We start from the raw sequence: 288,358 nt of genomic DNA on the forward strand, positions 1-288,358 counted from the left end.
GCATCAAATTCTTTATTGCCTTGTAGTAACTTCTTTATCTCTAGTAATGATTTTTTGCTTTCAAATCTATTCTATCTGATACTTACAGAGCAACCCCAGCTTTCATTTGAATACTATTTGCTTGGAATACATAATTTTACCCTTTAACTTTTAACCTTTCTATTTCTAAATGGCTTAGATATATTTGTATAAATAGGACAGAGCTGTATTTTTAAAATCTTCTAATTGAAATGTATAGTCCTTTACAGGTATTGAAATTACTGATATTTTTGGATTTGTCATCTTATTTTGTGCTATTTCTACTTTTTCTATTTTCTTTTTTTCCCTTTCTTTTTTTTTTTATATCCCTTTTCTCCCTATGCATTTTGAAGTTATTTAAATAGTTTTTTCTTTTAGCGCTTATATTTGAAAATTTATCAGTGTTTTAAGTTGATATTTTGCCTTCCTATTCAGCAGTGGTAAAATCTGTAACACTTTAACTTCAATTATTCCCTCCCAACTATTATGCTACCGTTTTAGTTGTGTCTTATGGTTTTGGAACCCCACCAGAGATCAACTGTATGAACAATAGTCTTTGCTTAGGATTACTCACATGCTGACCACCGTCTTGCCTCCCACAGCTTTCATCTCAGATCACGTTCCTTCTGCCTGGAGTTTATCCTTTAGGACGGGGTGGACGAACTAAAGCCCACGGGCCCAATCTGGCCGTGCTTGTTCTTGTGAATGGAGTTTTATTAGAACATAGTGACGCCCGTTTGTTTATGTTTTATCTCTGATTGCTTTTATGCTCCTTAGTGGAGGTGAGTAATCATGACAGAGACTGCATGGCTGGCAAAACCAAAAATATTTGCTATCTGGCTTTCAACAGAAACAGTTTGCTGATCCTGCTTCAGAATTTCCTTTGGTGTGACTCTGATGGTGGCAATTTCTGTTTTGTTTTTTCTCTGAAATGTGTTTATTTCTTTCTTATTCTTGATAGTTTTGCAGGGTATACAATTCTAGGAGGACAGCTGTTCTCTCAGCATATTGAAAATACTATTCCACTATTTTCTGGCTTCCAGTATGGCTCCTGAGAAGTTGGTTCTAAGTCCAGTTGCTTTTCTTTCTAAGATAAACTGTCTTTTTCTATATGGTTGCCTTTAAGATTTTCTCTTTGTCTTTGGTGTTCTGCAGTTTCATCAAGATCTACCTAGTTCTGAATTTCTTTTTATTTTGACCATTGCTGTTTTGCTTAGAAGTTTTTGGATTTTCTGAATCAATGTATTCCTATCTTTTGTCAGTTCTGGATAAATTTCAGCTTTTATCTCTCTCGAGAGAATAATTCTAATACTCAAAGTCTTTGAACGCCTGATCCTGATAGGTTGTTCCTCTTGGTTCTCTCAGTGCCTTGTTTTCCTGTGTTTTGTGATTTATTGTTTTAACTACTTGTGGGAATTTCCTGAGGCCTGGACTTGGAGATTGGTCCTCCAGAGAGGAATTTCATTTCGGCTGCCCTGGAGGAACTGCCAGCTGGACCTCTTTACATCTGAGCTTCGACCCCCAGGTAGTCTGAATCTCAGGGTTTCAGACACTTCTTCAGTTCACTGACGCTTGGGACCCTGGGAGTCCCAGGAGTCTGTGGGCAGGGAGCACCTCTTAAACTCTAATCCTTGGCTGCCTGGTTTTTTCCCCTTCTGTCTTGGAGGTTTCTCTAATGCTCAAGTTGTCTAGTTTTGGCAAATGGTAGGCAAATGCTGACTTCAGAGCTCCACGTCCTGACCTCCTTGGCTGCTTGCTTTGGTTTAGTATTTACCAGCCAAACAAGCCCTTGAGAAGCCTCTTTTATAGAGTTAATACAGGAGTTTTAGCTTTTTTATAGTTAAAGGGTACCTTGTCTATCAGACCGCAGGAAATGCATCTCTTGTTTTTGTTTAAAAGACCTCTCCCCCGATTCTAAAGATATATTCATCACTGAAAATCATAAGGGAAAACACACTAAAAATGAAAAATAAGCCATAATCTCATTCCTCAGAGATAAAAAGTTAGCATTTTATCATATTACCTGCTAATTTTCCTATGCTTCTAACTTTTAACAACTAAGATGACTAGAAAGCAACAGGCTTAGACTGTTTTTTTTTTTTTTTTTAGGTACCGGGGCCAGGGATGGAACCCAGGACCTCATATGTGGGAGGCCAGTGCTCAACCATTCAGGTGATTTTTCCATTTGTTTGTTTGTTGTTTGTCTCTTCGTTTCTAGGAGGCATTGGGAACTGAACCATGTAGGAAGCAGGTACTCAACTGCTTGAGCCACATCTACTCCCCTACATTGTATTTTTATTACAATTGTTCCCTACAAAATTTTAGATAGTTCTGATTTAGTATTATTTATACTTTTATTGTGCATTTGTATGAGCAAAAATCTCTTGAAAAATACTCCATCTACTATAAAGCTGGAGAAGACATTGTAATATTACTTAGAACCTCATTTCCAAAAGTCCTTTCAATGAATTTCTCTCAGAATTCAGGGTCATTTCATGTGCATTTGCATATTTCCCCTTCTGGGCCTAAGAGAACTCGAACCCTCCTCCCTTCCTTCCCTGCCTGCCTTCCTCCCCTCTTCCCTCCTCTTTCTTCCCCCACGATAGTTCCCACAAAGATCAAAGCTTATTCTCAATTGTACTATTTTTCTCATCTTTGATTTTTGGATGCAATTGTTTTTTCTCACTGTGAATTTCCGCCTTATAAAAGTTTATTTTATTATTCTCAATTTAAAAAGTGTGTTGCTATTATATACCAAACAGTAAACATTTTTGGAAATAGTTATGGTTTAGATTATAAATAAGTTACCTTTATAAATACATGAAGCTAAGTTAAGTGATTAACATTAGGGGTGAACTCCCTTTTTACAGTTCTAATATAAAATATTTTAGGTGTATTAAATATATTAAGATTGAGTAGCTAGTTTGAGTGAACACTATTTACACTGATATGTTTACATTGAAAAAAAAAACAACCAAGTGGAGCAAATGTAGCTCAGTGATCGAGTACCTGCTTCCCATGTATGAGGTCCCAGGTTCAATCTTGAGTACCTCCTAAAACAAAAAAACAAACAAACAAAAGACAGGAAAAAACAAAAAACAGTCAAGGTATAATTATGTGACAATCTAAATAGGTGTAATGAGGAAGTGGCACTCACAAAGGCAGAATATTAGATGCCCATTTTATCTGAATAAGAAGACTCAAAAATGATTTTCATGAAACCAAACTTGGTAATCACTGTGCATATTTTTAAATAAAGTCTTCTGATCATATTGCTGCCTTTTAAAGCTGCTTCCATGTTTTTAAGTTAAAAAACACAACTCTTGCTAATAAAATTCTTACATGTATGAGATATGTATATCTTGGGTTGTCTAGCTTATACTTACTAGTAATGGAGACACATAAAATAGTAAAGTCATTTAATAAAGCAGTTTTCCAAAAGATAATAGGCAAGGGTTGCACTTATTAAAAAAAGATGTCATTTTGTATTTAAAATCTTATCTTTGGCTAATGTAAATGGGTTTTTATTAGATTGGTAATAAAACAAAACCGTAATTTTCCAAAATTAAGTTAAGCACTGAGAACACACACATATTAAAATTATAAGATAAAAGGCACACAGGAACCTGTATATCAAACCAGAATGTATTAGGATACTGCTTATACTTAAATAATTATTTTTCTTTTCCCTTCTGTAGGTGAAGGTGACTTAAGAGAGTTGGCCACAGTTAATTTAGAATCTCCAAAGGCGTTGCTGGCGGAGGCCTGACTGGCAGGTAGAGGGAGCATCTTCTCACTCTTCAAAGCCTCTTCAGATCCTTGAATAACAACAGGATGTGTTGGGGCGTTTTTTAACACATAGTCTGATCCAAAAAGTTCTTGCATTAGACAGCTTTTCTTCTCTCTGAAGTCTGTTTCTTGGGTTTTTGTGTTGGTAGCCTTACCAAAGGACGGCTCGTACCCGCCATCGAGCTCCGCCGTCTGCGCCTCCACGCGGGCGCGCTGCTTGCTTGGGCCGTGGTGGCCCCTGGTGGGGCCCGCGTGGGCTGGGCCACCCGAGGTAGGTAGCCCGTGATGCAAGTTCTCAGTCGCTTCTGTGAATGAATAATGCTTCCTCTGTCGAAGGGGCACTTTGATATTGGGAACAGCAGATTTGTCCTGTATCTCATCCATGTCCTTTATTTGTATACTTCTTTTAAACTTTTCTTGTGCTGTATCGCCTTCTGGATTGCTCTCCTTTTCAGGATGAATGACTTGAATTATTTTTGGTGGCAGTTCTTGTTCTTTCATTAAAGTGATTTTCTTTTCTTGACCTTCTTTTTTCTCTCGTTGTCTTCCAGTATTCTCCAGCAGTGCTTGGACTTCAAGATGTTCTACTTCTTTGGGTGAATCTATAATAGAAAAATAGACAACTTAATGCTCTTTGAAATTAATGGATTTCATTTTCAAGATGGCATGTGTCGCACACTTATCTTTTCCTCCTGACAAGCATATTAAAACGACAGAGAAGATAAAATAAATGCATAACAACTCTAGAATATAGAGAAGGCTTCCATTCACAAGATTGAAATTTTATATTTCTCATAGGAATTATGAAACAGCCCAAAAGAAAAATGATATTCATAGAAGAAATAACATTTTTTAATAAAGCTAATGATAGATGTTCACATCAATAGCTGAACTTCAAGTTAAAGCAATGAGAACATCTTTCACCGATCCAATTGGCAAATAATTTCTGGAGTTGGTGAGAATATGGGAAATCAGAACTTTTGTTTCTTGGTAAGAATGTAAAATTGGTAAAGCTTTTCTGAAGGGCAAGTGGGCTGTCAAAATTTTAAATGAGTAGACTATTAGGCCTAACCACTTCTAGGAACAAACCCTACAAAAAGTACACAAAGATAAGTCTAAAGATGTTTCCTGCAGCATGGTTTGGTAGAAGTGGAACATCCTAAATGTCTGTCAAAGGAGTAGTGGTCAAATAAGTTATGGCACGTGCAGGCTATGGATTTTCAGGCAGTTATTATTATTACTTTTTTTTAGGTTAACTTGTTCTTTTTTAAAATTTTTAACACATTTTTTAAAATTAAAGTTAATAGATGACAGAGAAAGTCACATTAGAAAAACTTAAGAGGTTCCCATATAACCATTCCCCATCCCCCACCCCCATCATTTTTGTAAATTGTATTTTTTTGAAGATACATACATCACAAAAAAGGTTACATTAAAAAAACATAAGAGGTTCCTATATACCCCCCACCCCCCCACCCCACTCCTCCCACACCAACAACCTCCCCCATCATTGTGGCACACTCATTGCATTCGGCGAACACATTTTGGAGCACTGCTGTACCACATGGATAATAGTTTACCCTGTAGTTCACACTCTCCCCCCAGTACAGTCAGTGGGTTATAGCAGGATATATAATGTCCAGCATCTGACCCTGCAATATCATGTAGGACAAATCCAAGTCCCAAAAATGCCCCCACATCACATCTCTTCTTCCCTCTCCCTGCCCTCAGCAACTACTGTGGCCACTTTTTCCACATCAATGCTATAATTTCTTATATTACTAGTCAAAACAATTTTATAGTAGATTATCAGTAAGTCCACTCTAATCCGTATTTTATTTCTCCATTCTGTGGACCCTGGGATGGTGATGTCCTCTCTACCTCTATATCAAAAGGGGGCTTAGGTTCCACATGGATAATGAGTGCAATTCTTCTGCTTGCAGTTGTAGGCACTGTTGGTTCCCTGGGGTGGTGGTTGACCATCTTTACCTCCCTGTTAGCTGATCTGGGTAAGTCCAACGAACCTGAGAGTAGGAGTTGCAACTCTGCTGAGGCTCAGGGCCCAGCTGGCACACGGCCAGTCCAGAGATTCAAGTCCCCTGAGTACACACCATCATCCCTAGCGCCAATCACAGGTTCAGTAAAAGTGACAGAAGAGGCATGTGTAGAAAGGTCACATCTGAGTCCAGCTCCATCACATTCAGAAGCACAAATTCCAAAGTAGGGCCCATTGACATGGCACAGAACTCCAAATCCATCTGCCATGATCATATACCCTGTAGGTCTCCATAGCCTTCAGGAGAACCAGTACCTAGGGTTGTATCTACTTTGGCTATTTCTGGGGACCTCCTGAGGCATATGTAAGTGTGAGATGACCTCCCAACTCTTTTTTGAAGACTCTTAGCCATATAAACTCATTTGTCTTGGCCATTTCCCCCTTTTATTCAAGCTCAGAAAGCAGTTTTTAACATATGATCATACATGTAGGCTGAGACAGTCTGCTGATCTGAATTGACCCTTTTATTCAAAGCCTCTTTCTAGTTGCATCACCAGTTAGGGATTGGTAGTAATCCCTCAGTGCCAGAGAGGCTCATCCCCAGGAGTCATGTCCCACACTGGGGGAAAGGTAATGCATTTACATTCTGAGTTTGGCTTAGAGAGTGGCCACATTTGAGCAACATGGAGGCTCTCAGGAGGTAACTCTAAGGCACCCTGCAGATCTAGGCCTAGTTCGTATTTCAGGCACACAGGCTCTTAAGCATAGTCATCAGTAAGAAGGGCTCATCATTGGACCATCCTTCCTTGTAGGTCTTTGTCAGGCAGCTATTATAAAGAATGAGGCATGGGAAGCAGACATGGCCTACCATATGGAGGTTCCAGGGTTTGATGCCCTGGGCCTCCTGACCCATGTGGTAAGCTGACCCACGTGCAGTGCTGCTGCGTGCAAGGAGTGCCGTGCCATACAGGGGTGCCCCTACATATGGGTGCCCCATGTGCAAGAGGTGTGCCCCGCAAGGAAGGCCGTCCTGTGTGAAAAAAAGAGCAGCCTGTCCAGGAGTGGCTCCGCATACATGGGGAGCTGATGCAGCAAGATGACGCAACAAAAAAGAGATGCAGTTTCCCGGTGCCGCTTGACAAAAATGCAAGCGGACACAGAAGAGCACACAGCGAATGAGCACAGAGAGCAGACAATGGGGGGGAAGGGGAGAGAAATAAATAAAATAAGTCTTAAAAAACCCAACCCAACCCAACCCAACCCAAACCAAACAAAAAGAATGAGGCAGATAATCGTGAACTGACAGGTAAAGTTGTTCATAGTATATTGTTAAATGAAAAAGTCTTTTGAAGATAAGCGTGTCTTCCCTGCCTAGGCACTCAGACAGCACCACCTGCAGCCCTCCCCTTCCAACGAAAGACTTGTTGCAGGAACAGACACGCAAAGTTCTCAGGAAACCGACAGGGACTGATTATCCTGGGCCATCATTTCTAGATCTAAACGTCCTGCCATTTGTAAGGAAGAATGAGGATGATTTTGGATGTGCAAAGAGCAGGAAATTTTAAACACATGAACACTTTGTGAAATAAAATTATTCATTTGTACTCAGAAAAATACAAAAGGATTCCCAGCAAGAGAAAATGCTTCAAGAAACAATGGTGAGCAAAGAAACCAATAAAATGTTTATTTAATTCTAAATAATTATTACTATTATGCCCTGTGATACAAATATTAGAAAAGGATTATTAAAATAGTTGTGGCAGAAAAAAAAAAAAGCCAAAGGACTAAAGTTCCAGTTGATTTAAACTCAAAGCAACAGCAGAAAGGAGAGAAAGAAGGAAATGTGTAAGCTGCTGGTTTGAGGAGTGAGGGAAATTATAGGCATGCTTAATTTTAGATGGCAATAAACTACATTTGAATAAGTTTGTTAAAATTTTAAGGACTTTTAAGAGAGAAATAGGATGAGAACTTCTAAAATATTAGATTGAAGGAGAAAACATCTGAGTATGCTAAAGTTTCTTATTTTGAAGCCAGGTCATTTTTGGATTGGGAAAAAAAATCACCAAGTTCTGTGGCAATATTAAAATGGAGAGAACTTAATGGTTAAAGAAAAGAGCACTGAGCAAGGCTTTCGGCTCACAGGAGGCCATGGCGCAACCTCCTTGGGTCATCCCGCATCCGGGCTCACTCGCCAACAGCTGCCTCTGTGCACCCCCAAGTTCGACTCCAGCGACATCAAAGGCATGGACCTGAGGTGTATCAGTGAGGAAATCGGTGCGACATCTGCCCTGGTTCCCAAGACTGTTTCCAAAAAAGATTGGGGATGGTATCACCGAGGCAACTGTCAAGTGGGAGGGTCTAAAGATTAGGGTGAAACTGACCATTCGGAACAGACAGGTGCCGCGGGGGGGTGGGTGCTTCTGCCTCTAGGCCAGTCGTCAGCACCCGCAGGGAACCACTGGAGACAGAAAAGAGCAGCAAAACATGAAACACAGGAAACAGCAACTTCTTTCAAAATAAAATTTTATTGAAATATATCATTCTTACATAAACATATATAAACAATAAGTGTGTAGTAAAAGTTGTGAACTTACAAAACAAACATGTACAGGGGATCCCATATATAACCCCAGGGAATCCCATATATCACCTCACCGCCACCACCTTCCATTGTGGCGAAACATTTGTTACAAACTATGAAAGAGCATCATCAAAATATTACTACTAACTGTAGCCCGTGTCTTGCATTTAGTGCATTCTCCCCACCCACACGATTATTAACACCCTGTATTAGCACTATATACTTGTTAAAGCTCCTGTCAGAAAGTTCTCGTATTTGTGCTAACCACAGTCCATCTTCCACCACTGTATTCCTGCGTTATACAGTCTTATGCTTTGTACAGTCCATTCAGAGTGTACACTAAGTGGCTCTCATTTTCATCAGAGTTGTGCTGTCATCACCTCAGTCAATTTTAGAATGTTTTCATTACTCCAAAAGGGAAAATCCTTTATACCCCACCTTGTTGTCCCTTAGAATTGATAGATCTTCTTTGTCATTGCGGCAAAAATATTATATTACTGTTAACTATCATCCATAGGTTAAATTAGTTGTAGTTTTTCCATGTATCACCATAAACACTTTGTAAAAGAAGAATGTTCTTATATTTATACTGTTTGCCACAATCTTTATCTGTCACTGAAATCATTATGTTATACATTCCCTAGATTATTCTCTAGCTTCCTTTCAGTCGACTTTTATGTTCACCATCTACCCCGTTCAGCCACAATCTCATTAAATAAATTAGCAGTGTTAGTTATACTCACTATAATGTGTTACCAACATCTCTGTTCATTTCCACATTTTTACAATAAAACGTATTAAAAATTCTATGTACATTAAGCATCAACTCCCATTCTCAAACCACATTCTATCTCCTAGTTACCTATATGTTAGAATTTACCCTCTGTGAGTTTACTCATCATATTTAGTTCAAATTAGTGAGACCATACAATATTTGTCCTTTTGTGTCTGGCTTATTTCACTCAACATAATGTCCTCAAGGTTCAACCATGTTGTCATATGCTTCTGATTTCTTCTTACAGTCGAATAGTATTCCATTGTATGTATATACCACATTTTATTTATCCATTCATCAGGTGATGAACATTTGGGTTGTTTCCATATTCTAGCATTTGTGAATAACACTGCTTTGAATGTAGGTGTGCAAATGTCAGTTTGCATCCTTGGTTTCAGTTCTTCTGAATATATTCCTAGTAACGGGATTGCTGGGTTATACTGCAGTTCTGCATTTAGCTTCTTGAGGTACTGCCAAACTGCCTTCCACAGAGCTGCACCATTCTATATTCCAGCCAATATTGAAGGAATGTTCCTATTTCTTCACATCCTTTTTAGCAATTGTAGTTTCCTGTATTTTTAATTTATTTAATAATGGCTATTTATATAAGGTGTGAAATGGTATCTCATTTTAGTTTTGATGTGCATTTCCCTAATAGCTAGTGACTTTGAACTTTTTTTTTTCATGTGCTTTTTGGCCATTTGTATTTCCTCTTTGATAAAATGTCTATTCAAGTTTTTGCCCATTTTTAAATTGGGTTGCTTGTCTTTTTATTGTTGAGTTGTATGATCTCTTTAAATAAAATGGGTGTCAAACCCTTATTGGATATGTGCTTTCCAAATATTTTCTCCCATTGAATAGGCTGCCTTTTTATTTTCTTGACAGTCTTTTGAAGAACAAATGTGTTTAATTTTGAGGAGGTGCTATTCATCTATTTTTTTCTTTTGTTGTTTGTGCTTTGGGTGTAAGGCTTAAGAAACCACTGCCTATGACAAGATCTTGAAGATGTTTCCCTACATTTTCTTCTAGGAGTTTTATGGTTGTCATTTTCATATTTAGGTCCTTGATCCATTTTGAGTTAATTTTTTGGATAAGGTGTGAGATAGGGACCCTCATTCTTTCTTTTGGATAGGGATAGCCCGTTCTCCCAGCACCATTTGTTGAATAGCTGGGAGGGCTTGACAGCCTTGTTATAAATCACTTGACTGTAGATGTGAAGATCTATTTCTGAGTTCTTGACTTGGTTCCATTGGTTAGTGTGTCTGTATTTATACAGTACTGTAGCAGTTTTATATGGTTCATGAGTTCCAAAAATAGATATCAGATTATGTTAGCAAACTGGTCTGTACCTGGGTGTGATTAGATTATGATTAGGGCTATGATTGGGCCACATCAGGAGGGTGTTGAGTCCCTGCCCCTGGGGGGTGAGGACTCAGATAAAAGACATGGCAAAGGACAGAGTTGGAGTTTTGATGTTGTAGTTTTGATGCTGGAGTCTTGAGCTGGAGCCCCAGGAAGTAAGCACACAGAGGAGCTTGGTTGTGAGGAAAGAGAAGCAAGCCCCAGGAAGAGAGGAACCCTGAGCTCAGAGGGAAGCAAGCCTGGGAAGAGAGCAACCCAGGAAGCCTGAACCCTGGCAGATGATGGCTGCCATCTTGCTCCAACATGTGGCAAAAGACTTAGCTGAGGGAGTAATTTATGCTTTATGGCCTGGTAAATGTAAGCTCCTACTCCAAATAAATACCCTTTATAAAAGCCAACAGATTTCTGGTATTTTGCACCAGCACCCCTGTGGTTGACTAATACAAGGACCATGATGTTTTTACTAAATTGTATGATTTAAAGTTAGGAAGTGAGAGTCCTCCAACTTCATTCTTTTTGAAGGTATTTTCGGCTATTTGGGGCCTCTTACTCTTCCAAATAAATTTGATAATTGGCTTTTCCATTTCTGCAAAAATCATTGTTGGGATATTTATTGGTATTGCATTGAATCTGTAAATCATAATGGGTAGAAGTGACATCTTAATGATATTTAATATCTTTCAATCAGTGAACACAGAATGTCCTCCCATATTTAAGTCTTCTTTGTTGTTTTCTGAATACAGGTCATTTATGTCTTTGGTAAAATTTATTCCTAAATCTTTGATTATTTTAGTTGCTATTATAATATGGAATTTTTTTTCTGACTTCCTCTTCAGGTTGCTCATCACTAGTGTATAGAAATACTACTGATTTTTACATATGAATCTTGTATTCTGCCACTTTGCTGAACACATCGTCTATTTGTTTTAGTAGCTTTTTTGTGGATTTTTCAGGATTTTTAGTGTCATCAGTAACAAACAAAAATTTTACTTTTTCCTTTCCTATTTGGGTGCATTTATTTATTTTCTTGACTAATTGCTTTAACTAGAATTTTTACCACAAACTTGAATAACAATGGTGACAACAGTGGACATCTTTTTCTTGTTCCTGATCTCAGTGAGAAAGCTTTCAGTCTTTCACCATTGAGTACAAGGCTAGCTGTAGGTTTTTCTTTTTTAAAGATTTATTTATTTATTTATTTCTCTCCCCCCCCGTTGTCTGTTCTCTGTGTCTATTTGCTATGTCTTCTTCTTTGTCCGCTTCTGTTGTTGTCAGTGGCACAGGAATCTCTGTTTCTTTTTGTTGCATCACATAGTTGTGTCAGCTCTTGGTGTGTGCGGCGCCATTCCTGGGCAGGCTGCACTTTCTTTCACACTGGGCGGCTCTCCTTATGGGGCACACTCCTTGCGCATGGGGCTCCCTTATGCGGGGGACACCCCTGTGTGGCAGGGCACTCCTTATGCACATCAGCACTGTGCATGGGCCAGCTGCACACGGGTCAAGGAGGCCCGGGGTTTGAACCACAGACCTCCCATGTGGTAGACGGACGCCCTAACCACTGGGCCAAGTCAGCTGCCACCCTTGTCTTCTTAATATCCCTTATCTCTTTAGTCATATTTTCCTTCAACTCCTTGAATTGATTTAGGAGATTTGTGAAATTGTCATTGATTAATTGTCTTAAATCCTGTGTCTAGCTAGGATTTTTGGTTTGTTTCCTTTGGCTGGGCCATCTCTTCCTGTTTCTTGGTATGGCTTGTAATTTTTGCTGATATTAGGCATCTGAACATGTTTTATTCTGATGGTCAATTTCTGCTCTTGCCTAGTGGTTTTGTTTCATGGCTCTTCTTTGATTTTTTTTTTTTTTAGGTACTGGTACCAGGGATTGAACTGGGACCTCATATGTGAGAAGCTGGTACTCAACCACTGGGCCACAATGGCTCCCCTGAGCTGGGTTTTTTGCTTGTTTGCTTGGTTTATTTTTTTTTTTTTTTTGCTTTTTAGGAGGTTCTAGGACTGAGCCTGGGACCTCCCATGTGGGAAGCAGGCACTCAACTGTTTGAGCTACATCCACTCCCCTCTTCTTTGATTTTTGATTCAACTTATTCTAAGACTTTAAAATTGCCATGGGAGTGGATGTGCCATGGGAGTGGGCAGTGCTGAGCACCTGCCTCCCATATGGGAGGTCCTGGGTTCAGTTCCTGGTGCCACCTAAAGAAAACAAAAAAACAAACAAACAGAAACAAAGAGCAAAACAACAAGCAGAAACAATGAGCCAAACAATGACGAAACAATGAGCAAAAGCAAAGACCAAACAATGATCAAAACAATGAGCAAACAGACAAGTGGGCCAAATCAGGGTTGCTGCTATGGCTCAGTGATTGAGTGCTGGCCCCCTGCATATGAGGTCCTGCGTTTGATCTCTGGTTCCAGTACCTCAAAAAAAATTTGCCCAGCTTAAGTTATCAAAACAGGGCCAGGGACTCACTAATGGGGTACGGATCCATTTCTGGGATGAGAGACTCCTAAAAGCTGTTTTCCTTCTTGCAGTTTCCTAGCTGGTCAGCAGATGGCATACGTCGGTTAGTCTTGCCATGGAGGTGCATCTATCAACCTCCCCTTGCTTGTGATTCTGGTCTTGCCAGAGCTGAGATTCAAAGTGAGCTCAGTTGGCCAAATTCACTGAAGAGAAACCACTCTCTGCCCTCTGCTGTACCCTCTCTCTTTCCAGGGAGGAAGAGGTCTATTCCCCTCTCAGTTGGTTGCAGGGAACAATGGGTTTTATCCAGGTTGTTTGCCTTGAGGGGGGGAAGGGTGCCATACCCAGCTGTGGGGGTTAGCAACTCAGAGTTTTCATCACTCTGTCCCTTGCCCTCCTGGAGGATGCATAGCACTCTCCTGGTCTGCAGAACCTCAAAGCAGGCCCCTCAGACAGCTTTCGACCTTTTTCCATTGCTTTTGTGAGAGTTGAGCCCTGCCTACCTAGTCTGATGCCATTTCCCAGAAGTCTCCAGAAATGTAACTTTTGATGAGATTGTCAGCACTGCCTGACATATATGGCACCAGTCTTTAGACAGAGAACTCTCTAGAACCACTGAAGAGATTCTGAGGACTGCCCAGTCTGTGGGCTGCAGTGTGCATGGATGGCAGCCACTCTTCTGACATTACAGATGTGGCAGTGTAATATTCAGCTAGCTAGGACTACAGAGGAAAATATTTCATTAAAGCATCATTTTATCCCTGCCCCCCCCAAATAAAAAGCAATAAGAAAGATTAGAAAGAGATACTGAAAAATTTGTAGTGATGCATTTTTAAGCACCAAACAGCACAAGGTTTACATATCCACTACCTTGTAAGAACTGCTAGAAATACAAAGAGAAAACAGACAAAATTATAGTTTCAATGGGAGATTTTAATATGTCCTGTTCAAGAATAGCTCAGTAAGTGAAATAGCAACAACAAAAAATTCCCACTCTTAAATTATTTGTGTTTCTGTAGAAGTCAGAACTGAAATGATTATTATGGTTAAGTTCATGTATCAAGTTGGTTAAGCTGTGGTGTCCAGTTGTTTGGTCAAATACTGGCCAAGTTTTTGCTGTGAAGGTATTTCATAGATGGGACTACCTTCTACCATGAGTTGACCTTAAGGAAAGGATATTGCCCTCCATAATGTGGGTGGGCCTCATCTCATCAGGTGGAGTCCTGAAGAACAAAACTGAGGGCTCTAAAAGCCAGAGCTTCTGTCTCAAGACTCCAGCATCAACTCCTACTGGAATTTCCAGCCTGTGGCCTGCCCTGTGGAATATGAATTTGCTAGCTGTCAACATCATGTAAGCCAATTCCTTATAATAAATCTTTTTTAATGGATATATTTAAATGTGTATATATACATATATCCTGTTGGTTCTGTTGCTCTGGAGAACTCTGACTCATGAGCTATTTTTTTTTAAAATTTCATTTTGAAGTAATTTCAGATGCACAGGAAGTCACACAGATAGTAAAAAGAGGTCTGTGTACCCTTCACCCTGTTCCCACAATGGCTGCGTCTTACAAACTTTTAAGAAGTAAATGATACAGAGAATGTATTCTTAAAATTAAAGGATGTGATTAATATTTAGAGAAAGCAGATTAATGGCTAAAATAAATTTACTAGAAAATAAGAAAGATTGAAAAGAAATGAACTGAGCACTCCATTAAAAAACAAGGGGGAAAAGGACAACCAGCAAGATGGCGGTGGAGTAAGGCAGTCCTAGAGTCAGCTCCTGCTACAGGGCAGTTAGCAAACACCCAGAGCTCTCTGGAGCTAGCTGAAGCACCTGTGTGGGGGCTCCAGGAGACCAGAAGAGCATTCTGCCACGTCCTTGAAGGAATGGAAGGAGGAGACTGCCTGTCTGTAGAGAACACTCATAAGTAGAGCACTCCACGTCCTGGAGGCCAGTGCCCATCCTCCACTGGAGGCACAAGCCACCTTGGGAGTTGTTCTGTGACTGGAATTGAAAGCTCCACTTCCCAAAAACTCGGGAGAAAGAGACAACTGGGCACCAACTTCAGCTACTGATGAGTAAATTCAGTGGGTTAAAGTATAATCCTGAGAACAGCTAAAGTTTAAGCTTGTCCAAACCAGAAAGAGGCCAGAGCTGCCATCTTAACTCCATTCCCGGCATGAGGGGAATGCAATCCCAATAAAAAGTCCACCAGCATTTAAAAAAAAAATTGAAAACGCAATTGTCATATTTGTTTGGAGGGGTGGGTGGTCCTGAATAGCCAGAAACATCTTAAAAAGGAAAAGCGAATTCTCCTCTCTAGACTTAAAATCATATTACCCAGCTATAGTGGTAAAAACAGCATGGTGCTGGTGTAAAGATAGACATGTAGACTAATGGAACCGAACTGATGGTTTGGAAACAGACCCTCACATGTATGGTGAAGTGATTTTTGACCAGCCTGTCGAACCCATACAACTTGGGTAGAACAGTCCATTCAACAAATGGTGCTGAAAGAACTGGATGTCCATGGCCGGAAGAGGGAAGGAGGACCCCTATCTCACACCTTATCCAAAGATTGACTAAGGATGGATCAAAAACCTAAAAATAAAAGCAATAACCATGGAGCTTCTAGAAGAAATTGTAGAAAAGTAGCTTCAGGACCTGGTGGTGGGTGGTGGATTCTTAAAGGAGATAAGAGGGGGATTGAAATGGACTACTCATGTTTAATGTACGTAGACGTTTTAATTAGCTTTACTGTAAAGGTGTGGAGATGTGTAGAGTAGATGGTAACACATAGTAACAGTTAGTTTGTGAATGCAGATGTGGCTGAAAATCATAGTCTAGGTATGTAGATGCCAGTTAATAGAATGCTAGAGAATATTCCAGGAAGAGAATAGCACAGTGAACCAAGAGGTGGATGAGAGTTGTGGTTGATGGTACAGATGCAAAAGTGTCCTTTATTAGCTGGAGCAAATGTACATCACTGTTGCTGGGTGGTGGGAATGTGGAGAAGCATGGGAAAGACTGGAGTGACCTTGGACTGTGGTTAGCAGTAATAATGTAATATTCTTGCATCTATGCCAAAGATGTACTACTGTGTTGATAATGGGGCAGTATGGAAAGTATGTGCCAAATATATACTAAGGACGTGGTAACAATCAGATGATATTATATTATTTGTAAAATGTTCCACCACAGTGTGGTGTGCTGATAGAGGGGTGTTGTTTGAGAATTCTGCACACATGCATGATTGTTTTATAAGTTTACAACTTCTGTCATAAAAATATATTTAAAAAGTAATAGGGTGGGTTGGGGGAAAAATACACCAAATATAAGATAAGGACTATAATTAGTAGTAATATTTTGACAATATCCTTTCATAATTTGTAACAAACATCTCAGACAATGCGAGGAGTTGGTGGAGGGTTGATGTATGGGACCCCTGTATGATGTTATGCGTGTTTGCTTTGTAAGTTCACAACTTTTACTATACACTTAATTGTTTATGTATGTTAAAATATAAATGATATAAAGAAAATAATAATAATGGGGGGTTGTGGGAAAATACTTTGGTTAGTAGTAATATTTTGAAATGCTCTTTAATCATTAGTTAAAAAGGTTTAACAGCAATGCAAGATATTGGTGGTGGAGTGAGATGTGGGAGTCATGTGTGATGTTATATATGTTGGTTTTATAAGTTCACAACTATTACTGTACACTTATTGTTTATGTATGAGTGATATACTTTAATAAATTTTTAAAAAAGTAGAAAAACAAAAACAAGGGGAAGCAGATGTGGCTCAAGTGACAGGGCTCCCACCTACCACACAGGAGGTCCATGGTTCAGTTCCTGGTGCCTCCTAAAGAGAACAGAGAGCTGATGTGATGGGCAGGCATGGTGAGCTGACACAAGATGATGCAACAACAAGAGACACAGAGGAAAAACAACAAGAGACACAACAAAGCAGGGAACTGAGGTGGCTTAAGTGATTAGGCTCCTCCCTCCCACATCGGAAGTCTCAGGTTTGGTTTGTGGTGCCTCCTAAAGAAACAAAGATGAACAGACACAGCAAGTGCAAACAACGAGGGGGTGGGGAGAGATAAAGAAGCCTTTTGAAAAACCAAACAAACAAGGAAAGAGGACAAGGGATAAATGAACATAAAACAAGTTATTAATGGCATAGGAAAAAAGGAGACTTGATCAATGAAACAAATACAAAAACATGCTCTGAGACGAACCATAAAATAGGCTAAAGTTTAGCAAGTTTTATCAAGGGAAATAATAAAAAGGAATATCAAGGAGAATATAAATACAGATTTGACATTTTTTAAATCATGAGAACAACTGACAACTAACTGTACACTGCCAAGTTTGCTCATAGAGGTGAGCTAGCTGCTCCCACCTCTGCTGGCCGCTGCTGTGCCCTCAAGGAGGCAGGTCCCGTCCCTCCTCTGCTCCAACCCTTTCTGGCCCTCCTTCCCTCTCAAGAAAAGGCCCCACCCCTTCCCCCAGCTGCAAAGCTCTTCCAGATCTGGAGCCCTGCCCTCACCTCTTGCCGCCCTCCTCCCTTTGCACAGCACCCAACCTGGAACGCCCTTTCCCAGGTGTCCACGTGGGCCCCTCCCTCCCTCCTCTCAAGTCTCGCTTCAGACGCAGCTTCTCAAGCTCACTTCACCCAGCCCTCCTCAGTCCCCATTCCCTGGCTCTCTCTCAGTTTTATTTTTCTTTAATAGCACCCACTGCCCTCCAACATACTGCATATGTTACTAATTTTATTTAGTGCCTGCCTCTCTGCACCAGCATGTGAGCACACGAGGACAGGGATTTTTGTGTTTGTTCACTGCTATATCCCCAATGCCTGGAACAGTGCCTGCCACAAAGAATGTGCTAAAAAAATTGTCAAATGAATGAGTAAATGTCCTAGGAAAATGTGAACGACCAAAACTGGTTGAAAGATTGGTGGACAGCTTAAACAGACCGATGTGCACAGAAGGGACTGAAAATGTAACTCACAGTCAGCATGGCTAAACTGCACCAGACTTAGTGGCTCTACGGGCGAGTTCTATGAACCTTTGTTATGTAAACCTCATTTTGGCTCATTTAGCCCCAATCTAAGGTGTGTTCCTTCTGGGGCCCCTAATCAATGCCCCATATTTTAGACAAAGGCTCTTCACATGGGTCGGAGGGAATGCCAAGGATTCCCAGGCCTGGGTGTACTTGGAATTGCTCATCACTAACAGTTCTCTCCTCGGAAGCTCTTCTTGCCCAGCCTCATGGTTTGGCCCAGATTTCTCTTAGCAATAGTGTAACAGGAAAACAATGGGCCAATGCCTTCAAAAGTCTGAAGGGAAATGATTTCCAACACAGAGTTTCATATCTAGCCAATTATCAACCACATATAAGGATTAATAATGCCATTTACCAGGCAAAAGGTATACAGATTTACCTTGTGTGTACCCATCCTCAGCCAGCTACTGGAGGCTGTGCTCTTCTTTTCTTGGAATTTACCAAGAAGAGGAAGACATGGTTTGGGAAAAGGAAGCCCCAGCAGAAGAGGAGGTGACAGGCCTGCAGGGTGCTGGAGAAGGGGTGACAGCTGTGCACCAGAAGCAGAGGGCGACGAGGCAGGGGCGCAGCTGTTCCCGCCCCGCAGGCCCCTGCTCCACTAACCCTGCCCGCACCAGAGGCCAGGGTGAGCCAGGTCCAGGGCCTGTCCTCGTGAGGGTGACGTACTGTTCCACCGGTTCTAGCCTGCAGCCTGCAGTAAGCTTTGGTGCCCTCCGCAGCTGAACGTTCTGAGCAGCCCGCTACCTCCCGCTCTGTCTCCCCGGGACCTTTGGAGCAGCCGTGCCGGCGGCTGGGATTCTGCGGAGTTCCCTCTGCCGGGACCTGGCCTTGCCCACTGGCTGCCCAAGAAGGGGCTCTTGTTCGTCAGGGAAGCTGACGCTGGCGTCTCTGTTTAGCTTATTTTTTCCTGGAAATCTTTAATTAATAGGGGCAATATTGCCCTTTACACAGCTAGATTTGTGTTTGCGACTTGCCTTTTCAAAACCCAGTTTATTATTTCAGGATTCATACAAGGATGGGGTGCTGTGAGGAAAAGCTAGGGAATGTCTGGCCTGGAAGTCGGGCTTGGGATTTTTTCTGGTGCCAGGAAGCGGGAGGGGGGGGTGCGTGTCCCGGTGTATGATCTCCAAGGACTCAAGGGGCGTTCCAGAGGAAAACTGATCTCATGTCCTATTTCTTAAGAAGGATAGTGGTTCCAGAGTGATCATTTGGTTTTCATTCTTTAAACTCTATATATGTGTTTTATGTATGCTTTTGTGTACAAATATCTTAATTCACAATTTAAAAAATCAAATAAAAATAAAGGAGACTTATGAAAGTTGTTAAAATTACCTTCATGCTTTCTCTTAGAATCTTCTTGGTTTGGTGGTTTACTGATACAGTGAGTAATTTCACTGTTTATGTTGGCTGGTTTTTCTTTATGACCAATATTTCTTGTTGTCTTTTTAACCTATATTTTAGGAAAACAGCAAAAAACACATTTTTCTTTGGGAGAGGGTCCAGATAATTTAAAATTTCATTTTATTTTAATGAATGCAAATTCCTTTTGTATAGAACAAGTGACAGTTTATAGCTTAATTTTTAAAAATTTTTACTTTATTTTTTCTAATTTGTTTTTGAACAGACATTTAATTAGACACTTTAAGAGATCAAATTTGCTGTACCTTAGTTGTCAAAGATGAAACGTCTTGTGATTTTTGGGTTTCCTGGTGAGTCAAACTCATACGTGGAAAACTTTTCCTGTCTGCTTGAACTGATTTTGTTGAAGAAACTACAGATAGAGGTAGTTATATATAAGAAACCTATTATATACTTGGAAACAATATTGACTTTAAACATAAAACGGGAGTGATGTAATTCAGTAACAAAACTAAGTATACTGTTTTCTAAAAATCGTCAATATATGTGTAATATTTGCTAGTTCCCTTTTCCCCTGCCATTTACCTCGTTTTGCGTTGCTTTGGACTACAAAGGTGTGGCTGCGGTAGTGTTACAGAACAGAACAAGGAAGCACTGGCTCCGACAGCCTTGCTGCTGGGAGGCCAATGCCGCCCCTGCCTGCAGAGGGATTTGGAACTACAGACACACACCTGTAAAGAGGCTGAGCTGCAGTGATGTCTGTGTCACCGCTCTCAGTCACCAATGGTTCCATCGTCCCTGCTGACATGCATGACCACTAAAACTAGACTCCACTTTCTGGGAAATACTATCACATTTAAACCCTCTGTGGTTGATTTTATCATCTTCTCTGGTGACTACTATAAAACACAAGCAAGGAAAGGAAGGCAAGGAAATTTGAAGATGCTGCTTCTGAAAGTAAAATATGTAGTGACTGCTCCTCCCAAAACAGGTTCGTGCTCCTATGGTACCTCTTCTGAAGCAGAGTCTTGTCCTGGGTGATTATGGGGGCGGAAAATGGAGTACGCACTGCCTTCAGGGAAAAAATACCACTTGGCTACGAAGGGAACAAACTAACCTTAGTAGCAAGAGCATGGATGAATCTCAAAAACACTGTGCTGAAAAAAGAAGCCAGCCACAAAAGAGCACGAGATGTGTGAGTTCCCTTCCATGATATTCTAGAACAGACAACACTAAGCGGTAATGACAGAAGGGAAATCAGTGGTAGTTTGGGCCAGGGAAGGGGGAAGAACTGAATACAAGGAAGTGTGGGGGGGACGTCTATCTTGATTGAGGTGATAGTTATATATTTGTCAAAACCCCCTCAACTGCACACTCAAAATGAATGTGTGTTATTAGGTAAATTATACTTTGATAAAATTCATTAAAAAAAAAACCCACACTCAGAAAATTCTATTTTTGGCAGGCATTTTGCTTCAAGCTAAAAATGATCTTCTCTTTCTTCTTGGAGTAAGTACACAGAGACTGAGCATAAGGAGAAGTCAAGAAAACATTTCTGTTCTTTTCTAGTAATTTCAACCCTATCATAGTTCCATTATTTTAAATCACAAAAATGTAATTTAATGCCTAATAAAATGATTTTTAAACACATTTATTATTTTGATTATATAAATTAAGAAAATCTGATTAGATATTTAAAAAGAGATTTTGAGCAAAAGTAATTAAAACATACCTTTTGGATAATCATCTTTATCATGTCGATTCCTAAGTATTCGATTAGTATAGATGTTTTTAATTTCGAGTTCCCGGTCTTTCTCCTAAAAAGAACCATAATACAAATTTCCTATAAATATTTCCTTCTATCAACTGTATTTTTTTTTTTCAGGAAACAGTTTGAGCAAGCTCAGTATTCTTTGAATAAAATCTGTAGATTGTAACAGAAGCAAAACCAGAAACAGGCCTGTGATTATATATCATTCCTGACATTGAAAAGTACTAGTTACACAACAAAGTGACAACATATTGTGATTGGGGTAGTATTTGGGAAAAGCCTTGCAAGACAGCTTCTTTCACTGTATTCATTTTTGCTTCCGTGGGCCTGTGCAATGAAACTTATTGCTCCTTTGTGCTGTAAATATGGTAGCCACTAGCCATATGTCACTACAGTATTTAATTAAAACTAAATAAAATAAAAAGTTCAGCCCTCAGTCACACTAGCATATTTCAAGTACTCAGTGGCTACGTGACTGGTGGTCACGGTACTGGCCAGCGCAGGAGGAATATTTCCATGATCTCAGTCTATTAGACAAGGCCACATCTGGATAATGGGCACACAGAGTGGGTCAAACAAGGACAAAAGTGGTCATTGTTCAGCTCTAAATCTTGATGTTGACTTTTTTGAGTCAACAGAAGTTTTGAAGTCCAAATTCGTTGAGATTAAAAAAAGGGTTTTATTAAATACTGAATGCTCCTGCAAATACAAACATCGAGATCAAGGCAAACCTGTTGAACTCAAGGCAATTGAGTCTCAGTAAAAACCACAGTTAAGAGTTGTACAATGGAATATTATTCACCCATTAAAAGGAATGAAGTTTTGAGACATGAGACAACATGAATGAACCTTAAAGATACCATGTGGAGTGAAATAAGACAGACACAGGGGGAGCAGATGTGGCTCAAGCAGTTGAGCCTGCTTCCCGCATGGGAGGTCCCAGGTTCAATTCCCAATGCCTCCTAAAAACAAAAAAAACCAGACAACAAGCAAACAAATGAAAAAATCAACTCAGTGGCACTGATGGGGCTTAGTGGTTGAGCACCTGCTTCCCACATATGAGTCTGGTTTCAATCCCTGGCCCTGATACCTCAAAAAAAAAAAAAAAAAAAAGGGACACAAAAGGACAGATATTATGTGGTTTACAAATATTTTCCCCCAGTATGTTGCTTGTCTTTTCATTTTTTAGTAGGGTCTTTTGCAGAGCAAAAATTTTAAACTTATATGAAGTCCAGTATATCAATTTTTCCTTTTATGGATCAAGCTTTTAAAATATTTTTTATTGTGCTAATGTATATACAATATAAAACTTCCCATTTTAACCACTTTCAAGTTTCTGATTTTTTAATTTGCATCTTCTCTGTCAGTCTAGCTACTAAAGATTTGTCAATTTTATTGATCTTTTCAAGGAACCAACTTTTGGTTTTCTTAATATTCTCTTTTATTTATTTCTCCTCTAGTATTTGTTATTTCTTTCTGTTTGCTTTGAGTTTAGTTTGCTGTTTTTTTTTTTTTTTTTAACTAGTTCCTCTAGGGATGCACTTAAGTCTTTGATTTTAGCTCTTTCTTCTTTTTAAAGTAAGCATTTAGGGCTATAAATTTCCCTCTCAGCACTACCTTTGCTGCAACCCATTAAGGTTTTTATTTTATTTTTTTAAAGACATATAAATCACAAAAAATGTTACATTAAAAAATATAAGAGGTTCCCATATACCCTCCCCCTCCATACACACACTCCTCCCACATCAACAGCCTCTTTCATCAGTGTGGCACATTCACTGCATTTGGTGAATACATTCTGGAGCACTGCTGCACCACATGAATTAGAGTTTACATTGTAGTTTACACTCTCCCCTAGTCCATTCAGTGGGTTATGGTAGGATATATATGTCCATTAAGTATTATTAATTTATTTTCTCTGCCCTTCCCCCCTCCCCCAATTGTCTGCTGTGTCCATTCGATGTGTGTGCTTCTGTGACCGCTTCTATCCTTATCAGTGGCACTGGGAATCTGTGTTTCTTTTTGTTGCTTCATCTTGTTGTGTCAGCTCTCTGTATGTGCAGCGCCACTTTTAGGCAGGCTGCACTTTCTTTCACACTGGGCAGCTCTCCTTATGGAGCACACTCCTTGAGTGTGGGGCTCCCCTACACAGGGGACACCCCTGTGTGGCAGGGCACTCCTTGCACACATTAGCACTGCACATGGGCCAGCTCCACAGTTGTCAAGGAGGCCCGGGGTTTGAACTGCGGACCTCCCATGTGGTAGGTGGATGCCCTATCCATTGGGCCAAGTCCGCTTCCCTCCATTACGTATTGATATGTTGCGTTCTTGTTTTCATTCAAGATATTTACTGATTTTCCTTATAATTTCTTCTTTGATCTACTGATTAAGAATATGTTATTTAACAATTTTTTTGTTATTTAACTTATACATTGTAGCAGTTTGATATTATTGATGAATTCCAAAAAGAAATACTGATAATATTTGTAAACTGTTCTGTTCTCTGGGCTAGTCATACCCTTTGATTGTATTGAATTCAGAGGTTTCACTTTTACTTTATTAAATTATCATTAAGGTTTTGATTGGGCTACATCAGTAGGATGTTGAGTTCCCGCCCCCTTGGTAGGCAGGGACTCACAGAGAAAACACACAGGAGAAGAACACAGAGGAATTGGTTGGAGCCTTGATGTGGGAATTTTGATCCTGGAGGCTGGGAAGTGAGCACACAGAGAAACAGAAGGTCCAGGAAGAGACAAATTGTTCATCTGACAGTTTACAGCTGGCCTGTGGAGAGAGCAGAGCAGCTGAGCCTGGAGAGAAATGAGCCCCAGGAAGAGAGGAACCCAGGAAGCCTGAACCCTTGCAGATGTGGTAGCCATCTTGCTCCAACACACAGCAACAGACTTTGGTGAGGGAAGTAACTTACACTTTATAGCTTCGTAACTGTAAGCTTCTATCCCAAATAAGTACTCCTTATAAAAGCCAGCAAATTTCTGGTATTCTGTATCAGCACCCCTTTTGCCTAACTAATAGATACATATTTATTGATTTTCTAGTTCTCTGCTTGTATTTGATTTCCAGTTTCAATCCATTGTGGTCAGAGATGTTTTGTATTATTTCAATCTCCTAAATTTAATGAGGCTTTTTTTGTGACCCAACATATGGTCTATCCTGGAGAATTATTCATGTGCACTTGAGAAGAATGCATATCCTGCTGTTTTAGGGTGCAATATTCTGTATTTGTTACATTTAGTTCATTCAGCTTTTTATTCAAATTCTGTTTCCTTATTGGCATTCTGTCTAGATGCTCTATTAATGAGAGTGTTATATTGATACCTCCAACAATTATTGTAGAGTTGTCTATTTCTCTCTTTACTTTTGCCAGTGTTTGCCTCAAGTATTTTAGGGCACTGTAGTTAGGTGCATAAATATTTATGATTGTTATTTTGTCTAGATGGATTGACACTTCTATTAATACATAGTGTCCTTCTTTGTCTCTTATAACAGCTTTTGACTTAAAGTTTATTTTGTCTGATATTATTGTAGCTACCCTAGCTCTTTTGGATACTATTTGTATGTAATATTTTTTTCTATCCTTTCATTTTCAACCTATTTGTGTCTTTGGGTCTGAGGTGAGTCTCTTGTAAAGAATATATAGTTGTATTATGCTTTTTTATTATTATTTATTTTATTATTATTTTTTTATTATTCTTCCAATCTGTGTCTTTTGATTGAGGAGTTTAAACCATTAATATTTAATGTTATTACAGTAAAGGCAGTACTTACTTTAGCTATTTTGTTCTTTGGTTTTTATATGTCATATCTTTTTTTGTCTTTCTTTTCCTTTATTGCAGCTTTTTTTTTTTTTCTGTATAGCTGATCTGTTGAGATATCTCTGTCTGATCCCTTTCTCATTTCCAGTATATTTTAAAGATACTTTCTTTGTGGTTACCCTGGGGTTTGAATTATACACTTACATCTTCAACCTACTAGTTTAAAAAGATACCAAATTAGTTTCAGTGGTATATATGTTCTCTGCTCCCATATCCCTCCCTTTACCTTATCTTATTTTTGCCCTATATTACTTCTTTATATTTTGCATGTCAACTATCAAGAAATATGACATTTTACCATTCCATTGTATTCTCTCATAGATATTAAAAAATAGAATTATATATTGAGATAAAGAATTTTTTGACTAGCAGTTTTTCTCCTTCAGTACCTTAAATATATTATACCACTGCTTTCTCTCCTCCATGGTTTCTGATGAGAAATTGGCACTTTTTCTTACTGAGGATGACTTGTATGCGATGAATCACTTCTCTTGCTGCTTTCAGAATTATCTTTGGCACTTGACATACTTTGTTGTGTCTTGGAGTAGGTCTATTTGGATTTATTCTGTTTGGAGTTCATTGTGCTTCTTGGACATGTGTATTTATTTCTTTCATAAGAATTGGAAAATATTTGGCCATTATTTCCTCAAATATTCTTTCTTCCCTGTATTAATCAGTCAAAGGGGTGCTGATGTAAAGTACCAAAAATATGTTGGCTTTTATAATGGATATTGATTTGGGGTAAAATTTACAGTTACAAGGCCCTGAAGAGTCCAACTCAAGGTTGGTTTCTCACCAAAGTCAGTTGCCACGTGTTGAAGCAAGATGGCAGGTGGTCTGGTCTCTTGGGCCTTAGCTGATCAGCTGCTCTGTTCTCTTCAGCTGCAACTATCAGGTGAAAGTCTCATCTCTCCCTGGGGCCACAGGATGGAAGTTCTCTCCTCTTCCATATCATGACAAAGTTCTCTCTTCTGGTATCTATGGAGCTCTTTCTCTTTTCTTGTGTATATCTTCTGTGTGTCTTCTTGAGTGAGTGTCCATTTATATAGCCCACATAGGGGTGGGACCTTAACTGAGTTACACCCTACTGATGTATTTGAATCAAAGTCCTAATCTTAACATAATTTAATCTTAGCAGAATCTAATGAAATCAAAGGGTATCAAACCCAGAGGAACAGACTAGTTTATAAACATAATCTCTCTTTTTGGAATTCATAAATAATCTCTAACTGCCACAAGCCCCTTTTCCCTTTTCTTCTCTTCTGGAATATCCATGATGTATATATTTGTATGCTTCATGCTGTCACTCAAGTCCCTGAGACACTGCTCCATTTTTTTTTGGTATTCTTTTCTGTTTTTTTGTTTTTTCTGACCTGTCTTCTAGTTCCCTGATTCTTTTTTCTGCCTATTCAAATCTGCTGTTTTATGCCTCTAGTGTATTTTTTAAAATCCCCCACCTCCCATGGCTTTTTTTGCATGCTGTCTGCTCTCTGTGTCCATTCGCTGTGCATTCTTGTGTCTGCATTTATTTTTATTTCTTTCCACCCCCCTGTGGCTTGCTTGCTGTCTGCTCTCTGTATCCATTTGCTGCATGCTCTTCTGCATTTTTTGCTTGTCTCCCTTTTTGTTGCATCACCTTGCTGAGATGGCTCTCTGTGGTGCTTGCAGGCTGGCAACTCTCCACAGTGTGTGGGCGAGGCTGCCTTCCCAAAGAAACCCCAGGATGCGAACCCAGGGCCTCCCATATATTAGACAGAAACCCAACTGATTGAGCCACAGCTGCTTCCCCCCTCTAGTGTATTTTTTTTTTTTTTGAGGTACCAGGGATTGAACCCGAGACCTCAAATATGGGAAGCAGGCGCTCAACCCCTGAGCCACAGCTACTTCCTGCCTCTAGTGTATTTTTAATCTCTACTTTTGTGCTTTTCAATCCATAACTTCTGCAATGCTTCTTTTTAAACTTTCAAATTCTTCTTTATGCTCACATATTGTCTTCTTTAAATCCTTTAGCTTTATACCTACCTTTTCTAACATTTCTTATATAACATATTACACATTTTTCTTCACCTTGCTTTTTTCATTTACTAATATATCTTGGAAGTCACTCTGTAATAGTATATAAAGATTCATCATCCTTTTTAATTTTTAAATTTATATAATATTTTTTAGGGTAGATAAGGGAGTAAAGAGTTTATTAAAAATAAGAAAATGAGAAAAGTACATGGTCTGATGTATGGACCGTGGGCATTCTACAGAGTGAGATGTGCTACACCTTCATACTGATGCATAGAAGTCCATTGTGTGGAGGTATATTTATTTTGTTTTCTAAATAAATTTGCATATTACTCTATATAGGATTTTGTATTACTTTCATTAAACATTTCATTAAGCATTTCTCCTTTTTAATGGCTACATGCTGTTCTTATGCATACAGCTATAAATGGAAGCACAAAAAATTTAAAAAATTCCCTAATTATGCCTCAGTGTGTGTGTATGTGTATGTTTCCTAAACCTGTGGATCTTGAAGCCTCTTTAGATTTCTAAGTTGGTTGCTATAGCCATGTTCATTTTCTGCCACATCCTTCTCTCTAAAGTGTCCCAAGATTCCAGAGAAAAAAGTACAGGATTCTATTCTTTGCTTTATGAAGAGAGAATTTACAGTCTAACCTTTCCCTCTAATATTCTTCCCCTGTCTCTGAGTGATCTCAAGGATCCTGGAAGTCTAAATTAGATTTTACTTCTCATACAAAAGCTAAAGATACTTGTCTTAAAGAATAAAGCTTAAGATTTTCTAGGTAAGACTTGAAACAATGATTTTTTAGTGTTTTATCTAGTTTTCATAAGTGGTTGGAAGTTTTAGAAATCTTGAAGGCAGAAAGATTAGAAGTTTGAAAAATATTTATAATTTTTCATTTTAGAGCAGTGGACACACTTTAAAAACATCTGTAAGCATTATTTGTGAGACTTCAAAATAAATTATTGGCCATTAAAATTTACTCTATTTTAATGTTATAATTTTTAAAGTTAAAAACTTATTTTGAGTTCCATAAAATGTTAACAAAATGAAATATTCTTACTTTACATGATGAAATAAAAATAACCAGAAGTCTTGTCAATGAATAGAATAGAGCTTTAATTTTTCTGAATACTAAATCTAACTTTCACCATGCTGTTTAATTCATTCTATAATTTCAGATCCTCTGTTCATGTGGTTGTAGAGGAGAATCTTAATTTGAGGAACATATTCATAAGGTTAAATAATTTAAATTATGAGGCATAAATAGCTGATATTTTGGAAACAGAATTTCCCTATTTTTCTTATTTTGTTTCTAAAGAAATACCTTAAGTTTTTGTTGAAGGTATTTTACTTCCATCTGCAGAGCCTTTGTAGCTGTCTGAGCTGCTAACGTCTTCCGATTCTCAATTGTCAACTGCCGACTAAAGGCTTTACTATTCATTCTCAGTTGTTTTTCCAAGCTCTGAAAAAGTATAGATTTCAACTATTCTGTAATCAATGTGGTATTATTAAAAACTTAAAATATAATGAAACTAACTACATTTATGAAAAGTACAAAATTTCAATACAATTTTAGTGAATGGCTTGTATAGGGGATATATATTAGAACTAAGTCCAACAACAAGAGCATCAAGCCAACAAGTCATGAATCCTAACTCTAGGAATAAATATCATGTGTTGAGCCCAATAATTTTTATGTACTCTGGAATTTGGTAAAAATTTTTGAATGAATCCTACAAATAAAAAAATATAACTCAGTGTCATATATCCCCCACCCCCAAGATGGCTCCCTCATCTGTCTGCTCGTTGTATCTGCTCATTGTCTGCTCATTGTGTCTGTTTGTTGTCTGCTCTTCTTTAGGAGGCAGCGGGAACTGAATCCAGGACCTCCCATGTGGGAGGCAGGTGCCCAAATGCTTGAGCCACATCTGCTTCCTACTTGTTGTGTATGCTCATTGCATCAGCTTGTTGCATCTGCTCATCTTCTTTAGGGGGCACTGAGAATCGAACTTGGACTTCCTATGTGGGAGGTGGGTGCCCAACTGCTTGAGCCACATCCACTCCTCCAGTGTCATATTTTAAAACTAACATAAGCAGCTTGGCCAAAACTAAATATTTCACCGCTTACCTTTGCATGTTGTACTCTTTAAAAATCTTTCACACCTCTCAGTGAAGGAACATTTCTGCATCAATGCAGACCATCTTGGCACAGTTATATACAAATTAGTGATAAGTGAGACTAAAAGTTATAGAGACTGACCCTTCTGCATCCATAGAAATGAATTATGAAACACTGAAATGCCCGGTGTAGCTCAATGACCCCTTAGACACAGGACTCACTGCTGCAGCTTCACCTTCTTGCTAGAATGAGAACTATTTTTTGTTTGATCTGGACTTTGACAAAAGCCGTGGCCAAAATGACCTTTTATATAAAGTGGGTGTCCCCTCATTATAACATTAATACTTTCTCATTAAAGAAAAGTAGAAAAAAATAGCAAACTAAAAGGATGAAATTCTCCGTAAATATCCTACATCCTAAAATAGTAACAGTAAAACAAAACAAAACAAACCCTACATGTTTTGACCCAGAAAACATTTCCCTTCCACCAAATGCCCTACCACCATACAGCAATTTCCCATCAACCAAGTCCTTCTGTTTGCCAAGAAAATAGTTAACTAGATATAAAAACATGAACAACTTCAACAGTTATATGTAAAAATGTATTGGTGAGATAAAAATACATTTACTTTTACATGACATGCTAAGATGGTTTCACTAATACCTAGATAAACCAGATAATACAGTTTTGGTATACTATTTACAAGAGTAAAAAATGAGATTGTTCATTATATTCTGTCACTCATATTACCATTTTATGTAAGAAAATTCTCTTTATGATAGAGATTTTTACTAACAGAATAAATGACTGAAGTAAAGAGATGGCTGAAACAAACTTGATAATTCCTTATTATTTCAAGATCATAGAAGATACTTGCCTCTCACCATCAGGTATTAAGAACTAAACAGTAAATAAATTCCATTTATATTTTGTCCATAGAGACCAAAACTAGTGTAGACTAGGTGGGTGAATTCCATATCAGCCCTTGTAACATAATGCCCACGTTTTAGACAACCATGCACCATTGAAAAAAATCAATGCATTCATCTTTTAGACTATTTTAATAACTTTTACCTCCCTCTTTCCAGGGTCATTATCTAGAAAAAAATTCCTGTTTCTAAAAGACTAAAAACGCCTATGTGGTAATGAAGACCAAACTGGTGAGGGAGAATAGGAGCAGACACCACCGTTTAGGTTTTTAGGGAAGTGACCTTTTAGTAAAGTTTGAAGTAGAGGGCTGATTTCTAAGAAAGCTTTTGCTCAACACAATGCAACTTTTTTTTAGCACATGAAAAAACTCCAACACTTGTCACTGTGCTGTCCTAGAGAACAATCACTTCCAGATAAATTAACCTAGCTTACCAGACCACAAAGCTGAACTTTTTCTGTCTTTTCTTCAACCATTCCGTGCCCCACCCCACCCCAAACCCTTAGATAAAATCCTGATTTCATGGGGTATGCTGAGCGATGCCGTTTGTAGCGCTCATTACACTACAAATATGGTTAATGTGCATCCTTCCTGTCTTAATTTTGGAAACTTAAAATTTCTAGGCCTCAGCAATACAGACCTGTATTCTCTTGTCATTTGCCTCCATTTTGGTCGTAAGAGTGGACAATCTTTGAGTAAGGTCTTCCCTCTCTGCAAGATTTTTGTCTTCAGAAAGTTTCTGCAGTGCCTGCAAGGCGTCTTTAGTCCTCAACAACTCACTGTCGGCCTCTCTAAGTTTCCTAGATACAGCTCTTTCCTTTTCCTGGGATTTCCTAAGTTGCTGCCTTAAATTTTTTACTTCATTCTGATGTTTAACCATTATTTGAGGTAGATTATTTTGTGAATTCTCATATTTTCCTATAGCTTTCAAGTGCCTAAACTGAAGTTGTTTCAAAATTTGGTTTTCTATGACGGTGGTTTCCAATTTACGACGTATATCAGCTAATTCATTTTTGAGTTCTTTAATCTTATGAAGTCTTGCTGACATAATGCGATGAACCATAGCATCTCTTCTTTGAGTAAACATATTGATTTGAGAATTAAAGAATGATGTGTTCCAGTTGTGCTTTTTTTCAGCTGCAATTTCCTTATGGCCTGTGTAAGCAGATAATCCAGTTTATTACTAGTAATATATAGAGATATGCAAATATACACATATTATAACCTCCCCCCAATGTGACACACGTATACATACATACATGCCTAAGTGTGACTAGAAGGGCAAAGAACTACACTTAATGAATGCCTGTGTTTTAGGATGGGTACTGTAAACATAGATACCTCATTTAATGTAATTCTTCAAGGTCAGTAGTAGCATATTTTCATTTTATATCTGGAGATTTTAAGTTATCTGTCCAAGTTAACACAGCCATTAAATAGCATAGAACTGATTGAAAATCTGGACTTCTTTGAATGTAAAACCAGTGCTACTTGCTAAAATTTACTTAGCGCTTACCATATGCTGGACATTGAATTATGCTTTATATAATTATCTGATGTCATCTTTTCAACAATGATTTATGAGGCAACTGGAGTGTAACATTAGGGTTCTAGGTGGAAATATCATATTCAAAGTGATCCTTAAAAAGCCATTAAAATCCTGATATAGTATTTGGATATTTCATCTCTCAAATCCAACACAGCCACCTTTACCTCTACTACTTTGGCTGAACACTAAATGAAAATTGTTGGCATGTGTTCAGGAGTCTATTGAGAAAAAAGAAAGATTCTAAACAATATTGCACTTGCCAACAAGCTTACTTAATTGAATCTGAGTGTGTTAAATGCATGAGTAACATCACTGTACTATTATCTCATTTTAAAGATGAGCAGACTGATGCTCAGAGATGTCTCTTGTGAATGGGTACATAGCTAGTAAGTGGTGGGACAGAACCCAGGTCTGGGTGCCAATGCTACTGCCTCCTCCATATGTGTGTGCATTTGCATAACATATATGCATGCATATATATGTAAATAAATGTGTACATGTGTATGTATCAGCATATGTTTATTCTGAAAAAGATTGAAACTGGATTCTAAAGTCTAAAAATCTGGTCATGATCCTGGAGAGAGAAGGGCACCTAATGGCTCATGTAGACACTCCCCCTGGGACATGGGTTACATGCCTGGTACAGGTGGTGGGAAAGGCAATTCTGCCTGTGATAGAAATGATGAGCCAGCACAAAGAGAGGAAGTTTTCTAGGGATAAAGCATTTGAGCCTTGACCGTGGCTGACCACATAGATTTTATAACAATCACAGTATCAGCATCACATCAATAGCTGATGAACTGTCTTTGTAAATATGTCTTCAAAGGTGTTTATTTTCACACCAGGAGTAACAAGTTAGTAGGGGTATGGTTGAATATCTGAATATTTTAGAACAGGCCTTTGAGAATCACGAAAATTGGAGAGCAGAGCAGGTAAGCCTCTAGAAACCCTACAGGAAGCCTTATGAATAGGTATCTGTGGTTATGCTGTGGCCACGAACTTTAATACCAAGGGCATTGTCTAGGGGAGGCCTAGACTCAGGCTGGTTTAAGATGGGAGAGGACAGGGGCCGACATGCTCAAGGCCATGTCCAGCATGACTGAACTTGACCCCCAACTTCTAATGTTTACAACTCCAGGGGCCTGACCCTGGAGGAGAGAGGGATCTCCTTGAGACTGGATAGATGAAGGGTGGTAGGTTCCACAAGAAGTGGAGGCTTACTTCCCCTCCCAGGCTGTGCTCAAGAAAGTGACTGAAGGGCTGGGTTAACATAAGAGGGTGCCTGGGAACTAAATGCCACAGCCCTTGGCATTGGTCAAGGCCTGAGGACTCAGGCTGTGCACAGTGGGCATGGGTACTTTACAAGGAGGAAATTCGAGCCTTTTAATCATCGCGTGAGCCTGGACCAGGAACACATAAGCAATGAACCTGAAAGAAGACCGGAGGCCCTTTCCCAAATATTCTTGCCTGTGTAAGGTCCCCCATACTTCCTCTAACCCCCAAACATGCCTAAGAGTGAATTTCTTGTCTACTTTAGTGACTGGGTGGTGGGAGGGGCTGAGCTAGCTTTTTTTTTTTAACACGCATACATGGTTTATTTATTTATTTATTTATTTATTTATTTATTTATTTATTTATTATTAGAACAGTTGCAATCTTACAAAACAATCAGGCATAATGTGCAGAATTCCCAAACATCACCCCTCACCAACACCTTACATTGTGGAACATCTGTTACAGATTACAAAAGAACATGGTAAGTGGGGCCAAGCCAGCTTTGGTTCAGAAATGTAAATAACCACTCAAATTCTTACTAAACACATCGCGCATGCTTACAGAATCATAAAGGTTATGGGAAGTTGAAATGGGGTTAATCTTTATGATTTTATAAGTTCATCACCCTATACCATACACATTTACAATTTCTATCCTATTTTTCAGGATAAGGCAGATGTAGCTGACTGATTAAATTACTTAGGGCACTTTAATCACTTTTAAACTGCTGAGCCAAAACACTCACTCAAATTAATGGCTTAATTCATCAAAAATATATATATTGGGAAGCTGACTTGGCCCAGTGGATAGGGCCTGCACTGCACCGAGGGAAGGACAGAATCGCTGCTCAGGGTTCTTCAGGGCTGGTCTCTGATTCTGCTGTCACTGATGCTCAGCTGTCACTCCTCTTTGGGAAGGAAATCAACTCTACTCAAATGTTTTGGGATCTATTAAGTGCATCTTTAACATTTATATTCTGATAAATTGAGAGCCAGACTAGGCTACACTGCACTGAGGTCTTCTCTGAGGACTTAAGCAAAAAATAAATTAAAAATAACTCCAGGGAGGGAAGCGGACTTGGCCCAGTGGTTAGGGCGTCTGTCTACCACATGGGAGGTCCGTGGTTCAAACCCCAGGCCTCCTTGACCCGTGTGGAGCTGGCCCATGCGCAGTGCTGATGCACACAGGGAGTGCCGTGCCACACAGGGGTGTCCCCCGCATAGGGGACCCCCACGCGCAAGGAGTGTGCCCCATAAGGAGAGCCGCCCAGCGTGAAAGAAAGTGCAGCCTGCCCAGGAATGGCGCCACACACATGGAGAGCTGACACACAAGATGACGCAACAAAAAGAACACAGATTCCTGTACTGCTGACAACAACAGAAGCAGACAAAGAAGAACATGCAGCAAATGGACACAGATAACAGACAATGGGGGGTGGGTGGGAGGGGAGAGAAATAAATAAAAAATAAATCTTAAAAAAAAAATATATATATATGTATTTAGAGATGGAGTGGACATCACCATCCCAGGGCCCTCAGGATGGAGGAATAAAATATGGATAGAGTAGACTTGCTGGTATTCTACTATGGAACTATTGTGACACTAGCAATGGAAGAAACTGTATCATTGATGTGGAGACAGTGGCCATGGGGGTTGCTGAGGGCAGGAAGAGGGAGGAAGAGGTGTGACATGGGGGCATTTTCGGGACTTGGAGTTGTCCTGAATGATATTGCAGGGATGGATGCAGGACATTATATATCCTGTCATAACCACTGATTGGACTGGGGAAGAGTGTAAACTACAATGTAAACTATAATCCATGCGGTGTAGCACTGCTCCAAAATGTAGTCACCAATTGTAGTGAATGTGCCACACTGATGAAAGAAGTTGTTGATGTGGGAGGAGTGGGGCTGTGGGGTGTGGGGGTACATGGGGACCTCTTACATTTTTTAATGTAACATTTTATGTGATCTATGTATCTTTTTTCAAAAAAAGATAGTAAAAAAATAAATAAAAAGCCCCTAAACACCTCCCCCCCTGAAAAAAGTGATACAACCTAAACCCATTTGACCTTTAGGTATGAAACCATAAAGTCCATAGTTACCCCAAAAGACATTTTATATTACTTATAATGAAACCGGCCCTTCTGAACAGTCCCAAGAATACCCCCCACTCACCACTTGAGCAGCAAACTCACCCTGCCCAGCCCCTATTTTCATTCCTTCTGGCCCAATTCCCAGGTGGGCCCTGCTCCCCTACGCCCTTCCTCTTACACCCCTGCTCTTCCCTGGCGTCATCCTGGCTCCCTCTCCTGGTCATTTCCCTTCTTGGGCTTGCAGTTGGTCCCCTCCTGATCCCGTGCCCTCCACTCCTTGGGCTGACTCTGCTCCTTGTCTTGAGCTACCTTCCCACTCCCTCCTGCTGGCCTACCCTCAGCCAGGTTCTTCTCTGCCTCTTCAGGGTCTACACCATATTTCACCTTAAAAGAGCTGGACCCCTTCCTCCAAGGACAAGGGTCTTTCAAGGGAAGGGCCTTTCCCCTCTCTTCTCTGGAGTCTCTGTGGTTAGTCTGTTGGAGAGGGTGTTTCTTCAATACTACGTTAGGCTTCTACCTACACCCGACCAAAGATAACAAAGATAACAGGGACATTCAAAGGGCAAAAGGTGTCCCAACGATCAAATGCAGCAAAATAACTGTTTTTGGTATAGTAATGTTTTGAATGACTATTACATGTAGCAATTGATAGTTTTGACCTTATATTGACAAAGAAGACACATCAAGTGAGCAATTTTCTTAATTAACAGGATATGTAATTGAGAGAAATCTGAAAGTACAATTTCTACAAAAGGAAGAAATAACCAATTTATGAAAATCAGTTGAAGAAACTGATTGCCTGCTTTTTAAGTTGATTTAAGCAAACCTCTAATATTTGACCACAGCAAAAATCCTATCAAATTGAAGTCCAAGCATGCTCATTTCATCCTCATACTTTTTCCCTATTAAAGTTTTTTTTTTGGTGTTATAACATTTGCTTTCCTCTATTTGCTAAAATTGGAGTTGAAAATAACCTCTGCTACTATTCCTTAGTGAAATCTGCATCTATATTGGAGTTTCCTAATCCATTGGATTAAGCAAAAAAGCTTAACAGAAACTGAACATTCATGTGAGAAGGAGCTTCACTAGTGAAAACTGTAAGCTTTTTTGCTGTGGGTTAGAAATATATTACTCCAGAGTGCAGCAAATTACTTGCTGCTTAAATTTCTCTGGCCAACCCTTACCAAACATGAGCTTATATGGGAGCAATAGAATAAGAGAATGAAGCAAGGAAATACTTTATCATTCTGTGACAAGGCTTGATGCCACAATGAGTGTTTTAAGTTCATTGTACAATGATCCTCATGGACATATAAAATTTGAGTGAAATACACACCTGAGGTTTATTTCAAATATTTTCAGAGTATTAATATACAAAAGAATATCCAAGTCAGAGCAAACTTTTTACTATTTAAGATACAGTAATTCAGGATCCTAGTCTGTTGTGAAGTGATTGAATTAATTTAGACTGCTCCCAGTTTATGAAGAAGTTTACTGCATAAAGTGCTCAATAAGTATTTGTGGAATATATAAATGAGGAATCAATTGCTAAAGTTAAATTGAGGGAGATGGGGGAATAGAGAGGTAGAGGACGCACTTTTCTCCCAGAAAAATAGCTAGCAGCCAGGCAGAAACTGTCCATAAAACTGCTCTAGGGCTTAGGACACCAGGGGAAGGCCAGGTAACATCCAAAAAAGAGAGGGCTGAAGAAAAGGAGTCTTGGCTGGCTGTAAAAATCCTGAGAGGAAAGCTGCAGCAACTGCAGGCACCCATCCCCCCACCATCAGGGCAAACAGCACTGGGTTCTCCAGCACCTCACTGGAGGACTGAAGGGGTTGGAGGGGTCCTTTTTACCCAGAAAGGGAGAAGGAGGGATGCAACCTATAGCAAGTTTAGATTTTGGCCAGTGAATTTGGTCTGTTGCATCCTAGGGGTTGCACATTTCCTGGCTGGATGGGGCCACAACATTGTTAGCCCTGAGAGTTGGCAGGGAGCTAAAGATAACCCACACCTTTGAACACCTTCCCTACTGCCCTGGACAGGTTGCTGATGCTGCCTGCAGAGGGAAGGAGGTGCAGTTAGTCAAGAGCTTCTGAGAAAGTTTGTTTGCGAGGTTTGGCCTGCTTCTGTGCTTCTGCTTGGGTGGGGTTACAGTGAATGCATTCCCTCCTAGTACCTGGAGTCTGAGCTGAGAGGCCTGCTGAAGAGTACCATCTGCTGGCAGACCAGGAAAGTTCATGCAAAGAAGAGAAAAATATTAAATAAATAAAAGAGGCCATTAGGTACCTTTACTGCCCCCTTCTCCATTGTCCTTGGAAACTGGCTTGAATCCCATTACTGGGCCTTTAGCCCTGGTTTGAGCGGTTAAACAGGGGCAATCCCAAGTATCTAGGATAAGTTGAACCAAAAATCAAAGAACAGGGAACGGACTTGGCCCAGTGGTTAGGGTGTCTGTCTACCACATGGGAGGTCCGCGGTTCAAACCCCGGGCCTCCTTGACCCGTGTGGAGCTGGCCCATGCGCAGTGCTGATGCGCGCAAGGAGTGCCCTGCCACGCAGGGGTGTCCCCCGTGTAGGGGAGCCCCATGCGCAAGGAGTGCGCCCAGAAGGAGAGCCGCCCAGCGCGAAGGAGGGTGCAGCCTGCCCAGGAATGGCGCCGCCCACACCTCCCGTGCTGCTGACGACAACAGAAGCGGACAAAGAAACAAGATGCAGCAAATAGACACAGAAAACAGACAACCGGGGGAGGGGGGGATTAAATAAATAAATAAATCTTTAAAAAAAAAATGAAGGGGTGGAGAGAAATAAATAAATAAAATAAATCTTTAAAAAAAAGGATATTATGAAAAACTATAAGCCAACAAACTAGACAACCTAGAGAAAACTGACAAATTAATAGAAATGCACAAAAAACCTACACTGACACTACAAGAAATATAAGAACTTAACAAACCAATCACATTTAAAGAGATTGAATCAGTCATCAAAAATCTCCTGTCAAAGAAAAGTCCAGGACCAGATGGCTTCACAGGTGAAATCTATCAAGCATTTAGAAAAGAATAAACACCAATTCTGTTTAACTCTTGCAAAAAAATTGAAGAGGAGGGAAAATTACCATATTTTATAAAGCCAATAACACTCTAACACCAAAGCCAGATAAAGGCACTACAAGAAAAAAAAAATCACAATCCAATCTCTCTAATGAACACTGATGCAAAAATTCTCAAAAAAATACTCACAAAACAATTATATGCCATGACCAAGTGGGATTTATTCCTGGTATGCAAGGGTGGTTCAACACAAGAAAATCAATTAATGTGTGGCACCACATTAACAAATTGAAGGAAAAAAGAAACCATGTGATTATCTCAATTGATGCAGAAGACAAAATCGAGCATCCTTTCTTGATAAAAACACTTTATCAAGAAAAATAGGAATAGAAGGAAAATTCCTCAATATGATAAAAGGCATATATGAAAAGTCCACAGCTAACATCATATTCAATAGGGAAAGGTTGAAAGCGTCCCCTGAAGATCAGGAACAAGATAAGGATGAGCAGACACCACTGTTATTCACCATTGTGCTAGAAATTCTAGCTAGAGCAATTAGACAAGAAAAAAGTAATGCAAATAGGAAAAGAGGAAGTAAAACTTTCACTATTTGCAGATGACACGATCTATATTTAGAAAATTCTGAAAAGTCTACTACAAAGCTACTTGAGCTAATGAGTTCGGCAAAGTTGCAGGATAGAAGATCAACATGCAAAAATCAATAAAACTTCTGTACACTAGTACTGAACAATCTGAGGAGGAAATCAGGGAGAAAATTCCATTTACAATAGCAATAAAAAGACTCAAATACCTAGGAATCGATTTAACCAAAGAAGTACAGGACCTGTATTCAGAAAACTATAAAATGATGCTAAAAGAAATCAATGAAGACCTAAACAAATGGAAAGACATTCAGTGTTCATGGACTAGAAGACTAAAAATCAAGAAGATGTCAATTTCACCCAAACTAATTTATAAATTCAATGTAATACCACTCAAAATTCCAAAGTCTACTTTATGTAAATAAAAAAGGCAATTATCAAATTCATTTGGAAGGGAAAGTGCACCTGAAGCCAAAAGCATTCTGAAAAAGAGAGCAATGTGAACTTGAAACATAATACAAAGCTACAGTGGTCAAAACAGCATGGTATTTGCATAAAGATAGATACATTGATCAGTGGAATATAATTGAGAGTCCAGAAATAAACCCTCACCTCTATAGCCAAATGGTTTTTGAAAAACCTACCAAGTCCGTGTTAATAGGACAAAACATTCTCTCAACAACTGATACTGGGAGATATCCATAACCAAAAGAATGAAAAAGGACCTCTATCTCACTCCTTATACAAGAATCAACTCAAAATGGCTTAAAGGTTTAAACATAAAAGCCAGGACCATAAAACTACTAGAAGAAAATTCAGGGAAACATCTTCAGGATCTTGTGGTAGATGGTTTCTTGGACCTCATACCTAAAGCATGCACAACAAAAGAAAAAATGTATAAATGGGACCTCCTCAAAATTAAACATTTTTACATCTCAAAGAACTTTGTCAACAGGGTAAAAAGCAGCTGACACAGCGGGAAAAATAGTTCGAAATCATACATCCAATAAGGCTTTAATATATCCATGATATATAAAGAGATGATACAACTCAATAATAAAAAGCCAAACAGCCTGATTAAAAAATGGGCAAAAGACTTGAATAGACATTTGTCCAAATAAGAAATAAAAATGGCAAAAAAAACAAAAACAAAAAAAAACATGAAAAAATTTTCAACATCACTAGTGATTAGGCAAATGCAAATCAAAGCTACAATGAGATATCATTTCACACCTACTAGATTGGCCACTATTAATAAGACAGGGAACTACAAGTGTTGGAGAGGATGTGGAGAGATAGGAACACTTATTTACTGTTGGTGGGAATGTAGAATAGTACAGGCACTGTGGAGGACTATTTGGCAGTTCCTAAAGAATTTGAATACAGATTTGCCATGTGACCTGGCAATACCATTATTGGGTATAATGCCCAGAAGAAATGAGAGCAGTGTCACAAACAGACATCTGCACACCGAGGTTATTATTCACATAATATAGTGAATGTTATTCACTATAATGTTATCAAATAGTGGTGTTATTCACAATTGCCAAAAGATGGAGACAATCCAGGTGTCCATCTGGATAAACAAAGTGTGGTGTATTCACATGATGGAGTATTATAGAGCTGAAGATAAAATGAAGTCGTGAAGCATATGACAACATGGATGAACCCAGAGGACATTATGTTGAGTGAAGCAAGCCATACTCAAAAGGACAAATACTTTATGATTGTGCTTTTATGAACTAAATATATTGTGTAAACTCATGGAGTTAATAACTTGAATATGGGTCATGAGAAAATACAATGAGGTTAGAGATTGGAAAGCTGAGGTTTAACTTATGCAGAAGTTGTAAATAAGATCTGTGTCAGTCTTTGGAAATGAATAGAAAGGGTGAAAGCACAAAATAATGTTTGCAACTAGTAGTGCTATTATATGCGTATGACAGTCGTTGAAAGGGGAAGTCTAAGGTCATGGATATTACTAGAAGGAAAGGTAAAAAATGTAACATGTATTGTATGGAATAGTAAAACCTCATGTGAAATCTGAATATGGGTGATATTGTATATATATGACTGGTTTTCTTTGAAAGCATTACAAGATGTTAATATCAGACAAAAACCATTATGCTAAATGAAAGAAATCAGACATGAAGTAGTACATCTTGTATGATACCATTTATATAAAATGTAAATATAAATCAATTTATATAGATAAAATTAGATTAGTGGTTATGTAGGGTTAGGGAAGGATAGAGGGATTGAGAGGTGATGCTAAGCAGTATGTAGTTTTTCTTTTTGGAGTAATGAAAGTGTTCTAAGTTTTTTTTTGTGGTGGTGAATGCATAAAATTGTAATTATACTGAAAGCCACTGATTATGCACTTTGGATAGGTTGTATGGTATGTGAATATATCTCAATAGAACTGCTTTATAAAAAATCTTCAAACAAAAGAAAAGTCCAGGACCAGATGACTTCACAGGTGAATTCTACCAAACATTTCAAAGAGAATCGATACAATCCTGTTTAAACTCTTCCAAAAAATTGTAAAGGAGGGAAAATTACCCAAAACATTTTATGAAACCAACACCACCCTAACACCAAAACATGGACTAGAAGACTAAACATCATGAAGATGTCAATTCTACCCAAACTGATTTACAGATTCAATGTGATGCCAATCAAAATTCCAACCACTTACTTTATAGAAATAGAAAAGTCAACTACCAAATTTATTTGTAAAGGAAAGGGGTTCCAAATAGCCAAAAATGTCCAAAAATGAAGAGTGTTGCTGGAGGACTTGTGCTTCCTCACCTTGAAGTGTAATCATAAAGCCACAGTGGTCAAAAGCAGCATGGCATTGGCATAAAAATAGAACACTGATCAATTCAATTTAATTGAGAGTTCAGAAATAGAGCCACACCTCTATGGTCAACTGATTTTTTTTTTTTAAGATTTATTTATGTATTTATTTCTCTCCCCTTCCCCCCACTCCCCCCACCCCGGTTGTCTGTTCTCTGTGTCTATTTGCTGTGTCCTCTTCTTTGTCCGCTTCTGTTGCTGTCAGCGGCATGGAAATCTGTGTTTCTTTTTGTTGCGTCATCTTGTTGTGTCACCTCTCCGTGTGTGCAGAACCATTCCTGGGCAGGCTGCACTTTCTTTCGCGCTGGGTGGCTCTCCTTATGGGGCGCACTCCTTGTGCGTGGGGCTCCCCTACGCGGGGGACACCCCTGTGTGGCAGGGCACTCCTCGTGCCCATCAGCACTGCACATGGGCCAGCTCCACACGGGTCAAGGAGGCCCGGGGTTTGAACCGCAGACCTCCCATGTGGTAGACGGACGCCCTAACCACTGGGCCAAGTCCGCTGCCCTGGCCAACTGATTTTTGATAAGCCTACTGCAGAAGTTTTTAAATTTTTATGAATCCCAAAAAGACAAAGCTTATACTTGTGAACTAATCCATTCCTGTGGATGTGAGACCCTTTCAACTGGATTACGTCAATGAGATAAGACCCAGACTGAGTCTCTGCCCTCTTCCTGGGTCTGATAAAAAAGGAGACAGAGAGAGACACGGGCAGTTGAAAAGGGAGCTGCCATATTGATCCTGCAATGTGAGATAAAGGACTTCAGTTCTCCCTGCAGCTGAGCCCCTCACAGCCTTAAAGAGCTGATGCCCAGGGAGAGCTGAGCCATATGCCTGGTAGCTTGCAGCTGAACTCAGGAGGAAAGCAGGGCAGCTGAGATGGACAGAGGAGGCCGAGACAGAGACAAGCCCTATGTCTGGTTGTTCACAGCTGACCTCAGGAAGCTGGGCTCTGAGGGAAAGGCTGAGATTGGCAGCCATCTTGGTTTGCCACATGGCCGGACAACAGTATTTCGCTTTAGTGAGAAAGAACCTCTGATGGTGCCTTAATCTGGATATTTCACGGCCTCAGAACTGTAAACTTTTTTTTTTTTTTTTAAAGATTTATTTTTATTTATTTGATTCCCCTCCCTTCCCCTGGTTGTCTGTTCTCTGTGTCTTTTTGCTGCGTCTTGTTTCTTTGTCCGCTTCTGTTGTCATCAGCGGCACGGGAAGTGTGGGCGGCGCCATTCCTGGGCAGGCTGCTCTCTCCTTCGCGCTGGGCGGCTCTCCTTACGGGTGCACTCCTTGTGCGTGGGGCTCCCCTACGCGGGGGACACCCCTGTGTGGCATGGCACTCCTTGCGCGCATCAGCACTGCGCATGGGCCAGCTCCACACGGGTCAAGGAGGCCCGGGGCTTGAACCGCGGACCTCCCATGTGGTAGACGGACGCCCTAACCACTGGGCCAAAGTCCGTTTTCCCAGAACTGTAAACTTTTACCTCAAATAAGTCCCCTTTATAAAAGCCAACCCATTGTTTGTACTTTGCATTGGAAGTCTTTTGGTAAACTAAAACATCTACCAAGTCCATTTTATGGGACAGAACAGCCTCTTCAACAAGTAGAGAAATGGTCCCTTTTACATTAAGACACTGTACAAAACTATAAATAAAAAGTGTATAGTGGATTGTCTTTCAGACAACTAGAAAAAATGTTTAGAATTCAAAATGTAGTTAGTTTCTCATAGAAATAGTTTTATAAATAGTAATTGCTTCTCAAAAGCTATAATCAGGGAAGCGGACTTGGCCTAGTGGTTAGGGTGTCCATCTACCACATGGGAGGTCCGTGGTTCAAACCCCGGGCCTCCTTGACCCGTGTGCAGCTGGCCCATGTGCATTGCTGATGCGCACAAGGAGTGCCCTGCCACGAGGGGTGTCCCCCCGCGTAGGGGAGCCCCAGGTGCAAGGTATGTGCCCCGTAAGGAGAGCCGCCCAGCGCGAAGGAAAATGCAGCCTGCCCAGGAATGGTGCCGCACACACGGAGAGCTGACACAACAAGATGACGCAACAAAAAGAAACACAGATTCCTGTGCAGCTGACAGCAACAGAAGAGGACAAATAAGACGACACAGCAAATAGACACAGAGAACAGACAACTGGGGTGGGGGAAGGGGAGAGAAATAAATAAATAAATAAATAAATAAATCTTTTTAAAAAAAGCTTATAATCAATACAAATGTAGTATATAGATCAATGGTTCCTTGTCAAAAACCCCTGGGGGCAGATTGTTTACCAATTTTAAGGGTTTTATTTTTTAGGGTACATATATGGTATTTCACCTAGTAGTGTCTGGGGCAGCACACTTAAATCAAAAACTATTTTTGTAGTGAAATATATGATTACTGACACTAAGTGAAATAAATAAAGGTGAGTCTCATGTCAGTTCAAGGCAGGTTTTTGTTGTCAAATTTGTTTTGGTGGCAAACATGAAAAACGATGGGTTTGTAGAGCTTTATAAATTTCCAGTGCGGGGAAACGGACTTTGGCCCAGTGGTTAGGGCGTCCGTCTACCATATGGGAGGTCCGCGGTTCAAACCCCGGGCCTCCTTGACCCGTGTGGAGCTGGCCCATGCGCAGTGCTGATGCGCGCAAGGAGTGCCGTGCCACGCAAGGGTGTCCCCCGCGTGGGGGAGCCCCACGCGCAAGGAGTGCGCCCGTGAGGAAAGCCGCCCAGCGTGAAAAGAAAGTGCAGCCTGCCCAGGAATGGCGCCGCCCACACTTCCTGTGCCGCTGACGACAACAGAAGCGGACAAAGAAACAAAAGCAGACAAAGAAACAAGACACAGCAAATAGACACCAAGAACAGACAACCAGGGGAGGGGGGGGAATTAAATAAATAAATAAATCTTTAAAAAAAAAAAAATTTCCAGTGCGGATAAGAGATTGTGCAACTGTGGTATGACAGAACTTAACCATATTGTCCCATTGTTATAATCTTGTCCAAATGCTATGAACAGATTTATGATGGAGTCCCACTCTGAAGATAAAGGACTGGACTTTTCATCTCTGTGCTGGGCCTCACAATGTATGCTGGTCTCCTGCCTCTCTACAAAAGGGATTTTTAACCTTTTGAGAAGTTGATGAAAGTTGTGGGTTCTCTCCCAGGAAAGGCCACATATGCACTTAGACATAAAAAATCACATAGAATTTCACAGGTTTCACAGACGTAAGTCTCAGATTAAGAAGCCCTTCTCCATAGCTAGAAAGAAGGAGACTGAAGTTTCTACATGTTCCTAGAAGTGGTGCAGAGGGTCCTGGATACACCTGGTAATTGCAGGCTAGAGGTGAGAAAGATATGGGGTAAATATGACTGGTGGATAGAAGGACCTTGCAAATAGTAGGTTCTTAACCAGTATTTGCTGACTGTTGACTGAAGGCAGTTCTGATGGTCAGAGCTGAAAAGAGTTCCTGGCCAGAGCAGCTGTGCATACATATGAATGTTTATAAGCCCAGGATTGCCTAAAACGAGAAGTAACCACAGTCTTGGCAGAGAAACAGGGCGGGAGCAGATCAAGGATGACTGAGGTTAACTCCCATTTGGATAGTTAGGAGTTAATGGTGTTGGCGCTTTTAAAATCCACAAGGAAATGACATTATTAACAGCCTTTTGAGCCATCTCTCTTTCAAAAGATTGTCTCTGCCAATATGCCTCACCAGTCTTGGAGACCATCTTCTTGGGGTGCTGAGACAAGGATTTACATTTCATTGGCGACTCAAACCTTGGTTCTTCAGTTGAGACGAAAGGCAAGAAGCCAGTGAAATCCAAGTATGGCGGTACTCTGTAACAAGGCCACCTGTTAACTAAAAATGGAACTAGCCTCACTAGTAGGTTCCAGTAGGGTAATCCATGCAAGAGGCCTGAGCTTTATATACTTTAAGCCTAACTCTCTGTTGTTTGGTAATTATTCTTAAATTCCCTATTTCCAAATTCTTTCTATAAAAGCTGACGTATAAAAGCACAATATGGAAAAACAATAAACAAATAAAAAAACACAATACAACTGAATATGGAACACTTCAAATATTAATGCATTAAATAAACATTATAATCAGAAATTCAGGCTTAATTGGGAGATTTTGCCTCTTACCTTTAAGCTGGGTGATTTTTGAAACATATTTTTTCTTCTCTTCCTTCTTTCCTTCTACCACAGGTTGCACCAAGTAATTCCTATTAACAGCTGTTTCTGAACATTCAGAGAGAAAGTCCTCTGAATAATCACAGTGAGAACTTAGACTTCGGTAGGAACACTGAGATCTGCTGTAATCAACGCTCTTATCGGAAGCGCTACTGTGCCTGGGATCGTCACCTGCGCCTGGCCTTCCATAGCAGTCTGCAGACTTCCTATTGTTTTCTAATGGCACAATGGGGAAATGTTCATCTATATTGGGTTTTGTTGTATCAGTCAAAGACATGATAGACAACCTAATTGAAGAAAAGTGTTTAAAAATTTATGGATTATAGTAAAATGAACTTATGCTTTATTATATATTTTTTAAACTATAAATGGGTAATTAGGAATGTGAACCAACATATTTTTAAGTTTTTTTCTGGAGAATTTTCAGTTTGGTTTTCATATTTTTTCTTTTTATTATTTCTATATAAAATATAAGACCCTTGAGACCAAACTTTGGTGAGATAATACCCACAGGTAATATAAAATAAAGTCCATAACCCATAACAGCAATGACAACAATGTTATGAACTGGTGAATTACATTCTTATTTTTTAAGGCTGGTTATTGGTTGGGATATTTTGCCTTGATTATAACTGAAGAAAATGATGGTAAATTTGGACTCCTGGCATGGAATGTAAAACATGAAACACAAACATTTGTGGACACGTATACACTTTCATTTACTAATGATGGAATTGTATATTTTTTAGAGTAGTCAAGAAGAATACAATTAATTAATTTACTAGTTTTTCCAGAGCTAATATTTTTCTAAAATTAAGATTAATCTTTGGGTTTCAGTGATGTAAACTGGATCAACTTGCGAAGTTCTTTACTTTTTAATTCAGGAAATTAGCATTCCTCTCTATGAATTATTTAAGCTAATACAATATGGATATAATTCCTGATTAATACTACATCATGACAGAAGAACAATTCAGAAAAACATATTGTTTGGCATGGGAAAGTCATCTAGAGATTTTAGAACTCTTTTTGAAGAAAATTTACCAAATAGAAAATTTATATTTGTTTAATAAAGAACTGATTATATTATAGGCTACTCAAAACCCAAACTTTTATAAAAATTGGATTTGAAAGAATTAAAACTGAGCTGCGTAATTATCATAGATTTAATTATTCAATGTGAAAAATCAAAATCTTATTTTTTTGGAACTAAATAATAGTTTAGTAAAAAAGACTTCAAAGAACTAAATTTAAAAATTAAAACTGAAATCTGATAGTATGATCCGAATTTCTAATCAGGTGCATGTAATGTCACATAGTTGAAAGTCCTTGTAACAAAGACCATAACTGAAAAATAATTAAGGGTCTACATAGTCATTTGTCCTTCATTTAGATTGCATTTGATTCTAATTAATTAAAACAGTCATGCTTCATTTGTAGATCAGGACTCTGTGTTTCAATTCAGTGTGTTACTCCCCAAAAGCAACTGTCACAGGTTGATTTAGGGTTCCATCTAGCTAAAATAACTTTTGTTTTTTTTCTCCTCCTAAGAACTTGCTTAACATATATTGGAAAAAAAAAAAAAACCCCAAAAGATTGTTACTTCAATTTTTAAAATTTATTTTCTTGGTATTGGGAATAGATAGTAGTACTAAACTGTTGATTGAATTGAATAATATACGTGACAAACAAGGCTACATGCCAAGGACTCTTCATTTCACAGCAGCTCTCCTACTTATGCCCAATAGGCCTGCGAGGCCATCTGAGGTCATCGCCTTTATCTAAGGCTGCCCTCTGGGAACGCTGACCGCCCAAGGGAAAACACACATTCCCTAAGAAGCCTCAAGTTTCAGAAGAATGTTCTCCATGAAGAACGATGGGTCCAGCTCAAGGATCATTCAAGACACTAATCAGACAATGGAGGGAGGGGGAGAAATTTAAAAAAACCAACTAATAGCAATGGCTCTTCCTACAGCCTTTATCCTTGCAATTCAGAAAGAGTAGGTTACAATGTACACAAACTTTGATACTCTTCATAAGCCCTCTTAGAAGTCTAAAGTGAAGATTTAAAATAGAGGGAGTGGGAAGTCAAAAACAAGAAGGATGCCAAATATGTACCGTCAATAAAATTAACTTTAGTTAGAAAATAGCTGGTTCTGCATTTTTCGGTAATGCTCCTGGGTGAAGGACACTTACACCACTAGAATCTCTTTTCAGTCAGCCTACCTTGAAAGCAGATTGAAACAAATGAATCCATCTCCTGGGATGGATTCTTTTTTCATTTAATATTCTTAATTCTCCTGTCTCATCAAGAAAGCAAAAGAGAAATTAGCGGGAACTGGGTCCTTTCCAATGGGAATGTAGTTATCACTCTCTCCACAGAGAGTTGTTTTAAAAAAATCATTTTCTACCTCTGCTTAAGCCTCTTGCCTTTTCTTCTTCTGATGAAATGCATTAGGCAGTTCATAATCTCCCCAAGGAGTCTTAGCCTAAATGACTTTCTTAGAAACATCAGTATCTGAATTAGTACTTAACTGGTTCTTGCATTCTACAAATTACAACCTTTCTTATCACCTAATCCTAGAAACAAAGAGAGAACAGGTTCAGACAGGTTAATTGACTGTCTACCATTTCCATCTTTTAGCTTAGTGCCTTTAAAAAATATTATTAAGCAGCAGAACTGCAAACAACATATTGCTGGCAAAGTTTCACAGACCTAAGACAAATAATTTATCTGTCCAGACACATTCAGTAGCAGTGGGCAGAAGCAGAGAGGTAAAGTTTCTTGTTTTGAATCTTTGTATTGGATTAATAAACCTAGAGTTTGGCATGGAAGACCCTAAAGGACTAAAAGGTTATGCTGCAGCCCTTGCACATCCTTGTCCCCAGCTCAGCTGTTGCTCCTCTTTTTTTTTTTTTTTAAAGATTTATTTATTTATTTATTTCTCTCCCCTTCCACCCCCCACCCTGGTTGTCTGTTCTGTTTCTAGTTGCTGCGTCTTCTTTGTCTGCTTCTGTTGTTGTCAGCGGCACAGGAATCTGTGTTTCTTTTTGTTGCGTCATCTTGTTGTGTCATTCTGTGTGTGTGCGGCACCATTCCTGGGCAGGCTGCACTTTCTTTTGCCTTGGGCGGCTCTCCTTCCGGGGCACATTCCTTGAGTGTGGGGCTCCCCTACGCGGGGGACACCCCTGCGAGGCAGGGCACTCCTTGCATGCATCAGCACTGCGCATGGGCCAGCTCCACATGGGTCAAGGAGGCCTGGGGTTTGAACCGCGGACCTCCCATGTGGTAGCCAGACGCCCTAACCACTGGGCCAAGTCCGCCGCCCATGTTGCTCTTCCATGCCCAATCTGCTCGTGACCTTGACCCCTAACTTCCTCCCTACTCACCTTGATTTATCCAAATTACCCAAACAATGGCAGCAAACCCACAAGAACAGTTTGTTTTTTGACCCATTATTCCCGTACCAGCTGAATCAGCTGACCTTTCCTGTTAAAGCTCTATAAAAATTCCTCTATCCTTCCCCGCCCTCACAACCTTTCCCCATGCTAATGGCTGCTCTGGTTGATTTTCTTCCACACCAGAAAATAGATTTCCCCTTGTTTAGGGTTTTCAGGTCTTTTTATTAATTTTTATTAATTTTTTAAAGAAATATTAATTTATTTACAATGGCTTATTTTGCTGTCCTCTGTGTCCATTCACTGTGAGTTTTTTTGTTTTTTTTTCTTTGCTTGTCTTCCTTCGTTGCGTCCTCTTGCTGCGTCAGCCATCAGCTCTCCACAGCGTGGGTGCAGGCCAGCCTGCCTTCACAAGGAGGCCTTGGGATGCGAACCCAGGGCCTTCCATATGGTAGATGGGAGCCCAGCTGATTGAGCCACAGCCGCTTCCCTTCAGGTCTTTTTATAATGCAGACATACTGCAAGGTGAGTTTGGCATAGGACAGCAGATTGGATTATCAACAGTTAACAATTTCTCCCCACTTTATGTCAGCTTTCTTACCAAGACCAATCTCACGCACCAATCTAAAATAGGTGGATGTAGTTATAGGTTTAACAACTACTGCTTTGTACACCAATTTCAGATATATGGAACCAATTCACGGGTGTTTTCCACAGACATTCACAACCTGCCCAATAGCTCCAACCGAAGGAGGGAGAGTGACAGAGGAGGTGTGCAGACAACTGGAAGGCAGATGTCTACCTTTGGGTAGTTATGTGATCTTGACCATCAGTAAAATGTTCACAATAACACTGATTTCCCAGGGTCATGATGGAGAGAAATGAGAATGTCTGTGAAAATATCTATCATATTACCTCTATATCGTAAGCATTCACCAAATACTAGCTTCTCTCCTTAAAAGGGTAATTCTGGAACAAACACAGGACAGTTGATGGCACTGCCAATATTTTTATCAGTCTATGATCCCACGTGCTGTTTCACCAGGACCAGTGACTGGGGTCCTCCTACTGGACTGAAAACTCCTTGAAGGTAAAGACTACGTCTTGTCGCTTTGGGCCTAGCATACTGCTGCCACCTGACCAATATTTTTAAATGCTTGAAGGATGACCACCAGCAACAGATTCTCCTACATGCCAAGGACCAGGGCAGGATAGGAGCCTTATATATGTGAGCCTTCTAAGTCACAACAATAATCCTGGGTGTTATTAACCTACTTTCCAGAGAAGGACATGGAGACTCAGCAAGGTTTAGTAACTTGTCCAAGGACACACACTATCGAGTGGCAGAACTGAGTTCTGAACCCAGATCTGTCTTCCTTTAAAGTTTTTTTCACTGTACTGTATGGCCTGACCCAACATGGACATCATTAGGCCCAACTCATTTACGACTACAACTTTATGTTAACTGTCAAAACCTGTATAAACTGAGAAGAACTGAAAGCAGAGACATGGACAGACACCCGCACACTGATGTTCACAGTGGTGTTATTTACGAATGCCAAAAGTTGGAAATAACCCAGGTGCCAACTGATGAATGGATAAACAAACTGTGATGTATTCACTTGCAGCGGTAAGAAGAAATGAAGCCGGGAAGCATATGACAACGTGGATGAACCTGGAGGACATTATGCTGAATGAAGCAAGCCAGACACAAAAGGAAAAATACTGTGTGATTGTGCTATTATGATCTAAATATATCGTGTAAACTCATGGAGTTAATAGTTAGAATATAGGTCACCAGAAAATAGGAGGAAGATAAAGAATGGGAAACTGAGAGTTAATTTGTGCAGAATTGGTATAAAAGTTCTTTGGAAATCTTTGGAAATGAATAGAAATGGTGAAAGAATATCATGGTCTATATAACTAACAGAGATATTAAATGGTGTGACAGTGGTTGAAAGGGTAAGTCAAAGGTCATGCATATTACTAGAAGGAAAGCTAAAAACTGTAACTTTCCTGTATGGGAACTATATAAGATAGTAAAACCTCATGTAAAACATGCATATGGGTAATATTGCTTATATAAGACTATTTTTACAAAATATAAATACCAATATACTAGAGAGAAGAAAACAGAATAGCAGCTATATACATCAGGGGAAGCATAGAGAGACTGAGAGGTGATGAATTTTGTTTGTTTTTTATTATACTATTATTGGAATAATGAAAGTGCTTTAAGAATGACTGAAGTAGTGAATGCACAAATAAGTGATTATACTGAAACCATTGATTGTACACTTCGGGTGGATTTTTGCTTTATTAATATGTATCAATAAAATTGATTTGTTAAAGAAAACCTGTGATGAGCCTATGGGAATTCATAACTATCTAGCTTTTCACTGTTTTATCTCCATCTTAGAGTTCAAAATCCTAGACCATATTGAAAACAACTATTTATCTCTAATTAATCCAGATTAATCACTTTAACTCACCCTGAAGAGTGAGATGATGAACATAAGGAAGTTAGGGTGAAGTGACCTTGCCTTCCATTCCTATTTATGACTATTGAGGTGTGAGGATTTGATTGTACTCTACCCACAATGCCTTTTTTTTTTTTTTGAGAAAAGAATCCCTCTGAATCACATGCTCCTAGAGAACTTAAACCAGCTTTGACTGACCAGTGTTCGATGTAGTAGAGAATTAGCCATCTTAGTTTCTTAGTTGAATAAAAGTTGATACAAAGGGAAAAAAGAAAAAATTCTAAAGGAAATCCATTATAGCCACATAAGACAATGCCTATAAACAACTTAACTCATAAAACAATTCCACCAGATTAAAATGGCTTTAGATTCAGCTGTCAGAAAGACGGTGGATTTGGAGGCACTATTGCCCTCCCCGTATGGATTTGCAACAGTCATAAGACTGTGGATGGCTGAATTGTTCCATTACATACTGGGTCATGTTGGTCTCTGTATTTTGCAAGGCCTTTAGAGCTGGGGATTAGTAACTCCAGTTTCTTTAAAATGTTTGAAAAATCATACATAATTAAAACTTCCCAATGAGAAGATCCTTTACTAACAAACTTGTCCAGAATCTTTCTGAAGTAATGGCTCTAAATTATGCTCAATGATTAAACTTATCTAATGCTATAAAGGTATTATTTCCTTAGGCTGGGCTAAAATGTAGTTCTATGTAAAGACTTTTTTGGTGTGTGCAGGGTGGATGGGTAGCAAATTCTTTATTGTCACCAATAATTTAGTGGATATACTGTCACCTTTCTTTCATCAAGTTTTCAAATCCTTCCAAAACACACGGTATCGGGCAGTTATTCCACTACTGATCTCTGTTTTAACATAATCTGCCTCACTGGAGAAAAAAAGCAACTTCAGATTAGTTGCTGTATTCACTGATCTATCACCAGCTTATAATTAAATAGGCACAAATACCTAAGAACCCAAAACTACAATTTCAATACATAACCTAAGACAGTGACTTTTTTGGAACTTAATAATCTTATAAATTGTCTATATCTCCTCTCCGCCCCCCCCTTTTTCCCTTTTCCTTAGGAGGCACAACGGACTGAACATGGGACATCATACATGGAAAACAGGGACTCAACCAACTAAGCTACACCTACTTCCCAGTACTATATTCTTTTGAAACAATATGTTTAGAACTTCTATGACTGGCTAGTGAGTTATCAGAACTTATTAATGTCAGTGTCACTAAAATTGGCTTTTAGATAAACTTGGTAAGTTTCTTTTTGCTATAGCAAACAGAAAGAAAATTGTTCTTCATACTAATGGCAAAGTCTTTGACAAGAAGAGGTAAAAAGTGGGGCCAGCTAATTTCAAATTAAGCATTTCAGTAAGGATCATATAAAAACTCACATGCATTTTGTAGGTAATTAACCAACATTTAAAAAGTTAATTTTTAAAGCACCTGGTAGGTCAATTTATTTGGCTTACTGATGGTATATTTTATAAGAAAATGAATTCCTAATTCTTTTAGCATGCTCTTTTTAAAAACTCTTTATTTTATTTTTAAAGACATAACAAACTGCACATAAAGAGTACAATGTGGTAAGTTTGGACATACGCATACATCAGCACAATTGAGACGTGCACCTATCTATCGCCCCCCACGGTTTCCTCATTCCTCTGTTGAATTCCCCTCTTCTGTTTCCCTCACACCCCCACCATCCCCAGGCAACCACTGCTATTTCCAGTCACTAGAGATCAGTTGGCATTTGCTAGACTTTTACATAAGTGGAATCACACAATATGTACTTTTATTTCGTTTAGTTTCTTTCACTCAGCCTGAGATTCATCCATGTTATGGTGTATATCAGTAATTGTTTTTCTTTTATTGCTGAGTAGTATCCAATTGTACATATGTACCATAATTTGTTTACCCAGTCAGCTGCTATTGGGCATTCTAGGTATTTTTAGGCTGTTTTTGTTTTTGGTTGGTATAAATAAAATCACCATGAATATTCTCATACAGACTGTGTAAGGGCGTATGATTTCTTTAAATAGTTAAGATGGAATGGCTGAATCATAAGAGAGGTATTATGTTTAACTTTTTAAGAAACTGTCATTTTTAAGAAACTGTCAAACTGTTTTCCATTGTGGTTTTAATTTGCATTTCCCGAATGACTGATGAGATTGAACATCTTTTCATGTGCTTATATGTCATCTCTATATCTTCTTCAGTGAAGTATCTGTTCAAATTTTTTGCCCATTCTTTTTATTTGGTTGTTTGTTTTCTTTTTGAGTTTTCAGAGTTCTTTATATATTCTAGATATAAGTCTATTATCAGCTACATGCTTCGCAAATATTTTCTCTCAGTCTGTGGCTTGTCTTTTCATTTTTTTCAAAGTGTCTTTTCAAAAGCAGAAGGCTTTAATTTGGATAAAGTCCAATTATCAATTTGTTCTTCTTGAATGATGGTTTTGGTGTCATATCTAAGATTTTTTTTGCATAATCCAAGGCCACAAAGATTTTCTCCTTGATTTCTTCTAGAAGTTTCATAGTTGTAATTATTACTTTAGGTCTATGATCCATTTTTTGTTTACATTTCTCAATTCAATGTATTGGATACATATAAATTTATTTGAATCATACAATATGTTACACAATATATTTGGTTCATAGTAACACAATCACACAGTAGCTGTCCTCTTGTGTCTGGCTTGTTTCGCTCAACATAATGTCCTTTACATTCAGCCATGTTGTTACATGCTTTATGACTTCATACCTTCTTTTTTTTTTTTTTTTTTTTTTTTAAAGATTTATTTATTTATTTAATTTCCCCCCCTCCCCTGGTTGTCTGTTCTTGGTGTCTATTTGTTGCGTCTTGTTTCTTTGTCTGCTTTTGTTTCTTTGTCTGCTTCTGTTGTCGTCAGCAGCACGGGAAGTGTGGGTGGCGCCATTCCTGGGCAGGCTGCTCTTTCTTTTCACGCTGGGCGGCTTTCCTCACGGGCGCACTCCTTGCGCGTGGGGCTCCCCCACGCGGGGGACACCCTTGCGTGGCACGGCACTCCTTGCGCGCATCAGCGCTGCGCATGGCCAGCTCCACATGGGTCAAGGAGGCCTGGGGTTTGAACCACGGACCTCCCATATGGTAGACGGACGCCCTAACCACTGGGCCAAAGTCCGTTTCCCGACCTTCTTTTTTTTTTTAAGATTTATTTATTATATTTATTTTTCCCCCTTCCCATCCTCCCATCCTGCTGTTTTTGCTGTCTGTTTTGTCTTCTCCCATTTTCTCTCCTCTAGGATTCACTGGGATTCGATCCTGGAGACCCCTGACTTGGAGAGAGGTTTCCTGTCAATTGCACCACCTCAGTTCCTGGTTTCTGCTGCACTTCACCTTGACTCTCCCCTTGCTTCTCTTTTGATGTGTCCTCATCTTGCCGTATGGCTCACTTGCGTAGGCACTGGCTCACCATGCGGGCACTCACGCAGGCACTGGTTCACTGCGCGGGCATGTTTCTCTTCTTTTTCACCAGGAGGCCCCAGGGATTGAACCTGGGTCCTCCCATATGGTAGGCAGAAGCTCTATCACTTGAGCCACATCCACTTCCCTTCATCTTCTTACAGCCGCATAATATTCTATCGTATGAATACAGCAGTTTGTTTATCCACTCATAGGTTGATTGACACCTGGGTTCTTTCCAACTTTTGGCAGTTGTAAATAATGCTGCTATGAACATCAGTGTGCAGATGTCTGTTCATGTAACTGCTCTCAGTTCTACTGGGTATATACCCAGTAGTGGTATTGCAGAGTCACATGGCAAGTCTATATTAAGGTTCTTTAGGAACTGCCAAACAGTCCTCCACAGTGGCTGTACCATTCTGCATTCCTACAGTGAATGAGTGTTCTTATCTTCCCACATCTTCTCCAACACTTGTATTTCTCGTTTTTTTAATAGTGGCCATTCCGATAGGTGTGAAATGGTATCTCATTGTAGTTTTGATTTGCATTTCCCTAATCATTAGTGATACTGAGCATTTTTTTCATGTGTTTTTTTTTTGCCATTTGTATTTCTTCTTTGGACAAATGTCTATTCAAATTTTTCAACCAGGGAAACGGACTTGGCCCAGTGGTTAGGGCATCCGTCTACCACATGGGAGGTCCGTGGTTCAAACCCCGGGCCTCCTTGACCCGTGTGGAGCTGGCCCACGTGCAGTGCTGATGCGCGCAAGGAGTGCCGCGCCATGCAGGGGTGTCCCCCGTGTAGGGGAGCCCCACGCGCAAGGAGTGCACCTGTAAGGAGAGCCACCCAGCGTGAAAGAAAGCGCAGCCTGCCTAAGAATGGCGCCACCCACACGGAGAGCTGACACAACAAGATGACACAACAAAAAGAAACACAGATTCCCATGCCGCTGACAACAACAGAAGCGGACAAAGAAAAAAGACGCAGCAAATAGACACAGAGAACAGACAACCGGGGTGGAGGGGGGAGAGAAATAAATAAAATAAATCTTAAAAAAAAATTTTTTTTTCCACCCAGTTTTTAATTGGGTAGTTTGTCTTTTTATTGTTGAGTTGTAACATCTCTTTATATATCCTGGATATTAAACCGTTACCTGACATGCGATTTCCAAATATTTTCTTCCATTGAGTGTGCTGACTTTTCATCCTTTTTACAAAGTGCTGTGTTAAATACTTTTGCACCTCACATTTAATTTTGAGGGGGTCCCATTTATCTATTTTTCCTTTTCTGCATGTGCTTTGGGTGTAAGGTCCAAGAAACCACTGCCTACCACAAGTCTTTAAGATGTTTCCCTACATTTTCTTCTAGTAGTTTTACAGTCCTGGCTTTTATATTTAGGTCTTTGATCCATTTTGAGATGATTCTTGGATAGGGAGTGAGAAAGGGGTCCTCTTTCATTCTTTTGGCTATGGAGATCCAGTTCTCCCAGCACCAGTTGTTGAAAAGACTGTTTTGTCCCATTAACATGTACTTGGTAGGTTTGTCAAAAACCAACTGACTGTATAGGTGAGGGTTTATTTCTGGACTCAATTCTATTCCACTAATTGATGTGTCTGTTTTTATGCCAGTACTATGCTGTTTTGATCAATGTAGCTTTGTAATATGTTTCAAGGTCAGGTGGTGAAATTCCTCCCACATCACTCTTCTTTTTCAGAATGCTTTTGGCTATTTGGATGCACTTTCCCTTCCAGATGAATTTGATGATTACCTTTTCTAATTCTGTAAAGTAGGCTGTTGGAATTTAGATTGGTATTGCATTGAATCTATCAATCAGTTTGGATAAAATTGACATCATCATGATATTTATTCTTCCAGTCCATGAAAACGTGGAATGTCTTTCCATTTGTTTAGGTCTTTTAAAAATTTCTTTAACATGGTTTTGCAGTTTTCTGCATACGGGTTCTGTACTTCTTTGGTTAAGTTAATTCCTAGGTATCTGAGTCTTTTTGTTGCTATTGTAAATGGAATTTCCCCCCTTATTTCCTCCTTAGATCTCTTCTGGGGCTTTGATATATTCCTTTTCTTGGGCTATGTCTTCCATTTTCTTAGTATGGCTCGTAGTTTTTTGCTGATGTCTAGGCATCCGATTAGGATGTAGTTTACTCAGATGCTCAATTTCTTTCTCTTTTGCAGAGATTTAGTGGTGGAAGGCTGTGTATTACCATTGCTTTTTGATTTTTGGCTTGACTTGGATTGTTAGGATTGTCCCTGCTAGTTGCTCAAAACTGGGCAACTAGTTTCCTAGGGCCTTGTGGGGGAAGCTATAAAGGCTGGAAAAAGCCTCTCTTACTTAATTTTTCTGATGCGCGCTTCCTTGGTCTGCCAGCAAATGGCACTCTTTGGCAGCTTGCCTATGATCCATTATTGAGGTAATCGTTAAAATGGATCACAATAGTATAAGCTGCCCTCAGCTATCTGAATCTGCTAATCAAAAGCCATGATCAGCAATTGTCCATGCACATCCTTGCTCTTGAGGAGGAGGATTTTTATGTCCCTTTCCATCAGCAGCTGCCAGCCCGTGGCTGGGTCCTGTGGCAACCTGCCACGAGAGTGGGGCATGGGTGCCAGTAGCTGCCATGCAGAGAGAGAAATTTACAATTCTTTACTATAATTTAGGAGCTTCTTCCTCCCGCCCATCTCTGGATGCTGTACAGTGTTCTTCTGGCCTCTGGAGCTTCAAAATAGTTGTCTCAGACAGTTCTTGCCTATTTAATAGTTGTTGTGGTGGAAACACTGAGTCCCAGGGCTCCCTACTCTGCCATCTTCCCCAGAAATCTCCTTAGTGATTAGATAATTAATGTTTATTATAGTTAGTACACTATTTGATACATCAAATTTATGGTAGTGTATAATTCAGATTCATTTTCACTGCATTTATATTTTGGACAACCGGTGTTTACAGGATAATGGGGCCCATTTTATTAAATAATTTCACTATGTCCCTATCATTATAGGTTTACAGCAGTTTTATGCTTTTATGACTAAGGAACTGCAATTAAAAACACTATTCCAATGGGACAATGTGGTGTTTTGTGCCATGTTTTCCTGTAATGTACTACAGTGAAAAGGGATGGCTACCTATAAAAAACAGCAATTTTTTATATTGCGATCATCTAATTATAGAATTAAACATAACTGTTCAAGATCAAGGTATACATCTTTTTCACCTGAACACTGCAGTCAGTTGTCTTCAAGCCTGTTTTTGCAACAAGTCAGATTTAAAACATAAATACCCACAGGAATGTTTTAAAATGAATCAGTGCTTACCTATCATTCTTTATCAAACTTCCCTAAGATGTCTGAAAATCAATTGTTGTTCTGGGTGGAAGGTTCTTCACACTGTGTTATTTATGCGAATTTTCAGGGTAGTCTTTCTGACATATTTTGGTCTCTTTTTACAGAAAGAACATATTTCAAAAAACCTAGAATGAAATCACAAAAGGAAGCTGTTAGGATCTCACAAATAAACATATTCATGCAAGAAGAAGTAGTTTAAAAATTTGCCTGGTCTTAATTAGTTTATATTTATTCATTTGCATTGTGGGTTTGCTGTTTACTCCAACACTGAGGCTTTTTATCTGTCACAGTAAAGCAGCCATTGGCAGTTGATCGGGAAATTCTTGGTTGTAGTTATCATGCAGTCATGCTGAAACAGGACTTGAGGAGCCATATGGAGCAGTGTCTTTCGACAGTTTTTAGGCAGAGCAATATATCCTGTGGCTCATCTTCCTAGTTTTCTTTCCAGTGGAGAGTTGAACAACAATAACATGAGTTTCTGGAATTATGTGTTATTTGCCCAGAAATAACACAACTAACAAAATGACTGTGTTATTTTTCAGGAAGGCCTTCCTGGTACTGCCAGGGGGCATTGGACCTTATTTGAGAAGCACTGGTATTGAGCAGACCTAGAATTATATATTTAAATTCATTCTTTTGGTTAAACAACCAGATTCACAGATTATCAGATTCGGGGCTTTTCATGCAACCAGAAAATACTAATTCTTAAAGGTAAATATTTCTGTAACGAAGTTATAATTAACAGGAACTACCGAGTTCAAATGGTTACAACTGTGTTTCTCAACCCAAATTATTTTGTGGGTAGGTAACTATACTCTTAATAAGTCTTGCTTCATGAGAAACAATAGCCTGATACACACATTTTCCTTCTTTTCTTCTCCATTTTCAATACTTTATATTTCCTTTCCCCCTTTATTTTTCTCCTTAGCACATATCACTTTCTAATACAATATATATTTTACTTATTAGTCAGGCTTATTTATTGCCTGACTTACCCAAAGAATGATATGCTTTATGTGGGCATGGAATTTTGATTGTTTTGCCTACTGCAGTATCTCTAGTGCCTAGAAGATTTCCTGAAAAATAATAAGTGCTGTCTCCGTATCCATCACTCCTGACAAAACTTCTCATTACTGCTGACCCAAAGTCATCAATTCCCAAAGGAACATTTTCCAATATAATAAATACACATCTCAAAGTAAAAAGTTCACCTCACGCTTAACAGTGAAACATTAGCTACTTTATGTTACCATTAAGTATTAAGGAAAGCATGCCTCCTATCATTACTACTAATTAACATTTTCTGGAAAGATTAGCCAATGAAATTGGGCATGATAAAGAAATGAGGTACAAATATTAGAAAAGGAGGTAAACTTGTCATTATATACAGATGTCATGATCTTATACCTCAATAACCTTTTATAAAAGACTATGGAATGAAAAGGATTCAGTTCAGCTCTAGGGAAGCGGACTTGGCCCAATGGATAGGGCGTCCACCTACCATATGGAAGGTCTGCGGTTCAAACACCGGGCCTCCTTGACCCGTGTGGAGCTGGCCCATGCACAGTGCTGATTCACGCAAGGAGTGCCCTGCCACGCAGGGGTGTCACCTGTGTAGGGGAGCCCCACACGCAAGGAGTGTGCCCTGTAGGGAGAGATGCCCAGTGCGAAAGAAAGTGCAGCCTGCTCAAGAATGGCACTGCACACACGGAAAGCTGACACAACAAGATGACACAACAAAAAGAAACACAGATTCCCAGTGCTGCTGATAAGGATAGAAGTGGTCACAGAAGAACACACAGCGAATGGACAGAGAGAGAGAAATAAATAAATAAATCTTAAAAAAAAATTCAACTATAGGTTACTAAATGAATTAAAAGAACAATCTTTACTATATGCAAATTAGGATGACTGAGAAAATGCATGAAAATATCCCACTTACTATATAGGCCAAAAAATATAGGAGGAGTGTTTGCTTGTAAAAATAAAAATTAAAAAATAAACAAAAAATTTAAAACACCTGATGTAAGTTTAATGTGAACATATGACAAAAACTTTAAAACTCTTTTGAAAGAAATAAATGAAAATTTATGTAAGTAGAAGGACATATTATGTTCTTAGATAAGAAGGACCAGGATTAGAAGGCTGCAAATTCTCTCTAATTTAATATACACAATCAAAGCATTCCCAGTCAAAACGCCAAGAGAAATCTTTTTGAAATTTGACAAAATGATAGCAAATTATAGGGAAAAATAAATATGTGAGAATACATTAGATTCTGAAAAAGAGAGATGAGGACTATCTCTATCAGGTAATTGAGATATAAAGCTATAGTCATTAAAATAGACTGACACTAGTACTTAAGAGAATAATAAAAGAAATTGAGTTCAGCAATAGAAATACATACAGAAACCTAGTATAAGATAAAGATGTGGAAGTGGACTTGGCTCAATTGATAGAGCACCCACCTACCACATGGGAGGTCCAGGGTTCAAACCCAGGGCCTCCTGACCCGTGTGGAGCTGGCCCACACGCAGTGCTGATATGCGCAAGGAGTGCCATGCCACGCAGGGGTGTCCCCTGCGTAGGGGAGCCCCACGTGCAAGGAGTGCACCTCATAAGGAGAGCCGCCCCACACGAAAAAGTGCAGACTGCCCAGGAGTGGCGCCACACACACACAGAGCTCACACAGCAAGATGACGCAACAAAAAGAGACACAGATTCCCAGTGCTGCTGACAAGAATACAAGTGGACACAGAAGAACGCACAGTGAATGGACAGAGAGAGTAGACAACTGGGGGTGGGGGGTGAGGGGCTGGGAGGGAAGTGGAGAGAAATAAATAAAAATAAATCTTTAAAAAAATGATAAAGATGGAGGAAAGTGGACTATTCAACAAATGATGGTTGGGACAACTGGCTGAAAATCTGGAAATCTAAATAAAAGTGAATATCCTTGCTTCATTCCTTGCACCAAAGTAAATATTAGATGGATTAAAAATGTAAATGTTAAAAAGAAATCTTAAAAGAAAATAAGACTAAAACCACAAATCATAAATGAAACACTGATAAGAATGACTACATAAAAATTTAAAAGTTCTGGGAAAAAATAGTAAAATTAAAAGTCACATCACAAATATGGACAACTATTTTCAAACATGACAAATGGCTACTTTCTTTAATTTACAATGAACTCTTGAAACGATGAAGAAAATGGATAATCCTTTAAATGGGTAAAGGATATGAAAAAGCACATTACAGAAATACAGATGATGAAGAAATATATGAAGAGATACTCAAGCATACTCATAGTTAATGAGATGCAAAAAAAGAAAAATTAGATTCCATTTTTCACCCATCAAAGTAGTAAAAACTAAAGAATTCAGTGAAACAGATTGTTGTTATTGTAAGCATGGCTAATAATATTGACACACACATATTTTTAATGGAAGTTCTCCCCCCCGAGATGTTTCCCTCATCTGTTTACTCACTGTTTTTGCTCATTGTTTAAGCTCATTGTCTGCCTGCTTATTAAAATTTTTTTACTTTTTTTAATCTTTTTTTTTTTTAAAGATACATGGATCACACAAAATGTTACATTAAAAAATATAAGAGGCTCTCATATACCCCACTCCTCACCCGCCTCACTCCTTCCACATTGACAACTTCTTTCATTAGTGTGGTACATTCATTTGCATTTGATGAGTACATTTTGGAGCACTGCTACAGAGCGTGGATTATAGTTTATATTGTAGTTTACACTCTCTCCCAGTCCATTCAGTGGGTTATGGCAGGATATATAATGTTCTGCATCTGTCCCTGCAATATCATTCAGGACAACTCCAAGTCCCAAAAATGCCCCATATCACACCTCCTTTTCCCTCTCCCTGCCTTCAGCAACTTCCACAGCCACTGTCTCCACATCAATGATATAATTTCTTCCATTGCTAGAATCACAATATTTCTGTAGTAGAATGCCAGTAAATCCACTTTAGTCCATATTTTATTCCTCCATCCTGAAGACACTGGGATGGCAATGTCCACTTCACCTCTTAATCGAGAGGGCGCTTAGATCCCACAAGGATGATGGATGAGATTCTCGTTTGCAGCTGTAGACTGTCTCGGTTCCCTGGTGTGGTGGTTGACCATCCTCATCTCCCTGTTAGCTGACCTGAGTAAGTCCAACGAACTGGAGAGTAGGTGTTACAACTCTGCTGAGGCTCAGGGCCCAGCTGGCACAAGGACAGCCTAGAGATTCAAGTCTCCTGAGCATACACCAACCCCCGCACCAACCACAGGTTCAGTAAAAGTGACAGAAGAGGCATGCATATAGAGTCACAACTCAGTTCCACTCTATCACACCCTGCCCGCTTTTTTGATTTAGGAGGCACAGGGAACCAAACCTGGGACCTCCCATGTGGGAGGCAGGTACCCAATTGTTTGAGCCACATCCACTCCCCAGCATATATTAAAAAATAAAATGATGTATATCTCTGAATGTGTGGATATGGAAAGATTTCCAAGACATTCATTTTCTAACCAATGTCTATATGGTGCCCATTACTCTCTATAATGAAAGGCATTAATATCTCATTTTTAAGTTTTAAAAAATTTTTTATTTTTTAAAGATTTATTTTTAATTTTATTTCTCTCCCCTTCCCCGTGCCCGCCCTCCCCCCTCCCCAGTTGTCTGCTTTCTGTGTCCATATGCTGTGTTTTTCTGTGTCCGTTTATATTCTTGTCAGTGGCACTGGGAATCTGTGTCTTTTTTTGTTGTGCCATCTTGCTGTGTCAGCCCTCCATGTGTGCGGTGCCATTCCTGGGCAGGCTGCACTTTTTTCATGCTGGGCGGCTCTCCTTACGGAGTGCATGCCTTGCGCATGGGGCTCCTCTATGTGGGGTACACCCATGTGGCACGGCACTCCTTACATGCATCAGCACTGCACGTGGGCCAGCTCATCACACGGGTCAGGAGGCTCTGGATTTAAACCTTGGACCTCCCATGTGGTAGGTGGACACCCTATCTAGTGGGACAAATCCACTTCCCAAGTTATCTTTTTAAAGATTTACTTATTTCTCCCTGTCCCTCCATTGTCTGCTCTCTGTGTCCATTCGCTGTGTGTTCTCCTGTGTATTCTCAATAGGCAGCTCTGGGAACTGATCCTGGGATCTTCCAGAATGGGAGAGAGGCGATCATTCTCTTGCACCACCTCAGCAACCTGGTCTGTTGTGTCTCTTATTGTCTCTCCTCTGTCTCTCTTTTTGTTGCGTCATCTTGCTGTATCAGCTCTCTGTGTGGGCCAGCACTCCTGTGAAGGGCAGCATTCCTACGTGGGGCAGCACTCCTTGCACAGGGCAGAGCTCTGAGTGGGCCAGCTTGCCTTCATCAGGAGGCCCTGGGTATCGAACTCTGGACCTCCTATATGGTTGATGGGAGCCCAATTGCTTGAGATACATCTGCCTCCCTCATTTTTAAGATTTAAGACTTGCATTTGGTACTGTGGTAGGCTGAACAATGGCCCTACAAAGAAGTTCATATAGCAAAAGGGATTTGCAGATGTGATCAAGGATTTTGAGATCGGGAGATTATCCTGTATTATCCTGGTGGGCCTGATGTAATCACAAGGGCTCCTATAAGTTGAAGGAAAGAGGAGTCTGAGTTAGAATAAGGCCAGTTGACAGAAAGAAGCAGTGTCAGAGAGAGAAGATGCTATGCTCCTGGCTTTGAAGATGGAGGATGGGGCCACAAGCCAAAGAACACCATCTTTTCAAGAAGTTAGAAAAGATAAGGACACAGATTTCCCTGAAGCCTTCAGAAGGAACCAGCCTTGCTGAACACTTGGATTTTGGCCGTGTATCACTCATCTTGGATTTCTGACTTCCAGAACTTTGTATTACTGTAAGCCATTGGGTTTGTGGGTAATTTATTACATCAGCAATAAAAGACTAATATAGATACCTAGAAAAAAGCATCGTGGATTAATATGAGACCAGAAACAGGCTATTAAAATGTAAATGAAATGTACTACTAAACATTCAAGAAGCCAAAGAGGGTGAGTTCAAAAGATTTGGGAAGGTATTTTGATGCTCCTGGAAACTGTTTTGCATTACCCTATCTGGACAATATCTGGGAAAAAGATTACCAACCTGTGAGCTGGTGGGATTTTCTGATCTGGAAAAACCAGTTGGAAAAAACCACAGACTCTCTCATAAGCATTCAGGAGGGAGATAAAAGCAAGAAGCCTGGCACTTGTGCAGAGGGATTGGTGGAGGTGCACCTGGAGACAGAGTGGGGTGGCAGGGGAAGAGGAGGTGAGGCCAAGGGGATGACAGAAGAAGAGGGCAGCTGGCCAGCAAGGTTCGATTAGCTACACAAAGAAATAAGTTAATTGAGAGAATAAGTCAATATAATTAGCACCACGGGAGCCAGGTTTCTTACTGCCTGGAAAGGTTTTATGTACAAAGGAAGGGGAGACATTAGAAAGAACCCTAAGGTGTTGGTTGGGAATTGGAAATATTGAGTTAAACAAAAATATATACACACACAATTCCAATTCCAGGTTTTCTATCAAATTGATGTGTTTTAATCAATGTTTGGAATTGTTCCCATTTAAAATAAATCTGACCAGTACTTTCTTATGTATGTAATATGTAGAGCTAGCTCCTGGAATTTATTCTAAGTCTTGCAGTGTTGAATCTATTTCTAAATATTCATTTATTACATGATGCATGAGTACAAGTGATACTCTATGTATTCCATAGATATTCACCTTGCTGTATTATTATGAAAACAATTCAATTCATTAATCTGACTTTTCAGTAATAAGTTATTTTTTTAAAGAGTTATTTTATTTATTCCCCGCCCCCTTCTTCCCCACCGTTGTTTGCTTTCTGTGTCCATTTGCTGTGTGTTCTTCTGTGTCTGCCTGTGTTCTCATTAGGCAGCTCCAGGAACCGAGCCTGGGACCTTCTTGAGTGGGAGAGAGGCTATTACTCTCTTGTGCCACCTCAACTCACTGTTCTGCTACATCTTCTTATTTTCTCTCCTCTGTGTCTCTTGTTGTGTCATCTTGCTGTGCCAGCTTTCTGTGTCAGCCGGCACTCCTGTAGGGGGCAGCTTTCCTGCGCTGGGCGGCATTCCCATGCATGGTGGCTGTATTAGTCAGCCAAAGGCAGCCAGAAATCAGTTGGTTTTTATGAAGGATATTTAGTTGGGGTAGGAGCTTACAAATGCCAGGCCATAAAGCATGTTACTTCCCTCACCAAGTCTATTTTCATGTGTTGGAGCAAGATGCTGCTGACATCTGTAAGGGTTCAGGCTTCCTGGGTTCCTCCCTTCTATAATCTTACTTCTCTCTGGGTTTAGGGTTCCTCACTTCCCAGGGCTCCAGCTTCAGCATCAAACTCCAACATCAAAATTCCAACATTAAGAACCATTAACTCAGTCATTTGCCATGCCTTTTATCTGTGAGTCCCCACCCACCAATGCCCTACTGGCATAAGAGGTTTATGTAATTACTTAATCAAGTAAACCTATAAAATCCAATATAATCTAATATGCCCAGAGGAAAAGATCAGTTTATAAACATAATCCAATATTTCTTTTTGGAATTCATCAATTATCAAACTGCTACAGTGACACTCCCATGTGGGGTGGCATTCCCACATGGGCCAGTACTCCTTGTGGGCCAGCTTGCCCTCACTAGGAGGCCCTGGGCATCAAACCCTGAACCTCCTATATGGTAGACGGGAGCCCAGTTGGTTGAGTCACATCCGTTTCCCAGTAATTAGTTATTTTAGCTTGAACTGAAGATTATGTAGAAGGAACAAGCTTATCATAGGGACCATCATCAGTATGAGCCAAATCTGGTTCTATCATAAGAAACTTCAGGAAGTGGATGTGGCTCAAGCAGCTGGGCTCCCATCTATCATATAGCAGGTCCAGGGTTTGATGCCTAGGGCCTCCTGGCGAAGGCAAACTGGCCCACATGAGAGTGCTGGCCAATGCAGAGAGCTGGCATAGCAAGATAAGGCACAAGAGACACACAGAGAAAATAAGAGATGTAGCAGAACAGGGAGCTGAGGTAGCGCAAAAGAATGATTGCCTCTCTCCCACTCCAGAAGGCCCCAGGATGGGTTCCTGGAGCCGCCTAGTGAGAATACTAGCAGACACAGAAGAGGACACAGAAAACAGACAACTGGGGGGAGGGGGGGAGTGGAATAAATAAATAAAATATTTTTTTTAAAAAAAAAGAAACTTCAGAGATAATTAAGTCTTTGCTAATGCTTATGGCTCTCTTCTCTTGAAGGAAAAATAAAAAGTATCTTTTAATTAAACAAATATATGTTGTATGTGTGTATATAGAGAAATAGTTATGTAGATATGAAAACGTATGTGTGTATGAATAGGATGTGTGTGTATGTATATATGTGGGCATGGGTATGTATGTATAGATTTCCTAACTCTTTTTGCTGAGAGGGCAGCAATGAGCAAACTAAGCATCCAGATCTTAGTCCTAAATACCATTCACCACTGAAAGGAATCAGGGCTTCTTGAAGAAATGGATGATTTCAGGGCTGGGGCAGGCAAAGTACAAGATAAGCTGGTATGTGTCAAAAGGACACAAAAGTCAACTTCCCACTGGTCCTATCAAGGACAATTTGAGCATCAAAATAAATAATGAGGATACAGGATTACAACTCTGTGGTTTTCTCCAACTAGTTTTTCCAGGTCAGAAAATCCATGAGTCCATACTCATATAAATAAGTGAAAAAAATAATAAATGGGAGACAAGGGAAACCTCTTCCTTTCGGAATAAGGGCAACTATTAAATGTACAAGGAATGGTGGAAACAGAGAACCACTACTTGACAATTATCATTGACGTAGGTGAGGTAGGCAGGCAGGAATTGTCAATGGATGTTAAGGGCCAATGATGATGAGTCTGATAAGGAACAGGATTTAGCTTCAGGCTCTCTATAAAATACTAATGAAATACAAAGGGAGAACTGGTGGCTTTACAGTGGAGAAACCTGGCAGAGGTCAACTGGACCAGGTAAACAAGGTTCATATCACCAGTGGGTGGAGAGGTTGGTGTCAGGTGCCTCCCAGCATGGTCCACTGGGCAAGGGGCGTCCTGCCAAGAATGGGGTTCCTGAGTAGGGTCATGAGGAGACATCAGCCTGACTCAGGCTGAAGGTCTTCCGAAAGAACAAAGACTTGAACTTTTAAAAACTGACAAGGACGAAAGGGAGGGTAAGACTGGAGGAGACTGATGAGCTCTGGCAACGAGATGCACTGGGGGGTTCTGGATAGGCTCCTGGGACAGGAAGGAAGAGGCGCCTTGTTGGGGTAGCTGAGGAATCCGGAAGAAGGGGATGTGGATGTTTTATGTACTGTTCTTACAACTTTTCTCTAGGGTTGAGCTATTTAAAAATAAAGAGGTAATAAAAAATGAAAAAAAAAAAAAAGACTGGCATGAAGTGATAAGTTGCCTGAGCGGAAAGGAGGGGTTATTTTTGATACAACATTAAGCAGAATGTTCGATGACTAGAAAAGCTGTTCCCTTAGCTTATAACCATGATATTCTATAAGGAAGAGGATTTCATCTTCTGGTTTTCAAGACCACTCTTTCTAATATTTTATCCACTTCCAATTTTTTGCTTTAGGAATTTGGTAACTTTAAACACTGAAGATGGTAAGTTTAAGAATTAACAGTAGGTAAGACGGGAGGGAGTATGCTACAGAAAAGGCTTGTGACGTCCCTAGCTTTGCCAATACAGTTTGCTGTTTGGCCCCAATTGCCTTATCTATGAAATTACCTGGTTGTTTTCTATGACTTCAAAGGTCCATTCCAGCACTAAAATCCTTAAATTTTGCAGGTTTAGGCCATTTAACAACTTTATAAATTTTATTTATTTTTGATAAAAAGCTTAAATTTATTCCCAGACTGAGCTTCCCCAAGAAGCTCTTTCAGGATTAGAAACCGTGTCTCTCTACTTCCACCAAGTGGTGGCAAATGCAATGTACTGCAAAATGCTAAGGGAAACTTAACAATAGTTCTAAGAAGGGCTAAAAAACCATTACAGGTGTAAATTTTTCGGTCTCCCTCCTCGCCACTGCCCCATTTTCAGTGTTTATTTTTCATGAGAATTTGTTTTCCTTCTTTCCATTCTAATAATACGGTGCTAAAACGCTTATGTCACCCTTATACATTAGAACGCTAATGTCGTTCATTCTTTTGGTGCATATTCAAGCACTCTGTGCCAGGGACCCTATGTGGTGTGGGGGATAAAACGATGAATATATACAAAAATGTTTCTGTTTTCGTGGCTTTTACGAGTGGGTACTAATTGCCATAGTGAATGTGCTAAGTGTTAAAAAGAGACAGCCCTGTGAGGAGCTGTGACAAAGAAGGCTGATCTAGGGTGGTCTGGAGGCAATCCCTACAGAAGGCCATCTGAGCTGAGAAATGAAACGCCATGAGGAAGCTAACCAGGCAAGGCGGGCGAGTCTCAGGGAGAAAGAACACTGCAGCCAGAAGAGCTGGGCCAAGGCCTGGTGGGGGAAGGAGGCCCAGGAGGCTGCCGCCCAGTGGAAGGGCCAAGTGGTTCAGGATGTGCCTGGAGAGGTGGGTAGGCAGCTGCTGCAGCACCTTGATTTGGGTGTGAATCCAAAAGCTTCGGGAGGCCAGTGGTGAGCGAATGGGGGAGGCTGGGAGAGGGATGGCATCATCAGCTCTGCCTCCTGTAGAAGTTACTCTGGCTGCCACGTGGATCAGAATGGAAAAAAGCCAGGGACCAGAGGGGAAAGCAATCAGTAGAGTATTGCAGAGTCTGATGAAGGACAGTGGGAGCTTGGACCAAGGTGCTAGTGAGGATGAAGGGATGTGAAAAATGTACAGCAGGAACAAAATCACCAGGGCTTGGGGAAGGGAGGTGTCAAGGACATATCCTAGTTTACAGCGGAAGAGGTCCCAGGTGGGGTGGGGTGGCAGCAGGGAGACTGTCTGGCCTTGTGCCTGTGGAGGTGGAGGTGCCTGAGAGCTGCGATGAGGCAGTGTCGTTCAGCTAGGTGGACTTAGGGAATCTAGCTCAGAAAAGAAGGCCAAGTGGAGAGATGAAGTTGGGAGTCAAGGACATATGGATGGCACTTAAAGTTGTGGGATTTGTGCACGTCAGAATATAGGAAACCTGGGGAGAAAACAGTGAGAAGAAAAACTGAGCTTTTAGGAACTGCAGTATTAAAACAGTCCAGGAGAGAAGGATGGTCCAGAGTGGGGACAGGAAAAGCAGAAGTGTGGGGTGCAGAGGCCAAGGCGAGGAGTGTTTTGAGGCTGGGGCAGGGGTCAGCAGTGCCAAATGCTGCTGAGAGACGGTAAGATGGGCCTGGAAAGGTCTGTGTGACTGGTGGTTTTTGTTTTAAAATAGTGATAATGGTAGAGGTCAGACTCGAGTGGGTTGAGGAATGAGATGCATTTAAAACTTTAAATAAGTTTGCCCATGAAAGGGGAGGAGAGATTGGGCTATAACTGGAAACTGAGAGAAAATGTGAGGTCAAGAGAGATTAAAAAAAAAAAATTATTGATGTATATCATTCATACATTCTCTTTCTTTTGTGATGGGAGATTTGAGCATGTTTGAAAGCCAGGTGAGTTGGAACCTGTGAATACACAGGAGAGAGAATGGATAATGGATGGCACAGGGTTTTGACCAGTTGGAGGGGATGGGATCCAAAGTACAGGTAGGGACAGGAGGAGGGAAGCAAGAAAAGACAGAATAGATATAGGTAAGGCTTGCAGTGTTGGTAGGTGGAGATTGAATGTATTCCTGTCTGAGAGCTTTATGTTTTCTATAAAGTGATAGTAGGATGGAGATGTGAGAGATGAGATTTAAATAAGTAGAGGTTCATGATCTGCAACTTCCTATAGACCCTCAGTAAGGTGCAGCAATCCTACTATTTTACTCTGGCCAATTGGGATTTAACCCAATGGAAGAGGAGAAAAGATGGAAGGCCGGGTGTAAGACTGGCAGGTGGGGGGGGGGGGGAGCCGCTAGCTTCCTGAGAGCAGAGGCCTTTTGCACTGACCACCGCATCACTCAGTGACTGACTAGGGTACTATCAGCCAGCCTAGGGTTCATCATTTGTCTCCATTTAAATATGCTGCTTTTGGGGAAGGCAGGAAGGAAGGGAGAAAGGAAGAGTATGGAACAGAGCCTAACTCCCTATGTGACTCCTCACTTGGAAGAAAGCTCTGGACTTTATTCTCCCACATAGTCAGTTTCAAAGCCCTTTCCATAGTTCTGTTCAAGGAAAATGATCATATTTATACCTAAGAAAGCTAAGGGGCATCTTTCAATTATTAGCTTAATAGTAAGGTGCTTAGGTATTAGCTCGCCTTGTCTACCTGGTTTAGAGGCTGCAATTCTCAAAACACCTACTAAAATACTGTATCCTTATATATGGAAACAGTAAAATTAATATAAGCATTTTTTAAGTTATTTATATGAAATACAGAAAGAAAAATGGAAAAAGTGTAAGACTGTTGATGCTCAAGTGAGGAGGAAAAACATTAGCAGGGAGACCAATTAGTAGGCAAGTGAAATGGTCCAGGCACGGGATGAGGGTGGCCTGAAAACAACGCGGGGAGTGAGGAAAAGAAGAGGTCACCAAGGCCTGGGCAACTGAGGGATGGCGTGACTGGAGTGTGTAAGACCGTTAAGAGGATCAGGTTTGGGGGAATATGAGGAGCTCAGTTTGGGACATGCTGAGTTTGGGATGCTAGAGACATCTCAGCAGTGATGTAGGAAGTATGGAATGCAGGTCTGGAGTTGAGGGGAGAAGTCTGGACTGGAGATAAACGTTGGAGCTTGTGAGCATTTAGATGGGTTTTGAGTCCATGAGACTGAGAGAATTCCTAGGGAGTCAGTGTAGATTAAAAAAGAGGCTCTAGGTCATGTTGTGCAGTGACAACTGGTCTGAAAAAAGCTAACTCCAGGCATAAAGTGGCAACGAAAGGTTACAGCACTAAGAAGGAAATTATGGACTAAGGGGTGCAAGGCTGAGCGGGTGAGGGACACATAGAGAGAAGACATGGATTGGCTAAGGCTTCAGACTTCCGAGTGCTGGGGATAGGTAAACAGTCCTAAGGTTAAAATAAAAAAAAAAAAAAAAAAAAAAAAAAAGGAGCAAACGTGAAGGCTTGAGATTCGGATATAAAAGAATTACATTGCCGAAGGCCTGGTTATTGGGGGATAGGGTGAACTTCGTCCGACTCTTGACGCTACCCCAGGGCCTTGCCTCTGCCCTCGCCTGCCCAGGGCACCGGCCAGTTTGCGCAGGGCCCCCTCGAGTGCCCATCCGCCTGCCTGAACGGCCCCAGGCTGCCCAGTCCCCTGCCGCCGGGCTCCGGGGCCTCGAGGCGCAGCGGGCGGGTGTGTCGTGCAGGGCGCACAGCCACACTTTCTGAACAGGGGAGGGGCACGCCCAAGGCTGCTCTTCACCAGGTGGCGCTTTGCGGGAGAAAACGGAGCGGCGGCTGGGCCACGTTCACCTGGAGGTGAGACGAGGGATCGAGGCCGGACGTGGACGCGGGCTGAGGGACAAGCGACACCGAAAGGCCCAGAAATAGGACTTAGCAGGAGGCTCCGGCCGCGCACCCGCCGGGCGCGGGAGTTTATGCCGGCAGGCCAGGCGGCGCCGTTACCTGCTCGGCGCGGCTCCGGAGGCAGCGCCAACCTGGCGGCTGGGGGCGCGCGCGCGCGTCGCCATGGGAACCGGTGCGCAGGGTCTCCTGGGACGGGCCGGCGGCGGGGCGGAGCCCACGCGCATGCGGACTTCGAGCGTGCCGCTCGAGGTGGGGCGCGGCTGCGCGGGAGAGCGCTTTGGCCGGGAGAGTGAGGCAGGCTCAGGCCTTCCAATTCGAGGGGATCAAATGATTTGTGTGTGTGGACGTTTGTGACCGAGCCTCCCGCCCCCCCTCTTCGGTGCCCAGCACCCTGCCTTAGCCGGGGCCGCGCCGGGAACGACGAGGCGGCCTCCCATTCGTTCGGCTGCTGGGCCTCTCTCGTCCTCGCGCCCGGGTGTTTTGAAGCCGGGGCCAACGCTCTCTTCCAGACTTTGCTAGCCTTAGGTGGCCTGAGTTAGCAAGCGGGTGTAGACCCCCAGTTCCTGCCTAGGAACGGAGCGAACCAAGAGCGGAGCACCCCGAGGAGGCTGTGGACGCCTGGTCCCCGCCTGCGAAGGGACTGGATCCAGAGCAGGGCGCTCCTTCCTGTTACCATTTCCCAAAGCCTATTCGGTTTTCTTTGGTGAGATTGAGGGCTTTTTATGTTTCTAAAATGAACGACGAACAGAACACCTACCAAAAGCGCGATTACAAAGTAAGGCGAGTTTGGTATGGAGAATTTAGAATGTACAGAAAAGTACAAAGAAGTAAAAATCACCTAGATGATGGAATTATAGCTGTTTTTTATTGACTGCACACGGATGTGGAATAATTTATGAACATTTCTATTAAAAAATTTTTTTGGGCCATTGTATTAATGCCCTGTTAAATACTCTCAGGTGAATCTTTTGACTTCACCATGACTATTTCCTGAGGATAAGTTCCTACACGTGAAGTTGTCAGGTCAAAGGATATGCCCATTTTTAGGCTTTCTGAAAGTATTCCAAAACTGCCTTCCAGGCAATTGTCAGTTTAAGGCAATGGAAGGGCTCGCCCGTGGCCTACACTGGGGATTATCGGTCAAAATTTGTCATCTTACTTTAATTGCATTCACTTCCTTGATTACTAGGGAGGTTAGTCATTTTTTCCATATCTTTAGTGGCCACTAGTACTTATTTTATGATTCGCTTTTTCCTGCCTTTTGCCACTTTTATAAAGCAGTTTTATTGAGATATAATTCACCTACCATACAGTTCATACATTTAAAATGTACAATTCAGTGGATTTTAGTATATTCACGTATATGTGAAACCATCGTCACAGTCAATTTTAGAACATTTTCATCACCTCAAGAAAGCCTGTACCCTTCAGCAATCACCCAACTGTCTTCCCATTAGCCTCCACTCCCCTAGTCCTAAGCAACTACCACATCTTCTTTGTCTCTATAGATTTCAGTATTCCTTTGATGAAGACTTCGTGTTTTCTTTGGGGGGGAGGGGTTCCACTTTCTCTTCTTTTTTAAAAAATTATTATTAAAGTTAATAGAGCACACAGAATGTTATGTTAAAAAACATGAGAGGTTCCCATATAAAGCACACCCCACCCTCACCCCCCTCGTTTTTGTAAATTGTATTTTTTTGAGGATACATACATTACAAAAAAGGTTACAGTATAAAAAACGTAAGAGATTCCGTATACTCCCCATCCCCCCACCCCACTCCTCCCACACTAACAACCTCCCCCATCATTGTGGCACACTCATCACACTTGGTGAACACATTTTGGGGCACTGCTGCACCACGTGGGTAATAGTTTACTCTGAAGTTCACACTCTCCCCTGGTACATTCAGTGGGTTATGGCAGAATATATAATGTCCAGCATCTGACCCTGCAATATCATTTAGGACAACTCCAAAGTCCCAAAAATGCCCCCTCATCACATCTCTTCTTCCCTCTCCCTGCCCTCTGCAACCACTGTGGTCACTTTGTCCCCGTCAATGATACAATTTCTTCTATTAGTATTCACAAAAGGTTTATAGTAGAATATCAGTAAGTCCACTCTAATCCATACTTTATTCCTCTATTCTGTGGGCCCTGGGATGGTGATGTCCACTCCACGTCTATATTGAGAGGGGGCTTAGGTTCCACATGGAAGATGGATGCAATTCTCCTGTTTGCAGTTGTAGGCACTCTCAGTTCCCTGGTATGGGATTCACTCTTTTCACCTCCCTGTTAGCGGACCTGTGTAAGTCCAACAAACCAGAGTAGGAATTGCAACTCTGCTGAGGCTCAGGGCCCAGCTGGCACATGGACAGGAAGATTTTATTTGAATAGAATCATGTACTATGTGGACTTTTTTTTTTTTTTAGGATTTATGTATTTATTTGTCCCCCGCTTCCCCCACCCTGCTGTTTTTTGCTGTCTGTGTCCATTCCCTGTGTGATCTAATGTATCTCTTTCTCTTCTTTGTTTTCTCTTCTCATTTTTTCTCCTCTAGGATTTGCCAGAATTTGATCATGGAGATCTCTGATATGGAGAGAGTTTCCCTGTCATCTGGGCCACCTCAGTTCCTGGTCTCTGCTGTGCTCCACCTTGCCTGTCCCCTTCTCTCTTTTGTTGTGTCATCGTCTTGCTGCATGACTCACTTGCGCAGGCACTGGCCTGCTACACGGGCACTTGTGTAAGCACTTGGCTCACCATTTGGGCACTGGCTCACCATGCAGTCATGCTTTCTCTTTCTTTTTTCACAAGGAGGCCCCAGGGATCAAACCAGGGTCCTCCCATATGGTAGGCGGAAGCCCTATCACTTAGGCCACATCCGCTTCCTTATGTGGATTTTTATGACTGGCTTCTTTCACTTGGTATGTTTTTTTGATGTTCCTTGGTGTTGTACCATGTATCAGTTCTTTATCCCAGTGGCTGAATAATATTCCATTGTATGGATATACCATATTTTGTTTATCAATCCATTTATCTGTTGATGGGCGTTCAGGTTGTTTTTACCCTTTGGTTGTAAGGAATAATGCTGCTATAACTGTTGTAGAATTTGAGAGAAGTTCAATTACTTGAGTATAGAGAGGCCAGGACTCAGGAATGATTTTGAGAAGGAAAAATGGTTTATTGACGGCCGGCCGGACTCGGGAACTTTCTGTTTGAATCCCGAGCCCCGAACAAGATTTTTTAGTCCCTTTTATACAGAGAGGAAAGGCCAAATGGTCCTTTTGTTTCAGTTCTCAATAGGCTTGAATTAGCATATATTTCCACATCTTAGTAAGCTTTTAGCATGGACCTCAGGCATTCGATAAGCTTTTAGCATATTTGCTTTGCATTTCCCATGAATACTTAAAGTTTATAGACCTTGCATTGTTAAACTGTCTCCTGCTCACCAAGGGCAGGACTGCAACCTTTCATCATCCCACACCCACAAGTCACAGATAGTTTAGATTATCTCTGAAGAGACAAAGAGCCTGCCACCCATAGCCCACATCATAACCATATAAAAGTTTTTGTGTGGGCATATGTTTCTTTTTTGGGGGGTATACAGCTAGGATTAGAATTGCTGGGTCATGTGATAACTCCATGTATAATCATTTGAGGAACTGCCAGGCTGTTTTCTAAAGTAGCTGCACCCTTTTACATTCCTCTAAGCAGTTTATAAGGATTCTGATTTCTTCATATCCTTGTCAACACTTGTTTTCCTTTTTTTTTTTTTTTTTATTACAGTCATCCTAGAGGCTGTGAAATGCTATGTCATTATGGTTTTGATTTGCATTTCCCTGGTGACTAATGATGTTGAGTATGTATTTGAGTGCTTATTGGCATTGAATATCTTCCTTGGACAAATATCTATTCAGATTCTTTGGCTCTTCAAATTAGGTCATTTTTCTTTTTATTATTGGGTTGGAAGAGTTCTTTATATATTCTGATATATGTCCATTGGTATAGGATTTGCAAATATTTTTCCACATTCTGTGAATTACCCTTGCATTTTCTTGATAGTGTCCTTTGAAGCACAAACGCTTTTAATTTTGAGGAAGTCCAGTTTACTTTTTCTTTTGTTCCTTGTGCTCCTGGTGTTCTAGCTAAGAATCCATTGCCAAATGCAAGGTCACAAAGATTTATGCCTGTGTTTTCTTCTAAGAGTTTTATAGTTTTAAATCTTACACTTAGGTCTTTGATCCGTTTTGAGTGAATTTTCCTATGCAATCTTGAGATGAGTCCATCTTCATTTTTTTGCAAGTTGTGATCCAGTTGTCCCAGCACTATTTCTTGAAAAGACTATTCTTTTCTCAGTGAATGATTTTGCACCCTCATTGCTCATGGATGTATAGGTTTGTTTCTGGACTCTCAGTTCTGATCCATTGATCTGTATGTTTATCACTGTGCCAGTACCACAGTGTTCTGATTACCATTGCTATGTAGTAAGTTTTGAAATTGTGACATATAAGTGTGGGAAAGGGTTAAGTTTAATTTTCACTAAGGGGCAGCCAGCTCTGCTGTTCCAGGAGGTAGGGTAGGGGTTCTAGTGGCTTTGGCGCATCAAGAATTTGAAAAGTGGCACCGAAAGGAGGGAGGGCCAATGGTGAGTGCTGGGGGCAGAGACAGAGTGGGGAGAGCCAATGGTGAGTGCTGGAGGTGGGGACAGAGTGGGGAGAGCCAATGGTGTGTGCTGGGGGTGGGGCCAGTAATGGAAGCGGTGCCAATTTGAAAAGCGGTCAGGGGTGAAAGAAGCGCAGAGCCCGCCCAGCCTGCGGGCGTGTAGGGAATGGAGGAGCGGGGAATCAGAGTGGGAACCGGGTAAGTTAGTTAGATCTCTCCGATAGGCTGTAACCCCTGAAGTACCCAATCAATGGGGAACAGGGGAGGGACCCGTGTATTAGGTTTACGTTATAAATATCACTCTTTCTTGTTGTTTGGCCTGGTGCCTGCCATTTTATCCTGGTTGTGTGCCTGTTCTTGCAAGATTGTTAATAAAATTCTTTTCTCCTCTACAATCGGGTTAGCCTTGTTTTGTTATAGGTGCAGCTTTCTTTCTAATAATCTTGGAGACTTGTCCAGGATCCAAAGCTTCAGAGGGGGACCCCTGGGGCAGATGAGGGGAAGGTACGCCCTGCTGATTGAGTGCTCTCAGACGCCGCTGCTGGGGGCCGCCTTTGACATTGTTTTGATTTGCATTTCCCTGGTGACTAATGATGTTGAGTATATATTTGAGTGTTTATTGGCACTGAATATCTTCCTTGGACAAATATCTATTTGACAGCTGGAAGAACCCAAGACCAGATGCTTAGATCTGCTGATTGTGGATAAGAAAAGGGGAAGAGAAAACCTGCTTCTCACTGACCAGGTAACCCTGTGCACAGGCCAAGGTAAGAAAAGGGACTGTTAAGCATTGCCTTGGTGGTGGGAAAATTCCAATGAGTCTGGGCTTGAAAGAAGCCCAGACAAGACTCAAAATGGGAGCAGAGACAGTTAGTCGACTGGGAAGTGGGTATCTGTAAGATCCCTGGGGACATTCCTCCAGATAGTCCATTAGGGAGGATGTTGGAGCATTGGACCGATAATGATTGGACCAAGGGAAAGGAAATGACAGCCCAATGTATTCTGGCCAAAAATACAGGGCAGATGAGGATTGGCTCTGTGCCAACCTTGCTTTCAAAGTTCTTTTTGTGTTTTTCTGTTTTTTCAGTGTATGTTTTAATACCTCTGGGTGGTAATATTTAATTGACAATGAAAATTCTTAAAAGAGCTCTATTCAAATGGCTAAAAATAAAAAAAGAAGGAACTTATATTGATAAATAAAGTATGGAAATCTTGAAATGCCTAAATTGAGAAGAATAATTTATTATTTTTTCACAGAACAGAATGAGGGATAGGAGACTTAAGTAAATATAGAAAGGCATAAAAGGTTTGTGGGAGTGCTGACTAAAATTTGATAAGTTTGTTTAAAAGAATGTGTTATTTCCTAGGATAAGATAGCTGGTTTTCATGAAATCAGGATGGAAGTATGTAGGACAAAACTCGAATGCATATGGCAAGTTGTAGAATGTATTATAGAGGGTAGCATTAAGTAAGGGAATATGTTTTGTGAAGGCGGAATTTGTCTTGAGATGAAGCAACTATTGTCTATGTGGTTATGGATAGTTATAAGAAGTTTGTAGAAGGAATGTTTAAACCAAAATGTTTGAATGACTAATTCCAGTAAGTTATTATTAAACAGAAACTGAATTTATTTTAATAACAAAAAGTCGCTTCTTAACAGGAAAAACTGTCAGAGGCCACCTCAACCTGCATATTAAAGTGATGGTACAGAAAGATAATCTTGATTCCATTGGGCATCTGTATTGCTAAAGTAAAGTACTTGTTAATTAATGTCATCATGGTGAAGGTGTAGAAGTAAAAATCTCCATGATGCTGAAGGACGCTAAATACCAGGCCAGTGGAATACTGGCGCCTACAATCCTAGCTTTTCTCTCTAGGGTCAATGGGGCCGCAGCATGCTGGCTGTGTTAACATACCAAGTGGAGCAATGATCACCAGAATACTGTGAGTAGAACTTAAACACGTTTGGCATTATGGCCTGCTCCCATGTAGAGACAACTTGTATGGTGTTGCAAACCTGGAGCTTAGATCTATTAATTGCAACTCCAAAAGAAACTTATGCATTCATTAGTGCATTGATTGGTATTAAGTATTGTACCTATATCTCTCCTATCTAGATATATGCTTGATGATTATGGTAATATCTTTTCTAGATCATATGCAGAGGTAAACTTCACTTTCTTAGTAGTTAATGAACATGCTTAATCCAAGTCTTCCTCCTAGCCCTTATTCTAAAACCTGTCCCACTTATATCCTGGGGAGGACTGGCAAACCCACATGCCATCCTGCCAGGGCTAAGCATTTCCCACCAGGAAGGAAACAGTAAACGAGGTGGTGGGGATCCACTTCAGCTTAACCCCTTCAAGATAGTCTATGGGTAACCTTTCCTCATCCAGGACCTGGAAAACAGTTTCTGATGAAAACCTGCAAAATAAAAGCCCATCAACTTTGAGAAGTTGCATCCTTTAGGCACCTGGCTTTTTCTATTTTTGTGGCCCAGTATCCTTTCCATGATACCCTCTATCCTCAAAATTCTAATTAAGTTTATTTCTTCTATCTTGTTAGCCATACAGGGATTTCAGCCAGTTTCACCCAGGGTGCCATAATCATCTTCCTCCAACCATGATAGAATAGCAGGAGGGGTTTGCACCTTGTCAGGTAAGGCCTACTGGCCCAAACCAGCAGGAAGCAGTTATAAAAGAGTGACCATCATCCTTCAGCATCCCTTTAAGAATGAAGGTGTATGCTCTCAGGGGAATATAGAGGCTTTAGAGGGACTCAGTCAGGCATTGGTGGAAACTCCTGTTCTGGCCCTCTCCTCCATCGAAAAGCCTTTCCACCTGTTTGTTACAGTAGATATAGGGGGTTCTGAACCAAATCTGGGGAGGTCAAAGGAGACCTGTAGCCTTCCTTTCCAAAATCCTGGATCCTGTCTCCAGGGGATGGCTGGGCTGCATTCAAGGAGTGGCAGCAAGAGCTCTCCTGGTAGAAGAGAGCTGGAAACTGACTTTCAGAGGAGCCTTAGTCATTAGCATCCCTCATCAGGTCAGAACTATTCTGTCTCAGAAAGCAGGAAGGTGGTTGACTGATTCTCGAATTCTGAAGTATGAGGCTATACTAATGGAAAAAAAAAATGACTTGGTATTGACAACAGACCATAGCCTAAACCTGGCCTCCTTCCTTTGGAAGGGATCTGACCAAATGGAGGCTCCTGAGCATGATTGTGTAGACCTGACTGAGTATCAGACTAGAGTCCGATCTGACCTCAGGGACCTTCCCCTGCACTTGGAGAAAAATTATACATAGATGGGTCCTCCAGGGTCCTAGAAGGAAGGAGACACAAGGACTATGCCATTGTGGATAGACTAACTTGTGAGGTGAAAGAAGCTGGCCAATTGCCCAATGACTGGTCAACTTAAACCTGTGAACTGTATGCATTAAGTCAAGCCCTCAGATGATTAGAGGAAAAGGATAGTACAGTCTACACTGACTCCAAGTATGCCTGTGGGATAGTCCACACCTTTGGAAAAATTTGGGAAGAAAGCAGACAGATTAACAGCAAAGGAAAAGGGTTAGTCTGCAGGGAATTAATAAAACAGGTATTGGCCAATCTATTTTTACCTAGGGAAATATCAGTGGTGGATATAAACGGACATCAGGAAGGATATACGTTTGAAGCAAAGGGAAAGAGGTTAGCAGATGAGGAGGCCAGGGAAGCCTCCCTTAATTCCCCTTTGAAGTTGATGATCCCAATACCCTCCATTCCCGAAGAGTTCGGGCTGCCTACATTCTCTGAAAAGGAGGTGAAAGAGCTAGAGCAGTTAGGAGCAACCCTAGATGATCAAGGGAGGTGGCTGCTCCTGAATGGCAGGCAAATGTTGAATAAACAAGTGATGAGGGAGATATTAGCAATCTTACATCAAAGGAGTCACTGGGGGTATGGGCCATCTGTGATCTGGTTCTTAAGTATTTTGCATGTGTGGGTCTTTATACTGTAGCTAAACAATATGTGAATGATGTATAATTTGGCAAAAGGTTAATAAGAAAGTCTTAAGGAAGCAAGAACAAGGTGAATGGGAGCCGGGCCTCAGACCATTCCAGAGTATTCAGGTTGATTATATTGAAATGACCCTGATGGGTCGGCTAAGGTATGTTTCGGTTATTGTAGATCATCTGACGGGATGGGTGGAGGCATATCCTCTGGCCTCAGCTACAGCATCAGGAGCTTCTAAAATTATCCTCAAACAAATCATTCCTCATTATGGTTAGTGGAAAATATAGACTCAGACAATGGTAGCCCTTTACCTCCCGTGTACTACAGAATATTATGTGAAGCCTGGGTGTTACGTGGAACTTCCATACAACTTGGCACCTGCCATCTTGAGGGAGAATGGAGAGAATGAAACAGACTCTAAAGAAGCATCTTTCTAAGATTGTCTTAGAAACAAAGTTACCCTGGATTAAGTACTTACCATAGCTCTATTGAGAATTAGAACTGCCCCTAGGAAAGAACTGGGAATCTCTCCTTATGAAATGCTTTTCGGCTTGCCTTTTCCTAGGGGACTGGAGGCCTTCCTTCCTTAGAGTCAAAGGATCTCTTCCTTAAGAATTATATACTGGCTTTGTCCTCTACTTTGTCATCCCTCAGGCATTGTGGTTTGCTGGCCCAGACCCCGCCTCTCTAATTCACTGTGCATCAACACCAACCGGGCAGTTGGGTCCTAATCAAGTCGTGGAAGGAGTCCAAACTTCAACCAACCTGAGAAGGACTCTATCAAGTTTTGTTAACAACTGAGACTGCAGTCTGGACAGCAGAAAAAGACTGGACCACTACTTTCGAGTAAAAGGACCAGTTCCTGAACTGAATGATAAATATCCAACAACACCATCCAAGTCCTGGGAAATAACCCCAACTTCGGATCCTTTAAGGATCACTCTGAGAAGGCAATAGTTGGAAGGGCATATCAGAAAGGGGCAGGGACTGCTCAGACACTACTTCAGTGAACTTTGTGGGAAGATATCCCTCCACTTAGAGGGAAGGCTGTTACCTGTATCCTCCTTATCTAGAGCCTTAATAGACTAACAGATGAGGAATTTAAAGTTTCTGAAAATGAGAATAGTTATACTGACTATAATGTTTCAGATTCAGGTCATGACAAGCCCTGTTAGATTGATAGCAAATATAACCACAGGTCTGGAGTCCCAGACTGTGCAGTTTGATACCTGCCAAGTAATAGACTGGGAATTTGGAGCACCAGCAGTGGCTGAGTGGGGAAAATAAATACCTATGCCCAGAGCCAGTGGGGAATGGTTACAGTCAAGCCCCTCCCCTTGCCCCTATTGGGATGACATATAGTGGACTACCCAATATAAGGGATGGACCATGAATACAGGATGGGTATCACCAAGTTCAAGGCCATTAAAGAGTAAAAATACCCTTTTATAAAGATAATACCCCTTCAAACTGCAAAAGACTTCAGAAGTAATAACTATTACTAGTAGTAATAGTTATCCAATAGTAATAACTATTAAGAAGGCAGACAGGGAAGTGGATCTGGCTCAATGGATAGAGCGTCCGCCTACCACATGGAGGTCCAGGGTTCAAACACAGGGCCTCCTGACCCATGTGGTTAGCTGACCCAGGTGCAGTGCTGATGCGCGCAAGGAGCGCTGTGCCACGCAGGGGTGTCCCCCCCATAAGGGAGCCCCACGTGCAAGGAGTGTGTCTTGTAAGGAGAGCTGCCCAGTGCAAAAAAGCACAGCCTGCCCAGGAGTGGCACCACACACACGGAGAGCTGATGCAGCAAGATGACGCAACAAAAAGAGATACAGATTTCAGGTGCTGCTGACAAGAATACAAGCGGACACAGAAGAACACACAGCGAATGGACACAGAGAGCAGACAACTGGTGGGAGGGGAGAGGGAAAAAAAGATACTATGGGGAGGTTCTGTCTTCGAGTCCTTCCTCCCCTGTAGATATGACATTGACAACACCCTCTCCAGCTAAGCCCTTCAGAGATACCAAGGGAAAACCCACCAAAGGCCAGTTCCCCAAAGCAGTCAGGATGCTTAAGGCAGAAGGTCTAAAGCAGACCTTAGAAATAGAGACAGGATATGGAGATGCAAATGCCTGGGTAGAATGGGTCAAATATACAGCCCAGAATCTGAACAAGAGCAACTGTTATGCTTGTGCAACAGGCTGACCCACTGCTCATATTGTAGCCCTTTCCACTAGGTATGGAAAAGCATGAAAGGGAGTTTAAGTGCCTGATACTATTTTCCAGAGTGCTATTCCTGGTGAAAATTGTAATACGCTGTCCTCTCTCTTCCCTCCTGTCAAAAAGAGAAACACCAAAGTTGTACTGGCTTCCTGCCTTGGTCCAGGAAGTCCCTCTGCTTGTCTCTCTAGATGGGGAAAAGGGCTCCAGGACCTTGGGACCATGGCCCTGTGTACACGAGTATGGAATGTGAGTGATAGTTCTGGTAAGTTCTCCAGTTTAGCCATACCCTGAGCAGACCTTTGGTGGTACTGAGGAAAGGGCGTCCTCTGACCAGCGTTACCTGAGAAGTGGGGAGCAACCTGTGCTCTGGTTCAATTGGCCATCCCATTTACCCTGGCATTTGAAAAAGAAGAAAAAAGACAAAACCAGGGAAAGAGAACAAAAAGTTTACTTGGTTCCTTTGACAACTGAACTTATCTAGATAGTATCTAGAGTTCCCCGGGGAGACCCTAACAAATTTAAAGCTAGAAATCAGATACCTGCAGGATTTGAGTCATTCTTATTTTGGTGGGTCACCAGTTAACAAAAATGTGGATTGGATTAACAATATATTATAATCAACAAATATTTATTAATTACACTAAGGATGCAGTTAAGGAATAGCAGAACAGTTGAAAGCTACTAGCCGAATGGCGTGGGAAAATATGACACCCCTAGACATGATGCTAGCAGAAAAAGGAGGCGTCTGTGTTATGATTGGAGGTAGTTGCTCTACCTTCATCCCCAATAATACAGCCCCAGATGGGACTATCACCAAGGCCTTTCAAGGTTTAACAGAAAATTCTTATCTGAAGAGTTAGCAGAAAATTGTGGCATTGACAACCCACTCACGGGGTGGTTAGGGAGCTGGTTAGGAAAATGGAAAGGAGTGGCACTGTATGTCCTGACTTCCCTCATCATTGTGGCTGGGGTGCTCATAGCAGTTGGAGGTTGCATCATCCCGTGTGCCTGAGTGTTAGCTCAAAAACGCATTGAAATGGCCCTAACCAAACAGAGGCCCATACAGTACAAGCAAAACCCTTAAAGATGAAGATCTCTATGATGAAATGTGAGGAGGCTCTTAGCAGATTTGAGAAACTAAATTGTGAAAACTAAGAGTCAAAGAAAGAGGGGGGATTTGTGGGAAAGGGTTAAGTTTAATTTTCACAAAGGGGCAGCTGGCTCTGCTGTTCCAGGAGATAGGGTAGGGGTTCTAGTGGCTTTGGGGCGCCAAGAATTTGAAAAGTGGTGCGGAAATGAGGGAGGGCCAATGGTGAGTGCTGGGGGCGGGGCCAGTAGTGAAAGTGATGCCAAATTTCAAAAGCGCGCCAGGGGTGAAAGCGGTGTTTAGCTCACCCAGCCTGCTGGAGTGTAGGAAATGCAGGGAGCGTGGAATCAGAGCAGGAACTGCGTAAGTTAGTTAGATCACTCGGATAGGCTGTAACCCCTGAAGTACCCAATCAATGGGGAACAGGGGAGGGACCCGTGTGTTAGGTTTAGGTTATAAATATCACTGTTTCTTGTTGTTTGGCACGGCCCCAGCCATTTTATCCTGGTTGTGTGCCCGTTCTTGCAAGATCGTTAATAAAATTCTTTTCTCCTCCATAATCGAGTGAACTTTTGTTTTGTTACAGGTGCAGCTTACTTTCTAACATGAGTTCTCTTTGTTCTTCTTTTTCATGGTTGTTCTGGCTATTCTGGCTCCTTTGCAATTCTCATGAATTTTAGAATCGACTTGTCAATTTGTATAAAGAAGTCAGCTGGAATTTTGATAGGGATTGTGGTGAATTTGTAGGTAATTTTGGGGAGCATTGCTTACTTAACAATGTTCAGTCTTCCAGTACATGGGCCTGGGATGTTTTCCTATTTATGTAGATCTTGTCTTTAATTTGTTTAATAAATGTGCTTAGTTTTTCATTGCATAAGTTTAGCACTTCTTTTATTAAATTTATTCTAAATATTTTATTCTTTTTGATGCTATTGTGAATGGAATTGTTTTCTTAATTTCATTTTCAGATTATTGTAAATATATAAAAATAGTTTATTTTTGTTTATTGATATTGTATCTCACAACCTTATTCAACTTGTTTGTTGGTTCTAATAGATTTTTAGTGGGTTCCTTGGGATTTTCTATACAGACGATCATGTCATTTGTGAATAAAGAGTTTTACCACTTCTTTTGTGATCTGAATGCCTTCTGTTTATTTTTCTTGCCCAGTTGCCCTGGCTAGAACCTCCAGCACAATGTTGAATGTAAGTCATGAAAGTGGATATTCCTGTGTTGTTGCTAATATTGGGGGAAAGCATCTAGTATTTCATCAAGTATGATGTTAGCTCAGATTTTAAGTTGAGAAAGTTTCCTTTCTGTTCCTAGTTTGTTAAGTGTTTTTGTCATGACAAGGTATTGGATTTTGTCTATTGAGATGATCATGTACTTTTTTATTTTATTAATATGATGTATTACATTAATTGATTTCCAAATGTTGAACCAACTTTTAATCCCTGGGATAAAGCTCACTTGGTCATGTGTGTAATTCTTTTTAGATTTTGCTGGATTTAGCTTGACAGACTTTTTAGAGGATTTTTGTAGTTTTCTTCTCTTGTGATATCTTTGTCTGGTTTCGGTATGAGGGTAATATTGACCTCATAAAATGAGTTGGGAAGTGTTCCCTCAACCTCTGCTTTTTGGAATAGTTTGTGAATAATTGGTTTTCTTCTTCAAATGTATAGTAAAAATGAGCTATAAAGCCATCTGGGCCTAGGCTTTTCTTTGTGGGTAGTTGTCTCAGTTTTCTACAGGGCTGTTGGTACACAGTATCAGAAATGGGTTGGCTGTTATAGTGGGGATTTTATTTAGGTTAAAAGCTTACAGTTCCAAGGTTGTGAAATATCCAAATCAAAGCACCATCAGATGGGAGTGGATGTGGCTCAAGTGGTTGAGTGCCAGCTTCCCACATGGAAGGTCAGGGGTTTGGTTCCTCGTTCCTCATTAAAAAGCAAAACAAGAAAGTTTTACCATAGCTTACTGATTTTAGAAATAATAGGTACTAAAACTGGCATATCCCACTTTTTAAACTTAAGTCAGCCACTAAACATTTTACTGTCATACAGTTAATGACATTCACAAGATAATTACATAGGTCTTTCAAGTAAACCTAGGAATAAAAGACCAAGACATGTTTTGAGAAAAGCTAACATCAAGAAAAATGTTTTAATTAAACTACAGAAACAATGGTTACAGTACAGAATATTCCTAAGCAGAAAGATACACCATATTATAAGTACTTACAAAGTTACAAACCATTTGCTTCCTTAACATTTTTCATGCTTTAAGTTCATACAAGATGATCAGATTTACCATTTTGGGGGAAAGGGAAAAAATGTATTTATTATCAGCTAGATGTGCTCACCGTTTGCTCTGTTATTTATATGGAAGGCCCGGGTGACTGGAAGGGCAGCTGTCAGGCATTTTAATATTTAGTGGCTGACTTAAGTTTAAAAAGTGGGAAATACCATTTTAGTACCTATTATTTCTAAAATCAGTAAGCTATGGTAGTTCTTTCTTGAGGTTATTAGCCAGCCCACCCCCTATTTTAATGATTTAAGTACAATCCAAGTCCTTTTCTTTGATGGGCCTTTTAATTTCTGTATTCATGGTTGTCTTTTAAAATGTCTAGGGTGACCCTTTGTGATTATTTAAAGGTAACAGGTCTTCAGATCCATTGCTTGTATTCTCTAGGAGATGGAGTGGTCTTCTGAATACCAGTTTACATGCCAGGTTGTTAATGAGTATTGACATTGTCCCAGAACAGCTTCTAGGAGTAATTCAGAAGCTGTCCTTTGCAAAGGAGATGACCTGCATTTCAACAGTATGTCTTCCTGGAAGGGCAGATTCTGCTATCTCTTCTTTGTCTGCATCAAAAACTCCAGAGAAATGTGGACATATTTCATATTCCACTTGTAGAGTAAAGCTTCAAGTAACCAGTCGGCACTAAAGAAATAAATTGTTTAAAAAAAAAAAAAACCAAAACAACAACAACAACAAGCAAAAGAAATGAAAACACCAACTCAGGAGAACTGATGTGACTCAGTGATAGAGTGCCGGCTTCAATCCCTGTTTCCCTGCCCAGTACCTCAAAAAAAAAAAAAAAAAAAAAGGCCTTAAAGCAGGGATTCTTAACCTTTTTTGTTCCACAGACCCCTTACTAAGTCCACCCTATACTGTGTATTATTTAATAAATATATCACACCCACACCAACTTGTCCCTACAAGAATGTTTGTTTGAATTTCATTTCAAGACCCCTTGTTAAGAAACCCTGCCCTAAACTGATCTTATCAAGCAATTTAATCAAAGGCCCCTCAACTGAATTTAGTACAATCAAAGAATACTGCACCCACAGGAATAGATTAGTTTAAGAATATAAACTTTTGGGATTCACCAAACAACTTCAGACTGTCATAGTGATTTTTTGATTACTCATTTCATGTGCTCACTTGTGGTAGGCCTGTTCAGATTGCCTGTTTGTTTTTTTTTTTTTGAGTGAGTTTTGTTTGTGTCTTTCTAGAAACTTGTCCATATCTGGATTATGTAATTTGTTGGTGTTTATCTTTGCTGGGTTTCCAAAGTAATATACCAGAAATGGGCAGGCTTTCACAATGGGGATTTATTATCTTACAAGCTTACAGTTTTGAGGTTGAGAAAAATGCCCAGATCAAAGCTTTCTCCTTGAAGACTGACTGCTGGTGATCCTGGACTTCTCTATCACATAGCAAGGCATGTTGTGGTGTCTGCTAGTCTTTTCCTTTTCTTCTGGGTTTTGTTGCTTCAACTTCTTCTGTGTCTTTCTCCCTCTCTTTCTGAATTTCATTCTCTTATGAAGGACTCCAGTAAGAAGATTAAGACTCAAACTGGGTCATGCCTTAATGAAATAACCTAATAAAAAAGCCTTAACTGAAGCGACCTAAATAAAAAGACCCTGCTTACAATAGGTTCATACCCATGGGAATGGATTTGCTTTAAGAACATGATTTTCTGGGGTCCATATGGCTTCAAACCATCACAGTGGCCTAAAATTGTTCATAGTATTCTTATAGTCCCCTTTATTCTGTAAAATTGGTAGAAATGTGTCCCTTTTGTTTCTGATTCTAGTAATTTGAGCCTTCTATTTTCCTTGGTTAATCTAACTAAAGGTTCATCAATTTGGTTGATTTAAAAACAGAAGTCAGCTTTTGGGAGCCAGTGTAGCTTAGTGGTTGAGTACTGGCTTCCCACATATAAGGTCCTAGGTTCAATCCCTGGGCCCTTTAAAAAAACAAAACAAAAAACCCCACAAAAAAACAAACAAAAAAAGTCAACTTTTGCTTTCATTGATTTTCTTTTGTTTTAAAAAAATTATTTCACTAATTTCCAATGTAATCTTTATTATTTCCTTCTGCTTTCTTTCCTTTAGTTTATTCTTTTTTTTCCAGTGTCTTAATGTGTAAAGTTAGATTGTTGACATTCCTCTTTCTTTTTTTCAATTCATTTTAAAAAAAATATTACATTAAAAAAATATGAAGTCCCATTCAACCCCACCGCCCCCACCCCCACTCCCCCCACAGCAACACTCTCTCCCATCATCATGACACATCGATTGCATTTGGTAAGAACATCTCTGGGCATCGCTGCACCTCATAGTTAATGGTTCACATCATAGCCCACACTCTCCCACGTTCCATCCAGTGGGCCCTGGGGGGATCTACAATGTCCCGTAATTGTCCGTGAAGCACCACCCAGGACAACTCCAAGTCCCGAAAATACCTCCACATCTCATCTCTTCCTCCCATTCCCCACACCCAGCAGCCACCATGGCCACCCTTCCCACACCAATGCCACATTTTCTCTGTGGACATTGGATTGGTTGTGTCCATTGCACATCTATGTCAAGAAGGGGCTTAGATTCCACATGGATACTGGATGCAATCCTCCTGCTTTCAGTTGTAGGCACTCTAGGCTCCATGGTGTGGTTGACATTCTTCAACTCCATGTTAGCTGAGTGGGGTAAGTCCAATAAATCAGAGTGTAGGAGTTGAAGTCTGTTGAGGTTCAGGGCGTGGCTATCATATTGTCAGTCCAGAGATTCAAATCCCCTAAATATATCTGAAACCCCAACACCAACTACAATTCCAGTAAAGTACCATGAAAGTCTTGTGAAAAGAGATCCCATCTGAGTCCAGTTCCATCATGCAGAAACACCGGCTCCAAAGAAGGGCCAACTGACATGGCAGTGAACCCCATCTGCCATGACCATAGAACCCGTGGGTCTCTTTAGCCCTCAAAAGAACCAATACCTGGGGTTGTATCTACTTTATCTGTCTCTGAGACTATGCTCAGGTGTGCATAAGGGCAATCCTTCTGACAACCTCCAGACTCTTTTTTAGAGACTCATAGCCATATAAACTCATTTCTCCTTTCCATTTCCCCCTTACATTAGGTCAAACAGCATTTTAAAGTCATGTTATTATATGTAGACAGGGATATTCTGCTGCTCTTTCTTAATATAGGCATTTACAACTATGTATTTCCCTCTAAGCACTACTTAATCTGCTTCTCATAAGTTTTGTTTTGTTGTGTCTTCATTTTCATTCATTTAAAAGTATATTCTGGTTTTCCTTTTGATTTCTTCTTTGGCCCATTGGTTATTTAGGAGTTGTTTAATTTCCACATATTTATGTGTTTCCCATCCCTGCCCCCCACCACCCCTACTTTTGATTTCTAATTTCATTCCACAGTGGTTGGAGAATATATGTTATATTATTTTCATCCTTGTAAATTTATTTTTTCTTTTATGGCAGCATATGGTCTATTCTGAAGAAAATTCTATATGCGCTTGAGAAGAATGTATATTCTGTTGTTGTTGGGTAGAGTGTTCTATAGTTGTCTGTTTAGGTCTAATTGGTTTATAGTGTTGTTGAAGTCTTCTGTTTCCTTGTTGATCTCCTGTCTAGTTGTTCTATCCATTATTGAAAGTGAAATATTGAAGTCTGTAACTATTGTTGAATTACCAATTTTCCCTAACATTTCTGTCAGTGTTGCTTATATATTTTGGTGCTATGATATTAGACCCTTACATATTTATAATTATTATTGCTTCTTCATCTTTGGGAGGTTTTTTAAAAAAAAAATTTTAAATTAAAGTTAGTAGATCACAAGGAATGTTACATTAAAAAACATAAACAAGAAGCATAAGAGGTTCCCATATAACCTACTCCCCACCCCCACCACATCATTTTTGTAAACTGTATTTTTTTGAAGATATATACATCACAAAAAAAGTTACACTAAAAAATATAAGAGGTTCCTGTATACCCTCACCCCCTCACCCCACTCCTCCCACACCAACAACCTCCCTCATCATTGTGGCAAACTCATTGCACTCAGTGAACACATTTGGGGGCACTGCTGAACTACACAGATAATAGTTTATCCTGTAGTTCACACTCTCCCTCAGTACATTCAGTGGGTTATGGCAGGATATATAAGATCCAGCATCTGACCCTGCAATATCATTAAGGACAACTCAAAATCCCAAAAATACCCCCACATCATATCTCTTCTATCTTCTCCCTGTCCTCAGCAACTACTGTGGCCACTTTCTCCACCTCGTTGCTAATTTTTTTTCTATTACTCATCACAATAGTTTTATAGTAGAATATCAGTAAATCCACTCTAATCCATATTTTATTCCTCCATTCTATGGACTCTGGGATGGCGATGTCCCCTCCACCTCTCGATCAAGAGGGGGCTTAAATTCCACATGGATGATGGATGCAATTCGTCTGCTTATAGTTGTAGGCACTCTTGATTTCCTGGTGTGGTGGTTGATCATCTTCACCTCCCTGTTAGCTGACCTGGGTAAGACCAATGAACCAGAGAGTAGAAGTCACCACTCTGCTGAGGTTCAGGGCCCAGCTGGCACATGGACAGTCCAGAGATTCAAGTTTCCCAAGTATGGACCATCCCTAGCACCAACCACAGGTTCAGTAAAAGTGACAGAAGAGGCATGCGTAGAAAAGTCATATCTCATTCCAGCTCCATCACACTCAGGAGCACAAATTCCAAAGTAGGGCCCTTTGACATGGCACAGAGCTCCAAATCCATCTGCCATGACTATTATACCCTGTGGATCTCTGTAGCCTTCAGGAGAACCAGTACCTAGGGTTGTATCTACTTTGGCTTTTTCTGGGGTCCTGCTGAGGTATGCCTAAGCGCGACCACTCTGATAACCTCCTTTGGGAGGTTTTTGATGGCTGTTTCAATCTCTTTACTTGTGATTGGTTTGTTGAGGTCTTCTATTTCTTCTGAAGTCAGTTTGTGTGTTTCTAGGAATTTGTCCATCTTATCTACATTTTCTAGGTTTTTGGCATACAGTTGTTCATAGTATCCTCTTATGATCGCTCTTATTTCTACAGGGTCAATGGTAATGTCCTCCCTCTCATTTCTGATTTTATTTATTTGTCTTCTCTCTTTTTTCTTTGTCAGTCTAGCTAAGGGTTTGTCGATTTTGTTGATCTTCTCAAAGAACCAACTTTTGGTTTTGTCGATTCTCTGTATTGTTTTTTGGTTCTTGATTTCATTTATTTCTGCCTTGATCTTTACTATTTCTTTCCTTTGGCTTGGTTTGGGATTAGTTAGCTTTTCTTTTCTAGTTCTTCCATGTGTGCAGTTAGATCATCAATTTTAGCTCTTTCTTCTTTTTTAATGTAAGCATTGGGGGCTATAAATTTTCCTCTCAGCACTGCCTTTGTGGTGTCCCATAGATTTTGATACGTTCTTTTCTCATTTTCATTCATCTCAAGATATTTGCTGAATTCTCTTGCAACTTCTTCTTTGACTCACTGAATATTTAAGAGTGTGTTGTTTAATCTCCATATATTTATGAGTTTTCTCTTTTTCCATCCATTATTGATTTTCAGCTTTATTCCATTATGATCAGATAAAGTGTTTTGTATAATTTCAATCTATTTAAATTTATTGGGACTTGTCTTGTGACCCAACATATGTTCTATCTTGGAGAAGGATCCATGAGCACTCGAAAAGAATGTATATCCTGCTATTTTGGGGTGCAATACTCTATAGATGTCTGTTAGGTCTAGTTCATTTATCATATTATTCAAACTTTCTGTTTCTTTATTTATCCTCTGTCCAGATGTTCTAACCAATATTGAGAGTTGTGTACTGAAGTCTCCAACTATTACTGTAGAGATATCTATTTCTCCCTTCAGCTTTGCCAGTGTGTGCCTCATGTATCTTGGAACACTGAGGTTGCATGCATAAATATTTAAAATCAATATTTCTTCTTGTTGAATTGCCCCCTTTTATTAATATAAAATGACCTTCTTCATCCCTTATAACAGTTTTTCATTTAAAATTATTTTTTCTGATATTAGTATCACTGCTCCAGCTCTTTTTGGTTATTGTTTGTGTGGAATATCTTTTTCCAGCTTTTCACTTTTAATCTGGTTGTGTCCTCACATTGAGGTGAGTCTCTTTGAGACAAGATATGGATGGCTCACATATTTTTAATGCATTCTATCAGTCTGTGTCTTTTGATTGGGGAGTTCAAGACATTAATATTCAATATAAAAGCATTACTTAACATCATCCACTTTGACCTTTGATGTTCTATTGTCATATCATACTATAGTCTATCTTTTTATTTTTATTTATTTTTATTTATTTACTTCCCCTCCCCTACCCCGGTTGTCTGTTTTCTGTGTCTTTTTGCTGCGTCTTGTTTCTTTGTCAGCTTCTGTTGTCATCAGCGGCACGGGAAGTGTGGGCGGTGCCATTCCTCGGCAGGCTGCACTTTCTTTCGCGCTGGGCGGCTCTCCTTATGGGGTGCACTCCTTGCGCATGGGGCTCCCCTATGCGGGGGACACCCCTGCGTGGCAGGGCACTCCTTGCGCACATCAGCACTGCGCATGGGCCAGCTCCACACGGGTCAAGGAGGCCCGGGGTTTGAACCGTGGACCTCCCATGTGGTAGACGGATGCCCTAACCACTGGGCCAAAGTCCCTTTCCCAAGTCTATCTTTTTAAACCTTTCTAATAATCTTCATTTCTACACTCTTCTCCAAGTCTCTTGCCCTTGTTTTTTCCTTTCATGCTGAAGCACACCCTTTAGTATCTTTTGTAATTCTGGTCTTTTGGTAACATATTCTATCAGTTTTTGTTTGTGTCTGTGAAGACTTTGAACTCCCCTTCATTATTAAAGGACAGCTTTGCCAGATACAGAATTCTTGGCTGGCAGTTTTTCTCTTTCAGTATCTTAAATACATCATACTGCTTTCTTCTCTCCTCCATTGTTTCTGATGAGAGGTTAGCACTTAAACTTATCAAGTTTCCCTTGTATATGATGCTTTGCTTTTCTCTTGCTTCTTTCAAAATCTTTTTATCTCTGATATTTGTCATTCTGAATAGTAGGTATCTTGGGGTAGATCTGTTCATGCTTATTCTGTTTGTGGTGCATTGTCCTTCTTAGATATTGATATTTATGTCTTTCATAAGGGTAGGCAAGTTTTTAGTCATCATTTCCTCGAATATTCTTTTTGCCCCCTTTCTACTTTCTTCTCTTTTTGGGACACTGATAATGCATTTGTTTTTGTGTTTTGCATTGTCATTCAATTCCCTGAGACCCTGTTCCATTTTTTCCATTCTTTTCTATTTCTGTTCTGTCTTTTCCAGTTCAGATGTTATATCTTCAAAATCACTAATTCTGTCTTCAAGCAATTCAAACCTGCTTTTAGGTGCTTCTAATGTATTTTTAATCTCATCCATTATTTTTTAAAAAATCGTAGTTTTTTTTTTTTTTAAGATTTATTTTATTTATTTCTGTCCACTTCCCCCCCATTGTCTGCTCTCTGTATCCATTCGCTGTGTGTTCTTCTGTGTCCACTTGCATTATCTGGCAGCACTGGGAAACTGCATCTCTTTTTTGTTGCATCATCTTGCTGTGTCAGTTCTGTGTGTGTTCGGCGCCACTACTGGATGGGCTGCGCTTTTTTCATGCAGGGCAGCTCTCCTTGCGGGGCGCACTCCTTGCACATAGGGCACCCCTATGTGGGGGCACCCCGACATGGCACAGCACTCCTAGCATGTGGCAGCACTGTGCGTGGGCGAGCTTACCACACAGTTCAGGAGGTCCTGGGGATCAAGCCCTGGACCTTCCATATGGTAGGCTGATGCTCTATCAGTTGAGCCACATCTGCTTCCCTTATCCATTCTTTCATTCCCATAAGGTCTGTGTAGCAGTTTGATGCTACTGGTGAATTCCAAAAAGAAATATTGGATTATGTTTGTAAACTGATCTTTTCCTCTGGGCATAATAGATTATATTTGATTCATAAGTTTACTTGATTAAGTAATTATATAAACCTCTTGTGCCAGTAGGGCATTGAGTCCCACTAAAGGGTGGGGACTCACAGATAAAAGGCATGGCAAAGGACATGTTTGAGTTTTGATGTTGGAGTTTGATGCCAAAGCCTTAAGCTGGAGCCCCAGGGAGAGACAGAGACACTGGCCCGATAGTCTACAGCTGACCTTGTGGAGAAAACAGAGGAGCTGAGCCCAGAGGAACCCAGGAATCCTGAACCCTCACAGATGTTGGCAGCCATCATGCCCCAACATATGAAAATAGACTTTGATGAGGGAAGTAACTTATGTTTTATGGCCTGGTATCTGTATGCTCCTACCCCTAATAAATACCTTTTATAAAAACCAACCAAATTCTGGTATTTTGCATCAGCACCCCTTTGGCTAATACAGTCTGTTACCTTTCTTTGCAGACTTTCAAATTGTTTTTTATGCTCATCCTTTGTCTTCATAATACCCTTAATTTCTTTAGTCATATTTTCTTTAAATTCTTTGAAGTGATTTAGGAGAATTGTTATCATAGATTAATTGTCTTAAATTCTGAATCTCTTCAGGATATTTGGTTTGCTCCTTTGACTAGGCCATCTCTTCCTGTTTCCTAGTATGGCTTGTAATTTTTTGCTGGTGTCTATGTTGGTGAATTTACTCTGATGGCCAATTTCTCTCCCTTGCCTATTATTATGTTTCACAGCTCTTCTTTGATATTTGGTTCAACTTATCCTAAGTCTTTAAAATTTCCCAGCTGTGCCATGCAGGGGTGTCCCCTGCGTAGGGGAGCCCCATGCGCAGGGAGTGTGCCCTGTAAGGAGAGCTGCACAGCAAAAGAGAAAGTGCAGCCTGCTCAGGCATGGCGCTGCACACATGGAGAGCTGACACACAAGATTACACAACAAAGAGCAACACAGATTCCCATGCTGCTGACAACAACAGAAGCCGACAAAGAAGATGCAGCAAATGGACACAGAGAACAGACAACGGGGGTGGGGGAGGGGTGAGAAATCAATCAATCCAATCAATCAATCAATCAATCAATCTTTTTAAAAAAATTTCCCAGCTTAAGTTATCAAAGTTGTGCCAGGGACTCACTTACTAATTAGGGTACAGACTTTCTCCCACGGGTGGGGTAAGGAGAGCTCTAAAAGCAGTTTTTGTCCATGTAACTTCCAAACCAGCCAGCAGATGGTGCTCGTTGACACATCTTTCCACAGAAGTGTATCTCTCCTGGTTTTCTTTTGTTTTCCTTTGGCCAGAGGAGAGATTCAAAGTAGGTTCCACCAGCCGAATTCACTGAAGAAAAGCCCCCAACTTCCCTTCCCTTTTCCCTTGTAACAACATCTGCTCCCCTTTCAGTTAGTTGAAATTAGCCAGGGGTTTTATCCCACTGAATGTCTCCGGGGTGGGGGAGCAGAGCCCTTCCTGGCAACTGGGAGGTTTAGTAACTCTCAGTTTGTTGTTTTGGCTTCTATGCCTTTCTGTCCCTCACTTTCCTGGGAGTTGTGAAGCACTGTCCTGTTCTGCTGACCCCCAAAGCAGGTCCTTTGGGCAGCTTTTGGCTCCTTCTCTGTTGTTTTTGTGAGTGATCTGAGCATTATCTGCCTAATACAATGCCATTGTCCCACAATCCTGTCATAGCTTCTTGATAGATTATTTTTTTCATTTTAAACTGACCCTATCTCTAGTAATGTATTTTTTTTTAAGTATTTTGCCTGATATTCATGTAGCCATTCCTGTTTTCTTGTGTTGTTTGCATGATATATCTTTTTCTATCCTTTTACTTTCAATCTATTTGTATCTTTTAAAAAATGTTTTATTCTAGTAATACATATATTACATAAATTTCCCCCTTTTAACCACATTCAAATATATTCTGTTACCATATATAAAATCTAACATTTCCCCTTTTAATCATATTCAGATATATATTTCACTGCTGTTAATTATGTTCACAATGTTGTGCTGGCATCACCATCATCTATTACCAAAACTGGTCCATCAACCCAAATAGAAACTTGGTACAATGTAAGCATTAATTCACTATTCTCTACTGCCACCTTAGTCCCTGGTTATCCAAATTCTAGTTTTTACTTCACATGTTTGTTTATCCTAATTATTTCGTATCAGCGAGATCATACAATATTTTTCTTTTTGTGTCTTGCTCATTTCACTGAACATAGTGTGTACAGTGTTCACCCATGTGTTCAATGTATTAGGACTTTTTTTCCTTTTCATGGCCAAATAATATTCCATTGTGAATATATACCACATTTCAATACATTCATTGGTTGATTGACAGTTGGGTTGCATCCATCTTTTGGCAATTGTGAATAATGCTGCAATGAACATCAGTGTGCAAATATCTGAGTCCCTGCTTTCAGTTCTTTTAGATAAATACATAGAAATGAGATGGTTGGGTCATATGGTAATTTTATATTTAACCACCAAACTGCTTTTCACAGCAACTGCACCATTTTACATTCCCACCAACAAAGAATGAATATTCCCAGATTCTCCATCTGGGAGAAACTTGTTATTTTCAATTTTTTGAAATCTATCCATTCTAGTGGGTATGAAATGGTATCTCATTGTGGTTTTGATTTCCATTTCCCAAATGGCTAATGATTTTGAGCATCTTTTCATGTGCTTTTTGGTCATTTGTATATCTTTGGAAAAGTATCTATTCAAGATTTTTGCCCATTTTTTAATTGGGTTGTTTGTATTTTTATTGTTGAGTTGTAGGATTTAAAAAAATATACACAGTAAACTCTTTTCAGATGTGTTTTCCAAATATTATCTCCCATTGTGTAGGCTGTCATTTTACTTCCATGATAAAGTCCTTTGAGGCACAAAAGTTTTTAATTTTGATGAGGTCAGACTTATTTATTTTTTCTTTTATTGTTTGTGCTTTGGGTATATAGTCTAGAAACCATTCCCTAATATAAGGTCCTAAAGATGCTCCCTCTGTTTTCTTCCAGCAGTTTTACTTTTTTTTTTTTAAGATTTATTTATTTTTATTTATTTCTCTCCCCTTCCCCCCTCCCCCAGTTGTCTGCTCTCTGTGTCCATTCACTGTGTGCTCTTCTGTGACCACGTCTATCCTTATCAGCGGCACTGGGAATCTGTGTTTCTTTTTGTTGCATCATCTTGTTGTGTCAGCTCTCTGTGTGCGGTGCCATTCTTGGGCAGGCTGCACTTTTTTGCGCTGGGCGGCTCGCCTTACGGGGTGCACTTCTTGCATGTGGGGCTCCCCTACACGGGGGATACCCCTACGTGGGGGACACCCCTGTGTGGCATGGCACTCCTTGTGCGCATCAGCACTGCGCATGGATGGGCCAGCTCCACACGGGTCAAGGAGGCCTGGGGTTTGAACACGGACCTCCCATGTGGTAGGTGGATGCCCTATCCATTGGGCCAGGTTTGCTTCCCTCCTGCAGTTTTATAGTCCTACTTCTTATATTTAAGTCTTTGATCCATTTTGAGTTACTTTTTCTATATGGTATGAGGTAGGGGTCCTTCATTCTTTTACACGTGGGCATTCAGTTTTCCCATCACTATTTGTTAAAGAAACTATTTCGCGATTGAGTAGACTTGGCACTCTCGTCAAACATCATTTGACTGTATATGTGAGGGTTGATTTCTGAACTTTTGATTTGATTCCATTGGTCTATATGTCTGTCCTTGTACTAGTATCATGCTGTGTTGATTACTGTGGCTTTGTAATAAGTTAAAAAAAAAAAGATTTGTTAATTTATTTCTACCCTCCTCTCCCCTACCCTGAATCTGTTCTGTGTTCTTCTGTGTCTGCTTGTCTTTTCTTTAGGTGGCACTGGGAACTGATCCTGGGACTTTCCAGAGCGGGAGAGAGGTGCTTAATCTCTTGTACCACCTCAGCTCCCTGGTCTGCTTTATCTCTTATTGTATTTCCTCTGTGTCTCTTTTTGATGCATCATCTTGCTCTGCCAGCTCTCTGCTTGGGTCAGCTTGCCACACAGGCCAGCACTCTGCGTGGGCTAGCTCTCCACTTGGGCCAACTTCACCAGGAGGCCCTGGGAATTGAACCCTGGACCTCCCATATGGTAGATGGGAGCCCAATTGCTTGAGTCACATCCACTTCCCTGTAATAAGTTTTAAGATTGGTAAGTGTGAGTCATCCAACTTCATTCTTCTTTTTCAAGATGACTGTTTTAGTTTCCTTGGCTGCTCAAGCAAATATCATGCAGTGGGTTGACTTAAACATCAGGCATTTATTAGTGCATGGATTTGAGTCTAGGAAAAAGCCCAAATCGAGGCATCATCAAGCTGATACTTTCTTCACAAAGGCTGAAGTTGGCTGCCAGTGATCCTTAGTGTGGTGCTCCTCTGTCACATGGCAATGCACATGGTGACCTCTCCTGGCCTCTCTCTTCTCGTCTGGGTTCCATTACCTGCAGTTGGTAGCTTCCTATGGTCTTCTCTTCTCTTCTCTTCTCTTCTCTTCTCTTCTCTTCTCTTCTCTTCTCTTCTCTTCTCTTCTCTTCTCTTCTCTTCTCTTCTCTTCTCTTCTCTTCTCTTCTCTTCTCTTCTCTTCTTTTCTTTTCTTTTCTTATAAAAGACTCAGGTAATAGCATTAAAATCCATCCTGATTGATTGGCCAACATCTTAACTGAAGTAACTTCATCCGAAAGTCCTGCTTACAGCGTGTTCATACCCACAGGAATGGATTAGGTTTAAAAACATGTTTTTCTGGGGTATATAACTCCAAAACACTGCAATGCCTTTGGCTATTAAGGGCCCATTACCCTTCCATATAAATTTGGTGATTAGCTTTTTCATTTCTGCAAAGATAATGGTGGGAATTTTGATGTAATTGCATTGAATCTATAAATCACTTTGCGTAGACTTGACATCTTAACAATATTTAGTCTTTCAATCCATGAACATGGAATATCCTATTTATTTAGGTCTCTTTGATTTGTTTTAGCAATGTCTTGTGGTTTTCTGTATACAAGTCCTCTATATCTTTGGTTAGTTTTATTCCTAGATATTTGGTACTTTCAGTTGCTATTCTAAATAGTAACTAATAGATTTTTTTTTAATTAAAAAAAAGTTTCTAGGGAAACGGACTTTGGCCCAGTGGTTAGGGCGTCCGTCTACCACATGGGAGGTCCGCGGTTCAAGCCCCGGGCCTCCTTGACCCGTGTGGAGCTGGCCCAAGCGCAGTGCTGATGCGTGCAAGGAGTGCTGTGCCACACAGGGGTGTCCCCCGCGTAGGGGAGCCCCACGCGCAAGGAGTGCACCCATAAGGAGAGCCGCCCAGCGCAAAGGAGGGAGCAGCCTGCCGAGGAATGGCGCCGCCCACACTTCCGTGCCGCTGACGACAACAGAAGCGGACAAAGAAACAAGACGCAGCAAAAAGACACAGAAAACAGACAACCGGGGGAGGGGAGGGGAATTAAATAAATAAAAATAAATCTTTAAAAAAAAAAATTTATAAAAAAAAAAGTTTCTTGTTTTCATTTTTTCTTTGTTGTAAACTGATTTTTAAAAATCATTTATTCTTCAGCAATATTTCACTACTAGTGTATAGAAATATTACTGATATTTGGATATTGATCTTGTGCTCTGATAGTTTGCTGAATTCATTTATTAATTCTAGTAGATTTGTTGTGGATTTTTTTCCCAGGATTTTCTATGTATAGGGTTATGTTACATGCAATTTGAATGCCTTTTATTTATTTCTCTTGTCTAATTGCTCTGGCTAAAGATTCCAGTACAATGTTGAATAACAATGGTGACAGTGAACATCCTTGTCATCTTCCTGACCTTAGAAGGAAAGATTTCAATCTTTTACCATTGAGTATGAGGTTGGTTGTGGAGTTATTCATAAATGCCCTTTATCATGTTGAGGAAGTTTCCTTGTATTTATAAGTTCTTACATGTTCTTATCATGAAGGGTGCTGGATTTTATCAAATGCCTTTTCTGCATAAATTGTGATGATATGTGTTTTTTCCCTTCATCCTGTTTATGTGGTTTATTGTATTAATTGATTTTCTTATGTTGAACCATCCTTGCATACATGAGATAAATCCTATTTTGTCATTGTGGTATAATTATTAGATATGCTGTTGGATTTTGTTTCCTAGTATTTGGTTGAGAACTTTTGCATCTGTTCCATAAAGAATATTGCTCTACAATTTAATTTTTTTATGTTATCTTTATCTAGCTTTGGTATGAGGGTGGCGCTGGGCTCACAGAATAAATTAGGGAGTGATCCCTCCTCTTTAATGTTTTGGAAGAGTTTTAGCAGGATTAGTGTTAACTTTTGGAATGTTTAATAATATTCACCTGTGAAGCCTTCATGTCCTGGACTTTTCCCACTAGGGAGGTTTTTGACGACTGATTCAGTTTCTTTACTAGTTATTGGTTTGTTGAGATCTTCTATTTCTTCTCACGTCAGTGTAGGTAGTTTGTGTGTTTCTAGGTGTTTGTCCATTTTATCTAGGTTATCTAATTTGTTGGGAAACAGTTGTTTGTAGTATCCTCTTGTAGTCCTTTTTCTTTCTGTGAGGTTGGTAGGAAGTCCCTCTTCATGTCCTCTCTCTCTTTTTCTTTGTCAATCTAGCTCATGGGTTTGTTGATTTTATTGATTCTTTCAAAGAACCAACTTTTGATTTTGTTGATTCTCTATTTTTTAAATCTCTAATTTGTTTATCTGTTCTAATCTTTGTTATTTCATTCCTTCTGGTTGCTTTGGGTTTAGTTAGTTCATCTTTTTCTAGACCTTCTAGTTTTGCAGTGAGGTCTCTGATTTGAGATCTTTCTTATTCTCTAATCTGTTAAATAAAATGCTTTGCTAATGCTTTTCTATATATATATGTATATAAATTGATATGATGAGTTAATTAACCCAAGCATAAGAAAGCAATACACGGGCATATGTTTATTTTATTAAACTTTTGTTAATAATTGGGAGAATATAAAATAAGCAAAAGATTGTCTACAAATAGGGGTCCAACGCTGCATCATAATCCTTTATGACAGACATACATATAGATATAAGCTCACCAAACTGGGGGGCACACCAGCATACCTGGCCCATCTCTGGACAGAGTCTCAGGTGGATGCAATATTTAAAAAAAACAAACCTTTATACCTAGTTAGTAAACCTTTGTTAATTGAATGAATACAAAATAAGTGAAGGATTGTCTAGAAACAGGGGTCGAACTGTTATATCCCAATCCCTCGTGATATGTACATATACATTCATAAGCTCACCAAACCGAGGGACACACCAACATACCTGGCCCACCTCTGGCCAGAGTCCCAATTGGGTGCAATAAAAATATATGCATATCTAGTTTAATAAGTCTATACTGACAATTAGAATGAGGAACAAGAATAACACAATCAGTCAAAAGATTAAATCAGTATTGATCAGAGTCATAAAATAACAGAGAAATAGAACAGTCTTATATACAAACTTACCAATGTCTAGCTCATGGCTGGGAAGCCCTGAATCAACAGCTGATATTGGAGTCTTGACTGAAAACTACACGTGTATAGAGCACCCTCTCCCAGGGTGAGACTTCAACTGGCCTGACCAGGGACTGTCCCTTTTATTGAGCTCATAATCAGTGAACTTGATACTATAGATGCCAACTTGCGAATACTGCGTCAGTGCCTGAGGAAGTGGCCAGCCTCCTAAGGAAGGAACACAACACTCTCCGTGCAGTACATTCCAAGGTTTATGCATCAATCCTGGAGAAAGTGGCCAGTCTTCGCAGAGAGGAACACAGTACTTCCCGGAATGCATCCTATCTGTTCTTATTTGTTACAAAACATCCCGCAATGTACCCACTATTCTAGTTCTCATCATTCCTCCTGAAATATGAAAAGTGCAGACCAGTAAAACATTGGTTTGCTGATTAACAAAGTTTCCTGCATAATGTTTCACTTTTAGGTTTGAACAATGCTCGCTAAATTTTTTCCCAATACACTAATGTAAGCAGTTAGTGCTAAAAATTTCCCTCTCAGCACTGCCTTTGCTGCATCCCACATGTTTCGAAATGTTGTGTTTTCATTTTCATTCACTTCAAGATATTTCATTCAATTCAAGATATTTCCTAATTCCCTTGTGATTTTAATTGCTAATTAAAGAGTATGTTGTTTAATTTCCACATATTGTGCACCTTCCATTTCTCTTTTTTTTTTGATTCCTACCTTCATTGCACTGTAGTCAGATTAGATACATTATATGACTTCAGTATTTTTGAATTTATTGAGACTTGTTCTGAGATATAACATATGGTCCCTCCTGGAAAATGATCCAGGTGCACTAGTGATGAATGTATATTCTGCTGCTGTTTGGTGATGTGTTCTAAACATGTCTGTTTGGTCTAGTTGGTTTAGAGTATTGTTCAAGCTTTCTATTTCCTAATGGATCTTCTGTCTAGATGTTTTATCCATTGTTGAAAGTGGTGTATTAAATTTCCTACTCTTAATAGAGAACTGTATATTTCTCCCTTCAGGTATGTCAATAGTTTTTTCATATATTTTAGGGCTCTTCTGTTAGATGCATATATACTTATTATGTCTTGTTGTTGAATTGACCATTTTATCAGTATATAATGACTGTCTTTGTCCCTAGTAACAGTTTTTTTTTAAGATTTATTTTTTATTTATTTCTCTCCCCTTCCCTCCCATTGTCTGCTCTCTGTGTCCATTCACTGTGTGTTCTGTGTCTGCTTGCATTCTTGTCAGTGGCACTGGGAATCTGTGTCTCTTTTTGTTGGGTCATCTTGCTGCATCAGCTCTCCACGTGTGCAGTGCCACTCCTGGCTGGGCTGCACTTTTTTTGCATGGGGCAGCTCTCTTTGCGGGGTGCACTCCTTGTGCATGGGGCTCCCCTACATGGGGGACACCCCTGTGTGGCATGGCTCTTCTTGGGCATGGCAGCACTGCTCGTGGGCCAGCTCACCACACGGATCAGGAGGCCCTGGGTTTGAGTCCTGGACCTCCCATCCATTAGCCAATTAGCCATTAGGATAGGCAGACGCTCCATCCATTGAGCCAAATCCGCTTCCTACTAGTAACGGTTTTTGATGTAAAATCTATTTTATCTGACATCAGTACAGCTACCCCAGCTCTACTTTGTTTACTACTTGCCTGGTATATTTCTTTGCATCCTTTCACTTTCAGCCTAATTATGTATTTGAATTTAAGGTGAGTCTCTTGTAAACATCCATATAGTTGGCTCATGCTTTTTTAAAAAATTCCTTCTGCCAATCTCTGCCTTTTGACTGGAGACTTCAATCCATTTACATTAAAAATAATTTCTGATAACACAGGACTTTTTTCTGCCATTTTGCTATTTTGGTTTTATTACTCAGACCTTTTTGACACTCAATTCTCCAATAATGCCCGTTTTCATATTTATTTGATTTTTTTTGTATTGGACCATTTTGTGCCATTGTCAGTCCTTTCTGAATACATTTATCAGATATTTTCTTTGTGGTTACCTTGGGGTTAAAATTTAACATTCTTACTCTATAACAATCGTATTTGATTTGGTACTGTATTATTTAGAGTTCTCTGGACATAGAACTGACAGGAGATATCTGTGAATAGTATGAGATTTTATAAAATTGTGTCATGTGATCAAATTCCATAGGGCAGGCCGCAAGCCAGGAACTCCAATGAAGGTCCTCGATGAGTTCCCCAAGAGAAGCTGTCTGTCTGAAGTAGAGATGGGAATTCTCTCTGACTGATGATATCACCTCTCCTTTTAGGGCCTTCAACCAGTGGATGAGATATCACTCACTGCTGAGGGCAGTCTCCTCAGTTGATTGTGGATGTAACCAGCCATAGATGCAATCAACTCACTGATGATTTTAGTTCATGAAATGGCCTCACAGTAACAATTAGGCCAGTGCTTGCTTGATCAAACAACTAGGCACCATTACCTGACCAAGATGATGCACCATCACAGATACTAACTTAACTTTAGTAGCATACATATTTTATTATAGCCCTCTGTCTCCCTACCTTTTTTATTTGTACTTGTTACTGATAATATCTTTGTACATTGTAGGTTCAAAAACCATAGATTTATTATTACTTTTTATGCATTTGTGTTCTAGAGCCTGTAAGCAGTAGTATGATCATTTATATATATATATATATTTTTAAGATTTATTTATTTCTCTCCCCTTCCCTCCCGCCTTGGTTGTCTGTTCTCTGTGTCTATTTGCTGCATCTTCTTCTTTGTCCACTTCTGTTGTTGTCAGCAGCACGGGAATCTGTGTTTCTTTTTGTTGCGTTATCTTGTGTCAGCTCTCCATGTGTGCAGCCCCATTCTTGGGCAGGCTGCACTTTATTTTGTGCTGGGCGACTCTCCTTATGGGGCGCACTCCTTGTGTGTGGGGCTCCCCTACATGGGGGACACCCCTGTGTGACAGGGCACTCCTTGCACACATTAGCACTGAGCATGGGCCAGCTCCACGTGGGTCAAGGAGGCCCGGGGTTTGAACCACAGACCTCCCATGTGGTAGACGGACCCCCTGACCACTGGGCCAAGTCTGCTTCCCAGTATTACCATTTATAATTACCCATATGGTTACCTTTGCTGGGGATCTTTGTTTCTTTATACCATTTTGATCCACTGTCTAAGTGTCCTTTCAGTCTGAAAAACTCACTTTAGTGTTGCTTGTTGGGCAGGACTAGTGGTAATAAACTCCTTCAGAGTTTGCTTATCTGGGACTGTCTTAATCTCTCCCTTATTTTTGAAAGAAAGTCTTGTCACATTTAAAATTCTTGGTTGACTTTTTTTTTTTAGCTCTTTAAATAATTTGTTCCACTTTCTTCTCACAACCTTGGCTTTTTAATTAAATTGGCATTTAATTTTATTGGGATTCCTTTGTACACCACACATTGCTTTCCTCTAGCAGCTTTCCGAACTGTCTCCTTATCTTTGGCAATTGGACAGTTTGATTACTACATTTTGGTTCTCTTTGTGTTTATCCTGTTTGGGGTTTGTTGGGCTTCTTGATTGTGTATATTCATGTCTTTCCTTAAATTTGGGAAGTTTATTTCTTTGAATATTCCTTCTGTGTCTTTCTCTCTCCTCACTCTGGGTCTCCTGTAATGTGAACATTGGTTTGCTTGATGATGTCCCTCAAGTCTGTTAAGCTCTGTTATTCTTTTTACTTTCTGCTCCTTAACCTGAATTGTTTCAATTGTTTTGTCTTTGAGATCACTGATTTTTTTTCTACTGCCATTTCCAATTTGCTGTTGAAACCACCTAGGGAATTTTTCATTTTGGTTATTGTGTTTTTCAACTCTAGTATTTCTGTTTGGTTCCTATAGACAATCTCAAAGAGAGTCCTCTATTGTCCATTCATTGTCGTCTTCATATTCTTTAGTTCTTTCTCTATATTTTCTTTTATCTTCTTGAGCATATTGAGGATTATTTTTATAAAATCTTCCAATATGTCCAAAGTCTGATCCTCTTTGTTGATGGTTTCTGGATTTTTATCTTGTTCCTTTGGTTGGGCCATTATTTCCTGTTTATTTGTTTGTCTTGTAATCTTTCATTGCACACTGTACATTTTAATATTTTAAAGTGTTAACTCTGGGATTTAGTCCCTGGGTTGTTCATTAAGTTTGTATCCAGCTAGTGATATGACAGAAATTTTCTTGAATGCCAGAAGCTAATAAAAATGAACTAAGGCAAAAAGCAACTCTCACTCTCTTTTGAAAATTGACCCTGCTTTGGCTAATGGGCTCCTTCTGAGTTTAGCCACCCTATCAAGAAATTCACCTTGAGACATAAGCAGAGAACAGGGTCCTTTCTGTCTTATCTTAGTCTGTGTGGAATCTGCTTCTTTTCCTGAACTTGTGCTTGCATGTTGCCTTAGGAATCCTCCTGTTTACAGTTTACAGAAGTTTGATTCAACACCTTCTCTACTTCCTTTGAAATAGGCTTTCATCCCCTCCTGGGGACTCTTTTGTGTGACTCAATGTAGGTAGTTGTTTGCCCCAGGCCACTTGGACTTAGTTAATTGTTTCTCACACTGTCCCAGCAGCTTCTGCAAGACACTTCTCTACCCTCAGGACCGAGTCTGGGTGTTTGAGCCTGAGACAGGTTCACAGGCTCAGTCTCTCAGACCTTTACCCGATAGATTGGCACTGACATATATGTACCCCAGTGTGCTCACTGGGGCCACTCTGCTCCCTCTGGAATGGGGCCAGGGGCCCATAATGGGAGTGCCAGCCAGTTCCACCCTGCATTGTCAAAGGGGTGAGCGAGGGGCCAGCAAGGGTACCAGGAGCTTCTTGGTATGCTTTGAAGCTTGATTTAGCACTTGCTCAGTTAATGTAACTGTTTTCTGTGGTTTTGAGGGAGTGTACCGAGTTGCCTTCTCCTGAGTGTGTTTCGAACAGTAGCTGCCCTCAGAGCTGGTCCCCAGTGATCTGAAGTAGCTAATCAAAAGCAGAAATCAATGGTCAGACCCCCACCCCCCAAGTTTGGAGGACTGGGTCTTTATGTCCCACCCTGGCACCAGCAAGCTACACCAGGAGCTGGATCCTCAGTCCCCACAAGTCTGGGAGGTGGGGGACCATAATCACTGCAGAGAGAGTACCAGCTTCTTCCTCTGCTTTTCCTTGGATGCTGCAAAGTGTTTCTCTAGACTCCAGAGTTTCAAATAGTTGATTCAGACAGTTCCTGCCAGTTCAATAGTTGTTTTGGTGGAGGAACAGATCCCTGGGCTTCCTACCCTGCCATCGTCCCACAGTCCTCTCCCGTTTGCATCTTTGAATCTGAAGTGTGTCTTCTGCAGACAGCATATAATTGGATCATGTTTTTACTTTTTTAAAATCCAGTCTGATAATCTTTGCCTTTTGTTGAACTTTTCATTTTTGAACTTGTTCATCTTTGTGAAAATTGATTTGTAAGAACTTTTGATAAGTATTTCTTTGGTCCGTGGTGTATTTGCAAGTATTTCTTCCAGTTCATCAATTACCTTTAATTGGCAGTATATTTTGATATTTGTGTAAAATCAAATTGATCACATTTTCCCTTTAGGGCTTTCGCACTTTTTTTTTTTTAATGTAATAGGGGCAGTGAGCATTTTCCATCAGATGCTGTTTAATTCCACCTTAGTAGGGGAGGGTTGGGTGAGGCTTCCCCCTCACATCACCATTCCTTCCTGTGTGCCCTTTTAGAGTGCCCATCCTCGATACTGATAGACCCTAATATTGATATTGATAGAAACTTAGCTGGTGAGTTGTCCATATAAGATGTGAGGGGACTGTGTTTAGTGGCAGTGGTGGGCTGGGCAGACAAACATGAGACACGTGCCCCTTAGACTGGATACTCCTGGGAAGATGGGCTGACAATTGGCAGCTGCTTGTGCTCCCAGGACAGTCAGAAGAGAAACAGTTTGTTGTAAGGAAATACTGGCAGCCTTGGTGATCAGAACTGGAGGAAGCCGAGAGCTGGAGGGTCCTCAGAACATCCCTGCCAACCTCAGTCTCTTCCCCTCTTTCCTACCAGCTCATCTCCTGCTCCCAGTCTCTGCAGGCATTTGACTCTTTCTGTCTCAAAATGTGTAGCCTTTGTTTCTGCTTTTGACGGGGATGGTTCTTTTCTGTCTGTGTATGTGGGGAGGGGGAAGAGGCCCTTTGAGTACACAGCAGAAGCAATGGCTTTTTAATTATCATGGTGGTCACTCCCGTCTTTCTATATGGTAAACATAGTGTTACCGGATTTTGACCAGGTTCTTGAAAATGCTGCAGAAATGAATTTCAAGAGCACGTCGGTAAGTTAGGCCAGTAATTTATTTAGGTAGGGAGGGATGAGAAATGGGAGAAAGTAACAGATCGGGGGTCCCAGGCAGAAAGGAAGGGGTTGAAAAATGGTCAAGCGGGCTGATTTACAGGCTACAGTTTCCCGTCATAGATTATAAATCCCCAGGTTTACTTGCGTGGCCACATGGCAGAGGAAAAACAGAGAGAGAGGTGTGCGGAGGGCAGGAACAGGGGTCCACAGGTGAGACAGTGCACGAGAGAGCACTCAGAGAGCACTCAGGCTTCCTGCTTGCTTTTTAAACTGTTAATTATCCCACTCCTTTGCTAATGACAGGGGAGGCTTTCCAGCTGTTTACTGTTTTGATTATCTTTCCCATCAATCCCCCATGAAGGCCCAATGATAAAGTCCTTGGGGAATATCAGGGGCTTCTTCTGGCTTCTGGAGGAAGTCTTCTGAGTGGCAGAATCTTGGGGTTATTTTTTTTTTTTTTTTTTTTTTTTTTTGAAGATACAAGTGGGTCCATAATGATTTATTAATATTTTGAGATTTCACACCTCTATATACACACATATTTTTTCTTTTTATACTACTTTAACATCTGTGGAGTCCTCATTATGTGCTGAATCTTGGGGTTATTGATGTCCACGTGGACTCTGCCAGGTTCCAGATCCATCTATTGATTCCCTATATTACTAGCCTGCTTCAATAGGCCTTTATATCTTATTTTAGGTTACCCATGAAGTTATATAAATCAAAACATAGCACCTGGTATCAGTTACCATAAGATCACCCAAGGAGCTCCGTGAAGTCTGGAGCTAATACCTCGTACTATTTAATCAAAAATTGTTCAGATCAAAAAGTGTTGTTATTTGACTTAAGATACCAATCAGAGATGTTAAATGAGTAGCCTCGAGCATCTCACTAAATGACACAACTTATTTCCCATGTTAATTTCCTAAGTCAGAAATTTATTGAGCTGTATTTTAAGATTCATTTGGAATGTTTGGTGTCCATATTAATTGTCTTGAAGTTCACTGGCATCACTGTAATAAATTACAGGGGTCTTTCATTTTTGTGGCCATTTTTAAAAGATTAAACTTCTGAAAATAATTTGCTGTGCAGAAAGGGAGCGTTAGCGGTTTGAGGGTAGTGTATCAGGAGGCTTTCCAGTTTGATGTGGGGGTCATGGGCTGGGCTAAAGTCTTGGGTCCACCATTTACCTTTCCCATTGCCTCTAGTTCTGCGTCCTCCTCTCTTAGAGGGGATGATAATAGAAATCCCATCTTGGGTTAAGGGAGCTTAAGGGGGTGGTTATGCAGTTTAGAGCAGAGCTGGCACATGGTGAATGCTGGAAAAATGTTAGCTATTGTTTCAAGTGGGAAATATACTTCTGTTTAGGGCAGGCAGGTGGAGGGCTGTCATGTTGAAGGCAGTTTCCCTGCTCTGATCAGGAGACATGTTCTCCAGAGCAAGTGAGAATGCAGCTAGAGTTTACTAATGTCACTAATTCATAAAATCATAAATGTGTATACTTTAGTATTTTCTTAAATAATATTTGGAGGAAAAAACAACAACAAGAACAACAACAAAAAAAAAACCCCAAAATATTTGGAGAAAAATAGCATGCTCTTGCTGCAGGTTTTAAGGCTAAATTGTGAAAACATGTTTCCTTTTTTGTATGACAAAAATAGCACATACTGTAGGCATTTTGAAAATACAGACCAGAATATATGAAAGGAAAAATGAACCTTAATCTTTGGTTGACTTTAAAATGCAATTTTTAATGCTAGTGACTTAATTTTAGGGAACCATAACACACATGCACCCAGGACCTAGATTTTAGAGTAGTTACCTTTGCGTTTTGATGCCATACGTTAAATTTCGGTAGCGTCATCTTGGTCATTTATCGTGACATAAATGAATTGGAGACAGTCCAGAGGCAGCGGTGTCCTTTCTTATAGCAGACACCTGCCTAGGGGAGGGGGCAGTCCTCAAGGCCTCCAGGGACACTGGGAAAAAGGCGCGGGTGCAGAAGCCACCAGAGACCCCTCCTGGCTCTGGGACCCCAGCGCCATCTCCAGGTAGCGTTGATGGTGGCAAGTAGCGGGGGAAGTAAAATAAAAATCAGACTAAAACCCCCCTCACCTGCTCCCCCCTCTTCCCCGGGCTTTCTGACGGAGTAGCCCTTTGACCCCAAAGCCCTTGATCTTGCTTTTGAATCCCACCAGAAGAGCTGGGACCTCTAGCATTTGAGCTTCTTTCTAGATCTTGTATTCCTCCACTTTCTAATACAATTTAAATCTCTCTCTATCAAGAGATCTAAAGAGCAGGGCATAAAGCCGGCTACGAACAGATCATCCATCTTTTTCAAAGTTTTAACAAGTGTGCAGTTTGCTTGTTGAAGTCGTCAGGCCTGACCAAACAGTGAAATCCGACCTGGTCTGCGCCTTGTCGGTTTCAGTTCTTTAGGAGCAACAGGTGGTCCAGGGAGAAAACTGCCCCCATCTGGAACCAGGCCACTAAGAAACGAACTTCTATGGTGAGGCAGTTTGCTGACTTAAATAAAAAAAAAAAATCTGCCAGAAAAGTTTAAAACAAGGAAGCTAAAATAACGACGCTGCTCTTTAGAGAGCGGCGCCCGCAGCCACCCGGCCGCTTCCCGCGGTTCTGCCCTTTCCAGCGCCCGAGCGCCTCCCCGCCTCCCAGGCCTCTGATTGGCGCGCAGCGCAGCCTCGCCTTTTAGGGACTGTTGTTGGGTCGTTTAAGTGATAAGGGAGAGGCCGGTGGCTGCTTTTATCGACCAATCAAGGATTTTCCTTCCAGATCCCCCAATATTCCGGGGCCAATGGAGGGGGAGCCCAAGATGCCCCCGCGGCGCCTTGGGGAGGCCGGGCTGCGCGGAGGGGGGGGGGGGGCGCCGCCAGCCGGGACCTGGCCCTGCGCGCCCGCGCCGCCGCCCGGAGGTGTCTAGCGACGCGTTCCCTACCGGGGGTGTGTTGGGGGGCGCCCTCTCTCCGATTACCAAAATGGTTATCAAAGTCTTTGTGGCCACCTCTTCCGGGTCCATAGCGGTAGGTGGTGGAATTGGGGGGCTTGCTTTCTGTCCTGTTTTGTGAACAACTCAAGGTCGGAAGCGGGAGGCGCGGGCCGGGACCCCCGGCGGCCTGCGGTTTCCTTCCCAAGAGCGTGGCAGGGGCGGTGGCTCCGTCGCCGGCTCGCTGGCCCTTCGCTTTGCGCGTGGGTTCGGAGGGCGCAGAAGCGGCGGGGAATGTGCGGTCTAGGAGCTGGATGTGAAAGGGGACTCGAGGAAGGGGGCGTGCTCGGCACGGGCATTTTTAACGTGCCATTTGTGTCTCGTACAGTATAGAATCACGGCCTTAAAAAAATATATATATTTTTGGATTGTTTCTGCCATTCGTTCTGCAAGAGTTAGAATAAAGTTGCAAATAAAGGACACTTTTACAATAGTATTTGGGGCAGCGCATAATGAACGGGGCTGCTAAAATGATTCCTGGGTTTACTTCTTTAGATATGCAATGTAATCTACCGAACGAGTCAAGTTAGCATGCGCAATACTATTATTTGAGGAAAATGATGTCACAGCGACAATAACAAACATCTTTAAGGCCGCAGTTTAAAACCCTCCAGGAATTCAAACAGACCAAAAATAGTTTCTGGAATCCACCTCCATAACATCACTTTACCTGATTTCCTCGAGACCAGGCTCTGAATTATCCATTCCTCTCTCCACTTCCAGCCTTCACCTGGACAATAGGGACAATAGGGACCTTTCTTAAGAAACAGGGGTAACAGAATGACTCATTTCTCCTTGGAAGTGATCCAGGCTTCGAACTTGGAAAGCCTGTTGGGGACTGACATTTTAGACTGGCCTTTTAGCTGAAGTTAGGACGGCTGTGGCGAGAAAACAGGCGTATTAATCTCCCGACAGGGAGACCAGCAAGGAGGCTGTTTCCTTTTATGTCTAGTTCCTGGACTGCCTCAGGGTGCGGTCAGATTTCAGTGGTCACTCAGCAAGCGATGAACACCACAGCTGCTTGCCAGCCCCGCAGCCCTGAGCTTTCAGGAGGTTTCCAGAGAGGGTGGGAAGAAAGCAGGAGAAAATAGCTTGCTTGGCAGTCCCTTCTGAGCATGACTGATGAGCAGTTGTATTGCTCGCTGGAATGAATTAACAGGGAAAATGGGTAGAAATTCTAAACATAAAATGTTGCAAGTCTTTTATAGCTATTGATGACCTCAGAAATGCTTTGTCCATCTACAATCAGCACATTTTTTGATAGATTAAAAAAATAGATTATTTTAAAAGGAAAGTGGCTTTTCTATGTTGTTGACTGTGGCTAAAAACTTTACTGTTTACCTGCCAGTCCTCTATATATTCTGTGAACCTGGTCTGAGTGGCCCTACATATTCTTCAGAAGATGATGAATGCATGTCTGATGTCTGGATTTCTTTTTGATCATCTGCGTTCTTGAAGTTAGTCCAGTTGCATCGAAACACTCCTAGTTTGGGAACACGATGTTGTTACCCTTGGAAGCTCGAGAGGGGTGCAGTTCATTCCAGGATCTTGGAAAAATCAAGTTCATTCTGGTTCCCCAATGTAATGTTTTGGTGCCATTTATCATTGTGAGACTTTGGGAAAGGTATTTCACCTTGCTAAGCCTCAGTTTCCTTCTCTGCAAAATGAGGTTAGGAATGGAAATGACATGTGTGCATGCCCTCCACAGTGTTGCTTGCTTAACTGATGCTCAGTAAAATTACAATTATAGTTAATATTATAATTATTAGCTAATTAATATTATAACCATTAGCTAGTTAATGTTAATTAGTTAATAGTATAGTTGTTATAATTATAATATTTAAGGTTAGTTACTATTATAGTTATTAATACTTATTATAATGATTAGTTATTAGTATATCTTAGTGTATGATGATTATGTTTCAGAAGAGTTATCCAAAACCACATAAATGGAAGAATTCCTATCTTATCCTAAAGAATGAGAACTGATTACCCGTGAGGAGTCAGGGGTAATGATTTTCACCGTAGAGTAATTTCTCCCCAGAGCGTCTTTGTAGGAGAACCCCAGGGCAACTTCTTCTGCGCCTGCTGGGCGTCTGGTGGGTGGGCCAGCCTGCTTATTCCTTCAGCCTGTAGGCTTTAAAAGTGGATTCTTGCCCCATAGATACCTGGTCAGTGAGGGCCTTATGACTTCTGTTGGGTGATTTGAAATAAATGAAAAAAGGGAAAAGCAAACTGTGGTCTCGTTATGAAGAATTAAAAACATGCAGCTCTGTAGTTTGTCCCTATTTTAGCGACTGACTCTGAAGAGCTGTCGCATGGTTTCCCACTTCCAGAAGGGGCTTGATTCAGAGACCCTGGACGGGAGGCAAGGAAGGAGACCTTGTATGAGCCCCTCTCTCCCTGAGGTGCCCCTGCCGGGTGCGGGGAGCAGGGAGCCAGGGCGTGGGGGTCAGCCCCTCCTGCGCGCCCCCCGCCTTTTAGCATGCTTTCTCCTTCCCTGACTGAAGGGCTCAGGACAGCCGGGAAAGCCTGGCTCTTGGATTGCACTGAGCCGGTGTCCACCTTGGAAAATCAGTTCATCGGACCCTCACTTTTGTTATTTTAAGATGGTGAGGAGAATCCCCGCAGGGCTCTAGGAGGATTAAAGGAGAGGAGGTGTGCTGGATGCCTGCCAGGGTCGCTTCCCAAACGGGGCAGTTCTCCCCAGAACCCTGGGAGGGGGCTGGCAGAGGAGGTGCCCGAAGGCGACAGCCCCTGTTCAGAGAGCAGCCTGCAGAGCTGGGGCAGGGCCCGGGGTCTCCGCCTCAAGTCCTGGGGGCTTTTCCCACAGTACCGGGCCTCGACCCCAAAGGCCCCTACCTGTCCAGGACGATAAGGAGAGGGCCGCGCTGCCGGGCCAGTCCCGCAGGTACAGCGCCGCCCGGCATCCGCGGGATTTCAGGGCGGGGAGCAAACCTTTCTGATGGGCATGAGTAATGGGGTGCTTGTGAAGAGGAGCCTCGGCGGAGGCCCCGAAGGTTCTAGATGCTGGCGCAGACGCCCAGGGTCCGGTACACAGCACCCCTGGGGCGCAGAAGGGGCGGGAGCAGTAGGTGGCTGTGGGGGCAGCCGCAGCCCTCCCTCTGAGGCCACAGAGGGCAGAAAGCCACTGGCAGCTGGCACTTTGTCCCTGTGCGGTCCGCTCAGGTGCCCACGTGGGCGAGTGAGGGCCCAGCAGGGCTCCTCGCAGAGTCCCCCCTGACAGTGGGGAGGAGTGCCATCTGGACGACAGCAGAGAGACCTCACTGGGGGTGGGGAGAAGCAGGAGAGAGAGAGGGACCCCTGGGGGTGGGCAGGGCGAGGGATCCCACATGGGGTGGGGAAGCAGGGGAGAGAGACCGGTGGAGGGGTGTGGGGGGAGGAGCTGCAGGGAATAGGGGCCCACCCTAAATCGAGTGAGGACCTGGGGGTGCGAGCAGCGGGGACAGTGCCAGCCAAGTGAGGGCCATGCCCCTTGATCTCTCTTCTGTCTCTGCAGCCCCCAGCCCCAGAACCCCAGGGCTCTACCACCCTGATGAGCCAGGTGATTGGCCCAGCTTTTTTTTCCTTTTTTTCTGGATTGAAATCGTGTACCTTGTATGTGGGAAGCCGGATCTCAACCACTGAGCCCCCTGTCCCCCTCCCTCCAGCTCCCCTGAGTTGGTTTTTTTCTTTTGTTTTCTTGTTTTGTTTTGTATTTTTTTTAGAAAGCACAGGACCAAACTGGGACCTCCCATGCGGGAAACAGGCGCTCAAGCACTTGAGCCACACCCCACCTGGCCCAGCTTTTAAAAAATATGTATTTATTTATTTAAATTTATTTATTTCTCCCCCTTCCCTCCATTGTCTGCTTTCTGTGTCCATTTGCTATTCTTCTGTGTCTGCCTGTATTCTCATTAGGTGGCTCCGGGAACTGATCCTGGGACCTTCTGGAGTGGGAGAGAGGCGATCATTCTCTTGTGCCACCTCAGCTCCCTGGTCTGCTGCATCTCTTATTGTCTCTCCTCTGTGTCTCTTTTCGTTGTGTCATCTTGCTGCACCAGCTTTCCTTGTGGGCCAGTACTCCTGTGCGGGCAGCACTATTACATGGGCAGTACTATGCGCAGGCCGGCCCTGCATGTGGGCCAGCACTCTGCGTGGACCGGCTCGCCATGTGGGCCAGCTTGGCTTCACCAGGAGGCCCCGGGCATTGACCCCGGACCTCCTATATGGTATGTGGAACCCAACTGCTTGAGCCGCATCTGCTTCCCGCTGACCCAGTTTTAATCACTGAGAGGAGAGAACAGAGGTCAAAAAATAACACCATAAAAGTGAAAAACTAATTTTCCTTCTTTTTGGGGGTAGGGGAGGGAGCATTTAACGCACCCTGGAGCATCTGACAGTCCCAGCTGGCCTTGTGTGGAGCACAGTGAATATGAACTTCCGCTCCAGTTTTCTCCCTCTCTTTGCCCTTTCCAAAAAGACAGGCTTTTTGGAAACGTTTTCCACCTATTCAGAAATAGGAGAATAGAATAAAATCTTTATTTCCATCTCACCTAACTGCTGGGGCATGGCTAAATAGAAACGGAAATGATGTCTGCTGTTGGGTTACTGGGAGCTCGGGAAGTTTGAGGAGGGCTGAGAGGGGATTTGTGAAGTACTTTGGACAGAACAAATAATGGTGTCTGCTGAATATTAAAAGCTGAAGAAACCTCCAGTCTCTGAGACAATAAATTTATCTCTGAAAATACCTACAGGAATGAAGAGTTCATAACATGCCACAGATGGTTATGACAGGCTGGAAAGGATTTATGGAAAACGAATCAATTAAAATAACACTCTTGTCCAACAACCTGTCATCAGGTCTGATGGGATTTTGTGATAGTCAAAATTTAAACCACAAGGCCGTGGAATGTGGAGAGCGGTTTCTGTGGAAGAGCTTCTGCTGGGGCTGGGCGGTTCCTGTGAGCAGAGGAGAAACTGGTGGCCCCCAGGGGGGCTCCTGGCCAGGAGACCCCTAGCAGGTTCAGGGGGAGTCCTTCCGCCAGAAGCTTCGGCAAAATTCTGTTGTTCTACCTTTTTGTTTGACATTCATTCCCGAGCCTTACTGTTTACAAGTATGGGCTTGTAGCAAACAGCAGCCTTTAACTTATTTATATAATGCATTTGATGGTACAAATGCAAACAAAAACATCAAATGCATAACTGCCATAAATAAATAATTTTATTTTTATTGTTGGTGGTGATTTGATTCCAGGGCTTAAGCATTCATATGTGTCTTAATTTCCTTATGTTAAGAAACACCTTATATAGGAGTCATTGATAGGTATTGATCTTGGCAAAAATGAATAAAATAGTTTTGTTTTTTTTAAAAATGTAGATTTCAAAGAAAGGAATTGCGTTTAACCCAAAGCAGTGTTGAATCTAGGCATTAGGTTTGGGAAAGGCATGGACTTTTCCCAGCATTTATCTGGAATCCTCACAGTTTAGACCTGCTCATAAGCAAGTTACTTGAAAATGAGGAGGGGCCCTTGTACCCTTGATAAAACTGTTTTAATGGCTTGTTTGAATTATGAGACAATATTCGATTCAGAAGACTTAAAAATTTAAGGTAGATTTTTTAATATCAAAGACAAGACGTATTTAAAATTTTTAATCTTACTTAAAACTATAACCACGATTTTGTTGCTTCTTTATCCTTTAGCATATTCTCTAGATTGTACATTTTTAGGACTTTACTTTCTTCAGCCACATCAGTCTGTGAGTCTCTTAATGGGAAGGGCTTGGCACAATGTCTTGTGCAGAGGATAGAGTCAATAAACAGCTGTTTATTGTATTCGATTGACTGCTCTTTCTGGACTTCTCTTGCAGGGGTTCTTAAAATGGGGTCTGCAAGAGTGTGCTGTGAACTGGTTTACCCGTGTTTGTAAAATGTGGCATCATGTATTACCTGGAGTAAATTCTTGGACTGAAGAGAAACTTGTGTGAAATTATTATAGGGAAGGAGTTCTAAGCTTTACAGCTGGCCACAAGAAGAAATGGCGACAGGTAGATCCTGCCCTTACGCGGGAAGGAGGTAGAGGCAAGGCGCTCCGCAGCCCTGCGCCTTCCCCTCTTATCTGTGGCTGGTGCCTGCTCAGTTCAGGACAGACGTGGGGTGTCAGCTGGGAGGCGAGAACCCGTGGGAGATAAAGCTCACTGTCCTGCCTTACTTTTTCATGTGCTGGGAGAAATAGCCACTGGCTCTTCTAGCCTGTGTCTGCTCTTCTACTCCCAATAATTTCCAGGTGGGCTTTGTGGTTTCCTGTATTTATTTATTTTTAAATTAAATTAAATTTTTAAATTATCTTTTTAAAAAAAGTTAGTACATCACACAAAACGTTACATTAAAAAACATAACAGGTTCCCATATACCCCACCCCCACCCCATCATTTTTTTAATTGTATTTTTTTGAAGATACAGAGATCACAAAAAATGTTACATCAAAAAATCTAAGCGGTTCCTGTATACCCCCCCCCCACTCCTCCCACATCAATGACCTCTTTCATCATTGTGGCACATTCATTGCATTTGGCGAATACATTTTGGAGCACTGCTGCACTATGTGGATAATAGTTTACATTGTAGTTTACACTCTTCCCGCAGTACATTCAGTGGGTTATGGCAGGATATATCATGTCCAGCATCTGTCCCTGCAATATCATTTAGGACAACTCCAAGTCCCAAAAATACCCCCACATCATACCTCTTCTTCCCTCTCCCTGCCCTCAGCAACTACCGTGGCCACTTTCTCCTATAATTATTTTTAAGGTTACTTTGGGTTCAGTGTGACTCATGCTTCTATTTCCATAACTTTGAAGTATATTTTATTGTAAGAATACTTGGTATCTGAGTTTTGTAGTAAATTGCTTTTTTTTCTTTTCTTCTTCATTTTCTCTCAATCATCTCTTCCTTACAATTCCTTATGTACTTGTTTTTATTATTTTTTTTTAAAGATTTATTTTTATTTCCCCCCCCGCCCTGCCTCCCCAGTTGTCTGTTCTCTGTGTCCATTTGCTGGTGTTCTTCTTTTTGTTCATTTCTGTTGTTGTCAGCAGCATGGGAATCTGTGTTTCTTTTTGTTACATCATCTTGCTGCATCAACTCTTTGCATGTGTGGCGCCATTCCTGGGCAGGCTGCACTTTCTTTCGTACTGGGCGGCTCTCCTTACAGGGTGCACTACTTGTGCGTGGGGCTCCCCTTACGCGGGGACACCCCTGCGTGGCAGGGCACTCCTTGCGCACATCAGCTCTGCGCATGGGCCAGCTCAACATGGGTCAAGGAGGCCCGGGGTTTGAACCGTGGACCTCCCATGTGGTAGGTGGACGCCCTAACCACTGGGCCAAGTCCGCTTCCCCTTATGTACTTGTTGATGATTAAAGTTTAGCAGACAGTTAAAAGGATTTTGAAAACTTCAAATGAAAGGTGATGATGAGAGCATCTCTATTTGTGTTAGGCTGATTATCCCATGATTTAAACACAGATGAGATTAAAACCAGAATTCGAATAATCACTCTGTTGACCTTTAATAAGGAAGAGGTATGCTTTTATTGTTTCATTTGTTTAAATACTTACCAGAATTATTTGTAATGTATGGTATAGCTGAAGAAAGTTTTAATTTATGTAACTGTAAACAAGAGAACTTTCAAAAACAGCATACTAATTATTTTTCTCTATTCTTGACCAGATTAGGAAGAAACAGCAAGAGGTAGTGGGATTTTTGGAAGCGAATAAAATTGACTTTAAGGAATTAGACATTGCTGGAGATGAAGATAATAGGAAGTGGATGAGAGAGAATGTACCTGGGGAGAAAAAACCTCAAAATGGGATTCCTTTGCCTCCCCAGATCTTCAATGAAGAACAGTATTGTGGGGTGAGTATTTGCATTGGAAGATTTTCTGCTCGTGTATTTATCAGAAATTGTTGTTTTTTTTTTTAAAGATTTATTTTATTTATTTAATTGCCCCCCCTCCCCCTGTTGTCTGTTCTCTGTGTCTATTTGCTGCATCTTGTTTCTTTGTCCGCTTCTGTTGTCGTCAGCGGCACGGGAAGTGTGGGCGGCGCCATTCCTGGGCAGGCTGCACTTTCTTTCTCACTGGGCGGCTCTCCTTACGGGGCGCACTCCTTGCGCGTGGGGCTCCCCTACGCGGGGGACACTCCTGCGTGGCACGACACTCCTTGCGTGCATCAGCACTGCGCATGGCCAGCTCCACACAGGTCAAGGAGGCCCGGGGTTTGAACCGTGGGCCTCCCATGTGGTAGACGGACGCCCTAACCACTGGGCCAAATCCGTTTCCCTATCAGAAATTGTTTAAAGCAGATTGATTTTGAGACAGTGCTTTAAATTGTTCACAATTTTCAGTTTATCATCCATTACTACCTTCTAATGCCTGGATGGCAGATCCATTGTAAATAATCCATATTTAAGATTTAGAAAATGGTGGTAACAATAAGGTGATGGGGTCAGAAGTTCTTGGAGTATTTGAAGGTCTTTATTTTGGTTTGGAAGAATTAAGGTCATATGTTCAAAGAAATAAGCGTTTAGTTAGGAGTTCTAATCAACCATGCATGTGCACACACAGGCACTGCAAGTACACATGCTTAGTTTTCACTGTTAAAAAGGACTGTTTTCAGAAGCAAACTCTTATATATATATATAAGATAAATTTATCTAAAAAGTTTTAAAAATTGGACATTTTGTAACAACAGAAATTTTATTTTATACACTTGGTGGCTCATTTCACCATAAATCGCTTTTTCCCCTCTTAGTTTTCAGATAGCTGAAATTGTTGAAACCATTTGGTTTAATGCTCTGCTGACCCTGACTTGAAATTCTTTGTAATTTTAAATAAGAGACTCGCAATTTCGTTTTGTACTGGGCTTCATGAATTATGTAGCCGGTCCTGGCATGAGGCAACCACTGTTGTCAGTTTCTTGTTTGCCCTTACAGGTATTTTCTATGGCCATTTACAGTTGTATACCACATGAAAAATGAGAGTGTACTTTGCTCTTTGCACACGCTCATTCTGTTAATGGCTGTACAATGTTGCACTGTGTCTCCCATTTTAGTTGTCTTCAGTCTTTGGCCATTCCAAACAGTGCTGCAGGAAACATCTTTATATAGGCACATCTTTTATCAAAGCATGAGTGTATATATATATGATAAATTTCTAGAAGATGTGCTGAGTGAAAATTGATGCAGAGATTAGGAAATGGCCCTTTAATGCACCAATTTACATTTCCACCAACCTAGATTGAGATTGACCATTTTCATTTGATTAAAAAAATTATCAGAGAGGTTTTAGGTTTACAGAAAAATCATGCAAAAAACAGAGTTCCCATATATCCCTCTCACACACTCAGTTTTACCTACTATTAACACTTTGCATTAGAGTGGTACTTTGTTACAATTGATGAAGCAATATTATAATTATACTTTTAACTGCAGTCCATAGTTTACATTAGGCTTCACTGTTTGTATTGTACAGTCATGGTGTTTTGTTTTGTTTTTAAGCTACTACAGACTGGGGATTAAACCCTGGACCTCGTATGTGAGAAGCCAGCAACTGAACTTGGGACCTCCCATGTGGGAGATGGGTGCTTACCCACTTGAGCCACATCTGTTCCCCATGGCTTTTTTTTTTTTTAAGATTTAAAAATTTATCACCACCTCCCCCCGCCCCCCATTGTCTGCTCTCTGTGTCCATTCGCTATGTGTTCTTCTGTGTCTGCTTATCTTCTCTTAAGGCAACACCAGGAACTGATCCTGGGACCTTGTGGAGTGGGAGAGAGGTGCTCAATCTCTTGGGCCATCTCAGCTCACTGCTCTGCTGCGTCTCTTATCATCTCCTCTTTGTCTCTTTTTGTTGCATTATCTTGCTGTGCCAACTCTCAGCTCCAGCCAGTTTGCCTCACGGGCCAGCACTCTTGCGTGCGCCAGCACTCCTCATGGGCCAGCTCATTGTGCAGGCCAGCTTGCCTTCATCAGGAGGCCCTGGGAAGCAAACCCTGGACCTCCCATATGGTAGATGGGAGCCAGTCACTTAAGCCACGTCCTCTTCCCCCCATGGCTTTAAAAAAAATTATATATCCTAAAATTTCCCCTTTAAACCACATTCAAATATATTACTCCATGCCAACCACACTCACAATGTGCTACGGTCAACACTATCCACACTGGAAACATTTCCATTACCCCAAACAGAAACTTTGTGCCAATTAATAATTAACTCCCCATCCTTACCTCTTCCCTGGCCCCTGGTAATCTGAATTCTAGTTTCTGGTTCTATGAATTTGCTTATTCCAATTTTGTCATATCAGTGATAACACACAATACTTTTCCTTCTGTGCCTGGCTTCTTTGACTCAGTGACATGTCTTCAAGGTGCATCACCACGTTGTCTCATGCATCAGGATTTCATTCCTTTTTATGGCTGAATAATATTCCATTGTGTGTATATACCACATTTGCTTGATCTATTCATGGGCTGATGGACACTTGGGTTGCTTCTGTCTTTTGGTAATTGTGAATAATGCTGCTGTGAACAGCAGTGTGCAAATATCTGTTCAAGTCCCTGCTTTCAATTCTTCTTGGTATATACCTAGAAGTGGGATTGCTGAGTCATCTGGCAATTCTATACTTAACTTTCTAAAAGACTACCAAACTGTCTTCCACTGTGGCTGCACCATTTTACGTTCCCCTAAACAAAGAATGAGTGTTCTTATTTCTTCACATCCTCTCCAACACTTCTTTTCCATTAAAAAAAATTAGTAGTCATTCTGATAGGTGTGAAATGGTATGTCATTGTGGTTTTGATTTACATTTTCCTATTGGCTAGCATCTTTTCATGTGATTTTTGACCATTTGTATATCTTCTTTGGAGAAAAAGCTATTCAAGTCTTTTGCCCATTTTAAAATTGAGTTGTTTGTCTATCTGTTATTGAGTTGAAGAATTTCTTTATATATTCTGGATAGTAAACCCTTATTGGATATGTGATTTCCAAATATTTTCTTCCATTGTTTAGGTTGCTATTTTGATTTCATGAGGAAGTCTTTTGATGCACAAAAGTTTTTAATTTTGATGAGGTCCCATTTATCTGTAATTTCAGTATTTTGGTGTTCTTTTGTGTTTGTTTGTTATAAATAGTACTTAGCTGTTTTTATTTGTTTTTGTTTAAGTTAGATTGTCAATTGTTGTCTTTTAAAAATTTATATTTTCAGTTTTTATTTACATTTATTTTTTCTAAACATATTGAAATTATTCCACTTTTTCTCTGGCTTCCACTGTTGTTATCAGCTATTAACTGTCAATCGAATTGCAGTTCTTTTGTAGAGGAATTTTCTCTCTCTCTGCTTTAATAATCTTTCTCTAGGATATGTATCAGTTTAGTGTTCTTTTTATTTATGTACCTTAGGATTATTTGTTGGGCTTCCTGAATTTGAGGATCAATATCTTTCAACAATTCTAGAAAATTATTAGCCATTATGTTTCAGTATTGCTTTTCCTTCATCACTGTTAGCTTCTCTTGGAGCTTATAGAACTTCTCACAGACCTCTTATTCTGTTTTCATATAATATTTTTTTCCGCACTTCCCATCTCTTTTCTCCTCTCTGGATAATTTCATTGGTTGCATCTTTCAGTTCACTAATTTTCTCTTGAGATGTGTCTGACTTTTTAATTCCTATATTGAGTTTTACATTTCAGTTATTAGATTTTTAAAAAAAAATTTCTAGAAGTTCTTTTTGATCTTTTCCCAAATTTGCTTGATTGTCCTCTCTTGTTTCTTGTGCTTTCAAGCTTTGCCTTCATTTCTTTAAATATATTAAATATAGCCATTTTGGAGCTGGTATAGCTCAATGGTTGAGCACCTGCTTCTCATGTATGAGGTCCTGAGTTCAATCTCTGATACATCCTAAAAAAACCAAACAAACCCTCCAAAATATAGCCATTTTATAGTCTCTGCCTGATAATTACAATATCTGATTCTGATACCAGATTCTGCTTTCTGCTATTTCTGCTGGTTCTCACTTATTTTACTTGTTTATTTTGTGATTTTTGATTCTGAACTGCTAATTTTTAGAACCATTATTTGTGGTTATTTTTTGAGGCCTGGATTTTGTTTCTGTAGTTTCCTGGGGCCTCCATAAACCCAAAGCCATTTAAAATTAAAGTTTCATCTTAAAATTTTCTGGGCCACACATATTGTAGGAGTTTGGACCACAAAACCTCATGAATTCTGGCTTAGGTGTACAAATTCTCAGAGAAGAATGGTTTCCCCTCTAGTCAGCATCAAAGTTGAATCAAGCCGAAAGCAGACTTGGCCCAACGGATAGGGCATCCACCTACCACATGGGAAGTCCACGGTTCAAACCCAGGGCCTCCTATGACCCATGTGGAGCTGGCCCATGTGCAGTGCTGATGCGCGCAGGGAGTGCTGTGCCACGCAGGGGTATCTCCTGTGTAGGGGAGCCTCACATACAAGGAGTGCGCCCCGTAAGGAGAGCCGCACAGCTTGAAAAAAGCACAGCCCAGGAATGGCGTCGCACACACGGAGAGCTGATGCAGCAAGATGACACAACAAAAAGAAACACAGATTCCTGGTGCCACTGATAAGGATAGAAGCTGTCACAGAAGAACACACAGTGAATGGACACAGAGAGCAGAAAATGGAGGGGTTGGGGGGAGAAAGGGGAGAGAAATAAAAATTAAATCTTAAAAAATAATAGTTGAATCAAGCAAGGTTCCTTTCTACTCCATTTTGCATGTTAGGTTTATCTCTCATTCATCCTTCCATTGAAGGTAGAGCCCTCCAGGGTGCTAGGGTGTGCGTGTGAGTGTTCGCATGTGTTTGCATGTGTGATAAAACTCCCCTCCTCTAGCAGGCCCCTAGGCTTTATCTACTTCCTCCTTTCCTCTCTCTGCAACATCAAAGCAGAAGCTAAACATCTCTTGGTGTTCTAGATTGAATCATATGGCCTGTGATGGTTAACTTGTATCAAACTTGGCTAGGTTATGGTGTCCAGATATTTGGTCAAACAAGCAGTGGTATGATTGTTTCTGTAAAAATGTTTCTTGGATTTAATCATTAGTAAGTTGATTGCATCTACAATCAACAATGGAGATTGCATTCAACAATGTGAGAAATCTCAGCCGTTCAAGTGAAGGCCTTAAAGGGAGAACTGATGATTTCAGCAGTCAGAAGGACAAATTTCCACCTGTACTTTAGCCAGCCAGCTTTTCCTAGGGAATTCATCAGAAACCTTCATTGGATTTCCCAGTTTGTGACCTGCACTATGGAATTTGGACTTGTTCATTCCCATAGTTGCGTGATCCAATTCTCATAATATTAATTATAAATGTCTCCTGTTGGTTCTCTTTCCCTGGAGAACCCTGACTAATACATACCCCAACAAAAGACATGCTCTTAATATTAATCCACATACTTGTGTGTGTGAACCCATTGAAAATAGGACCATTTGGAGATGTTATTTTTATTTATGGTGTAGCCAACTGAACCAGATTTTAATCTGTACTACTGAAGCCTTACAAAGAGGAAATTCAGACACAGTTAGTCAATATGAGCCAGAAACCTGAAGAATCCAGAAGTTGTAGGATCCAGAAGTCAGAGAAAGCCACAGGAGAAGACCAAGACCATGACCCTGAACTGGGGGTTGGCTATCATCAGAACACTACTGACTGGAGAGAGCATGACCTTGCTGGCATCTTGATTTTGAAACTGAGCCAAAAAATTCCTGTTGCTTGAGCCAACCCACTGTGTAGTATTTGTCACAGCAGCCCTGGAAAAGTAAGACACTTGAGTTTGTCAAAAACTCTGACTGTGAATGCTGGCCTTGGATGTGTTTCTTCTTAGGATTCCTGCTCCCACTTGGTGATAGTCTTTCCTTTTGTGCCAGCTCAGCAATAAATTTATACTTTAAAAAAAAAATTGGGCTTTACATGGTATTTCAGGTCATCTAATTTGCTATATTAATAACAGAACTAGTAATTGTGAAACCATTTTATCCTCATTATTTTCTTTATCTACTTTTTAGCATCAAGTCAGAGATAATGTCAGATTGCTCTTCAGCCCTCTGAAATTCTGAAGAAGCTATTTGGACTTAAACTGAAGCAAAAGAGAATCCACTCAACTATAAGAAAACAGTTCTTGACTTGAAAGCTACTAGAGTTGGCCAAGTAGAGAAATTATAAGATCTTTATTTATGGAATTTTTTTTGAAATAGCATAAATTTACTTTATTACATTTTACCTACTTTGTTATATTTCTACTAAGAATGCATTATCAAATATAATCTTTTAACAACACCTAGTAAATGTGTCCTCTGGGAATCAATCAGAATTTCTGTCTCATTGTGGTTTGAAGCTGTGTGCACCCCAGAAAAACATGTTCTTAAACTTAATCTATTCCTGTAGGTGTGAACCCACTGTAAGAAGAAACTTTTTGATGTAGTTACTTCAGTTAAGGTGTGGCCCATCTCAATTAGAATGAGTCTTTTTTTTTTCTTTTTTAAGATTTATTTATTTATTCTCTGACACTCCACCCTGCTGTTGTCTGCTCTCTGTGTCCATTTGCTGTGTATCCTTCTGTGTCCACTTGTATTCTCATCAGGTGGTACTGGGGATCTGTGTCTCTTTTTTCGTCGTGTCATCTTGCTGCGTCAGCTCTCCATGTGTGTGGCGCCACTCCTGGGTGGGCTGCAATTTCACATGGGGTGGCTCTCCTTGTGCAGGGGCCACTCCTTGGGTGGGAGGCACCCTTACACGGGCGCATCCCTGCGTGGGCCGGCACTCCTTGTGCACAGCAGTACTGTGTGGACCAGCCATCACACTAGCCAGGGACCCCTGGGTATCGAACCCTTGGACCTCCCATATGGTAGGTGGATGCTTTATCTGTTGAGGCACGTGTGTTTCCCAAAATGGGTCTTAATCCTATTGCTGAAGTCCTTTATAAGCAGAATGAAGTTCAGACATAGAGAAAGAAAGCCACAGGAAGCAAGGAATTGAAATCAGTGGAACCCGCAAGAGAAGGGAAGAGACCAGGAGCTGCCTCCTTGTGCCTTGCCATGTGACAAGCTAAGGTAGGACCAAGATCACCAGCAACCAGCCCCAGAAGAATACCAGTCTTTGGGAAGAAAGTATTGCCTTGATGACATGTTCATTTGGACTTTTTCCCAGTCTCAAACCATGAGTGAGTAAATTCCCATTGTTTAACCTGACCCATTTCATGATATTTGCTTGAACAGCCTAGGAACTAAAATAGATACCAAAGTTCCTGTACTTACCCAGGATGTTACATTCCCTTCAGCTAAGATTTGAGGAAGATTACAAAACTGCATTCAGTATAAATGAATAAAATTAATCCCTGGCACCAAAGAAGATATATACATGTCAAAAAAGCATATGGGGGGGGCGAAGCAGATGTGGCTAAAGCAATTGAGCTCGCACCTACTATATGGGATGTCCATGGTTTGGTTCCAGGTGCCTCCTAAAGAAGACAGCAAACTGGCATGAGAGGCTGACATGATGAGGTGATGCTACGAGAGACACAAGAAGAAAAAAAAACCATAATGAGAGATACAACAAAGCAGGGAGCAGAGGTTCTCCATTCCTCCTAAAGAAGACGGGCAAGACAGCAAGCTGACACAATGGGTAGGCACAGCAATCTGACACAACAAGATGGTACAACAAGAGACACAAGAAGAAAAACATAATGAGAGACACCACAAAGCAGGGAATGGAGGTGGGTCAAGTGATTAGGTGCCTCCCTCCCACATCGGAGGTCCTGGTTTCAGTTCCCAGGGCCTCCCAAAGAAACAAGGAGGGAAGTGGATGTGGCTCAAGCAATTGGGCTCCTGTCTACCATATAGGAGGTCCAGGGTATGATGCTCAGGGCCTCCTGGTGAAGGCAAGCTGGCCTGTGTGGTGAGCTGGCGCACATGGAGTGCTGGCCTGTATGGAGTGCTGCCCTGCACCAGAGAGCTGGCCCACATGGAGAACTGGTGCAGCAAGATGACTCAACAAAAAGAGACATAGAGAAGAGATAATAAGAGATGCAGCAGATCAGGGAGCTGAAGTGGTGCAAGAGAATGATCTCCTCTATCCTACTTTGGAATGTCCCAGGATCAGTTCCTGGAGCTGCCTGATGAAAATACAAGCAGACACAGAAGAATACACAGCGAATGGACATGGAGAGCAGACAACAATGTGTGTGGGAGAAATAAATAAATCTTTAAAAGAAAAGAAACAAGGAAAGATGAACAGCTACAGCAAGTGCAAACAACAAGGGAGTGGAAAGAAATAAATAAAGTCAATCTTTAAAAAAATGTATAGGTGGGAGTGGATGTTGCTCAAGCAAGCAGTTGAGCATCTGATTCCCACATGGGAGTTCCCAGGTTCAGTTCCCAGTGCAAACAAATGAAAAAACCAACTTGGGAGCCAATGTGGCTCAGTGGTTGAGTGCTGGCTTCCCATGTATAAGATCCCTGGTTCAATCCGCAGCCCCAGTACAAAAAAAAAAAAAAAAAAGCATATGAAAATTAAAACGAGACATCACTACGCACCTTTTACAGTGGCTAAAATCCAAAACTCTGACAACTCCAAATGCTGGTGAGGTTGTGGTACAACAGGAAGTCTCAATTCATAGCTAATGGGAATGCAAAATGGTACAGCTACTTTGGAAGACAGTTTTGGTAGCTTCTTATGAAGTAACACATAGGCTTACCGCAAGATCCAACAATTGTGCTACTAGATATTTACCCAAATAAGCCAAAAACTGAAATCCACACAAAAACCTGCATACAAATATTTATAGCAGCTTTATTGATAATTGCTCAAAATTGGAAGCAACCAATATCTCCTCCTAATAGGTGAATGGATAAATAAACTGTGGTACATCTATGCAATAGAGTATTATTTAGCAATGAAAGAAAATGAGCAGTAGCTATAAAAAGACATGGATAAAACTTAAATGCTTATAATTAATGTGAAAGAAGCCAGTCTGAAAAGGCTGTATACTGTATGATTCCAGCCATATGACATTCTGGAGAAGGTAAATTTATAGAGACAGTGAAAAAGCAGAGGTTGCCAGTGGTTCAGGGAGACGGAGAGATGAATCAGTGGAGCATGTGGCATTTTTAGGGCCAAGAAACTATTCTATATGAATCTGTAACTGAATACATGACATTATGCATTTGTCAAAACCCACAGAACTGAACAACACAGAGTGAGCCCTAAGGGAAACTCTGGACTTTAATGAATAATAATGAATCTATATTGGCTCCTCAATGGTGACAAATGTACCCCACTAAGAGAAGATAATAATAGGGGAATCTGCATGTGTGGAGTTGGGGTGAGGGTATATGGGGACTCTGCTTCCTCTGCAAGCTTTCTGTAAATCTAAATCTGCTCTAAAAAATAAAGTCTATTAAAAAAATTAAGCTTTGAAGAGACTGGGGCAAGAGATAGGAAAATAATAAAGCTTTGGAGATTAACACATGGGAATGGAGACATTATCTTCTTGTAAGCCCAGTAGCAGTGACCTGCATTTGGTTTTAAGCTTCTCAGCACACAATAAGAGTAAGGCAGGCAGCAATACCTCAGCGAAGTAGCTTTGAGTGTTGTCCTGCTCAGAAATGGGGAGGTAGACTAGACAAATTCTTCTTATTATGTTAGCCTTTTTTCCAACAACTGTTGAAACTGCATTATAGTCCAGTTGACAAACATTAGCAATAATAAAATAGTCTGGAAGAATAGACTGAATATTTTAATGATAAAAAATGAAACTCTTTAGAGCTATTCACGACCACCTCCTGCAGAGCTGGTTTAGGGCTGGACCAGCCCCGTGAAGGACTGGCCCCTGGCTGGGGGCTGGGGCTGGGGCCTCCCTGAGCATGAGATTTCAATCCAGTCCTGACCTGGTTTTAGGTCACTTTGCAGCTTTTCCCACTTCACCAATACAGGCCCCCCTGTAAGTCCTTTGTGATGTTGTGGCTCCTGGATCAGAGAAACATCTGGGCATTAGGAACTCTGATAATAACAGTAAAGAACTCTGTGTTGTCTTAGTCCCAGCTCATCAGGTCCCAAATCTACAGGAGCAAATTACAAGCGAAACTGCTAAAAATGTGATGCCTTTGGAAAAGTTTTTTACTGCGTGTATGTGGGTCCTGTTCAACAATTCCTGAGCATATGCAGCCGTGTGTGTGAGCATGATAATTGTGTGTGTGAATTCAAATTACACTGTGGAGGCAAAATAAAGGTGTGTAAAAACACGTAAAGGTCATGGTTAGATTTATTAACTTGTGGGGCTAGTCATCTTTGACAAAGCAAACTCGGATAAACTTTGGGTTAGCTCCTAATTTAGAAACTAATGAAAAAAGATTCATTTAGGTAAATATGCTAGCTCATAAGTATGCAGTGAATTTAAACATTCTTTTTCTGTGTTTCAAGGATTTTGACTCTTTCTTCTCTGCGAAAGAAGAGAATATTATATACTCGTTCCTTGGTTTAGCTCCACCTCCAGGTGCAAAGGTAAGCTTCAGTGTCCCTGGGGGCCCAATATGATAGATCAGGGGTTCTTAACAAGGGATCTGTGAACTTGAACTGAAATTCAAAAGAACATTATTTTTGTGGGGATATGCTTGTGTGAGTGTGATATATTTATTAAATAATACACAGTATAGTGTGGACTTAATAAAGGGTCCATGGTTTTCACCTGACTGGCAAAGGGGTCCATGGAACAAAAGAGGTTAAGAAACCCTGTAATGGAGGAAGATAAAAATCAGTGTCCAAGACTACTTAATATATGATAATCATTAATGTGGTTTTAGTAAGTGCCTTTTTCTGGTAAATCAGGCATAGAAATGATGCAAAGTTTTCATCAAAAGTAATTTTAATCCAAAATTATACTTTTCATATTTTATTATGTTTTTACCCTGTAAATTTTACAATACTTAAGAAATTTAATTGCATTTGATAATCACAAAGGGATTAATTAAATATGTAATAAGAGTTTCTGGGCAATGTTTATGAAATTATTATGAATTAATTTCCCATGAAGCTCATGTTAATTTCATAATAATATGTGCCTATCTGTTAATTATTACTATTTGAAATGAATCAAACTTTGCTTTTTGAGTCTGATAAAGGGGAAGAAAGTAAGATCTAGAATTAAGAACAAGATAAATTTCATCAGGTGTTATCTTTCTAGTGTTGGCTCATTTTTGCTTATGTATAATTATGTCAGGTCAGTACAGAATTATGTTAATAAAGCTAATACCATGAATATAATTTTTATTTTATTTATTTATTTTGTCTTTATTTATTTTTTAAATATTACATTCAAAAAATATTAGGTCCTCATATACCCCCCACCCCTTTCACCCCACTCATCCCCCCATAGCAACAATCTCCTCCATCATCATGAGACATTCATTGCATTTGGTGAATACATCTCTGAGCACCGTTGCATCTCATGGTCAATGGTCCACATCATAGCACACACTCTCCACGTTCCATCCAGTGGGCCATGGGAGGACATACAATGTCTGGTAACTGTCCCTACAGCATCACCCAGGACAACTCCAAGTCCCGAAAATGCCTCCACATCTCATCTCTTCCTCCCATTCCCCACATCCAGCAGCCACCATGGCCACGTTCTTCACACCAATGCCACATTTTCTTTGATTACTAATCACAATAGTTCATGAATAGAATATCAGTAAGTCCACTCTCATCCATATTCTATTCCTCCATCCTGTGGACCTTGGAATGGTTGTGTTCACTTCACATCTATATATCAAGAGGGAGCTTAGATTCCACATGGATGCTGGATGCAATCCTCCTGCTTTCAGTTGTAGGCACTCTTTGGCTCCATGGTGTGGTGGTTGACCTTCTTCAACTCCATGTTAGCTGAGTGGGTAAGTCCAACAAACCAGAGTGTAGGAGCTGAAGTCTGTTGAGGCTCAGGGTGAATATAATTTTTAATGTAGGTCATCAACTTCACTATGTCCAATGCCTGGTTGTGTTCCTTACCTAAATCTCATACAGGACTCTCCATAGACACAAGACAAATGTGAATGTGTTTGATTCATTTATTTCTTAATTTACTTGTTTGTTTATACCCAGATTCATTTAAAAAAAGATGTATCATGACTGACACCAAATTTATTCTCACTGTAGGAGAATTAATTTAAAATCTATACTTTAGAGAATGGGTGTATGGAGGCAGATGAACATGCCACCTTTCATATATTGGCATTCTTCCCATAATAACATTTGTCTGTTAGTTCTTGGATTAAAACATATAGGTCCAGCATGAATTCTATCTCCAAATGGTAACACATAGATCTAGCAGCTGGTTAATGGTTCTGTGGGGGAAAAACCCTCCCTTTGGAAAAAATGGCTTTCTGACTTTGGTCAGCTTAAATATAATATATTTTATGTACTTTATGAATAGTTTAAATGAGTGCTAAAGATTTCTATGTGCAAGTTAACTTTTTTTTTTTTTCCAGTAGAGGAGTTCCTTAACTGAACCATATTAATTTAGGTATTACATTTAAGAGAGAGTGCGTTAGTGTTAAGGTGCATTTCTTGGTGGGGACACTCGGGTCACCTGCATCCTGAAAGAGCAGAAGGGGAAGTGGAGGAAGGAATATTTCAGGAAAAGGGCAGAGTAAGCCCAAAGACCATGAGGCAGAAAAGAGCTTGGAGAATTCTGAAAAATATTAGGAGGCCGACTGTGCTGGGAATGAGGGGAAGAGTGGTGCTATGGGAGGTGGGAGAAGCAGGTGGGCTCTGCATTCTAGCTTAAATGCAGCAAAGTAAAAGAATCTCATTTCCTTCTTTAAAAACTCATTTTGGAAAGAAGACATGCAAATGGCCAGTAAGCATATGAAAAGATGCTCAACATTATTAGCTGTTAGGGAGCTGCAAATCAAAACCACATGGAGACCACTTTACACCCACAAAGACAGCAATTGCTAACAAAAATGGGAAATAAGTGTTGGAGAGGATGTAGAGAAACTGGTACTCTAGTGCATTGTTGATGGGAATGTAAAATGGTGTAGCCGCTGTGGAAAGCAATATGGTAGCTCCTCAAAAGGTTAAATATAGGATTACCATATGATCCCACAATTCCACTTCTAGGTATATACCTAAGAAAGTGAAAACACTCTCAAAGATACATATAGATCAATTTTCATAGCAGCAGTAATTCACAATAGCCAAAAGATAGAAACAACCCAAGAATTCATCAACAAATGAATGGAAAAACAAAATGTGGCACATACACAAAGTAGATTGGCATTTGGCTATAAGAAAGAATGAAGTTTGGAGACATATTGCAACATACAAGAACCTTGAAAACGTACTCATTGTGTTAGTCAGCCAAAGGGGTGCTGATGGAAAGTACTAGTACTCTGTTGACTTTTATAAAGGATATTTTTGTGGGGTAGAAGCTTACAGTCACAAGGCCTTAAAGAGTCCAACTCAAGATACCATAAGAGGTATTTTCTTATCCAAAGTCTGTAGCCATATGTTGCAACAAGATGGCAGGTGATGTCTGTGAGGGTTTAGCCTTCCTCCTTCTTTTTAAGGCTCTGTGGTTCCAACATCTTCTGATCTCACCTGTAGGCAGGCATAAGGCTCATCACCCTCCCTGGGCTCATTTCTTTCTGGGCTTAGCTGCTGTGTTCTCTCTAGAAGGTCAGCTATAGACTATCAGGCTCATCTCTCTTCCCAGGCTATGTCTACGGAGCACTCTTTCTTCCTGCGTGTATGTTTCTGTGTTTTCCTTCTCCATGTATTTACTTCTCTGTGAGATTCTGTTTTATCCCCACCAAGGGGGAAGGGTCTAAATCCTGCATGCCCTAATGATATGGTCAAATAAAAGCACTAATCTTTTTCTTTTTCCACTTTTTAATTTTTTAAAAAGATACTTCGATTACATAAATGTTATAGAGAATATAAAGGGGATTCCCATATGCCTCGCTCCCCACACGTCCCACGTTTTCTCACATTAGCAACATCTTACATCAATGTGGTACATTAATTGCAATTGATAAACACATAATGGAGCATTGCCACCAAGCATGGATTATAGTTTACATTGCATTTTACACTCTTTCCCATTTGACTCTGTAGGTTATGGCTGGATATATACTGGCCTTTATCTGTCATTGTAATGTCATTCAGAATGATACCCAAGTCCCAAAAATTCCCCTCCTGTTACACCTGTTTTTCCCCTCTCCCTAATCCCAGAACATCCATGGGTCACTGCTTCCACAATGGTATTTCTTTCATTTAAAAGCCCTAATCTTGATATAATAAAGTAAAAGTGAAACCTCTGAATCTAATGCAATTTACAACACCCAGAAAAACAGACCAGTTTATAACACAATCCAATATCTATTTTTGGAATTCATAAACAATATCAAACTGCTATACTCAGTGATATAAGCAAAACACACAAGGACAAATATTGTATGATGTCACTTATAAGAGGAGACTAGAAACAACGAATTAGCAGAGACAGAAAGTAGATTAGAGGTTACCAGGGGAGTGGGGTGGTGGAGGGAAGGAGGAGTGTATGCTTGATGGATATGGAATATTGTATCAATGAACTTAATTTGATAAAACCCTCATCTTAGTTACTGTGGGACTAATAGACAAAAGAGGGTGCAAACTATTGTAGTAATACAGATGAAAGGTGATGGTGGCTCTCTAAGGAAAACTCATAGTCAGAAGGAGAGATTATGTATGGGCAATTATTTTGGGGGGAATTTTCCCATGAAGGGGAAGGGAAAAATGTCAGACACCATTGTTCTTAAAAGTGTCCTACCCATCCCTTGCCAAAGGACATTTTTGGTAGAGCCCCTTCTTAGGCCCTTGTGTAACTGGATTCTTCTAGGTTCCTGGCTATGTTACATAAAAGAATGTAAGAACATGACAGTTTAGCAAGGCCAGTAGTTTATTAAGGAAATGAGAGAAGAGGAGAAAGTAACAGATTATGGGTCCCCAGGTATACTTGCAGGCTGGTTCAGGCAGAAGAAAGAAAAGGGATTCTTTTTGCCTGTGCACTTGTTTTTAAACCATTAATTACTCCTCCCCTTGTTAATATTTGGGGGAGGGGCCCCATCTGTTTGCTGTTTTGATTGGTTACTCCACCTGTCAATTCCCCTGGGGGGGGGGGCCGATGACAAGCCCCCTTGAGAATATCTGGGGCTTTTCCTTGATCCCAGACAAAGTCTCATTCCAAATGGAGCATTCCCGTGAGGTTTTTCCAGCAGCCTTTTGGTGGTGGTGGTGGGGTCTTTCCCTCAGGTGAGTTGCAGGTGGGTTCCATGGCCACATGTTTCATGGCCATGTTTTTCTGTCAGGTCCCGGATTTGTCTTCTCATTCCCTAAACTATTCTGCCTCAATGCCCCCGTCAGAGAGTTTACACCCTTATTCTTAAGGAGGTGTTGAAGGTCGATGGTCATTCTTCTGTAATTACTTCCTGCTGGTTTGGGGCAGTAGACACTACCTGACAAGGTGTAAAACCCTCTTGCTACTCTATTCTGGTTGGGGGAAGTTGAATATGGTACCATGGGTGGAGCTGGATGAAATACCTGTATGGCTAACAAGGCATTGATTCTGGAAGAAATAAATTTAATTAGAATCAGCATTCTTCCTTGAATTCTTTTATGCTGCTGGCTAACTTTAGGGAGAGATTGTGGTACATTGGCTCAGTTTGGATATAAACTGCCAACCCCAGTTCCCACAGCAGTTGTTAAGCTTAGGACAGCTAGGAGAGCTATGGAGAGGTATTGCCCTAGACATAAACTTACAAGGACAGTATAGGGAACAACAAGACAAGCATACAGCAAACAAAATAAAGATAGTACTGAAGAGAGCCATTCCTATCTACTTAGAAAATGAATTAAGTTTACCAGGACTTTTAAAACATGTTCAATATCCCTCTGCATATGATCCAGAATAGAAAAGATACCATCATAATCATTAAGCATATATGTAGAATAGGAGAGATATAGGCATAGCACTTAATACTAATTAATGCACTAATCAATGCATATGTTTCTCTTTGAGCTGCAATTAATAGATCTAAGCTCCAGATTTGCAACCCACACATGTTATCTCTCCATGGGAGCTGGCCATTATGCCAATGGTATTTAAATTCCATTTAAAATCCTCTGGTAATCATTGTTCCACTTGGCATGCACTTCACACAGCCAGCATGCTGCAGCACCATGACCCTAGAGAGAAACTAGGAAGTTAAGGCCCCAGTATTTCACTGGCCTGATGCACAGAACCCTTCAGCACTATGAAAAAGAGCCAGTCTGGAGGCAATATCCTTTGTACATCTGGCCATATCCAGCCATTGCCAGCTACTGCAGTAGTCAGAAACTGCAACATATGCTCCATCCACTTCAGGAGCATAATCAGAGATGTAGTAGGTACTTTCATTGTTTTAGGGATCAGTGACCAACCTAGCCAATAACTCAAATGGAGAGGGAACATACAGTGCACTGAAGGCCTGGTTTGAATATACAAGAGAGTTTGATGACACTGAAATCTATCTCTTTTTATTTTTATATGCTTTCTAAACACTTCCAATGTAATATATTGAATATCAAATGAACTTAACTATTTTAGTACTTTGCTTTTTACTTTTGCACCTTACCATGATGATGTTAATGAACAGGTATTTTACTTTAACAGTTTAGGAAAAACTACTTTCTGTTAATGCCCCGGCCAGCGGGGCAGGGAATGGGGGCTCGTGGTCGCGCGGAGGAGAATGGTGAGACAGGAGATGCGAGGAATGACAGCGAGACAGGGTGAGGATCAAGCTGCAAAGTTTTATTGTGAGAACAAAGCATTTATACTCTTGGGAAGGGGAGGGGTAGTGGAAGGGATGGCAGTTAGGGATTGGCTATTGCTGTTACTAGGGGAAGTGGCAGGGTTTAGGGATTGGCTATTGCCGTTGCTGGGGTGGAGGGCAGACTTCAATTTTGCGCCTTGCGCCTGCGCATTACTGTGTTAGCCTGGACAGTGGCGGGAACAGAGAACAAAGGAGCAGGGAGGGAGAAGAACCAGGAAATGGGCTCCGCTCTGGCGGCCATGCTATTGGTATCGCTGATCTCAGCGCACGCCCTCACCAATAGTCCCCAACATCTCCTCCCTTTTTGTTTTATTAAAGGAAGCTAGCTGAGGGAAGCAGAGGCCTCATTTCCCTGATGTAGACAGCTCTGATATCGATTGCCTTCAAAGTTAAGGAGCGGGTACCTTTCACTGCTCAAGGAGAGGCCTCATGGAGCAGTCCTCAGCCTTATGGGTCTTACGGTTGCCCTCAGCTGAGGGAGGTTTTCTGGGCCTTATGGCTGCCCTCAACCCCTATCGCCCTCATCCCGAGAGTTTTTCTGGGTCTTACGGTTGCCCTCAATCTCTCGAGATTACGCAGGCCAAAGATGGAAGGTTTTGATATAAGCAGTGTCGTACCAGATGCTCGCATACTGAGGGGGGGGGGCTGTGCCTGCTAGGTCGAGGCTACGCGCAATCAGCCTTACCCGTCATGGGTAAGCGTGGCAGTGAAAGGCCACGTCCCTGCCTTAGGTTGACTGAAAGGCTAGCCAAGTTGCCCGTCACTGACTAACCAGCCCGGCGCCTCGTTGGGAAAGCAATCAGGAGCAGAGCGAATCCCTATAAGAACGAGGCATGCTTCTCAGAGAACAGTCAAGTTAATTCTTTAACCGTCTCCTGCGGTGCTTTGCCACGCACTCAGCAGCTTGAGGCAGAAGGGGCCATATATAGATGATCTGTTGGCGTTCCTTGATCAGCAAGGTGGAGCCGGTGGTAATGCACCTGAATAGGCTTGCCGAGAGCGGAGTCAATCTGGTCCTTAACCAACTGAATGATTCTTTTTATGGCTCAGAGTCCAAAAGATAGTATGAGGAGTATGGTAATGAGTGGGCCTAGTATGGGGAGAATGTAAGGGAGAATCCCATTAAATCCCCAAGAGTAGTTTCCCTGGATTTCTCTTTCTTTTTTACGTTTTGCTAACCCCTCTCTGACCCGGGCCATATTGTCTCTAATAATGCCAGAATGATTAACATAAAAGCAACACTCTTCTCCTAGGGCTGCGCAAAGTCCCCCCTCTTTAAGAAAGAGGAGGTCTAAGCCTCTACGATTCTGGAGGACGACTTCGGATAATGAGTTTAGGGAGTTTTCTAAATGGGAAATGGAGCTTTCGAGGCAGGTTATATCTTCATCCACGGCTTGCCTAATAGAGGAAAAAGAAGTTTGTTGTGTAGTGAGAGCTGCAATTCCAGTGCCGACTCCTGCAAGACCTAGGAGTGAAGCAATTGTAATGGCGGTGATAACTTCTCTCTTCTGTATGTAGGTTGGTAGAAGGTGACGCTGCCAGGAGTCAAAGAATTGGTTATCATTGTGAAAATAGATGCGGGGGAGTATGATGGCAAGCACGCAGGTTTCTTTGGTATTGTTAAGGGTTTGGACACTAAGGCATGGAGTGAGGCCAGTGGAAGAGCACAGCCATTTGGTATTATTGGGAGGTATAAGAAAGGTTGCATTTGGTTGAGGAGTGATAGTAATATTGCAAAGGGTATGCATGTATGGGGCAATAGAACCTTTAATTTTAGTGACACAAAGTCTGCTTTGAGAAACCAACCCGACTGTTAGGCCAATTTTCGTTCGATTCCAATTACAGGAGGCGGGATTGCTGTTAGTGGAGGTTTGATAAGGGGCATTAGTGGCTATGGCCTCATAGTAGGGTGACGCGGAGGAGAAACATAACCAGCAGTTTTGGGTGAGGTTGGGATTGGAGGAGTTTAGGGTGTTAAACGTAGCATTAAGAAGGGATATAAGTGGGTTTACGGGGGTAGGTGACCAGGGTGGTAGAAGAGAAGAGGGAGAAGAAGAGGTAGATGTTGTAGTATGAAGGGAGTTAGCGGGAGCAGGAAGGGGATTAAGAACTTGATTGGGACCAACCGGGACTGGGGGTGGTGATGAGAAGACTTGATTTTTCTTAATAATGAAAAAGGAACCATAGTCATAATCGGTCATGTAGAGTTGTATTCCCCAGGTACCGCCATGAAACCATTGAATGTCACTGGGATCTTTTACCTGTAGAGTGACGTTAGGCCATTGGGGATTGACCAAGGAAAGGTGAGGGTCCTGGTTAGGGGCTCCGGGCCATCCAAATGCTATGGTTTCACACCCCCAATGGGGACAGTAATAGTGCGCGGGATTGTGGCAGGAACGCGAAGAAGAACCTGACGAAGAAGGGCAGATGTAGTAGCCTGATATAAACTTGTTGTAGCGGCCATAAACTTGATCTCTGCCCCGATCCCTTCCCCAGCAGCCATGCTTGTTATTATGCCCCCGGCAGTTATATTCTTTGCTAGATTCTGTGCAGGTCCAATGATTAGCAAGAGCACAGGCGTGTATAGTAAAGGATGGGGAGCCTGGGGTGACATTGTAGGCGAGGATTACTTCTTCCTGCCAGAGGCTTACTGTCCAATTAAAAGGCTGATGGCTGGGGTTGGTGAGTGCAATGGGGAGTGTGAGGAAAAGAAGGGTGATGGTTTTGAACAAAAGGAGGCTTGGTGAAGTCATTATGGGAGGAAGATAAGGAGTAAAGCATAAAAGAGGATAATGAACAGAAAGGCGATGGAGAGTAGAATTCGTTGGCCGAGGTTCCAATCTCCTGGGGCGGTAGCGGCTAGACAGATGGCAGAAAATATTGTCAAGAAGGCAAAGGTTATGAGGAAGAAATAAAGTATTAAAGGCTGTGGGGGAAGTGAGAAGATCATTTAGAGGATAGGGTTGAGAATGGTATGTTTAAGACAGAAGCGTTGTGATTTGTAGGAGACTGCTTTATAAACGAAGGAGAATGAGGGCAGTAAATATAGTAACGATAGATAGGAAGATGACAGTGAGGAGGAGTCTTTGTTTAAGGTTCCAATCGTCTGGAGCAACAGTGGCTAAGCCGATAGCGAGGGGTGTTGCTAAATAGACAATGGCTGCAAAGAAAAGATAGGGAACTATTGGGAGGACGGATACTTAAGGTAGATGCATCACTGGGAGGCCAGGAGAGGCAGAGGCGTTGTTTGTTGTTTGGAGCGCTCGGTTGAGATGAAGTGTCTCCACTAGGCGGAGTTGGAAAGGCTGAGTCACTTTTAGTTGAGATATGATATCTTCTTGGAACACCGAGGAAATGATAAGCACAAGAAGCTATTTTGATAAGACAGACTTTCTTTGTATACTGACTATTGAGGATAAGAACTTTTACCAAAACAGATTAATGGTGAGAGGCCTTGAGAAAGAACAAAAAGTTTTAACCTTGCATCAGCGTACTACTTTATACTAAAGCCTTTAAAATTTTATAGATAGACCCATTAAATTTTATTTAACTTTAACTATAAAAATTCCTTTTCTACCAACCTCCTGCAGTTTCAGTATTCAGTCAGGTTTTGTCCCACACTCTACTCTTTCCAATAATCAATCATTTTATCTCAGGACAAAATCATCTTCTGTTTCCTTAAGAATAAAAACACATTCCATATAGCCTACATACAAAGTTATCAAGCAAACCTTTTATAACATAATACCGTGAACACTAAACAAGCTTGTTAAAATAATGAACTTTTCTTTAAATACTTAGTAGCATGCAATATTAGAAACCATTTCCTAAAAGCAAGTTGGCAGGGGAGGTTGGTTGCTGTTAATCTTTCCTGTTATAAAATTACCTTTTATTATTATTATCATCAATTCAGTTTTATATATATATTTAAGACTGACCTTTTGGAATTAGCCATTTAATACCTTAATATAAACAATGCTTTATTAAACCTTTTATTATTATTTATAACCATATAGACTATTGAAGATAAATTTTATCTTTACAGAACACATTCCCTTACTTAAAATTATCACAATACCTTTTACAACTTGCTACATGCAAATTAAGTTTCGAGAGTTTATGAAAAATTAGCCATTCTACTTTAGGACAAAATACGCCTTTTTGCAAAACTTATTACATTTCAGTTAGCATTTTCACAAACTTTTAACCTTTTTAATATTCATTTAAGTTTTACATTCTTTATATTATTCTGTGAAGAAAAATAAGTTATTCATTTTAATCTAGGCAAGAACAACTTTTTATGAAGACGTACAGTTAATTTTGTTAATTAAGACTTACAATTTTTATTATTGTAGATATCTTATTAACATTTAAACTTATGTATTAATATAATAAACTTAAGTATTAATATAAGCGCTTATTTAATTTTTGGCCATCTGAATAGAGTTCTTTTAAAATTTCTAGTAATTTATATTTACCATCCGGAGGTATCACAATATACATTGATATTGAACGAACAGACAGACAAACACAGAACAATTACAACACCTTAACAGAAATATATAATTTATTTACAATCGACTTATAATTCTTACTCTCCTGGTATAGCTGCTTTTAAATCCTCTGTTATATAGCATATCATAGATTATACCCTTGAAGATTTCTTCTGGACTTCATGTTGCCTGTAATATGAAAGCTTGTGCTTGGAAACATTTTTATTAGTTATCAGCAATCAGTTAAAATAACTTGAGCAGCATGAATGTAGTTAAGTTTTCATTTTGTAGTTTAGACAGACTATTAACACACATTTTTGGATTATTACTGTAAGATTAAACTGAGACTTGAAGTTCTGGAGAAAACTATTGATTTAAAACGGGAAACTTCTTTTAGACTTTGATAAAACTTGGTACCAATTTTATTATCTTGGTTAAGCAAGCCCAATCAGAACTAGAATGGAAACAAAACAAAACAGCACGATTTGCCTACAAAATTTGAAAAGGGTTATTCTGGCCCCTGCTTAATATTAGTGAGGGAGAAGGCAAGGCGGAAGTGAGAGCAGTTTAAGATTACAACTTACATCTTCATTGGGAGTTTCTGGGTTATTTTCACAGACCTCATCCTCGGGGGAGGGGGTAGAAGGAGTAGAGGGTTTATTATCAAAGGAAATTAAACTGAGGGGTGAGTTTGAATGTAAGTGATGGGGTTGCGAGCGATGCTCAGACTTTTTACTGCAACCCGAAGGGGGTTGAGAACCTAATTTTAAAGCAGTCTCCCCTTCTGTAACTAAATTCTTTATATCAGGAGGTTGGGGGGGGTGATTCCTAGTACATCTTGTACTAGCCGCCAGTAGCTTAAGGCGGTGACGGGGGACCCTTCTTTTTTACCACAATTCCTCGCGCCTTGAGTGCTTTCTTTATCTGACTAAATACAAATTATGTTCGGATTATGCCTGTCCCATGGTGAATAGAGAAGTGAAATTTAGTGAAAACTCTTACCTTGAGTTGCTCTTCCCAGGACTCCCTCCTGGACGGGATCCTTCCCGGATTCCCGGACTTCTGCGCCGCTAATGTTGCCTCTGCATCGGCCGGAGTGAAGAGAGCTCTCTATCTTGGTGAGGGCGGCGGTTCTCTCTCGCATGCAAGCCAATAGCCCCACGTGGGGCGCCAGCTGTTAATGCCCCGGCCAGCAGGGCAGGGAACGGGGGCTCGTGGTCGCGCGGAGGAGAATGGTGAGACAGGAGATGTGATGAATGACAGCGAGACAGGGTGAGGATCAAGCTGCAAAGTTTTATTGTGAGAACAAAGCATTTATACTCTTGGGAAGGGGAGGGGTAGTGGGAGGGATGGCAGTTAGGGATTGGCTATTGCTGTTACTAGGGGAAGTGGCAGGGTTTAGGGATTGGCTATTGCCGTTGCTGGGGTGGAGGGCAGACTTCAATTTCGCGCCTTGCGCCTGCGCATTACTGTGTTAGCCTGGACAGTGGTGGGAACAGAGAACAAAGGAGCAGGGAGGGAGAAGAACCAGGAAATGGGCTCCGCTCTGGCGGCCATGCTATTGGCATCGCTGATTTCAGCGCACGCCCTCACCAATAGTCCCCAACAACTTTCTCAATCATTTTGTTAAAACTGAAGTTTCCCAATGGAATAAACACACTTTAATATGGAGATTGAGGCAGCCTCCGACAGATTTCCCTGTTAGGAAGTTACTTTTTGCTATTAATATCAATTTAGGTTTCTGATTAATAATGGCATCCTGGAATTAGCCTTTTAAGTGCTTCTTTAGAAGATGCTTTTACAAACTCCCAATAATTAACTATAACCATATAGACTGGTTACTTTATCTTAAACTAAGCTTATTAGAATTAGCAACCAATGAAATTGACTTTATCCATTTAAGAGAAGGCCAATCTACATTTCTTTCTTTAACTTAATTTTATTAGATATGAACTTACAACTTTCATCACCTTCAAGAATAATTAAATAATAAATAAGGATTAATTTATTTACTTGGTATTCTATAAACCTAGAGAAATAACACCTAAGCTAAATAAAATTGAAACTGAACAGTGTTAAAAGCATACTGACTGCTAGGTTCTGGGATAATTATAATTGTTTAACTTATTTTAAAAGATCTTTCCATAGCTTTCAAGAACTTTTACTTATTGAAATTTGGTAATAGGATTATTAACTATTCTTATTTTTAAGCCTGTTAAAAGGTTTTAACTGGGGAATTACAGGACAAGCTATGATTCTTAATTCCCCAGCTGTAAGAATTTTAATCTTTTAAACCTCATCCTTCCCCCACAGCTATTGCAAAGAGAAGGCCCTGAGGGTCAGATAGGTTAAAGAGCTTAGGAAAACCTTTTTCCCTTTCCCAATAGTTTCTATATCCAGATTTCTACATGATCCTTCCATCCTGCTCAGCAGAATTTAATTTTTAACAATTTGAATAGAGCTCTTAAGAATTTTATATGTTAATTTGATATTACCATTTCGACATACGAAGATATCTATTGAACAAATAGACACAAATAGAGTTAGACACAAAAACACACAACTCAGTGTTACTTATAATTTTCATTCTCCTACAAAGTAAGTTTAACTGTAAGATAACATTTAAAACATCTCTTTGAAGACTATTTTTAATTCATCTGCGCTGTGACCATGCATTTTGCACAAGAATTTTGTTCTTTAATTATTGGCTTATAACCAAATTGTCCCCAATGCTTTAAAGTATAATTTACAATATTTTACTTTACTTCAGAGCTTTGCTTATTTCCCATTTTGACTTCAGCAGACCTTGGATGAAAACACTAATTCCAGTATATAGTTGCCGAGGTCACTGAAGCCTCAGGGAAACTGGTTTCTCTCATGAATTGCTGCTTTTAGAAACCTCAGTTGTCAAGGTGGGAGGACTCCTCCACTCCCCAGTCCTCAGAGATAACAGGACTCTGATGGCGGCTGGACTGGAAAAGTGGACATTGATCCCGAGGGTCAAGAATTCCACCAGACAGCAATTTAGTCCCCACTTGGAACCATGAGAGAAAGAAGAGTTATTGGAACCAGTGGATGGACAGGAGACAGGGCTGTCTCAAGTTTGCTTTCCCCTGCGCCATAGGGGGCAGAAGTTGTCATGAAAATAACCATAAGCAAAGGCAAGGGGTGAGGCTAGACCTGAAATAACCATAAACACAGGCAAATTCAGTTTATAATTACAATCACAATAGCTAGCATAAGCAAGAGTATGGTTAGACCTGAAATAGCCATAAACAAAGGTAAATTAGTCAAAGATTACCATTACAATAGCTGAAGTCTAGGCTAAACCACCTAGTTATAATAATTTCAGTTATTATCCTTCTGCTGTTTTATAATATAAAGATATCTATATAATGACCTTAACTTTTATTTACAGTTTCTAGTAAGGTTTTACTTGAAGACAAATTGGACACTTTTATTAACTAAGCCACAAGAATTTTATTAGTAACAACTTTGCTAAGTTTTTCCACTTTTCTAGCAGTTGAACCAATTCCACCTCTGATTTATACATCAATTCAATTGCAAGACAATATTGACATTTAAAGACTCATTTTTAAGTTACCTTTTACCACTATCCAATTTGTAACAGACAAACCCCAAATTTGATTTCCTAGGCACAAGCAGACTGACAAAGTTAACCACAGATTTAAAAGTTAAACACAAAGTTAAGCACAAATTAAAACAGAAGACAATTTTATACCCTTAGCATTTTCTAGGAACTTTTTAGTCTTTAACTGATGGCATATGAGGAGTTTCCTCATTTTCCAGGGAGAGGTTTAGTAAATAGCCTAGATCTTGATCCCCTTTTACTCTCCTTATGAGGCACAACCGGGTTTAAAACAAAACTGAGAAGGCTGTTTCTAAAAGGGAGTTAATGGAAATTTGAGGTGCCTTTACTAATCTCTTTAAGGAAACTTGACCACATGGTCTCTGGCCCTCAAATCTGTCAGTCCTCTCCTCTCTTCCACAGGTTTAACTGGAATTCAGGGTCCCATGCAGAGGCTACTCTCAGCTGTACTGTGGCCACATAGACCATTAGTAGGCAGGTTTTCCTGATTCCTGAGAAGACACCCCTATGGCAAATTGCTGGAAGACTAGAGACCATGCTCATTATTCTAGTAGAAAATGGGCACTTTTATTAACCAAGCAACTAAAACAATTTTATTAGTCAGCTGACCTGGCATCCCAGGGTCCAAGACTACTAAACTTTTACCCTCTAAACCAAAATGCCCAAGCCACTTAAGTCTCAGAGGACATTTGGGGTTGCTGCTCTCCAAACCAAAGAGCCTGAGCCACTTATGTCTCGGGGGATATTTGGAGTTACACTGCTCTCTGAACCAAAGCGCCCCAGCCACTTAAGTCTTGAGGGACGTTTGGAATTGCTGCTCTGGTTCCTGCCATCCCAGGAATCACAGAGCACTTGCTGTCAAGCATTCCTGGGGCTGAACTAGGTCTTGGGAGATGCCTGAACCCGGAATTCAGACCAAAGCACCCAAACTGGACTTTTGGGAGACATTGGGAGCAGTTACCCTCCCCCCCCACCATAGCTCCCAAGATACATAATTCTTCTTTTCTCTCTTTTTCCCTATTCTTACAGAAGTTTTAGGAAGCAGTCTTATTTTATGGTTCTACCTGGGAGTTTTACAGCTAAATCAGACATTAAGAGCCTATTAAATATTAAGAGATTAGAGATCAATTGTTTCAGCCCCTAGCCTTGGGGCCCTGAAGCAATAGCCTCCTCCTGCCATGAGTGGGACCAAAACTTCACTAACAAATGTATTTTCAGTTTCTAAAACATTCTAAAGGATTTGAAGGGAGAAATTCAGTGGTAGAAAGTAGGAAGATTAAATGTGGAGTTGATGTGAATTATAAATGCACTCCCTGGTCTGTGACCCGCCCCCCATGCCCCGGGAAAGGGAACATCGCCCACCCCATGGCACCCATCTTGATCCTGCCCATTGCTGCTTACCCACCTGTCCCAGACCAGGGAGCCAGGTGTGGTTGGTAGGAAGGTGGGCCAGCAAGTCTCGGACGCACGGGGAGGTGCAAGCCCCTGGCTCTCTACCATTGCTGCCACCACCGAGGGGCAACAGTGGGAAAAGGTGGTGGCAACCAGCCCTGGGAGCAAGGCTGGTGGTTGCTAAAAAGGTCAGGGCCCTAGAGGGGATAAACCACATCCAGCCTGGAAAGGCGGCTCCGTTATGCCCAGAGCTTGGCCCAGGACTCCCTATTGGCAGGGCACTGCTTTGCACCCTTTCCCTGTATCCCTGCCTTCTGGCTGGGGTCAGGTCCAGCAAGCCTGGGTGCATAATGCGGAGGTGTCCTGCACCCTGGCCCCCACTCTTGGCTCGGGATTATGTCCTGTGGGGGCCTATGGGGAAACCTATTTAGAATGGATAACCAAAAGAGGGTATTGAACAGGCTGTAATTCATAGTTAGACTCACCAGTCCTCTTGCCCAGTCCTCACAGGGATTGAGGAAGATTACCTACTTCTCTGGGCTGGCTCGCCAATACTTACTTGCTGCCAGGTCTCTGGATTACTTTCTCCTCTGCATTCTGCCCCATGATCTAGACAGATCTCCTATCTCTTTTCTTTTTCTTTTTCCCAGTGGACTACTCCCCTATTCCTGTTACTTGTCAATCCCCTCCTGCCAGATCCCAGATTAATGATTAATTTGGAAGTGGGGAAGGAAGGGAAAACATAATTGACAACCAATGGACATGAAGGGGTTTCCTAAACAAAGATACTTTTCTATACCTGGTATGTAATAATCTGGCAAAGATTGGAGTTTTTCTTTAACCTTTCAGATGTCTAATTCTTAAACTACTACTACTCCATCTATCAAGAGTCACAATAAACAGAAGGGAGACAGGGATAGTAGAAAAATGTATTTTCTCACTCTTCATTCCAGGAATCATGCTTTTCCTCATTTCCTTGCCTTCGTTTGCAATGTTCTTTCTTTCTTTTTTTCCTTCATTCCTTTAAAAAAAAATAAAATTAGGATTTTTTCCCATGTAGCTATAGACTTTGTAATGTTCATTTATAACTTTTGTATATTACTTTGTCAATTGGTGTATCATAATTGCCTCAGTCCTTTATTTTTTGTTATATTGTAATCTTTTTTGTAGACTCATAATGGCCATTTAAATAGTTCATATTCTATCAAATTAATGTACCATAATTTTCTTTACTGTGCTTATATTTTTGAACATTTTGTTCTTTACAATTTTTTGTTACAAATAACCTCTTCAGCAATTATCACTATGAAACAGTTTTTTTCTTTTAGAGTATTTTCTTAGGCCAAATTTCCCAGTATCTCTTAGTGGGACAAAAGTACATGGATATTTTATGGGTTTGAAACATGTCATGAGCTCACTCACCAAGAAGATGATAGCATTTATCCTGTTGCACCGCAGCATGCCAATTTCACTGTGCCTCCTGGTGAGGAACATGTTTATTTTCCTTTATTTTAGGACTGTTAGAGTCTATTTTTCAGGTTTTGTTTCTGATGTTATTGTGCTATAAAGAGGGAATGTGGTGTGATGAATTTCTGTCTTAAATGCATCTTTGTAACCCAATATGTAGTTTATTCTCTATGAAAATGCTGTTTTTAGAATACTAAAAAAATAAATTTTATCAAATTAATATATGTATATTATTGGGAAGGTCCTGTCCAAATGATTCTCGTGCACAGCAAAAATGAAAAAAATATTCACAAATATTTAGAACAGCATTATTCATAGTAGCCCAAAAGTGGAAACAACCCAAATGTCCATTGGTTGATGAGTGGCTAAATAAAATGTGATATCTGTATAATGGAATATTATTCAGGCATAAAAAGGAATGAAGTACTGATCCATGCTATAACATAGATGAAACTTGAATACATTATGCTGGGTGAAAGAAGCCTGTCACAAATGACCACATACTATATGGTTCCTCTATATAGTGCCCATAATTGACAAATCTATGTATAGAGAAGATAGATTATTGTTTGCCTAGGACTTGGGGGGATGGTGGGTGTATTAGTCAGCCAAAGGGGTGCCGATACAAAGTACCAGAACTCTGTTGGCTTTTATAAAGGTTATTTATTTGGCCCTAAAGAGTCCAACTCATGGTACCATGAAAGGTACTTTGTTATTCAAAGTCTGTTGCCACTTATTGACCAAGATGGCAGGCAATATCTGTGAGGGTTCAGCCTTCCTTCTTCTCTTAAGGCTCCATGATCCCAGTTTCTTCTGATCTCAGCTGTAGGCTGGCATAAGGCTCATCTGTCTTCCCAGGGCTCATCTATTTCTTAGCTCAGCTCTCTCCATAAGGCCAGCTGTAAACATCGGGTGAGCAACTCAACTCTCTCTCCCCAGGTCTCTAGCATCAAAACTCAATTCTCTGTGTTCTCCTTCTCCGTATGTTTTTTGTGTGAGTCTCTACACACCAAGGGGATGGGGGACTCAATGTCCTACTGATGTGGCCTAATCAAAGCCCTAATCTTAATTTAATCAAGTAAAAGTGAAACCTCTGAATTTAATACAATCGAAGGATGTCATTCCTAGAGGAACAGACCAGTTTACAAACATAATCAATATTTCTTTTTGGAATTCAGCAGTAATATCAAACTGCCACAGTGGGATGGAGGTTTTCTTTGGTGGGGAGATGAGAATATTCTGGAAGTAGTTAGTGGTGATGGATGTACAACTCTTGTGCAGTTTGATATTGTTTATAAATTCCAAAAATAGATACTGGATTATGTTTGTGAACTGGTCTTTCCCGCTGGGCGTATTAGATTATATTGGATTCAGAGGCTTCACTTTTACTTGATTAAATTATGATAAGGCTTTAACTGGGCCACGTCAGTAGGATGTTGAGTCCCCACCCCTTTGGTGTGTATGTGTGACTCACAGAGAAACTGCACTGCAGAAAAGGGAGGTTGGAGTTTTGAGGTGGAACCTGGGAAGTGAACACACAGGAGAAGAACACAGAGGGATAGAGATGGGAAGAGAGATGAGCCATTCGCCTGATAGTCTACAGGCGACCTTGTGGAGACAAGCAAGCCTGAACCCAGAGAGAATTGAGCCTTGGGGAGAGAGACAAAGCCTAGAGAGCCTGATGGCCTATGGCTGGTATTGGAAGAAGCTGGGACCATGGAGCCTTAAGAGGAAGAGGAAGGCTCAACTCTTTTAGACATTGGCAGCCATCTTGTTCCAACACGTTGCAGCAGATTTTGGTGAGGAAAGTAACTTATGCTTTATGGCCTGGTAACTGTAAGCTTCTGTCCAAAACAAATATCCTTTATAAAAACCAACAGATTTCTGGTATTTTGCATCAGCACCCCTTTGGCTGACTAATACAACTCTGAATATACTAAAATCCATTGAATTGTACACTTTAAATGATGAATTGGGGAAGTGGACTTGGCCCAGTGGTTAGGGCGTCCGCCTACCATATGGGAGGTCCACGGTTCAAACACCAGGCCTCCTTGACCCGTGTGGAGCTGGCCTATGTGCAGTTTGATGCACGCAAGGAGTGCCGTGCCACGCAGGGGTGTGCCCTGCGTAGGGAAGCCCCACGCACAAGGAGTGCACCCCATAAGGAGAGCCACCCAGCGTGAAAGAAAGTGCAGCCTGCCTAAGAATGGCGCCGCCCACACGGAGAGCTGACACAACAAGATGACGCAACAAAAAGAAACACAGATTCCCGTGCCACTGACAACAACAGAAGTGGACAAAGAAGATGCAGCAAATAGACACAGAGAAAAGACAGCTGGGGCAGGGGTGGGGGTGGGGGGGAGGAGAGAGATAAATAAATAAATCTTTAAAAAAATAAATGATGAATTGTGTGGTGTATGAATTTTATCTCAAATCTTTTTAAAAAGTAGGCAAAAATTTAAACAAAATGTTTCATTTCAAAGTATGTAACTGAAAAATAAATTGGGTAGACATATGGAAAGAATGTAATAAAAGAATAAGGCGTTAAACTTCCTTTTCAAGATTGTGGTCATCAGAAACGATTGGCAGCTAATTAGTCATGGGAAATTGAACACAGATATTTGTCTTGGCTTTTTCCTGGAACCCCAATGACATGATATTAAAGACAAAAGGATAAGCCTGCAAGGACAAAGAGAACAGACAAGGAGGTCACCACACACACAAAAAGAATATACACAAAATTTTGTAAGCAACAAAGGGAATAGTTGAGTAAAAACTGATTTAACCAGAGAAAAGCTAAAATGGAATTGCTTACCAAAAGGAATATGAGGAAAGGAGAAGTACATTTAGATTCCTTCCTGACCCTTGGACAGCAGGTGTCTGCAGCCTCCCGCCTAAGCAGGTTTGGTCTCTACAGAAGTTGAAGTAGAAAGAATCTTGTTTCCCAGCCATGAGGCCGCTGAGGTGAGGAAGTAGGCTGAGACCAGGGGGTTATAGGAGAAGTCCATGTCCTGAAAGGGAAGACTTTCCAACCCCCCTTCACCACTTGCTTCCAGAACACTGGTGGCCAAACTTACTCCTATTTACCACCACCACTGCCACCACCATCACCATCACCATTACTATCACCACCACCACCACCACTACCATTACCATCACTACTACTACCATCACCACCACTACTACCACCATCACTACCACCACCGCCACCACCATCACCATCACCACCACTACTACCATCATCATCACCACCACCACCACCACTACTACTACCATCATCATCACCACCTCACTACCTCTGCCACCACCACCACCATCACTACAACCATTACCATCACCACCACCAAAACTACCACCCCCATCACCATCACTACCACCACCACCATCATCATTACCACCATCATCACCATCATCACCATCACCACCACCACCACCATCATTACTACCACCATCATAGCAGAGACCCCGGGAAGAGATATGAGTCTAATAGCCCTCAGCTTCAGCTGAGCCTGGGGAGAAATGAGCCCTGGGGAGACAGACGAGCCTTATGTCAGCCTACAGATGAGATTGGAAGGGGCTGGGACCATGGAGCCTTAAGCAGCAGAAGAAGGAAGACTGGACCCTAACAGACATTGCCCACCATCTTGCTCCAACATGTGGCAACAGACTTTGATGAAGGAAGTAATTTATGTTTTATGGCCTGATAACTGTAAGCTTCTATCCCCAATAATACCCTTTATAAAAAACCAACAGATTTCTGGTACTTTCCATCAGCACCCCTTTGGCTGACTAGTAAAGAATTTGGTACCAGAAGTGGGGTCATGCTTTTACAATTTTTTGGAGGAATTGTGAGATGCTGTTAGAAAATGCCTATAGTAATTTGAAGAGCCTGTTGATAGGCATATGGACTCTAAAGAAACTTTTTGAGTCCTTAGGAGTAAATGATGAAATTATTATTGGAAACTGGAAGAAAGGTGATCCATGTTTTAAAGTTGCAGAGAACTTAGCAAGATTAACTCCTGATGTTTTATGGAAGACAGAATTTGAAAATGGCAAGCCTGGGCATTTAGCTCAATAACTTTCAAAAATAAACTTGGAGAATGTGACTTGGCTTCTTGCATCTCATAGCAAAATGCTAGATGAGAGAGATAAACTGAGGACTGAATTATTGGGCACAAAGAAAATGGAAACTGATTCTGGAACTTACAAGTCTTTGGAAATCAGTCCCTCAGACAATAGTGCCCCTTTTGAGGCCTTAACTAAACTAGGATCTTGTAAATCAGGATTGAAAATGTAGTTATCTCGGAAAGAATTGTGGGAAGTCTTAACTGTCTGAAGGCTTGGACCCCTGCTTCTTGCATGCTAAACCAGCAAACTTTTTGAGAGAGCTGTATGAACAAAATCACTGTCAGCCTGGACTAAAAGGGGCATAGAAGGGAGAGATGGAAGGGGAAACAACTTCAAGAGGAAAACCATGGAAGCTGAGATCTAGAAATAAGACATTGCCTTAGGCCAAGAGAGGAACCCCACCTATGTGTACAGAGAGGGTGAGTTTGCCCTAGCAGTTGAAGAGGGTGAATGTTTCTGTCTGATGTTCGGTGTGAATTTTGCTGCTAAAATTTCACAGTGTAGTTAAAGTTAATATTAGAACATTTTATGTAATATGTAGAAATATTACAGCCATATGCAGGCATACCTTGGAGATATCGTGGTTTTGGTTCTGACCACTGCAGTAAATTGAATATCAAAATAAATATGAATTTTTTGGTTTTCTGGTGCTTATAAAAGTTATATTGGGGTGCAGATGTAGCTCAGTGGTTGAGCACCTGCTTCCCATGTATGAGGTCCTGGGTTTGTTCCCTGGTACCTCCTAAAACCAAAACAAACAAATGAAATTCTCTCATTGGGGAGTGGATGTAGCTCAGTGGTTGAACACCTGCTTCCCTTTTATGAGGTCCTTGCTTCAATCCCCAGTACTTCCTAAAAAAATTATGTTTATAGTCTACTGTAATTTATTAAGTATGCAACAGCATTCTTTCTAAAAAGAACAGTGTACATAACTTTATTAAAAAACACTTCATTGTTAAAAAAATGCTATCTTGTGAGCCTTTAGTGAATTGTAATCTTTTTGATTTCTTAAAATAAGACTGCAATGAAGTTTGCTGCATTGATTGACTCTTTCATAAACAATTTCTCATGGCATTTTACTCACAGTAAAACTTCTTTCAGAACTGGAGTTAATCCTCTTAAACACTGCTGTTGCTTTATCAACTAAGTCCATGTAATGTTCTAAATCCTATATTTCATTTCAACAGTGTTCACAGCATCTTCACCAAGAGTAATAGATTCCATCTCAGGAAATCACTTTCTTTTTCATCCATTAGAAGCAACTCCTCATCCATTCATGTTTTAGCATGAGATCGCAGCAATTCAGTCACATTTTCAGACTCCACTTCTAATTCTAGTTCTCTTGCTATTTCCATAATATCTGCAGTTACTTCCTTCACTGAAGTCTTGAATCTCTCAAAGTCATATATCAGGGTTTGATTCAACTTCTTCCAAACTCCTGTTGATATTTGACATCCTCCCATGGATTACAAATGTTCTTAATGGTATCTTGAATGGAGAAAATTTTCCAGAAGGTTTTCAGTCGACTTTGCCCAGATCCATCAATGGAATCACTATCCAAGGCAGCTATAGCCTTATGAAATGTCTTCCTTCCTTCCTTCCTTCCTTCCTCCCTCCCTCCCTCCCTCCCTCCCTCCTCCCTCCCTTCTTCCTCCCAGGGATTGAACCCAGGACTGTGTATGTGGGAAGTCAGCACTCAAACACTAAGCCACATTTGTTTCCCTGAGTTGGTTTTTTCATTTTTTTGCTTGTTGTTTGTTTTTGTATTTTCGGGAGGCACTGGGAACCAAACCCAGGATCTCCCGTGTGGGAGGTAGGCACTCAATTCCTTCAGCCACATCTTCTCCCTGAAATGTATTTCTTAAATAACAAGACATGAAAGTCTAAATAGCTCCTTGATCCAAGGGCTACAGATGGATGTTGTGTTCACAGTCATGGAAAACACATTCATCTTATGGTACATCTCCATCAGAGCTTTTGGATGACCAGGTGCATTGTCAGTGATATTTTGAAAGGAGTCTTTTTTTCCTGAGCAGTATGTGTCTAAAATATTCAGTAAACCAAGTCATAAACAGATGTCCTCTTGTCCAGGCTTTGTTGCTCCATTTAAAGAACACAGGCAGGATAGATTTAGCATAATTCTTAAAGGTCTTGGAATTTTCACAATGGTAATTGAGGATTGGCTTCAACTTAAAGTCACCAACTGCATTAGCCCCTAACAAGAGTGTCAGCCTGAACTTGGAAGCTTTGAAGCCCAGGCATTGACTTCTCTCTAGCTATGAAAGTCCTAGATTGCATCTTCTTCTAGAATAAATCTGTTTCAAATATATTTGGTGTTGCCACGTGATCAGTGATCTTAGCTAGATCTTCTGGATAACTTGCTGCAACTTCTATATCAGCACTTCTTCAACCTGCACTTTCATGTTATGGAGTTGGCTTCTTTCCTTAAAACTCATGAACTAACCTCTGCTAGCTTCAAACTTATCTTCTGCAGTTTCCCCACCTTTCTCAGTCCTCAAAGAATTGAAGAGAATTAGGACCTTGCTCTGGATTAGGCTTTGGCTTAAGGGAGTGTTGTGGTTCATTTGATCTTCTATCCAGACCACTAAAACTTTCTCCGTATCAGCAATAAAGCTATTTCACTTTCTTATCATTGGTGTGTTCCCTGGAGTAGCACTTTTAATTTTCCTGAAGGACTTTTCCTTTTCATTCACAACTTGGCTAAGTGTTTGGCACAAGAGGCCTGACTTTTGGCCTATCTCAGCTTTTCAACATGCCTTCCTCATTAAGTGTGATCATTTCCAGATTTTGATTTCAAAAGACGTGTGACTCTTCCTTTCCCTTGAACACTTAGATGCCGTTGTAGGGTTATTAATTGGCCTAGTTTCAATGTTTTATGCCTCAGCAAATAGAGAAGCCCCAAGGAAATGGAGAGAGACAGCTCATTGGTGGAACAGTCAAAACAGATAACATTTGCTAATTAAGGTTGCCATATTATATGAACACGGTTTGTGGCACCCCAAAACAATAACAATAGTAACATTAAAGATCACTGATCAAAGATCACCATAACAGATATAATAAAAAGGAAAAAATCTGAAATCTGCTAGTTGTAGTTTCCACAAACCTTCAGTTTGTAAAAAAAAGAATATATGCATGATGGTGGCAGAGTAAGGAGCTCCTAGGCTCAGCTCGTGCTACAGGGCAGTTAGTAATCACCCAGAGCTATCTAAAGCACCTGTTTGGGGGCTCCAGGAGAACAGAAGAGTATCCTATGACATCCTTGAAAGAATGGAAGAAGGAGACTGCCCATCTGCAGAGAAGATTCATGTGTAGAGTCCCGGAGGCCGGTGCCCATCCTCCACTGGCAGCACAAGCCATCTCTGGAGCTGTTCTGTGGCTGGAATTGGAAGCTGCACTTCCCAAAAAAGGGGGAGGAAGAGATGGTTGGGCACCAACTTCAGCTACTGATTAGTAAATTCGGCTGACTAAAGTATAATCCTAAGAACAGCTAAAATTTGAACCTGTCCAGGTTGGAAAGAGGCTGGTAGCTACCCAGCATGAGGGGAAGTGGGGTGGACTGAAAATCACAGTGCTGGTAGGGGCTGGCTTCTTTCCATCCAGGTCAGATTGCAGCTCTAACCTGAGCCCCAGCCCCACCTATGGCAGGGAGGAAGCTGGGGGGCACTGCACCAGCCTCTCCAGGTAACTGTAGGTACTTCTGCCTGGCACAGACTGAATAGTCAGAAGTCTGCTGGGGCAATTGTGATCATCTTCAACCTGCACTGCATAGACTGCTGCCCACACCTGCAGCTCCATCCCTACCCCAGGCAGGGGAGAAAGGGATGTGAAGCTTCATCAGTCTCTCTGGGCAACTACAGTCTAGGCCTGCATGACTTGGATTATTCCACATGGCTGTGGCTCTGTCCCTACCCCTGCTGAAGGAGAAAGTTGGGAGAAGCTTCTTTGGTCCCTGGGGCAATATGGGCAGCTTGAGCTTCCACAGCTTATGGCACCAAGTACATCCTTGGCTCCTGCTACAAGGGAGAAAGGGCAAGAAAGTCCTAAGCTACAGAGAGAAACTGCACCCAGAATAAATACTTCAAGTACGCTAGATACCAAGACACCAACAAAAGATTACAGTCCATACCAAGAAACAGGAAGATATGGCCCAGTTAAAGGAACAAGATAAGCCGCCAGATGACATAAAGGAGTTGAGACAACTTATCATAGATATTCAAACAAACCTCCTTAATAGATTCAACGAGATGGCTAAAGAGATTAAGGATATTAGGAAGGATGAGCACAAAGAAGAATTTGAAAGCATGCATAGAAAAATAGCAGATCTTAGGGAAGGAAAGGCACAATGAATGAAATTAAAAATACACTGGAATCATATAATAGATTTGAGGAGGCAGAAGAAAGGATTGGTGAGTTTGAGGAAATGGCCTCTGAAAGTGAACATACGAAAGAACAGAAGAAGAAAAGAATGTAAAGAATAGAACAAGGTCTCAGGGAAATAAATGACAGCAAGAGACATGCAAGCATGTAGGTCATGGGTGTGTGTACCAGAAGGAGAAGAAAAGGGAAAAGGGACAAAAGGAATATTTGAAGAAATAATGGTAGAAAATTTCCCAATCCTATTGAAGGACATGGAAAAAAATATATCATGCATGCAGTAACTGGAAAAAAAAAAAAAAAAGCTGGAGTAGCTATTCATCTTATATCAGATGAAATAGACTTTAAAAGACACTAGTAATGCACAATCTGAAGAGGAAGCCAGGAAAAAATTCCGTTTACAATAGTGACTATAAGAATCAAATATTTAGGAATAAACTTAACCAAGAAGGTAAAACACTTGTTCAGAAAATTACAATGCATTGTTAAAAGAAATGAAAAAAAAAAAAAGACCTAATTAGTTGGAAAAATATTCCATGCTCATGGATTGGAGGACTAAATATCATTAAGATGTCAATTCTACCCAAGTTGATATACATATTCAATGCAATCCTGATAAAAACTCCACCAGCAGTTTTTAAATAAGTAGAAAACACAGTTATCAAATTTATTTGGGAGGGTAGGATGTCCAGAATAGCCAGAAACATCTTAAAAAGGAAAAGCAAAGTTGGAGGACTCTCATTTCTGAACTCATTCAGCAGTCCAGTGTATTTTAAAGAAAATAAGAGGAAAAATAATCTTTTATATTTTCCCAGGCAGTTTTTCACTTCTGAGGCTTTTCATTCTTTCTGAAGAATCAAGAAGTTACCTTTTTCCTTCAGCCTGAAGAACTTCCTTTGCTCATTAGCATTGTTTTATAGTAGAGGTTTGCTGTAATGAGTTCTTTCAGTCTTCTTTTATCTGAACATGTCTTTTTTTTTTTTAAGAATGCAAAAAAGCCACAAAACTTTTATTTTATTTAAGTCAGAAGGTGACTTTTATGAAAGTATCGACTACAAAATGTTAATAGAATTTACTTGGATGGTAGAGATATTCCATAGTTTGATAAGTGCTGTTTCTGTGGATACAATCACTTAGCTCTACACACATGTTATAATTTATGTTTTTCATATCTTAATAAAAATGTGAAAAAATTAATTTCTCCATGCAATCTAGAAGAACTTTGAAAACGCTCTGTCCTCCATATATATTTGTCAGAATAATCGCTTTTTTTGCAAGTTAAGTTAAACAATAGTTTGCTAACATATTTCATTTCCTCTATAATTTTTATTTACTTACATAGAATTTTGTGATGAGGTCTTAATGTTCTTTTTTTAGTGATATTTTTTATTTTTAATACCCCAATTTATTTTTTACTTTTAGTTTTTCTAAATTAGTATGTGTTCTATTTCTTTTTTTTAATTTTTAATTCATTTCTAAAAAATATTACATTCAAAAAATATGAGGTCCCCATTCACCCCCACTGCTCCCACCCCACCACTCCCCCCCCAGCAACACTCTCCCCCATCATTATGACACATCCATTGCATTTGGTGAGTACATCTCTGGGCATCGCTGCACCTCATGGTCAATGGTCCACATCATAGCCCATACTCTTCCACGTTCCATCCAGTGGGCCATGGGAGGATCTACAATGTCCGGTAATTGTCCCTGCAGCACCACTCAGGACAACTCCAAGTCCCGAAAATGCCTCCACATCTCATCTCTTCCTCCCATTCCCTGCACCTAGCAGCCACCATGGCCACTTTTTCCACACCAATGCCACATTTTCTCGATTACTAACCACAATAGTTCATGAATAGAATATCAGTAAGTCCACTCTAATCCTTACTGTATTCTTCCATCCTGTGGACCTTGGATTGGTTGTGTCCATTCCACATCTGTGTCAAGAGGGGGCTTAGATTCCACATGGATACTGGATGCAATCCTCCTGCTTTCAGTTGTAGGCACTCTTGGCTCCATGGTGTGGTGGTTGACCTTCTTCAACTCCATGTTAGCTGAATGGGGTAAGTCCAACAAACCAGAGTGTAGGAGCTGAAGTCTGTTAAGGCTCAGGGCCTGGCTATCATACGGTCAGTCCAGAGATTCAGATCCCCTGGGTATATATTAAACCCCAGCACCAACTACAGTTCTGGCAAAAGTAACAGGAAAGGCTTGTGAACAAAGATCACATCTGAGTCCAGCTCCATCACACAGAAACACAAACTCCAAAGAAGGGCCAGCTGACATGGCACTGAACTCCATCTGCCATGACCATAGATCCTGTGGGTCTCTATAGCCCTCAGAAGAACCAATACCTGGGGTTGTATCTACTTTATCTGTCTCTGGGACTCTGCTGAGGTGTGCATAAGGGCAAACCCTCTGATAACCTCCTGGCTCTTTTTGGAGACTCATAGCCATATAAACTCATTTGTCCTTTCCATTTCCCCCTTAATTCAGGTCAAAATGCATTTTAAACTCCTGGTATTATATGTAAACTGAGATATTCTGCTGGTCCGAGTTAACCCTTTTATTCAAGGTCATATTCTAGTTAAATCATCAGCTGGTACTTGGTAGTAATCCCTCGGCACCAGGGAGGCTCATCCCCGGGAGTCATGTCCCATGCTGAGGGGAAGGCAAAGCATTTACATGCTGAGTTTGGCTTCGAGACTGGCCACATTTGATCAACACGTAGGCTCTCAGGAGGTAACTCTTAGGCACCCTGCCGCTCTAGGCCTTGTTCTTATTTCAGGCGTACAGTCTCACAAGCATAGTCATTAGTGTCAAGGGCTCATTGTTGGACCTTCATTCTTTTTTGGTCATTGCCATTGCACTTGGGGGATTGTTGCTCTTCCTTTAGGGACTGTGATAGAGCTGCTCTGGCTAGGAACTCAGCACTCCCTCAGTTGTTGTTTTTAATTGTAACCACTATGAAAATATCCAAACATTTTTATGTACTCTGGATATATGCTCTGTAGAACTCCCTCCCAACCATGTGTCCACCGTCAATAACATGCCACACCAGTATTCCTCCCCTGCCATTGTTGAACCTCTCTGTGATCCAAAGCTTCTTGAAAAATGAAGCCCAATATATTGCCAGGTTCCCTTAATAGTAAAATGGAATACAGTGATAAGTTTAAAGGTTAGATATAGAATACATATTAATTTGGAAAAATTACAGCAAAAATAAATTGGGGTATCAAAAAATTAAAAAATGCAAAAGCTTTGTTTTTGCTGTTTTGCCTTCCATCACTGCAATAAGTGTTGCCCTGTATGTAAATTGGCAAGGCAACTACTTCTGTCTTTTCCTCAGTATCTACGCCCTATCTTTTTCTTTTTTTTTCTAATTATTAAGCTTATCTTCACAAGAGTTTTAGATCACAATAATTCATATATACAATATACAGTACTCCCACATATCCAACATAAAACCATTTCCCTTTCACAGTAGTAATCTTTTTACGTATTCATACTATATTTACTGGAATTGATGTACAGATATTGAGACAATAGCTTTCAAACAAGGTAACATTTGTGATTACATTGTGGTTTGTATTTTAGATTATACAATTTTCTAAATTTTTAGTTGTGTTATGTTTTACATTATGATTTACATTTTAGCCTATCAGCCCCTATATATTTTTGGTGTAATTTTACATGTCTTATATCCATCCTTGCGTACTCTTGTGAAACACTTCTATTGCCCACACAGTTACATTGGTTCCATCTATTCAATACCTCTTTCCCCCTCCCCTTAGGGCCCACAGTGACAGTCAATCTTCATTGCTTGAAGGGCCATGTTCAGAGATACTTGCAACAGTGTTGAGGGCTTGACATGCTCAACTGCCCTAATGCACTGGGAGCCACCATTTCCCTTGAGAGATACATTTCCCTCTATTTGAGGGTATCAGTCCTCCCCAGGATGTGGGTATACCTTCACTCTTATTATATGGGTCTCTATCCAATGGTATAACCCACTATGGCAAAATGAGCTTTCACATATTCCCTAGAAGCCTGTCCCGTGTCAGATTATCCCCTTTAAGCATCTTAAACAGGTAACTTTCCTCATTATATTTTTGAACAGGTTTTCTCAGCATTATACTCTCAACCAAATACCTGACAATCTCCTATGTTTGTATGTTGCCCCACCCTCCCCCCAATTTCTTGGGCAATATTACCCATCCCCCCATCCCTAGCCCCCCTCAAGCCCACAAAGCCCCACCCAAAGGTAACCCTATGCCCCCATTTTATCCCTTCCTTGTACAAATACTTACCTCCAGCTTATCATAGATTTCACTCATGTAGGTGTTAGCTTACATCCTTCCTCTACCCCCCAATTTCCTGTAAGCCTATCATCCAGCCTCTAGCTCTCTGAGGCAGCTTGGTTTACTTATTTCACATCATTGAGGTCATGTAGTATTTGTCCTTCAATACCTGGGTTGCTTCACTCAATATAAAGTTCTCAAGATTCATCCATGTTATCACGTATGTTTGTAGTGTATTTGTTCTTAAAGCTGAGTAGTATTCCATTATATGTATATACCACATTTTATTTATCTATTCATCTGTTGATGGGCATATGGGTTGATTCCAACTTTTGGCGATAGTGAACAATGCTGCTATGAACATTGGTGTGCATATATTGGTTTGTGTCCTAGTTTTCAGTTCTATTGGGTATATACCCAGCACTGGAATTGCTGGGTCATACGTCAAATCTATGGCTAGTTTTTTGAAAAACCGCCAAACTGCCCTCCAGAATGGTTGGATTCTTTTGCATTCCCACCAGCAGTGGATGAGTGTTCCCATTCCTCCACATCCTCTCCAGCACTTATAGTCTTCTGTTTTTTTCATAGCTGCCAATCTTATGAGCGTAAGATGGTATCTCATTGTAGTTTTGCTTTGCATTTCCCTGATAGCTAGAGATTTGGAGCATTTTTTCATGTGCTTTTTAGCCATTCATATTTCTTCTTTGGAGAAGTGTCTGTTTAAATCTTTTTCCCTTTTTTCAAATGGGTTATCTTTTTATTTTCAAGATATAGGAGAGCTTTATATATGCAAGTTATAAGTCTCTTATTGGATATATGGTTGCCAAACATTTTCTCCCATTGTGTAGGTTCCCTTTTTACTTTCTTGACAAACTCCTTTGAGGTGCAGAAGGCTTTAATTTTGAGGAAGTCCCATTTATCTATTTGTTCTTTTGCTGCTCGTGCTTTTGGTGTAATGTTCATGAAGCCATTTCCTATTACAAGGTCTTGTAGATGTTTCCCTACACTGCTTTCCAAGGTCTTTTTGGTCTTGGCTCTTATATTTAGGTCTTTGATCCATCTTGAGTTGATCTTTGTATAAGGTGTGAGATGGTAATCCTCTTTCATTCTTCTACGTATGGCTATCCAGTTCTCCAGGCACCATTTGTTGAATAGGCCATTCTCTCCCAGTTGAGAGGGTTTGGTGGCTTTATTGAATATTATATGGCTATGTATATGAGGTTCTATATCAGAACTTTCAATTTGATTCCATTGGTCTGTGTGTCTCTCCTTATGCCAATACCATGCTGTTTTCACTACTGTAGCTTTGTAGTATGTTTTGAAGTCAGGTAGTGTGATTCCTCCAATATCGTTTTTCTTTTTCAATATGTCTTTGACTATTTGGGGCCTCTTTCCCTTCCAAATAAATTTCATAGCTAGTTTTTCTAGTTCCTTAAAGAATGCTGTGTTGACTTTTATTGGGATTGCATTGAATATGTAGATCAGTTTTGTTGGGACAGACATCTTAATAATATTTAGTCTTCCTATCCATGAACAGGGAATATTCTTCCATTTATTTAGGTCTTCTTTGATTTCCTTGAACAGTCTTGTGTAGTTCTCTGTGTATAAGTTTTTTACATCTTTTGTTAAATTTATTCCTAGCTATTTGATTTTTTAATTTACTATTGTAAATGGTATTTGTTTCTTTATTTCCTCCTGAGTTTGCTCATTATTGGTGTACAGAAATGCTACTGATTTTTGCTCATTGATCTTATAACCTGTGACTTTACTAAACTCATTTATGAGTTCTAGAAGTTTTGTTGTAAACCTCTCAGGGTTTTCTATATATAGGATCATGTCATCTGCAAATAATGAAATTTTGACTTCTTCCTTTCCAGTTTGAATGCCTTTTATATCTGGTTCTTGCCTCAGTGCTGGAGCAAGTACTTCTAGGACAATGTTAAATAGAAGAGGTGAGAGTGGGCATCCTTGTCTTGTTCCTGATCTTAGAGGGAAGGATTTTAGGATTTCACCATTGTAAATGATGTTGGTTGTGGGTTTTTCAAATATACTCTTTTCATGTTCAAAAAATTTCCTTGTATTCCAATCTTTTGCAGTGTTTTTTATCAAGAAAGGGTGTTATATTTTGTCAAATGCTTTTTCTGCATCTATAGATATAATCATGTGATTTTTTTCCTTCAATCTGTTTATATGGTGTATTACATTGATTGATTTTCTTATGTTGAACCATCCTTGTATACCCAGAATGAATCCCACTTGGTCATGGTGTATAATTCATTTAATGTGTTGTTGAATACAGTTAGCAAGTATTTTGTTGAAGATTTTTGCGTCTAGGTTCATTAGAGAAATTGGTCTGTAATTTTCCTTTCTTGTGGTGTCTTTGTTTGCCTTTGGTACTAGGGTAATGTTGGCATCGTAGAATGAGTTAGGTAATGTTCCTTCTGTTTCGATTTTTTGGAATAGTTTCAGCAGGATTGGTGTTAGTTCTTTCCGGAATGTTTTGTAAAATTCACCTGTGAAGCCATCTGGCCCTGGGCTCTTCTTAGTTGGGAGATTTTTAATGACTGATTCTATCTTTTTACTTGTGATTGGTTCTTTGAGATCATCCATTTCTTCTTTCATCAATATAGGCTCCTTATGTGTTTCTAGGAATTTGGGCATTTCCTCTGAAGTGTCATTTTTGTTGGAATATAGTTTTTCAAAGTATCCTCTTATGATAGTCTTTATTTCTGTGGGGTCAGTGGTGATATCTCCTTTCTCATTTCTTATTTTGTGTATTTGCATCTTCTCTCTTTTTTTCTTTGTTAGTCTTGCTAAGGTTTTGTCAATTTTATTGGTCTTCTCAAAGAACCAGCTCTTGGTTTTGTTTATCTTTTCAAGTGCTTTCTAATTTTCTATTTCATTTAGTTCTGCTCTTATCTTTGTTCTTTCTTTCTTTCTTCTTCCTCTGGGGTTACTTTGTTGTTTTTTTTACTAATTCCTCCAAATATGCAGTTAGTTCTTCAATTTTTGCTCTTCTTTTTTGATGTATGAATTTATGGCTATAAATTTCCCTCTCAGTACTGCTTTTGCTGCATCCCATAAGTTTTGGTATGTTGTGTTATCATTTTCATTACTTTCAAGGTAGTTATTAATTTCTTTTGAGATTTCCTTTCTGACCCACTGTTTTTCTAAGAGTGTGCTGTTTAATTTCCATTCTTGATTTGAAATCTGGCCCTCTGGCCTTTGCAGATTTCTAGCTTCACTCCACTGTGGTCAGAGATATTATTTTGTATGATTTCGATCTTTCTGAATTCATTGAGCCTTTCTTTGTGGCCTAGCATATGGTCTATCTTGGAGAATGATCCATGTGTACTTGAGAAAAATGTATATCCTGCTGTATTTGGGTGTAATGATCTGTATATGTCTATTAGATCCACCTCCTCTAATATACTGTTCAAAGTTTTTGTTTCTTTCGTGATTCTCTTTTAAGATGTTCTGTCCAAAGTCGATAGTGGTGTATTAAAGTCTCCCACTATAATTGTAGAGGCATCTATTCTTTCACTTAGTTTTTCCAGTGTTTGCCTCATGTATTTGGAGGCACCCTTGTTAGGAGCATAAATATTTATGATTGTTCATTCTTCTTGAGAGATTGTCCCTTTCACTAATATGTAGCATCCTTCTTTGTCTCTCACAATTGTTTCGCATTTAAAGTCTATTTTGTCTGATTTTAATATAGCTACTCCTGCCTTTTTTTTGGTTATTGTTTGCTTGTAAGATTGTTTTCCCACCATTCACTTTCAACCTCCATGAATCCCTGGGTCTAAGATGTGTTTCTTGTAGACAGCATATAGATGGGTCATATTTCCTTATCCAATCTCCCAGTCTGAATCTTTTGCTAGGTGAGTTTAATCCATTTACAGTGTTATTACTTTCAAGGAATTATTTATGTTAGCCATATTTTGATTGGAATTGTGTTTGTCATATTTTGTTTGTTTTTTTTTCCTTCTCCTTTTGTCTTTTTTTGTTGCTTTTACACTCTCCTCCAACCCTGCCTCTCCTGTTTTTTTCTTTTCTTCCTGCAGAACTCTCTTTAGCATTTCTTGAAGGGTGGGGTTCTTGTTGGCATACTCTTTCAATTTCTGTTTATCTGTGAATATTTTGAACTCTCCATCATTTTTGAATGCTAGTTTATCTGGGCAGAGTATTCTTGGTTGGAAATTTTTTTCTTTTAGTACCTTGACTATATCATACCACTGCCTTCTTGCCTCCATGGTTTCAGATGAGAGATCAGCCCTTAATCTTATGGAGCCTCCCTTGTATGTGATGTTTTTCTTTTGCTGCTTTTAGAACTTTATCTTTGTCTTGAGCATTGGATAATTTGACAAGTATATGTCTTGGGGTGGGCCTGTTGAGATTTATGATGTTTGGGGTGTGTTGTGATTCCTGGACATGTATATCCATCTCTCTCAGTAGATTTGGGAAGTTTTCAGCCATTATTTCCTCCAACTCCCCTTTTGTCCCCTTTCCCTTCTCTTCTTCCTCTGGGATGCCTATAATACATATGTTTGTGCATTTTGCATTGTCATTCAGGTCCCTAAGTCCTAGCTGGATTTTTTCTATCTTTTTATTTTCAGTTCTACTATCTGTTTGATTTCATATGTACTGTCTTCCACATCACTAATTCTCTCCTCTGCCTCTTCTAATCTGCTGCTGTTTGCTGAGAGTGTATTTTTGATTTCTTGAACTGTGGTGTTCATCCGCATCATATCTGTTATCTTTTTGCGTATATCTGCAATTTCCTCTCCTAGTGTTTTCTTCATATTGTTAATCTCTTCCTCTACTTCATTAAGCTGGTCTCTACTATATGTTTTGAGATCTTTAATTACTTGTCTGATATTCTGCTACCCTTCCTGGTTTTTAGTTTGTTTATTGGATTCAGCTGTGTTTTCCTGATTATTGGTTTGGTTTGTAGTTTTTAGTTGCTATCTGGTCGTAATTTTATCTTGACGGTTTTAATCAGTTCCTTAGCTTCTTTGTCTAGTCTTAGGGATTAATTACTTGTTGTTCTTGTGTAAGTGTTATGTCTTCTCTTTGTCACTTTGTTCTTCTTACTCTATTTTCTTGTTGCTGGCTACGTTCACTTTGAAGGAAAATATTAGGGCCAGGGAAAGCAAAATGAGTAAGAAAAGAAAATGTGTAAAGTAATATTGGTAATAAATGTTAACAGAGCAACAATGTGAGATCTGGGAGAATGGATATTAGACTCATGTAAGTTGTGTAGAGTTATAGCAGTAAGTAGAGTACCCATAATGAGACAGTCAACTGAATATGGGGAGGAATATAGTATGAATTAGAAAGCCAGTGTTTTCATGAGAGAGGGAAAGAGAAAAGAAAGACAATAATATCTAGAGTGGATAAAGGACAGAAAAAAGAACAAAGGTATTAGAAATTAAAAGTCAGACAATTTGGGGGCCAAAGAAAGGGAGGTGGAATGTAAGAGAGACAGTGGATGATGGAGGATAGTAAGATATGGGGTAAAGGGGATAGTGTAGGTGGCCAAACTCAGTTCACCCAGAAAAGAGGAAATGGAGGATGAGGAAACACAGCAAATGTGAAGCGCTCCATGCAGTACCTATTATATAAATAAAATAAAATAAGAAGAAAAAGAGAGAAAAGAAAAAAAGAGAGTAGAAAAAAAGGGGGTGGGCAAAGAAAAAGGAGGGAAACAAGCAAGAGAAAGAAAAGGAGAAAAAAAATTAAATAAATGAAAAAGGACCTTGGGGGGTAAAATGGGAGAAAAGACCAGGAGATAATGCAATATTAGCAACCAAGACCAAAAAAAAAAAAAAAAGAAAAAAGAAAAAAAAAAAAAACCACAAACGCCGAGGGCTAGGATAATCAAGGACCTCAGATGGACCTCAGGTTATGGTGGATTCAGGGATGGGAAGTCTGTGATATTGCAGACTCAAAATGTGTGAGTCTCTGGAGTGTGGGCCACCAGGGTTTAGGGGACACAGACCTGGGAACCACGAATTCGGTTAATGGGGGGCCTGGGAGCACCATAACGCAACACAGCCTTCAGGGATCCCTGCGGCTGGGCGCCAGCTCTAGGGGGTGGGGTCCCACCCACAAACTCTGACTTCCATGTCAGAAACCCAAAATTCCACCTCTCACACGAATCTCTTCTGTCACTGTCTCACCAAATCGACATCCAGACTCCTCCTGCCCCGCAAACCCCTGAAACAGCCCACTCAGGGTTTGGGGACCCCCCCACAGGACAAAGATCCCAGGGATTGCCACAGCCTGGCCACCAGCCCTAGGTGGAGGGGCTGCAGCCAGAACCTCTGACCTCCGAGTCAGAAACCCAAAATTCCACCTCTCGCAAGAATTTCCTCTGTCACTGTCTCACCAACTCGACATCCAGACTCCTCCTGCCCTGCAGGCCCCTGAAAGAGCCTGCTCAGAGCTTGGGAACTCCCCAGCACAGCAAAGCCTCCAGGAATCGCCACCGCTAGGCCGCCAGCCCCAGGGGGAAGGGTCCAGTGGACGACCCTGACCTCTGTGAAAGAGACCCAAAATTCTACCTCTTACAAGAATCTCCTCTGTCACATCCCACCAAATCGATGTACAGACACCTCCTACCCTACAATCTCCCGAAAAAGCCCGGTCCAGCAGGAATCCAACTTTACTCAGCCGCTTCTTTGCAGGAGAAATTATAAGGTGCACTCACTCAGACGCCATCTTGCCCCCAAGATCCCACATCAGCTCCCTTGAGTTGGTTTTTTTCATTTGTTTGCTTGTTTTTTTTTAGGAGGCACTGGGAACTGAACCTGGGACCTTCCCATGTGGGAAGCAGGCACTCAACCACTTGCACTGCATCTGCTCCCCTACTTTTTTTTAAAAGGAGGTCCCAGAGATTGAACCCAGGACCTCATATATGCAAAGCACACTCTCAACTATTGAGCTACACCTGCTCTGCTAGGATTCCTAGTTGACTTAAAAAAAAAAATTCCTTTCGACACTTTAAATGTGTTTTTCCTTCTGTCTCCATAGTTGCTGATGAGACACTAGGGATAATTTGAGTCCTTGTTCTTTCTATGTGATGTGTCATTTTTCTCTGGTTGCTTTCAAGATTTTCTCTATATCTTTGGTTTTCAGCCATTTGACTATGGTGTTGCTAGACATGTTTTTTTTGTGTGTGTGCTTATCTTTATTGGTGTTTGCTGAGATTCTTGAATCTGTAAGTAAATGTCTTTCACCAAATCTAGTAACTTTTTAGCTATTAAATCTTCATGCAATATTTTTGTCCCATTCATTCTTGCTTCCCCTTCTGGCACACTAATGTTAAATCTTTTGTTATTCATTATTCCAGAGATCCCTGAGGTTTTGCTCATTTTTCCACTCTTGTTTCTGGTACTCAAATTGGATAATTTCTATCTTTAAGTTTAATTCTTGTTTTCTGTCATCTTCATTCTGTATTAACCTAATGCAGTAAATTTTATTTTTTAAATTAGATTTATTCATTTTTATTTATTTTTCTCCCCTTCTGCCCCATTGTCTGCTCCCTTGTGTCCATTTGCTGTGTATTCTTCTGTGTCCACTTGCATTCTTGTCAGATGGCATGGGAATCTGTGTCTCCTTTTGTTGCAGCATCTTGCTGTGTCAGCTCTCTGTGTATGCGGCGCCACTCCTGGGCGGGCTGTGCTTTTTGTGCAGGGTGGCTCTCCTTGTGGGGTGTACTCCTTGCAGGTGGGGCACCCCTATGCAGGGGATACCCCTGTGAGCATGCACATGGCAGGACTGCGTATGGGCCAGCTCAACACACGGACCAGGAGGCCCTGGGTTTGAACCCTGGACCTCCTATATGGTAGGTGGATGTGCTATCAGTTGAGCTACATCCACTTCCCTCCAGTACATTTTAAATTTCAGATATTATATTTTTTCATGTCTGGAATGTTCCATTTGTTTGATTTTTATCAAAATACTTCTTATAGTTTGGATTGTATCCTGGAGATAGTCAGTGTTGCCCTGTGGAGACTTCGTATTTTGTTACATTTTTCTGAAAAAATGTTGATATTTGTTTCAGCAGATAATTATAAGCTGGACTCATACTGCAAACTCTGTGTCTCTAGCAGCAGCTCAAATCTCAATTTGGTGATTTTTTTCCCCCTTAGCTGAAATCAGTTCCATATATGTATAATTGAGGGTTTAGCCATGGATTTTTTTTTTTAAGATTTATTTTATTATTTCTTTCTCCCCATACCCTTGTTGTTTGCATTTGCTTTATCTGTTTGTTGTGTGCTGGTTTTCTTTTTAGGAGGCACCAGGAACCAAACCTGGGACCTCTGATGTGGGAAGGAGGTACCTAATCACTCCCTGCTTTGTTGTGTCTCTCATTATGTTTTCCTCATGTCTCTTGTGTCATCTTGTTGTGTCAACTCACTGCGCCTGTCCATCATGCCAGCTTGTTGTCTTGTCTGTCTTCTTTAGGAGGCACTGGGAACCAAAGCTGGGATCTTCCATGTGGTAGTCAGGAGCTCAATTGCTTGAGCCATATCCACTTCCCTCAGCCATGGATTCTGAAAGAGTTTATAAACAGAAGTTTGGGCTCACCTGTCTGGCTCTCTCCTGTCCAGGATTCTGTCCTCATTTTCTAGCATCTCTGGTTGCCTCAAATTGTATTTTCTGATTTTTAAGTCCAAAAACTGGTTTTCTCTTATAGTTTTATTCCTCTGATGATGAGTAGCTTGTCCTCAGTCTGAAAGTCTTGAAAATAGTAACTAATCCTGTACCAGTTCATCTTTTAAGTGTAACTCCCTCTTGAACTGTTTGCTTTTTGTTCATTCTCCTGTGTTTTCAGGAGTTTTTCTTTTTTCTTAATCTTTCTTTTGTTTGTTTTGTCCAGAGTTTATAGTTATCTGTTAGAGGGTTGAGTCCAATAGGCACTTACTTGTCCATACTGGAATTGAAGTTTTCAGTGAGATTGGATTTTAACATAGATTAAACTATATGTTATATAAGAGCACACATAAAACATGATACAAGGAAAAATTGAAAAAAAGGAATGAGAAAATAGCAGGCAAATGCAAACAAAAATAGAGCCGGAGTGACATTACTAGTACCAGATAAAGAGGAATTCAATGCCAAAAGCATTAACTAGGTAAAATTATATTATGTAATGAAAAATGGTAAAATCTGTGAGAAAATATAACAGTCATAAATTGTTATGGATCATACTGCATTCCAAATATATAAATCAAAAACTCCTAGACTGTTGGTGGGAATGTAGAGAGGTGCAGCCTTTGTGGAGTACAGTTTGGTGGTTCCTCAGGGAACTAAGTGTAGAACTGCTTTTGATCGGACATTCCATCTACCTGGAATATATTTAGAAGAACTGAAAACAGTGACACGAACAGACATCTGCACAATGATGTTCACAGTGGCATTATTCACAATTGCCAAAGGATGGAGGCAAGTCAACTGTCTTATCAGCTGATGAATGGATGGACAGAATGTGGTATATACATATGATAGAGTACTGTGGCAGTTGGCATTGTTTATGAATTCCAAAAATAGATACTGGATTGTGTTTGTAAACTGGTCCATTCCTCTGGGCATATTAGCTTGCATTAGAGTCAGAGGTTTCGCTTTATTAAATCAAGGTTAGGGCTTTTACTTGACCACATCATTAGAGTCCCCACCTACAGCTAGCCTACAGCTGTGGGCTCTATAAACGGATGCTCAATCAAAGACAGGGAAGTAAATACGCAGAGAATAACACAGAGAGTTTAATTTTGGATGCTGGAGCCCAGGGGAGAGAGCTGAGCTGTTTGCCTGATAGTTTGAAGTTGACGAGATCAGAGCTCTGAACAGCTGAGAAAGCCTGGAAAGAAATGAGCCCCATGGAGAGAGATGAGCTTTATGCTAGCCTCAGCTGAGAATGGAAGGAGCTGGGACCATGGAGACTTTGGAGGAAGAGGAAGGCTGAACCCTCACAGAGGCCAGCAGCCATCTTGCTCCAATATGTGGCAACTTGCTTTGGTGAGGGAAGTAACTTACAAATTATGGCCTTGTGACTGTAAGCTTCTACCCCAAATAAATACCCTTTATAAAAGCCAAGAGATTTCTGGTACTGTGCATCAGCACCCCTTTGACTGACTAATACAAATACTATATTGCTGTAAGAAGAAATGAAATTGGGACACATATGATAACATGGATGAACCCTGAGGACATTGTGCTGAGTGAAATGAGCTGGAAGCAAAAGGACAAAGATTGTATGGTCTCACTGATATGAACTAAATAGGAAGAATGAATACATGGAGTTGAAACCTAGAGTGTAGATTACTAGGAGATAGGCAGAGGGCTGAGAGGGGGTATTGATGCTTAATGTATGTAGAATTTTTAATTAGCTTGACGGTTAAAGTGTGGAAATGGATGGTGTTGATGGTAACACATTACTGTGAGTATAACTAACATGGATGGTTTATAAATGGGATTGTGGCTGTAAGGGGTAGTCTAGGGACATAAATGTCAGGAGAAAGAAAGCTAGAGAATAATCTAGGGACTGAATAGCATAGTGAACCTGGAGGTGGATGAGGATTGTGGTTAATAATATAAATATAAGAACGTAGTTCTGTGAGTTAGAACAAATGTATGTCACCATTACAAGGTGGTAAGAATATGGTGATGCTTGGGAAAAATACAATTAATATAACTTATGGACTAGAGGCAATAAAATATCATAATATTTGTGCATCAGTGTCAAAGAAGGTACTATATCAATGCTAAGGGTCAATAATGGGGGTTATGGGATTTTTTTTTTTTTGACTAAGGAAAACGTTAAAAAATTTACTGAGTTGATGACTGCACAACAGACCTAGCCCTTTGTCTAACTTGCTCAGTGACATTTTCTGCCCTTTATTTTCTTATCTCTAAAATGTGGGTGGTAATCAGTTTTACCTACTTAACTTGAAGTGTTGTTATAAAGATAAAATGAAGAGTAAAAATATATAATTTGAACAGCTAAAATATATAGAAATGTGAACTATTATTCTCAAGAAAATTCTCAAACATTCTCAATTTATATGGTAAAGGTGGCGAAATTGCCCGAGGAAGCATCTTCCCTTCCCAATGGAGATGTAGCAGGAGAGGCACAGAGCGCCCCAGAGGTAAGGGTTGATGTCTTGAACCACCTTCTCCCAGACTCGTTTCCTCAGAACCTCTGCTTGATCCTAGCTTTTTATATCCTGCTGTCTTAGCTTCCTAGGGCTGCCAGCACAAATCACCACAAGCTGGGTGGCTTAAAACAAGAAATGTATTCTCTTCCAGTTCTGAAGGCCAAAAGTCCAAAACCAACATGGCGGCAGGGGTGGCACCTTGTGGCGGCTCTGGCAGGAGGCTCTTCTCCATGCATCTCTCCTAGCTTCTGGTGGCTGCTGGCAACGTTTGGTGTTCCTTAGCATTCAGCTGCCTACCTCCAGGCCCTGCCTCCATCTCCACAGAGCCTTCCCCTGTTTGTCTCTGTGCTCTTTTTCTCTCTCTTATAAAGATGCTCATCATTGGATGTAGGGCCCATCCAAATCCAGAACTATTTCATCTGGAGCTCCTTACCTTAATTACATCTTCAAGACCCTTATTCTAAAAAGGATCACATTTCGAGGTTCTGGGTGGACATGTCTATTGGGGGCCACAATTCAGCCCACTACTCTATATATCTATTTGTTTTTTAATGTCTAAAACCATCAAGCCTTCCACCACACAAGCCATGGATGAACTGCCTAAATATAGACTCCTTTGATGTTCTCTTCATAAGACTTAAATGGGAAAACTGAAACTCCTCATTTGGTGAGTCTTTTACTCTACCTGGCATGTATGTCATATCTACTGACATACATGAATAGATCTAATCAGCAATTTCTAGGTTCAATGATCTTATAATCTAGTAGTTAATTGACCCAGTCAATATGAGATCTATGTTTGCTTTGTTTATATACTATCTAAATTAGAAATTCTTAGCATGTGCGGCCTAGTTTTTCCTTGGTAGCTTATCATGGTTAGTGATACTGTGGGTTTCCTTTATGATCAGGGAACAGAGAAGGCTGAAGAAAGTGGAGAAAATGAGACCCAAAAAGAGGACGGTGAAGATGGGGGAAATCTTCCTGAATCCCAAGAGGAGAATGTGAGTGGTTGCTTGTTCACTCTTGTTTCATTGGATTCAGTTCTTTCTGTTCAGCAAACACTTATTGCACTTCTAATAGATGCTAGAAATTATGCTAGATATTGGGCACACAACAGTGAGCAAACAGGAAAGAGCTGAGAGTTTAGCCAGGGAGGCAGTCCTGGAAGCAGGTGATTTTCATTTAATGTGTTTCCTGCTGTGGTAAGTGTGTAGAGGGCAAAAAGGAAGCCAGAGGATGTACTGTGAACCCAGGCTCAGTGGGAACAGGTTAGAGAAGGTACAAAGGGAACAGTCCATAAGATCACCCTCACTCTGACACCAGTTGCAATTTCAGGAGTCTTATGGCCACCCTCAGGGTTGATAACTCACTAGAAGAACTCAGAGAACTCATTGAAAACTGACATACCCACATGGGTTATGGTTTGTTACAATGAAAGGGTACAGACTGAAGTCCACCAAGGGAAGAGATGTATGGGGCAGAGTTTAGAGGGGATTCAGAACATGGAGTTTCCAGCTGTCCTTTTCCAGTTGAATAAAAACAGGGTTAACTCCTCTCATAACCTTGTGTGACTACAGACATGGAGTACTGCCAACAAGAGAAGTTCTCCCAAGCCTTGGTGTCCAGAGTTTTTACTGGAATTGGTCAAGACATAGTGGACTGACCTCAGTTTCCAGCCCCTCTGGAGCTGATAACACATGACCCAAAGCCCCCACCATAATCCACGTTGTTATACTGTCTGGTGTGGCCCAAGTCCCCCGCAGACAAAGATGCTTTTACAGTATCAGGCAGGACACTCCAGGGCTTAGAAATTACCTCCCAGGAGCCAGGGGCAAAGGCCAGTCTTTGGTCAAGGTTAAATTATTTACTACATGGGAGCTTTTGATAATTTGTCCATGTTTAAGTTTGGTTAAGTTTAGTGTGTGTTCTCTATAAAAGATTGGTTTACAGACCTTATTCCTTGGTCATCAGTAATGGTGGACTTCAGGCAGGCATATGCCCACCCAGAACATTGCCTATTGGGGAGACAGAGCTAAGGAGATGGGGTGTATTTCTGGGAAGTGAACAGGAAATGAGATTAAAATGGGGTCCTTGGAGAAGGACACTGACATGAAATACAGGTCCAACCAGGAGAAGAGCAGATCCAAGAGAGTCTGAGGCATATGATCTAATTTTAAAGGGGGTTCCAGTTTCAGGGCAACAGGATAAGGGGTAGGGGACTGTGGGGAGATTGCTCCTTCAAAAGCCCCAAACTGAGATAATGGTAGACTCAACTGGGCCCATTATTCAAGGAGTCCTGAAAATGTGACTGGGAAGCCAGGTGAGAGGGGACCCTGGCTACAGTGGTCCCATCTCTCCCCCAGGCCCTTCCCTGGCAGTGTGCCAAGCATTTGGTGGGCTTCACCATTGGGCCAGTCATAGCAAAGACTGATGGTTTGCTTTTTATGTATTTATTGAACTCTGGGCAAGCTGTGGGAAATTTTTTTTTTCTTTGAGTTACTGGGGCTGAGGATTGAACCTGGGACCTCATATGGGGGAAGCTGACACTCAACTACTGAGCAACATTGGCTCCCCTGTATTGGTTTTCTTGTTTGTTTGCTTGTTTGTTTTTTTTTTGTTTTTAGGGGGCACCAGGAACCTAACCTGGGACCTCCCATGTGGGAAGCAGGTGCTCAACTGCTTAAGCCACATCTGCTCCTTGGGTAACTTTTAAATAGTTGGATCCTTGTTCCCAGGAGATAGGATGTGGCTAGAAATAGGGCCAAAACTGAAACCACATCATGGAAGTGGGTGGGGGAAGTCTATTAGTCTTAATCTTAAGGAATTTAAATTTGGGAAGGGCCAGGACAGTTAATTCCCTTATATTTGATGAGTGCTATTTCAAAATGTTGATAATGTAAGACTCAGTGGAGGTTTTTATTTTAAAGAAAGACAAAATCATTGGCCTTGACCTAGAAGTTAGATGAGGTTTCATGGCAGCCTATATAATTCAGAAATCATAACTTTTAAGTTAGATATAGTAGCAATTTTATTATTTTGCAGTTTTAAAATCTGTGTTTTTCTAATTTGAATTTTCCATCAATTGCCAAAGATACTCTCACAGTATTATGGATTAATTTAGTACTTTGACATTTAGTTAGCTTCTTTTAAGGCATAGACGCAAAGAGAAAAACATTCCATTCCCACTCCCTCTCTCCCAGGAGGTGAAATGAAGTCAGTGCCTTTAAACCAGACCCTTTTTTCTCCGACAAGAGCAGGGTCTGCTTCAGCTTCTCAGCCATAGGGCTGGATAGTTTCAATGAAGTGATGTGTCATCCATCTTGGGGTTCTCTTTGTTACTGAATTTTTAAAGAAATATAAGGCCTTTGGAAGTAGATTGTAGTCTTGTGAATCCTGATAGGAATTTTAAGAAATCACTGTTTTGCATGGACTAAATGAGGAAATGATTGTAAGTAAAAGGTATTTTTATTTTAGATAACATGCTCTTAAAATTTTATCAAATTCATTTTTCAAGTCTTTAACAGTATTATTCTATATAAAGATGGCTTATGACTTTTCCCATTTAAGTGACACATGCTATTTGATTAAATTAAATAAGGAAATTAAATTAACGAAAAAGCATGATTTTTCAGCAAACATTAAAAATGACATAATACCATGATCAGCTTTGGGACTGAGTGTATTTGAAAATAGATGGATGTTTAAAATTTAAAAAAGGAGAAAAGAGGGGAATATTGTGGGAAGATGGTGGGGTAGGAAGCTCTGGGAATCAATTCCTCAACTATTGAATTGGCAAGAACTATTTGAATCGACCACTTTAAAACTCTAAAGTTAGGGGAACACTGTGCAGCATCCAGGGGCGAGCAGGAGGAAGAGGCTGGCAATTATGGTAAAGACTAGTGAGTTCTACCCTCCTTGCAGTGGTGACCATCACCCTTCACCCAGTTTTGTGGCTGGCAGCAGTGGGGACTGGAGTTTTAGTTCCTGGCTCAGCTTGCTGGGCCAGTTTGGAACACAAAAAACTAGTCCTCCAAGTTCCAAGGATGTGTGGTCTGATCCTAGATGTCTGTCTTTGATCAGCTACTTCAGATCCCTGGGGGCTGGCTCTGAGGGTGGCCATTGTTCCAACCTCCCTTGGCCAAAGGCAATAGAGGAATCATAAGACACTACCCTTTCTCATAACTATGGAAACAGTTAAAGGGCTGCAGTAACTTGGCAAGTTCCATATAAGGAAAGTAAGCTTCAAAAGTCATAGAAGAAGATCCTGGTGCCCTTGCTGGACTCTCCCCCACCTTCCACAATGCAGGGTAGAGCTGGAGTGGCTTCTGTGTGCATACTGGAATGCATGTAAGTGCCAATATGTGGTGGTGGTGGGGGTGGAGGAGAAATCTGAGAGAGACTGAGCAGGGAATGTATCTCCTACTGTTCTCCCAGTTTGTCCTGAGGAGCCACTTGCTGACATCTGGGACAGTGTAAGAAACATTTGGTTGACATAACCTGGGGCAAAGGACTACCTACTTTAAGTGGAAAGAGCACTCAGGAGGGGAAGGAGTCCCTGTTCCAGAGGGAGGAGAGTGAGTGTTCACTCAAACATTGGTGAACTCTAAGCAGAGAATTCCTGCGGTCTCTAGTAAGCACACGCCCAGGAGAAGAAGCAGGCTTCTGAGCTCCGGCTCCAGGCAGATTCAGATAAGACAGAGGAGACCCATTTGCCTCAGGCTGATCTGCCTGATTGGAGGGCTAAGCTCTCAAGAAGTCTACTAGCCAAAACAGTAAATTGCAGAGAGTGAAGGGTGCTTTTTACCTTGGTTGGTTTGTTTTGATTAACTCCTGGCTATGCAAGAAAATCTCTTGTCATATTGCTAGCTGGATACAAACTTAAGGGACAACCCAGGGACCAAATCTCAGAGTCAATGCTTTAAAATATGAAAATGTACAGTGTGCAACAAAAATGATAAGACAAAGAAATAGGAAATGATGGTCCATTCAAAAGAACAGGATAAAAACCCAGAATCCATAAACGAAGAGGACCAGACTTAGGATTCACCAGAGACTTTAAAATAACGATCCTCAAAATACTCAGGAAAAATAAGGAAAACATGGAGAAAGAACTAAAGGATATGAGGAAAACAGTTAATGAACAATAAGAGAATCTCTGCAGAGAAATAGTGGAACTGAAGAACACAATACCTGAAATGAAAAATTCCCTAGTTTCAATAGCAGATTAGAGGTCACAGAAGAAATAATCTGTGAACGCAAAGATAACACAACTGTAGTGATCCAGGCTGAGGAGCAGAAAGCAAAAAGAATGAAAAAGAATGAGCAGAGCCTAAGAGAACTGTGGGATACCATCAAGTACACCAATACGTGCATTATGGGGGCCCCAAAAATAGAAGAAAGAGGCAGAAGGAATATTAAAAAAAAAAGGTGACAGAGAACTTCTGACATTTAATGAAAGACATGAATATGCACATTCAAGAAATCCAACGAACCCCAACCCAAACAGGATAAATTCTAAGGGAACCACACCCAGACACACAGTTATCAAATTGTCCAATGCAAAGGACAAGGAAAGAGTTCTGAAAGCTGCAAGAGAAAAGCAATGAATTGTGTACAAGGGAGACCTAATAAAATTTGGTGCCGATTTCTCATCAGAAACCATGGAGGCAAGAAGGCAGTAGTATGAAATATTTAAAGTGCTGAAAGAAAACGGTTGTCATCCAAGCATTTTATATTTGGTAAGACTTTCAAAACTGAGGGTGAAATTAGACATTCCAGATAAACAACTAGATTTGCCCTACAAGAAAAAGCTAAAAGAGGTTCTTCAGACTGAAAAGGAAAATACTAGATGATGGATCAAAGAAATATAAAGAAATAAAGACCTCTGGTAAAGGTAACTGTATGGGTAATTATAAATGCCAGTACTATTGTATTGTATTGTGTTATATTGTATTGTTTATGTAACTCTACTTTCTGCTTCATTCAGGTGCTAAAATGCAAATGCAGAAAAAAAGTGTGATAAACTGATGGTTTTGGACATAAAATGTACAAAGATATAATTTGTAACAAATTAAAAAATGTGGCAGTATGGAAGGATATAGGAATAATGTATGTGTATGTCATTGAAGATAAGTTGGTATCAACACAAATATGATTGCTATAGATTTAGGATGTTAAATTTCAACCCCAGTGGTTACCACAAAGACAATAATGAAAAATACTTTCAGAAAGAAATGGGAAGGGTCTCAAAATGATAAAATACAAAAAACCAAATAAATAAGGCAGTAGGCATTAATGGAAGAATTGAGGGTATAAACAGGTATAAGACTTACAAACACAAAATAGCAAAATGGAAAAGAAAGTCCTGTATTATCAGTAGTTGGATTAATTGTAAATAGATTAAACTCCCTAGTCAAAAGGCAGAGATTGGCAGATTGGATAAAAGAGCATGACCCAACTATATATATCATGTTTACAAGCGACTCACCTTAAATTCAAAGATATAAGTTTGAAAGTAAAAGGATAGATAAAAATAGATCATGCAGCTAGTAACCAAAAGAGACCTGAGATAGCCATACTATATCAGATAAAATAGATTTTAAGTAAAAAACTGTTACCAAGGACAAAGAGGGTCACTGGTATACTGATAAAGGAATCAATTCAACAAGATGATATAACAATTATAAATATATATGCATGTAACAGTAGAGCCCCAAAATACATGAAGCAAATATTGATAGATTTGAAGGGAGAAATAGATGGTTCTATATTAATAGTAGGAGACTTTAATATACCACTTTCAATAATAGAACATCTAGACAGAAAATTAATAAGGAAATAGGAGATTTGAATGATGCTATAAACCACCTAGATCTAACAGACAAATATAGAACACTTTACCTAACAGCAGCAGACTACATATTCTTCTGTAATGCACATGGGGGATTCTCCAGGATAGACCATATGCTAGGCCACAGAACTAATCTCAAAATATTAAAAAATATTGAATTGTTCATTGTATCTACTCTGGCCACTATGGAATGAAACTAGAAATCAATAATAGGGAGAAATGGAAAAATTTCAGATATTTGGAACTTAAACAATGTATTCAATGGGTCAAAGAAGAAACCCAAGGGAAATTAGGAAATATTTTGAAGTAAATGCCAATGAAAGCACAACATATTAAAACTTACTGGATACAGCAAAGGCTGTCCTGAGAGGGAAATTTATTGCTCTGAATGCTTACATTAGAAAAGATGAAAGATCTAAAATCAGAGACCTTACCTCAAAACTAGAGAATCTAGAAAAAGAACAAATTAAACCCAAAACAGGCAGAAGGAAGGAAATAACAAAGATCTAGTCTGGAGATAAATGAGATAGAGAATTAAAAAAAAATATTTATGGAGAATCAATAAAACCAAAAGTTGTTTCTTCAAAAAGATAAATAAAATCAACAAACCTTTACCTAGACTGACAACGAAATAAAAAAAAGAGAGGAAACAGATACCTAAAATCAATAATAAAAATGGGACCATTACTGCTGACCCTGCTGATATAAAAAGGACTGTAAAGAGATATGACAGGTTGAGATCATTTTTGTGAATCCCCAAAAGAGAAAGATTATGCTTGTAACCTGATCTATTCCTCTGGGTATGATAACTTTTGATTACATTAGACTCAGCCGAGATGTCTTTGATTAAATTACCTGTTAAGATCAGGGTTTTGATTCAACCACACCAGTAAGGCGTGACTCCAGTTGAGTCCCTGTCCCCTTGGTAGGTCAATATAACACAGATACTCACTCAAGAAGACCCATGGGAAGAGAGAGAGTGCTGTCATTTTTGATCCTGGGGCTCCTGGGACTGAGGAGGCATTCACCTGATATTATGGTTTGCAGCTGACCTTGTGAAGAAAACAGAAGAGCTGAGACTGATGTAAAAAGCCCGGAAGGAAATGAGCCCGATGCTAGGAGAGAGAGGAAGACTGCAGCCGAGAGATAGGAAGCTCCAGCCAGCGGGGAGGACTGAACCCTCCCAGAGACCAGCGACCATCTTGCTTCAACATGTGGCAACTGACTTGGATAAGAAAGCAACTTTGAGTTGGACTCTTTAGGGCCTTGTAACTGTAAGTTTTTACCCAAAATAGATACCCTTTATAAAAGCCAACAGATTTCTGGTATTTTGCATCAGCACCCTTTGGCTAATACAAGGATACCATGAACAACTATATGCCAACAAATTGGATAACTGTGATGGTTAGGCTAATATGTCAACTTGGCCAGGTAATTGTGCCCAGTTGTTTGGTCAAGCAAGCACTGGGCTAATTGTAATACAAGGACAGTTGTGGACTTTACTGCATAGATGGCTGATTACATCTACATTGACCAGGGAGATTGCTGTCAGCAATGAGTGACACTTTATCCAATAAGTCTAATATCTTAAAAGGGGAAGTGATTTCAGCATTCAGAGAGAATTTCCCAGCTCGTCTTTGGACAGCCATCATCTCCCGGAAACTTGTCAAGGACCTTCACTGGACTTTCATCAGAGCCCCTGGTTTGCAGCCTCCCTGCGGAACTTGGACTTGTGCATCCCCATAGTCACATGAGAGACTCTTATAAAATCTCATACTATATATCTCCATTTGATTTTATTTCCCAAAAGAACACTGACTAATACAATACTTAGATGAAATGGACGAATTCCTTGGAACACAAAAACTACATAAACTGACTCAAAAAGAAATAGAATATCTTAACAAACCAATAACTAGTAAAGAGATTGAATCAGTAATCCAAAACCTCCCTACAAAGAAAAGCCCAGGACCAGATGGTTTCACAATGAATTTTACCCAACATTCTAAGAATAATCAACACCTATACTGCTTAAAGTCTTCCAAAAAACTGAAGAGGACAGAACACTCCCTAACTCATTCTGCGAGGCCACCATCACCCTTATATCAAAGCCTGATAAAGATACCACAAGAAAAAAAAAAACAGGCTATTATCCCTTATGAATATAGATGTAAAACTCCTCAACAAAATACTAGCAAACCAAATCCAACAGCACATCAAAAGAATTACGATCAGGTGGGACTTATGTCAGGTATGCAAGGGTGGTTCAACATAAGAAAATCAATTTATGTAATACACCACATTAACAGAAAAAAGGAAAAAACCACAAGACCATCTTAATTGATGCAAAAAAGGGATTTGATAAAATCCAGCACTCCTTGATAAAAACACTTAAAAAACTAGAAATAGAAGGAACCTTTTTCAACCTGCTAAACCCACAGTTAAAATCATACACATTGGGGGAAACGGACTTTGGCCCAGTGGTTAGGGCGTCCGTCTACCACATGGGAGGCCCGCTGTTCAAGCCCCGGGCCTCCTTGACCCGTGTGGAGCTGGCCATGCGCAGTGCTGATGCGCACAAGGAGTGCCGTGCCACACAGGGGTGTCCCCCGCGTAGGGGAGCCCCATGCGCAAGGAGTACACCCGTAAGGAGAGCCGCCCAGCGCGAAGGAGGGAGCAGCCTGCCCAGGAATGGCGCCGCCCACACTTCCCGTGCCGCTGACGACAACAGAAGCGGACAAAGAAACAAGAAACAAGACGCAGCAAAAAGACACAGAAAACAGACAATCGGGGGAGAGGAGGGAAATTAAATAAATAAAAATAAACCTTTAAAAAAAAAAATCATACACATTGGTAAAGGACTTAAAGTTTTACCTCTAAAACAGGGGTTCTTAACCTTTTGTGTTCCACAGACCTCTTTACCAGTCAGGTGAAAACCGCAGACCCCTTACTAAGTCTGTACTTACATTATTTCATAAATACATATCACACCCTTACCAACATGTCCCCATAAGAATAACATTTTTTTGAATTTCAATTCAAGCTCAGAGACCCTTTGTTAAGAACCCCTGCTCTAAAACCAGGAATAAAAAGGATGCCCACTGTCACCACTCTTATCAAAATTATACTGGAAGTTCTAGCCAAAGCACTTAGGTAAGAGAAAGAAACAAAAGGCATCCAAATTGGAAAGTGTTTTAGTTTTCTTTAGGCTGCCAATGCCATATGCCAGAAATAGGTTGGCTTTTATAATGGGAATTAATTAAGGTCAGATTTTAAAGTTCTGAGGCTGTGAAAATGTTCAAATCAAGGCATTATCAGAGATTCTGGCTCACCCAAGGTCAGCTGCTGGCAGAGCTGGACTCCTGCCATGTGGCAAGGCAAAGTGGCGGCCGGCCTCTGTGTTTCCTCCAGACTTCCTTGCTCCCTGCATTCAACTGGGGCAATCAGGCATGTAGGTCCTCTCTCCCTAGGCCTCATCTCTTCACTTCAGGCTGCTCTGCTGATTCCAGCCGCTGGCCTCTCTGAACCCCTTTGGGTTTTTCTGTAGGCCAGGGGTTCTAAACAAGTGGTCCATGACCTTGAATTAAAAAAAAAAAAATTCCTCGGGGACATGTTGGTGTGGGTGTGGTCTGTCCTGGGGCACAATTCCTGTACATCTGTGGAAATGTGAAACTTAGAACAAGTTATCTGCTTCCAATATATAAAGGAGGAACAGGTATAGGATAAATGTTTTCATTCCCATAGGGAAAAACTGGAAGGAAAACAGGGGTCATGGTCCCAAACAATTCTGAAAACTTGCAGGGCAAACTCCATTAGACTTCAAGGGCTAGGAGTCATCAGTGGAATGATGTTTTGTCCTCTGAGTCTGATGAGGCGGCAGTACCAATCCTTCCATGTGCTCGGGTAGTGGCCGTGCTCTCCCCGAACAGTGGGGTGAAGGCTCACCCTCTTCAAGCATCGGGGTGGTGGCCAGGTTCTCTGCAATCCCTCAAGCATCTGAGACAACGAGGTGGTCGCACTCTCCCTGAACAGTGGGGTTCTCCCAGCTCTGGCACATACTCACCCTTCTCTGGGCCTAAGAAGATGTCTCCTGTCTAGACCTCGGTTTTCACGGTTCTGCCTTTGAAGTGATATTTTTCCTTCAATTTGTCCCTTTTAGCCCAGGCTGGCAGTGGTTCCACTCATACAGAGCTCACAAAAACTTGTCAGGTTTGCATGTAGTCCACAGGGGTCCAAACAAGCGGACAGTGGGATTTTCCACAGATCCTTTCTGCGTAACTGCATCTTCAATCCTGACTTGCCCTGAAATGGCCGAGTGGATCCATGTTCAATGAAACCCTTACCTGGAGTAGTATTCTCTGAGGTCCCACTTTCTGACAGCTCAGAATTTTCCAAACCATCAGTTTCTGGTTTCTTTGCACCCAGGAGTTCAGTTCTCAGCTTATCTCTTTCCTCTTGCATTTTACTGTTAAGTTGCAAGGAGAAACGAGGCTGAACTTTCCACATTTAGCTTGGGAATCTCCTCAACCAAATAACTAAGCTTATTGCGCTCAGATTTTGCTTTCCATCTGATATCAGAACACAATTTTGCAATGTTCTCTACCACTTTACAACAAGGACTACCTTTCTTCCAATTTCCAATGAAACAGTCACCATTTCTAAGGCCTCATCAGAAGTACCTTTAGCATCTGTAGTAGTCAGCCAAAGGGGTGCTGATGCAAAATACCAGAAATTGGTTGGTTTTTATAAAGGGTGTTTATTTGGGGTAGGAGCTTACAGATACCCGGCCATAAAGCATAAGTTACTTTCCTCACCAAAGTCTATTTAGAGCAAGATGGCTGCGGACGTCTGCGAGGGCTCAGCGCCTCTGTTTTCTCCACATGGTCAGCTGTAGACTATGAGGCTTTCTAGGCTTTGCCTCTCTCCACAAGATCAGCTGTAAACTATCAGGAGAATGGCTCTGTCACTCTCCCTGGGGCTCCAGCTTAAGGCTTCAGCATCAAACTCCAACATCAAAAACCCTCAGCTCTGTCCTTTGCCATGCCTTTTATCCCTAATGATGTGGCCCAATCAAAGCCCTAATCATAACTTAATCATGCCCAGGTACAGATCAGATTATAAACATAATCTATTATCTATTTTGGAATTCATAACCATATCAAACTGCTATAGCATCCATATTTCTACCAACAGTCTCTAAGAAATCTAGGCCTTTTTTATCAAGCACCTCACAATTCTTCCTGCCTCAACTCATTACCCAATAACAAAGCCATTTCCACATTTTTGGTATTTGCAATAGCAGGACCCCGTTCTCTTGGTACCAAAATCCTAGGCTGCTGAAAGGAGTTACTATGAAATAGGTTTGGCTTAAATAATGGGAATTTATTAACTTGCAGTTTGAGATGAAGAAAATGTCCAAATCAAGGCATCATTAAGGCAAAGCTTTTCCCCCAAAGACTGACTGCTGGATAACCTTGTTCGTCCGCCATGTGCCAAGGGATATGGTGGTGTTTCCAGGTCTCTCCCTTCTCTTCTGGGTTTCACTGATTTCAGCTTCTTGCTTCCATGGCTTTCTCTCTCTTTGTTTTCATTCCATTTATAAAGGACTCCAGTAAGAGGATTAAGACTGAAGTAGCCTCTTCAAAAGGTCCTACTTATAAAATGGGTTTACACCGTCAGGAATGAATTAAATTTAAAAACATGTTTTTTCCTGGGGTAAATACAACTCCAAACCAGCACAGGTGCCATGTGGATAAGAAGAAAATTAAAGTTCTTGGTGATCTGAGAGTTAACAGCAGACTCCATGCATTTGTTTATCCAGGCACTTAATGCAGATTTATTGGTTTAGTCTCTGGCTGCATCTGGGGATCTAAACGAAGGTGTCTTGGGACATTCCTTCAAGCACACAGACTTGTCAGGAGATGGATAAGTTCATGGTGATTACGGAAACAAAAAAGAGGGACCCCCTAGTTCAGCCTTATGGGTTAGGAAAGTCTTCCTTGAAAAGAGCATTTTTTAAGTGGTTTCCTGGAAGATGTGGTCAATGTGGAAAAGCTGCAGGAGATTGAGCACTGGGAAAACCTCTTGGACTGGTTCAGCCTTGGACGGCTCTGTCTGGCTTCTGGTTCTGTATTTTTTAGTTTAATCTTGGAAATCCAAGGGTATTGTTCTAGAACTGGCCAAGAATGTAAGGTTGAACCAGGGAGTGTACAACTGTGGCAGGTGTTCTACAACTTGCCTTTTGTGACTTTGCCTTTTCTGTTGTCATCTTGAGAGGGAGCCTGGGATGTAGGAAGGACAATGAATTAGGAGTCACAAGACCTCGGAGTCTGAGTCTCAGTCGCGTTGCTCACTTGTCCTGTGATCTTTGTCAAATGACTTAATTCTCTGTCTTCATTTGCCCAAAGAAGGGACCGAATGAGATGATCTTTATGATTACAAGATTATTTTCAATGCCATGATCCCACAGGCTCACTGCCAGAGTTGTAAGGCATTAGGAAATCTCAGAGGCTGCTCTCTAGGACCACTTTTCTGTACTTAAAGCAATTGTAGCACTTTGGCCCCAGAGAGGTTTATCGTAGGACCATTTTGGACAAGAATGGTACAGAGCTTTTATCTCCTTCTTAGAGTTGAAAGAACACACATTTCTGGGAGACGTGCTTGGTCATATTACTTTGATCTGGGAGGGGGGAGTTGAAATTCCAGTGGATTGGCAGCTTGAGCAGTGGAGATCTGTTTGAGCCTGAGGTGACCATACCACTCTTACCTTGCACGTTTCTTTTTTGCACTAGAAATCAGCATTTAAATACTGCATATTCATAAATGTTCACATTTTTTTCTGATAGAGGAAAAGTTTTTTTAAAAAAATTTATTGTGGCAACATATGTATATCATGAAATTTGCTATTTTAGTCATTTTAAGCGTACAATTCAGCAGCATTAATTACATTTACACCGCAGAGCTACCATCACTGCTGTATTACCAAAACTTTTTAGAAGAAAAAAATTTTGATCCACTTTTATTAATTGATTCAAAGCTAAAGTAAAAAGATACTTAAAAAGACGTAAAGACACAAAGGACATATTTTGCTCAACTTTTAAAATTGCTTGCACATATGGTCTGAATTTTATGAGATAGCTCTATAGATCTTTAGTATGCTCAGAAATAGAGATAGAATTATTCATATTATTAAGCAGTATTATAAGTTGGTTATATTTTCTTAGCAATAGGAATGATGGAAAAACGTCTTTAATCTTATAATATTCCAAGCACTGGAAATATAATTCATGAAATAAGTGAGGATCCCTCAGTTATCATATCTCTGCCATTAATACAGTTGATGGATAAATTAATGCATCTTTCATTTTGATGAACTTTTATTGTAGTTTGCTTAATTTTTAGATTCAATTAAAACTTAATGGAATTTATATTTTCCTTTAACTTCTGTTTGTGAACTTAAGGAATAAGAGGGAGTGACATCGACTGAAGAATTAGAGTAGCATATTCTTTTTAAAAGTTTTTATTTCTCTCCCTCTCCCCCAGTTGTCTGCTCTCTGTGTCCATTCACTGTGTGCTCTTCTGTGACCGCTTCCATCCTTATCAGCAGCACCGGGAATCTGTGTTTCTTTTTGTTGCATCATCTTGTTGTGGCAGCTCTCTGTGTGTGCGGTGCCATTTTTGGGCAGGCTGCACTTTCTTTTATGCTGGGCGGCTCTCCTTACGGGACGCACTCCTTGTGCGGGGAACACCCCTGTGTGGCAGGGCACTTCTTGCGCACATCAGCACCGTGCATGGGCCAGCTCCACACAGGTCAAGGAGGCCCGGGGTTTGAACCACGGACCTCCCATGTGGTAGGCGGACGCCCTATCCATTGGGCCAAGTTCGCTTCCCTTGAGTAGCATATTTAACAGTTGTGCTCCATCAGCTTAATAAAAGCATCTTGTGGGTGAGAGAATTGCAGCATAGGCTATCTTGTCCTTGTTCTTCAGGAAATAAGGGAGCTGATGGAACTCACATACTTGGGAAATCTCCCTTTAATCAGCATTAAAGAAAGGGAAAAAAAATAAATGGGAGATGAATTAGTGAAAAGGAGTTGGATAGAGCAGTGGGGCTTGGCGCTGGGCTTTCCTGAGCCTTCTTTGGGGAAAGGCTCTTCAACTGTTCCTCACTGATGTCAGACTGGGCCGGCCATTAGGTGGTGATTCCTTCTTGCTCCTTCTTCCTTGGTGCTGTCAACTAGCACAGAGGCAACCCAGTGCTTAGTGCTGAATCTTAGACACTGTGGAGGTTTGGCATGCGGATTCGCTAGGGTGCGAAAGACATGTGGCATTAGGAAACCCCAGTGGAACTCTCTCCAGGGAGAACAGTACTGATTTGGGAAGAATTTTACCCTCCCCCACATTCGCAGTTATGTTAGAAGAGGGGTTCTTATCTGCTGGTGTGCATTGGCAGCACCTGCTGCCTCCCTTCCTCACCCAGTGAGTAAGAATCCCAGGTGTCTGATAGAGCTGAGGTTGAGAGCCTTTGTCTTAGGGAGCCAGGATGGAAGATGCTGATGGATTACACAAGGACAAGAATCTCCAGTGCCCTGATTCAGGCATAGTCTCCTTCCTTGCTGGGTCTGCTACAGCCGTATGAGAAAAAGCCCTGACAAAAACCAAAAAATAATATAAACTGGAGAATTAAAATTAAGAATGTAAAAGAAACATAAATTCAATAGGATTAAGAATTTAAGGAAGAAATAGATCTTAAAATGAAGAGGAATAAGAATTAAATTATAAGAATAACATTTTACAAAAATCAAAGGTTAGGAACAATAAAAAAAATGAAGGAAGTCTTTAAAAATTAGGAGTTTTGAGCACATAAGATTTAAAGTAAAAGTAAAAACATTGAAAGAAAACAATTTAAAAACTTTAAGGATGACTTTTGACCCGTGTGGAGCTGGCCCATGTGCAGTGCTGATGCTTAAAAGGAGTCCCCTGCCATGTAGGGGTGTCCCCCGTGTAGGTGAGCCCCATGCGCAAGGAGTGCGCCCCATAAGGAGAGCCGCCCAGCACGAAAGAAAGTGCAGCCTGCCCAGGAATGGCGCCGCCCACACAGACAGCTGACACAACCAGATGACGCAACAAAGAGAAACAGATTCCTGGTGCCGCTGATAAGGATAGAAGAAGACACAGAAGAACACACAGCGAATGAACACAGAGAGCAGACAACTGGGGGGGGGAGGGGGAGAGAAATAAAAAAAAATCTTAAAAAAAAAAAGGAACAAAATTTACTTTCTGTAATAAAATTTAAACTATTATCTGGCTGGTGGACAGACTTATTTATAAGAGGCTAAGCTTATGTAATAATACACATTCTCAGTTGCAGAATTCAAAGTGGTAAATTATAAAAACATAGAGGCCTTAATTTAAACATTTACTGTAACTTGAAATATATAAAGGTATATTTACTGCCAACATTTTTGATGTAGGATTAAGCCATTTCCTTTAAACAAGCACCCAGTGATTAGAATTACCTGTTGTCTTTCTAACATACATGTACTCATTTGGAAATTCCAGTTTTGGTTCCTTTAAAATAGAACAGAAATGACATTTGCTAAGCATTCCAGTTGTATAATATATTAAGTTTAGGAACCCTCCTGCCCCACACATTTTTTTGGCACCTAATTTGTTAAAGGTGACATACATTTATTGAGTCTTTCCAAAGCATTCCACTAACTTTACATGGGAAGAAAACCACGATGTTCTTTCCATGGTCATGTGTCACTGATTTCCATTTATTTAAATGATGTAATTCCAATAAGACTGTAACTTGCCTACAAGCCTGCAGAAACAAACCTAACCGATTGCCATGAGTGAAGCCTTTGGTGAGTGGCGATGCTGAAACTACTAGCTGTGAACGCACACCACGCTCAGGAAATCAGTCAGACTGATTTAAGAGAAAGAAGGTAGATCAGAGCAGCTGGTCCCTGGACCAGAAGCATGAGCTTTACTTGGGAATCTCTAGAAATGTAGTTTCGAATTCCATCCTAACCTACTGAATCAGAAACTCTGATGTGGACCTGCCACTGTGTGTGTTTTAATACACTTTTTTTTTTTTTTTTTAAATTAGAGCGGTTGCAGGTTTACAGAAAAATTATGCAAAAACACAAAGTTCCCAGGTACTCCTCCCCACGTTATTAACACCTTGCATTAGTGTGGTACTTTTATTATAGTTGGTGGAAGAATATTATTATAACTATTCAATATAGTCCATGGCTTACAATAAGGTTCATGTGTTGTACAGCCCTATATTGTTGCTGTTTTTAATTTTTATTATAGTAACATATATACAACCTAAGATTTCCCCTTTTAACCACTTTCAAATATATAATTTAGTACTGTTAATTATATTCACAATTGTTAATTACGTTTCTATGGCCATGAAAGTATTCAAATCAAAGACATCATCTATTATCATCATCCATTACTGAATATTTTCCATCACTCGAAACAGAAACTCTGTACCAATTAAGCATTAACTCCCCATTCCCTACCCTTACCCTGGTCCTTGGTAACCTGTTTCTGACTTAATGAATTTGTTTATTCTAATTATTTCATGTCAGTGAGATCATACAATATTTGTCCTTTGTGTCTAGATTATTTCACTCAACACGATGTCTTCAAGGTTCATCCAAATTCTCACATGTATTCAAACTTCATTCCTTTTCATAGCTGAATAGTAGTCCATTGTGTGGATATACCTCATTTTGTTTATCCATTATTGGTTGGTGGACACTTGGGTTGCTTTCACTTTTTGGCAGTTGTGAATAACTGTGCTACAAACATCATTTGCAAATATATTCTATTGGAGTCCCTGCTTTCAATTCTTTTGGGTATATACCTAGAAGTGGAATTGCTGAGTCATACGATTATTCTATGCTTAATTTTCGGAGGAACACCAAACTATTTTTCACAGCATCTGTACCATTTTCATTCTCACCAGCCATGAATGAGTGTCACTCTTTCTCCACATCTTCTTCAACTCTTATCTTCTGTTTTTAAAATAGTAGCCATTCAAGTGGATGTGAAATGGTATCTTATTCTGGTTTTAGTTTACGTTTCCCTAATGGCTAATCATGTTGAGCATCTTTTATGTGATTTTTGACCATTTGTATCTTCTTTGGAGAAATGTCTATTCAACTATTTTGTCCATTTTTAAGTTATTTGTCTTTATTCTTGTAGAATTTTTAAATATATTCTGGGTTTAAACCCTTATTGATCATGGGGCTTCCAAATATTTCCCCCCATTCTGAAGAGATTGTCTTTACTTTCATGATGAAGTTCTTTGATGCACAAAATTTTTAAATTTTGGTGAATTCCCATTTATCTATTTTTTCTTTTGTTGCTCATACTTTAGGTGTAAGGCTGAGAAATGATTGCCTAACACAAGATACTGAGGATGCTTCCCTATATTTTCTTCTAAGAGTTTTATAGTTCTGGTTCTTATATTTAGGTCTTAGGTCCATTTTGACTTTTTGTATATGTCTGAGGCAGGGGTCCTCCTTCATTATTTTACATACGGATATCCAGTTCTCCCAACACCATTTGTTTAAAAGACTATTCTTTTCCACTTGAGCGGTCTTGGCAGCCTTGTAAAAAATCAATTGACCATAGACGTGAAGCTTTATTTCTGAACTCTTAATTTGATTCCCTTGGTCTATATGTTATCCTTGTCCCAGTACCATGCTGTTTTGGCCACTGTAACTTTGTAGTAAGTTTTAAAGTCAGGAAGTATGAGTCCTTCAACTTCGTTCTTTTTCAAGATGTTTTTGGCTATTCAGGGCTCCTTACCTTTATATACAGATGTGATGATTGGCTTTTCTATTTCTGCAAAGTAGGCTGTTGGAATTTTGATTGAGATTGCATTGAATCTGTAAATCACTTTGGGTAGAATTGGGAGCTTAATAATATTTAGTCCTCCAATCCATGAGCATTGAAGTTCTTTCCATTTATTTAGATCTTCTTTTACTTCTTTTAGCAAAGTTTTATAGTTTTCCATGTACAAGTCCTTTATATCCCTTGTTACATTTATTCAGAGATATTTGATTCTTTTAGTTGCTGTTGTAAATAGACTTTTTTCTTGATTTCCTCCTCAAATTGCTCATTACTGGTGTGTAGAAACACTACTGATTTTTGGGAGTTGGTATTCTGTCTTGCCATTTTGCTGAATCCATTTATTAACTCTAATAACTCTGATGTAGATTTTTCAAGACTTTTTAGATATAGGATCATGGCATTTGTGAATAGTGAAAGTTTTACTTCTTCCTTTCCAGTTTAAATGCCTTTTATTTCTGTCTTTGCTTAACTGCTCTAGCCAGAACCTCCAGCACAATGTGAATTGCATCCATCATCCACTTGGAATCTAAGCTCCCTCTTGATGTAGAGGGGGACTGGACATAACCATCCCAGGATCTCCAGGATGGAGGAATAGAGTATGGATTAGAGTGGATTTACTGGTGTTCTGCTGGGGAACTATTGTGATTAGTAAGGGAAGAAATTGTAGTAGTGATGTGGAGAGGGTGGCCACGATGGCTGCTGATGGTAGGGAGATGGAAGAAGAGATATAGTATGGAGGCATTTTCAGGATTTGGAGTTGTCCTGGGTGGTGCTGCAGGGATGGATGCTGGACGTGTATGTCCTGTCATGGCCCACTGGGTGGACTGGGGGAGAGTGTGGACTACAATGTAGATCATTGTTCATGTGGTGCAGTGGTGTTCCAGAATGTATTCGCCAGGTGCAGTGGATGTGCCACGATGATGGAAGAGGTTGTTGATGTGGGAGGGATGGGGCGGGTGGGGTGGGGGTATATGGGGACCTCATATTTTTTTAATGTAATATTTAAAAGAAAATAAAGAAGAAAAAAACAAACAAAAATACAGTGGTGAGAGTGGGCATCCTTGTTTTGTTCCAGATCTTAGAGGTAAAACTTTTAGTCTTTCACTATTGAGTATGATGTTAGCTGTGGATTTTACATATATGCCCTTTTTCATGTTGAGGAACTTTCCTTCTAGTCCCTTCTTTTTGAAGTGTTTTTTTTTTTTTATCAAGAAAGGATGTTGTATCTTGTCAAATGCCTTTTCTGCATCAATTGAGAAAATTGGTTTTTCACCCTTGTTTTGTTTAAGTGTTGTATTACATTAATTGATTTTCTTATGTTGAACCACCCTTGTATACCTGGGATAAATCCCACTTGATCATGGTGTATAATTCTTTTAATGTGCTGTTGGATTCAATTTGCTAGTAGTTTTTTGAGAATTTTTATGTCTATATTCATAAGAGAAATTGGTCTGTAATTTTCTTTCCTTGTAGTATCTTTATCTGACTTTGGTGTTAGGGTGATGTGAATGAGTTAGGTAGTGTTCCTTACTATTAATTATTTTTTTTTTTGGAAGAGTTTGAGCAAGACTGGTTTTGTTTCTTCTTGGAATGTTTTGGTAGAATTCACCAGTGAATCCATATGATCCAGAGCTTTTCTTTTTTTTGGAAGTTTTTGAATACTGATTCAATCCCCTTACTTGTTTTGGTCTGTTGAGATCTTCTATTTCTTCTTGCCAGTGTAGGTAGTTTATGTGTTTCTACAAACTTGTCTGTCTCACCTATATTATCTAATTTGTTGGCATATAATTGTTCATGTATCCTCTTATGATCCTTTTTATTTCAGTGGGTTGGGCAGTAATGTCCTCCCTTTCAATTCTGATTTTAGTTATTTGTGTTCTTTCTCTCTTTTTATCAGTGTAGCTAAATGTTTGTTGACTTTATAGATCTTTTCAAAGAACCAACTCTTGGTTTTGTTGGTTTCCTCTATTGTTTTTTTTTTTTTTAAATTCTCTATTTCATTTATCTCTAGTCTGATCTTTATTTCCTTCTTTCTGCTTGCTTTTACTTATTTCTATCCATTATTAAAAGTGGAGTCTTGAAGTCTTCTATTAATGTAGAACTATCCATTTCTCTCTTCATATCTGTCAATAATTAGTTCATATAGTTTGGGTCTCTGCCATTTGATGCATATATATTTATAATTGTTATGTCTTCTTATTGAATTGACCCCCATTTTATCTTGCTAAGCTGCAAAAGGCAATTTACCAGAAATGTGTTTACAATGGTGATTTATTATTTTGCAAGCTTACAGTTCTGTGGCCATGAAAGTGTCCAAATCAAGGCATTATCAAGTGATGCTTTCTCCCCAAAGACCAGCTGTTGGTGATCCTGGAATCCTCTGTCATATGGCAAATCACATAGCAAGAGGTATATGGTGGTAGTGCTGGTCTCTCCTTTCTTCTCTGGGTTTTGTTACTTTCATCTTCTGGCTTCTGGGGCTCTTTCTCACAGCTTCTGGGGCTTCCTCTCTGTGTCTCTGTTTCCATATTTATTCCATTTATAAAGGACTCCAGTAAAAGGATTAAGAGCCACTCTGGATTATGCCCTACTGAAGTAATCTAATCAAATGTCCTACCTATAATAGGTTCACACCCACAGGAATGGATTAGCTCAAAGGACATGATTTTTTCTTGGGTCCATAAAAGCCTCAAACTACCACAACCCCTTTATTAATATATTGTGACCCACTTTGCCCCTCATAAGTTTTTGAACAAGTCTGTTTTATTTGATCTTAGTATAGCTACCTCAACTTTCTTTTGGCTACTATTATTATGGTATATTTTTTCCATCCTTTCACTTTCAACATACTTGTATCTTTGAATTTAAGGCGACTGACTCTCTTATAAATATTATAGTGGAGTCATGCTTTTAAAAAAAAAATCATTCTTCCAATCTCTGCCTTTTGACTGGAGAACTTAATATATTTACATTTAAATTAACTGCTGATAATTCATGACTTTCTTCTACCATTTTGCCGTATGTTCTTTTTAAGTCTTATACCTTTTCTTACCCTCAATTCTTCCCTTAATGCATAATTTTATATTTATTTGATTTTTTGTAGTATATAATTTTGAGTCCCTTCTCCTTTCCTTCTATATATATTTTTCTTACATTTACTTTGTGGTTACCATGGGGCTTAAATTAATCATCCTAAATCAATAACAATCATATTTTATTTGATACTAAGTTAACTTCAGTACCATACAAATTTTTTAAAAAAATTATTTATTTATTTATTTACTGTTACATTAAAAAATATGAGGTCCCCATATACACCCCACCCCCCTCACCCAACTCCTCCCATAACAACAACCTCCTCCATCATCATGGGACATTCATTGCACTTGATGAATACATCTCTGAGCACTGCTGCACCACATGGTTAATGGTCCTCATTATTGTTTACACTCTCCCCCAGTCCACCCAGTGGGCCATGACAGGACAGAAAATGTCCAGCAACTGTCCCTGTAGTACCACCCAGGACAACTCCAAGTCCTGAAAATGCCCCCACATCACATCTCTTCTTCCCACTCCCCACCCTCAGCAGCTAATATGGTCACTTTCTCCATCTCAATGCTACATTTACTTCCATTACTAATCACAATAGTTCCAGACTAGAATATCAGTAAGTCCACTCTAATCCATACTCTATTCCTCCATTCTGTGGACCCTGGGATGGTTATGTCTGCTCCACCTCTGTATCGGGAGGGTGATTAGGTTCCACTTGGATGATGGATGCAATTCTCCTGTTTGCAGTTGCAGGCACTCTTGGCTCCCTGATATGGTGGTTGACCTTCCTCACCTCCCTGTTAGCTGGCTGGGGTAAGTCCAATAAACCAGAGGGTAGGAGTTGCAAGTCTGTTGAGGCTCAGGGCCTGACTGTCACACGGACAGTCCAGAGATTCAGGTCCCCCAAGTATACACTAAACCCCAGCGCCAACCACAGATCTGGTAAAAGTGACAGGAGAGGCTTGTGAACAAAGATCACATCTGAGTCCAACTCCAAACAATCAGGAACACAGACTTCAAAGTAGGGCCAACTGACATGGTACTGAAGTCCATCTGCCATGATCATATAACCTGTGGGTCTCTGTAGCCCTCAGAAGAACCAGTACCTGGGGTTGTATCTACTTTAGCTGTCTCTGGGACTCTGCTGAGGTGTGCATAAGGGTGACCCCTCTGATGACCTCCTGGCTCTTTTTTGGAGACTCATAGCCATATGGACTCATTTGTCCTTTCCATTTCCCCCTTTTATTCAAGGTCAAAAAGCATTTTTAACTCCTGATATTACATGTAGGCTGAGATATTCTGCTGGTCTGAGTTGACCCTTTTATTCATGGTTGTTCTCCAGCCACATCATCAGCTCGTACTTGGTAGTAATCCCTTGGTGCCAGGGAGGCTCATCCCCAGGAGTCATGTCCCATGCTGGGGGGGAAGGCAATGCATTTACATGCTGAATTTAATACCATACAAATTAACTGTTCCTATACAATTCTGTATCCCCACCTTTTACTTGTTCTTGTTATAAGCTATATCTTTATATGTTATAGGTCCCAAACCATCAATTTATCATTACTTTTTATGAACTTGCATGTTAGAACTTGTAATAAGTGAAAAATGGAGTTACATACCCCAAAATACAGTGCAGTAGTTTTGGCATTTATATTTACCTATATGGTTACTGTGATGGTTAGGTAACAGTGCCCACTTGTTTGGCCAAGCAAGTGCTGGTCTGCCAAAGAAGTGCCAATGCAAAATACCAGAAATCTGTTAGCTTTCATAAAGGGTATTTATTTGGGGTAAAAGCTTACAGTCCCAAGGCTGTGGAAAGTCCAACTCAAGGTACCATAAGAGGTACTTTCTCACCAAAGTCAACTGCCATTTGTTGAAGAAAGATGGCAGGCAATCTCTGTGAGGTTTTAGCCTCCCCTGCTTGGGCTTCTTCTCCCAGTCTCACCTGTTCCACTTCTTCCCAATTTCAGCTGTAGGCTGGTATAGGGCCTGTCTCTCAGGGTTTTCTATATCAGTCTTGGCTTCCCAAGGTCAGCTGTACATCATCAGGTAAAATTATTCCCTGGGGCTTCAGCTGTTTGAGCTTTCTCCTTTCTGTCACATGGTAGGAAAAAAAAATGACAGCTCTCTCTTATGGTCTGTCTATCTATGTGAGTGTCCATTTATATCAGACCCACCAAGGGGGTGTAGACTCAACCTGAGTCGCCCCTTACTGATGTGGTTGAATAAAAAAGCCCTCAAAGCAATCTTAAGAGGTAATCTAATCAAAGTCCCCTCAACTGAATTTAATAAAACAAAGGGTAACACACCCAGAGGAATCAATTAGTTTACAAATATAATCTTTCTCTTTTTGGGATTCATAAATAATCTCAAACCGCCACAACTTTCTTCTACCACTTTGCTATATGTTTTTTAACAGTCTTATACCTTTTCTTACCCTCAATTCTTGTCAATGCCCTCTTTTATATTTATTTGATTTTTTGTAATATACCATTATGAGTCCCTTCTCATTTCCTTCTGTATATATTTTTCTTATGTTTGCTTTGTGGTTACCATGGGGCTTAAATTAAAAATCCTAGATCACTAACAATCACATTTTATTTGATAGTAACTTACCTTCAATACCACACAAATTAACTGTTCCTATACATTTCTGTACCCCCACCTTTTTGTTGTACTTGTTATAATAAATTATATCTTATACATTATATGTCCCAAACCATTGTTATTATTACTTTTTATGAATTTGCATCTTATAACTAGTAAGAAGTGAAAAATGGAGTTACATACCCCATAATACAATACAATAGTGTTGGCATTTATATTTACACATATGGTTACTGTGCTGGTTAGATAACAGTGCCCAGTTGTTTGGTCAAGCAACTACTGGCCTAACTATTATGTGAGGACTTTTTATGGACTTATATGATCAGTAAATTGATTGCATTTATGGCTGATTATCTCTGTAATCAAATGAGGAGTTTGCTTCAGCAATGAAAGACGTTTCATCCAGTCAGTTGAAGACCTTAAAAGAAATGATGATTTCAGCAGTCAGAAGAGAGAATTTCCATCTCTACATCAACCAGCCAGTTTCTCCTGGGGGGGATTCATCAAGGACTATCATCAGAGTTCCTGGCTTGCAGTCTACCCTTTGGAATTTGGATTTGTGCATCCCCACAGCTGTGTAGACAATTACATAAAATCTTAAAATATTTACAGATATATCCTGTCACTTCTTTTTCCCTAGAGAAGCCTGACTAATACAGTTACCTCTACTGGAAGTCTTTATTCCATTTGCCACTTCAATCCACTGTCTTGGTCCTTTCCTTTGAATCAGAAGAACTCCATTAACATTGCTTGTAGGGCAGGTCAAATGATGACAAACTCCTTCAGCTTTTGTTTATCTGGGAATGTCTTAATCTCTTCCTCATTCTTGAAAAATAATCAAATTTTTGTCTGGCAATTGTTTTCTTTCAGCACTTTGCATATTCTGCCCTATGGCCTTCTTGCCTCCATGGTTTCAGATTGAGAACTTGGCACTTAATTGTATTAGGACTCCTTTGTACTTAACATGTTTAATTATCTCTTGCAGTTTTTGGAACTCTTTCCTTGTCCTTGGCATTTGACAGTTTGAATACTCTGTATCTACTGTAGTTCTCTTCCAGTTTATCCTGTTAGAGTTTCTTTGGGCTCCTTGAATGTGAATATTCATGTCTTTCATTAAATTCAGGAAGTTTTCTACTATTATTATTTTAAAAATATACCTTCTGCCCCTTTCTCTCTTTCTTATCCTTCTGTGACTCCCATAATGTGTGTTTTGGTACTCTTGATGGTGTCCCACAGGTGTTTTTGGCTCTCTTCACTTTTTAAAACCTTTTTCCTTTCTGCATCTCAGCCAGAATCATTTCAATTGGTCTTGGCTGTAAAGTTCACTGATTCTTTCTTCTGTCAGCTCTAATGTAATGTTGAAACCCTCTAAAGAAAATTTCACTTCAGTTACTGTGGTCTTCAGCTCCAGTATTTCTATTTGGTTCCTTATAACACTTTCTATCTCTTTATTGCAATTCTGTTGTTTTTCTGATATCCTTTAGATCTTTCTCTGAGTTTTCCTTTATCTCCTAGAGCATACTGAGGATTTTTTAAAAAATAAACTCTTTGCCCAGTTTGTTCAATGTATGGTCTTCTTCCTTTATTATTTCTGGATTTTTTTTCTCTTATTTCTTTGGATGGGTCATCATTTCCTATTTCTTTGGTAATCTTTTGTGCTATGCTATACATTTTAATATTTTGAAGTGTTTAACATACAGTTAATCCCAGAGCTGTATGTTCCTTTAGTTTCTACCTAACTAGTGATATGACAGAGACTTCCTTAAGGGCTGGAAGCTAATAAAAACAAATAAACCAGCACAAAAAAATACCCCACCATTCACAGTCTTTGCAAATGGACCCTCTGTTGGCTGGTGCTCTCCTTCAGAGTTTAGCCATCCCATCAAGAAGATCTGCCCAAAGCAAATGTGAAGTACAGGAGCTGTCTTTTCTGAGCCTGGGTCTTGTCCTGGGCTTGTGCTTGCTTGTGACCTTAGTAATTCCCCCCATTTATAGCAATTCAAATGTTCACTCTACTTTCTATGAAATAGACTTTCTCTTCCTTGGGGTGTTCTACTGTATGACTTAATGCAGATAATCCTTACCCCAGGCCACTTTGACTTGTTTTTCACATTGCTTTATCTGTCAGCAAGCTCCTTCTGCCTGCAGCTTGGGAGGGTGAGTCCGAGTCCGATGTCCTGGCTCAGTCTTTCTTGCTGCCACCTGATAGCTTGGCACTGACATACAGGCACCCCATTGTGCATATGGAGGTACTCTGCTCCCGCCAGTGACCCACAGTGGAAGTGGAGGCTGGCTCCTCATTGCACCGGGGAGGGGCATGGAAGGGGCCAGCCAGGGTGCCACGATGCTCTCCTACCATTTTAAAGCTGCATTTTCTTGATTTGGCACTTGCCCAGTTACTGCAACCCTTGAACTGTTCCGGAGTTTGGAGGAAGGTGGTTCTACCAGATTTTGCTCTTTGTGGGGAAGTGGCAACCTGGAGCATCTTATGCTGCCTCCTGGTCTGTAAGCAACAGTTTTAAGAATATCGTTTTGAACTTTTTGGATTAATCATTTAAAATGCTAATTAGAGAAATGAATTAAGATTGAGAATTTCTGGGTAGGGGGACTAATTGACCACAGACACATGTATTTTCTGGTGGTTGAGGCTGATCAACATTTAAAAAGGTCCCAGATGTCAATGAGAAACTTCTGTTGATTTTTGAAATGAAAAAATAATTCATGATCTTTTATGGAAAATTTAGAAAATAAATATAAAAGAAGAAAATAAAAGTAGCCTGTCACCCCATTACCTAGAGATAGCTACTAGCTACGCCTCCCTTCCCCCCATGTATATACATTTCCCAAACCTTTGGTTAATACTTTTTTGTAACCTACTTTTCTCATGTAATATATCTATTAATACATTTTTTGGAGGGACAGTAAATATAGATCGGCTGTATTCTTTTTAATGTTAATTTGTGAAATGATTCCTTATTCTTGGACCTAAAACTTATTTCTAGCTTATTCTACACTGTCATTTTTCGTGATCAATAAGTTATAACTTTCCAATAATTATTCTTTTGTTTCTCTCTTGCTAGGCAAAATTCTGCTTTTGAAAATCTGATTTTACATATAAAAATAAGACAAACTTACTATAAATTAGAAACAATGTCGGTTCACATACATGGGTTGCTGATAGCTTTGGCTTGAAGAAATTAGCTTGTTGTAACAAAATTTAAACAGCTCATACATTTAAAAGCTTCATCCTTTCTGACAGAATTCCATCTCCTGAGGTTCTTTTTGTATTTTATTCTTTTAACTGCCTTCTGAATTATACAAAATAATTTCATGAGACTAGTCCATTAGTATGAGTAAAACTATATGCTTAAGAGAAATCATGAAGCCCATTAGAATTATCGTACTGATCTGGAGTCTGTGTAGAAAGATGATGTTTTTGCGTGTTCGCGTGTGTGTGTGTGTGCATGTATGTGGGTGTATGTGTGTTGGGTATGGAGCGTGGGAGGCCCTCAACTCTGGTCTGAGCTATTACACTGTTTTCTCACTGTATCTTTTGACCCACATCCTTAATCATAATGTAATTTTTGTTAAAATAAGGTGGATGAAAGTACTGAGGAAGGAGCAGAAGGGGAAGCAGAGGAAGAGGGAGGAGAGGAAGAGGAAGCTGAAAAAGAAGAAGAACCTGGAGAAGAGGAAGGAGAAGATTCTTAGACCTCTTCATGCTTCATTTCTTCAAGTTTTCCAGGTAGCCACATATTTACAGAGATGAAAACTATTATAGTTTACTATCTATATTACATTTCACTTGCTGATAGGAGAAAAATAAATTCCAACCCCAATTCCAACTTATCTGTCTTGGTTTGCATACCCTGAGATGTTTGCATACCCTGAGATGTTTATCAATCCTTTCTAGAACCTCAGGTGTATAAAATCCACTGGATCCATTTCTTGGGCATTTAGGCACAGAATGCTATGGCTGATTGGATTTCTAGCAGAGGGCCTATTTAGAGGTGAGGAAGAGTTTTGTAGTTATTTCCTCCTCTTCCTCTATTTAACTTTTATTTAAGAAGTGCTTTTATTAGCTTTCTATTTCATACAAAACCTCTGTTGACTGGTAGGACAATTAATGTTCATAACAATGGCAACAACTTATAGCCTTACAAACTCATGATGATGGCTATTGATTGATGAAAGAAGGAATTTTAGTCATAAGGATTTGATACTACATTTTCATTTATTAAATATTAACCAGGACACTCATATAGAAACACCATGGAAGATGGTGAAGTTGCTTTAGGTTCTTTTGGCAAATAAGCTTTTGCTATAATTCTAAACTTTTACTGGCAATAAAAAATAGCTAGTTGGTTCTTAACAGTTTTGTAAGTGCCATGCAAATGCATTGATAAGAAAATGATAGTAACTAATGGTAGCGGAAACTGGGGATATCAGGGGATGCTCAAATATTTTGGGTCACACTGATAAGATGGTATATGTGAAAATATCTAATGATCATTAAGTGCTGTTTAATATCTGGTATTATCAGACATTGTGTAAACATTGTATTATTAATATTATTTGACCTTGCTACCAAATTTGAGTCAGCACTAGATTCTCTAGGGCAGTGATGTATATATTCTCACTCTGGTGCTTTTTGTTTTTATTTTTATTTATTTTTAAGGAGGTGCTGGGGATTGAACCTGGGACCTTGAATGTGCAAAGCAGGTGTTCAACCACTGAGCTATAACCGCTCCACTTTTATTTTTTATTATTTTGCTTTTTTTTTTTTTTTTTTAGTATTCTTCTGGTTCATATTAATCCCCTACTGAAAACTTTAAGGCAGACTTTTGAGCTGTTGATGTTAGGGGAACTAGGGAAGATGGTAATAACGGGGGATTAACATCTCAGGACACAGCTGGTCTTTAAAGGGCTGCAGTAAAACTTGGTGACTGGGCGGCGGACTTGGCCCAGTGGTTAGGGCATCCGTCTACCACATGGGAGGTCTGCGGTTCAAATCCCGGGCCTCCTTGACCTGTGTGCTGCTGGCCCATGCGCAGTGCTGATGCGCGCAAGGAGTGCCCTGCCACACAGGGGTGTCCCCCGCGTAGGGGAGCCCCAGGCGCAAGGAGTGCGCCCCTTAAGGAGAGCCACCCAGCGTGAAAGAAAGTGCAGCCTGCCCAGGAATGGTGCCGCACACACGGAGAGCTGACACAAGATGACTCAACAAAAAAAAGAAACACAGATTCCTGTGCTGCTGACAACAACAGAAGCGGACAAAGAAGGCACAGAAAATAGACACAGAGAAAGACAACCGGGGTAGGAGGGGGAAATAAATAAATAAATAAATCTTTAAAAAAAAAAAACTTGGTGACTGATTAGTTGATGGGTAGACAGAAGGACTCTATTAGAAAGGGAAAAAAACAGAACCTAACTATCTCTGGTGCTTTGTAAATATTGGCTGATAGCATTGCTCCACGTACCAAGAGCCAATTTTAATAGTGTGAATCTCTTTTCTCTCATTTTCTCTAAAAAGAAAGTTTATTAGCATTTTAGGAAATCTTGGGGCTGGTAAGAGTAGTCAACATGGTTATCATTGGGTGGTAAGTTTTATCCTTAATTAAAAAAAAATTACAAACTGAAATATAGGCCATCTTGTTTTCCCAGTTTTTTTTTAATGTATTTTTTATTTATTTTTACAAGATAACATAGATCACACAAATGTTACATTAAAATTACATGAGGTTCCCATATGCCCCACTCCCCACACCCCCTACTTTTCCCACAGCAACAACTTCTTTCATTAGTGTGATACATTCATTGCAATGATGAGTACATTTTGGAGCCCTGCTACACGCATGGATTATAGTTTACATTGTAGTTTATGCTCTCTCCCAGTCCATTCAATAAGTTATGGCAGGATAATAATGTCCTTATCTGTCCCTGCAACATCATTCAGGACAACTCCAAGTCCCGAAAATGTCCTCATATCACACCTTCTTTTCCCTCTCCCTCCTGTGGCCACTGTCTCCACATCAATGATATAATTTCTTCCATTGCTAGAGTCACAATAGTTCTATAGTAGAATACCAGCAAGTCTACTCTATCCATATGTTATTCCTTCATCCTGAGGACCCTTGGGTGGTGATGCCCGCTCCACCTCTCAATGAGAGGGGGCTTCGATCCCACACGGCTGGTGGATGGGACTCTCGTGCCCACAGCTGTAGACTCTCTTGGTTCCTTGGTGTGTTAGTTGTCCGTCCTCACCTCCTTCTCAGCTGACCCAGGTGGTTTCTTGAATGCTGTGGACACTGACCTCTACTTCAAGGCCCCCGGATTTGTCATTTTGGTGACGATTCCATTTCTAAGGAATGGGTTGAGACCTGTGTTTGAAAACAGAAAAGAAAGAAAATTGGCAATTTTATTTTAAGAAATTCTATCTGAATGAAAAAGGGTGGGAAATTAAGCCCAGTATCTATCTATCTATCTATCTATCTATCTATCTATCTATCTATCTATCTATCTATCTATCTATCTATCTACCTACCTACCTATCTATCTATCTATCAAAATATTACAAGACTCGTAAGTATTGTTTAATTGCTTCTTCATTTCTGCTTGTAAAACTCTTTAAAAATTATGGGCATTTAATATGATAATTATAGGGAATTGTTGCTTGTGAAAGAAATGGCACAGCCAAGAAAGGCTTGTTCCAATACTAAGACTGCAAAGTCTCTCTTCTCTTTGGAAATGCAGTAGGGAAACTTTAATTGGGGATGTTGAATTCTTTATGGTGTTGATATGGGTTAGTACAGAGAAAGAATATAAACACAGCCCAGTTTTCCATGAGAAGAATGTGCTTTTCTGTCCTTGCACTTGGAAACAAATGAGTAGTGGTTTATAGAATAAAAGTCAAATACTTTCCTTTATTGGATGTTAGATTATAAGGATTGTGGTAAACATTCTCTGTCTCTCTTTAAAGGTCTTCTCCATAAATATATTCTCTCTTTTTTAGAAAACACAAGCCGTGAAGCAACAGTTCAACCACCAACCCACAAACCAAACTCAAGAAAATGCTTTAGCTGAAGATAGCACATCTCTCAGTATCACAGAGGCTCTCTGAGGAATTATACTGCTTGATGTGGCTAGATGTACCTGGATATATCATCTATGTAATCATGTGACAGGAAATTAAATGTGAAGGCAATATGTGCATACCTTCATGTGCCCGAAATTTTGGTTTTGCTTAATATTCTTGTTTTTCTTTAGCCCTGTATGCACAGATCTTACTAATACCCTGAAAAAAGTATTTCCTCTGTATGTGCCTCATGCTACCTGTCTTGGAATTAGCTTTGAAAATGAATGTGCTCTCCAGAAAACAATCATATAAATAAAGATTCATAGCAAATACTTGTCCCAAGAAACATTGTTTATTTATAGCTCTCCTCTGCTAAGCCTGTTCCCAAGTCTGAATCAATAGCCCAAGCAGAACCTGCCTGCATGGGGCTGTGTACTTTTTATTGTTCTAATTATTTGATCCATGTTTTCAATTGCACTGATTGGTCGTGATGTCACGGTTTTTTTCTTTTATTTTTTTCTGACACCACATTTTGTATTATGCACATTGATGTGCACAGTATCTTTGGAGCCTTATTGAAATGTAACTCTACTGTCCACATTGTGTAGGGATGACGGTAAAGACAAGTAAATTTGCGACAATCCACGACCCTTTGTAGTTTCTGGAGCTGGAAGGAGTGGCTGCTGCTTCTTACCCTGCTGTTTATTGACTTGCAACCGCGGCTGCTACTCATACAACCTGATACAGTTCACAGTAATTTTGTTTCCTGATTGCCAGGAGTGTGTGTTTACCAGGAGCCTGCCTGCCCAGGTAGATTTGATGGAGTTTCTCTGCTCACCTGCCTCACCTGTATATCATAGATTACTTTCTTTCTGGTAAGATTTTGTTGACATCCATCCTCTCCTTGCATATTCACCATTCATTGTTTTTTGTTGCAGCAAACTTTGCTTTGGGAGAGCTGGTCTCCCTGGCCCTGGGCTCTGCTATATTCTTATTTCCTGTTAGTTATGGTAATTCGACCTGGAGTGGCCACAAAAGCTCCCTGCCTGTCCCTCCTGAGTCTGCCCGTTGATTTTGTAGCTGAGCTTGTGTCTCTCTTTAGGGACTGTCTACTAGGGTCATAGGACTTGTGTGGGTCACAGGAACACTGCAAAACAAGCTCTTTTCTTGTTATCCTGGTAACAAAAAGAGGCATTTTTGAAGGGAGTTTTGTTTCAAATCCTTGAAGTACTTACTTTAAAACATTGCTCCCTTTGACAAGAATAAGATGAAAGACTATAGTGAAATGGGAATTCATACAATGAAAAGTAATTTCTATTTTATTTCATTGCATGAGATTGTGTCATATCTAAATAGCATGGCGGAGCAGGTGTCGCTCAGTGGTTGAGCGCCTCCTTCCCATGCATGCGGTCCCGGGTTCAATCCCTGGTGCCTCCTAACAACACTAAACAAAACAAAAATAACAAGCATGAAAAATTTTGGTAATACCACACACAAGTAGGCCTTCAGCTTTTTGTTATTGCTTGGGTTGGCTTGTAGCTCTTTTGCAGTAGAACAGGATGGAGATAGATTTATTTAGTTAGGTGCCAATCTCCCTCCTATTTCTTCTGTTTTAAGTGAAAATGATTATTTGTGGTACTGACAAAGATAACAAAACAGAACACTTATTCTCTATTTAAAAAAGTTTTTTTTTTCCTGCCTGTTTTTCTGTAGTCAGGAAAGTAACCTAGGAGAGTATTTATTTACTCACATTTCATTTTCTTTGCAGTACTACTGAAATGTGAAAATCAGTCAGATCACTCTGCCATATAAATAGTATCTGTTCTAGAATGATTTATTCAATGGTGAATGGGTTCAGCGGAACACAGGGAAATTTCCAAATATGAACTGTATGATAGCAAACTATAGTTAAAAATCCACATGCTTTATCAATAAAGATTCTAGAAACTAAGCATTATGAATATGTAAAAAAAAGGAAGAACTCAAAAGAAAATCCCAAGTGAAAAAGCAAAATTCACTGCAAAAATGAGAAAGGACTAGAGAAACGGAATAATTATTTGATGATGGGAAGCTAATAGAGGTTTCAGAGTTGGATTTATTATTGACAAGATACCTAAATGTTCAAACAACTGTTTTTGTTTTTTTTTTTAATTAGAAAAAGCAACTACAAAAAAATTTGAGTTCATTTTTTTCTAGCCACTGAATAACAGGTGCTTCTTTCTTTTTTTCCCCCTTAGGGGTTTCCTTCAGTTTCTTGGGGTTGAAATCTTCATTTGGTGTGAGGATCCAACATGTACCAAAAGGGTGGTTTATGGTTGTTATCGAATTCCTTGTTTTCTCAATTAAATGGCAGAGATATTGTAATAGAATGAAATCTATTGTCTACAAAAGTTCTTGAGGATTCTATAAAAATGTTTTAAGACTTAAAAACGTGTGAGAAAATCTTTAAAAAAAAAAAAAACAACGTGTGAGAGCACGGTGTGTAAATGTCATCACCTCAGTGAATTGCAATAATAGAGAAGGACCAGTAGGTGGTGACAAAAGACAGCCTTTTTGATAGGGATTCGCTCCCCCGGGGTCTTCCTTGCACTCTAAAGGTGATATAAGGCATTTGTTAACTAGAGAGAGGAAAAAGAAACAAGGAAAAAACCTCCACAGCGACTGATAACTTAGTGTGCCATTTATAACGCTTTTATCCAAAATAATTTATTTTGGGCCAAACATGGTGCATTCTTAAAAGTGATTAGAACCAGTAATTGACCGCGTGAGCCACACACCCTTGTATTACACAGGAGTCTAAACTCAGTGACAATTTTGAGAAAGACCCAGACTCGTCCTTTAGACCAGGGGTTCTTAACTTTTTTCCTTCCATGAACCCCTTTGCCAGTTAGGTGAAAACCACGGACCCCTTACTGAGTCCACACTGTACTGTGTATTATTTGATAAACATATCACACCTGTACCAACATGTCCCCACAAGAATAATGTTTTTCGAATTTAAATTCAAGCTCACAGACCCCTGGTTAAGAACCCCTCCTTTAGACTATAAATGGTTTTTTCTCATCACAGAGCAGTGACGTGGGGAATTGTCCTTCCTTTTCAAGTCTTTAGTCCTAAGATAGCTGATTTCTCAGTATTTGGTAATACAGGAATGATCCTAACAAAAGCATTCTTTTCTTGATTATCTAGGTTACTTGGCTCTTTTACTGCTTTGTTTTGGCGGGACTATCGTACGTAGAAAAAATGAGTTGTGAGGATGCTCTTTTATCATTTGTTAAAAATGTTTCACAACGATGGAAGGTTTTGGTGGTGGGGTGAGGTGTGGGAGCCCTGTGTATGTTTGTTTTGTAGGTTCACAACTTTTACTATACACTTATTGTTTATGTATGAGTGATACACTTCAATAAAAGTTTTAAATGAGAAAAAAATGAGTTGTGAAGTCTTTAAAACCTACCGGATAGTCAAAGATATGGTAGTGCTCGTAGATGTGGATGGGTCCAACAGGGCAGGGCTCAGCTGGGTGGGTGTGAGAAGCCTCCAGGGGGGCTGTTAATCGGGAGGAACTCGTTCCAGCCTGGCGTCCAGTAGGCTCAGCAGCTGGGGGTCAGGAGCCCCGGGGAGTACACCTTCTCTGGGTGGACTCACAGCAGCCAAGCTCACAGTTTAGGGTTTAAGTTGGACTGCTGGCGATTGTCCTCAATTTTATTTTTAATTTGCCAACATTTATTGAGTACCTGCAGTGGGTCAGGTCATGTAATCCCCATAGTAACCCAGCGAGGTGGATTCCATCCGCATTTTACAGATGAGGAAACTGAGGCATGGGGTGTGTATTTCAGTCCTTCTCCAAGGTCGCCCAGTCTGGAAATGGCTGATGCGGTACTGAGGTATTCAAGTATCCCACTCCAAAGCCAGGGGCAGCTTCCCAACAAGCTCTTTTTTTTTTTTTTTTTAAAGATTTATTTATTTAGTTTCCCTGCCCCTGCCCTGCTGGTTTTTTGCTCTGTTTGCTGTGTCATCTTCTGTATCTATTTTTCTTTTTTGTCTTCTCATTTTTTCTCCTCTAGGACTCAGAGGGAATCGATTCTGGGAACCTCTGATGTGGAGAGAGGTTCCCTGTCAATCGCACCACCTCAGCTCCTATTTTCTGCTGTGCTTCGCTTTGACTCTCCCCTTCGTCTCTCTTTTGTTGCATCATCATCTTGCTGTGTGACTCACTTGCGTGGGGCACTGGCTCACCACGTGGGCACTGGCTTACCACGCAGGCACTCCTGTGGGTACTTGACTCACCATGCAGGCACTTGGCTCATCACATGGGCACTGACTCACCACGCAGGCATGCTTTTTCTTCTTTTTCACCAGGAGGTCCCAGGGATTGAGCCTGAGTCCTCTCATATGGTAGGAGGAAGCCCTATCACTTGAGCCACATCCACTTTCCCCAACAAGCTCTTTACCCCTCATCCTTGACTCCTGGAGGTGCCTGACTGAGCAATATGGGGACTTGCCCTTCTCTTCTGTGATCCATTTTGTGTTTGTTTCATAGCTGAACCACCAGAGGGCCATTTTGTACCTTCATTTCTAAGTTTGTTGGGCCACACTGCCCAGCCCTGGTTATAGAGGGAATTGTATTATGGCCAGCGTGCGGTGCTCTAGAAATTGGATGGTGAGCTCAGATGAAAGGTTGCGAGAGAGAAAAATCTAAATATGTCATCTGCATCTTCCAGTGTCACCGTCCTTGGGGAACATCTAACCCACTGATGCTGCCGGTGTGCCCCGGAGCTGGTTTGGTCCTTTGTTGTCACCTGCCACCCAACCAGCCCCTTTTTGTATTTTTAGCAGAGAGAGTGGTTCTGTTTGGCTCGTAGTTGGGATGATTTGATAAGCCAAAATGCATCTTGGTCGCAGGATGGGAATTTTAAGTTGCTTGTTTTGTAGCAGGTTATGTTTCTGTGGTTTCCAACTCTCCCCATCCTACCTCCCACCTTTTTGTTTCGTTTGTTTCCCTCTGGAAAGAAACCAAAGTTACCTAAAGAGGAAAATAAAACTCATATTAAAAACATCACAGCCACAGAATAATTTCTTCTTAAATTCGGCAAAAATAAAACAGAAATGAAACCTGGTTTTATTCCCCTCTGAGGAGTAGAGCTATCTTTTGCCAGCCTTTAACTAGATTCATAAACAGATTTAAACCTTGAAATAGTGTTAGATCAAGTCCACAAAAAATCCATATTTATGGTGTTTCAGAGTGGTTACAGATAGGATTTTGGTTGTACAGGGAGCTTCTTGGTGAAATAGTTAGGCCTGAGAATGCCACGCCTCTCGCCTCTTCACCACCTGGCTTCCCATAGAACCCCTGGGAAGTTTTTAGGAGAATGACTGGGCCCTTAGCCCATCTAATTGCTTTAGATGTTGAACACTTTCTATATATTCATTGATATATTTTTGGTATCTATTTTCCTTTCTTCTTTTTTTTTTAGGAGGTACTGGGAATTGAACCTGGGACCTCTATATGGGAAGCAAGCACTCAAACCACTAAGCTACACTGGCTCCTTTATTTTTCTTTTGAGAATAGAACTTTCTTGTTCTTTACCCCCCCCCCCCCCTTTTTTTTTTCCACTTACTGGGTCTTTTCCTGATGTTTTCTAGGTGTTATCTTTGACTTGCCTATAGATTCAACTTCCACCATGTCTTTTGAATTTACTTTTTGTTGTTTCCCATTACATATCCTTTAAACTGAATTTCTTCACATATGTGGGGTTTTTATAACATGTCTGCAAATTCTTTGGTATTTCCATGAAAAGGTACAGTCTAATTTCCCTTCCCTTGATTATGGATCTATCTAATAGATAGAACAGAGCAGAAGTGATGCTGGGTGACTTCCAGTGTAGGTTAGAAAAGGCCATGCAGTTCCCACCTGGTTTGCCCTCTGAGAATGCCCATCCTTGGGGCCCAGTGGCCATGTTGTGAGGAAGCCCAGGCTCCTTGGAGAGGCCACGTCTCAGGTCTCCTGCCGACCCGCATCCCAGCCAGCACTATCCACCAGGCACGTGAGTGAATGAGCTTTCAGATGATTCCAGCCTCCAGCCTTGAGCCACCCTGGCCAAAAGCGAGGGGAGTGGAGATCAGCATTTCCTGCTGAGCCCTGCCCAAGTTGCAGATTCATGAGCAAATGTGTTCTTTGTTGTGGTTATTTGTTACACAGCAATAAATTGCCAAAACATCCTACGTACCCTGTGCTTTCCTATCCAGGTGCTGTCTTTGCTAATTCTAACTGGAATGTCCTCCTACTGTGTCCGTATGCCTAAGTCTTACCAACACATGAAGACCTACCTTGAACGTCATTCTGTCATTAAACTCTCTTCAATATTCCCACCAGAAAATTCTCTGTCCATACTTTGATCTCAGAGCATTTTAACTAGCCTCTCTGATGATACAAATACTTTATATGAGCTAATATTGTAGATAATTCATACATGGCAGCTCTTTCTTCCAGACCAATTTCAAATATATATCTAGTTACAGCTATTAGCTCTATTTATGTCTACGTCTATGTCTACATCTATCATCTATGGAAGTCTTTGTTCAAATGGAACTCCAGTATAAAAATCAAATGGAGAATTGCTCTGACTGAAGTTTTTAAAATATATTTTTTGTCTTTTTAAAAAATATTACATTAAAAAAATATGAGGTCCCCATATACCCCCCACTCCCCTCACCCCACTCCTCCCCCCATAACAACAATCTCCTCCATCATCATGAGATGTTGCTGTTTTCCCAGGCTTGCTCCTTTCCTCGGGGCCTGGCCGGGCGCGGCTAGCGGGTTTGCTCTCTCAACGTACTGTTGCTGCCTACTTCCTGCTCAGCCACTTATGCCGCCCGCTCGACCCGGCTGGAGCGGGGGAGACAGAGGGCGCGTGAAGAAGGTTGGTAGGAGCCGAACCGGAGAGGGCGCGCCGCTGTGCCCAGGTTACGCAGCCGAGGAGGGCCCAGAAGAGGAGCCGAGCAGGTAAGGACGCGCAGAGACTTACACACAGCGACCACACTGGAGACGCAGGCTCATGGCGCAGGTCTGGTTTATTGAGGAAGTGCTACAGCTTATATGGGCAGGGAGAGGGGGTTGATGTAGCGTGGCGAGTTTTCATAGGTTGAGGTCCCGGTGCGATGCTGATAGGCTGCCGGATCCTTGTTGCTGGGGGAAGAGGAAGGTTTCAGTTTGGCGCACGAGGGAAGGTAGTGCAGACCGACGCCATTTGGTGTTATCGGCCATTTTAGGAAGAGCTGTGGCTGCATGCCTACAATGAGACATTCATTGCATTTGGTGCATACATCTCTGAGCACCGCTGCACCTCATGGTCAGTGGTCCACATCATAGCCCACACTCTCCCACAGTCCACCCAGTGGGCCAGGGGAGGACATACAATGTCCAGTAACTGTCCCTGCAGCACCACCCAGGACAACTCCAAGTCCCAAAAATGCCCCCCACATCTCATCTCTTCCTCCCATTCCCTACCCTCAGCAGCCACCATGGCCACTTTCTCCACACCAATGCCACATTTTCTTCGATTACTAATCACAATAGTTCATGAATAGAATATCAGTAAGTCCACTCTAATCCCTACTCTATTCCTCCATCCTGTGGACCTTAGAATGGTTGTGTCCACTCCACAACTATATCAAGAGGGGGCTTAGATTCCACATGGATGCTGGATACAATTCTCCTGCTTTCAGTTGCAGGCAGTCTTGGCTCCCTGGTGTGGTGGTTGACCTTCTTCACCTCCATGTTAGATGAGTGGGATAAGTCCAATAAACCAGAGTGTAGGAATTGAAAGTCTGTTGAGGCTCAGGGCCTGGCTATCACATGGTCAGTCCAGAAATTCAGATCCCTTGGGTATACATTAAACCTCAGCACCAGCTACAGTTCCAGTAAAAGTAAAAGGAGATACTTGTGGACAAAGATCACATCTAAGTCCAGCTCCATTGCACAGAAACACAAACTCCAAAGTAGGGCCAACTGACATGGCACTGAACTCCATCTGCCATGACCATAGAACCTGTGGGTCTCTGTAGCCCTCAGGAGAACCAATATCTGGGGTTGTATCTACTTTATCTGTCTCTGGGACTCTGCTGAGGTGTGCATAAGGGCAACCCCTCTGATAACTTCCCAGCTCTTTTTGGAGACTCATAGCCATATAAACTCATTTGTCCTTTCCATTTCCCCCTTTTATTCAAGTCAAAAAGCATTTTTAACTCCTGGTATTATATGTAGACTGAGATATTCTGCTGGTCCGAGTTGACCCTTTTATTCAAGGTCATTTCTTAGTTACATCATCAGGTGGTACTTGGTAGTAATCCCTCGGTGCCAGGGAGGCTCATCTCTGGAAGTCATGTCCCACACTGGGGGGAAGGCAACACATTTACATGCTGAGTTTGGCTTTGAGACTGGCCACATTTGAGTAACATGGAGGCTCTCAGGAGGTAACTCTTAGGCACCCTGCAGCTTTAGGCCTTGTTCTTATTTCTGGTGCACAGGCTCACAAGCATAGTCGTTAGTATCAAGGACTAATTGTTGGACCTTCCTTCTTTTTTGGTTTGCCATTGCTGTTGGGGATTGTTGCTGTTCCTTTAAGGACTGTGATAGGAAACGGACTTTGGCCCAGTGGTTAGGGCGTCCATCTACCATATGGGAGGTCCGCGGTTCAAACCCCGGACCTCCTTGACCCGTGTGGAGCTGGCCATGTGCAGTGCTGATACGCGCAAGGAGTGCCGTGCCACGCAAGGGTGTCCCCCGCGTGGGGCAGCCCCACGCGCAAGGAGTGCGCCCGTGAGGAAAGCCGCCCATTGTGAAAAGAAAGAGCAGCCTGCCCAGGAATGGCGCCGCCCACACTTCCCATGCCGCTGACGACAACAGAAGCGGACAAAGAAACAAGACGCAGCAAATAGACACCAAGAACAGACAACCAGGGGAGGGGGGGAATTAAATAAAATAAATAAATCTTTAAAAAAAAAAAAAAAAAAAGGACTGTGATAGAGCTCCCCTACCTAGGAACTCAGCACTCCCTCAGGTGTTGTTTTTAATTGTAACCACTATGAAAATATCCAAACATTTTTATGTACCCTGAATATATGCCTTGTAGGACTCCCTGCCAAACATGTGTCCCCTGTCAATAATATCCCACACCAGTATTCCTCCCTTGCCATTGTTGAAACTCTCTGTGATCCAAAACTTCCTGAAAAGTGAAGCCCAAAATATTGCCAGGTTCCATTAATAGTAAAATGGAATATAGAGATGAGTTTAAAGGTTAGATATAGAATACATATTAATTTAGAAAAATTAAGGTAAAAAATAAATTGGGATATCAGAAAATTTAAAAATGCAAAAGCTTTGTTTTTGATGTTTTGCCCTCCATCACTGCAATAAGTGTTACCCTGTATGCAAATTGGCAAGGCAACTACTTCTGTCTTTTCCTCAGTGTCTATGTCCTATCTTTTTCTTTTTTCTTTTTCCTAATTATTAAGCTTATCTTCATGAAAGTTTTAGATCTCAGTAATTCATATATACAATATACAGTACTCCCACATATCCAACATAAAACCCTTTTCCCTTCTACAGCAATAATCTTTTTACATATTCATATTATATTTACTGAAACTGAGGTACAGATATTGAGACAATAGCTTTCAAATAAGGTAACATTTGGGTTTACATTGTGGTTTATATTTTAGACTATACAATTTTCTAAATTTTTAGTTGTCTTATGTTTTACATTATGATTTACATTTTAGCCTATCAGCCCCTATATATTTTTGGTGTAATTTTACATGTCTTATACCCATCCTTATGTACTTTTGTGGAACACTTCTATTGCCCACACAGTTACATTGGTTCCATCTATTCAATACCTCTTTCCCCCTCCCCTTAGGGCCCACAGTGACAGTCAATCTTCATTGGTTGAAGGGCCATGTTCAGAGATATTTGCAACAGTGTTGAGGGCTTGACATGCTCAACTGCCCTAATGCACTGGGAGCCACCATTTTTCTCGAGAGATACAATTCCCTCTATTTGAGAACATCAGTCTTCCCCAGGATGTGGGTATACCTTCACTCTCATTATATGGGTCTCTATCCAATGATATAACCCACTATGGCAAAGTGAGCATTCACATACTCCCTAGGAGCCTGTCCTGTGTGCTCCGACTGAAATTATGGGGATCTTGAACTCCAAGGAAACTCATTTCAGAGCTCAATTTGAAAACTCTGTACTTGGTTGTAGTTTTATTTTTTTAATCACCATTATTGAGGTTTAATTTATACAATGATATGTACCCATTTTAAGTGTCCAGTTTGATGAGTTCTAACAAATGTATATATTCATGTAAACACCACCTCTGTCAAGATACAGAACATTTCCATCACCCCACAAAGTTCCCTTATGATCCTTTTCAGGCCACTCCTCCCTCCCACCCTTGTCACCAGGGACCATGGATTTGTTTTCTAATGCTGTAGATTAGATGGCTGTCTTCTAAAATTCCATGTAAATGAACAAAACAATGATTAGCTCTTTTATGTCTGGTTTCCTTCGGTCCACATAATGTTTTTGGGTCCATTCATATTGTTGCTAGTATGAACAGTTGATTCCTTATTATGGCTGAGCAGTAGTATTCCATTGTATGGAATTACCAGTTTGTTTTTTCATACTTCCGTTGATGGACATTTGAGTCATTTCCAGTTTTTGGCCATTTTGAAGAAAGCTGCCATGAACATTTGTGTACAAGTCTTTTTGTGCACAAATGTTTTTGTTTCTTTTGAGTCAATATCAAGCAGTGGAGTTTAGATGGTAGGTTTTTGGGATAAAATGCACATCTCATTCTTCTTTGCAACCTAGAGCACAGGCCTTGGGCATAAGCATTAAATGAATTTCCTGGTGGGAAAAAGGAACTAGATTATTTGAAAGTCTACTATAAATGTTAACTACTTTAAACCATAAGGCATAAGTGTTTTTTTTTTTAATCACCCCTCCCCTTGTTTTTGTTTGTGCTCACTGCTCTCTGTGTCCATTCATTGTGTGTTCTTCCATGTCTGCTTGTCTTTCCTTCTCTTCTTTCTCTTTAGGAGGCACCGGGAACTGAACCTGGAACCTCTGGTGTGGGAGAGAACCACTCATTTGTTTGAGCCACTTCATCTCCCTGGTCTGCTGCGTCTCTCACTCTCTCTCCTCTGCATCTCCCTTTTGTTGCATCATCTTGCCCCAGCTCTCCCTAGCACTGGCCAGCTTGCCTTCATTAGGTGGCCCCAGGAATGGAACCTGGAGCCTCCCATATGGTAGATGGGAGCCCATTCACTTGAGCCTATCTGCTTCCCTGAAAGTGTTATTTTTACAGAATTTTATTTCCAGCTGGGGAAATTGAGGGTCAGGGAAGTTAAGTAGCCTGCTCAGGAGTACAAAGGTAGTATGTTGTAGGACTAGTGTTGGAACCCTCTTTAACTTTAACTCCAAAGTCCAGGGTGATTTGTTCCTGTGCTTTGTGGCTGCCAACTCAAGCAGTTGAACTGACTTAATTTGTTGGAGAATCCTTAAATTCTCCTGAAAACCTCTGTGTGATCAGCAGAGCTTTTCTGGCCAATGAAGTAGGTCAGATCTTGCTACAGTGAAGTCTAAGAGAGACTGTCTGCAACTCTGGGACACTGATTATTTTGTTGTGTCATTTACTGCTAAAAATAGGAGACTCTTCAGCTGGGAATGTTTTATATTGCCTCTACTTTCTGCATTCATAAACTTTTTCTATTAAACTAACGAATACTTGCCATCTTGTGGAAATTTAATCTAATTATCTGGCTCTTCACGTGTTGGCTCACAATAAGCAACACTTCCACAAAATCTGTAGGCTAGTCTGGAGTATTTTTCTTGAGTGGTGGGGATCTTTTGGAGAAAAAAGGAAACTTTGAAGAGATTAGTTGTTCTTTAAAATGTTACATTGTATTCATTCATTTCCTCAAAGTAGGTATGAAATGCGGTAGTGTAATGGCTGACAGAATTCAGTAAGGCACACCATGTCACACCAAGGGCAGAATGGGCAGGAAGTGGGGCTGATATACCTCTGGAATGCACTGTTTTAGCCGCATTAGTTAAGAAAATATTGAAATTCTTCTGTGGCAGTAAGAAAATTGTGTGCTGTCCTGACTCCTCCCCTGGGACCCCCTCCCCACTTCCCCCCTGCACTGCCCCTTTAGCCAGTAAGTAAACAGTTACATCTGTCTGGGCCTCCAGACCCCTGCCTCAACACCCTGGCTACCAGCCAATACCACCATTTGGCTCCCATTACATGGAATTGTTAAATAATTTGAATATAAACCCTGGCTAAAAGCTACTTTCAAAACATTTACGGACATCAGGTCAACCATACTGGTACAAAGCCATTGCGTTCTTCCTTCGTGATTCACTCACTTCAAACATCAGCAATTTGGTTAAAGTGTATTTCCCAGTTTTTCCACTGATGCCAAAGCACAGGCAGCCATTATGGCATATAGCAGGGAAGTTATGGAAAGTTACACAACTGCGCCATGCCTCAGTTCTCTCCTCCGTAAAATGGACACAGTAATATCTACCTCACAGTTGCTGTTAGGAATAAATGAGTTAATGGGTGCAGACTCCTTACGCTACCAGCACTTCGTGCTGGCCACTGTTAGAGATGCCAGCTGAATTCCTGTGGACTTAGTCAATGCCAGGTGCTGCTTTAAGACATTTGAGTTTGTAGCTGTTAAATTCCAAAAGCATGTCTTTTACCACTTTAGAATGACTTTCCTTTAGTTGAAGTTAATTTCAGCTCCATGCCATTGTGTCTTTCTTTTTTGGGGGCAGAGATGCTCTCCTGAAGGAAAGATTTTAAAAAGTAGGAAGAAAAAGAAAAACAAAATAGATTGTTTAAATAAAAGAACAAATTTAGTGCTTGAGTTTTGAATTTATGGCCTCAGTTCCCTCTGCCTATAAAGTTGGGGGAAGTGAAGATCACCCTGTGCCTTGCATATAAAATTGATGGAACACAGAGGGCAGAAAAAACTGCACGTTTTTCAATGTCTGATCTCGATTTTAAATATTTCTGAGTGTATTTGTTATCTAGGGTAGTTGTAATAAGTACCTCAAAATGTGGGGTGAGGGCTGGGGGCTTAAAACAGCAGAAATGTATTTTCTCACAGTTCTGGGGGCCAGAAGTCTGAGATCAAAGCACCAGCAGGGCCAGGCTCCCTCTGAAGGTCCAGGGAAGAGTCCTTCCTAGACTCTTCCTGGTTCTGGGGGAGGCCACCGTCCTTGGCGGTCCTTGGCTTATAGATGTATCACTCCAGTCTCTGCCTCCATCTTCATGTGATCTCCTCTGTCTCTGTGTCCAAATTTCTCTCTCCTTGTAAAGACACCTGTCATATTGAATTAGGGACCATTCTAAGCCAGCATGACTTCATGCTAATGAATCATGTCTTCAAAGACCCTATTTCCAAATAAGGTCATATTTCCGAGACTGGGAGTTAGGACTTGGAGATATCTTTGATGGGGAACACAATTCAACCCATAACAATGACAAATATAGCAATTTCTATTTTGCCCAGTCACTTTTTTCCTTGAGGAGGTTATATTTTTGGATAGAGGGAACATACACAGCATGGAGCAATAGCAGCTTTCATTCTAAAAAGGCCACGGAGTGAAGATAAAAAGAAAGACTATGGTATGTGTGTATATATGTTGGAAGAAAATAGTAATACCAAAGAGTTGGAAATATTTCTTAACCTTCTTGCTACAATCCTTGAGCAGCAAAAGGAGAGCAGGGAGCTTCCAGGTCAAATGCCCAGTTCTCATAAAAGCAGTGTGCTGACACACTTGGCTCATCCTTTAATTGCACATAGACCCAAGGAGAAATGATTAGAGATGGTGGATATGGTTTGTCTACATGATTTTGATAATTTTCACATATCAGTACTTCCCTTGTGGAGATCTATCTAATCTTGGTTAAAAGATCATTTGATTTGTCTTAGGGAAGACAAAGGAACTAGAAATTGCTGGAAAGCGTTTTTAAAAGTTACTTGATGATGGAAGGTTTTTTTCAAAGATGCATTTGCAGGTAAGATTTTATTTGTTTTATTGGAGGTTCCAGGTCCTCTTTTCTTTTACCAATATAAGCCCAATGTCAACTGAGGTCAACTGCCCTTTGAAATTTACTTAAATTTTGCTCAAACTCCTGTTCAATCTACAAAAGAAGCCCAGTCTCCCTCTGAAAATTCTCCAAGGGAATGTTGAGTGGAGAGAAAAAATTGCAGTGACTATGTGTTTATGTATATGTATAGCTTAGACATAATGTACACATTATAGACATGTTTATAAGACATTCAATGTTTTAGTTGCTTTGATTCCTAGGATGAGTGGCATAATTTCTTTCATTTGATTAAAATATTGTTCAAGCACAAAAAGACTCAACAAGGTCAGGAAGGTAAACAAACTCCTTAACGAGGGTCTTCTCTGAGATAATTACAGCACTACCATGGTTGAATTTGGACTTGTCTGACATTATGTGCCATGTTTGTCTCACTGTAATCTACTTGCTGTCTCAAGGAGTGTTTAAGTGCTTTATTTTGAATAGAGTTGATGGCAGAGCTGGGATTGGAATCTGGATATTGCCACTCCAAGATGACACACTTAGGTGGTCCTGGATTCTCCAACCGATGCTGAGGAAAGAGCTGTGAATTTTACCTGAGAGTTTTTCCTCCAGTTTTTCCCATATTCAATCCATTTCCACCTAGCCATGTTATCAAGCCTCATCATTCCACTTCACTGCTTTAAATCCTTTGTTTGCTGCCTGCTGCTTTTAGCATGAAGTCAAACTCCTGGATGAGGTCAACAAGGCTCTTGGTGATGCGGGTCTGCTTTCCAGTTCTGCCCAGCTCCCTGTGTTTCCTGTCACAACCTTTGCTGCAGCCATAGGGAATTGCTTTTGTTATAAGAGTCCCACATTCTTTCTCATCACAGATCCTTTGTCCCTGCTATTCTCACTCCTGGAATGCTCTGACCCCTCTTCAAACTGAGAAAACCTCATCCTTCATGTTTTAGCTGAGACAACAATTTCTGAGTAAAGTCTCCTCTGACTTCCCCCCAGTGCTCTTCTTTTCCCAGTTGGCCTTTCTTAGCAATTTCCAAACTCTATTTATTTAGAACTCCTATTGCCCTCTATACCCAAAGCCATCTGGAAAAATTAAGGAGAGATCCACAGCAATCAAGACTTCTAGGGAAAGGAAGTGGTCAAGCCCATCTGCTCATTCTTTAGTTCTCCTTTTTCACCCATGTAGAAAGAAGAGGGGATGCAGAGACTGCAGAAGATCACCTTTCAGCTGAGTGTTTCCTTTGCAAGGGCAGAAAAGGTGTGCAATAACAAACCTAGGTGGTGGGTTTTTCTTAGCCTGAGTATATAAATACAGTTTATACAATGCAGCTTGCCTTCCTTTATCTGGCAGGGGTAGCAGTATACTTACAGGGTACCACCAAGGCAGAGTCACCTCCATCATTTACCAGACTGTCCTGTGAGAGATTCACCACAGAGTGAAGAAATGACTTTCAGCTGTGGTGAGTCACTCACAGGCCCAAGGGTGGGTCTTTGACACAGACAAATGATGGCACAGGTTTTATGTTCCTTGGACATGTTGAGGCAGTCTCACTAGGGTTAGAGAACTACAACAACACCATGATCCAATACCTGGTTGGCATATTCCTCACATGAAATTCCCCACTGCAGCCCATACAGGGAGAGGCAAGGAAAGCTGCAGCTTTTGAATGGAGCCATGGCCAGGAAGAGACCCTTTAGTGATGGAGGCTGTGCATTCCTACCTCACAGACCCTTATATAATTATATTATTATATAATTTATTTAATTTTATAATTTACTGTCTCTCTCCCCACTGCCACTGAATTATAAACTCCATGTGATCAGAGAGTTTTGTCTGTATTGTTCACTGTTGTAACACTAGTGTCTAGAACAGTGATGGTTCATAAATCTGCCCTGAATAACTGATAGAATAAATGTGTCTACATATGCATTGAAGTTGGCATGAGGATGTCATATTAATAAGATGACCAAAGATGGTTGCTCGGATAAGGACAGGAGAATAAAACCTGAGATGCTTTCATATTATATTAATATAAGAAAAAAGCTTAATGAAACTAGTTTTGTATTAAAAACATTAGCATGAACTTATACTCTGTGAGATATAAGATGTCACTCCCTCAATGAGTAATGACATCTCTACCCATCCCTGTGTGGTTCCAGCAACTGAAGTTCAATCCTTTGTTTTCTCTTCCCCCAAGGAAAATTTGGCTTTCCTAAAAGGTAAGAAGCACTAGATCTTGGGAACCAATGCAATCCTGAAATGCCTTGTTTGGGGAACAAAGGTATTTGGGGATACTTCTGGAATGGGCATGGAGGTCCATTTAGGAAAAGGTTCCTAACCCTTGGGATGGATAAGCATTGAGGAGCTGAGTCTGAAAAGCTGCTATTGCAGCCAGATAGAAGAGATCTAGTCGGTAAGAACCTTGAGTGTGTGAAGACTTTGAAAGGATCCTGAAAAACACTGAAAGATACTAACGTGCCCTGTGGTTATAATGTATACAGTGTACACACACATGCATACATATACATCATGGCTGGATATGCCTAACATGGTTCAGGCACCCTGCTCTTGTAACCCAGGAAATGACCCTGGGTTTTACTGTAAAATGTCTCAGCAAAAGATTAAAAATTCAGGGCAGCATTGTTTCCCTCAGCCTTATTTCTTTGGTATATTTATTCTCTGCCTCCCGGGCCCAGGCTGGTGTTCTCTGGGCTGCTTGGATGTACATGTTCACGTCTTTTGCCAAGTTTGGGAAACTTTCTGTCATTATTTATTTGAATATTCATTCTGTCCCTTTCTCTCTTCATTCTCCTTCTGGAACTCCCATAATGCATATATTGGTATGCATGATGGTGTCCCACAGGTCTCTGAGGCTATTTTCATGTCTTAGAATTCTTTTTTCTTTCTGCTTCTCAGCTTGACTCATTTCAATTGTCTTGACTTCAAGTTCACGGACTCTTTTTTTCTGCTAGCTCCAATCTGATGTTGAAACCCTCCTGGGAATTTTTCATTTCAATTATTGTGGTCTTGAACTCCAGTAGTTCTGTTTGGTTCTTTTTAAAAATTTCTCTTTATTAAGATTCTCCTACCTTTCTCTGTATTTTCCTTCATCTCCCTGAGCATACTGAAGATCATTTTTCAAAAGTCTTTGTCTGGTGTGTCCACATCTGGTCTTCTTTTTTGCTGTTTTCTGGATTTTTATCTTGCTCCTTTGGATGGGGCATCTTTTCCTATTTCTGTTTGTCTTGTACTCTTTTGTAGCACACTGTACATTTTAATATTTAAAAATGCTAACTATGGGATTTATTTCTTGAGATGTCTGTTCCAAGGCTTTAACTAGCTGGTGACAGAGATTTTCTTGAATGTGAGTCCTCCTATCAGGAAGGTCCACCCAAGGTAAATGCAAAATACAGGATCTTCCATGTCTTTTCTGGGGTGTGTCTTGTCCTGGGCTTGTGCTTGTTAGCGGCTTAGGTGTTTCCCTAGTTAGAGGAGTCTAAAGATCCCTTCTAATTCCCAGGACACAGATCTCAGTTCCTGGCTGTCCACTGATAGACTTAAAGTTGGTAAGCCTTTACCCCAGGTGGTTGGCCTCAATTATTTCTTACACTGCTTTGGTTTTCTCAGGCTGCTCATGCCTGGAGGGGAAAATTCTGGGAAGCGGGCATGCCAAAGAGGAGTTTCCCAAGTCAGCCTTTCTCCGGTGGAACAAGGCAAGGAACCCACCAAATGAGAACCAGCTGGCTCCAAACTGCCCTGGAGAGAGGATGAGGGAGGGGTCCAGGAAAGGTACCAGGAGCTTCTTCCATGACTCCCCTACGCTACCCTTATTGACTGTCTAGCAAATGCAGCCCTTCAACTGTCCTTGGGAAGGAAGTGTATTATCTATAAGTCTCCACTGCTTCCTTTGGGGCAGGTTGGAACAATGGCCGCCTTCAGAACCAGGCTTCTACTGATCTGATGTTGCTAATCAAAAGCCATGATCAGCAATGGGCCCATGCCCTCTCTGGATCTTGGGGGAGTGGATTTTTAGGTCTCTTCTGGTACCAGTAGGCTACGCCACATGCTGGACCCCACTGCAGCCTGCCACAGGAGTGGGGGCTGGCACAGGTAAACACAAACAGAGAGAACAATTTCCTGTTATTTACTGTCATTTACCAGCCTCTTCCTCTCGCTCTTCTCTGGATGCTCTATGGTGTTCTACTGGACTCCAAGATTTTGAAATAATTGATTCAGACTGTTCCTGCCTGTTTAATAGTTGTTCTGGTGGGGGACTGATTCCTGTAACTTCCTACTCCACCATCTTCCCAGATTCTGCTCCTGGTATTGTTCTGTATGTATGTAGATGGGGTTGGCCTTCCCTTTGTGGTCTATTTTACGGTCTATGATGACAGTCAAGATTCTAGTCTCCACTCAAGCTGGTCGTTCTTTCTGCAGGTGCTGCGCTCACCCTGGTTTGTGCCTGGGGCCCAGTGCTGGCAGAGTCAGAGAGGCTTCTCCCAGAGCTACTTAAGTGATGCTGATGATAACCCCAAGACCTTCGTTTTCTGTTTGGGCCTAAAGGTAGCTGTGCAATATAGGGTAATATCTGTGCCTCACCTCAAGTGATTCTGATCACTGGAAAAGAATTTATGCCTATAAAACATAAATTATGTCTTGAAATTGGCCACTACATTTTTCCTTTTTATATCAGTATTACAGGCTGAAGAGGAGTGTTTCTGTTTCCTGGGGCTGCCATATCAAAGTCCTACTAACTGGGTGGCTTAACACAACAAAATATATTCTCTCACAGTTCTGAATACCAGAAGTCCAACAAGAAGGTGTTGGCAGGTTTAGTTTTTTTTTTTTTAAAGATATATTTATTTATTTCCCCTCCGCTCCCCTCTTCCCCATTGTCTGTTCTGTGTCCATTTGCTGTGCATTCTTCTGTGTCCACTTGTCTTCTCTTTAGGCAGCACTGGGAACCAATCCTGGGACCTTCTGGAGTGGAATAGAGATGCTCAATCTCTTGTACCACCTCAGCTCCCTGATCTCTATATCTCTTATTGTCTCTCCTCTGTGTCTCTTTTTGTTGTGTCATCTGCTGGCCAGCTCTCTGCTAGGGTCAGTTTGCCATGTGGGTCAGCACTCTGTGTGGGCCAGCTCTCCACTTGGGCTAGCTTGCTGTGCAGGCCAGCTTGCTTTCACCAGGAGGCCCCGGGAATTAAACCATGGACTTCCCATATGGTAGACAGGAGCCTAATTGCTTGAGCCACATCCACCCCCTATGATTGGTTTCTTCTGGAAGCTCTGAGCGAGAATCTGCCCCATGCCTCTCTCCCAGCTTCTGACAGCAGCAGGCAATCCTTGGCATTCCTTGGCTTAGAGATGCATTACGCCAACCTCTGTCTCTGTCTTCACATGGTGTTCTTCTCTTTGTCTCTTTGTCCAAATATCCTCTTCTTATAAGGGAACCAGTCAGTGGATTTAGGACCCACCCAAATCCAGTATGCTCTCATCTTTTTCATTAAATCTGCAAAGAACCTATGTCCAAATAAGGCCCATTTCACAGGTATTGGGGGTTTGGACTTCAACACATCATTTTTTGGGGGGTGGTGGTGGTGGTAGTGGTGGACATAATTCAACCCATAATAAGGAGTACTATTTTTTCTTGGCAAATTCACGTCATGGGATTTCCACCAAGATGGTAAATGTATTATTCCATTTACCAAAACAAAGCTTTTATGCACAGCTGTTGGTAGGGTCACACTGTGATCATGATATTCTTGAATAGCAGGACTAGGATGGCTTATTCTCCAATATCAGAGGGTCACAATGATTTTTAATTCAAGAATAAAATCAACAGAAATATGCAAATATGAACCAAGAAACAGCTGTGCTTCAGAAAAATCGCTAATGTGGAAAGTACCTGATAAGCTGTGTGGCTCAATTTAAAGATCCAAATAGTTTAGCAATTACAGATGGCTTTCAACAATCTTATTTCCATATTTCTTTCCTCTTCAAAAACAATTTTTTATATTTGACATCAACAGCTAATAATATAGGCTAATTTATTATCATGGGGGTTCAACTTCAAGTTTTATTTTTTATTGACAGTTTTGTGCTGAAGTGTAGGAAGGGGACCGTGGAGGGCAAGCCTGGTTACCATGGAAACAGCACTGCAAGAAATAAAGTGGTCTAGAGCCCATGGTGCTCTCCATGGAAATTAATTTCTACAACAAAGCCTTGTTTGTGTTTAGTGGGCATAGGGCAGTGACCAACTGTGATCATGGCCATGGCAGACCTTCAACTTGACAACCTTTGAGGGAAAAATGTGAGCTGTACCCTTTACACCATTAATTATTTTATGAAAAGGTTAATGAAAAGTGCTAGCAAACTAGAGGGATATCCACATGCAATTTGGGCCTCCTCTCCTGGATGGTATGGGCCAGAATGCAGGTCTTAGCTTCATTAGACATGCTTCCATGTAAGTGCTTTTTTTTTTTTTAATTAAAGATTTATTTTATTTATTCCCCCCCCCCCCAGTTGTCTGTTCTCTGTATCCATTTGCTGCATGTTCTTTGTCCACTTCTGTTGTTGTCAGTGACATGGGAATCTGTGTCTCTTTTTGTTGCGTCATCTTGCTGCGTCAGTTCTTTGGGTGTGCAGCACCATTCCTGGGCAGGCTGCACTTTCTTTCGTGCGGGGTACACCCCTGTGTGGCACGGCACTCCTTGCACATATCAGCACTGCGCATGGGCCAGCTCCACACGGGTCAAGGAGGTCCGGGGTTTGAACCGCGGACCTCGCATGTGGTAGACGGACGCCCTAACCACTGGGCCAAGCCCGCTTCCCTCCTGTAAGTGCTTTGAAGGCTGGTTGTACAAATAGTCTGAGCATGCTCCTTAACTGGTTCTTATTTTGTGTCCCAAATGCACAGTACCCAAGGCTGTCTCTCATATCTAAAAGGGATCATAAGAGTCATCCTTTCTACAGAGATTGTTTGAAAATAACGCAGACTATTAAGACGTTATACTTCCATGTGTTGCTGGCTTGGTTAGTCTTGCAATCAATTCTCCACTTGGCAATGAAGTGGGAATTTGAATAATGCCTATTTTTTCACATTTATTATGCAAGATTTCTAAAGTATTCTACTTTAGTCAAATGATTGGAGGGGTCGGAGGTTCTTGTCAACAATCAGTATGTTACAAATCCAAGAAAAAATAGGCCCCAAGTTAACGAAAAGTTAAGGGCTGTAAATATTGAGCCATAAAACAGGCTTAGTTTTAAATTCTTGAAATAGAGGAGTATACAGTTTGGAAATTTTAGTGACAGTAAACATGTCCCTGGATTCCAACTCATTTTGATCAATGTCAATGACAATGTTAGATTTTCCAATGGTAAAACCCCAGGCTCTGCGAGGCAGTCTTGGTTTTCTTATTACCCAGGTGTGTGCTACTTGAGGAATTAGTCAATCTCTGTGTGGCTCTTCTTTTATAAAAGGGAGATGAAATTAGTACCAACCTACTTATGGAATCAACCTGTTGTAATTAAATGAGGTAATACACTTAATATGCTTAGCACTGTGACCAGTAAGTGTTCAACAGATACTTTACATGCATACACATAGGCTTAATGGCTCAGTTGTCACTAAGTTAATCAGGTCACACGGCATATTTCTTTGGAAAATACTATTGTAGTAGAGAATGTGGTGATGGAAGGATATAGTAAATTTCATTTAATTTGTGGCTTCTTTTTGAAGTTGTTCAAGATGTTAGTTTAAACCACTGGTCTTTAAAGCTCCCCTAGGTTTTCCCATGGCATTGGCAAACTGTTCTGTATTGCCCACGGTGTCCTACCCTGGTGGCAGGAAGGGCATTTCTTTTCCAACTGAGAAGGATAATTAGAAATGCACAGCAGGGCATCTGACACTAGCTGCCCTGGTTTGAGGTGAACTGTGTTCCTTCTGCAGCTATGAGACTGGAGTATAGGCAGAGGAAATGCAAAGAGGACAGAGCCAGGGTTAGGTAATTGCAAACTTCATCCTAGCCTGGACTCTGGCACCTCCAGAACTATGATGTCAGGATTCTCTGAGAAGAGAGGACCGTCTGGATCTTCAACCTAGGAGGGAAAGCAGTTGAAGGTCTGTGACTGTGGGAGTTTGAAGTTCTTTTTTGAATCCCAAAATATTATGTTCTTAAACTAATCTATTCCTGTGGGTGTGGGGTTCTTTGATTGCATTAAATTCAGTCAAGAGACCTTTGATTAGATTACTTAATAAGCTTGATTTAGGACTTTTGATTGGACTACGTCAGTGAGACGTGAGCCAGCTTGGGTCTCTGCCATCTTCCTGGGTCTGATATAAATGGAGACACAGGGAGAGACAGACACACAGAGGGAAAGGGAGCTGCCATATTGATCCTGCTGTGTGAGAGTGAGAGGACTGCAGGAAGACAGAGCAGCCCTGAGAGGCTGAGAGAGGCTGAGAGAGGCCCCAGAGTCTGGAACCAGCAGAGCACAAGGGCATGGAAAGAGGCTCCTAAGGGGCTGAGCCCATGGAGCAGCTCAAGGCTGAGGAGATGAGCCATATGCCTGATTGCCACATGGCAGGACCCCAGGATCACCAGTAGCTGACTTTGGTGAGAAGGCATCTCTGCTGGTGCCTTGATTTGAACATTTCACGGCCTTGGATTTCTAAGCCTTTACCCTAATAAACTTCCCATTATAAAAGCCAACCCATTTCTGGTACTTTGCCTTGGCAGCCCTGTGGCAAAGTAAGACAACGACTGCATTTTCCACTGGGTTGCGTGGTGCTTGGTCCCGAGGTCTAGTGTGTGTGGGTCTGTGTCTAGGGCACCAGGGGCAGCTGGCAGAAAGGCAGGGTCTGAGTCCAGCTCTTGTGCTTTCTGGCTGTGGGACCTTTAGCAAGCCTTGGTATTATCATGAAAGGCATGAAGGATATCAGTGTCCAACTCATAGGGGTGATGCAAGGATTATATTAAAATATGCCCGAAGTCTTTAACACTGTCCCCGGTGCACAGAAAGCCCACAGTTCAAATTCAACATTTATGTCCTCTAAGTGGTACCCAGTGGGGTCTGGAGGGCCTCTAACTGCCTTAAGCTTCATGCCCCCTGGCCTCCGTGGCACTGAATTAGGTGAGAGCCCTGTGGGGTTGGCATGGGGCAGGGGAGGGGAGTTAGGGGGGTCTAGGCTGTAGACACCCAGGAGCTGCCTCCCCCACCCTAAGCACCCAGCAATTGGTAAAGAGTCTCCCTGGGCAATAAACTTGGGAAATGCAACATCTGTCTTCAGGGTTTTTAGATTTGTAGTGCCTTCAGAGGTCTTGACACCTCTACAAAACTGGCTCGGGCTAGAGAGACGTTCACAGTGGTCTTTCTTTCTCTCTCTCACCACCCTGCTCCCCAAGGAGAGAGATCTCCTTCTCAGAGATGCAGCAATAGAAGCTATGGGCAGGTTGCAAAGCATACTGCACTCCAAAACCACCCAATTAATAGTATATATGGGTAATGACAACTCAAGGTAGGTCGAGAACTTTCTCAAAGGGGTAAAGACCCGAAGTGTGGGTGTGGACCATGTTGGCATATCAGTCAGTAGAGAGTCATAGGAATAAAGCCTTTAAATTTGCACCAAATGCCCCTGACCTACAGTGTGAGACTTCCCCATTCCAAACCCCTTTGGCATCAGCATCTTCTTTGAAAATATATTTACTTGTAATAATGCTCATGGAAAAAAATAATTCAAACAACACAGAAAGTCTCCATTCTCCACCGATCCTTTTCCTAGGCTTTAGAATGAACCATTATTAATAGTTTCTTGTACATTCTTCTACAATTCAAATATGCATTTCCTGTAGATTCAAGTTATAGAAAATAAGGATAGTCTACTCTAGTCTGGTCTAGTCCAGTATTAGTATAGTATAGTATTAGTAGAGTTTTAATTTAGTATAGTGTAGTATATACAGTATCAGTATAGTATGGGATAATACATACTGTTCTGACTTTTTTCTTTCCACTTAAAATATCCAGGCAATCTTTCCAGATCAGCACATTTATTTTTCTCCTTTTTAAAAAACTGTATAGTATTACTATGCTCACTTAACCAGGCCTGTACTGAAGACTTTGTGGGTAGTTTCTAGTTAATTGCTATTACAAGAAATGCTGCCATGAGCATTTCTGTACAGCCATTATCATATATTTGACAGACACAAATATCCATAGGCTAAATTTTAGTGGTGGCATTGCTCCTTTAAACAGTCTGTATTGTCTTCTCCTCCCGCCCTGCTGTTTTTACTGTCTGTATTGTCTTCTTTTTTCATTTTCTCTTCTCTAGGATTCACCAGGATTTGATCCTGGAGACCTCTGATGGGGAGAGAGGTTCCCTGTCAATAGTGCCACCTCGGTTCCTGGTTTCTGCTGTGCTTCGCCTTGACTTTCCCCTTGTCTCTCTTTGGATGCATCATCATCTTGCTGTGTGAGTCACTTGCGCGGGGCACTGGCTCACTATGCGGGCACTCGCATGGGCACTCACGCAGGCACTGGCTCACCACATGGGCACTTGCATGGGCACTGGCTTGCCATGTGGGCCCACGCTTTCTCTTCTTCTTTTTCACCTGGAGGCCCTAGGGATTGAACCCAGGTCCTCCCATATGGTAGGCAGAAGCTCTATCATTTGAGCCACACCCGCTTCCCTTGACCTTCTGTTTTAATGGCCAGGATAGAAAGATCACTGCAATCAGAGGACCACTTGTGGTCTTCAGAGAACAATGGGTGCTCACCTCATTTTGTGGCACTGGGAAGATTTCAGGAAGTTTAAACCCAGTATCTCACCCAGCTGCTCCCCATGGAGGCTGTGGCTGTCAGCTCACTCTAGGAGCCCTATCTCCAGGTGATATCTATGGAAATGCCCCAAGCCCCACCTGATTTATTGAAATATATGACATGGGCCCTATCATCCCAATTATATGGCAAGCTCTACTAATTCCAGCAGTTTTCAGCAGAGATGAATTGCTTGGGTGAAAATCCCAGAGGATAGGAGCAGCTGGAGAGCTTCCAGAATGCCTTCTCTTTTTCCCTGGAAGCCATTGGTAAACCCAGGTGGTGCCAGTTAAGACAAGTCATGAGAAATTGGACCCCTTGGTACTTTGCCAGGATTCTCTCATGCTGAACATGGAAGGGCAGGCTAACAGACCATACATGTTTGTTGGATGATCTCCAAAGTTTTCCTTCAGGCCATTTCTGTATTTTGTACTATTATTCTTTCAGGTTGATTGCTTGCTTCAGGTTATGAGGTGTTTTTACGATGGTTAAAGTTAGGTTCATGCCTCCAGATTCTTTAATCCAATTGTCTTATTTTTCTAGGGCTGCTGTAACAGATTACCACAAACTTGGTTACTTAAAACAACAAAAATTTATTGTCTCCCAGTTCTGGAGGCCGGAAGTCTGAAATCCTGGTGTAGGCAGGGCTGTGCTCCCTCTGATGATTCTAGAGAAGAGCCCTTCCGTGCTTGCTCCTGCTTCTGGTGGCCCCAGTGTTCTTTGGTGCATGGCAGCATCAGTCCCTTCTCTACTTCTGTTTCCACGTGGCCTTCCCCTCTGGGTCCTCTCTTCTTCTTCTGAGGATACTGGTCATTAGCTTTAGGACTGACTCTAAATCCAGGATGATTTCATCTTGAGAACCTTAACTTAATCACATCTGCAAAGACCCCGTTTCCAACTAAGATCACATCCTGAGGTTCGGAGAAGATGAATTTTTGAGGGACACTATGCAACCCCCATATCAAATGATCTCAACACTTTAGGTAGATCTAGACTTATTTTCAACAATACCTGACAATCTGAGAGCTGCAAGTAACTAGTGCAGTGTTGACATTGTTGAAACTGAAATTCGAAATAGCACTCTAAACTCCTTAGTGATTTTGAGAAGGAAACTGCCACCAACAAAATTTCCCCCAAATAATATTGCAAAATCAGTAAGAATCTTAGTCAAAGTTTCTTGGCAACATCCCACAGATAGGCAGTGTGATCCTGTGCAAGGTCTAAACCTCAGCGTCCTTATCTATAAAGTGGGGATGGTATTATAATTTATTGGGATTATGCAAATTGAATAAGAAAATGCATTTGGAGTGGTTGATGCAGTATCTGGAATATAGTAAGTGCTCAATAAAGGACAGCTTTAAAAATTTTAAGAATTGGAGGTGGCGGACTTGGCCCAGTGGTTAGGGCATCCGCCTACCACATGGGAGGTCCGCGGTTCAAACCCTGGGCCTCTTTGACCTGTGTGGAGCTGGCCCATGCGCAGTGCTGATGTGCGCAAGGAGTGTCCTGCCACGCAGTGGTGTCCTCTGCGTAGGGGTGTCCCCTGCATAGGGGAGCCCCACACGCAAGGAGTGCACCCCGTAAGGAGAGCCACCCAGCGTGAAAGAAAGTGCAGCCTGCCCAGGAATGGTGCCACACACACAGAGAGCTGACACAAGATGACGCAACAGAAAGAAACACAGATTCCTGTGCTGCTGACAACAACAGAAGCAGACAAAGAAGACGCAGCAAATAGACACAGAGAACAGACAGCCAGGGTGGAGGGGAAAGGGGAGAGAAATAAATAAATAAATCTTTAAAAATTTTTTTAGAATTGAGAGAAGATTCTAGCAGAGCATATAAAATGAAACTAATTAAGAATATAATTATTTCTTAAAAAACAAGTCATAAAATAAGCCAGTATAAGGGCCTGGGCACAGATGTTGAGATTGTTGGATCTTGCCACAGTGATAAGGGCACTAGAATCAGTCATGGTCCAAACAGGATATAAATAGACACTCTAATTTTAGTAAATTATTGAATTTATTTAATAATAAAACACTATGTGCAGAGGTATAGGGAAACCGCAGGGATGGTGCAGTAATGGGGAGAGGGAGTGAGGCCTAACAGCTTTTTTTTGAGATACCAGGGCTGGGGATTCAACCTGGGACCTCATATGTAGGCAGCCGGCACTCAACCACTGAGCCATATTGGCTCCCCTGACTTGGTTTTGTCATTTGCTGGTTGTTTGATTTTTGTTTTTAGGAGGCACCAGGAAACAAACCTGGGGCCTTCCCCTGTGGGAAGCAGGCACTCAACCACTTGAGCCGCATCTAACAGATTTTAATCCCCTCTAGGCACAAAGGTATGGGAGGGAAGAAGTGGTCAGAGGAAACAGGAAGGAGAGAAGGGTGCCAGCTCCAAGCCCCTCTGCAGGAGAGAGTCAAGGGAATAAATGCCTGGAGTTCACCATGCTCCCTCCCTCCTATCTCTTGGGCCTCTCCTTTCTTAAATTAATCTTGAAGCCAGGTGCAAAGCGAGGGAACGCCCCTCCACACCACCACCCTCGCTTCTAACACCAACTGCAAAGAGGGGGATTTCCCAAACCACCCACTGTTGTGATAATTTGTCAAAGGCTCAGAACTTGCTGAGGGCTCTTATATATTCATGGTTATGGTTTATTACATGGAAAGGACACTGAGTAAAATTGGCCAAGGAAGGAGATACCTGGGGCAGAGTCCAGAAAAGTTCCGAACATGGAGCTTCTGTTGCTTTCTCCCCAGGGGGTCATGGACACTGTTCCTTTCTTAGTATTGATACGTGGTAATATTCATGGAATACTGCCAACTGGGAAGCTCACCAGAGCTGTAGTGTCCAGAATTTTTATGGGAGCTTGATCACATAAATCTAGTTGACTGCTCATGTGGCTGATCTCATTCTCCCACGCCTCTGGAGGTCAGGCTGGCATTGTGACTCAAAGCTACCACTCCAAATCACATTGTTGGTGTGACCCAAAGCCCCCAGACAAACAAAGATGTTGTAATTAGGTGTGGCATTCAAAAGTTTTAGAGATTACTTTCCAGAAGCCGAGGGCAAAGGCTAGACCTCGTTTCGGGAAAGTTAAATTCTGTGCTATACAACAAGCCAGGCAGCAAGGGAGCTTGTTGATCTAATCCAGGAAGGCTGACTTCTTAGGGAAAAAAATAAGATGGAGAGGACAGAGGGGTGGATCTTGGGGGGGCATATTGAAAGATATATGACTCAGCATCTTTATCATTTTAGGTTCTTTGCCTGATTGTCCAGCTGTGGAACGTTACATTCTGCAGATTGCATTGCTCTTGAGTAATAGGCAACTGGTGGCTCAGTGTCATCTGCTGTGACCTCACATTGGCACAACTTCTAGTAATACTCACCATACTTCCATTGAAGGACTTACGGTAATGTCAACTTTGGCAAGGGATAAAAGAACATGGTGGAAAATATTGTAGTCATGGGCACTTTTAAGTGTGGCTGCAAATGCTTCCATATCCTGAGATAGCCCACCTGGAGTGCTCTGAATAAGATACAACTGCTGGGCTTACTGACACATGAACATCAAAATTGTCTACTGCTAGGGGATGTGACCCACTGTGACACCTCCTGGAGAGTAGTGTTGCAGTAACTAAAGGGTTAATGCTTGGCATGGCAAGAAGCCTTCAGGATGGCATCTGTTCTCACTGGTCGGCACCTGGACTGAATTGTTTTTTTTCCCCCAGCGTCCCATTCTCTACTCCATCCTCATCTACCTATAATGCAGGTTGATCCTTGAACAGGATTTTCTATCTCTTGATTGTTTTCTGCTTGCGTTTAGTGCACAGTTTCCACCCATCTCTTTCTCTCAAAGAGTTCCCAGAAGATGGTTTTCAGAAGGTGTGGGGTCTCACGCCAAAGCCTAACGCTTTGGTCCCACCTCATGGCGGGGCCCTCCAGACCAGACCAGGGTGGAGGGAACAGTCACATGCCCCACTCCTGGGGAGGTGAGTCCAGGTTGATAACCAGTGGTACTGCTGGTGAGTGGAAGATATGATTACTGATATTAATGAGTACAGTTTGAGAGTCAGAATCCCCTGATAAACTCAGATCCTTCTCTCGTAATCTACATTTGCTGCAAGCTTCTGATGGACCAACGCCTCAAGCATGAAAAACCAGGAAAAATCAAAATAACACACTGATTCAAGCTTCAGAGGGATGATAAATACAATCTAATAGACCCAACAGGGAAGGACTGATGCTAAGCCCCATGACAAGTTTCCATTTCCTGTCAATGCCCGACTTGTTTAGAAGACCAAATTTAAATACAGACAGATCTTTATTAGTTATTGCCTGCTCACTTCCTTGTTCCTAAGCAACCACCTGCTCTGCACTAACCACTAGAAATTTTCTGCCAATGTACTTGTTATTCTGCCTATAAAAATCTGTTGCTCTCATTGCTTGGAGGAACTCCTCTCTACCTCCTGGTGTTTAGAACCTCCCCAGTTCCTGAAATGATTTAATTAAACTATCTAAAATCTAACCAAATTTTGCTCAAGTTTTTATTTAAGAGTATTTTGGTGACCACAAAGGGACCTGAAGAAAAACTGCTGATGACTCTGAAGATAAGCTGATTGGCAGGCCTGGCGCCCGCAGGAACACTTTCTGTTCTCTGTCTTCTCGCTGTCTCGTCAACGTCATCCATGAGTTACCTCTTGGATTTGCACTTCACTCTTTTTTGTGTTTGCTCTCTCTGACCTCATATCATTCCCATCCAGGATGAACAGGCTGACTGTTCTTGGCAGGAACAGTTCTTGGCAGTTCCCTTATAAGGGACCTGAGTCCTTACCCTTTGGTTTTGTTCACAGCATTTTGCTGCTGATTATGGGATCCTTAAATTCTAAGAGTACTCCAATGGCTGGCATCCCAACATCTTTTATGTTAAGAATTATGGAGCATGGAGTTGTGCCTACTTAACTAAATGGCAGAACATCACTAAGGATAACTTAGAATTACAGTGGTCCTTGCGGGGAACTTTTCAGCTGAATGAGATTACTCATCTTAGAGGTGCACTTGAAAAAGCAGGTTCCCAAGAAAGGCAGAATGAATGGGATGCCTATTTCAGTTGGTATGCTGAGTCGTGCAAAAAGTTTCAAGACTCTAAAATAGCCTCCTTAAAGGACTACTTAAAAACAGCAGATGAGAACCTTAAAGGCTCAAATCCTTAATGCCAGCAAGTGTTGTGCTCATACCTCTCCTACCGCAACTTCTCCTTCTCTTTATTAACCTTTGCCTGAATATCCCCTCCCTACTAACACATGAACAGAGTTATCCTACTTTCTGGATAATGAAGCTAAAAAATTGCCTTTTAGAGTTAGATGCCCTGGAATTACTGGAGAACCACCAGCAATAACTTTCTCTCCATGGTCAAAGGCGAATTATGAGCTATAATCAAGGAATATCCCAAGCCATGGAAGGTCCTCAAAAATTCTATGAGGAATATAAAATACTTATAGGAGCCTAGACCTGGGCTATCAGATCTTTATCAACTAATCACATGTTAGTCAGTCCAGGGGAAGCTCAGAAATGGATGCATGAGGCAAAATGGCTGGAGCCTGGAAAATACTCCAAAGCCTGAAAACTCCATGATGCCATCTGCCCAGAAAAAGCTAAAAAAATCACAGCTGATTTACTAAAAGGCATCCCTAAGATTTTTCTAACATGAGCTGATTGGTCAGTCATTCAAACCTGTAAAAAAAAAAGGATGACTCTGGGTATACGTTAAAATGTGATTAGAAACGTTTTTTCTAAAATGGAGTTTAAAGAAATACTTGCCATTACACAGCTGGCATGGATGGCTCTATTTGTAAATGGCCTATCCTTCCAAATAGGGGGACTATAAAAAGACAAAGAATAGGTTGGGAGGCAACAGATCTATCTGAACTTAACATCTATGGCTTAACAATTTGAAAGAAACTTAGAAACAGATTAAAAAAGAGAAAACTTCAAATTTATGGCTTTGTAATGAAAACAAGGAGCCAGACCTAGAGAGATTAAGCCAGGGTGTGAAACCAATTACAGTTTTTAGTCAAGAAATCATATGCCCAAATAATGGTGTAGAAATGGATGCCTAATTGGCAATCAATCTGGCCACTGGAAGAGAGATTACCTTCAGACAAAAACAGATTTCCTACCAGGGCATAAAGGAAACTGCTCAATGGTGACAGGGTTTTGGGGACCTCAGTGGCCTTTTCCCCATAATCCCTTTGAATGCACAAGGGGAAAGTGAATTAAGACTAAATGGGGAAACATGGAAAGTTCTTGTAGGTACTGGTGCCACACTTTGAACTCTGAATCCCACACTGTTAAAACAGCAGGTACATCGGAGTCAAAAGCAGATAAATCCCACCAGGAATATTTAGCCTAACCAATCAAAAGTTCTTAGGCCCTTTTACGGAACAACACTCCTTTTTGCTTTGTGACTCTGCCCTGGTAAATCTTCTGGGAGAAGACCTCTTAGCAAAAACAAGAGGTGAGATTCGTTTCTCTCCAGAGGATGAACTCTCTTTAGAATACTGAGAAGAGGTGGTGGACTTGGCCCAGTGGTTAGGGTGTCCGTCTACCACATGGGAGGTCCACGGTTGTGTGCAGCTGGCCCATGCGCAGTGCTGATGCTAGAAGCTTTATGGTTATTGCTTTTATTTTTAGGTTTTTGATCCATTTTGAATTAAATTTTTTTAAGATTTATTTCTCTGCCCTTACCCACGCCCCCCATTCTCTGTTCTCTGTGTCCATTTGCTGCATGTTCTTGTTTTTGTCCGCTTCTGTTGTTGTCAGCAGCACAGGAATCTGTGTTTCTTTTTGTTGTGTCATCTTGCTGCATCAGTTCTCCGTGTGTGAGGCACCATTCTTGGGCAGGCTGCACTTTCTTTTGCGCTGGGCAGCTCTCCTTATGGGGCGCACTCCTTGCGTGTGGGGCTCCTGTACGTGGGGGACAACCCTGTATGGCAGGGCACTCCTTGTGCACATCAGCACTGGGCATGGGCCAGCTGCACACGGGTCAAGGAGGCCTGGGGTTTGAACCATTGACCTCCCATGTGGTAGACGGACACCCTATCCACTGGGCCAAGTCCACTTCCCCATTTTGAATTAATTTTTGGATAAGGTGTGTGATAGGGGTCCTCTTTCCTTCTTTTGGCTGTTGATATCCAGTTCTTTCAGCACCATTTGTTGAATGGACTGTTCTGCCTGAGCTGTGTGGGTTTGACAGGCTAGTCAAAAATCACTTGACCATATATGTGAGAGACTGTTTCTGAACCATAAATTTGGTTCCATTGGTCTATGTGTCTGTCTTTATGCTAGTACCATGATGTTTTCACCACTATAGCCAGGTAATATAATTTAAAGTATAGAGAGGATGTTTTAAGGTGTTGCTTACTATTCAGGATTACTTACCCTTCCAAATAAATTTGATAATTGTGTTTTCAATGAAAAAAAATTGGTGGACTTTTTATTGTGATTACATTGAATCTGTACATCAATTTGAGTAGAATTGACATTTTAATGATATTTAGTCTTCCAATCCATGAACATGGAATGTTCTTCCAGTTACTTAGGCCTTTTTGATTTCTTTTAACATTGAGTTGCAGTTTTCTGAATACAAGTGCTTTATATTGTTGGTTAAATTTATTCCTGACTATTTGTGTTTTATCTGTCATATTTTCTTTTCACCATACTTTTGACACTTTTAGTTACTTTTATTGATATAATCTTCATTTCTAGACTCTCTTCTAGGCTCCTCCTCCTTTCTTTTCTTTTCAGCTCTAGCATACCCTTTAGAATTTCCTGAAAATCTGGTTTCTTGGTAAGAAATTCTCTCAGTTTCTGTTTACCTGTGAATATTCTAAACTCACCCTCATTTTTGAAAGACTATCTTCCTGGATATAAGATTCTTGGCTGGGAATTTTTCTCTTGTAGTATCTTAAATATATCACACCACTGTCTTCTTGCATTCATGGTTTCTGGTGAGAAATCAGCACTTAACCTTATTGGGTATCCCTTATATGTTATGCATTGCTTTTCTCTTGCTATTCTCAGAATTCTCTCTTTGTCTTTGGCATTTGACATTGTAATTAGTATGTGTCTTGGAGTTGGTCTATTCAGATTTTTTTTCAGATGGGAGTAAGATGTGCTTCTTTCAATAGGGTTGGGAAATTTTCTACCATTATTTCTTCAAATATTTCTTCTGCCCCTTTTCCCTTCTCTTCTCCTTCTGGGACACCTATGACATGTATGTTTGCACATCTTTTGCTGTCATTTAGTTCTCTGAAATCTTGTTCAATTTTTTTCTATTTTTTTCTTCATCTCTTCTCTTGTATGTTCACTTTCAGAAGCCAATTCTTCAAGCTCACCAGTCTCTTCTTCTGCTTCTTCAAATCTGCTGTGATGTGATTCCAATTTTTAAAAATTTCATTTAGTGCACCTTTTATTCCCATAAGATCTATTTTTTTATGTATGCTTTCAAATTCTTCTTTTTGCTCATCCAATGTCTTCTTAATTTCCTTAATCTCTGTAGCCATCTCATTGAATTTATTAAGGAGATTTGTTTGAACATATATGATTAGTTGTCTCCACTCCTTTATATCATCTGGAGGCTTATCTCATTCCTTTAACTGGTCCAAATATTCCTGTTTCTTGGTGCAGATTGTAATTTTTTGTTGTTGTCTTGGCACCTGGCTTACTAGAGTATTTATTCTAAATGCAGTTTTTCTCTTTAGTTTAGGGCTTCCTGCCATTTCTCCCTTGCTGGTTGTGCAGTAGGAAACAAGGATGTGGTTGATACTATAAGCTGTGGGGGCTCAAGCTGCCCTCATTACTCCAGGGACTGATGAAGCTTCTCCCAACTTTCCTCTTTGCCAGGGGTAGGGACAGATTCACAGCTGTGTGGAATAATCCAAGTCATGCGGGCCTAGACTGTAGTTGCCCAGAGAGACTGATGAAATTTCATTTCCCTTTCTCCCCTGCCTGGGGCAGGGATGGAACTGCAGATGTGGTCAGCAATCTATGCGGTGTGGGTCCAAGATGACCATGCTTGCCCTGCTAGACTTCTGATTATTCAGTCTGTGCCAGCCAAATATACCTGCAGTTATCTGGATAAGCTGGTGCAGGGCCCTCCAGCCTCTTCCCTGCCAGAGGTGGGGCTGATGCCTTGGCTGGGGCTGCAGGCTGATCTTGGTGAAAGAAGCCGGTTCCTACTGTCACTGTGATTTTCAGTTTTGGCTTCCCCTTAGGCTGGGGGTGAAGTAAAAATGCCAGCCACTGGCTTCTTTCTGTCCTGGACAAGTTCAAACTTAGCTGTTCTTAGGGTTATACTCTAGCCAGCTAAATCCACAAGTCAGTAGCTGAAATCAGTGGCCAACCATCTCCTCCTCCCCTGTTTGGAAAATGGAGCTTCCAATTCCAGCCACAGAATAGTTCCTGGGGCAGCTTGTGTTGCCAAAGTAGAACAATCACCAGCCTTCGTGGCTTGCCCAGTAATTTCCTGGAGAGCCTAGTGCAGGTTCCCCCAGCTTCCTTCCTGTCAAGGTGGGGTTGGGGCTTATACTAGAGCTGCAATCTGATCTGGATAGAAAGAAGTCACCAGCACTGGGATTCTCAGTCCCCCTTGCTTCCCCTCATGCCTGGTGAAGAGTTAAGATGGTGGCTTCTAGCCTCTTTCTGGCTTGGACAGATTCAAACTTTAGCTGTTCTCAGGATTATACTTTAGCCCACTGAATTTATTCAACAATAGCTGAAGTTGGTGCCCAACTGTCTCTTCCTCCCCCATTTTTTGGGAAGTGGACCTTTCAATTCCTGCCATGAAACAGCTCTGGAGGCAGCTCGTGCCTCCAGTGGAGGATGAGCACCGGCCTCCGGGGTGTGGAGGCTCTATTTATGAGTCTTTTCTGTAGATGGGCAATCTCCTCCTTCCTTTCCTTTAAGGTGTGGCAGGATGCTCTTCTGGTCTCCTGGAGACCCTAAACAGTGCTTCAATTAACCCCAGATAGCTCTGGGTGTTTACTAACTTCCCTGTAGCAGCTGATTCTAGGAGCTCCTTACTTCACCGCTATCTTGCTGGTTCTCCTCTTGGTGCAATTTTTTATGCAGACCCATGCGAGAACCTTCTTTTGCTTCATTCTTTAATTCCCTTTCATGATAGCAACAACCGACATTAATTCTTTCACCCCAACAACAGGGCCAGATGCTCTTCTATGGGCCTTCCCTTGATGAGCTACATTGTCATCAGGACATGCCAGTCACAGGGTGGCTTGATGCTCGGCCCAGGTGGTCTGGCCCTCCCAGCCCCCTGCCCCCATGCCCCCTTGCCTTAATCACTGCTCTTTACTGCCTCCCACTCCCATTCCCCTCTCGCCAACCTTGGTTTTAAAGCATATCATTTTGTTACCTATTCCTACAAAATGGATATCACTGTTTTGTAGTCATCTATTTCGAAGACAGACATATTAATAGAATTATTGTCTTAAATCTGTTTCTTTTTTTAAAAATCTACATTATGTCTAAGATTCTGCATATTATGTGCCCATCTACCCATTGCTTCTAACTGCAGCATGCTTCTTCCCAGTTCTTGAATAAAGTATTCTGCCTACCTGCTGGGAAGATAGCCTTGCTTCTACAGTAAGTTGTAAAAAACAAACTCAAACATGTCTCAATGAGAAGCTGTGTGAGAATTTCCTTACCAAGGAGTCTCCTGGACTGCCACTCAGGTATTGCTGCTCTCTCTCTACATATTCATCCCATTTATAAAGTACACCTTTAAGAGAATTACGACTCACCCTAGGTAATCCCCTACTGAAGTAATCTAATCAAGAGGTCTTTACCTGAGGTATCTAATTAAAAGTTCCCACCTATGACAGGTTCACACCCACAGGAATGGTTTAGCTCTAAGAAAATGATTTTCTGGGGGACGTCCAGCCTCGAACAATCACAGTATTTATATAAATTATTTGAAGCTCTTATTTGCTAGCTGCAACATCTGAGACACTCAGTGACAGTGTCTATTGATGACTTACTCCCCACCCTGAGTTGGGTCATTTTTTTTCATTTGGATATCTTGTGTTTTTTTTTTGTTGGACACTGGACATTTTAGATAGTATATGTATCAACTGTGGATTCTAATTTTCCCCTCCCAAATATTCTTATTTAATTTTGTTTTTGTTTTTAAGCCTGGCTTCTTAGGGTTCACCTCTGTGTCTCTGAAGCTTAGTGGTCTGCCAATAGTTGAATAGAGGTTGTAGTGTAATATCTCAAGCCATTAAGTCTTCTGTCTTCTGCTAATGTGTTTGATGAAGATTAGTGGTCAGCCTTTAGGATAAAACAATAAATATTCAAGACATTTTCAAGTGTGCCCTAGATATTACCTTCTGCTAGGCTCTTTTGCTTCTCCTCTTTGCATTCTCCTCAGGATTTTGTTGGTAGCTTGTGCACAGTTTCACGCAGGTTTATGATTGTAACAACCTTATAACCTCAGGCAAATATAGCCACTGGCCCTTCTCACCATCCTTCCATTGAGATTGTCATTTCTACTGACAGTGCTGTTGGGTTTGGGAGTAACCCACCACTTCCAATTGAGAGTGTTGATTTCGAGTATGCCAGCAAAGCTGTTGTTCCTCAAGCCTGCCCCACTGTGGCAGAACTTCCTTGTGATAAAGCTATGGTTGTACTAGAATTGCCTAAGGCAAGGATGTAACTGACTCCCATTTTCTTACCTGAAGTTCCACAGTTCTTCAAGCATAAAATCTCAGATTTTTGTATGTTTTTGCTTGCTTTCCAATGCTCTCAATGATTGCTTTTGTCAAAGTTGTCCACGTCGACTCTTGCTTTATGAAGAGAGGATTTGCTGTCTCCTCACTCAGCCATGGCTTGAAGTCTTCCTGCCCAAAACTCTCTTATAAACCATTTGAATGGATTCAGCAAACTAACTGATTCATTCTATTCTGTATTATTTTCATAATCTCCCCCTTGCCACAACTTATGTTGATGTTTGAATCACATCTGATTGAATTTCATATGACTTTGCTTGGCTTCATGGTCAAAGATCAAAACTAAAGGCCAGTGACATCATTAATTAATCCAAATGCCACTCAGTTTCTCGTAAATCATGGCTCTTACTGGTCTTAATGACAGCTTCAATTGAATTTTGGCAGCCTAATTATGAAACTTGAGTAACACAAATATAAAACTCTCATGATTGTATGATGAGCTAAAATATTTTTATTATACAAAATTTGGTTAATTATAATTCCTTGGGATGCTTAAGCTTTTTTTAAAAGAAAGGTAATCCCAAGGTCATGAGGTGAACAAGATATACTACATAATATGGATTTACTAAAAATCAACTTCAAGCACTATGTCTAAATTTTTTTCTGGGTTATTACATATTCAGCCCAATTTCCAAGACTTTAAAAAATTTTTTTTAGAGTAAGCAAGGGAGTAAAGAGTTTATTAAGGTACAGGAAAATTAGTAATGAGATAAGTACACAATCCAAAACATGGGTGTCAGTGTGCTACAGGTCTAGATGTGCATGTGAGGCCCCAGGTTAGGCCTTTTAATAGCCTTTCTTCCTCCCCTTTCCTAGTGTTGGGGAGGGGCCCCCGCTGTTTGCTCTTCTGATTGGTTGCCCCACTAGTTAGCTCTTAGGGCGCCAAAGGGAGGCTTGTTGTTTAAAGCTATCTGGGACTTCCCTTTGACTCTGGGAAGAGTTCCAAATGGGACCTCATAGCCAGGGTCTAGGTAGGGACCTTTCAGCTTTGTTTTCAGTAGCAGGGGGTTCCCAAGTATGTCCTCATGGCCATGTCTCTGCCAGGTCCCAGCTGCCTGCCTCAATTACACCCTCAGAGAGTTTATACCCTAATTCTTAAGGGGCTGCTGAAGGGCAATGATCATTCTTCTGTACTGCTCCCTGCCTGATAGGGTGTAAAACCCACTGGCTATTCTACTAAAGTTGAGTAAAGATGGGTCTGGCACTGTGGTTGGAGCTGGATAAAGTCCCTGCATGACTAATATCTTGTTCTGGCATTGATTCTGGAAGAAATAAACAGAATTTAAGATACATGGTCTACAAAAAGCATAAAGAAGATGGTGGTAGGAGAGCACAAAAAGTGGGCCAACCATGACACAAGAGTGAGAGAGGCCAGGTGCCTTCAGAGGCTGCATCCTCCCAAAGTGATGGGAAATAGCATTCTTTCTTGAGTTCTTTTATGCTGTTGGTTAACTTTAGGAAGAGATTGTGATAGACCTGCTGAGTTTGGTATAAACTGCCAACCCCAGTTCCCATGGTGATGGCTATGCCTAGGACAGCGGGGACAGGTATGAAGAGAGGCACTGCCCTAAACATAATGCATATGGCAAGCAAAGTAAGGACAGTATTTAAGAGAGCCATTCTTTTACCTTATAGGCTTATTCATTAACTACTCAGAAAATGAATTGTTTACCAAGAGTTTTAATATGTTCAATATCCACTGCATATATCCCTGCTCATATAATAAGCTGTAAAAAACATTCTCAAATATGTCTCTGCAAGGAACTGTGTGAGAATTTCTTTACCAAAGACTAGAATTGCTGGATTAGAGGGTGCTTAGGGTTCAGTTGGCTGAGCTGGGCCAGATTGTGTTCCAGAATGGACTTCCAGGTTTCACTCCCACCAGCAGGCAAAGGGTTCCAGCATTCATGCATTCCTGCCAATACCTGACATCCACCAGTTTTCATATTGTTGCCAGGCTAATAAGTGTAAAATGACATTCTGTGGTATTAATTTGCATTTCTCTATGAATCCTTTTGATTATTTTTTCCAGTGTATTCCATCTTTCACCTCCTCTCCTGCAAACTGTTTGTACCCATTTTTCTACTACTTTTGCTGAATTTTTCATATTGATTTGCGGACATTTCCTATTCCACATTTTTACCTTCCCAGTTTTATTCATTGCAAAATCATCTCTCATTTTCCCAATATTATCTTGGTCCAAGTGTCCTTTTATGGAACAAAAGTCCTTTACTTTCATGTAAGGAAATACATTAATATTTCAATGCACTTGAAATTTTGTTTAAAAAGTTCTACTTCATCCATTCATCATAATGATAATCTTTTTTTTTTTTAACGTTTTATTTTTTTTTATTGACTTTGTAATAATATTACATTAAAAATATATATGTGAGGTCCCATTCAACTCCACCCCCCCACCCCCCTCTCCCCCCCCCAACAACACTCGTTCCCATCATCATGACACATTCATTGGATTTGGTAAGTACATCTTTGGGCACCTCTGCACCTCATAGACAATGGTCCACATCATGGCCCATACTCTCCTCCATTCCATCCAGTGGGCCCTGTGAGGATTTACAATGTCCGGTGATTACCTCTGAAGCACCATCCAGGGCAGCTCCATGTCCCAAAGACGCCTCCACCTCTCATCTCTTCCTGCCTTTCCCCATACCCATCGTCCACCATGTCCACTTTTCCCAATCCAATGCCACCTCTTCTATGTGGACATTGGATTGGTTGTGTCCATTGCACCTCTATGTCAAGAGGAGGCTCAGATTCCACCTGGATGCTGGATGCAATCCTCCCATTTTCAGTTGTAATCACTCTAGGCTCCATGGTGTGGTGGTTGTCCTTCTTCACCTCCATCTTAGCTGAGTGTGGTAAGTCCAATAGATCAGATTGTAGGTGCTGGAGTCTGTTGAGGCTCAGGACCTGGCTATCACATTGTCAGTCCAGAGATTCAAATCCCCTAAATATATCTTAAACCCCAACATTAACTGCACCTCCAGCACATTAGCATGAAAGTCTTATGAAGGGAGATCCCATCTGAGTCCAGATTCATCACACATAAACACCATTTCCAAAGAGGGGCCATCTGACCTGGTAGTTAACCCCATCGGCCATGACCATAACTCCCATGGGTCTCTTTAGCCCTCAAAGGAACCAATATCTGGGGGTTGTATCTGCTTTATCTGTCTCTCTGACTCTGCTCAGTTGTGCATGAGGGCAATCCTTCTGCCAGCCTCCAGACTCTTTTTTAGAAACTTGTAGCCATATAAACTCATTTCTCCTTTCCATTTCCCCCTTACTTTAGGTCAAACAGCATTTTAAAGTCATGTTATTTTATGTAGACATGGATATTCTGCTGATCCACATTGAACCTTCCGTATAAGGTCCTTTTCCAGTTGCATCATCAGTTGGTAGTTGATAGTGGTCCCTCGTTGCCAGGGAGGCTCATCCCCGGGTGTCATGTCCCACGCTGGGGGGAAGGCATTGCATTTACATGCTGAGTTTGGCTTCGAGACTGGCCACATTTGAGTAACATGAAGGCTGACAGGAGGAAATTCCCAGGCACAATGTTGCTCTAGGCCTTGTTCTTATTTTAGGTTTATCAGCTCACAAGCATAGTCATAATGATAATCTTTTATATTTCTTTCTGTTCAGTTTGACGTTTCCCATGGAGGCCTTTAATTCACCTGGAACTCCCCATTATTTATGTGATAGGTAGAGATTTAATTTTATTTTGTTGATATACTTACAATTTCCCTAATACCTTCTACTAAACAATCCATACTTTCTCTACTCATTTTTTAAATCCCCTTCCATCTCAGATGGCTCCCTTGTCTGTTTGCTCGTTGTTTGTGCTTGTTGTATGCTCGTTGTTTTTGCTTGTTTTTTTGCCTGTTTGCTTTTTCTTTAGGAGGTACCAGGACCAGAACTGGGAACTCCCACATGCTTGAGCCACATCCACTCCTTGCTCATTTGTTTTTTTGCTTGTTTTTTTTTTTTTTAAAGATTTATTTATTTATTTAATTCCCCCCCCACCCCTCCCCTGGTTGTCTGTTCTTGGTGTCTATTTGCTGCGTCTTGTTTCTTTGTCCGCTTCTGTTGTCGTCAGCGGCACGGGAAGTGTGGGCGGCGCCATTCCTGGGCAGGCTGCTCTTTCTTTTCACGCTGGGTGGCTTTCCTCATGGGCGCACTCCTTGCGCGTGGGACTCCCTCACGCGGGGGACACCCTTGTGTAGCAAGGCACTCCTTGCGTGCATCAGCACTGCGCATGGCCAGCTCCACACGGGTCAAGGAGGCCCAGGGTTTGAACCGCAGACCTCCCATATGGTAGACGGACGCCCTAACCACTGGGCCAAAGTCCGTTTCCCATTTTTGCTTGTTATACACTCATTGGTTTGGTTGTGTCTTGCTTGATGTTTTTGCTTGTTGTTTGCTCATTGTTTGTCTTCTTTAGGAGGCACCAGAAACTGAACCCAGGACGTCATATGTGGGAGGTAGGCACTGGACTGCTTGAGCTTCATCAGCTCCCTCTGCTCATTTTTGCTACTACCTTGGTCATATATAAGATTCCCGTGTAGATATGGGGCTTGGTCTGCACTCTTCTCTGTCTCCTTGATCTATTTTCTACTTTTGTGCTAATAGCACATTGTTTTTGTCACTAGTTTGATATGTGTCTTTGCGTCCATTTAGGGAAAGACCCCTTCCTCACTCTCTCCTTAAAAGTTGCTTAGTGATGTTGACTGAGTCTTCAGATGGCTGCTGGGTGGCCAGTTTCTAACTGAAGGAAAGATAAGAAGTGGGCTGCTACCTCCTGACCTTAAGTGAAAGTGATGTTAATTCAAATTCCAAAGAGAAAGGCACAGTCGAGAACTCTGGGCTTAACTTACAGGAAGATAAAGAAAATCAAGCTGCTAGAAAATCAGAAATCTCAGATTTCCCTACAACTGGACCAAAAATGTCCAGTGACATTCCTGACCCTGTGTCCAACAGCTCTGACAAAATGGGTATTTCTCTTTTCCCATTGTATACTTGAGTAAATGGCCACAGTTTCCTTTGGGAATTTGGGGAATCATTGCCTTGTACTCTTGCGTTTTGTGGCAGGTTCCTTCCTCATGGGTTTCCCATGTTTCCTTCAGACAATGGGTTCTGGGGCTGAGAACTGGCTCAGGTCTAGAAACTGGCCTGGAATTGTGAATTTTTATTAGGCAGCTGCCCTCATCCTCTGTCATCCATCCTTGATTTCTTTTGGTTTTGTAGACTGTCTGGCGCTCTTGTTGGCTGCCCATCTATCTTGCCTTGGGAATGCCCTCTCCCTAGGTCTCTGCACATCAGATCTCCTGGACTGCCACTCAGGCATTGCTGCTCATTACAGTCATGCTCCAACCTTGATTGTTTAGTGTTACCACCTGGCCTACATCATTTCAGGATTCTATTATCCCACTGCTACCAGGAATGTTCTTCACAGAGGCTCTGGCCTGCAAGGGAAAGCTACCACTGAATTTCTTAATAATGATATTAGCCCTCTCACCTGTGCATTCCTTTTGCTTCAGTAAGGACCTCCATTGAGAATACAGTAAGCGGCTGGGATTTGATATCTTAGATATTTAGTATACATCTACTATAGCATGCCTCCTTCTCTGAGTCTCTTGATCTCTTCCTCTACCATCTGCCATGAAAGTTCTGGCATTTCTAATTCACTTAGATCTTCGAACTTCCAAAGGCAATCTAGGAGTGTTTTAAACACTATCAGGGCCCTTGAGAGAGTGTTAAATCCTGTATCATGGGAGAGTGCTTCTAACTTGATAAGCTTTCCTTTATCAAACTTTATATTCTGTCCCCCTTGATCTCACACCTTCAGAATCCAGTCTCGCATACACTCTCCTGGCTCGTGTTAGTACACGTTGGTTAGGTCCTGCAGGTGCTTTAGCAACACAACACTTTCCACCCTCAGCATGCTTAGCATCTCCTCAATCGGGTTATAGTGTGACTTGACCTTAATTATTAGTCTGGTAGTCAAAAAAGGAAGCAAGGTAGATCCTAGGGAAGCCAGAAGTCTCTGCATCAAGCAAGGGGGGGCAGTGCCAACCTTTAACTGGAAGGGTGAGCCACTTCTGCAGATGTAGAATGTTCAGAGAAATTTGGGGACTTAAGATTTTTGAGGACATCAACACACATGTGCCCATTCAAAATCTCAGAATTCCACTCCTTCCCAATTACAAACCTGACTTTCGCATCGATCTGCTAAGTTGGGGAAACCAACCTTTTCTTGAACTTGGTTACTCTTATAATTAAGTCCTGGTACTGATCCCTGACTTTTTCTTCCCTCTGCCTGCAGGAACTAAGAATCTCTTTCTATGCTCCTACGGAGGATTTCTGGCTTTCACAATTTGCCTTATATTGGTGATTAAGCACTCTCAGCCTTTCATTGTCTTTTTCCAAGGCATTGATAGCCCCCAACCATTCATTCTATACTCCATATAATTACTATTTTCTTCAAATATCCCAAATGCCTGAGGTATTATATCTGCCAAACTTACACTGGTAAGTTTCCATTCCAGTTGACCAGAAGGGAAATTTTTAACAATTCCTCACCACCACATGCCTAAAACTGAGTTCTTTATCTACACTGGTATTGGCCCTCTTTGCCAGCTGGTCAGCATGTGTTCCCACTCCAAAACACCATTTCCGGCGATTCTTCTTAGGACCACTTTGAATACCATTGGTCATGGGTCAAATCCCATTGCTTCACTGGAGCATACACATTTATGACTGTTGTCGTCTCTTGATGAATTGACCTTTTATCATTATGACATGTCCCTTTTAAAATCTGTCACTACTCAATCCTGAAGCCCATTTTTTCTGATAATAATGTGGCTACTCCAGCATTCCTATACTCACTATTTGCATAGTGCAACTTTTTTCATCTCTTTCCATCTATGTCTTTATATTTACAATGTATCTCTTACAAGCAGCATATGGTTGGTGCTTACTTTTTTATCCCTTCTAACAATCTCTGACATTTAATCAGTGTTTAGTCTTTTAATATTTAATGTATTTATTAATACAGCCTACCATTTTTCTATTTGTTTTCTGTTTGTATGCTCTAATTTTTGTTCCTGTCCCTTCTTTCATGCCACCATTTAGATTATTTGTATATTTTTAGAATTTCATCTTTATTTATCTTTTCACAGTCTACTTAAAGTTAATGTTGCAACATTCATGTAAAAGTAAATCTTGCCGCCATATTGGTCCATTTACTGCTCCTCATCCATTGTTTTTGCTATATTTTTCAGAATACTACATATAAATATGTCTTACATATTAAATAGATTATAAATCCCACAAGATAATGCCATATATTTTGCTTTAAACACTTTAAAATTAAGTTTCTATATTTACCCAGATATTTACATTTTTGGTGGTCTTCACTCCTTTCTGAAGATTCCAATTTTCATCTGGAATCACTTATCTTTAGCCTGAAGAACTTTCTTTTAATGTAGGTTTTCAGTAACAAATTCTCTTAGTTTTTTTTTTTTTTCTTTTCATCTTACCATTATTTTTATTTTTCTGTTGGTGTGTATGTTCTCTATATGCAGTATTTTTGGTTGATCTTTTTTTCCCTCTAGCACTTTAAGCATATTGTGTCTCTATTTTCTGCCCCTGATAGTTTGTTATGAGAAATATGTAGCCATTTAACTTGTTTTCCTGACTGTATTGTGCCACTTTTCTTTGGCTGTTTTCTGTATTTTCTCGTTATTTTTCATCAGTTTTACTCTGATGTGCTTAGGTATGGTTTTGTTTGTATTTACCCTGCCTGAAATGTGCTGAGTTTTCAAATTTGTAAATTTATGTCTTTCACCAAATTTAGGAAACTCTTAGCTTTTATATCTTCAGGTATATTTTATGCCCCACTGTCTTTCTCCAAATACACATATCTTAGACCTTTTTAATGTCCCACCTATTCTGGAGGCTCTGTTCATTGTTGCTGTTTTTTACCCCAGTACTTTTTCTCTTCTCTCTTCAGATAATTTCTATTGATCTATCTGCAAGTTCATTGATTGTCTTCTCTCAGCTGTTCTTAATTTTGTTAATCAATTCTAGTTAATTTTAAGTTTCAGATATTTTATTTTCAGTTCTAGAATTTCATTTTAGTTCTTTAATAATTTCTATTTCTGTGCTGAGATTTCCTATATTTTAATTCATTACAAACATATTTTCCTTTCTTTCATACTGATAATAACTTTTCTAAAATTTTGTCTTTTAATTCCAACATCTAAATCCTCTTTGGCTTGACCTCTTTTTCCCCAAGATGGATTCACACTTGCCTGACTCTTTAAATATTGAATAATTTTGGTTTGTATCATGAACATGTATCATGACGAATGTTAGATTGTGGAGCCTCTGACTTTTGTTGTGTTTCTCCAAAGAGTGTTGATGCATTTGTTTTACCAGGTAACTAACTTGATTAGACACAAATTGCAATTCTGATGCCCAGGTGGTTGTTCAAATCTTCAATATTCTTTTATTTTTATCAGGCCATTTATAGTCTACCCCACTTATACATGTTCTTGGAGTCAGCCAGAGATTTGGGCAGAGTTTATATACATGATTTGAAGTTCCCATCTCCTACTCTTTTTTTCTGGAATTTTCTTCTCATTTTTCAGTGTCTCTGGTTTTTCTGAATTTTGTCCATTAGTTTTTCAGGAAGTAAATTTTTTCAGCTTTAGCTGCCTGATGTGCTGCTGACTTTAGCTTGCCCTCAGTCTAGAGGTCATAGAAACTTCAATTGCATCCTCTGCTAATCCCTTATTCTAAGTTTCAACTCCCCTCCATAAACTACCTGCTTTCTTATTCTCCAGTGTCTTCAGGTCTCCTTTCCCACCCCACCTGCCTTGGGTACATTACTCAGAGTTTGCTATGTGTGGAAGAGTAAGTTTTAATAGGATTGTAGTTGGTCATTTCTGAAGTCTAATGGGTCTGGCTACCTGGAAAATAAACTCTGATTCTAATATTTACATTCATGATGTTTACTGGGGAGTGCTCTTGGTGCATGCTTAGGCAGAATATGAAGCAGATGCAATGCAGTTGCATCAGGAATCTCACCAAACTTGTCAAGTGTGAAAGAGCTGGGGTAACCCATTAGAGTTGTTACAGCTAAGGCAAGATATTTGGCCTTTTTATCCTATATCAATCAGTTATTCTTTGAAGGCTACCCTTACACCCCGCAACACAGGTTGTTCTCTTCAGCTGAAGGCAACACAACTCTAAATTATCAGCAGCCAGAGTTCCTGAGAGCTAGGGGATGAGCATGTCAGTCCAGAAGGAGAGATCTTGGTGATGCACCACGGCATACATCACACTTAATAATCTTAAAGGAAAAAGACTTTTATTTTGTTAATATATTTTTATCTCTTTCATTGAAGGATTTTCTTTCCTTCTTGTTTCTTTGGGTTTACTAGAATGTCCCTCTCCTTTTTCTTTCTAGTTTATTGTGCTGTATGCTTAGCTCCCTTATTTTTGTCTTTATTTATTTTTTAATGTTACATTAAAAAAAAATGAGGTCCCATATATTCCCACCCTCCTCCTTATTTTTAATTTTTCTTATTTCCAGATATATATATTTAAATTTATAAAATTTCCTTTAAATAGTGCTTTTGCCATGCACAGAAATTTTGCCACATGGTATTTTCTTTGTCATTTAGTTCTTCATATTTTCTAACTTTTTGTGATTTTCTTTTAAAGCTAGTGGTTATTTTTATTATACCTGTTTTTTATTTACCATACATATGATAATTTTTGCTTTTGTATATTATTAATTTATAGTTTTATTACATTATGATCAGAAAACATGGTCTCTATGCTAATGTACTTTGAAATGTATTCAAGTGTCCTTTATGACTTACTACATAATCTTTTGCATTAACCAGAAAGAGAACTTGTATTTGTTGATTATAGAATTATATATATGTCTTGCAGCTCAATTTTATAAATTGTGTCATCAAATCTTTCATATCTTTTTTATTTTTTCCTGATTAATAAAGTATTTTCTGAGAACAGTGTAATAAAATCTCTAACTAAATGGATTTTTTATCAGTTTCTCTCTGTTGCCTTGCCAAATTTCCCCTGCTAAATATTTTTTTCCCTTTTTCCCTTTACTATTATTTTTCTGTTACAAATTGTATTCTGTCTGTTATTGTAACTAATAGTCCAGCTTTCTTGTGGTTCACATTTGCTTGGAGCATTTTTCTATCCTTTTAACTCAAATCTCTCTATAATTTTTTATTTTAGCTTTCTCTATTAGAGACAACAGTAGTAGTTTGATATTATTGATGAATTCTGAAAAGAAATATTGGATTATGTTTGTAAACTGGTCTTTTTCTCTGGGCATATGAGATTATATTGGATTCAGAGGTTTACTTGATTACTTGATTACTTGATTAGTCAAGTAAACCTCTTGTGTCAGTAGGTCATTGAGTACCCTCCCCTTGGTGGGTGGGGACTCTCAGATAAAAGACAAAGGACAGAGTTGGGGCTTTTAATGTTGGAGTTTGATGCTGAATCTGGAGCCCAGGGAGAGAGAGAAAACTGTTTGCCTGAATGTATTCAGCCGACCTTGTGGAGAGAGGCAAAGCCTAGAGAGCCTCATAGTCTACAGCTGACCTTGTGGAGAAAACAGAGCTGCTGAGCCCAGAGGAACCCAGGAAGCCTGAACCCTGGCAGACATCGGCAGTCATCTTGTTCCAATATGTGAAAATAGACTTTGGTGAGGGAAGTAATTTATGCATTATGGCCTGGTATCTGTAAGCTCCTACCCCAAATAAATACTCTTTATAAAAACCAACCAATTTCTGGTATTTTGCATCAGCAACCCTCTGGCTGACTAATATAACAACATATTGCTGACATTTTTTAAAACTCTGAGAATCTCTGCCTTTTATTGGGTGAGTTTATCCAGTTAATTTTTAAAAAATCTCTGTTATATTAGGATTTAGTTTTGCTCTCTTTTTTCATACTTTTTTTTGATAGTAACTTTTTTGCTTCACTTTTCTCCATTTCTGTAGAGATTATGTTTTCTTTTAATGGTTTAAAAATTACATGCTTTACAATTTTATTCATATTACACTTCCCTTTTTAATCATTACAGTTATGCTTACTTATCCTTTATTACTTTGTGATAGCTATGTTTTCCTTCTGATAAGAGAAGTACTTCACCATCATCTCCTGGCCTCCATCCTCATCAGCTATCAAGTTCTTGGTCATTATGACTCTACTTTCTCTTTTTTCTTACTTAGGCCCTAACTTTAAAGAATAATTAGTACATATATTTGAACAACAACAATCTTTCCCAAACTCTTACTTTCGCAGCCTCTTCATTGTTTGCTTCTTTTCCTTTTTGAGAACTTCTTCCAAGGATGTTTCAATGTAAGTCTTTATGCCTCATGATATTCTTATTGCACCTAATATTTGAACGACAATTTATTCTGCTAAAAATATTTAGATTGGAATTTATTTTCCTTCAAGCCTTAAAAATGTTGTTCTATTTTAAGATGCGCCAAAAAGGTACAGTGAAATAAAACCAGTATTTCATTTTATTTTACTTTTTATCCAGGTAACCACTTTCCCATTACTCTTCCTTCTTTCCAAGATTTAATCAACTAGCAAATCCACTTATATCACCACATGCCTTGGTTTCTAACCCACAACCTCAAAGTGGTAGTGAATAATGCTTAATCTGCCAAAAACCCATGGGCTGTGGGTTCCATAGGTCTTGGTACCAAGTAGTCACCAAGCTTCTCTATGTTAATTTTTTCATGGTACAAATAATACAATTTTTTACACCTGTTACTATTGTATTAGTGTTAGTAAGGATGTGTTGCTATTACATCCTTACTATTCCTTCAGACGGTTCAGATTTGTCACTACAGGAAAAGTCTTTTATTTGATTCACAATCCATTTGTAAAATTCCTTCTTTGCATTTGCCTGTGTGCCCCACAATTACAGACTAACTTCTTAACAACAGTTTAACATTTCTTTTGACTTCTCAGATACTTCTCACCAGGCTTCCTTCTTGGACTATACTTGTAATTTTGTGGAGGAAACTATCTGTTCTTGAAAACAAGATGTCTGTTTGAAATCAGATACACTCAACAACAGCTAATTATCCTACTATTTAAATCTTTTTAAAAAATGAGAATGCAAATACCAAAAGGAAATTTCAAGTCATGGGAAATGAGGAATAGCTAAAAAAGAGATGTGAAAGGAAGGCAACTCCAGGTCTCAACACAGTCAACCAATGAATACCTTGTTCTTTATTCAAGAAGTCAATCAAATTAATCTAAACTTGTTTTTAAAAATTTGCAGGGAACTTAAAGCGATTATACAATATACAACCTAACATTAGTGCCATTATTCTATTCTTATCGAGTGTTGTTTACATTTTAGCCATATATACAACTTGCAAATCTCTGAATTCAGTATTTCCTTAGTGTTGGTGGCAAAGTTATCATTATTCTTTCATGCTGTCCTGTATTGCAAACTTTTGTGTGTGAAAAAAACTCTTCAGTAGTTAAATTTTTTCACATTTGTAAAATGTTTTTATTCACTTAATATTTTTTCCAAGTCAATTCAAAAGTGTTCCTTTCTGAAACTTTCAAAAAGTCAAATGCAGATAATAATATCCTGCTTTACACAAATAAGATTCTAAAATCAAAAGTTTAAATTTTATTTCGATGTTTCTGTTTTATTTATATTTAAAGAATCTGACATGGTGGCAGACTTGGCCTAGTGGTTAGGGCGTCCGTCTACCACATGGGAGGTCTGCGGTTCAAACCCTGGGCCTCCTTGACCCGTGTGGAGCTGGCCCATGCGCAGTGCTGATGCGCGCAAGGAGTGCCGTGCCATGCAGGGGTGTCCCCGCGTAGGGGAGCCCCACGCGCAAGGAGTGCGCCCCATAAGGAGAGCTGCCCAGTGCAAAAGAAAGTGCAGCCTGCCTAAGAATGGCACTGCCCACACAAAGAAATGACACAAGATGATGCAGCAAAAAAGAGACACAGATTCCCGTGCCGCTGACAACAACAGGAGTGGACAAAAGAAGATGCAGCAAATAGACACAGAGAACAGACAACCGGGGTGGGGGGAAAGGGGAGAGAAATAAATAAATAAATCTTTAAAACTAAACAAAAAAAAGAATCTGACAAAGGCCCTGCAATTTAGCAGTTCTGTAAAGCTGAGTTTCCCTGTTACATTTCTCTAAATTAAGGTCCATAGTTTCAGCAAATAAAGTCAGAGAAACTACTGCTTAGTATTACGAATGTTACTATTTCCCCATCAGATTCAAATCCCAGCTCTTCTTAGCGAACTTTACATTTTACAAATCTAAGGAAACTGAGAACCACATGGATTAAATTATTTGCCCCAAAGTGCTTAATTAGTTTAGTAGAGAAAGTATCTTAAAACAGAACTGGGGAGTGGATGTGGCTCAAGCAGTTGCATGCCTGCTTCCCACATGAGAGGTCCTGGGTTTGGTCCCAGTGCCTCCTAAACAACAACAAACAACAAGCAAACAAACAAAAAAGCCAACTCAGAGGAGCCAGTGTGGCTCAGAGGTAGAATGCCAGCTTCCCACGTACGAGGTCTAGGGTTCAATTCTCCAGGGAACCTTAAAAAAAACAACAACAAAAAACCAAAAGCTAATCTACCCAAATTCATTTTTACAAATAACAAGAAAATCCTGTAAAAGTGCTTTCCTTTTTGGCAATTCCCCATTTTTAAAGAGCTCATTCACAAAACAAAAATTAACATTAATGCCCATAAACAGCAGCTGCATTTTCTCATGGGGAAAGGAACTCATTTATAAAGGAACAGAATGCAGTGTAATCCACAGACTTGGAAAATTAACCCTCAGTAGGGAAAACTTACTGAATCAATGCATGGTAGACACTCTGACTTAAGAGGCCACAGCAGTAGTGGTAACAGTGTGTTGTATTTTAATATTCATAGACAGGAAAATAAACCATGTGTACATGGGTTTATGCCCTCTTTCCAAACCATATTATGAAAAAGTGAATATTTTCCAAACAACTCAAACACAAATATAAATGGTTCATAAACTAAGTTCTAAAAGGTACTATATTCACCAAAGGCCCTCTTTTAATGAGATGTTAAAATTTTGCTACATTTAAAAATAAAATATTTATAAACTGAAGTTGAAAGCTTAAAGGAAAGCTAGGTTTTAACAAATACATTTCTTAATTGACTAATAATTTTAAAAAAGAAATTAACTCCCAGATGTAAGAGAGAGTCTGCAGAGCCTGGTGCCTGGGCAGGGAGAGTGGACGGCCTGCTGGATCTGTGGTACAGGCAGAGCTAGAGGCCAGGGCAGCCCGGGACTGGGAGGCAGGAGTGCAGCTGGTTGAAAACTCAAAGGCCAGAAAAAGTGGGCTGGAAAGGCTTAGTTTAGGCAATTACTTTTAAGCCTTTTGAAATGGAGATTTCAAGAAGCTTATTCATCTTAAATAACACTGTAGTTCCTGATAATTCCTATTCACTTATCATTTGTGCGTCTGAAAAAAATCAGCATACCCTCTTTGGCAAAACTACAGAAAGTCTTTGTGTATAATTTCCTTGGGTTACTTATATTAAAAAAATCTAATCCAATATCTCTTATCATATACAAATCTTTTTGCAGAATTTCCATATGCTCAAAAAATTGTTACAGCTTCTACTAATTTCTCAAGATTCCTGACTGAATGAGTGTATGTTACCAAATGTGTCCACCAATGGAGTATGAACACTGGAAAATAGTGGTGACACTCTTTTTTCAGTAAAAAGACATAGTCATGTTAATGAATTTGCTTTCTCTGTCCCAGCTCTTTCTCAGGTGCATCTCTGCCCAGCCTACCATCCCGCCATCACTATGAAAGGCAGTGCACCTAGTGTTGAGGTCTGAACCAGCCAGTCCATTGACTACTAGATTCCATCAGAACCTCTCTTGAAATGATTTTTTAAGAAGTGGGCTTCCCCCTTTAGCCTTTATTATGGGGAAGAGGAAATACCCAACTCCAGAACCCTCTAGTCTTCTGTCTCACCTAAGAGTGGTACAATGCTATAAGGGATGGCAAGGAGGAATTGACTGGGACTATTTTGTCATAAGATCTAGGTTTTGTAAGTTGTAGGTGTTATAAGTTTGGGTAGCATAGTGTGAAGTATTATAAGTATGAAATGGCATAGGTTTATTTGAAAATGTGTTTAGTTGTAAACAGATATTGCAAACTTTAGGACAACCATGAATTTTTTAAGGAGAGAAGCATAATTGAGGTACTAAAAGAGGAGAGAAAATGGAATCATATAAAATGTTCAATTAAATCCACACAACCATTCCAAGTCCACAGGATGGAGGAATAGAATATGGATTAGAAAGAACAAGGCCTAGAGCAGCACTGTGCCTAAGAGTTCCCTCCTGACAGCCTCCATGTTACTCAAATATGGCCAGTCTCAAAGCCAAACTCAGCATGTAAATGCAATGCCTTCCCCCCAGTGTGGGACATGACACCCGGGGATGAGCCTCCCTGGCACCGAGGGATCACTACCAAGTACCAGCTAATGATGTAACTAGAAAATGACCTTAAATTAAAGGTTCAATGCGGACCAGCAGAATATCCCTGTCTACATATAATAACAGGAGTTAAAAATGCTGTTTGACCTAAAGTAAGGGGGAAATGGAAAAGACAAATGAGTTCATATGGCTGTGAGTTTCTAAAAAAAGAGTCTGGAGGTTGTCAGAAGATTGCCTTTATGCACACCTGAGCAGAGTCTCAGAGTAGATACAACCCTAGATATTGGTCCTTCTGAGGGCTAAAGAGACCCACAGGTTCTATGGTCATGACAGATGGGGTTCACTGCCATGCCAGTTGGCCCTTCTTTGGTGCTGGTATTTCTGTGTGATGGAGCTGGACTCAGATGGGATCTCTTTTCACAAGATTTTCATGCTACTTTACTGGAATTGTAGTTGGTGCTGGGGTTTAAGATATATTTAGGGGATTTGAATCTCTGGACTGACAATATGATAGCCAGGCCCTGAGCCTCAACAGACTTCAGCTCCTACACTCTGATTTATTGGACTTACCCTACTCAGCTAACATGGAGTTGAAGAATGTCAACCACCACACCATGGAGCCTAGAGTGCCTACAACAGAAAGCAGGAGGATTGCATCCAATATCCATGTGGAATTTAAACCCCCTCTTGACATAGATGTGGAATGGACTCAACCAAGCCAAGGTCCACAGGATGGAGGAATACAGTAAGGATCAGAGTGGATTTATGATATTCTATTCATAAACTATTGTGGTTAATAATCGAGAAAATGTGGCATTGATGTGGAGAAAGTGGCCATGGTGGCTGCTGGGTGTGGGGAATGGGAGGAAGAGAAGAGATGTGGAGGCATTCTCGGGACTTGGAGTTGTCCTGGGTGGTGCCCCAGGGACAATTGCCGGATGTTGTATGTCCTCCCATGGCCCACTGGATGGAACGTGGGAAAGTGTGGGCTATGGTGTGGAACACGGGACATGGGGTGCAGCGATGCCTGGAGATGTACTCACCAGATGCAATGGATGTGACATGATGATGGGGGAGAGTGTTACTGTGGGGGGAGTGGTGGGGGCGAATGGGGACCTCGTATATATATTTTAATGTAATATCTTTAAAAAAAATGAATAAATTGAGTAGAATTTGGAAAAAAAAAAGGAATATGGATTAGAGTGGATTTACTGATAATCTATTCATGAACTATTGTGATTAGTAATTGAAGAAAATGTGGCATTGGTGTGGAGAAAGTGGCCATGGTGGCTGCTGGGGGTAGGAAATGGGAGGAAGAGACGAGATCTGGAGGCATTTTCGAGACTTGGAGTTGTCCTGGGTGATGCTGCAGGGACAGTTAATGGACATTGAATGTCCTCCCGTGGACCACTGGGTGGAATGTGGGAGAGTGTGGGCTATGGTGTGGACCATTGACCATGAGGTGCAGCGGTGTTCAGAGATGTATTCACCAAATGCAATGAATGTCTCATGATGATGGAGGAGATTGCTGTTATGGGGGGAGGAGTGGGGTGACAGGGTGGGGGTATATGGGGACTTCATATTTTTTTAATGTAATAATAAAAAAATAAATAAAGACAAAAAAAATTAAAAATAAATAAATAAATAAATCTCCCTTAAAAAAAAAAATTAAATCCAGACAAAGCAGAGAAATAGTGGAAGAAAAATGGAAGAAACCTAACAAATAAACACAACAATGAACAAGGGAAACAAATAGAAAACAGTTACAAACATGGTAGCTATTATCCATCTGTAGTAATAATTACCTTAAATGTGAATGATCTTACTACACTAATTAAAATGTGGAGACCTGATAGACTGGATAAAAAACAAGACCAAATTATGTTTTGTTTACAAGGAACCAACTTTAAATGTAAAGACAAAGACTGAATAAAAATCAATGCATGGAGAAATATTAATGTATAGCATGCTAACACTAATCAAAAGAAAGTTGTAGTATTTTCAGACAAATCAGAGTGCATGTCAAAGAGCAATTGTGTCAGAGTAAAGAGGGGGATATCATAATGATAACGGGGTTGGCTCCCCAAGATGTCATCATAACCTGTATGTGTTTGCACCTAAGAACAGAGAGTCAAAATTTATGCTTGAGAACTGGAAGGGTAAATAGACAAATTCATTATTACATTTGGAAGATTTAAGTGCCCCTCTATTAGTAATTGACAGATCCAGCAGACAGAAAATCAGTAAGCATATATATAGTTGAACTGAAAAGCACCATTGATCAACTACATCTTGTAGTCATTAATTGATTACTTCATCTAAAAAGCAGAATATATGTTCTTCTCAACCTCACATGGAACACTTGCCAATATAGATGATGTCTTTTTTTTAAAAAGATTTATTTATTTATGTATCTCCCCTTCCCCCCTCCCCCCATTTGTCTGTTCTCTGTGTCTATTTGCTGTGTCTTCTTTGTCCGCTTCTGTTGTTGTCAGCGGCATGGGAATCTGTGTTTCTTTTTGTTGCATCATCTTGCTGTGTCAGCTCTCCGTGTGTGGGGCACCATTCCTGGGCAGGCTGCACTTTCTTTCACGCTGGGCGGCTCTCCTTACGCGGTGTACTCCTTGCGCCTGGGGCTCCCCTACGTGGCAGACACCCCTGCATGGCACGGCACTCCTTGCGCGCATCAGCACTGCGCATGGGCCAGCTCCACATGGGTCAAGGAGGCCCAGGGTTTGAACAGCGGACCTCCCATGTGGTAGACGGACGGCCTAACCACTGGGCCAAGTCCGCCACCTATAGATGATGTCTTGATCAATAAAATATACCCTAAATAATTTAAAAGAATAGAATTCATGAAAAGTATGCTCTCAAACTACAATGGACTTCAACTAGAAGTCAATAACAGAAAGACAGCTTTAAGATTCCAAAATATTTTAATATTAAACAACACACTTCTTGGGAAACGGACTTGGCCCAGTGGTTAGGACATCTGTCTACCACATGGGAGGTCCACGGTTCAAACCCTGGGCCTCCTTGACCCATGTGCAGCGGGCCCATGAGCAGTGCTGATGCGCATAAGGAGTGCCATGCCACGCAGGGCTGTCCCCCGCATAGGGGAGCCCCACGCGCCAGGAGTGCGCCCCATAAGAAGAGCTGCCCAGCACGAAAGAAAGTGCAGCCTGCCTAAGAATGGCACCACCCACACGGAGAGCTGACACAACAAGAGGATGCAACAAAGAGACACAGATTCCCGTGCTGCTGACAACAGAAGCGGACAAAGAAACACGATGCAGCAAAATAGACACAGAGAACAGACAACCGGGGTGGGGGGGGGAGGGGAGAGAAATAAATAATAAATAAATATTAAAAAAATAAAAATAAAAAAAACCCAACACACTTCTTAACACATGGTTCAAAGAAGTCTTAACAGAAATGAAAAAATATTTTGAACTCATTGAAAACAGAATTTATTAAAATTTGTGGAACACAGTAAAAGTTTAGAGGTAAATTTATTGCTTTAAAAGCATCTCTTAGAAAATAAGAAAGATCTAAAATCGATATCTAAACTTCTAACTTAATAAAATTGAAAAAAGAGAAACAAATTAAATTCAAAGTAAGCATAACAAAAAAATTAGAATGAATATCAAAGAAATTGAAATAGGAAATTAATAGAGAAAATCAGTGAAACTAAAAGCAGATTCTTTGAAAAGATTGATAAAATTGATAAACACTATACAGGATTACCAAGAAGAAAGAAGACAAAAATAGCAAGCTTTGTAATGAGCTGAGGTAGCTAATCAAAAAGTCCCACGTAAGATAGCTTCACAGCCACAGAAGTGGTTTAGCTCTAAGGAAATGATTTTCTGGGGTACATCCAGCCCCCAAACATCACAGTATTTATAGTAGCTTATTTGAAGCCCTTGTTTGCTAGATGCAACATCTGAGACACTTGGTGACAATGTCTACGGATGATTTACTCCCCACCCTGAGTTGGGTCACTTTTTTTTTTGTTTTCATTTGGATGTGTGACCAGCTCTACATAAGGAATGCTCAAATAAAAGGTGTCGCAGAACTTAAGAAAGAGACACAAGAAGTAGGAACAGATGGGAACAGGGGACTCAGAGTCTCAAGGACTAAGGGCCTCGACCCAAGCTTCCATGTTGCATTTATTGACTATTTTAGGGATGGGAGTATAGTTACTTTTTTACTCTTTTGGCAACATTCTGCCAGAGTAATCCCTTCCATATCTTTCCCATGCCCTGTAAGGCTCGAATGTTTCTTTCTGCAAACAGTTACTGGTTGTTCAGGACAGTGTTGCATCTTGAAAGGACCTGATGTTCTAAGGTCAGTACCCTTATTTGCGTCATGGAAACATTTTAACCTCAGGCCATTTCTCCACATTTTCCCCTTTTTGTTTTTGCAAAGTAATGAATGTAGCTCGGGCAATTTCTTGCTGTATTAATCCCCAGAGGGTCTGTTGTGTTCATCTGAGGATTAAACACATACAAAACAGACGGGAACACATAATTAATATACCTCCTAGAACATCCCCTCCCCAACTCTTAATCCATGTCACAGGGTTCAGGGATCTTAATCCATCCTCAATTCCTGCCATAGTTTGTGAGGCAGGAAACAATTGCAAATGAACGTATTGAATATTTGTTACTTGTGCTTGTAATTGAGAAATATCTAAGCTTAAATGATCTGTATGGCCACGCAAATGATCCTTCACTGATTCCCAAGGAATGTCACTGCTATTATATACATAGGGGGCCACACAAAAGCCAGATCTATTCCAATCACATTTTAGGCGTAAGCGTATATTTAGTTTGTATTTCTTCTCCCAAGCTTAATACTGCATTTTCCAAGTCTACTAGATGGGTATTTATCTCCTTGTCAATTTGAGTTTGACTTCCCCAGGCCAAACTGGCATTCTTATGCCATTCTTGGATAAATTCATTTGTCTTAATACTTTGATGTAATGCCACTCCTGAAACAGCTGCCACAGTAATGGGGGCAATTATTTCCATAACAACAGCAATCAACAGTCCTATCATTCTTTTTGTATGTTTGAGCACTTGTTGTAAGACTACCAATAAAGCATGCATATTAAGGGAGGATTTCCAAGGTCTGTTTTGGGATACTGGAATCCAAATACCCAACTGTCTTCATATAATCACATAACTATAATTGGTAGAAAACAATATTTCATTAATGCAAGTACAGAGTTTGCAGGGTTCAGTCAGACACTGAATTTCTTGAGAAGTTTCATTCAAATAAAATTCTCCTACCAAGAATACATATGGGTTGTTAATACAAGATTGAATGTGAAAGGAAAAAATTTCTGAAGTATTGAATGATAATGAATAATTACAAGAATGCTGATAACTTCCATCCCAAATCCGGGTTGGTTTCAAACTAAAAGGTATTTTCCACAAAGTTGTTTGTTTTGGACTGGACTACCCTTTAATGAGGGAAAAGGTGGAACCATTTCCCCACCATGCCAAACAATAGGTTGGATTGCATGTGTTTTGATAGTGGTATGATTATTCTTTTTAAATACTCTCTATCTTAAAGCATCATGAGAAGAACAGGTCTCATTTGTGCTACTACAGTTCTGAACTGTATACCCCTTAGGGCCCAGTCAGTTACAATCCCATAGGAACCATTAGGTAGCAACACACTACTAGACCCTCAACAGTTTTCCCAATGAATATGATCAGTCTCTGGAGTCCTTAAAGAACGGTACACCCATCTCAGTTTATCTGGGGGATTCAAATCAGTGCTATTATATGGTATGTATTTAAAATTCATTTTGGAATGAGGTGTAATTGAGCTCTTGTAATATTGCCATGTTTAGGAGTGACAGCCAGCCAGGCTTGCTAAGTCATATTTGAGCATCCTTCGGCAGGCCCCACACACAGTGGTAATTCAGTAAATCCTAGAGTGAAATTGAGATTAGCACCCTCCTCATGAAGATGTAATGGTAGCCGGGGATCTCCCAGTCCCGGTACCCAAGAGGAATCATTAACATAAATCGGAGGAGGAGTCTCCATCCAAGAGACAGGGCATGGCAGGGGAAGATTAGGAACGTGTGCCCAATAAGTGTAGTTATTTTCTGCCGCTGTTCTGGGGAGCATACTTACGGATGCCGTTATAATGGCTAACATGGAGACCAACAAATTTGGGGCAGTTACTGGTGACTCTTCTTTCTAACTGTTGTTCAGCTTCTTGACACAAATGTTTAATCTGTCCCCACATGGAGGATTAGGCAGCTTGAGTCTTCTGAGTGGGACCTAACCTGGTTGTCTCCAGTGTTAGTCCTTCCATGTGCATGACTGGGGGTTCTGGATCCCAAAGGAACTTCCGTCATCGTTTTACATTCATGATATGGCTGTATTCTATGCACAGGTACCCACACAGGACGTCCGCCGTCTCCTGGGGAAACACAAGCAAACCCTCCTTGCCAGGTTAACAGCTTTTCCCTTCGACCATTCATTGGTCAAACGGATCATTCCACCGGATTAATGGTAATTCAGAAAATGACCGGTTTGATTCCTTTTAAGATGTTGAAAACAGTTCAGCTGCTGTTTCCTATAAAGTAGACTCATAATTAAGAAAATTGAGAGTAAATAGTGCTTTATGTAACTGGGTATGTGGTGTCTCCTTATTTCCCCCCTTTTGTTTTTGTAACATTCTTTTAAGGGTCTGATTAGAACGTTCCACAATAGTTGTCCTTGTGGGTTATAGGGGAGACCTGTAACATGTGAAATACCCCAAAGGTCAAAAAAGTGTTTTGGGGTGTTACTAACACAAGCGGGAGCACTGTCTGTTTTGATGGACTTAGGAAGCCGCGTTGTTGTGAAACAGGCTGGGATGTGTTGTCAGGTATGGTGAGCAGTCTCACCAGGTTGAGCTTTGGCCCAGACAAATCCAGAGTACGTATCTACAGAACCATGAGCGGAGCACATCTTGCCAAACGATGCTCCGTGGGTGACGTCCATTCGCCACAACTGGTCGGCTGGAAGCCCACGGGGACTCACACCAGGCTCCGACTGTCTGGTTTATTAAGAATTTGGCAAGAAGGACAAGTTTGAATAATTCCTTTAGCTTGTATCTGGGTTAAAGGATATCGAGATCGTAAACCTGGTGCATTCACATCGGTTATTAGTGCAAATGCCTTGCTTCCTGTAAGACAGGGGTGACCGATTTATCAGTGGCAGCATTACCTTGAACTAATGGTCCAGGGGGATTAGAATATGACCAAATATGGGTAATATAGAATGGATTAGTTCTATATCGAACAGTCTGCTGAAATTTATCAAATAATCCATAATGAAAATATTTCAAATTCGGTTTAATCAAAGCTGTCTCAATAGAATGAGTAACTTGAACAACATAAGCTGAGTTGGATAAAATATTTATGGATTCTGAGATATCATGCAAAGCAGTAAGTACTGCTATCAACTCAGATTGCTGTGTGGAAAAACGAGGAATTGAAATTCACTTTGTCTTACATCTCATATATCCAGTCAGCCCTTGTCCAGACCTATCAATAAAAATAGTAGGAGCATTGGAAATTGGTTGAAAATTTGTTATTGTAGGCAAAATCCGCTGAGTACGTTTAATAAATTGCAACTTGGGACATTTAGGGTAATAAATATCTATTTTTCTTACATAGTCAGCGAAAGCTATTTGCCAAAGCAAATGATCTGGAAAGCAAAAATCAACTTCCTTGCACAATAAAGGAAGAATAACATGTGAGGGGGCTTGTCCATGCATTGCATGAGTATGTTCCCTTCCTTTAAGCACTAGATGAGCTATAAAGTCAATATAAGGAGACAAAGATTTGACTATACTATTAGATAAAAACAGCCATTCTACAATACTTTCCTGTTGCATAATAATCCTGGCAGGAGAATGTAATGATGGGATAATAATCAATTGCAAAGGTTTTTCAGGGTCAATCCGTTCTATGTGAGCATCCTGAAGTTTTTCTTCAATAATTTTTAATTCTTGTGCAGCCTCTTTTGTTAATCGTCGGGGGCTGTTCAATTGAGGATTACCCCGAAGCACTGAGAATAAGTTAGATAACTCATACAACAAAACACCCACCTTGGGCCTTAGCCAGTTTATATCTCCTAACAGTTTTTGCAAATCACTTAAATTCTGGATAGAATCTTTACGAATTTGAACGTTTTGGGGTTTGATTTTAATCTTGTCGATCACAGATCCTAAATAGTTAATAGGAATAGTTTTTTGTATTTTTTCTGGGGCTATTTTTAAATCGGCTGCAGTCAAGTTCACTTGTAAAGTGAGATACATTGTAACAAACTCCTCTGGAGAAGGAGCAGAGCACAGTATATCATCCATGTAATGAATAATGTAACAAGAATACCTTAATTTAACTGGCTCTATGGCCTTGGCTACAAAATTTTGACATTGTAGGACTGTTAAGCATTCCTTGTGGGAGATAAATCCATTGGAATCTTTTCATAGGCTCTTTATTATTAGATAAAGGCACTGAAAATGCAAATTTTTCTCAATCTTTAAGGGCCAAAGGTATGGTAAAAAAGCAATCCTTTAAATCAATTACTATAAGTGGCCAATTCTTGGGGATCATAGGTGGTGTGGGCAAACCAGGCTGTAAGTCACCCAAAGATTGCATTATTGCATTAACAGCTCGCAGATCAGTTAACAATCTCTTCTTTTGTCCGCTTCTGCTGTTAGCGGCATGGGAATCTTGTGTCTCTTTTTTGTTGTTGTTGCATCATCTTCTGTGTCAGCTCTCAGCGTGTGCGGTGCCAGTCCTGGGCAGGCTGAATTTTCTTTTGTGCTGGGTGGCTCTCCTTACGGGCCTTCCTCCTTGCACGTGGGACACCCCTGCGTGGCATGGCACTCCTCGTGAGCATCAGCACTGCGCATGGGCCAGCTCCACATGGGTCAAGGAGGCCCAGGGTTTGAACCGCTGACCTCCTATGTGGTAGGTGGATGCCCTATTCACCGGGCCAAGTCCACTTCCCTTATTGTTAATTTTTAAACCTACATAGCTTGAGCCATCATTTGGGCCTGCTAATTTTCTGTTCCTACTCCTTGACACATTTTAACATATCCTGTCAGATCCACCTTTCCCTTCATAGATCCAATAGCTTTTTGACAGTCCTGATTAGCATTCTCATAGGCCATTAACTGTAAAACAGTATTGGCTGCCTCTAAATTACTGACCTGTTTTTTTAATAGCTTCTGGAAGCTAGGCAATAAATTCTAGGTAAGTTTCTTGAGGTCCCTGTACTATTTTTTGGAAAGATACTGGAGGCTGTCCTTTTGTTTCAATTTTCTCCCAGGCCTTCAGGCAACAATGTTGAATTTGAGCAATAGCCTGGTCAGTCATAACTAATTGATTTTCAGCTCTGGCCCAATTCCCTCTCCCTACCAACTGATCTAATGAAATTGGAACGTTATGGGTTCTATTATGAGCAGCTTGAGTTTCAGCAGGATCTACTCACCAGGTTTTAAATTGTAAAAATTCTCCAGATCCAAGTGTGGTATGGGCCATAGTAGACCAATTTTCGGGAATTAATCTGGAGCCTTCTGCAAGTCCTCAAATAAACTCATAAGTGAAATGAGCATTGAGGCCATACTGCTGCACTGCCAACTTTAATTCTTTTAAGGTTTTGAAAGGAAAAGGCTCATGGGTGAACTCATATACTCCATTAGGACTGTTAGCCTCTACGCCTGGAGCCACCCGTTCATGGACTGTAACAGGAAATGCCATTTGAAGAGCATCAGTGTCTCCCTCCCCTCTAGCCTACAAGATTCCCTTCTGTAAAGAAGATAGTTTGGACTGGATATTTCAGGCACAGGTGTAGGGGGTGGAGGAAGAGAAGGTATATCAGCTTCCTCAAAATTAATTACTGGAGGGGCCGTGGGCAGTGGAACGGGAGAATCAAATTTTTCTGTAGTTGAGAGGGGGATCGACATAGGCTTTTTCCTCATCCTCTTCCTCATCCTCAATTTGTAAAGGTTCGAGGACAGACTTGATAATGGCCCATGTAGGACATATGGTAACAGGGATATGGACCCCCTGAACATGTAATTTTTTCAATTCCTTACCAACTTGTTCCCAGTTAATTCTAGACTACCCAATGTTGGGAACCATGAACAGTTCCATAATATGGGACTCACTAGCTTTAGCTCCCCCTGCTTTGAGGAGCTGTTTCAGGAGACAGACATAAGGACGATACTTGGTTGTACTATCTCCGCTTCCCATTGTAACCCTGTAAAAAATACCCAAGAGTGTCCTTACCAGTTGAAGGCTTCAAGGCGGTTGCAAGCACTCAGGGCTCTGTGACAATACACCAGTTTCAGTTTCACTCCAGCAATTCTTTTCCTATTTGAGCATTTGGGCCTCATGTTGCATGCCAAATATGGAGACCAGCTCTACATAAGGAATGCTCAAATAAAAGGCATCGCAGAACTTAAGAAAGACATAAGACATAGAAAAAGATGGGAACAGGGGACCAGGGGACTCAGAGTCTCAAGGACTGAGAACCTCAACCTAAGCTTCCACATTGTATTTATTGAATATTTTGGGGATGGGAGGATAGTTACTTTTTTATTCTTTTGGTAACATTTTGCCAGAGTAATCACATCCATATCTTTCCCATGCCTTGCACGGTTCAAATGTTTCTGTCTGCAGTTATGGGTTGTTCAGGACAGTGTTCTGTCTTGAAAGGACCTGATGTTCTAAGGTCTGTACCCTTATTTGTGTCATGGAATCATTTAAACCCCCAGCCCTTCATGTAAACATTTGAACCTCTGGCCATTTCTCCATATGGATGTCTTGTAATTTTTTGTTGAAAACTGGCCATTTTAGATAGTATATCAACTGTGGATTCTAATTGTTCTCCTCCTAAATATTTTTATTTAATTTTGTTTTTGTTTTTAACTTTGGCTTCGTAGGGTTCACCTCTGTGTCTCTGAAGCTTTGTAGTCTGCCAATGATTGAATAGAGCTTGTAGTCTAATATCTCAAGCCATTAAATCTTTTGTCCTCTGCTAATGTGTTTGATGAAAATTAGTGGTCAGCATTAGGATAAAACAATAAATATTCAGGACATTTTCAAGTGTGCCCTGGATTTTATTTTCTGCTGGGCTCTTTTGCTTCTCCTCTGTGCATATGTGCAGTGTCAGGATTTTGTGGATAGCTTGTGCACAGTTCTACCCAGAATTATGATTGTAACAACCTTATAACCTCAGGCAAATAAAGCCAGTGGCTCTTCTCACCATCCCTCCATTGAGATTGTCATTTCTACTGACATGTTGAGTTTGGGGGTCGCCCACCACTTCCAGTTGATAGTGTTGACTTTGATTGTGGCAGCAAAACTGTTGTTTCTCAAGCCTGGCCCACTGTGGCAGAACTTCTTTGTAATAAAGCTATGGTGTAATAGGAATTTCCCAAGCCAAGAATGCAACTGACTCCTACTTTCTTACCTGAAGTTCCATAGTTCTTTAAGCATAAAATCTTCTTAGATTTTTATATGACTTTGTTTGATTTCCAATGCTCTGAATGGCTGCTTTTGTCAAATTTGTTCATGTTGACTGTTGCTTTATGCAGAGAGGATTTGCTGTCTCCTCACTCAGCCGTGGCTTGAAGTCCTCCTGCCCAATACTCTTTTATAAACTATTTGAATGGATACATCAAATTCAGTTCTGTATTATTTTCATAATCTCCCCCTTGCCACAATTTATATTGATGTTTGAATTACATCTAATTGAATTTCTTATGGCTTTGCTTAGCTTCATGGCCAAAGAAAAAAAATAAAGGTCAGCGACATCATTAGTTAATCCAAATGCCACTCAGTTTCTCATAAATCATAGCTTTTACTGATCTTAATGACAGCTTCAATGAAATTTTGGCAGCCTAATTTTGAAACTTGGGTAACATAAATGATAAACCTCTCATGATTGTGTTGTTGAGAAAAAGGAGAGCATACCTTGCAGGAGACTATCTAACAGCCCACTCCTGCCCTCTGCTTCTGTAAATCTGCCTGTGAGAGCACGACCTTGCAAGGGACTATTCTAATGGACCACACATGCCTTTTGCTTCTGTAACTGCCTTGCAAGAACATGACCTTGCGAGAAACTATCTAATTGACTGTTCTTGCTTTCCACTTCTGTAACCCTGCTTGCATATTACAGTAGAAACTTTGCCCACCAGCCCAGCAATGCATTTGCCAATAAGTGAGAGCCATGCTAATTCTGCATAAAACCCTATATAAAACTGTAAAAACTGTAAGATGGGGCCTAGAACTTGGAGATTGACTCTCCTTTGGGTCCGTGCATAATAAATCTGTTCCTCTGCCTCTCTGAGTGCTGTTTGGGTTTTTCTGCTGCTCAGAACTCCTAGCTTTGCTGCAACATTTTGGTTCCCTGATTAGGAAACCCAACCAAGCAGGCCCTTTGAGCCTCCAGTTTGGGATACATGGGTGTGGCTGGCAGAGATCTCCACATGAATGAGGTGGCACCACCTGTCCCCTTGATGGGGCCTTCTTCAGGGGAAGGATCCCTGTGGGCTGTGTCCTCTCACCTGGCCTGACTTGGTGGAGAGGTGGATTGAATAACATAAGAAGATGCCAGAAAGGTAAGACCATGGGGTTCTGAGTCCCAGTCAGGCCCGTGTCTGGACGGAAGGGGAGACTGATCACCTCCCCAAATCTCGAGATTCAAGATTCCAGGATAGGGTAGATCCATGGATGGGACTGTGTAACCTCTGAGCAATTGAGTGAATGAATGGGGACTGCAGAGGCTTGCCTCTGCTGATCCAGTCTGTGGCTCCATGGCCTATGCTATGGAGTCCAAGTGGGTCCCAACCTGCACTCTGCGGCTATGTCATATGGCATAATGGCTAATCTGGACTCTACATGGATGCCTTAGCTAAGATGAGCCTAAGTTCTCATGAGAGATGCAGACAGGTGAGCATATGAGTGGCCTCGTGAGAGGCATCCCTACTTTGTCCTGCAACACCAGTTCAGAGATGGGATCATCACAGTCCAAACTCACATTCTTAGATTGTATGTTAAAAAACTTCAAGAAAGACTTTTCCAGGGCTTATGGTGTTCATATGTCTCCTGGAACTCTCTGAACCTTGTGTGAGTTGGAGTGGCCCACATTTGGTGTTGACTGGCCCTCAGAAGGGACTCTAGATATAACCAAGGTTTATGAAGTTTGGCATGTGTTACTGGGACCCCTGGCCACCCTGATCAGTTTCCCTACATCGATTCCTGGTTAGAAATCACCCAAACCCTCCCCCTTGGGTTCAATTCTGCGTCAGTAGGAAGGGTCAGAGTATGGTCCTAGTAGCTCAAATGGCCAGACCTCAAAAACCTATTATTCTACAAGGACCTCTGGAGGAAGACCCCTACCCCTGCCGTATGTTCCAGTCATTCCAGGACATCTCCCTGCTCTGGAGCCTCCACAAGCAGATCTCCCAGAGACTCCCCCACCTTCAGTTTCCCTGGGCCTGTCAGCTCCTACCTGAGGGGGATTCTGAAGACCCCTTTGGTGAGAAGACTTTGGTCAGCACAGACTGCACTTCTGATGCCCCTCCATGAAACACAGAGTCCAGCCCAGATCAGTGCAGATAGAATGGTTCAACCCAGGAGGCCAATCCTGTTTTATCAGCCTTTCACAACTGCAGATCTCTTAAACTTAAAGCACCATACCCCTTCATATTCAGAAAAGCCTCAGGCTTTTATTGACCTCATGGAATCCATTTTCTAAACCCACTGCCCCACTTGGGATGACTGCTGCCAACTTTTCCTAACCCTGTTCAGTATAGAAGAGAGATGTTGGAGCCTTACAGAAGCCAGAAAGTGGTTGTGAGAATAGGCCCCACAGGTGTCTTGGAGCCAGAGGAATGGGCCTGAGAGGCAGCACTGGAAGCTCAACTGGCCTGGGATTTTAACACAGATCAGAGAAAGGCTGCTCTTCAGTGGTATCGAGAAGCACTCCCTAGAGGGGTACGGGAAGCAGTGAGGCAGCCTACAAACATGTCCAAAATGGCCTCCATCACTCAGAAGCCTGAAGAACCTCTGGGAGATTTCTATGAGCGACTCTGTGAGGGCTTCAGGATCTATACCCCTTTGACTCAGAGGCCCTGGAAAGCCAGAGAATGGTCAATGCAAATTTCATCACCCAGGGGGCACCAGACATCAGACAGAAAGTTCAGAAGCTAGATGGGTTCACAGGAAAGAACATCTCCCAGCTCCTCGAAGTCTCAAACAAAGTATTTGTCACTCAGGATGAAACTCCTGAAAGGGAAGGGAAGCAAAAAACCAAATGAAACAGCAGGTCTCCCTGTTAGCTGCAGCTTTAGGGAATTCAGATCCAACCAATCGAGGGGGGCCACCCCCAAAAAGGGGGAATATCTACAAGAGAGCACCCCTGGCAAAAGATCAATGTGCCTATTGTAAAGAAACTGGACACTGGAAGAACAAATGTCTGCAAAAAGGCTAGGCTAACAATGGAAATGCTCCCAGAGGACAATACCAGCTCGAACCCCAAAATCACCTGATTGGGCTAGAAGGACTTGACTCCGAATAGGGGTGAGCGGCCTTACTATAGCTTGGCCCCCATGAGCCCAAGATCAAAGTAAACATTGGGGACCAACCAATGACTTTCATGGTAGATACTGGAGCTGAATATTCAGTAGTAACCACACCAGTTGCCCCCTTTAGCAGAAAAAAAGCCAACATTGTAGGGGCAATTGGAAATTAGTCTAGCCAGCAGCCTTTCTGCCAGTCCAGAATCTGCCAGTTGGGTGACCATGAAGTAACCCATGAATTTCTCTATCTATCTGAATGCCCAGTTCCCCTGCTGGGCAGGGACCTTCTAACTAAACTGGTAGTTTACCTTTAGACATGAGGAGTCAACAAGTTTAAGCCTCAGGACTGGCCTCACCCTCCTTGTCACTGTTCCCCGGAGTGAGGAATGGAGACTGTACAAAGAGGAAACTTCAAGTCAAAATCCAGAGAGGATATTAGAACTCTACCCTGAGGTCTGGGCTGAAAGAAATTCATGAGGAATGACCTGGAACCATGCCCTTCTCATCATAGACCTAAAACCTGGAGCCACCCCAGTACAACAAAGGCAATACCCTACTCCCCATGAGGTGCAGTTGGGCATGGTCGAACACATACACTGCCTAAGAGAAGAAGGGATTTTAATTGAATGCCAATCACCCTGGAACAATCTGCTGCTGCCTGTAAAGAAGCCTGATGGGATGGGATAGTGACCGATCCAAGATTTGAGGGCCATCAACAAAGCTACCTTCACCTGCACCTGGTCGTTCCTAACCTATACACTTTAATGGGGCAATTACTACCTGGGACTGCCTGATTTACTTGTCTGGACTTAAAGAATGCTTTTTTCTGACTATGGGTGGCTCCTCAGAGCCAGTCTCTATTTGCTTTTGAATGGGAGAATCCCAGGACTCAACAAAAGACTCAATTAACTTGGACTCGGCTCCTGCAGGGCTTTAAAAACTCCCCCACCCTTTTTGGAGAAGCCCTGGTGGCAGACCTGGCCTCCTACCCATGGGAAAACTTAAAATGTACTCTCCTTCAGTAGGTAGATGACCTCCTGCTGGCTAGCGAGACAGAAGAAAATTGCTGGGAGGGAACTTGGGCCCCTCAACCACTTCTTTTTCTTGTCTTTATTTTTTTAACGTTACATTAAAAAAATATGAGGTCCCCATAAACCGCCCTCCCACCTCCCCCCACTCCTCCCCCCATAACAACAACCTCCTCCATCATCATGAGACATTCATTGCACTTGGTGAATACATCTCTGAGCACTGCTGCACCTCATGGTCAATGGTCCACACCATAGCCCACACTCTCCCACAGTCCACCCAGTGGGCCATGGGAGGACATACAATGTCTGGTAACTGTCCCTGCAGCACCACCCAGGACAACTCCAACCCCTGAAAATGCCCCCGCATCACATCTCTTCCTCGCATTCCCTACCCCCAGCAGCCACCATGGCCACTTTCTGCACACCAATGCCACATTTTCTTTGATTACTAATCACAATAGTTTATGAATAGAATATCAGTAGGTCCACTCTAATTCATTCTCTATTCCTCCATCCTGTGGACCTTAGAATGGTTGTGTCCACTCCACAACTATATCAAGAGGGGGCTTAGATTCCACATGGATGCTGGATGCAATCCTCCTGCTTTCAGTTGTAGGAACTCTTGGCTCCATGATGTGGTGGTTGACCTTCTTCACCTCCATGTTAGCTGAGTGGGGTAAGTCCAATAAACCAGAGTGTAGGAGCTGAAGTCTGTTGAGGCTCAGAGCCTGGCTATCACATGGTCAGTCCAGAGATTCTGGTCCCCTGGGTATACACTAAACCCCAGCATCAACTACAGATCCGGTAAAAGTAACAGGAGAGACTTGTGGACAAAGATCGCATCTGAGTCCAGCTCCATCACACAGAAACACAGAAAAGTAGGGCCAACTGGCATGGCACTGAACTTCATCTGCCATGACCATAGAACCTGTGGGTCTCTGTAGCCCTCAGCAGAACCAATACCTGGGGTTGTATCTACTTTATCTGTCTCTGGGACTCTGCTCAGGTGTGCATAAGGGCCACCCCTCTGATAACTTCCCAGCTCTTTTTGGAGACTCATAGCCATATAAACTCATTTGTCCTTTCCATTTCCCCCTTTTATTCAGGTCAAAAAACATTTTTAACTCCTGGTATTATATGTAGACTGAGATATTCTGCTGGTCCGAGTTGACCCTTTTATTCAAGGTCATTTTCTAGTTACATCATCAGCTGGTACTTGGTAGTAATCCCTCGGTGCCAGCGAGGCTCATCCCCAGGAATCATGTCCCATGCTGGGGGGAAGGCAATGCATTTACATGCTGAGTTTGGCTTTGAGACTAGCCACATTAGAGCAACACGGAGGCTCTCAGGAGGTAACTCTTAGGCACCCTGCAGCTCTAGGCCTTGTTCTTATTTCAGGTGCACAGGCTCACAAGCATAGTCATTAATATCAAGGGCTCATTGTTGGACCTTCCTTCTTTTTTGGTCTTTGCCATTGCACTTGGGGGATTGTTGCTGTTTCTTTAGGCACTGTGATAGAGCTCTCCTGGCTAGGAACTCAGCACTCCCTCAGTTGTTGTTTTTAATTGTAACCACTATGAAAATATCCAAACATTTTTATGTACCCTGGATATACACCCTGTAGAACTCCCTGCCATCCATGTGTCCCCTGTCAATAACATCCCACACCAGTATTACTCCCCTGCCATTGTTGAACCTCTCTGTGATCCAAAACTTCTCCAAAAATGAGGCCCAATATATTGTCAGGTTCCATTAATAGTAAAATGGAATATAGTGATGAGTTTAAAGTTTAGATATAGAATATATATTAATTTAGAAAAAGTAAGATAAAAATAAATTGGGGTATCAAAAATTAAAAAATGCAAAAGCTTTGCACCATGGCTGAACAAGTAGTGGAAGCAGATCCTCTACCTAAATGGCGGTCTGCACAGTGAGCAGAACTCTGGGTGCTAATTCAAGCCCTGCCACTGGCCACAGGGCAAATGGTAAATATTTATACTAATTCTAAGTATGCATTCACTACTGTACATATCCATGGAGCAATTTATAAGGAGATGGGACTCCTAACTGCAGGGGGAAAAGAAATAAAAAATAAAGAGGAAATCCTTCAACTACTGGAGGCAGTTTGGAAGCCAAGCAGGGTTGCTGTCATCCACTGTTGGGGACATCAGAAGGGAATGGATGCAGTTACTAAAGAAATACACTACCCGATTAAGTGCTTGACAGGCAGCCAAGAAAGCCCTCAATTTGCAGGCCCTGCTGCTGGTGCCTCACCTGACACTTCTAGGGCAACACATTGAGAAACTAAACTATACCCGGGAGGAAAAGGAATGGGTACCAGAGAAGGAGGGCACCAGACCCCAGAGGGAAACTACTACTCCAGGATGGCCGAGTCTTCATCCCAAAGGGGACCATCTACACTCTTGTTCAACAATACCACCAGCTCACCCACCTGGAAAAACTGCTTTAGGAGCCCTGCTCGGAAATATTACTACATTGCCCGGATGGCCTCACTCTGCACCACTGTTAGCAGCCAATGCCAAACCTGCACTAAAAACAACCCCTCCCAGAGTCCCCAGGCACTGGCCGGCATCCAACACACAGGAACTGCCCCTTTTAAAGATTTAACAATGGACTTTACAGAGATAAAACCAAGTCAAAGGTATAGATACTTACTAGTAATCATGTGCACCTTCTCAGGCTGGGTCAAAGCCTTTTCCACCTGCACTGAAAAAGCAAGAGAAATAACTAAAGCTTTGCACCAAGAAATAGTTCCCTGGCATGGGATACCCTTCTACATAGGCAGCAACAATGGTCTCACTTTCATAGCAGCTATCGTCCAAGAGCTAGCAAAAATGTTAGGAATTAAGTGGAAGCTCCACACAGCATATAGGCCCCAGAGCTCAGGGAAAGTGGAATGCATGAATTGAACCCTCAAAACCACCCTAGCCAAGTTCTGTCAAGAAACTGGTCTCCCATGGGTAGATGTGCTTCCATTAGCCCTCCTTAGAGTCAGACACACCCCCAGACCCTCAGGCTATTCACCTTTTGAAATTCTGTTTGAACAACCACCCCCAATTATTCAAACCTTCAAGGAAAATCTCAGATTCTTTGGAGAAACTGGTCAATATACCACCCTCCAGCAACTGGGAAAAACCCTAGTCCAAATACACAAAACTGTCCTGTCTTGGAACCCCATACCATTAGCCCACCCAGTATACCTACACTTACCCAGAAACCTAGTTTGGGTAAAAGACTGGAAGAAGGAACCCCTCTAGCCCACCTGGATGGGCCCACATACTGTTATCCTTGTAACCCCCACTGCTCTCAAATTTTCAAATATTGCCCCTTGGATTCATCATACTAGAGTTAAAAGGGCACACTCCAATGAAAAACAAGACAACTGGACAACTCGCCTTGCACCTGACTGTCCCTTGAAAATCTGAATTGCCTGGAGCCACCGAGAATCACCTGACTTAATGACTCTTGTTTCCTGTGGTTCCTGCTTCTCTTTGGACTGCTCAGCTTACTGTTCGGGACTGGACTAGCAGCTACAGCTCCCAGAGACTGGAGTGTAGTTGAAAGGATACTAATCTTAATAATGTACTTGTGTCTTGTAGGATGCTTTGCTCCCTTAAGTTGTTTTTCTTCACTTGGCTTGGGGCCACCCTAACCCCTACCCCTGTATGGGGTGCTACAAGGCCATCGTATCCATTATTATACAGAGGCTAAAGCAGCTCCAGAGACAATGGTCTCCTGTCCCTGCCTTTAACTATTACACCTATGCACCAATAAAATATTATAATATCTGAACTGTTATCCTAGATAACTGTTTGGAAAATGGGCAAAAGTTCTGGATAGGCACAATGAAATACTGAGACAACTGCAAAACCTGGGGTAACCCAAAGGAGACTGTATGTTGGTCCTATCTCCCATGAGTAGGCATGTCCAATGGGGGAGGGGTGCAGGACCAAACCCAGGAGGAATTCTTAGGACAGGTCCATGCCAAACTAGTCCAACTAGCCGAAGGCCCCAAATATCAGTGGGTAAACCTCACAGGACTCCACCAACCTAGGCAGCTCATAGACCCCCGTTCAGCAGGTGGAGTGGCTAGTCAACACCACTTATACCCTCCTCCTTAACACTTGCCCAAACGCCATCATCTGTTGGTTTTACCTGCCCCTCTTGAGGAAAACCTTTATAGGCACCCCGTCTCCTCCAGGGTGGACCCCCAACCATCTTTAACTAAAATTAAAAGTGAAATTGCCCCTATTGGCCTCATGGCCCTCAATGTCTGGCTAGTTCTCTCAGAAGGCAAAAACAAAACAAAACAAAACAAAAAAACAATATAACCTGCTATCTGGGTAAAAACTCCAATCTAACATCAGAATTGGTTGGGATCATCCCTGCAAACCTATGACTGCCAATAAAACCCTAGCAAACAACCTGACCCAGTGTAGCTTCCCAGGATTGTTCTTCCTATGTGGAAACACTGTGTATAGATGCTTTGAAGCCAATTGGACAGGGAGTTGCATCATGGTGTTCCTAACACAGGAAGTATCAGAATACACCAAAAATGAGCTAGAGAAAGCCCTAAACCTGCACCAAAAGTGGGCTAAACAAGCTCTGCTCGCCACTGCCCTTATGGGAGCAGGTATAGTCACAGGAGTGGGAACTGGACTGGGAGGATTGGGTTCTTCTTTTGACTTTTATTACAAACTCTCCCAAGAACTAAATGAGAACATAGAACAAGTTGCTGACTCCCTAGTCTCCCTCCAGAGCCAAGTCAACTTACTAGCTGCAGTAGCCCAGCAAAACAGCAGAGCCCTAGACCAATTGACAGCAGAAAAAAGAGGAACATGCATCTTCTTCAGGGAAGAATGCTGTTATTATGTCAATCAGGAATAGTTTATACCAAAGTAAAAGAGCTGAGAAACCAGACCCAGAAAAGAAAAAGGGAACTAGAGGAGTCATGGAGCTGGAATCTGAAACAATGGTCCTCTTGGCTCCTGCCCCTAGTAGGTACCCTGATCACTTTACTCATGTTAGCAACATTTGGCCTCTGCATGGTCAATGCCCTTATCAAGTTCATTGAAACAACAGTAACCCAGAGAGCAACAACAAGAGTTCTGGCCCTAAGAGAATATAAGCCACTTAGCATGAGTGATGCCCTATAAAAACTATAAGGGTGTCAAAGGGGGGAAAGTTGAAAAATAAGAGAGCATGACCTTGCAGGAGATTATCTAATGGACCACTCCTGCCTTCTGTTTCTGTAACTCCCTTGCAAGAACATGACCTTGCAAGAAACTATCTAATTGACCATTCTTGTTTTCCGCTTCTGTAACCCTGCTTGCATATTATAGAAGAAAATTTGCCCGCCAGCCCAGCAATGCATTAGCCAATAAGTGAGAGCCATGATAATTCTATATAAAACCCTAAATAAACCTATAAAAACTGTAAGATGGGGTTCAGAATTTGGAGATTGACTCACCTCTGAGCCCGTGTATAATAAATCTGTTTCTTTGCCTGTCTGAGTGACATTTGGGTTTTTCTGCCACTCAGAACTCCTGGCTTTGCTGCAAAGTGTAATGAGCTAAAGTATTTTTATTATCCAAAATCTGGTTAATTATAATTCCTTGGGATGCTTAAGTTTTTATTAAAGAAATGTAAATCCCAAGGTCATGTGGTGAACAAGATATACTGTATAATATGAATTCAATAAAAATTATCTTCAAGCACTATGTCTATTTTTTTCTGGGTTATTTCATATTCAGTCCAATATCAAGACTTTTAAAAAAAATTTAGGGTAAGCAAGGGAGTAAAGTATTTATTAAGATACAAGAAAACTAGTAATGAGAAAAGTTTACAACCCAAAACATGGATGCAAGTGTGCTACAGGGTTAGTTGTGGACATGAGGCCCCAGGTTAGGCCTTTTGATAACCTTTCTTCCTCCCCTTTCCTTGTGTTGGGGAGGGGGCCCCCCGCTGTTTGCTCTTAGGGGGCCAATGGGAAGCTTGTTGTTTAAAGTTATCTGGGACTTCCCTTTGACCCTGGGAAGAGTTCCAAATGGTACCTCATGGCTAGGGTCTAGGTGGGGACTTTCCAACTTTGTTTTCAGTAAAAGGGGGTTCCCAGGTGTGTCTTCATGGCCATGTCTCTGCCAGGTCCCAGCTGCCTGCCTCAACTACCCCCTTAGAGAGTTTATACCCTTATACTTAAGGGGATGCTGAATGGCAATGATCATTCTTTAGCTGCTCCTTGCCTGATAGGGTGTAAAACCCACTGGCTATTCTATTAATGTTGAATGAAGATGGGTCTGGCACTGTGGTTGCAGCTAGATGAAGTCCCTACATGGCTAATGTCTTGTACTGGCATTGATTCTGGGTAGAAATAAACAGAATTTAAGATACATGGTCTACAAAAAGCATAAAGAAGATGGTGGTAAGATGGCCTAAAAAGGGGGCTAACCATGACACCAGAATGAGAAAGGCCAGGTACGTTCAGCGGCTGCATCCTCCCAAAGTTGATGGGAAATAGTATTCTTCTTTGAGTTCTTTTATGCTGTTGGATAACTCTAGGGAGAAATTGTGATAGACCTGCTGGGTTTGGTATAAACTGCCAACCCCAGTTCCCATGGTGATGGCTATGCCTAGGACAGCTAGGAGAGGTATTAAGAGAGGCACTGCCCTAGACATAAACTCACAATGACACGATAGGCAACTAGACAGCATATGGCAAGCAAAATAAAAACAGTACTTAAGAGAGTCATTCTTTTATCTTATAGGCTTATTCATTAACTACTTAGAAAAGTAATTAAGTTTACCAAGATTTTTAACATATTCAACATCCACTGCATATGATCTAGAATAGAAGAGAAATTATTATATTCATCTGGTATAGGTACAACACTTAATACTAATCAATCCATTAATCAATGTATAAGTTTCTCTTTGAGCTGCAGTTACAGATCTGAGCTCCAGATTTGTAATATCATACATCTTGTCTCTCCATGGGAGTAGGCCATAACGTAATTATGTTTCTTTAAGTTCTACTCACACTCTGATTGTTATTGCTCCACTTGGTATGTCCAAGATTTCTTATTTTCATTAATCAGTACCATAATTTTGACAACTATAATTATTTTATTTAGCTGTATCAGTTAGAGTAAAACCGATTGCACCTCAAAATGGTAATTTGGGGACAATTTAATAATGGGCTAGTTAGTACGATATGGACAGAATGTAGGTAAATTAAATGGATGGTGCAGTATCCTGGGACTAGTGACAGAGAGAGGCAGATGAGAGAGAGAGAGAGCGCAAGAGTGCGAGTGCTCAGCCTGGGAGGAAGTCTGGGGAATGACTTCCCATTCTCCAAATCTCCTACTGGTGCTTCCTCCTGGCTGGGTCTAGTAGGAACCCAGAGAGAAGGCAGCCAGTGGATGCAGTCCACATGGATTTTCTTCTTAGGACTGAGAACAGGTGACAAAATATGAAGGGTGGATCTGAAGGGACAAATGGAAGAGAGCCAGTAAAATAGCCCTGCAGAATACGTAGAGCCCTTTGAAATACATCTGCTGAAAGCAGTCTTTTCATGAGGTGAAGAGAAGTATTATTTGCCTGGTTTTAGGTATGTGGAAACAAGCCTAGAGAATACTTTGTCCAAGGTCATGTCTACAACATGGCAATCTACTCAGCAATTTAGACACTGGCTCCAGTGCTTTTTCACCATAATACGTGACTCATTTACAATAATGACCCTGGTGATATGTGCAGGAGTCCATATCAATGATGAAACATTTAACTGTACTTATGACAAGAGTGGGGCTTCTCTGAACCAAGGAGCTGTCTCTGAAAACCTCTGGGTTGGAATTCAGTGTTGAGGAAAGAATGTTAATGGGGGCCAAAACAGGAAAGGAGCTTATAAAAGCATACATTTAAAAATTTTTCATTGAAGTATGGTATACATTCAGAAAAGAGCACTCATGCTCAGAGTTCAACCCAATGAATTTTTATGAACTGAGCACACCTGTACAAGCAAACTCAGCTCAAGACACATCATCACCAAACCACAGAACCTCACAGTGGGCTCCCTTCAAGCAGTCTCCTGGCTTCTTTTCTTAAAATTTATTTTTTAATTGTCTTTTTAAAAAAGATATAGAGCTCACAAAAGTATTACATTAAAAAATATAAGAGTTTCCCATATATCCCCCTCCCCCACTCCTCCCACATCAACAACCTCTTTCATCATTGTGTTTCATTCATTGCATTTGGTGAATACATTTTGGAGCACTGCTGCACTGCATGGATTATAGTTTGCATTGTAGTTTACACTCTCCCCCAGTCCATGGAGTGGGCTATGGCAGGATATATAATGTCCAGCATCTGTCCCTGTAATATCATTTAGGACAACTCCAAGTCCTGAAAATGCCCCCACATCTCATGTCCTCTTCCCTCTCCCTGCCCTCAGCAACTTCCATGGCTACTATCTCCACTAATCCAAAGGTTAGTTTTTTCCGTTTTCAAGTTCTCTATACATGGAATCATACAGAAGTTCCTCATTGTTATCTGGTTTCTTTCATTCAACATTATGTTTGTGAGATTCAGCTATATTATGCATGCTGTTATATACAGTTTATTCTTTTCACTGAATAGAATTTCATTGCATGAATTTTCAATCTGTAAAATGCATGGTTTCCTAAGTACTCCTAGGTTTTACAACAGCAAAATATAATTTTTTCCTCCTTGGAACCAAATAATGTTCAAATTTTGGTTATTGGCAGATCAGGAAAGGTGAGATCACAGCCTGTGGTCTGAACATTCTACAAACTTGACAGACTATGTTACTCATTTATTGCAGATTCTACAAGTTGTCAGCAATATTTAGTGTAAAAAATCATTACATAAATTTTATTTTCTCCTTACTTATACTTGGTCTCTGAATTTCTGGTTGTTTTGATATACTACTTTTTTTGGTAATTTCTAAATCTTTTTTCTTTCATTTTATAAAACCATTGTTCACCAAACTATAGCTAAAATGTTCATTGCATGGGTTTAGCCAATATCTTAAAAAATATTCCCTCTGGTTAAGGTAGAAAAGTTGTGGGCATGACTGGTCCAGGAGTAAGGAAGTCACAGAAAGGCTGAAAGCTTTGGCCATAGGAAGTAATCCCTCAGCTCTCATTAGAGACTGATTCAGAGAGGAACCAGGTCTCTGAAGTTGGTAAAAGATGATGATGCAGAGGGAAAACAGGTTCCCTAGGGCGCTGCCCTAAATGTCCTTTCCAATGGTGTATTTCCTTCAATGTTCCTCAAACCTGGGTATAAAAGGTCAGGAGAGCAGCGTAGAGGAGATGACTCCTCTTTCCTCCCAGTACCATTTCCTTGCTCTTCGTCTCTATGCAGAAATACTACTGAAAGGCCAGGAGAAGAGGAAGGAGAGCAGTGGTGGGTGGAGATGAAGGGGTGGGAGAAGAAATCTAAATATTGTTGAGGGAATGAAGGAAAATCGATTTAGGTCTAAAATTGAGGAGTTTTTGAACAATGGGAAAAGCAAAATGTACATACTTTAAACTCAGTTGAGGACCACATTTATTTTAATTTTGAATGAGAGGCAAAAGACCTTTTCACTGGAATAAATGAAAAGACAAAGAAACTGGTCCTTTGGTGTTTGGTTGGACCATTTCCAAACTGACAGAGAGCATCTGCAACAAATTGAATTGAGGCTTCACAGGGAATTAAATTGTGAACCTGTTCTGGAACCCAAGGAAAGGGTTGTAAAATGACAGTTCTGTGCTCTGGGCCATCCTTCCCTGAGTTCTCTCAGCTTCTCTGCTCTGTGCTCTGAGGGGATGTGGATTCCTTCCCGATCAGGTTAGTTTCTACATATTGCGGCAACACAGACACTTTGTACCCTGGTTTAATGCATTATAGGTAAGTTTAAACAAATTGTAACTGAACATTTTATATATTGGCAAAAGAATGAGAACCATGAAAAATGGCAGCTTCAGAAATTACATTTGAGAAAATGGCTTATTGCTTGGAGATAAAAGTAGGATTAATGACTTATTTAGCCTTTATGAGAACAATGCACAGAGAGCAATAAGGCATTCTTAAAACTGAAGTACTGCTGTAGGTTGCAAAACCTAGTAAAGATCATGGCTATGCAAGAGGGCTGGAAATGGATATATAATATGCTGACAGGCAAATTCCAAAACAACAATACAAAGTCAAGCATTTTAAATGTTTTCTTTTGTATTATAGCAACTCCTTCCTAGAGCAGGGTAGAGATGAGCCCTCGAAGGGCATCACTGAAGATACCCCCGCCACCAGACATGGCAGCGACCCTCCCCTCCTCGTAAAATGGCTACTTAAATACTAGAAATTGATATGATTCAAGAATTCATAATTTATTAAATCACAGTTTTGCAGTTACTTATAAGTCTCAGACTTTAACAGTGTGAAAGAATGTAACTGTCAAACTTGTTACTGCAAGTTTGGGGAACTTTGTGATTTTAAGAGATCCTAAGTATGTATGTATGTGTGTACGTGTGTGTGTGCATGTGTGTGTATGTGTGTGTGCATTTTCTTATATGAATGGGCAATGTTTGGAGATTCCATTCTCATTATCCAGATTGGCCCAATCAATTCCAGTGATGAACAGGGATGTGGCATCTCTGTCAGAAAACTTACATGGCTAACTAAAAATAACACCACAGGATCTAATGCTGATAGCTCAAGGCACACACACACACACAAGAGCCTGTAAAAATTGTAGTATTTTAGATTTGAGAAAAATAATAGGGCATTAACAATGGGATTATAAATACCATAATGCTTGATATTTAGTACAGAACCATATTCAGAAACAGATTGAGATGATTATGATTTATGCGTGAGAGTGATGAAGAAAAACTAAAATCTTCACCAATACTACCAAGGTACTTCCCTTTGTATTAAGTGTTCTGCAGAATGAAGTTAATCCTGTGAGCAAGAACTCCTGAAGACAGAAATGTGGAGCCTTGGCAGCATTGAATCTGAACTGTCCTTACTGCCAGCTAGGTCATCAGGATAGATGAGCTTTTTGATAAGCAAGGGACTAATTTCTGAGGAGCCAGAATTTTCTGTTTTAACTTTTTGTGATGGACAAATTTCCAAAATATAAGCAATTTAGTCATCTCTTAATAACTGAGGGTCATGCCTCCTTAATGCACTGTAGACATAACTGTGTATATTGCAGGATATGGGGGTGAATTTGCGCAGAAGCCAAGAGTGATTCCTGATAATAGGTACTACCGGTTAGTTATCGAGCTCTCATTCTGGGTTGGGTAAGGGGTTAAGCACTTGAGTGTACCTGGGGTCCAAAAGAAGCTCATGTGGAGAGTGGATGTGGGGGCTGTCTTCTTCCACTGCACCCAGACACCCATTTTCATAAGCTGATGTGGGAGGGGGGCTATTGGGGTTAAAGGAGGAGGGAGGTGGTGGTGTCTGGGGACCTGGGGAAGGGGCCTGGAGGGTACCAGCAAAACAGAGTGTGGGAGAATGAGGAAACCCAGCCCATCTCCTCTTCAGAAACTGCTGCTATAAGAGCCAAAGGAAATGTTTCGGTTAAGGCTTTGTAACTTTGGGGTTCATGTGATATGCTTCTCCCCATTCCTGTGTGGCTGCCACAGCCACATACACTGGGGGCTTTGAAGGTCAGGAAAGCAGCTCCCTGGCCCACCCAGCTCTGCCCAGCTGCTCACTGGAGAGCTCAGAGCAGCAGCCTTGGGGAGGGGTCTGGTGGCCTTGGCACCATGGGGTCTGCAGCCCATCCTATTAGCTGGGCTTTGGTTTGCTCTACTTTTCATTTCCTTTTTGTTCCCTCTTATTATACACCCTGTGTTCTTTAGTCTTGGAAAAGACTGCTTTCTCCTAGATACCCAGCCAGTGAGAACACTACTCTCCTTCCACGAACACTGGACACAGTCTTGGCAACTTGGGTTCTTTTCCTGGATTTGACTTTTTGATGAGTAAGAGTGGCTTTCTTCAGATTAAAGTATCATTTGGGGTCGGAATTGGTGGTGGGAAACAAAGGCATGTTGTTTCCATGGTAGCAAGTTACTTTCTGACTGCTGGGTCATGCTGTCCCTGGAGATGTACATGCAGGTGGCTAATCTCTCTGTGAAACACAACATTCCAGCAGTACCCAGACTTGATATCTCAAATAACCTAGGCAACAAGATTTATGAGTATAGAGTATACTTGTTTCAATAACATAATAGAACATCTTAGGCTTTAGTTACTTTCTTATCCACTGTGCACTGTGTTTTCATTAACGAAGTTATGGGAATAGCTAGAATAGTTGCTAGTTCTCACGGTTGCTTGGTGTATATAAAGAAGACCCTGATGTTAATAAACTTGTCTGATGAGCATGAGAAATCAATGCTCTCAGAACCCCTGATCCCAATCTCTCTTTGTCTTTCATTCCCGATACCCTTCGGGTCCATCACTCCGACATTTGGCGCCCACCGTGGGGCCCAAAGTAGTGACTGCAGCAGAAATTCTTCCACAACAGTATCGGGAACGCGGAACTGAAAACTTTCCAGAAAGGTTGAGGTGTCCATCAAAAGGTGACTTGAGTCTGACCACACAGTGGTAAGAATTTTAATTAATCCTGTTTTCCCCTAGCATCAGGGTATGGGTAATCAACCAGGATGGATGGAAGAATATTCACAGGTACTAAAATCTCTTTTAAATACTGTTGGAGTTTCAGTAAAAAAGGCTGATTTACTTGAGCTTTTTGCCTTAGTTCAGAAACATTGTTACTGGTTTCAGCCTCAGGGGTGTAATGTTTTAAATTTGAAACAGTGGAAATGTCTAATGAAAGCTTTAGGAAGAGTATATCAAAGAGGGGAATCCATTCCTTTATCTGTGTGGGCTTTGTGCCAGCAAATTGCTGCTGCCTTAGATCCTTTACAGTCTGAAGAAGGAGAGAAAGATGAAATTACTATATTTTCTAAGCCCATAAGTAAATTTAAAATGAAAGGAAGTAAATTGGAACAAAAACAGGAGGTTGAGGTGAATGGGGAACCATCATGTTTTTTCCCCTCATCCTGATATTAACCCTTTCATCAATAAAAGCTCAGTGAAGTGTTTTAATGAAATATCTTCTGTGTAGCCAGTACAACTCTCTGCACCTACTGAATTGCTTTCTGTTACTAAGCCTAAATTAGAAATGTTTTCAGATGTTGCCGATGCTTTGCCTTATGTTAAACAATTATTACCTGCTTTCCCAGTAACATTACATGTGATACCACCAGATTCAAAGAATTTGCAAGGGGGTGTCAAGTTTCATCCTGAGCCAAAAACTTTTAAACTATTGAAAGATTTAAAATGGGCAAAGATACTAAATAAAGTCCTTGTTAGTGAAATCAGGCTTGTAAGAAAACTCTCTGTTAAAGAGTTAACTAAGATAAGGAAACTGTTCTGGCAGCAACTCAGCAAACCCCCTGCTGTCTACATGACAATGTAGCTGTGGGCTAGTGGGGGTTAATAGAGCTAAGCCACTGGAAAAAGAGAAAAACATGGCAACATTGGTGTTCTGTTTTGTTTCCATGCTAATTCTAATTGGGCTTATTTAACCAAGATATTAATATTAGTACAAAAATTTTATCAAGGTTTAAAAAGGAATTTTCAGTTTTAAATCAATAGTTTACTCCTGAACTTCAAGTCTCAGTATAGTCTTACAGAATAATAATCCAAAAATGTGTGTTAATGGTCTAAACTGCTAAATTAGAGCTTAACTACATTTATGCTGCTCAAGTTATCTTAACCAATTGCTGATAACTAATAAAAATGTTTCCAAGCATAAGCTTGCATGTTACAGGCAACATGGATTCCAGAAGAAATCTTAATAAGAACTTAAAAGCAGGTATACCAAGAAAGTAAGAATTATGAGTTAATTGTAAACTGTATGTTTCTGTTACTGTGTTGTGATTGTTCTGTGTTTGTCTGTTCGTTCAATGTCAGTGCATATTTTGATACCTCTGGATGGTAATATAAATTAATAAAAATTTATAAAAGAGCTCTATTCAAGTGGACAAAAATTAAATAATCGCTTATATTAATACATAAGTCTAAATGTTAATAAGATCTCTACAATGATAAAAATTGTGAGTCTTGATTAACAAAATTACTATAAGTCTTTTTATAAAAAGTTGTTCTTGCCTAGATTGAAATGAATAACTTATTTTTCTTCACTGGATAATATGAAGGATGTAAAACTTAAATGAATATTAAAAAGGTTGAAAGTTTGTGAGAATGCTAACTGAAATTTAATACGTTTTTGCAAAAAGGTGTGTTTTGTCCTAAAGTAGAATGGCTAATTTTCATAAACTCTTGGAACTTAAATGCATGTGGCAAGTTATAGAAAGTATTGTGGTAACTTTAAGTAAAGAAATGTGTTCTGTAAAAGTAAAATTTGTCTTAAAATAATATAATTATAGTCTATATGGTTATAAATAATTATAAAAAGTCTTATGAAGCATTGTTTAAATTAAAGTGTTTAAGTGGCTAATTCCAAAAGGTCATTATTAAACAAACCTGAATTAATAATAATAATAACAATAATAAAAGGTAATTTTATAACAGGAAAGATTGACAGCAGCCAGCCTCCCTTCACAACTTGCTTTTAGGAAACTGTTTCTGATATTGCATGCTACTAAGTATTTAAAGAAAAGTTCATTATTTTAACAAGCTTGTTTAGTGTTAACGGTATTATAAGAAGTTTGCTTGATAACTTTGTATGTAGGCTATATGGAATGTGTTTTTATTTTTAAGGAAACAGAAGATGATTTTGTCCTGAGATAAAATGATTGATTATTAGAAAGAGTAAAATATGGAACAAAACCTAGGTGAATACTAAAAGTGTAGAAAGTTTGTGGAAAAGAAATTTTTATGATTAAAGTTAAATAAAATTTGATGGGTCTATCTATAAAATTTTAAAAGCTTTAATATCAAGTAGTATACTAATGCAAAGTTAAAAATTTTGTTCTTTCTCAAAACCTCTCAAGTCATTAATCTGTTTTGGTAAAAGCTTTTATCCTGAATAATCAATATATAAAGAAAGTCTGTTTTATCAAAATAACTTCTTAAGCTTTAACCTCATCATTTCCTTGGTGTTCCAAGAAGGAAAAGTTTTATCTCTTTTAAAAGAACATAATGTTCAAAATTGCTTTCTCAAAATCAAATCCTGAAAAGTAGCCTTTTATTCCAAACTAATTATAAGAGATTTGTTCTTTTACCTTGAAAGAAAAATTGAAGTAATAATTGAGTTCATTTAATATGTTATAAGTTGAATAAAAGGTGTTTTAAAGTGTTATAAAATTAACAAGTTTTTTCTTTCCTTTAACCCTCTGTTAATTAAAGTTGTATGAGTAAAAGGTTTCTATAAATGCTTAAAAGTGTATAAAGTTACCAATATTTCAGCATAATATTAAAAAGAAAAGTACAATGTGGTTAATTATGGTTTTAATTATTATAAAAGAGTATGTGTCACAGAAACAACCTCTTATCATAGATTAAAGTAACAATACTGTAGTATGCAGCAATCCCAAACACTGCTAGTATGTTGCATAAAGTTAATGTCCAGCTGTATTGCTATACTTTGTTTTAAAACTTGCTAAGACTTTCTTTAGTGTCTTCTTAAACAAATCAAGCCAGCTGCATTCCTCTATCTGTAAAAAACCCAACAGTAAACTTTTGCAGTGCTTTTCAGGGCTATGTGCATAGCCCAACCATCTTGTACAGTATTTACTGATAGTAATAAAAAAGCAGCATATGTTATTTCTCAAAAAGAACAGGTTTGTCAAACTCCTTATTCATCTGCTCAATGCACAGAGCTTTCAGCCATCATTAAGGTTTTACAAATGTTTTGAGAGCCCTTGAACATTGTCTCTGACTCTGAATATGTATGTCTTACTGTCAAGCATATTGAAACAGCTCATATCTTTGCTACTAATGAGTTATCTCAACTTTTCGCTGACTTGCAACATCTCATCAGGTTAAGACAGCATCCTATTTACATTACTCATATACGCTCTCATACCTCTTTGCCTGGTCCTATAACAGCAAATAATACTCGAGCTGATTTATTAGTAGGGTGTTTACAAAGTGCTCATGATTACCATGTTTTAACTCACATTAATGATAAAGGCCTGCGAAATAAATACCAAAAGTTAACAAAACATCAAGCTCAAGAAATTATTCGCACCTGCCCCACCTGTGGACCTTTAACTATAGTGCCTTTTCAGGCTGGGACTAATCCCAGAGGCCTGGCTCCTAATCAACTGTGGCAGATGGATGTTACTCACATTCCATCATTTGGTAAATTACAATATGTCCATGTTTGCATTGATACTTACTCTCATTTTTTGTGGGCTACTGCACAAAGTGGTGAACGTTTTCATCATGTTTGCTCACAACTCTAGTCTGCTTTTGCTGTAATGGGATGCCCTCTGAAAATTAAAACTGATAATGGACCTTCTTACATTAGTAAATCCTTTGAATCTTTCTGTTTAAAATATGGTATTGAACATGTTACCAGCATTCCTTATAATCCTACAGGTCAAGCCATAGTTGAATGCAGCCATCATACCCTAAAAACTATGCTTTTAAAACAAAAAGGGGGAGATGATGGTATTATAACACCAAAAGATCAATTGGCAAAAGATTTATTTACTTTAAATTTTCTTAATGTTTATAATTCATTGACACCTGTGGTATGTCACTTTGGAAAATGTCAGACATCTACAGTGGACGCAGGAAATGAAGATCAATCAATATTCTGGAAAGATATTTTAAGCAATGAATGGAAAAAAGGCAGGATTAAAGTAAGGGGGCGAGGCTATACTCTTATCATTTCAGAAAATGGAGAACAAGTCTGGCTACCTACAAAGAGAATTAAACCCTGGAATGAAGAGATGGGGTCTCCTGCAACTTCTGATGATGGTAATTGTAATTAATGAGGAAGCTGCGGTAATTACACTTACTGGGCCTATATACCTAACCCCCCATTACTTAGAGTGTTAACCTGGAAAGATCCATTTTTTCATATATATTTGAATAAGACCCATATATTCCCTGGACCAATTGATGATCAATTGCCAATTAAACCCTATGAGGAAGGACAAAGAATCTATAATCTGGCATTACCATTTGATTATCAACCTTTATGCATTGGTAATCATCCTTCCTGTATGTATGTTAAAAATCGGGCCATAACTATTTAAAAAAATAATAATACTCAGTTTATTGTGACTTTATTTCCCTCTTATGATTTAATTATGACTAAAAATCCTACTTATGATTGTCTGCAAAAAGACAGTAGGGATAAAGAAGGATGGCAAGAGTGCCATATAGGAAGAGGATCTGTCATTTTTAATGATTCCTATGGAATAGTGTGGGAAAGTGTCCCTATGGGGAGTCCCATTGAGTATAATGACAGATTTATTTGGTATGGTCTAAATAGTAAAGGACAACAAAGAATAATTTTTACTAAAAATAATAGTGTTTGGAAACAGAAAGGGAAATGGATCCCTTCTCCATGGTGTAATATTTCATCTGTACACAAGCAGAAGAATTTGTGGAAAGTTTTTCTAGGAATAGTCCCTACTATAGAATGGATTGGGAATGATAATAGTAAGGGTCAATATCTGCATTTAAATAAAATTCATCATCCTCAGGCATGTGTAAGAGATCCTTATGTGTTTGTGGTTGGAAAATGAACTATAACTGGGAAGGCTCTATTTTATAAAAGTGGGGCTTTGCATACCTGTTTGTCTGAGAACATTTTACAGAATGGAGATTTCATTACAATGGCTCGAAGGCAGCGGGGAGTGTGGATTCCAGTGCG

At 40.7% G+C, this 288,358-nt stretch overlaps 2 protein-coding genes across 4 annotated transcripts; one reads left to right on the forward strand and one right to left on the reverse strand.

Moving 5' to 3' along the window:
• Window positions 1-3,526: 3,526 nt before the first annotated feature.
• On the reverse strand, window positions 3,527-58,454 carry LCA5L (lebercilin LCA5 like). Of its 3 annotated transcripts, XM_058296249.2 has the most exons (8): window positions 58,372-58,451; window positions 45,657-45,991; window positions 30,741-31,255; window positions 28,377-28,514; window positions 21,164-21,248; window positions 19,737-19,843; window positions 19,405-19,522; window positions 3,648-4,409 (listed from the first exon to the last, which is right to left on the reverse strand). In XM_058296249.2, exons 2-8 carry the CDS (start codon window positions 45,979-45,981, stop codon window positions 3,685-3,687), a joined length of 2,013 nt encoding a protein of 670 aa, XP_058152232.1. In that variant the 5' UTR covers window positions 45,982-45,991; window positions 58,372-58,451; the 3' UTR covers window positions 3,648-3,684. The 3 variants fall into 3 exon arrangements, with proteins under 3 accessions (XP_058152233.1, XP_058152232.1, XP_058152234.1); XM_058296250.1 differs by lacking the exons at window positions 45,657-45,991; window positions 58,372-58,451 and adding an exon at window positions 45,223-45,357 and having other exon boundaries at window positions 3,527-4,409; XM_058296251.2 differs by lacking the exon at window positions 45,657-45,991 and having other exon boundaries at window positions 58,372-58,454.
• Window positions 58,455-110,938: 52,484 nt separating this feature from the next.
• SH3BGR (SH3 domain binding glutamate rich protein) lies at window positions 110,939-205,937 on the forward strand. The gene is made up of 7 exons (XM_004446610.5): window positions 110,939-111,195; window positions 118,887-119,072; window positions 129,663-129,743; window positions 170,964-171,038; window positions 171,956-172,048; window positions 199,035-199,182; window positions 202,447-205,937. The coding sequence occupies exons 1-6, from the start codon at window positions 111,151-111,153 to the stop codon at window positions 199,146-199,148; spliced, it is 594 nt and encodes a 197-aa protein (XP_004446667.3). The 5' UTR covers window positions 110,939-111,150; the 3' UTR covers window positions 199,149-199,182; window positions 202,447-205,937.
• Window positions 205,938-288,358: the final 82,421 nt, after the last annotated feature.

The sequence above is a fragment of the Dasypus novemcinctus genome, chromosome 4, assembly GCF_030445035.2.
Source record: "Dasypus novemcinctus isolate mDasNov1 chromosome 4, mDasNov1.1.hap2, whole genome shotgun sequence".
Taxonomy (NCBI): Eukaryota; Metazoa; Chordata; class Mammalia; order Cingulata; family Dasypodidae; genus Dasypus; species Dasypus novemcinctus.

Excerpts from the sequence above, each read along its gene's own strand:
- LCA5L (XM_058296249.2), bottom strand. The coding sequence starts at position 45,981 with ATGTCTTTGACTGATACAACAAAACCCAATATAGATGAACATTTCCCC. Across the intron at positions 21,249-28,376 it reads ACCTTCAACAAAAACTTAAG|GAGAAAGACCGGGAACTCGA; the intron begins GTATTTCTTTAG and ends GGTTCTTTTTAG. Across the intron at positions 19,523-19,736 it reads TTTCATCTTTGACAACTAAG|GTTAAAAAGACAACAAGAAA; the intron begins GTACAGCAAATT and ends CCTAAAATATAG.
- SH3BGR (XM_004446610.5), top strand. The coding sequence starts at position 111,151 with ATGGTTATCAAAGTCTTTGTGGCCACCTCTTCCGGGTCCATAGCG. Across the intron at positions 111,196-118,886 it reads CCTCTTCCGGGTCCATAGCG|ATTAGGAAGAAACAGCAAGA; the intron begins GTAGGTGGTGGA and ends ATTCTTGACCAG. Across the intron at positions 119,073-129,662 it reads ATGAAGAACAGTATTGTGGG|GATTTTGACTCTTTCTTCTC; the intron begins GTGAGTATTTGC and ends CTGTGTTTCAAG.